This window comes from Saccopteryx bilineata, chromosome 1, assembly GCF_036850765.1.
Source record: "Saccopteryx bilineata isolate mSacBil1 chromosome 1, mSacBil1_pri_phased_curated, whole genome shotgun sequence".
Taxonomy (NCBI): Eukaryota; Metazoa; Chordata; class Mammalia; order Chiroptera; family Emballonuridae; genus Saccopteryx; species Saccopteryx bilineata.
The window spans coordinates 297,669,572-297,928,427 of record NC_089490.1 but is presented as its reverse complement, the minus strand read 5'-3'; the positions used below and the strand labels follow the sequence as shown (position 1 = coordinate 297,928,427).

The 258,856-nt window shown below is 43.9% G+C and overlaps 1 protein-coding gene across 1 annotated transcript; it reads left to right on the top strand.

The window, feature by feature from the left end:
- The first annotated feature begins 16,042 nt into the window (after positions 1–16,042).
- On the top strand, positions 16,043–245,015 carry ADAMTS12 (ADAM metallopeptidase with thrombospondin type 1 motif 12). Its single transcript, XM_066244268.1, has 24 exons — positions 16,043–16,452; positions 24,087–24,448; positions 90,637–90,769; positions 145,483–145,679; positions 146,417–146,500; positions 153,893–154,017; positions 156,928–157,077; positions 163,174–163,317; positions 163,889–164,033; positions 165,503–165,595; positions 166,973–167,118; positions 169,751–169,920; positions 175,699–175,832; positions 181,074–181,194; positions 182,356–182,600; positions 184,542–184,680; positions 193,877–194,003; positions 196,827–197,037; positions 204,110–205,243; positions 215,485–215,637; positions 224,234–224,410; positions 227,537–227,680; positions 231,570–231,729; positions 241,039–245,015. The coding sequence occupies exons 1-24, from the start codon at positions 16,326–16,328 to the stop codon at positions 241,188–241,190; spliced, it is 4,773 nt and encodes a 1,590-aa protein (XP_066100365.1). The 5' UTR covers positions 16,043–16,325; the 3' UTR covers positions 241,191–245,015.
- Positions 245,016–258,856: the final 13,841 nt, after the last annotated feature.

The window sequence follows — 258,856 nt, the reverse complement described above, 5'->3', positions numbered from 1 at the left end:
GACCTCGTGTGTGGTGGGCTGGCCGTTCCGTACGGCGGCCAGGTGCCTGCGAGGTCAGCGACTTGGGGTGGTGATGAGGAAAGGTTTTGTGGTCAGCGACCCTGGCTGGCTACACCTAGAGGACCCTTTCACGGGCTCCGTAAAAGTCACTAGAATAAACGCGCCCAGTTGTCCGAGCTCCATTTCGTTGGGCCTCACTTCCTCTGCCCAGTCTCTCTACATCCCGATGCCCCTCCGCTTCCCGGGAGCCCTGGCGGGGGGACGGGGCTGGTAGCCCGGCCGGCCATGTGCGGCTGCCCTCGGCCCCTTCGCCAGCTTCCTTTCTGCATCTGGTTTGGGGGCCTCCGCGCTCCGAGAAACTCCCCCGGCCTTTCACAGACGTCCCTCTGCGCTTCTCCCCCACCTCGCCCACCTCCCTCTTGCTCTACCCCCCACCCCTCCCCCAATCCCCTAATCCTCTTTCCTGCGCTCGGGCAGGGCCACTTCGTGGTGACCGCGCTCCTAGCGCGAGCGCTCGGCGTCCAAGCGTCCTGGGGCCCAGATGGGCTCTCCCGGTCCTTCCTGTGCCACTCGGACGTCGCCTTGCCGCTCCCCGCTGCGTGCCTGCGACCACTCGGGCACTAGCGTACAGCCCATCCGCCACCCAAGGCCACTCCTGGGACCCGCCCCTGGGACCGCTCCTCCTCTTTCAAATACCGGTGTCGGCTTCCTCTGCAGCTTGTACGGTGTCTGTCCTTTAAGAGACAGAGAAATAGGAGAGATCCGTCTACCTCGCTCTGACTCGCTGGAGGTCCGTCAGTGTCGCCCTCGCTGCCTGGTGCACCCGTCTCTCCGCTGTTGTCCGTTCCTAGTGAGTTGCCCACGGCTTTCTCCGGAGTTAAACTCGTACCCGCAAAGCAGGCCGCGGGCTCCCAAGGAGCATGCGTAAATCCTTGGGCGTGAGAGGGCGCTTTCCGAGGTGCTGAACTCTGCGGCGTCCGCTGCAGGGGAGGAGGGAGAGCCCATCGCCAGCTTCCCTTTCGCCTTCCAATTTGCAGGAGGAAATGGTTGCAACCCTTAATAGCCCATGTTTCTAGAGAAAGTCTGTTTTGATTTGTGATCCCTTTTCCTTTTTTTATTCCCAAACGTGTCTGTTAGAATCCCCCCCACACTCCTACTTTATCTTTGAAATTTGATGATGATTCAAAAATGCACTATCTCCTGCCCATTTTTCCTTTTAAAGCGATGATCATGGCTTCTTTTCATGCTCAGACCCTAAATTAGATGATTAGTCCCTTACTGAATGCACAACCAAACACAGGCTCCACTTTGCTTTTTTTAGTTAGCTGACCACTTGAATGTCTGTGATTGTGAGGCTTTTCAAAGGATCTTCACATAGTAAAGCGCTGGGTTCAAGTGTTGCCCTCTGTTTTGCCCTCTGAGAACTGAAGCTAGGCAGAGCATGGGACTGGTGAGCCAAGTTCACAGCCAATAGATCCCACCTATCTAGCTCTCAGCCCAACGCTCTTCCACAAATGGTTACCCACATGCACCTGCGCTCTCTTTGCCTTGATGCAGTCGGAATAAAGGATTCCGTAGAGCTGTTCTGGACAGCCAGCTCCCTGTTTCTGCCACTATTGTGATAAAAACTATTTACCAGGTGTTTTTCAGGCCAACAGAAGTAAATTCTAAGGAACCATCTATGTTCTTTTGGGCAAAGGGAACTAGTGTAAACCATTGTAATTCTCAAATTGCAGTTTATTTCAATGCCAGCTCAAGCAGTCTAGTGTAAATTATACTTTTTAGGATAGACTTAAAAAATTTAAAATGTTTCCTCACTGTCTGAAACAAAAGTACCTTAAGCATAATTGTCCTCAGTCCTGATGGGCTCATGTCTTTACTGACGGAGGTAAAGAGGTGTGACTTTAAAGCAGAGGACATAGAAAAAAACTTAGTGAAAAGGTAGCACGCTACCCAAAACATGTGAAGGGAAATGGAAGCAATCTTGATTCCAAAGCAAGGGAACACAGTTTCCAAGAGGGAAAATATGCTTTGCTGTAGACTCTGGACTGCTTATATTTCCCACTAGGGGGCGCCAGGAGTTTAGTAAAAACAAAAACAAAACAAAAGCACCTTCTTTGAACGGTTCTAATATGGAAAAGCTCGGCCCTGCCCTCATTATCCCTCCCTTCTGTGGCTGCCCTGTGGACACCTTTTATTTTTGGTTTAATAGCACCCCTTCTTTAAGCTCACGTTTCACTTTATTTTTTTATTACTTAGCTCTCTATTAAATCTGTCTCTCATATTTCAAGGAGCTGTTAAAAAAGCAAGGAAGCCTCGGTCATACACTGAAAGCCCGTTGCCTTGGTTTCCTTGGTTTTTGTATTATATATGGGAGGAATTGTGGTTGTCAAATATTCTGAGGCCAGGTACTGAGCAGGTGACACCAAAGTCAACAGGGAGCTTGCAGCCGCCTCCCAGCCCCAGAGCTTCTGATTCTCAGTGGAATTAAAAAGGGGCCCAAGAATCTACATTTTAAATACATTCTGGGTGATACTAATTTTCCCCAAATTTGGGGATATCTGAACTTTTATTTTTTTTCTAATTCTTCATGTAAAAAAATTTTAAGAGTCAAAGAATTAATGTCCAATGATGGTTTATCATACACTGGGCTTAGAAGCAAAGGAAGAGATGGGAGTCATGCTGAATTTCACAAAAATCACATTTAAGCCTGGCAGGTGACATTTTCTTCATGTTGGACTAGGAGAGCCGTGCGCTCCCGAAGTCTGCCAGGTCCTGAGTACTAGCCAGCACCACTCAGAGTGAGCCTTCAGGAGAGGCTGTGCCCAAGTGTGACTCTCAGAGAGTGTGGCCAGAATGCAGCTAGCACCTGAAACCCTACTCTGTGCAGAGCAAAGTGTGAGGTGTTTGGAGGTATAACAACAACAACAACAACAATACAATATGAGTAATAATAGAAGCAATGATAACCATTCACATTACACATCTATTTAAACACTGCATTATTTTCCCAAGGTTGATGTGACAAATGACCACAAACTGGATGATTCAAAACAACAGAAACTTATTATTTCAACATCCTGGAGGCTAGAAGGCAGAAATCAAGGTGTTGGTAGAGTTGGGTTCTTCTGGAGGCTCTGAGGAAGAAAGCAACCCGTGCCTCCCTCCTAACTTCTGATGGTTTGTAGCTGTGTCACTCCTATCTCTGTGTCTGTCTTCAATGACAGTCTCCTCTCTGTGTGTGTCTGTGTCTCTGTTTTCTCTCCTTATATGGACACCAGTCATCTAATTCAGGTCTGTTCTAATTCAGTATGCTTTCATTCCTAATTAATTGTATCTGAAAGACCTTCTTTCCAAACAAGGTCACATTCACAGATACAATGAACTAGAACTTGAATGTGTTTTTTTTGAGGGGGGTACACAATTCCACCTGCTACAGACAAGAACCATGTGCACTGTGCAAAGAGTTCTACCTGCATTATCTCTCCTAATGCTCACATCCAGTGAGGCTGATGCTATTATTATTCCAAATCTGACTTCTAGCCCTTAATCCTCAGGACTCCAGAAGTTTCTATTGAACTGCTACTAGACAGTTACACCTGGCTGCTGAATTTTCGTCAGACTTCTCAATCTTAGTAAATGGCCTTACTGTTCACTTAGATGTTTCATTTAACCCTGAGAGTAATTCTTGGTTTCTCATGTTCCCTTACACCCAATCTAACCCAGTCTAGTAGGTCCTGTTAACACATTCTCAAGAACAAAAACAAATACCTCCAAACTGAAAAATTCATAAATTCAACTGCTTCTCATTATTTCCTCATATCTCTCTGTATTAGTTATCTCTTGGTGAATAACAATTTGTGTTTATGCTTTATAGTATAAAAAAAAACCCCAAACATTTATTATCGCATAGTTTCTGTGGATCAGGAACCCACAGGCAGTATAGTGTCAATGGCCCACGGTGTCATAGGGGGTTGCAGTCATGCTGTCAGCTGGGGCTGTGGTTTTATATGAATGAAGGCTTTAGCAGCAAGGTGAGGCAGGCACCTTGAAGTTCACTCACATGGTTGTTGGTAGACCTTGATCTCTCACCATGTGGAATTCTCCACAGGTCTAATTCACAATAAAGTAGTTTGTTTCCACCAGGGTGAGTGATGAGAGAGAGAGAGAGACCTCAGCGTGAGAGCTATAGTTTTTTTATAACCTAATATCAGAAGTGCCGCTTCTGTCCTATTCTGTTCTTTAGAGCTGAGTAAGTCTGGTCCACACTCAAAGAGCAAGGAGTTGTTCAATAATTTGTTTACTAGGAGGCAAGAATCATTGGGATCATCTTAAAGGCTCACAGTAGGGTGGCAGATTGTCAGGACATCCAGCAGGAAACAGGACTTGAATGGCTACTCAGCTGAACAGATAGTTCAATAACTACACAGTGATAGGGCAACAAAGATTGAAGTTCGAGCTTAGCACAACGGAGAGGAAAAAGTACATAGTTCAGGCTTTCAAGCAAAACCCCAGTCAGGGCACGTCCCAAGCATAGATTATACACTCTAGTCTCAACAACCAGAAAATACACACTTTCTCAAATATACATAGAACATTCACCAAAATAAGCCATGTGCTGGCTAGCCCAAGTCAAGTTTCAAAAAATTTCAAAGGATTGAAATTATACAGAACATGTATTTTGAGCACAGTGGAATTAAACTAGAAATTAATGCAAGAATGATAACTAGAAGTCCTTGAATATTTCAAAATTAAGAACACATTTTAAACAATCTAGGTTTAAAGAATAACATTTTTAGAATGTTATAAAATAAATTATAAAATTATGTTGGAACTAAATTATAACAAAAATAACATATCAAATTTTGTGGGATGCAACAGAAGCAATGCTTAGCAGAAAATTTATGGCTATAAGTGCATTTCTTCTAAAAGAAGAAGGGTTAAACTTCAATGATCTAAGCTTCTTAGATACTAGAGAAAGACATTAATTTCTAAGAAAGAATTTTGGCCACATTAAACGTAAGAGCAGAAATATGTAGAGGGCCCCTACTATGTCCAGGATTACCCTTCTAGTTGCTAAATCATACAGAGATGAGGGGAGGGGGGTTCAAGAGAGGACCAGAGCAGCCCAAGATGGGCTGACTCAGGGGGCTTGGGGCAGAGCTTAATCAACAGGTATGGAGCTATATAAACATTTTTTTTTAAACTTCTGTTATTCTTGCTCACAGCAGCTGAATATGACTATGGGGACTTCTCAATTTGGCCCCACCTTATATTGTATCACATTGTCACCAGCTGCAGCATCCCTAATGCTGAATGGCATTGCCCACTAGTCATCCCCACATTTTGAGAAGCAACCTCCCTTACCTCTTCTCTGTCCACTGTGTCTTTTTTGCCTCTCCTTTCCCTGTTGCCTGACGGATGAACGACTAATTGTTCTTCAGGCTTCAACCCACACATTATTTCCTCTTTGGAAGATTTTATTATTCCTCATATTTCCTAGAGAGAATGAGCCACTCTTCTTGTGTTCCCATAGGATGCTGTATGAACATTTATTATGGTGCTTATTACTGTCTCAGACAGACAATAATAAACAGCTACCCCTCCTCTAAACCTCTGGAGAACTAGATTCCATGTTTTATCCCTCTTTGTATCCTCAGTTCCTGACACAGTGCCTGGAAAATTATATGCAGCTAGAATTCATGAATGAGTCATAAATTCCATCTTTTTTGCTAACCACTCACACTCATTCAACAATATGAAAGCAATTTCCAGTTGGAATACCTGGCCGTAACCTGCAAACTCTCTTTCAAATGCTTCTCTGGTCCTCTTCCCATGTTCCACACGCTCACAACTCAGCAATTAAATAGGGAACTTGATTCATCAGAAAATATTAAAACAAGTCTGGATCTGGATTACTGTATAACATTCTGAGAGCAAAAAACGTCACGTTTCATTATTTTTCTAAATCGAATTAAATCTGGCTTAAGTCTCCCCTGACTAAGTTGGAGAGAAGTCAAGACCAGTCAACTTTGGAGGCTTCCTACTGTTGATCGGGGCTGTGCCCGAGCAAGGCTCAAGCTGTCTGGAGAGCAGAAGGAGGGCCCTGGTGCTCGGCATGCTGGCACACCGCTGCTGGTGCTGCTTGTCCAGGTCCCAGTGGCCCAACGAATCGGGCAGCTCCACTGCAGCTTTGCTTCCCTTGCTGAGCTCCGCCCTCCAGTCCCCTGTTGAGCGTCTCAGCGTGGTGGTCCTGATGCACAAGACATCCATATAGGCACCCTCGCTCTGGGATGCTGCATGGGGGCAGGCTCTGGACCCCTTCTGGCATCCTCCTTCCTCCTGCTCCTGTTCCTGAGGTTCTCCATCTTCTGGGGTTGAGCACTTCCTTCTTTAATTATTGAAACTCTGTTTCTTTCACTGTTGAGAAAAAACTTCCCCTCATCATCCCATGTTCTCTAAAAGAGTGGTTCTCAAAACGGGGTCCCAGCCAGCAGCAGGAGCCCTCCAGAGCTTGTGAGACCTGCAGACTCTCAGTCCACACCCGATATCTACTGAATCCGAATCTCTCGGGGTGGGGCTCAGAAGTCTAGGGTTTTGCCAGCCTTCCAGGTGATTTTGATGAATTAAAGTTTGAGAATCATTGTTGTAAAACAAAGAAGTAGCTTTCCCCCAATTTCTACTCTGAAACACATAAAAAAAACAAAACAAAATAAAACAAAAAACTGTTAGTAACTCTTTCCCTGAAAGAAAGTTCAAGGCAATGAGAATGTGATAGGGAGAGAGGGCAGCGATGAGGACTGGCTACTTTCCCCTCTGAGATTCTCAATGTCTGTCAGGGAAAAGAAAACAGAACAGAGCAAAACAATTCCGTGGCAGAATAACCTATTGATGCTTTGTTTCTTTAGCTGTCTTAGCAGCTCTTGAGAAGCTTAAAATCATTCCCTGCGGTCTTCCCCACAGGAATTCTGAATGAACAGGCCTGGAGTGAGGTCCAGATGTTATTTTTACAAAATTTTCCAGGTTATTGTTATGTGTGGCCAAAGCTACAAACCATTGCTCTACATCATTCCCTGTTTTGCTTTTGTTTGTTGTTTGGTATGTATGTGTTTTGAGGAGAGCACTGGTCATCTTAACTAAGCTGTTAACTTCTAGATTTGCTTGTGACAATCAGGGACGAAAGGGGAGCATCCGTTCCTATATTCTCCCAGATCCAGATCCAGTTCCCTATTGCTTCAGATCCAGTGAAGGGTTGACATTTCCTGGCTTCTTTCCTGGCTCACTTACTCAGGATCAGAGGGGCCATCGCAGCATTCACACACAGGTCAGACATCGTCACAGTCAGTGAGGGATGCTTTTGAGTATTAGCCCCTAAACTCTCGCCAGCCCCATCTTTGTTGGAGGTGAGTAGGGGATGATTTTGGTCCCCACCCCACCACCTTTTTGCCACATTTCAAAGAAGCATGTCTCATGAAAAAAACCTACCACACACATTTATTTGTAAGCAGAAATAAAAGACTCATACAACTTATTCCATAGGCTTATTGTTTTTGGTTCTCCTAAACCCTTTTGTGAACTTCAATTTCACTTATATTAGGTTTTTTCACAGCTTCCTGATGCCGTGGCTTTTTTTTTAAGTCTCTATCTGCGTGTTCCATTTTGTATAGTTTCTATGACTTCAGGTTCACTAATATTTTCTTCTGCAGTGTCCAATCAGCTATTAATATTATGTAGTGTAGTTTTCATTTCAGACATTGCTTTTTTATTAACAATAGAAGTTTGACTTGGGTCTTCTTTATATCTCTTAACATGCTCATGTTTTCTTCTTCCTTCTTAAACCTACAAAATGTAATTATTATAACTCAAACAATATCCTCATCTACTACTTCTTTCTGACTCTATTCTCTGACTCTCCTCATTTTGAACTGCGTTTTCCTGCTTCTTTGCATGCCTGATCCTTTTTTGCTTTAATTAGATGGCACAGATGGTGACCTTGGCCTCGTTGTGCGCTCAATGTTTTTGTACTCTTTAAATATTCTTGCACTTGGTTTTGGGTCATATTAAGTTACTTGTAAACAGTTTGGTCCTTTTGAAGGCTTGCATTTCAGTTTCATCAGGTAAGGCCAGGACAATCTTTATTCCAGGTCTAACTTTACCCCCCTACTAAGGCAAAAGCCTTCTGATGCCTTGTGCATTACAGGGTTTCTCCCAGATTGACTGGGGGATGAAAGGCCATTCCTGGCCCTCTGTAATCCCTGAAACTGTCCCACCTGAGGTTTCCAGTGTTCTCTCCTCCCCCGACTTCAGAGAGTTTATTCCCATTCAGGGGCTGAGCAGGATTCGGTTAAAGGCTTAAGGGACTCTGCTACAAATTTCTGAAACTCTCTTCCATCTGGGCATGTCTTTTGTCTTTCATAATCTGTCCTGCAAACTCCTAGCTACTTTGCATTACTGTCTCCTCAGATCAAAGACACCATTGAGCTGTTGGGGGTCCCTCTCCCTGCACTGCAACCTGGAAACTCTGGGCAGTTAGTTGAATAACTGTCAGGCTCACATCACTTGTTGACTCTCAAGGATTTGCTGTCCTGTGATGCTTGTTGTCCATTGTCTGGAAATCGCTATTTTATATATTTTACCCATTATCTTTTTAGTTATTTAAGTTGAAAAGGCAACGTGCATTTCTGTTATTCCCTTGAGGTTGACCATGGACATATCTTGGGCTAAATGTTTATATCCTGTTTGTACAGGGTTGGGGAATGTCTCTACAATATCTTCATCCAGCCACATTGCTTCAGTATTCCAGTTAAGAAACATCTGGTGTTTATCACAGATAAAGAAGTTAAAGTCCCTTAGTTGCTGACCCACGATGTGATGAGCTTTTGATGAAACATTGCCCAACTGTCCTCAAGGTTCATATTATTTTTTTTGGAGAGTGTAAATTGAAAGTAACACACACTGCTATTATTGATAGTAAAATATTTTGAAGTAAATTTTACCTATCATATCTTCTCCCCCTCAATAAAACTGCATGTAGACCTGGGATTTGGATCCCCCTCACCCAGTGCTTGCCAGCAGAGTGCCTGCCATTGGTTCTTCTCTCTTGTCTGTATTCCAAGAGTAGAAGATTGGAGCCAGAGAGGGGGTGCTCAGAACACAGCCGTCCTCCTCTGACAGTGGCCAGTGTCCCTCCCTCTGCTGAGATACATACACACAGTGTTTCTGTTGTAACAAGTGTCCCTTAGGTCAGTATTAGTGAACCTCCTCTTGCTCTGCTGACTGGTGATTTAAATAGCTGTGTGTGCTTTAAGCAAATCCAAAAAGGAGTGTACCTTATTCCAGAGCACAAAGAGAGGAAGGAATAGTTGAATACTAAAACAAGACTCTATTTCACAAGGTTAGTCAGAGTTAGGAATAGAAGGATGTCTCCTTAGTCCTCAACGTAGATCATTCCCCAGAACATTCCCATGAAGTCACCCACTCACACCCATTTTCTGATCAGTTATTCATTTACCTTGTTTATCTTTGAGAGAAATGCAGAGTTGAATAAATGAACCGTGTACCTACAGTTTATAATTAAGTGGAAAATCAATCATAACGCATCACAAGATTCATTAACTTCAACTTTGTTGCCCGACATGGAGCTCTGCTGCCGACTCTCTAACTCACCACTTAATGACATTGCTTCTTTCCATGAGTCCTCCCCAGACTTCTCTCTGCCTTGCACACTCTTCCGTGGACTTGGTAAACATATCCTCTGCACTTAATTTTCTCACGCCAGTTTTCACAGACTCCATCGTCTATCTGTACACATATCACCCCTCTCACCTCCAAAAGATAAATCACATCACCTTATCTGACCATGGCCACTGCTTTACTGCAGAAAACAGGGAACGGAGCTGCACAGCCCTGTGCTCTGGGAGGCCTGTTAGGAGACATGGTGAAGATTTAGCAGGACAGCAAAACAGGTAACTAATTGTGGGAGTGGGTGTTATCTACAACCCCCAGAGGGGCTATGAGGCAGCAAAGGAGGCGGTCCTGCAGGCACTATTTGGAAAGTGTGGCTAAGATGTTAGCAAAGGCATCTAACCCTCTGTTGACTGTCCCCTGGGTCTCATGAAAGGATCTCTGAGAGCACAGAGTCTGGCTTTCTGCTCTCGGAAGAATCAAAGTGCCGTCAAAATTCACCTCCTGGTTGTGGAGGTGACCTAACCCATGTCTGGCAGTGTGCGTAAGCTCTGTTGAGACGCTACAAAACTGGAAAGAGAAGTTTTATCTTAATCCAGGATTAACTTCAAAGCCAATTACTATGATTATTTTTTATTATTTTGATGTGTACGTTTTAAAGTTACTTTATCTTGAAGACATACACATACTGTCCATTGAAATGCAATTGTGCCTGACCAGGCGGTGGCACAGTGGATAGAGCTTTGGACTGGGACACAGAGGACCCAGGTTCGAAACCCTAAGGTTGCCGACTTGAACACGGGCTCATCTGGTTTGAGCAAGGCTCACCAGCTTGAGCCCAAGATTACTAGCTTGAGCCCAAGATTATTGGCTTGAGCAAGAGGTCACTCACTGTGCTGTGTAGACCCCTGGTCAAGGCACATATGAGAAAGCAATCAATGAACAACTAAGGTGCTGCAATGAAAAATTGATGCTTCTCATCTCTCTTCCTTCCTGTCTGTCTGTCCTTATCTGTCCCTCTCTCTGAATCTCTCTGGCTCTGTCACACACACACACACACACAAAAAAAGAAATGCAATTGTTGGAGTACATAGGAGCCTTTCTTCATCAGTTGTAAGAAAAGATCTTTACAATGAGTTAGCAGTATGCACACATTTAAGGCTAGATATCCAAGGCTTTCTCTCCATCATTTTTCCAATGGCCAACATATAAGTTTGTGACAAGGTGGACAAAGAGCCCAGTTGTGGTAGATCTATACAGTGGAATACTATACAGGACTAAAAAGGAGCAAAGTATTGACAAATAAAATGCCTATGAATCTCAAATAATGATGCTGAATGAGAGAAGGCAAACAAAAGTGAATGCATACTGTATGACACCATTTATTTATTTTTATTTAGAAAATTAAATTTAACAGGGTGACATTGGTCAACAAGAGTACATAGATTTTGGGCACACATCTCTACATCATTTGGACAGTTGATTATATTGTATACCCATCACCCAAAATGAAATCATCCTCTTTCACCTTATATTTGTACTTTCTTATGCCCTTCCCCCAACCCTCTTCCCTCTCCCTCTCCTTCCATCCTCCTCCCCCGGTAACTACTGCACTTGTATCTATATCCATGAGTGTATAACTCCATTTAAAGAAAATTCTAGAAATGCTAACTAATCTGTGACAGAAAGCAGGACAGTGGCTACCTGTGGTGAGGGATGATTCAAGTAGGGGCAGGAGGAAACTTCTGCTTTGACATGCACACACACGTGCGTGGACAGACACACATACACACACATTCACAGACACACGGCGGTAATGGTTTCACCAGTATATATATGTCAACACATAAAATTGTAACTTTTAACATTTATGGTTTATGTATATCAATTATACCTCAATAGTATATCTCCCTTGCTACCTGGACTAACTTACTTTACTCACTCCAGAGGTTCTTGGGGCACAGCTCTCAATGATACCAGGATGATACCAAAAAGCAGTGATTAATATCAGGGCAGTGTCCTGGTGGGACCAGAGCAGGACCCCTGGCATTCAGCTTGTCTGCTTCTCTCAGGGGAAGAACCCACAACCCAGGCTATTCTCAGGCTCTAGTTAAGAGAATATAAAGAGTGGGGTAGCTAGGGTTTTAGACATTCCTTGACACTTCTGTCCCTTCCTGACACCACCCTACAAGTGAGAATCTCTAACCAGGTCAGAGTTCATAGTCACTGATTGAGCTGCATTTACTAGTGAGAGGAGTTACTGTTTCTTAACCAAGAAAATGCAATCTTTGGTCTCTCTCTCTCTCATTGTTTTCTTCTGCGTAGTTGGGTGCATAAGCCAGGACTCCTTTCCTGACCTTACCTCCAGTTTGAGCTAGTGAATGACTCCTTAGAAAATAACCATCTTGTATCAAACAGGAGCTCACTCTCTCCATCACTCCCTGTCCTCCGTAGCCTGCTTATAGTTCTCCATCATTCTTATCACCCTCTTATGCCGGGGTCCAGCCCCGGGGGGGATCCAGGGGTCCCACAGGAGGAGACGGCGTCGGCGAAAATGGAGTGAGAGCCGAATTCTTTTCTTTCTCTTTATTCTCCGGTTAGCATTTACTGCCAGGCATCTCTCCCAAATGCTAGTATAGCTCCCTTTTTATACACGCACACCGAGTTACAATCACATGGTGTTAATTATTACTTTTGTTTCACTATGTTTTCATGTTTCCGGATAACAGTTAATTTACATCTATGAGTCACAAACCAGGTAGCAAATCATTCAAAATACAAAATAACTTGAATAGTGATAACAACGTCAGTAAAAGCTTTTAGAGTATTAGTTCTAAAAGGCTTGCCTCTAAAGAAATTAACATAACATTAAGAATAGCTTTCACCCAAAGATATGCAGAGTGTACTTGCAAGATAGCCCAGCAGCAACACAAGACATTCCATGGATTTCCCTACATTTTTAAATCTCATGAAAACATCTCATTGAGAAAGCCTAGCAATTGCCTTTAGTCAAGACAATTCTCTTAGTAAAACATTCTTTTCTTGCTGACTACGCTCTCATCCTAGGCCACACAATGGGCCATTCTACTATACCTTACCTAAGATACTATTGTCTAATCAAATATTACTTATTTATTATATTTAAACACTAGTTAAGTTCTGACTCTATTCTTCTCAGAATATACCACTATTTGCAGATCAAATAAGCAGGAAGAAAGGAATGTTTTTCTACTTATCACATGAAAAGGCTAGGGAGAAAAAATGTTAAGTGAAGGCCGAAGGGTGCTCTGTGCACAGCCACTGCCTCCTAAGTCACAATTTATTCTTTTTAACATGATTAAGAAGAAATTCTCCTACAGACTTAACCCTTTACGAGGGATATCATAGCCAGCCTCTTATGTCTATGAGCCCAGTTCAAGGGGCTTGCAGGCTTTTCTGTGGAACTTACACCCTGTCTCATTTCCAAAGAAATCACTACGAATCTACAGGGAAGGCACGGTACTATTATCCCTGTGCCACAAATAATAGCACACACCCAGAAAAGGGGGGATATAAGGCCAGATTAATTCAAAAAGTCAAAGGGGGGGAGTATCATTATGTCTATCCTTTGTGGTGACTTTGTCACCCCACAGCCATTGGTCTTCACTGCAGTGACTTTGTCACCCCGCAGCCATTGGTCTTCTCTGCTGTGACTTTGTCAATCAGCAGTTTTTGGTCTTCTTCTGCTGTGACCTTGTCAGTCAGCAGTTGTGGGTCTTCTTCTGCTGTGACCTTGTCAGCCAGCAGTTGTTGATCGGCTCCCGACACTCTTACACATTATACATTTGCATATTTGTTTCTATTCCTCTGTCTCCCACAACCCAAACTAGAGTATACACAAGCATGAAGAGAGAGATATCTATTTTATTTATTGCTATATTCCTTATGTATGGACAGAGTAGGCAGTCAATACATATTGCTGAGTGGATAAATGATGTATTCTCTTTTGCTAAAGCAGTGACACTCAACGTTTCCCTGATGCATTTCATCTCTAATTTCTTCCTCTCCTTGGAAACAATAGATAAACTCTTCTTAAGTTCACATTTGATTTTAAGGCAGGACGAAATAAAGGGGCTTATGGCCACGTGGTTCAGGACCGGTGTGATAATGGTAACATCCTCAATTGTTGGCCTGGATGCTCAGAGACCACCATACATGAGCACTTCATTGTTTACTAACTTCTCTAATTTCCAGTTCTATAGCATCTCCACCAAACATTCTTTTAAAGAAAAAGAACAGACTGTTACAATTAATAGTTTTGGAAACGATCTCCAATTTAAAGCAAAGTTAGAAGTTGAAAAGAGAACATTTTACTTTCCCAATCATTTTAGAGTAAATTGTCAACTAGTTGCCTGCCTTCCCAAACACTGTAACATGTGTCTCTAACAAACAAGGGCATTCCTCTACATAACCACATCCATCACCTTCAGGAAATTAGCAGGGATACCAGACAACCATGCAATCCTTTCTCCCCTTTCAAATTTCACTAACTGTTCCGACATTGTCCTCTGTAACAAAAGGGTTCGATTCAGAGTGGTTCTGCATTTAGTTGTCATACCTCTCTGGTCTCCTTTAATCCGGAACCATTTCTGTTTTCCTTTGACTTTTATGGCCTTTTGAAAAGGGGGAAGCTGGTAATTTGGTGACTATCCCTCCACTTCAGTTTGTCTGATGTTCTGTCACCATAAGAGCCAGGCTATGTCTTCGGCAGAGATTTCATAGAAGTGATTCTCATGGAAGCCTATCAGCCTGCACACAGTCGACTGTACACATTACAGATTTTCTTGCCTTTTCCAGCACTTCTTTGCCTGGCCCATGATGATGTAACACAAGATATTACATTACATATTGGGGGATAAAGGTTGCAGGTAGAATTAAGGTTACTAATCAGCTCATTTGAAGATAAGGAGATTCTTTTGGATGATCCTGGTGGCCCAGTGTCATCACGTGGGTCCTTATAAGTGGAAAAGAAGGGAAAGGAGACAGTGATGTGACATGAAAGACTCAACTGGCCATTGATGGCTTTGAAAATGGGGGAGATGGCCACGAGCCAAAGAATGTGGGCACCTCTAGAACATGGAAAGGCAAGAAGACGGATTCTCCCCCAGAGCCTCCAGAGAGGCATGCAGCTGTTTTAACATCCCCTGAGTTTGTTTAAGCACAGTGAGACCAATCTCAGACCTCTGACTTCCAGAGCAGTAAGATTAAAAAATTGGGTTGTTTTAAGTTGCCAAGTTTATGGGACTTTGTAATGGAAACTCATACATATTCCTTGATATGTGTGAATTAATAGGAAACTCACACATGCCCCTTGAAGTGCTGGGGTCTGCAGACTCTGCACCCAGGCCTGTGAGCACCACCTTGCACTTGGCTCACCGCTTTGATGTGGCCGCCCTGGCCCTGGGCATGGCTGGATGAGCTGATACCTGGAACTTCTTGATGACCACATATGGTTGGCTGGAAGCCATGTAGAACCAACACGGGGCCAAATTCCTCCTAAATGGGGTAAGGAGGCCTGTGTAAGTCCAGAGGTGCAAAATCTTGGCTGGATTATTCCAGTAAATTTTCAGGAAGCCTGGCAAGCTCCCTGTTAGTGGCATCCTCTCAGTGATGGAAAGCTTACTCCTGGGAATGGACACCCCTGCCTGGGCAGCCTGTTCAGGTGAACTGGAGGAAGAACAGGCACCTTCCTGAACTGACTGACTTCCTCTGCGCTCCTGGTTTCCTTCTGGGTGAGTGGTGACAGCTCGAAAGGGTGAGGTCACAGAGGGAGAAAAACACCAGAGAGACCTTCAGACTCAGGGTGGCTCACACTCATTTAGTCAGATCACCTTTAGTATCGAGGAAGGGACTCGTCCAGGGTCAGACTAGCAGATTAGCTCAGACTGTTTCCTTTTGAGTGATTTGGCAAAGACAAAAGCCATCTATTAATTTTCCCAATGGGAGTGTCAGCCTGCCTTGGAAGAGGATCCCGGAGAAGTCTGACCAGCCCAGGATCTCGGTGGAGTGTGCGATGTTAGGAAAAGTTCAGGAACTGGGCGGAGGACGGCAGGAAAGGGGGCAGCACTGAGCTGGGGCGGTGGGGAACCGTGTTCCTCAGTCCCATCTCCGCGCTCCACATCCTCTGCCTGCATTGTGACCGGGTGAAGGGAGGGCAGGGCCTCCCTCCCGGAGTCCCGCCCAGGGTGGCTTTCTCGGGGCTCCCCTATTTGGCCGGCTCGCCGGGTCTCTGGGCGGGGCCGGGGCAGCGCGGGGGTGGGAGTCCCCGAGGAAGATGCACAGAGCTGGCGGCGGGCCGGCGCGGGAGGGAGAGGCCGGGGATCTGGGGTGGGCTGCGCCCTCCCGCCCCGACCCGTGGCACATCCCGCACAAAACCGACTCTGTCAGCTGAAATCACTCCCCTTTCAGGAGGAGGGAGGGGAAATCAAGGTAACTAGCCCCTTTCTGCTTAAAAAAGCGGACGGAGATCTGGGCAGCGCTGCTGTCCCGCCCACCCCGGACCATGCACCCCGGCGTCTCCCCCCTCGGCTGCAGGCGGAGACTCAGTTTCTTAAGCTGAGAGCTAAAACTTGGTGACTTTTCTTCTCCCCAACAACTGAATCATGCCATGTGCCCAGAGGAGCTGGCTTGCAAACCTCTGGGTGGTGGCTCAGCTCCTGAACTTTGGGGGGCTGTGCTCTGGGAGACACCCGCAGCCCGGCCAGGTGCGCTTCCCGGACCGGAGGCAAGGTGGGTGGCTTTTCTTTATTTCTGTTGAAAACCGTAGAGGCAAAACGTGTGAAAAGTTGGTGACTCCCCTCTCCCTTCCCCCACTCGGCTGAACTCTGCAGAGCCTTTAGGCTGAGCTGCAGGGAGCCCGGAGCCGGGCGCTCAGCCCGCGGGCTTCTCAGGACGCAGGGTGTTAGGTAAGGAGCCCGTAATTCTACCTGAAAGGTGAGCGTGCCGGTCTTTCCCCGATGCCACTGCAGTCGGGACCCCAGAGGTAGCTGGTTACCACCCCCGCCTCCCTTTTTGTGTCCTCTGAAGCCGCACGGTTTCAGCCCCCTAAATTTTCAGATTCAGAACACGGAAAATGATTTTTTTTTTTTTTTTTTTGGAAAAGTTCCAACTGGTTAAGGGCAGACATGGCAGCGTTTCCAGCTGGTTTTAAAGTTCTGGTCAGGGAAGGGGAAATGTGATTCCGCCCCCCTGGTGAGTGAGCTTGGCTGTGTTTTGGTTTCCTGGAAAGATGCAGGGCAGTGTTTTAGAAATAACAGCCCGTTTCGGGCAAATTGACCAGCGGGGGGTGGGGGTGGGGCTTCCTTTTCCCTGCCCTGCCCTCCCGCTCAGGGCCAGTGTGTCGTTTTCTGAGTTCCATGAGGCTCCTGATGCTGTGGAAAGCCCTGGAGCAGGGTGACGGACCATTTATTGCTGTTGTTAATTATTTCTAAGCCTGACTCCCTAGAAGTGTAGTACTGTCGCCCCTGCTATTTATGGACTGGAAGGGTCAGAGACACTTTCCTGTTTGGTGGGGAGTTCGTTGGGTTTCTAGGAGAAAACAACCAGCAGTGCTGGAGAATGTTCCGTGCACCAAGACTGCTGCGGCGCTCTCTGTGTGTGTCAGCCCACTGGCCACCTCCGGGCGCAGGATCCATTGTTACTGTCTCGGTTTTCCAGATGAGGCAGCTGAAGCTTGGCGAGTTTATGGGCTTAGCTTGTGATGGAGCGAGGTTTGAACTCAGGTAGCCTGACTCCCGAGGCTGGCCCCTTACAATCGAGCAACATTGCTCTAATAGGGACACACACACACACACCCACCACTGGGTTAGCATCCACTAAGTCCTATTTCTGCTGACTGTGCTCAAGTCTTGGGAAGCTTCCATTGCTTCCTGACCCCCTCTGATCCCCACGACCACTTGGGTGGCAAGGATCACCAGCCCCCCCTTCTTAGGATTAACACACAGAGATTTCTGCCTACGTTGCAAAGTTCAAAACTGCTGGAGAGCTCATCTGCTGAGACTTCAGGAGCCGTCAGAAGCAAGTCATTTTGCTTTCCTTGGAAGCTGCAGCCCGCAGCACTGGGGTTGAATGTCAGTCAGCCAGCACTCGCTTGTGTAAACGGTCCAGATACAATCTCCTACCCCCAAGTTTAAAATAGCAGCGTTTGTTGTTCTTTGAAAAACAGCCCCTTTGTGAAAAGTCTCTCTTCTGTGGCAGCACAAATAAAGCCTGTGAGCACTTCCCAGGGCATTTAGAGATGGCTTGGTTCAAAGACACACATTCTCCAGGCTTGGTTTTCAGCTCTGCCTGCGCCGCATCTTCTTAGCAAGAGAACTCAGTTTAGTGTGGAGCGGACTGCCCAGGGCCTTGCTTTCTCTCCTCTGGGCAGTGGCAGCTGGTTGTTCCCTTGGTCACCTGTAAGGCTATGCACTGAGAGTGTTTGACATTGAAAAAGGGCTGGAAAGTGCCCCAAGCTTATTAGCGATGAGGAGGTATTTTAAGTTTTAAAAAAGGATTTCAGATTTTAAAAGGCTTTTCACCAAAATATGTGTCCTTAATCCACATTTTATGAGAAGGAGAAATTTCCGAGCACAGCTCCATTTAGGACTAAGTTGAGAGAGCAAACAAGTCAGAGAAGGAAAATTTGAGGCTTCCTGGGAATAAGATGACCTGGGTTTTGCTTCCAAATGACCTGCCTGCTGCTTCACCATTAGCCAATCCCCCTAGATTTCCACTTGAACTCTGACAGCATTTTTGAATTGCACCCAAATTCTGAACATTTAAATTTTTAAAAGAGTGATATCAGAGAGGGAGAGAGAGAAAAAAACATTGATTTGTTGTTCTACTTATTTATGCATTCATTGGTTGATTCTTGTTTGTTCCTGAACCAGGGATTGAACCCACAACCTTGGCACATTGGGACGACGCTCCAACCAACTGAGCTACCTGGCCAGGGCCAAATTCTGAACATTTAAACTTGCATATCCCTTTGGATATCACCTCTCCCATCCTTATACTTACAGATGAGGAATGGGCGGTTTAGGTGGTCAGTCTGTGAGCCAACATGTATTTATTGAGCACCTGCCAATTAATTGCTACTTTACCAGAGGGGTGAAAAGAGTCCCACAGTTAGAAACACAGTCAGAACTTAGGTAACCAGTAAGGTTCCTTCTAGGCCTCAGGGTCGGGCAGAGATAGGATTTTAGACCGAGGAAGGAGTATGGAGATAAATCTAATCCTTTCTAGGACTAAAAGCAGGCAGATTTGACAAACTCTGCTCAGCATACTTTTCCCACTGCTCAGTTGTGCAATGACTCCCACTGGGTTCCCGAGCAAGGATCAGGATGATGGCAAATCTCCATCTCGCACACAGCATGCTGCCTCTCTTCTACAGCCAGTGCTGTCCCTTTAGGCGTGTGATTCCCTGGCTGTTCACAAGTCACCAGTCACTTCTGTGACCTCTTTAGCTCCAGATAGCTCCATGAAATCAACAGGGCAGGCACTTGATCCCATGTTAGGGACGTGTTCTGGGCTGCATGGATTGTGTGAGAATGCCTAGAGTGTTGCTGTGTGTTTTGACACAAATGTGCTAATTATGCATTCATGTTATTTGCAAAAAATAGATTCTGCAAGGAGAAAATGATTTTGGATATTTCCTTAATGCCAGGAGAGACTTCACAGTTTTCATGTTTTATGTGCATTTATAATAATGAGCAATTACTCTCTGCACCATTTCTGGGTTACTTTGGGGTTGGTGAGCAAATCCATCCTCCTGTGCATTACATCTTTGAGGGGAGCAACATGATTCTCCATAACATTTCCACACATGTAGTTTTCTATAATAAGAAATGCAGTAGAAAGGTTACAACAATCTGTGGAAGATAATTAAAAGTGGATTTCCATTACAGGAATCTCATTGCCCTTTTCAGAAGGGCGTCTTAGAAATTCAGCCACTAAGATAGAAACAAATGTGGAGAATGATCATGAATTTAACCTAAAATGTATAAAAACTAATGGGTGAATGTTCTCTCACCTCTCTCCTTTCATTCTAAGCAGAGGGTATAATACCACTCAATGTTTTATATTTTCAAAAGTCCGTGTGCCAATGGGCTTACTCACAGTGTCTCGTGCAGTATTTGTGGTTTCACATTGAATTTTACACAAGGCAAATTAAAGTATTCCAGTCTTATCATTATTCCTGCTAACTCCGATGCAGACTGTGGTGTCATTACAGTGTGTGGTAGCCTCCCCCCACCTTGATGTCTGGGGCTCAGTGATAGACCCTGGAGAAGTCAGGGCTCAGCTCCCAAGGGTGGGTTCTGGGGTCAGGTTGCCCAGCACAAATGCTCACGCCTCTTTATTATATTTTTACAGAGCTGAGGATGGAGGCTAAGACAAGGGACACTGTTAGTAACACGTCCTCCTTACAACAGTGAGCAATAGATAAAACTAAGTTAATGTGGTCCTATCTCCGTGCTTCACCATAGAAGTGGTGAAAATTAGGAGCTGTTATTATTTCCTGACATCTTATTTCTCCATCCCTATCCTATTCCCTCTGAACTCTGCTTTCTGTTGGCCAAGTTATAGCTACCTAATCTTCTAAACTAAACTCCTACCGACAGGAAGTCAAGGTAAGTGGGGACTTCTTCCTTCTCTCTGTTTGGAAGTTACATGTATTTATGGCCACAGAGATCACTGGTAGCCAAGCATTTCTGTCTTTAATACTAATAATAGCTAGTGAGTGCTATTTGTCAAGCTCTGTTCTAAATCTATTATGTATATTTATCTATTGGCTCCTCACACTGCCCTAGGACGAAGATACTGTCGGTATACCTAGGGTGCATGAGGCAGCTGTAGTTGGGCCACTTACATTAACCATACTACATACAGGGCCTCCAATTTCCATCCACACCTGTGGGCTGACGTGGCTTAGCTGCCTCCTTTGCAGTAATGTCAAGAGGCAAAGCCGGTCTTATTTCCCATTACTCTGCCTTATAAAGAGGCAATTGTTACCTCCATTGATTGCTGAGCAAATTGAGGTCTCTTAAAGAAGTCAAGCAGTTCTTTGGTTGTTAGATCATCATCGCCAGGGGCAGTGCTGTTGCCTCTACTCTGTTATATTCTCTGCCAAGTGCAACTGCATATATGTACATGAAGTACCATGGCAAGGACATGATTTTGAAATAGGAAGCACAAGATTTTAATCCAAGTAATGTCACACATTGGCTCTGTGCCCTCTCTTAGACTCAGTTTCTTTGTCAATGAAATGGGGATAATATTCTAAAGCAAGAGTAGTCAACCTTTTTATACCTACTACCCACTTTTATATCTCTGTTAGTAGTAAAATTTTCTAACCGCCCATCGGTTTCACAGTAATGGTGATTTATAAAGTAGGGAAGTAACTTTACTTTATAAAATTTATAAAGCAGAGTTACAGCAAGTTAAAGCATATAATAATAACTACCAAGTACTTTATAGCAGATTTTCGCTAAGTTTGGCAGAATAAATCTTTATAAAACAACTTACTATAGTTAAATCTATCTTTTTATTTATACTTTGGTTGCTCCACTACTGCCCACCATGAAAGCTGGAATGCCCACTAGTGGGCGGTAGGGACCAGGTTGACTACCACTGATCTAGAGCATGTTGTGAGTATTGAATGAGGAGAGACTTAGGGTACCTGGCTCCTAGCTAGTGCTCACTAAATAGCTAGAGTAATTGTTATCTTGATATTATATAGCTGCCTTATGCTGGCTCTTTAAAAAACCTATTAGGTTAAAAGCAACTTAGTCAAAAGCTGTGTATTTGTTTGCTTTTTTTATTCTTTGGGAAATGGGTGCTTTACTCTTTCATTTACACCTTCAAAAATCATGTTTGACTCTTTGAGTTGTATCTTCAGAGACAAGCCTTATAAGGGACCTGAGATCTCTTGAGAGAGGGAGTCAGCATCTGGACATGGGCCACACACAGAGGGGACCATTGCATGATGATGGCTATCCTCAGTTAAATAAGACTTTTCTTGCCTCTAACTTCCCTCCACTGCTCTAACCCTGGGGGATCAGAGACATCGTTACAAGTAGGAGAAGAGGAGGAAAACGCAGGAGAGATACTACTGGAAGCTGACTACACCCGCCTCACCCAGCCTGGCCATGCTTCTCTTGGGTGTGAACTTGGAAGGGCAGTGGAGCTCTGATACTGAAGAGGTCCAGCTCGTCCTTGGGGGCGTGGGTGGCACAGGGGACTGAGTCAATTTGACTTCTAGTTCTTGGCCTATAGCATCATTAATTCGTGCAAAACCCCTTTCTTGTTCTTTTTTTTTTATTTGTGCATTTTTGTCTCCATTCCCCACTTTCATTCTCCTCATAGAAGACCGTGTTAATGGGCTCCATGTGTATTTTTCGTTTGAGTATGTCCTGGCAAACTTTGTAGTATTGTTTCTGTGTACGTGTATTTTCCATTAATGTGAGTGGCTCTGTGTTTCCTTGTCTTGTTTCGTATTTTTCATCGAGCTGTATTTTGAAGTTCTGCCCATGTCACTACATGGTCTGTTGCTCCAGAATGCTGCAGTTGGAAGCAATGGGTCTGGACATTTTATAATTTTATAAAAATTGAGATAATCTTATAGTACCTAGGAGTGAAACTGTGTAGATGAACTTCTCTGGCAGAGAGTATTTGAAGGCAGCTGTCTGGGAAGTAAAGGTTTTTTATCACTGTACCCCACCAAGCCCAGCTCTTTTAGTTAACCGGCTGTAGTTGTGGTCGCTGCTCCATCCGTGCTGTGATAGACGAGATTCTGGCCTCCCCAGAGTATGGGGGTACATAGTGCGATAAACAAAAGGCATTGTAAAATGAGGCTATTCTGGGAGCTACAGAAAGTGAGGGCATGGGGTTCAGAGGTGGCAAAGAGAACTTCAAACTGGGAGAGCAGGAGAAAGGAAAGTTGGGACTTCAAAGCATAAATAGGAATAAACAGTACATTGATAGAGTGCCAATCAGCAGGTGGCGTGAACAAAGTCATACAGCTAGAAAGTGCAAGTAAGCTGGGAGGTGGCAAGTTGAATCCCCCCCCTTTCTCCCTTTATTCTTTCCTTCCTTCTTTTCTTTCTTCCTCCCTCCCTCCTTCCTCCCTCCCTCCCTCCCTCCCTCCCTCCCTTCCTTCCTTCCTTCCTTCCTTCCTTCCTTCCTTCCTTCCTTCCTTCCTTCCTTCCTTCCTTCCTGATTTCTTTTTTTTCTGTGTTTCTGCCTCTAACAAAAGATTAGTTTATCTTACTGTTAATGGTTTGCTTTAACTAGTCTCAAATCCAGAGTGATAGTTACTCCCTAATAGTTAGATTCCTTCTTACTCTCTAATGTCAGAATGAAGGGGTGGCGGAGGGGTTAAATTTGAGGACGTCAGAAGGCACGTGTGCTCTTACATGTGGAAGGAGTGAGTGTTTGTGGTTTGCGTTGTCAAAGTGGCAGTTTTCATATTTTACACTCGTGCCTTGAATCCTCGTAGGTTTACTTACCCTTTTATTTCATATATTTTGTAAAATTAAAGGAGAAAGACACAAGTTCCTTTAGGTGCTCTTTGCTGCATTATGGACTGCTTATGCTGTAATTGGTGTGGGGTTCGTCAGAGTGTGTATGATGGGTTTGTTGTGTTTTTGAAATTTTTTTTTCAGCTTGACTTAACAGGATGCTCCCAAGGTGTTTAAATTCCTTAATAAACAGCGAAGTGCTATGATGAATGAACTCTAGAACTGAAATGTTTCTGTTCGTTATCCTGATCTTGCTTCCTTCCCAATAGTATTCCTCATGAATTAATTTGTGCCTTAATTTGTCTTGGGCAAACTATCTGACATCCAGAGCTATGCCCTAGTGCAGGGGTCGGGAACCTTTTTGGCTGAGAGAGCCATGAACGCCACATATTTTAAAATGTAATTCCATGAGAGCCATACGATGACCTGTGTACGTTCGGCATTATCCAATAAAAATTTGGTGTTGTCCCGGAGGACAGCTGTGATTGGCTCCAGCCACCCACAACCATGAACATGAGCAGTAGGAAATGAATGGATTGTAATACATGAGAATGTTTTATATTTTTAACATTTTTTTTAATTAAAGATTTGTCTGTGAGCCAGATGCAGCCATCAAAGAGCCATATCTGGCTCACGAGCCATACGTTCCTGACCCCTGCTCTAGTGTCTGCTTAAATGGTCAAACGCCACCCAGGAGGGAGCCCCGTGTCAGTTCAGGGAATTTAATGTTAACGTGTTTGTATGGTACAAAGGATCTCGAAACTTCAAGTCAGCAGTGGGGTTTTGCATTCAGCAAGCTCTAATCTAAGTTTGCCTTGCTGTAGCAGAGGTCTCTGTTTGACTCTCGTCTCCTTTCTTTTTCAGACCATTTTGTCAGGGCCCTGCCGGAACATCACGTGGTGGCGCCGGTCCGTGTGGATGCGCGTGGGCGTTTTCTGTCCTATGGCTTGCGCCATTCCTTCCCCGGCAGCAGGAGGAAGAGGGACCTGGATAGCCCAGAGGACCGGGTGTACTACAGAATTTCGCATGAGGAGAAGGACCTGTTTTTTAACTTGACAGTCAATCAGGGATTTCTTTCCAAAAGCTACATTGTGGAGAGGAGGTATGGGAACCTTTCCCACGTTAAGATGGTGGCCTCCTCCGGCCCACCCTGCCACCTCAGGGGCACAGTGCTGCAGCGGGGCACCTCCATTGGGACTGCGGCCCTCAGTTCTTGCCATGGACTGGTGAGTGCTGGGCTCCATCACCTCCCTCCTCCGTCCCCAGACCCCTAACATCTTAACCACTACCAGTGGGTTCATGGATGCATTCAACATGCAAATTGAGCACTCCTGATGTTCATGGTCCTGGCCTCTAAATGCCTTAAGGAGAAAGGGCATACAATTAATGGTCGATCAATCTGCAGGTAGCAGGGGATTCCAGCCTGCAGCTGGGATTAAGACCCACTGCTCTCAATTGCTCCCAGGTTTGGAAATAGAATAATGGTACCGTTTCCATTTCAAATGGCCCCAGTGAGCAGTGAGAAGCACCCTGTGGGCATTTTCAGATTTCAGACTCATGCTAAATGCAGGAGCACAAAGAAGCAAATTTTAACTAATGAAATTATGTGGTAGTAGCCAAAATGATGGAAGATTTCTAGATCCAAATCACTGAATGATTTTTCCAGATGAACCAATTCACTGGGATTATTTTGGAGCTTTTTACACATAATTTGACAATTAATGGATGTTCATAAAAAAAAGGCACCTAAAGCCAAATAAGTTTCTTTTCTTCCTTTGAACATGCAGGCTACCTGGGTTCAAGTCCATTGGCTCATCTGCCATATTTGCCAGTGCTCACCTAGGGTGGTCCACATCAGAAGGGTAATCAATGGTTGGACTTGTGTCTAAATTTTTCTGATCACTTGTCTGAGGTCTGATCTCCAGGAGATACTTATATTGTCTTACACCCAGGGGTGACCGCACACTCAGATTCACAGGACGGCAGGCTTAGGACTGGCTGGCTCTAAGCTTCCCACTCGGAGTGGCATCTGGGAAGGCTTTCTGAGGAAGGACACGCTGTCATATGCAGCGAGACATCTGCTTGTCATTCTTACGGCTCAGAGCTGGCATAGCTTTTGCTTCAGATGTGGTCATCCTCATGGTGGAGGCTGTGTTCTCTTGGAGTTCTCTCTAATTTGAAGTTCATTTAGTCTCTGTTGGAGTAGACTCAGATGATTGCAAACTGAAGACCCAAGAAAAGTCACCTATGACAAACTGTGGGACCACCACCTTCCATTTAATGCCCTCTCACTGGGCTCTGGTCCCCATCCCCTGGAGGCTGCCCACTGTCAGACTGAGTTAGCCCATGTCCCTGGCTTCCCAGCTCTCCCTCTGCTCATCTCAGCTATTTTCACCACCCTTTCCCCTCAACACTTTCATAACTCTGAAGTTATAGGATTTGTTTTTTTGAACAGTTTAGTTGATTTGTTCTCCTCTCAGTTCTTTGATGGAGAAATTGTGTTCTTTAATCAATTAGACTCGGAATTCGTCCTCAGTGGGAGTTGTGACCTGTGAGGATCCCAGTGGGGTGACTTTGAATTTTCTGTTGCCAGGGGCCCTGAGGGATTTGTTCTTGGTTAGTTTGTTGTTAGTATTTCAGTTTAGATTTTTGCACTGAGAGGATAGTCTAAAATGTTATGATACAGGATTAGGGTTCAGACTCATTATATGGGGTACCCCACTTTCACCAAAGGCCTGGTTTAGGTACCCACCACCTAGACTGTATCTCTGAGTCAGTAAACAAATATTTTTAATTCCTGTGCACTCAGGGGCAATCTTTCTCAGCTCAGGCTTTATTAAAAATAAATGTCGTTCTTGGCTCTACCCTAAACCCCAGCCTCAATTCCAGCTCTGGCTGGAATTCAGCCCTGATCCCTAATCTGATAGCTGACATGGCTCCCTCCAGGGACGCACTTTCCTCCCCTTTCTGTCCCTTCGGCCCATTAAGACTTCCTGTCTTGTTTTGAGCTCAACTATGGATTATAATTTTGAAATCAGTTGGACATAGTTTTGTGAGTCCATTTCTGAGTTTTATATTCTGTTTCACCAATAGAACCTTTATTACTATAGCTATATAATTAGTCTTGAAATCAGGTAGACCGGTTCTCCCATTTTATTTTTCTTTTTCAAAAATTGTGTTAGAAATTCTAGTTCCTTTGCCTTTCTGTATCAATTTTAGAATAATCTGACTGTAAAAACCTTACTGGGATTTTGATAGGAATTGCACTAAACCTGTATGTTAATTGCAGGGGTGGGAGATTGACATTTGCTATGTTTGATCTTTCAGTCCATGAACATGGTAAGTCTCTTCCAATTCTGCCCAGAGACAGACCTGTGTGGGTTGACTGCAGGAACTGGAAGCATGTTCCTCCTTCCAGTACCTCCTGATAATGGTACAGCCTCTTGAGTATAAATCCCACTCTGATGGCCTTTCTCACAGGAAATTTCCCAGACAACACTGAGAACCATCAGGTGGGCATTTTCAAATTCAGTTTCCAGATGCATTCTAAATACAGGAGCACAAAGAAGCAAATACTAAGTAACAGAATTATGTGGCAGTAACCATGATGATGGAAGAATTTTAGATCCAAATCATTGAGTGATTTTGCCAAAGAAACAGTCCACTGGGATTATTTTGGAGCTTTTCACACATAATGAGACAATTAATGGATGTTTATTTTAAAAGGCACCAAAAGCCAAATGAGTTTCTTTCTTTTCTGTGGGCATGCAAGCTGGCTGGCTTCAAGTTCATATGCTCATGTGCCTTAATTCGCCAACGCTCACCTAGAATGGTCCTAGTCAAAGGATAATGATTGGACTTGTGTCTGCCTGCCGAACCAAGTCCTGTCTCCAGGAGGAAAAGGGACCTTTTTATGATTCCTTAGCCCAAAGTGGAGCATTCTTTTATAATCTGTCTACCTAGATTGGTGCCTTTTAAAATTCATCTTTCTGGAAGAGGCAACTTTGAGAATTTCATCTGTCTTCGCTGCATGCATTCTTGCAATTTGCACAAATATTTGCTACTAGAGTAGCCACAGAGGCCCCTACCTACAGAATTTGGCCTGGCTTTGTGGCCCCTGGGTGACAGTCGCATGGGAACGTAAAAATCCATTGCTAGATGTTCCCCAAGGCCTGAGGTGTTCAGTTTCAAACAACAGGGTGGAGAGACAGGGTGTTTGTGTGTGTTAATAGAGGATCTTTTTCCATTGAGCTGCCACAAGACATAACCAATTCCCTCTCCTAATCTCTCCTTCTGCTCAAGGTGAGGAATGAATTTGTGTCCATTTCCTGAAACCATTGGGTCTTTGCTTCTGTTCTCTGGTGAACAACTCCTTGAGCTGAGTACAAAGGAGGAGGCCTTATCTGTAAGATAATTACATAAAGGCTCAGATCCCATAAACATGTATAAAGGAGAAACATTTCTTCCATACAAACACCCAAATTTTCAGTGAAACTTTTGTGCTGAAATATATATCCGACAGCCATGTTTGACGGCAACCCCAACTAGTGTCCTTGAATAGCCATCTTTACATGGAACTGAGAAATAAAATGTTTTGTCACCAGAACACATAGAAGGTATGCTCCAAAAAGAACTTGGACCTTCCTTCTCTTCGGATGCAGTACACGAGGAAAGTTTAGAATAGCTTCTCAGCTTTTAACTGGCAAGGTGTCAGTTTGCTCTAGGATATCCTGTCATAATCATTTTAACTTTTCTAGTTGTGTTGGGTTCTAATTTCCCAAAATGCAAGAATTAAGTGTTCTCTGTGTAAATGCTACAAATGACATTAGTGACGTTTAGAAATTTGTACTGTATGAGGGTGCCTCTTTGGAGACGGCTGGGCATTGTACCACATGGCCCCCTGAATTTGCGCCCTGATTAAACGTCCCTACCAGTTCCATTCTGTACAATCAAAGAATGTAATGATTTCTGTCCCCACGTTCCTGAACTCTGGCCACAGCCTGGGGTGGTGGCTGAGGAGTGACACCACTGGCAGAGCCACGTGGGAAATCTTTCTCATCATGGCTTCTAGCCTTGCTCCTCCATCCGGAACTTCGTGGTTTATTGGCAGGAAACACTCATTTGAATTATAGCATGACTGTGGCTCAGGGTTCCTTGTTCCTCGCCCCAGGGAGGGAAATAAATGCTCTCTGCATTTCCTGACTCTGCTCCCAGGCTGAAGAATTCACCCTGACCCCTGACCTTTGGGGATTTCCTTTCTCAGACATGAGACTGGAGCAGGGCCCCTGGCTGGTGGGAGATTCCTCCCCTCACTGTTGATGTACTGCTTTGGGTTACAGGCTCTTAAATATGAGTGGACCCCCCCCTTTTACCTTTCTGCTTACTTTTTGATTCATTGGGCTCATTTTGGGAGTTCCCAGCAGGATCGATTGGAAGTGAGAGAGAAAACTGAACAACCTGTACGTCAAGGAGCAGCACTAGTTTCTTTTTCTGGGTCCTGAAGTAAGGACGTTCCCTGTGGCTCGGTGAGTGCGGGAGAAGCAAGAGCCCTCAGCTGCTGTGGGAGACAAGAGGCCAGTGCTCTCATTATTACTGGGCTAGTCACTTGGCTTATAGGGCCACACCGACCAGAGATGTTACTGCCTTCTCCTGTGTACCTCTTCTGGGAAGACTTGACTTTGAATCGCATTTCTGTTTTCATTATAGACATCACAGATTAGGTGTCCAGAGTTTCCCAGTACCAATGTCTTAATGTTTCTCTTCTTTTCTGATGCAGCATGACTTGTAGATCCAGGGCACGTAAATATTAGTTTTTAGGAAGATCTAGTTCCTGTCAAAAGTGTCTCTGTTCACTGACCGATATTAATAAGAACTTTGAGGAAACAGGAGGCCTGGGTTTTAGGTTTGGTAAGTGGAAAAATGTTTTACTTGGTTGTTGAAGGGGATCGTGCAGTATGGCATGACCGATTTATTTTTGACTGGGATGAGACCCTCTGCCGCCTTGATTCTGTGATGTGAGTGGGTCCTTGCTGCCAGATGTGTGGCCTGTGGACCAGCATTTGGGACATCAGCTGAGAGCTGGCTAGAAATGCAGAATCTCAGATCCTACCCACATCTGCTGAATCACAACCTAAACTTTAACAAGATCCCCAGGTGATTTGCTTGTGCATTAAAATTTGACAAACATTGGCCTGTCAAACCCAGAGACACTAATTCTAAGTATAGCCTTTCATGTATTGCATCCTTTTGGCAAACACCTGGCACCTAATGATTCTTAGAAACAGTGTGTGTGTGTGTGGGGGGAGATGCTGCTGTTCTCATCAATGTCGATGAGTGAAAGGGTGGACAAGGAATCTTAGATAATGGAATTCAGAAAAATATTGAAAAGATCCACAGGGTGTTGGGAGCCAAATAAGGTAGGACGCATGTACCTATTGTCATCCTTTGCTACTCTGCTGTGCTTTGCAGTGATGTTAGAATCCGTGTCTTGTCAGAGACAGATGTCACCATACAGCTTCTAGTTCTCAGATTCTTTCATCCTCATCTTTCTGGAGAGTGTACTCAGCCATGCTGTCTTGTTTCAGCGTCTTCATCTGAGCTGTTGAGAAGAGGCAGGCTTTTTGGGACTCTGGAATGCTGGGACAGGCACTGTGTAGACTTCTGTTGCTACTCCCAAGGGGGATGGAGCCTGTTGATGCTAGGTTTGGGTTAAGAATGAGGAGACCTTGATGTTTATAAACATTTCTTTAAGAGATTGCAAGTCTGGAGTTTTTCAGATGTTAATGAAAGTCTAGGTACAAAAGGAGAATGGCAAAGCATGAAAGAGGCTTCCTCCTTTGCTCTGTCCACACATGGGGGGCCAATATGGCAGTACATTCCATAGACGACAGCGACAGGAGACATGGCCCCTACCCCAGGGCCGGGACCACCTTCCTTCCACCAGGTTCTATATCCCTGACTAGATACATTGGGGATTTAGAGCAGGCGTGCATGTGTTTGTCTCCCACTTCCTCATAAACTGGTTGTTAACCCTGCAGTTGGCCTGTTGGCCTTCTTCATGGATTGTACCTGGTTATTGCTTTTCAAATAGTCAAGCATGGGAAAACCTTCCTCCAAACACCTTAGAAAACCATGACCACCTGAGATTTCCCAGTGGTGTAAGTTATTTGATTTTCTTATTTTCCTCCTTGGGACATTTCAGGCACTCATTTGAAAAGAGTGATGTCTGTACTTGAGCGTTTCCTACAGAACCATGCTTCTCTACCATTCAGTACATGCATTCCCACTGCGTGTTCCTTCATGGTTGGGCCGTGAAATCAGGTGGGAGGACACTTAGCAGTTCTGAGAAACAGATGTATCGGAGTTGGACAGTTTCATGCTGATGGTCCCATTTGATGCCATTGACTTTCCCCTTCGCTAAGCCAGCCACCCGCCACCATGTTTATGGACAGATTTGTCTCTGGAAATGTTTTCCTCACTCAATTTCTGGTTTAACCCTGAGGAGTGAGTCACACCATTTGAAAATGTAGTTTCCACAGTCTCTGGCTGGGTCATCAGTATCAATCACTGTCTTTCTTCCAAGCAGACCTTTTTTCTTCTATTTAAGTTTGAAACCAAGGTTCTCTTTCCGATCCTCCAACATTCTCAGCTTATCTCCAATGACTGATTTTTTCTCCCCGGTTGTGGGTTTTTGGGGCCTTCTTTTTGCTTTCCTTTCTCTTCCTTGCTCTTGCTGTGCTTTAGTGATTTTTCTTTTTACTGTTCCTTATTTTTAAGCACATCTGCAGAAGCAACATATGAGGTTAAGCTATTAGCTAAAATAGGCTTATTTAACATCTATAACTTATAAGTTATTCAATTCATATAGCTTACAGATATTTAATGTATTGTATATTTTACAAGATATACTATTTTATAAATATATATTTAAGGTATATAACACATATCTTATGTTATTTAGCTTATATAATTTATGTATTTATCTCTTTTCCGACCTCTGCATAGCTTGATAGAGAAAGCATATGGGAAATGGGCTGATCATAGCAGCACTTTGGAAAAGTCAACGTTTATTGCAGGTAGTGGAGCAGGCATGTGCATGTGTGTGTGCGTGTGAGTGTTTGTGTGTGTGTGCACAGGTGCGTGTTAGGAGTGGAAGGAGGGAAATAGCTAACATGAGTAAGTCCACAGAAAGGGATTTTTGTCTGAAACTATGATTCACAAGAAATTGATGAAGTCACAGTTATAGTTAAAGATGTATAAACATCCTTGACCACATTGATTTGAAATGCAGTGTAGCAGAGGGCTTGTCCGAGCCTGGAGGGTGGACCGGGCAAACACTGTTTCCCTTCTGAGTGGGAATTCTTTTCTGTCCAAAGGGTTGCAATGGCAGTTCCCTTGGCCAATGACCAGGGAGGGATTTGAGATCTATGGATAAATCCTTCCTCTGGAGAGAATCCCCTCCTTTACTAGTTAGTTTTATTTACATTAAACTGTTTCAATAAAGAAATGCAAATTTGATAAGCAGGCTTTTCTTCTCATTTACTTTCATCTTTAGGACAGTCCACTGTGATTTAAGCTTTTATTTACCCAAGGCATGGGACTTGGTGTTGAGAGACTGCACTTTATGTCCGATGGCTCCAAGCTAGCGGGAGCTCGAAGTAAGACAAGTCCCTTACCACATCGAGGTCCCAGCTTCCTCCTCTGGAAAATGAAGGCTGAGCAATTTCTACCAGCTCATCAAACTCAGAAACTTCAATACTTTGAGTGATTGGCAGTAAGAGGTGTACTATAATGTGGCGATGTGTGCAAACATAAGGTTTTGTTTTTTTTTTAATCCATGCATGGGTAAAGCCTCTCATTAAGAATTGAATCTGGGCCCTGGCTGGTTGGCTCAGCGGTAGAGCGTCGACCTGGCGTGCGGGGGACCCGGGTTCGATTCCCGGCCAGGGCACATAGGAGAAGAGCCCATCTGCTTCTCCACTCCCCCCCTCCTTCCTCTCTGTCTCTCTCTTCCCCTCCCGCAGCCAAGGCTCCATTGGAGCAAAGATGGCCCGGGCGCTGGGGATGGCTCCTTGGCCTCTGCCCCAGGCGCTAGAGTGGCTCTGGTGGCAGCAGAGCGACCCCCTGGAGGGGCAGAGCATCACCCCTGGTGGGCGTGCCGGGTGGATCCCGGTCAGGCGCATGCGGGAGTCTGTCTGACTGTCTCTCCCCGTTTCCAGCTTCAGAAAAATACAAAAAAAAAAAAAAAAAAAGAATTGAATCTGAAAAACTAAAACGTCAAAAAAATGTTAGAGTGAGAAAGAGCGTTCTGGCCCAAGTTGTACAGGGGTAGCTATTCACATTTCTTGCACTGCAGAAATGAGGGATTGCAGAAGGATGATGCTGACACTGGAGTTTTTCCTGTGATAATTTATTCTAGAAATTTCCCAGGGCTGCCTTGATGAGAAGCATATGGTGTTTGGAGCCTAGTGGGCCCTTGAGTTATATAGATTATGGTTATTAATTAGCTCTATAAGTTCAGGCAAATTATCTATGGGATTGTACAAGGTGGCTAATCTAATACTTATTTTATTGGTTGACTGTGAGGATTAAATAAAACATTGAATTTGTAACCCTGTGACTTGAATAGATTGGATGTTCTAGAAACTAGCCATTATTATCACTGTGGCTATTTTTATTATTATTAATGTTGCTGCTACAATTGCAGAATAACTACCTAGAAGGCTCGGTGTCCTGCAGGAAATGTCTTCCAATGTACCATCAATAGTTTTATTTATTCACATTTATCTGCAGTGCCCTAGACCTAGCATATACTTTATTATTTATTCTTTAGTCTTTAAGTTAGAACTTTTCAATTATTTCTTTTTTAATAATTATACTTTTTTTTTTTTTCACTTTAAGCTTAGTGTGTGGTTTTCACTCCTCGGACCCATCTTCTCCTTTATCGCTGATCCAGGATAAGATAAAATAATCTAGAGGACTCTGGGGTTTTTTCCTTTATTTATAATAATATGTTTTCAGCAGGTAGTACATTTACATGCTGTAAAACGTAAGATGCAGAGGGGCTAGTGCACATGCGTATGGGCCCTGGAACAGGAAGGAGCCATGGTGTCCCTGGGAGGAACTGCAAGAAGGTAGTGTGGCTGCAGAGCAGATAGCAAGTTAATTTTTTTCTTCTTTGTAATTAATATTTAGGGGAAAGAGACTTTAAAAATACGTAAACATTGTCTTTCTCAAAGGCTTTCAATTCATTCATTCATTCGTTCATTTATACTAGTCTGAACTGTGTCCATACTAGTCCATCACCATGTATTGTGATGTTCCATTATTTCAGTTTGGCTGGTGGAAGCCCTTTGGTCTGGCTCCAGTGTCTGTTTGGCTGGTCTCCTCATTCTTTGAGTATGCCATTGTTTCCAGGTACAATGAGATGGCTCATCCTGAACTTTCCTAACCTTGGAATCAGGCGTCTCCTTAGGGAACTTCTTTGCTCCTCGCCTGAGGAGTGATACCTGGAGGCAAGGATCTGGGCACCAGATGTGCTCGCTGCTGATGGGTGTGGCTGTGCCAGGCCCTCTCTGTGGAATAGATGTTTGTACATGCATGTATACATGTAAGCCAGGGGTCCCCAAACTACGGCCCGCGGGCCGCATGCGGCCCCCTGAGGCCATTTATCTGGCCCCCGCCGCACTTCTGGAAGGGGCACCTCTTTCATTGGTGGTCAGTGAGAGGAGCATAGTCCCCATTGAAATACTGGTCAGTTTGTTGATTTAAATTTACTTGTTCTTTATTTTAAATATTGTATTTGTTCCTGTTTTGTTTTTTTACTTTAAAATAAGATATGTGCAGTGTGCATAGGGATTTGTTCATAGTTTTTTTTATAGTCTGGCCCTCCAACGGTCTGAGGGACAGTGAACTGGCCCCCTGTGTAAAAAGTTTGGGGACCCCTGATGTAAGCCAATGCGTGCAGTTACATCTGTAGTTATTAGTATGTCTGTCTCTATATAAAATGTTATGAATCTATACCAGTGGATCTCATTCCAGTCCCATACTATGGGACCAACTAGCTTTCTTTCTTTCCAAAATATGTAAAAACATTTTCTCTGGCAGTGACAAAACTGGCCCCCATTGTTCTTAGCTTGCTTACTCATTTGATCAATCCCTGTTTATAGCCAATACTCCCTTGCTGCCATTTCTACGTGTACTTCCTCTCTTGCATAAATGCCTGACTCACTTCAGTTGGGCTTCTGCATGCTGTGCTGCCCCCTTCCCAGCCCCCGTGCCTCAGGTAAGTGCCCTCTCCCCCCTGCGTGGGCTCTGACCCGCCTGCCAGGTCACTGGGCTTTGATTCTCCATCAAGGCTGTTTCCCTGGGGGAGTCTCAAAGCTCAGACTCTGAAACCTAGCACTGGATCACTTCCCCGTCAACAAGGATGCCTTTCTCCCCTCGTTTGGGTTCTGGGTTCCATTGCCCGGCACCCTGCGCCCTCCTCTGCAGACCCACTCTCACTCTGCAGACCTGAGGTCTGCTCTGCTCCAGCTCAGCCTCCCTGCACGCCCGACCTCCCTTCTCACCCCGGCCCCACACAGATGCCCACGTGGCTCTCAAGGGCTTAGAACTGCATTGTTCAGGAAGAGAAGAGGAAAGGGAGGCAGAGTAGGGAGAGGAAAGGGGACCTTGTCTCTAATTTTACCATATTTGTCTGGCTGGTCACCAAATTCCCTTTCAATGCAGATGTCCTGTGAACACACGCTGGGTTGGGGACAGAGTCCCAGCTCTTCCATGGTGTGTCTGGTGTGTCCTCCAGGTCTGGCTCTGCTTGTGGTAGCTGTCCTCGCCTTTGCTTCCTGCCTTTCTGTTCCCACCTCCCTGTCATACCCCAGCTCTTGGCATGATGGCCACTGTCCTGGTGTCCTAGAGTCTTCTGTCCTTCGTGTGCCATCTGCAGGGTCTGTGAGAGGGCTCAGCTGGACAGGCTACCCCAGGGCCTGGCACCGGACCTGTTGCCTCATTCCCTGTGTTTTCTCAGCTGCCCCTGGAGTGTTCTCAATAGTCCTTTATGCAGCACTGTGAATATTAAGTAAACTTTATGCTGTTCCAGTGTGAAAAGGACTGCTTAAAAGTCGCAACGTGGACAACTCCTGTTTTAAATTCCGTCTGCTCTGAAAGGGTTTTACGAGATAGAGACGTACTTCTGTTAACCCTCCCTTAGTGGGTCGGCGCGGCCTCGCCAGTTCATTTACGGCGGGGCCACCCCTAACCGAGATTCTATTTCACCCTCGGTTCCACTGGGATCTTTGAAATACATCTTTAAGGGCCATTTCACGTCTATGTCTAGATCACCAGATATTTTCCTTCTCTTGTGAGTGATTGAGGCACATTTCCAGTTAACTGGTTGGACCTAGGTACCCAGGTGTCCTAACAGAGTATGGTCACAGTCCTGTTCTGGAGACTGAGAACGTATGGCCAGTGGTCTGGGAGGAGTGCCCGAGGCTTCTCAGAGGTGTGGCTAGTTCTGTTCACCTGGGTCCCGGGGTGCAGGGAGCTCACGGAATCAGGAGGGGGATGGTGTGAGGAAGGTGGAGCGTCAGGGTCTGAATGCCACGGTGAGCATGAAGAACAAGAAAGGGGAGGTGGAGGGCAGAGACCGCGGTGAATGACATGACAGGGTGAGTAGGGAGAAACGTAGACAGCTCTATTTGAAGAGAAGAAAAGTACAGGCCAGTGGATGGAGAGAAGCAAAGGTGTTGAGGGAGCTGACTTCTCTTGGGAAGCTGGGGAGGCTTGGGAGCAGCCACGGGAGCCAGAGGTCAGCCACACAGAGGGTATTTGAGGGAACAGAATGCCAAGTCCCTGAGCTCAGTGAGGAGAGGGCTTTGATGAGATTTTTTTTAAAGGTGTGACTTTTATAGACTTTTCTGGGGTGTCTGTGCTTTGGTGCATTTCCTAGAGAAGAGGAAGTAACAAGAAAACAATAGCAGGGCATCGGGCGCGGAGCCCGGGGCATCAGTGTGCACTGGCTGCCTTAAAGCGGAACCAGACATTGTCCTGGTCACCACACACCCAATGCTCCTCTGCAGCTGGGGGCTGGGTCTTCCGCCCTGGGGGCTGCTGCTCCGCTGGCCACCACCGGGTTTGCTCACCCAGGGCCACTGTCTTCGGGATGAGCCCCCAGCAGACCTCGGGTCCCTGGAGGACACCAGTCTACCTGGAGGCTGTCCCCAGACCTGGCCAAGGCCTCCACCACCTCATCTTCACTTTGATCTGGAGGACGATTAACTGCTTGTCCTGGTAGGTGAGGAGCTTCTGGGAAGGGGGGTGTGTACAGCTGGGGACAGACATACTGCTGGTCAGGTGTGCAATCCCGGTGGCCGTTAAGTCTCTAGGCAGGCATGGCGCCCGCAAGGCAGGCAGGCATGATGCCCATGAGGCAGGCAGCTGCTGCTTCTTGTGGTGCTGTACAGCTCTGTGCGTGCTGACGGAGCGCAGCTCGGGCGCCAGGATGCCCAGGAGCAGGCAAAGGGCGTCCAACGAGGACCTGGGTGCACTTAGCCCAGCACATTGCCCAGCTCCAGGACTGGCCCCTCCTCTGGGGAGGATGGAAGTGAAGGTAGGCGAAGATGCAGGGAAGTGTGAGGTCGGGCACAGGACCTGAGGGAGCCCTGCAGTGCCTGTTAGAGCTGTGTGGGTGTCAGGCCCTGGCTGCGGAGTCTGGAGTTCAGGGTGAAGTCCAGTGCTGGTGTGGAGCCAAGAATCTGTGCTGAAGGTGAGCCACAAAGACTGGGGGGACACGACAGGACTGGGCCTGGGGGTAGCTTAGCCTAGCAGGCGTGGAAGGTTCTAGCTTGTTACGTCTCTGCATTAAACTATGGATCTTGGTAGCCGGGGGCCTGAGGCGGATACACTGGCTGGATCAGAAACTGAACAGAGGCTGAGTCTCCATGACGACTGTTCCTGTCCCTGCTGGTCTGCCTTGGGGACTCGGGGTCTCATATGACAGAAGACCTAGGCGGCCGTATAACGACTGTGACGATTTCAACACTGAACTGGCTGTGCCAGGCATGATTACGGGCTCTTTACTCCTTGATTTCATTTAACCTTTGCCACAAATCTATGGGGTGGTGCTATTATGGTCTCACTCTTCTCTTACTTAACGGAGAAGTTAAGTCCACTGCTCAAGTGTCCACATCTGCTGAGTGCTGAGCTGGATTAAATCCAGGCTGCTGGATTTCTTAATCTGAACTCTTAAAATGTTTTAATATCCATGGCCAACTCAAGGGTGGAATGAAGAAACTGAGTCATGGGAGGGGATAGGAAGCCTGCCCAGCTCGCAGCCAGTGAGGGGAGAGACTTCGAACACGTGCAGTGGGAGCCCGATCATTGCTATGCCTCTAGCTCTTACAGAGAGGGAGGTGAAGACATGAAAGGGATGCAATAGGCTGTGCTACTCTGGATTCCTGGACCCAGATCATGCTGCTTTTTAAAACCCTGGAGACAGTACATGTAAGCAGATGGGCACTGACTCCTTCATCGGGGCTTGGCATCCTTCTGCTAATAGAGGGGTCCCCCAAGGCTTTGTTAAGGAACATCAGTGAATGGAGAATTGGGTTTGCTTGGAAAAATTCATCTTTTCATCAAAATGCTTTTAGGAGAATAGCTTTGAATTTTTAATTGCCAGAGCCACTTTCTGTTTGTGGTACCTTCCCCCTGCCCCAACCCCTGCCAAGCTAGTCACTGTATGTCACCCTATCCAAGCACGAAATTTCCTTATTCCCATGTCATGAGATGACTGAGCAAAATACTGTCGTTTGCTTATAGTGAACACAAAATGGTGGGACGGACAGAAACAGGGGAGCAGGGCTGAGTTCCCTTGTTATTGCTGTGTTTCTGTAAAGGACGCGGTACAGCCTTTCTGAATGGGTGAGATGCGTAGAGATGGGGTGGGGAGAGCACGGTATTTGCAGGAGTTTTGAAGCTAGATAGTCAAACCTAGGCGGGAGGAAGCTTGGATTTTCCAAGCACGGATACCCCCTGTTTTGTCTGCTTCCCTTGGCGTGGAGTAAAGACCTTTATTCTTTTGTTCCCTCCCAGGCTAGAGCTGGGGGTGGGTGGGGGGTCAGGGAGGGAGATTGACTTCGGATCCTCTGAAGAAAGAAAAGCACCTTGTGTCAGTGTGACACAATAATGTATAGACCTGGGCAGAGCACATGTGCTGAAATATGACTGCAAACTGCCTAACAATGGCACGCAACAAACTTCTGATCTAAAACTTCTGATCTACAACCCCTCCATATGAAGAAGCTGATAAAGGACACTGAGAATTTGGGATAAATGAACTCTGCTAATAAGTAGCTCACACTTCTTATGCTACCAGGCTCCGTTCCGACCTAGTCCTTACTGGATACCCTACAAGGTGGGTGTGATCACCAACTCCCACTTATAGGCAAGGAAACTGAATCAAGGGTAAGTTCAGTGACTTTCAAAAGGTAACACACCATCGAGAGAGGTTGGGGAAGTCTGCTTCCTCTTCCTGGGGTTTTCACCTCTATTTCGTTTTTAAATCACAAAAGGGTCAAGTTTGGAAAAGACCTGTTTCAGGAGCTTCACTTCCTAGGGAAGGGACCTGCCATGGAGGGAGGTGGGCTGAGTTGAAGCCACAGCTCAGATTGATGTCAGAGGTAAGACGTTCCCAGTCCAGCCATTTTTCAGTCAGAAGAGGAAGTTACTCTAACCAGCCTGTCAGTTCCAGGTGTCGTAGTCAGCAGTCTGGTCTAGGGACCCATTTCTCTTAGGATATGACCTTCCTTGTTTCGAAGCAAGCTCCTTCTTTCTTATTTCCTCCTGTGCACTCTGTCCCTCCATCCTCTTCCCAGTCCTCTCCTCTGCCTTTTTATTCTTTCTCTCTCTGCTCTCCCTGTTTCTACTCACTCCTCCTCCAGTATCTTCATGTCCTGTCTGAGTCTGCATTGAGCCTTCTTTTCCTTTTCTTGCCATCTCTTCTAATGCCATCATTTTCTATTTAAATTTTTTTCTTTTTTATCCTCTGATTGCATTGAGTCTGGCTGATGGGTTCTAAGAAACTATATATATAAGGGACATGATTCTTGTGATTGAGTAGTTTTAGTCCTTTAAATGAAAGATCGCTTCATGTTTTCTAAATTTGCATAGTCTTTGCTCATTGTGGAAGTCTAGACACCCATGTGAGTCTCCTGGGGCGCTGGGGGAATTCCTGTGGAAGCATTTCTGTGGTGGTGCCGTGGAGAGTAATACAAGTGCAATGTCATTTCTGAGGACAGTTCTTACTGTAAAAAAATATGAGGGCTGGTAAGCTGAACCACAAATCCTAATTTGTGGCGACATTTGAGTGTTCTTAGTTAGTTATAGCTTTTATATTGGACTCTCTATTGTATATAACTTTTAAACTTCTTAAAAGTAGATTTTCTGAAAGGCAAGCCTTGCTCACTAGGAAATCTGTTTCCCTGGTAAAAAGTTCCAAGTGAGGTTTCCTGCAGTGATTACTTCTCAGCAGTGTTTCGGTGATGGCGGTGATGGGAGGTGCTCACTGGGTCACGCTGTGACTAAATCCAGACAGTCACTGCCATGGACCTGTCTCCTTGGTTATGCTTTCATCATATCCACACATTCTTTTAAACTTCCTTCTCAAAATTATCATACCCTCCAGGAAGCACCAAGCAGACAAGTGACGGCAGGTGCTGGGAAGGTACTGGGAAGAGCTCTACCTAAGCCCAGGAGTCCCATCCAACTGGAACAAAGGCATTCTCTGCCCTACACGGCCCTACAATAAATAATGCATTCCAAGAATTAATTAATTAATTACTTTAAAAAAATTGATTTTTTTTATTTTTATTTTTTTATATTTTATTTATTAATTTTTAGAGAGAGAGGAGAGAGAGAGAGAGAAGGGGAGGGAGGAGCAGGAAGCATCAACTCCCATATGTGCCTTGACCGGGCAAGCCCAAGGTTTCGAACCGGCAACCTCAGTGTTCCAGGTCGACGCTTTATCCCACTGCGCCACCACAGGTCAGGCTAAAAAAATTGATTTTAACGAGAGAAGAAAGGAGAGAGAAAGAGAGAGAGACAGGAACATCATGCCGTTCCTGTATGTGCCCTGACTGGGGATCGAACCGGCAACTTCTGTGCTTCGGGATGATGCTCCAACTAACTGAGCTATCCTCCCAGGGCACCAAGAATTTCTTGTTGGACCCAAGTGGTTGATTGTCAAAAGGAATGTGTTTATTTGTGTGAGTGTGGTGAGCTGAGCTCTTATGATGACTTTCTTATAATACATATTTGGCTGATTCCAATGGAAGTGTAATCTCCCCTCCCCTGTCCACCACCGCACCTGGGTCCACCCTAGTCCTGTTGTTGCTGTCTCTACAGCATAGGGCCAATCCCCCTCTTCTCCCCACGTCCACTCTCACTCTAGTTCAAGTCCTCCCTCTCTTACCTGGTCTCGTTCCTGTTTCCCTTGCCTCTGTGTGACTCATTATACTCAGGAAGCTAGAGTGACATTTTAAGAACATAGATTGGGTCTTGTCTGGTGCATCTCAGCCCCCCTAGTGGTTACCTGTTGTCTCAGGATAAAACGCAGGCTGCTGCAGAGGCTGACGTGACTTCTTCTGCAGGCTCCGGTCTTTCCGTTCTACCTGCTCGTCCTCAGGTATCAGCCATCTGCCTGCTTTACAAGTATTGGGTGGTTGTGTATTTTTGGCCAGAACCTTTTTTAGCTCATCTGGTTCCTCTGGCCCTCTAGTTCTTTGCCTGCTTACCACACCTCCTGTGGGAGTCAGCCGAGCACCCCAAGCCAGGCCGCCTTCTTCATTAGTCTCCATCCATTTCCCCATTTCTTTCCTCCCCAGGGCGTTCTGTACTCTGTGCTCCTTTGTTGTCTTACACCCTGTCTGCCACCTCCCCGGAATGGACGTTCTCCTGAGAGCAGAGTGTTCCCTGCCTTGTTCCCTCTTGCTCTCTGTTATGTCCTTAATACCTAGTTGGTATTAAATTAAGATTTAGAGAATAAATTTGTTTCTAGTCTCCCAGGTTGTCCAGCTGACTTCCAACTTCTCCTCCCAGAACTTTTCTGCACCACCACTATTTAGGTATTTGAAATTTAAAACAGGATGTTTGCAGATGGCTGGCAGCCACACAGGGAGTGAATCACCCATTGGAGAATGTCAAGGTTGGTTTAGGGAAGGGGCGTTTTCTAGGGGTGGAGGGGCTACTTGGCTGCTTTCAACCCATTCCAAATTGGCACGACCCACTCCTCTAGACTGAGTGAGTCTGCTTGTGGCTGGCGAGCACTCTTCTCCCTCCACCCAGCTGACTGCAGCTGGAGTGAGTCGGTGGCTTCCCAAGTCTGCCCTCACATTCACTCAGCTTTCTCACTTGGGAGAATGCTTTGCCATAGCTTAATGAAGCGAGGACTGGGACTTCAAGAAAACAGGAAACAAAACCAGGAATATGTATCTTTGCACTGAGCTTCTGTAGCACAGATCTCACTTGGGATATGCATGAACTACATAGATCAGCGGTTCTCAACCTGTGGGTCGCGACCCTGGTGGGGGTCGAACGACCAAAACACAGGGGTTGCCTAAAGCCATCAGAAATACGTATTTTATTTAAAAATGTATTGTATAAAAATGTATTGTATAATAGTATTTCCGGAAATATATATTTTATTTAAAAATGTATTGTATAATAGTATTTCCGATGGCTTTAGGCAACCCCTGTGTTTTGTTCATTCGACCCCGCCGGGGTCGCGACCCACAGGTTGAGAAACGCTGACATAGATAGATAGATAGATAGATAGATAGATAGATAGATAGATAAGGTAGATAGATAGATGATAGATAGATAGATAGATAGATAGAGATAGATAGATAGATAATGGATGGCTATTACCCTCTATTTGATTATGTTTTATCCGGCAGGAGAGAAATCTTACATTGCTCTCTATTTTCCAATCCTAAGAATGTTGCACGCACTTAATTTCTCCAAGCCTCAGTTACCTTAAATCTAAAATGGGGAAATAGCACTGATTTTGCAAAGTAAGTGTAAGGGTAGGAGAAATGTTTGACAAGTCCTTACCTGGCACTGTGGTTCTTAGTGATTGGATGAATTTGGGAACAAAGAATATGTGTCGTGGGCCCACCTGGGATCTAGTAGACTTAACTGGTGCTGCCCTGTGGAGCTCATGGTCCTGAGAGCTTGTGAGTGGGGCTCTGGGGAGGCTTGGCTTTGATCCTGGCTCCTCCTCTCGCTAACTGCGCAGGCATGGGCTCTGATCTTGGCTCATTCTCATGCTAACTGCGCAGGCGTGGAAAAGTGACTTCTCTGAGTCTCAGTTTGCTCGTTTGCAAAAAATAGAATAAAATTCGTAGGTCGTCCTGAGAATTAAGGGGGTAGTGTTTGAACAATGTTTAGCACCATTCATGGGTTATAGGAAGTGCTGAAGAGACAGTGACTTATATTTCTGTTCCACTGATATCACTGTGGCAGGTGTTGCCACAGGGTTGGGTAATATTTTCGCTTTTTTCTTGGCCCTTTTCCCTGCAAGTGCCACCTGGGACTTAACTTTTCCCAAGGATAAGTCTTGCATGTCCATAATGCCCCTCAGCCTTTTACTTGTGACCTAATTATGTATTTTTAAGTAGGCATTTGAGGGAAGAATTAGAGCAGCATGTGTGTATGAATATTTGGAATATGGTGCCCTAATCCTGCAAGGAATTAGTGACATCTGTCCTAAATTTTTCTTTGCCCAGGGAATTTGGGTGAACCGTGTGTGTGTGTGTGTGTGTGTGTGTGTGTGTGTGTGTGTGGTGGGGGAGGTTACGAGGAGTTGATCTGACTTTGGTGGATGGGCTTCATTCGCCCTCCTGACTCCTCTAGGGGGTTTTATGGAAAAGGGCGGGGCCCCGGGCCCTTGGAATGCAGGCCAGGAGTTCACAGACAGTCAGGGGTTCCTGAGTGAGGACTAACTTTTTCCTGCCGCAGACCTGGCAATGAGCTCAGTGTAAGTCTGCGGCTTTGCAGGAAAGCTGCTCTGTGCTTCTCAGAAATGCTAAGAACTTGTCTTAAAAATAACCTTTATTGTTTTTTCTAAATATAAAAGTAACAAATATTATTGCAGAATATTTAAAACATTCATAAAAATTACCAAAGAGAAAACTGACATTCTCCCCCTATTCTACCGCTCTTGAGCTTAAGTCCAACGAAGCCAATTTGTGTAGGAATTTATGACCTAACAAGTAAGCACTGCTCTGAGACCTGAGGCGTACTTAGAACTTGGTGGAACAAAGCTCTTTTGAACAGAAATTTTATTTCCTCTCCTTCTCCAGCACCCCTAGCCCACTTTCCATATTCATCGTTATCATCTTATGCTAAATGTCTGTGTACCTTTACAAAAGTATGGGGCAGTGACTCACATCTTACTTTCATTCATGGTGACATCTTTTTTGTAGCTATTGTACTCTAAAAATAAATAAGCATGTCCCTGGGAATCTGTGCTGCTCAGAGGACTAGCTTGACTAAATTATAGAAAAGGCGGGGGAACGAGTTCCCCAAAGGATGGGGAAACAAGCACGTGGCCTCTCTGCCCTTCACGTTTTGACATCAGACCAGTTTTTTAGTCTGGTCTCTACCTCCCCTGGCTGTCTCTGGTGCATGTATGAGAGTCAGAAGGACTGAGCCTTATATTTATATTGATATAAATGGAGGTGAAGTATGGGTTCTATTTAAAGATAGGAAAATCTAGCTCTTGTAAACCATCATTTTAAATAGGCAAACATTATAGCATTGTCTCTGAATCAAAAAGAAAAACACCACCTGCGCTCCAATGCTCAGTGGAAATTTTCGGCCTGAGCACGTGCCGTACCAAATGACAGAAACTGTACCTATTAGGTACATTATTACTGTTTAATGCATGGCACGTTTGCCTGCAGGTCAGTTGAATGGAACTCAATTTATAATTTTATTTTATTTATTTGTTTTTAGAGATGAGAGAGAGAGAGGAGAGAGAGACAGAGAGAGAGAAGGGGGGAGGAGCTGGAAGCATCAACTCCCATATGTGCCTTGACCAGGCAAGCCCAGGGTTTCAAACCGGCGACCTCAGCATTTCCAGGTCAACGCTTTATCCACTGCGCCACCACAGGTTAGGCGAATGGAACTCAATTTAAGCGAAAAAAGGAAATTCCATTCTGTTTGAGAAAATTCCAACTATGTTGATTATTTTTGGTTTTCGTGTTGTAATTTTGAATAGATGTATGGTGTCCCTGCCCACAGGTTTAGCTTTCCTTCACAAAGTGTTCAGTTATTTGTTAGGTCACTCTCTTTGCCAAGCACATAGTCAGGTGGGAACCGCATGTAGTGCTAAGGAGGACACTGCGGCACGGTGGGCCTCTGGCTTGTGCTGAAGTTCACCCGATGAGTGAGGGGCACTGCTTAGAACTGGAGGAGAGGTCCATCCACCGGCCTACCTACCCTCCCACGGAGTCCCGGATTTTGCCTTTAGAAAGCAAATGGCAGATACTCTTCTCCTCTTCTTCCATTCAAGCCTTTCCCGGTAATTTTAGCAACAGGTCACAAATGTCAGTGTTGGTGGTCACCTGCATTGTGAACCTGAAACTCACAGAATGTGCTGCATTCTTCAGAAGGGGAGGAGCTCTCTTGGTACCTGCTCCCCCTCAGGGACCCTGTCTCCGTGTTTTATCATTCTAGGCAGGACCCTCCATGGGTGTCTGGTCATACTTGAGAGCACCTGCCTACTCCTAGCTTCTGTAGTGGCCTTTTTCGTGACTGTCTCTGTCACCTGGAGTCTTCATCTTGGGGAGCTATCCATTTGCCATGACAATATATTTTGTTTCCTGTGATAGTTGTGAAAGTAGTCAGAATGAAGAGAAGTTAATGAAAGTGTCAGCTTAATTGGCACCCATCATTCTATCACTAGTCAAGTAGTACAATGAACATCTATTGTGCAAGCTCTTGGTTTATGAGTGCTGTCTCCTCAAAGAATTGAGGAGTGAGAAGTCAGCTAAGATGAGGACCAACCAGAGATGGAAATGGGGCCCTTCGGTGGGAACCATTGATGTACCTCTTGCTGTTAGTTACTTAATATGCAGTAAGTCCAGCAAAAATACTTTTCTTTAGCTGCTAGGCTGCTGTTTGGGCTAATTAGTGAGGAACATTTAACAAGGAAGTTTGACTTAAGGTCACTGTTTATTTTTGCTGGGCAGATAAATCACCATTATTTAGGAGGCCGTATGACAGATTGGTTATAGTGATGGATTCTGGAGCCGGAGTGCTTGAATCAGGTCCCAGTTCTGTCTCCTTCTCATAGTCTTGATTTTAGACAAGATATTCAGCCTCTATATGCGTCAATATATGTGGATATAATAGTGGCTATTTTATAGGATGCAGATTCAATGAGTTAATGTATATGTGCTTAGAAGAGTGTGGAACATAGTAACTATTATCTATTGTTTTCTCCTATCATGATTGTAACTTTTTCCCCGTTCTGATTCTGGAGTGTCCTATCTGAATTATGTGTGTGTGTGCACAGAAGTGTATTCCCTAAGGCAAGAGTCTATTTATAACATAGCCATAGTGGAAATCATTTTGAAAATGAAATTAAACCAGGAACCAGAGACATCAAGTCAGCGACTGCGCACAGTTCCAGGATGGGTTTCCTTTGCTAAAGCTGATGAAAAGACAGAATTCTTTAACGAGTGGCTTTAATGTTTTTAGAACCCCCCCAACCCCAGACCTTTGTTGTTGTTGTTCTATATCAACCAGCTGCTTTCTTGGTGGGCTGCCCATTTTCTGATTATCTTCTCTTTTGAAATTAAGTATGATCATGTACTTGGGCCGGCCTCATGCAAAGTGTGATGTAGATCAAATCTGCATTCCAGCTGTCTTGGCCCCTTCTTGTCACTCATTCCCTCCTGTCACTTCCTGTCACTTCTGAGGGGCTCAGAGCTGGACCATGGCTCTCAGGAGCCCTGGTGGGGCCATTCAACTGCCCTTCCTCATAGATCCTTCACCTTCATCCCAAAGTGTCCCATTTTCTGTGTCTTCAATCCATCAAAACCTCATTCCATAGATGGCTAGGAATGATTGCCTCATCTTCTCTCTGATTTCGATTTTTATCTAGTGACCTAGGCTCCTTTCTGGTCTGATGTCTTGCCTACCTTCCTTTATATGTCAGGGTTTGGGACACTAATGTTTTACTGAGTCAGAGGTACAGGCTGACCAAGGAGGTTATGGAGGGGTCTCTCTGAATAACACTGAGGAACCTGGAGACGGGCTGCTGCCCCCCCCCCCAGAGGGTCTGGGCTTCCCATCACAGGGTCCAGATGGATTCCTCAATGAAGAGACGCTGAACTCTTTGAGAATGGAGGGAAGGTGGTTGATGTTAAGATGGGACTGGAAACGGCCATTCTTACAGGAGGCTTTGTACTTGGTCACCATAGCTGCTTAGTTCAGTGGAATCTGTTCACAGCTGTATAGAGGAATTGTTTCCAGGGAACGAGTTCAAGGGAACAGAGAGGTCCTGGGAGGAATTAATTATTAAGGCCCATGGGGGTTAGAGAAGGCAGGGGCAGCCCAAAGGCCAGGGGTCAGACCCTCCTTTCATGCGGTTGCTGGGAAATCACTTCTGAACTTCCAGGCTGACTTAGCTGAAGGGAGAAGCTATAGCAGATAGTTGTGCAGTGCTTTGGAAAGGTGGAGAGGGAAGGTCCTGGCCATGTGAGAAGAGAGGAGGAATAGACAACTTTCCATCAAAGAAAAGACAAGGCAGTGAGTTTAAAATATACAATGAATAGTAGTCATATCTGGCCAAGATCTTGTTGCCCAGGCAGATCAGGACTCCCGGTCTCCAAGGTCAAGTCTTGCGCAGCGCCTGAGAGGCTTCCCGTAGCTTATATTCAGGTAGGGCCGGCTTGGAGAGGCGCAGCTCTTGGGTGAGCTGCTTTTAATGCGTTCTTCTCCCATCATTGGAAGGCTCTAGCCTAAGGAACTCTGCCATTTGTTGATCTCATTGGACTTCATAAATTTTGTGATGAAGAGGATTTTTAAGATGGAACAACATGTGCTGAGTGGAACACATTCAGAGCAGCGTGGCAAATGCCAGCTGCTGCTGTCACCAGGGCTCACATGATACATGTCAGCACGACCCTTTCTCTACTTCCACCCCCACCCCCGCCCAAGAGAAAAGGAACTCTGGTTTTCAACAGAAGCTGATAAATGAGAGATTAGTAATTATAACAAACGAGCCAGAGAGGATGTTCAAGACAGTATCTACTGAGACAGACCTTTTTCTGCCTCTTCCCACCAACAGCTTGAGTCACTGCATCATGCCTTCCTCCAGAGGATGGTGGGTCACTTTGAGCTCTCACCCAGCCCACATGCATTTTTCTCATCTTATCTCTACCCAGAGTGGACTTCTAAGCAGATAGTGTTAAGAAAACTGGCTTATAATATAGAGAAAAATAAAACTGGAGCGTTTTATACAAATCTGGATCTTAACTGGATTAAAGACTAAAATGTGAAAGATAAAAATAGGAAGCCAAGAGAAGAAATTCTGGATAACATTTTAGTAACTTAATGGTGGGTAATAGTTCTTAATAAAGATTTCAAGAAAGCACACATTATAAAGCAAAATATTGATGAATATGATTATAAAACATCAAGTATTTCTTTTTTTATTGATTTTAGAGAGAGAGGAGTAATAAGAGAAGAGAGAGAGAGAAAGAGAAACATTGATTTGTTTTCCTACTTATTTATGCATTCATTGGTTGAATCTTTTATGTGCCCTGACCAGGGATTGAACCTGCAACCTTGATGTATTGGGATGATATTCTAACCAACTGAGCTACCTGGCCAGGGCTTAAGTATTTCTGAGTCAACAGAAAAATGTCACATTGGAAGGTAACAGAAGAATCTGGGGTCTAAAAAGTACAAGGACTTTCTAGAAATTAATAAGAAAATATAGGAAACCCAATAGATAATTTGGAAAAGCACATGAACAGGCAGTTCATACATGGAGAAACCCAAATGGTTAATAAATATAGAAAGTGACACTCAAAATCATTGATTCAGAGAAATTAAAAGATCTAGATAACACTTTGTACCGGAGAGACCGACAAAGATGAGAAAATTGATGATGTCCAATCTTGGAGGCAAAAGGAAACAGAATTCTTACAGGATCATGAGTAAACATCTGTGAGGGGCGCTTGTCACAGGGCTAGTTTTGGTACCAAGACATTGAAGTCCAACTTAGAAAAATGTGCACATAAAATGTAGTGAATGCACACTATGAAATATTTTTCAGCAGTTAGAATGAGCTCACTAGTTCTACTCATAGGAAAGGGAAAGATCTTAAGATGAATCTGAATAAAAAAAATCAATAAATTGCATGGTATATATGACACAATGCTATTGATACAAATTAAACTACATGCACAAAAGAAGAACATGGTTTGTTTGTTTTTTCCAGGGAAGTAAACAAATTCAAGGATACATTTTAATGACAAAAAAACAGGTTGCCTCTGAATGAAGGAATAAGAAAGAGGAATGGAGGATAAAAGGAAATTTGCTAAAGTGTTAGTTTTCTGTTGCTAAAACAAATGATCATAAACTTAGCTACCTTGGAACAACACCCATCTATTAGCTCCCAGTTGTGTAGGTGAGAAATCGGGCACAGCATGTCTGGGTACTCTACTGAAGTGCTAGCTCATGGCTGGAATCAGAGTGTTAGATTGGCTGAGTTCTCATCTGGAGGCTGTGGAAAAAAGTCTGTCTCTAAGCTCACTTCCTTGTGGTTGTAGGACTGAGGTCCTTGGTTCCTTGTTGGTTGTAAACCAGGGACACTGGCAGCTCCTGGAAGCTGCCTGCCTTCCTTGCCACAGGACTCTCTCCATCTTCAAGCCAGCAAGGCCACATCAGATCCTCTCATGCTTCCAGTCTCTTCTTCCCCTGTGACAGGCTCTCTGCTTTTAAAGGACATATGTGATTAGATCATGACCACTCTGATAATCTCCATATTTTAAGTTCATTTGATTTTCCACCTTAATGACAACAACAAAATCCCTTCACAGCAGCACCTAGATTAGTGTCCATTGAGTAACTGGGACAAGCTGTGCTTACTGTAGGAGCTGAGGCCGTCTTCAACATCCACCTACCGCACTGACCCAGGGAAATCCTTTCAGAGCCCTTGATCTCCAGGAAAGGGCTTTGCATTTGTTTCTCCATTATTCTGTTCATTTAACCTGCCTTGCCTGTCAAGACATGATCCTTAGCCTAACTCTTGACTTGGTCTGAGAGTAAATATATCATAAAACTCAGCATGAGGACCCTGATTTTGGCATGAATGCAGCGAGCCCTATGCAGGCTTGCTATACAGGAAGCCAGTTTTGGCTTTTCTAGCTGACATCAGTGTTCTAAACACACAAAAACACCATGTTTTCTGTGAGTTACTTGACTTTGTCAGGCTGCCTCATCTGTTCCCAGCCGCCTGCCAAGTATAGCAGGTGCGTTCCCCCAACAAGGGGCGGGCGTTGTTCACCACTGGCTTTGAAGAGTCAGCTCTTTAGTTACATTGTCCAGGTCCTGCTAGCGTGGGGCTGCTTTCCTGGCCTTCTGGGTACCCAGCCTTCCCTGCCTCATCTTCTCCTAGTGCTTCGCTTGGCATCAGAAATGCAGCCTCCTGACTGCACAGAAGAAAGACCCTGCCTGAGAGGGCCAGTTTCCTCTCAAGCTCATGCTCAAGAGATGCACATCTGTGCATCTTTTTTCCTGTAAAGCAATTCCTTTGGAAATGCCTAGAGTAAAAATTATGAGGAAAGGAAAACATTTTATGCAGCCAGAGTGATTTAAGAATCCCTCTTTTTATCTCCATTTATTCTAGAAGGGTCTTCAGGGATATAGTTACCTTATGCTGAGGTGGGGGAAGGGGATTCAAGCAATTTAAAGTCTGGGAAGCTGTGGTTTTGATCTTCCCTGTTGCATAGTGCTTTTTACATCCTCTTATCGAGTTTGACTTTTACCCTGTGAGTTGTCAGAATAGGTACCCTGGTGCTCTGACTTCTTGTTGAGCAGAGAGGAAACTAAGGCTCAGAGACCAAGGTCATAGTGCTAGAAAGTGGCAGGGCCAACACTTGTACTTTGATCTTCAAGGAATTGACTCTAAGGCCAGTGTTCTTTCTGCCATAACACATCATCCCCTAGGGCAATGGCTGTGAGTACCAGGCAGCTGGGAGATCAGCGAGAGTCCAGCAAAGAGGTGTACCGAAAAGCAGAGGGCGTGACCAGACTTAATTGAGTTATGAAACAAGATGGGGATGGTGAGTGTGTGGACATAAAAATGAGAGCCTGGCCAAGAGATAACCAGCTGGTTGTCCCCAGGCGCTGTCGTGAAGTCAAGTAAGGACAGCCCTGGCTCTGTTCTGCATCTGCAGGCTGGAAGTGGAGCAGGAGAAAGGCAGCTCCTTCCGTGCCCAAGCCCCTCACTTTCAGGGCAAAGTTCCTGGCTTGTGCTGCCATGCTCTTTGATTTGCTGGTGCCCACAGGCCTGTAGGGCCTCAACCGTTCCAGGGGGTTCATGTGAGAATCAGGTCTAAATATCAATTATTTCACTTATATTTTTTATATTCTTTTCCTCCAGCTTCTCTTTGAAACAGATTAGATAGAGATGGCTTACAGTAGGACGAAGAGCATAAACAGAAAAGATAAATTGCGTATGTGAAGGCATGGGTTTGTAATGAGCCCCTAATTTTTTTTTTCTAGTGAACTTGCTATGATTGGAACATTTGGATTTGATCATTTTGGGAGCTGAAGAGAAAAATGAAAAAGAGCAGTTATTGCCTGATTAAAACATGCCCAGTATTTGGTTATGGGGACACTGGACTTTTAGCAGGATACAAGCTTAGAGGAATCCATCACACAAATCTTGTTTTGGGGACTTTGAATTCATTATGTTTATTTTTACAGACCTATTTTAAAGATTTTTTTTCTCCAATCATATGAGTGTTCTACTTACCGAATAGCATTCCCTAGAGATTAAAATGCAGAATGATTGGGGGGGGGGTTCAGGGCAGAGAGGTTGGCATTGTGAGAATCACACTTGTGCTTGCACACTTGCCTGTGCTGTGAGCACTCGTTGTCAGCCAACACTTCGTAACAGTGTTTTTCAGTACATTACTGTCTGCCCTGCTTCTAAGCTGATTTTCCTGGTTGCATTTAAATTTCTTGAGGATTAAAATGTCTTTCACCTCTTAGGTACTCCTTCAAAGCTGGGTCCAAAATATTTTAAAAGCTATGAAGTCTTCAGTCATCTCTCAACTGAGTTTGACTATGGAGTCAAATCAATGACCAAACTGGACCTTGACTTCTCATCTAGGATTATACCTGGTGAGAGACTTAGAGCCAAGAAGCTTTGTTTTGAGTCCTGGCCCCAACACATACAAATCATGAATCTTGGGTTCTTATTTGGTAGCATGGGATATGTAATGACTCATTTCTCATATGACCTTCACTGTGATAAATTTTATTGTCAATTCTCAGTTTTAGTCTTAGTTAACCTGTAAGTAACATTTGGCACAAACGACCCCTTTATTCACAGAGATTCCAGGACGCTAAACAGCTTTCCCTATATCAGTTGATGGCTACTTTGTCCTTTTGGTTGCTCAAACCAAAAATGTTGGAGTTGCCCAGGACTCTCTCTTTCTCTCAGTCCCCACATGCAAACCTTTGGGAATCTGTTGGCTCTGCCTTTCAAGAAGACTGCTAAAAGTTGAAACATCCAGACTTCAACTTTACTTTTTCACCAATTTCAAGTGCCAATACCATGGTTCACCCCATGCTAACACCTATAATCTCTTATAAGCACTATTGAAAAAAAAATGTAACTTGCCTCCTTCTTTCTAAAAGAAAGCTATCCTACATGGTAGTCAGAGTGATCCTTTGAAAATATGTCAGCTTATGTCACTTTTTGCTTAAAACCCTGTAATGCTACTTATCCCATTTCAAGTGGAAGCTAAAATCCTCCTACAGTGATCTATAAGACCCCCCCCCAAAAAACAAAAACAAAACACTCCATCTCCACTAGAAGATTTGTATTGGCTTTCTCCTCTAACTGGAACTACCCGCTCCCCTGTCTCCACCTCCGGTGACATGCTCCACTCCAACCTTCATCGAAATGTCACATTCCTGATGGGGCGGAACCTGACCATTATTTTCAAAATTGTACTCCATCTCCCAAATAGTAACTTTTTCTCATTGCACCTATCGCCACTTGAGTTATAACTTTACTTATTTATGACTCTCACTTACTGTGTCTCCTTCCACAAGAATGTAACATCCCTAAGGCCACAAATGACCCCTTTATTCACAGAGATTCCAGGACGCTAAACTCTCCGGAATTACTTCCTGCATCATGGGTCACATCTTTTCGGTTTCATTTCCTGATTCATCCTTGACCTCTTAAAGTCGGTCATTGGAAGGAGCAATGACTAATAATTTCCCAGCATTCATGAGAGACTCGCTTTTCTCAGATTGGAGAAGCATCCCAGGTCTCAACGGGGTAAATAAAGATAAATCTAGGTGCATCGCAACAAAACCGGGACACACCAAAGACAGAGAAATACATTTAAACTAATCAAAGGAACAAAAGGTTTTTTAAAAAATAAATATTAGACTACTATAGAATTACACATTAGCAACAGTAGAGGTCAGAAGATAATAAAGTCTCTTCAGAGCACTGGGGTAGGGGCGGCAAATAACTGTCAACACAAATTCTGTATCGTGCTACTCAAAGTTTGGTCCAAGGTCTAGGACCACCAGAATCACCTGGGAGTGAGGGAGAATCCACCCCAGACCTCTGAATCAGCCAGCAGTTTCACAAGACCCCAGGTAGTTTATAGCTCATTATCATTTGAGAACCACTGAGCTAAACTATCATTCAAAGTGAGACAAGAACAAAAATGTTCTCAAATAAAGAATAAGAGAAACGTACTAAGAAATTATTTCAGTAGAAGGAAATTGGACCGTTAGGAAAGAGGAGGGATGTGAGAAGCAAAGAAATTGACAAATGTGGGCAGTCCTGTAGAATTGAAGATATAACCCTTACCCTCAGGGAGCTTACAGTAATGCTGAGATGGAAACCAGCTGTTGGAGTCAATGGACACAAGTCAGCGTTTAACTGGTGGATCTCTCAGCAGCATTTGATGCGGTGCACGGTGCCCTCCTCTTAAAAGCTTCCCAACACTTTCCCAGGGCTTCCTACCAACCACTCACTTCCTGGACTTGCTCCCTGAGTCTCAGTCCATGTCATCTGTGTCTTTCTGGCTTTACTCTTTCTCAGAGCTTAGTTTCGTATTTTTACTTTCATTTTTTTATGCCGTTCTTTCTATTTGTCTCCCTAGCTACTAACCCATTTGAAGGATCTAGAGCAGGGGTCCCCAAACTTTTTACACAGGGGGCCAGTTCACTGTCCCTCAGACCGTTGGAGGGCCGGACTATAAAAAAAACTATGAACAAATCCCTATGCACACTGCACATATCTTATTTTAAAGTTAAAAAAAAAAACAGGAACAAATACAATATTTAAAATAAAAAACAAGTAAATTTAAATCAAGAAACTGACCAGTATTTCAATGGGAACTATGGACCTGCTTTTGGCTAATGAGATGGTCAATGTGCTCCTCTCACTGACCACCAATGAAAGAGGTGCCCCTTCCGGAAGTGCAGCGGGGGGGGGGGGGGGCGGATAAATGGCTTCAGGGGGCCGCATATGGCCCGCTGGCCATAGTTTGGGGACCCCTGATCTAGAGTCTAGATTCTAGTCTAAACACTATTAGATTTCTTTAAAAATGGTCACAAGGTGGACAGTTTCCCAGGGTTTTTGCCTCAGTAATGGTTTTTGCACCTTGAAACAGCTCACGCACAGCCTGAGATGTGCTCTGGGTGGGATTCCTTGACTTGGATTTCAGTGAACTGTTTTAAAAAATGTAAAAGGTTGTCATGAGGCTGTGGGTGTTTTTCCTTTTCTATGTGAGGGTATTTAAATGTTGTAGCCACTTTCCACTATCACTGGTCAGCATCGTTTCATTCCAGGAACCTGCACTGGGAAGTACTTAGACTGACATCACGAATGGTCCCTCCCCCCTGAGAGGCTGTGCTGCCTTAATTACATCTCTGTGCGTGTGTGCTGAATACGGTCCTGGGTTCTGCAGTGACTTCCACATATCAGGGTTGAGGGGAGAGGGGAATGAGCACTTTTTGAAAGTGCACAGTGCTTCTTTGTTCAAGATCTTCTGCTGTACCTGCTCTTAGTACTCTGTTGTTATTATAATGCATTCAATACAAAACTCCGTTAGATAGATTTGATTTCTGAATTACAAAGGAGAACGCTGTGTTCACAGCAGATCTACAGCTAGTAGATGGAAGAACTAAGATTTATGTGACTTTAGAGTATGATTTTAAACCATATTTTATCATCTTGTTTATTTAAAAATTCTAATTTTAGACATTTGTACTTAATTACCCCCGAGACTGCAGTGGACACTATAAGCATAATTATATTTAATTTATTTTCAAGTGTTACTCGAATTTACATTCTTTACATAATCTTTTTTTCCAAATTAGAAAAGGCTTGATTTTTTTTTATATCATAGACATCATAACTTCTTTTTTCTGTCACACATCAGACATTTATTAGATAAACATTCATTGACATAAAACATTCAAGGCAGACATGGCATTTTCCAACGCAGGAAGCTAGGCAGTGAGCCTCCTAGTCTGACCGTTGGCGTGGGTCTGGCTGAGGAGTAGGCTCACGTGCCCTGTGCAGGCCTCCAGGCTTACTGGTTCTTACACCTTGTTCACGCGAGAACAGAGAATGTTGTCAACTGGCCCTGGTCTTTGTGTACCTTGAGCATCTTTAATTTCTCCAGTGAAATTGCAAGTCTAATATTCTTTATGCTAATTAACAAGACCCTGTTTTCACTGATAATTTCTTTTTATTGAGATACACTATGGTAATGAACATGGTTAAACTATTGATGTTGACCCAAAGAGTAGGATTGGTGGGAGCCCCTTGGGGCGTGTGGCTCTTGTTATTTTAATGCTAGCTGACCCTGCCTGACTTGTGCATCAAGCACATCATTAGGTTGGCCAGTCTTAAAATTTAAGCTTTCACTGACTGGTGCAGACTTAATATCACATGCTGGCTAGATGGGAAAATTTTACAGCAAATAACAGACGTATGACACCTGTTCTTGCGAGTACACTGGCACTCTCTGGGTTTGTGCGGGTGAGGGATCCAAGTGCCTGCAGTGAATGGGAACTTCATCTCTCTTGTGTTGGGTCCTCTTGGCTTCCAGATGTTGCTGCTCTCTTCCGTAGTCCATGTGTTCTTAATATAATTTTTGGGGTACAGTGATCTGCTGCTCCACTCTGTCACTGCTAGGCTGGTAAGTCTCATAGGATTGATGGAGGGAGGTGGTGAGAAGGTCAGATATGTGTCGTTTGAAATTTCCAAGTGGGTCTGATACCACCACACTCTCGCCCCACTGCCTTAGACCAAGTCTTCTTTTCAGCCAACACATTCTTCTTTTCACTTACAAAGTGCATTGCAAACATTTTATCAAAATGGTTTCCTGAATGCTGTCAATTTCCCAGGACCGCTTAGTTTGAGGAGCAAAGTGAAAATTCAGTGACTTAACACAACATCACTTTTCCTTGCTCACCTGTCTGCAGTTCAGCTGTGTGTGAGTTGGGCTGGGCTCCCGTGCAGGGGTGTACACAGGCTGTTCCTTGTGTGAGCCCTCTGAGGCTGAGCCAAGGGCAGCAGCTGGTGGAAAGGGCTCTTCCAGGGCAATGGCAGAGGTGCAGAAGGTGGGTGTCCCCGTACGAGCTCAGTCAATGTGTTGGGTTGCACCGGGTCTGCTAATACCCCTTTCACCAGCAGGAGTCACGTGGACCAGCCCGAAGTCAGCGAGCTGAGATGTGTACTCCTTGCATAGAGGAGGAGGAGGAGGAGAGAGAAGATGTTTGAGTAATTTGATCTATCACAGGCTATGAATGAATGAAAATAATGAATATATTGGAGCAGTTTTTAGTTGCAAAAACATCCAAACACATGATCCCATACGGTTCTCCATTAGCACTGCGAGGTCCCTATAGTATAGGTATCCATTTTTTAATGAGAAAGGAAGGCTTAGAGAGGTGAATAAAGACATTTGATAAAGGGTGGCCAGCCAGTAGGTGACAGCTGGGCTCCTATTTCTTCCCCTACATGGTTCCTTCCATTCCGCACCTGAACTCTCGGGAGCCGTAGAAAACTTTGCAGCCTGGGCTGCCACCGGAGACCAGAAGGTGGCTGTTGGGTATTAGAGTTACTTGTTGGTGGCATCCCCAGGAAGAGTGCCCACACTAGGACGGTCCAGGTCAGGGCATCGTGAACCGGAGTGCACATAGGGTGAACTTGTGTGATCACCTTTGGCGTTTTCCCTGGTGATGGCATTTCTGCTTTAGGTTGTGTATAGCATGTACTTAGTCGTCTATCTCTCTGAATGTAAGCTTTTCACTGACAGCATTTATGTCCTGTCCCCGGGAATGCTTCTGATGCTGTGAGTTGTTTGTCCTCGCCACTCTTCTTTTGGGGGTTGTGGTAGTTTCATCGGTAGGTTTTTAGTTTGGTTATCCTAGTTTGTCTGTCTGTTTTTACGGGGAACCTGGTGAGATTGGAAAGCAATACTACTGACATCTTCGTTTTTCCAGAATCTATATACCTGATAATTTATGGAGCCTTTCCTGGCTCTCTAGAGTGACTGACTACCACCTGCTTTGGACCCTGTTGCCCCCTGGATAGCTTTCTTTCCGAATTCCAGTGACACTTGTTGACTTGGTGATTATTGGTACATCTCCTTCTGAGAGCGAGGCTTGCTTTTGAACTCTCTTTGGCTCTCCAGTACCAGTTCAGTGCTGACATGTAAAGTCTCTCAGTAAACATTTCTTGAATGAAAAAATAGACAAAATTCTGTTCTAAATCGGTTTCATACCTGGAGAACTAACCTTGTTATCCTGCACACACTGCCTAATAATAGCAAATATAGTACCTCTTCCATATAAGACAGGTCATGGGATATTTACTCTGCCAGTCTATTGCTAACATTTATGGCTTGAAAAATGTTCAAGGCATTTACTGGGGGTGGGGGCAGAGTAAGGAATCAGAAATGTAGTGCCTTAAAAAAAGAAGGCTAGATTTTTGTTGTTGGTGTTGTTAGCTACCCCTGGATGTTAACTTTAGAAGCTGCCAGAGGAAGTTGCCTGAAGTCTTAAAACCAAGCAGAGCCCTCAGGGAGGATGTTGGGAAAAGATTCAATGAATAAGGACCTAAGTGGCCATCTGAGTCATGTGTGCATGTTACTGTTAACCATAGCATTGGTGGACAGAGACATCTTTGGTGATGAGCACCATCCCCATGATGACAATGCGGGTGACATCATTCTGTTTGACAAATGCTACTTCCTGTGGTTGGTATCCAATTTTGTACATGACCTAGTTTGGCTTTGCTGGGAGATAGTGGTTTGGGCATGTATCAACCAAGAAGCAAACTTTCCCACTCAGCCTCATTCAGAGAAAGCTCTTTGATTAGTCTGGGAAAGAACCCCTACTGAGAGCTCCACTCCCAGTGACAAATTACCTCAGTGATTTGTCATTGGGATCAGAAAAAATGTCAGTCATGGAGAAGGGAAATACCTCAGCAGTTACCCTTGACCTTTTACCTCACACTGGCATTTTTGGTCACTGTGAGTGTCCCTTCCTCAATGACAGGCATCATGTCTCACTGGTCTTTGTACCTTCAGCACTCTTTCTGGTACATAGAAGGTGCTTAGTAAATGCGTCCAGAGTAAATGTGTTGATTTTAGGCTTTTTTTTTTTTTTTCAGAAAAGAAACCACAGAGAAAAGTAAAGAGATCTTTGTAAGAATAGATGGAGTCTGATTACAAGTTGATTGCATTTTCCAGTATATCACGTCATATCACATTCCATCACATCATGTCACGCCACATCATGGCACATCACATCACACCATGAAGTGACATTCTCTAGCTGTTTATTTAAAGCTGAACTACCTCATTATAATATAAGCATACTGGCTTTCTGAAACAAAAAGCCTTAATTTCAAGCATTTGCCAATTTCTATGGTGTAAATACTCCACCATGGTTGATTTCAAGCTACTCACTCCTATTGGTTTCCTATGGCTGCTGTTTTAAATTTGGTGGATTCAATCAACAAAAATTATTTATTCTTTTTCAGTTCTGGAGGCCAGTAGTTTAAAGTCAGTTTCATTGGGCTGAAATCAAGGTGTCAGCTGGACCCCACTCCTTGCCTTTTCTAGCTTCTAGTGGCTGCTGACACTGCTTGGTTTCTGGCCACATCACTCGCATTTCTGCCTCGGTGCACAGTGCCTTCTGCTCTTCTCTGTCTGTCTAACCTCCTTCTGTACCTCTCATAAGCATGTGTGTGATTGCATTTAGGGCCCACCTGGATAATCTCATCTCAAGATCTTTAACTTAATCATATTTGCAATGTTCTTTTTGTTTTTGTTTTTCTCATATAAGTTAACATTAACAGGCTCCAGGAATTAAGATACAATATCTTTTGGAGGGTCATTATTCAAGCAGCCAGACCTCTTTTTAACAACCAGCTCACAAAACCCCTGAATATTTAGTAAATGGTTCTCACAAGCAAGTACAAGGGGCTATAACCCACCACTGAATAAATTTCTTGCAGGAGAAGATGGAGGATACTCCTTATTTCCTGTTCTCTATGATCCTTAGTTTGGAGCAAGCTGGTATGAGCTGGTGCTTAGAAAATGCTTTTGAATTGACTATCAGTGACCTAAGTGACAACCCAAAAGCTAGTTAATGTGTGACAATTCTGGTTGCTTATTTCTAGGAAAAACCTTCAGATTGTGAGAACTGTGGTAGAAACAAATAGTCAAGGTCTTTGGGACATGGTCAAGTCTCACAGCTTTATGAGAGAATCCTATGGGTCATGGCCAAATTATGCACAATATCGTGTTCTTTGGAAAACCCACAAGTCTGCAATGAATCATTTTCTGAATGTTCCCTCATGTCAAGTTTTCCAGTTCTGGGTTTGTATTTCTTTTTTCTTTTTTTTTTTTCTTATGTGCTTTGTCTCCTCTGCCTCCCTGGTCTGAGTTCTTTGAGCAGGGCCCGCGTGTCATGCTTCCTCACTACCGCTGACGTCCTTCCCTCACTCGGGCCTGCGATGCCAGTCCAATGCCTTGAACTCAGTCATGCCTCCAGACTTGTTTTGTGATGTAGTGACTGACTGAGCCACACACCAAGTTGAAGTGCATGTGCCGAAGGAGCGAAAACTGGAGCAGGCCTTTAGTCTTCTCACGTTATCAAAACCTGCGTCACATTGCTGTCTCTGTTTGGTCTCAGTCCTGAGTGGCTCCGCTTGTGCTGCCTGGTCCCTACAGGAACGCGGTCCTGTCACCAGGAGTATATTTCAAGGACATTCATTCCTCCAGCCCCAGACTGTACTCTGGCCTCTGTTCTCCATGGCTCCTTCATTTGATGACCTTATCCTGGCTCTAGTTTTACCTGGATTGAGTGGAGATGGTGCATGTAGAATGTAAAGGGGCTCGCTCTGAGGTGTCCTCCAGCTCTTTTGGTTGGATCCAGGGCAGCTGACTCAGGCACAGCCCCTTTATTGGCCTCCACAATCTAACTTTCAGATGTTTGCTCAACCATTTGACCAGCAAAAGCACAAAGGCAGGAAACTGGATTTGATTCATGCGCGCACACGCGCATGTGTGTGTATATAGGTATATATATGTGTAACCTGAATGCACACACATAAAAGCATACACACATACATGCACCACATATCCAAATCTAATCAAGCATCTAGCTCAATGTACAGATTTACAGGAGAACAGGGTTCAAGGACATAGACAAATCCAGAATGTGGGACATTCCACAGGAGAGTTGACCTGGCTTCTGTAGCCAGCCGAGGGCAGGGGAAAGGCAGGTGGGCCTGCTCTAGAATAAAACAAATGTAAGAGACAAAACAGCCCCCTGCCCAGTGTGGCCCTTATCTGGGCCTTATATCAGCAGACAAACTGTGGAAGAGACGCCCCTCACCCCCAGGAAGGTGTAGTTCGATTGATTGTAACAGTCAGAAATTATTTCTTAATTTTGTTGGGTGTGATAAAGGCATTGTGGTTTTGTTAGAAAATGTCTGTAATTTAAAGAGATTTGAGTGTTGAGGTAAAATGACATGTTGTCTGGGATTTGCCTGAAGATACTTCAGCACCCCCCATAGGCCCGTTGTGAGGAGAAGGCGGCAGACCCGAGTGCCCGGGTAGGGGAAGGGCACCACTCAGCAGGCCTTGCTCTGGCAGCCAGCTTGAGAGGACTCGTCACTTCTGCTTTCCCCTGAGCTGGTCAATTTGTCAGGAACACCAAGTAATTTCAAAATAAAGGAAAGCAAACCATATCTCCAAAATGCTGGTGGCAGGATGTCAGGAGCCTGGTCTCCGTGTCACTATGGAAACGTGCTGTGGCTAAGTATTCAGCAGTCGTCTTCAGGCCTGCTGGGAGGGAGGGCTCAGCCACCAACAGGTTCCCTCTCATGGACCAGGCTGTTAGTGTCTGCTCTTCTCCCCGAAGGACCAGAGAGGCATGCTGCAGACAGCTCCCTCAGCTGGCAGGATGAAGGAGAGATGGGGAGAGCTGCTTATCAGAGGGCGGGCCTGGATCCCGGAGGCTGTCGCGTTCCTCACCTCTCCTCGGGCATGGCCCTCTCTGGCTGGGGGACAGACGCTTGGGCAGCGCATGCTCGCATTTGGCTGACCCACATGTCTGCGTCCACATTTCACGACGCCCATGGTGGGGCAGCAGCTGGTTCTCTGGGGATCCGAGGCCCTGGGCTGGAGCCACAGCAGCTGTCAGCTGAGCTCTCACTGAGCAGGTGTGGCCTTTCTGTCCTGCAGGGAACCCCTACAACCTATGAAACCTCCCCTGTTCCTACTGCTCCTGGACATTACTCCCTGGGCAGGACACACCGAGCTTGTGTGTTTGTGATTCTGTGCCCTGAATCACACTTGCAGTGAGTTGGGACCGCAGTTTCTGGGCCCTTGGGGGGTGAGGAACCTCGTGCTGCGTGCTGTGGGGCCATCAGGGCACAAGAGAGTGGGTGACACTGCCCTGCCTGGCTAACAGAGGTCCTGGGAGAACAGGGTATGTGTGGACATGTGTCCGAAACTGTGAAGTGTTCTACAGATGTCAGGCAGGGTTTTCACGTAATAGGTTTGCTTGTGGAGACAGTCACTTCCTCTCCTTTAATAGTCCTCTTTACCTAAGGCTGTGCTCTGAGGCCCCTCCCACATCCGAAGGCATTCATAGTAGCTGCCCGGTGCCCCCACAGGGGTATTGTCCTCACCATGCTCCTTTCCTCTTGCACCAGCGCCCCGGAGTCCCTGGGAGGGAACTCCCATGGAACTATCAAGAAGAAAAAGACAGGATTTGCATTTTCTGTGTATTCTACTGGGTATATTTTTGTAGTCCTTCTCCCATCTCCCTCCCCTTTTCCTTCCTTCTCAGCACATTTTCATACCATTCCAGTGAGTTGTAATCAAATTTAATTAAGTTTATCACCTTGGACATGGTACGTATTTTTTTGATAGGCAGAGAGAGAGAGAGAGAGAGAGAGAGAGAGAGATCCAGACTTCTCTAAAGGTGCTTTGTTTCAATCAAAGGAGGCACATTATTCCAAGGCCTGTTAAGTGGCAGGACCCACTGCTGGCTGTCTGGACAGAGCCACATGGGCAGGTGTCTGTGTTCCGGAGCAGACCGCAGTGTGTCCGGAGCATGTTCCACCACCATTAGCTGGTGACGAAGGTGGGGACTGGGTGCCATCTGCTCTGGAATGGACATCGTGATGAGACCATCTTGACTGAAGGTGCGTAAGAATCCTCTGTATCCTCCTAGGGAGTGAGGCTCAGAGCTCCCTGTTTGTCTTCAGTTGTCTGGCACAGGGACGCTTCTTCACATCTGGAGAGGCTCAGTGACTGTTTCATTCATGTGGAAAAGTGAGTAGAAAACAGCTCTGTTTATTATCCTACCTCCCTGTGCCTCTGGAAAATGGTGAACACATATCACTCCCTTTTCTGTATGCGGGACTCTCCGGTAACCCCACGCAGTGACGTGTTAGTGATTCCTAGAAGCAGTCATGTCTGTGTCTGTGGGTCCCCCAGGGACTGTGGCATGGGGAGGGGCGGACATGGGTAGCTGGTGTGGAAAGCAGGAAAGAGGCCTTCCTAAGGGTGGACCACAGTGAGAGGGCAACCTGTCAACTTGATGCCATTCAGTTCCTGTAGCACTTGTGTATGGTTCCAATTACTAATGTCACCACCAAACCACCCTTATGTAAGTGGTAACTGAAGTACCAGTAATTGCTTTCTTCTCACAAGAAACATGTTCTCATGAGTAACCAGTCTTCATGGAGTGGTAAAGATTTTGACCACAAAGTCTGAACAATAGTGGGAATTTCAGACAAATTTAGGAACCATGCTGTTCTTTGGAGGATAGTCCCTTTAATTTTATTGACATCCTCATGTACTTACCCTAAAAAACTGTCCTTTTTCTAAATTCAGTAGGAACCCTTAGCTTTTATCTCTAGTAACGTGATTGTTGGGTACACCTGACAATCAGTAAAATAAAGCAATAGAAAGTGACTGCAAATGCTATTTTTAAATTTTTCCCATGTTCCTCCAAGAAAGAGAAAGTTTCACTGACTAAGGAATGGTAGAATCCTTCAAAAGAAAAGACATTACATTTTCAAAGGAAAAGTAGGGCCTTACAATCACCAAACTGGAAAGACCTAATGCACTTTCTTTTATTTTTATTTTTTTTATTTTTATTTTTTTCGTTTTCTGAAGCTGGAAACGGGGATAGACAGTCAGACAGAGTCCCGCATGCACCCGACCGGGATCCACCCGGCATGCCCACCAGGGGCGATGCTCTGCCCACCAGGGGGCGATGCTCTGCCCCTCCGGGGCGTCGCTCTGTGGCAACCAGAGCCACTCTAGCACCTGGGGCAGAGGCCAAGGAGCCATCCCCAGTGCCCGGGCCATCTTTGCTCCAATGGAGCCTTGGCTGTGGGAGGGGAAGAGAGAGACAGAGAGGAAGAAGGGGGGGGGGTGGAGAAGCAAATGGGCGCTTCTCCTATGTGCCCTGGCTGGGAATTGAACCCGGGTCCCCCGCACGCCAAGCCGATGCTCTACCACTGAGCCAACTGGCCAGGGCCATGCACTTTCAACCATAGAGAACCACATTATTTCATGGCTAATGTGGGGTTAGTATGATTAGGTCATAATCATAACAAAATGGTTGGCCCTTTTGGTACTGAACACAGAGAAATCCCTTTCAATAGACCAGAGTCTCTACCAAAGGTGGCAGAATTGGAAGTTTGTTGGTTTCATTCGTTAGGATCAGATAAGTATTTTCTGTCCTTGTTGCCTGGCATTGAAGGTGGACTGGGTAGATATGATTAAGATTAGAAAATCAGAAAAGAGGGTCAAATATATATCCCACATAGGAAGGATATAAAACTGAGACTTATGGACATAGATAAAAGTGAAATGGTTACCTGGGAGAGTGGTGGTCGGAGGGGGTAAGGAGGGATGGAAAATAATTTGACTTTGGGTAAAGGGCACATAATACAATCAACAGTTCAAATGCTATAGAAATGGTCACCTGAAACCTATTGATCAATGTCACCCATTAAATTCAATTTCAAAATTAAAAAAAAAAAGAAAACAAAAACTGGGCTTCTATAGTAATATTTTTCCCCATAATTCTGAAGGTTCTTAACAGTGTAGACATTGGCAGTATTTCTTAAACTTCTCTGATCACAAGAATCAACAGTTTTGCTTATTCAAAACAGACTCTTGTGACCCTATTGGATTAAGAGGTGATTCACAGGGCCATATGTTTGTGGGGTAATGCATCTCAGAATCATCTTAGGGAATATTTGAAAACTATGTATAGCCTCCCCATAATAGATGATGATATTCTCTGATATCTGATAATATGCTATAGAGAAAAACAAATATATGTGTTTTTTTAAAAACACTTCTTCGCTGATTCTAATACACTTGCATGCTTACTCCTGTCTTCCTCCCTGTCCCTACCCATTGTCATTAGAGAACTGCCAATCCAGAAGAAAAATATTTTTTTATGAAAATGTTTTTCAATAGCTTTATTGGGGTATCATTTACATACCATAAAATTTATCTCTGTAAGTGTACTGTTGAGATTTTTAGTAATTTCATATCATTGTGGAATCATCACCACAATACATTTTATAATATTTCTATCACCTAAAAATTTCACTCATGACTATTTGCAGTCAATTATATATAGTATATATATGTATATAACATATATATTTATATATGTAACATATATATTTATATGTAGCCCTCCAGCCCCCTGGTAACTATCAGTGTTGCGTTGAAAAACTGCTCAAGACACAAACTGCTGTCAAGAAGAAGCGAGAGAGGCAGTCAAGAGAGACTAACCTCCCGAATCTCTTTCTCCAGAGCTTTTATTGATCAGAGCAGAAACTTTTTTTTACAAGAACAAAGATAACAGGATTACAGGGTAGGGAGGTCAGGTAGTAAGGGGAAAGAATGACTAATGTACTTCTTATTGATATGGAAAAGGGGCTAGTTTCATCAGTACATTCTTTTCCTTTTGCTAATTAACAAACACAAAGGGAGGGGCAACCTAGAAATCTCTAGGATAATTTCCTAAAGCCCGTTCCCATGCATTCCTTTGTGCAAACACGAAGGTCACTCACTGACACAGTTTCTTGGTGTTTGCATCCAAGAAACCTGCTTCCCTGTGTCTGCAGCAGGAAAGGGTATTCACAGCACAACCATTCACGCTCAGGGCTTTTTAACTAAAGTTCCCCAATCCAAGTCATAGAGGGTTCAAGATTAGATGGGTGGTTCCCTACGTTTCCCTCCTGTCTTGTTTTTGAAGGAAAGAGACGTAGAAGTGAGTTGTAGGGGGAGGAAAGTTGTAAGAATTCATTTCTGGTGTCAGACTCCACTGAGGAGACAGATGATGATGCAGGAAATTATTACTGAAAGAAAACATAAACAAATTACAAGAACAGAGATGCCCCCAAAACGTAAATTAATGCCATGAAACCAGGTAGAAGGGTTAAGCCACTGGAAACTCTCTTGTAAAGTCTGTAAGATATTGGTTTGAGTTTCTTTCTGAATACCAAGGAGCTGTTGACGAAGTTCTGCCTCAAGGTGAGTAACTTGAGCACTTAAATTAGTAGAAAATACTTCAAGTAGATTTTGCTTAATGTATTCCCAGGGATGACGAGACTCATTATATGGTAACACAGTGACACAGGTGTGGGTATGCTCCCAGTCACACCTAAGAATCTGTCGAGTGGCAAGAGCTTGTTGTTGGTCCCCGAGCCATTCCACCTCTGCCTCAGGGGCTTGCAGTCTGGATAAAATTCCCTTATCAATTTGTGTCTGTTCTACAAGACACTGTGTGATATTGGGCATTACATGTTCTACAGTGGCAGCTGTATGGATACTCTGAGTAAGAGATACGGAAGCAACTGTGGCAGTAGCTAAAATAACAGTAGCAGAGACAAGAAAAGCAATAAGAGTAAATGGGAAATGCTTAGAACATCTCCAGTGGATAAGTGCAGACTCTAAAACCTGTAAAGTTGAAAGTTCAGCCCAAGGCTGGGTTAAATTGACAGGTAGCCACACCTGGGATAAGCGACACAAAGGAATGATGGAGGTGATATTAAGCCTTGTAACATTTTCATGAGTGAGACAAGACGTATACCAACAACACGGAATAGTCATGTTATATAGTTGGTTGGTGAGAATGATGTTAGGGGCTTCTGGGGTAATAATAACACATAAGAGTGTGAAGTGCACAACATAACACTATCAGGAAGATTCCTAACTAAAGAAAGGGCAAAATTTTTACTATAAGTTCCAAATGAAAGAATACAATTATAGAAAGGTAATTCTAGTCTCCAGAACTGCATATGGAAAGGGCTAAAGTGTTGGATGTCTGAGAGTTGTAAGACAGGTCCAGACAACCCATGTTCACTCCAGCTGATAGTACAGTGTGTCCGTAAAGTCATGGTGCACTTTTGACTGGTCACAGGAAAGCAACAAGACAATAGAAATGTGAAATCTGCACCAAATTAAAGGAAAACCCTCCCAGTTTCTGTAGGATGATGTGGCAGCATGTGCACATGCACAAATGATGATATAACACTGTGTATACAGTGGAGCAGCCCACGGCCATGCCAGTCAAGATGTGGACAGTACAGAGGAAAGTTCAGTGTGTTCTGTGGCTCGCTAAATTTGAATCCATGACCAAAGTGCAATGTGAATATTGGCACGTTTATAACAAAGCACCACCACATAGAAATAACATTACTTGGTGGGATAAGCAGTTGAAGGAAACCGGCAGTTTGGTGGAGAAACCCTGTTCTGGTAGGCCATCAGTCAGTGACGAGTGTGTAGAGGCTATACGGGATAGCTACCTAAGGAGCCCTAAAAAATCTGTGTGTGAGCCCACGTCGAACTGCACTGAATAGGTATGAAACTGGGAGAGTTTTCCTTTTATTTGGTGCAGATTTCACATTTCTATTGTCTTTTGTTGCTTTCCTGTGACTGGTCAAAAGTGCACCATGACTTTATGGACACACTATACTATTAGAAGGACTGTTAAAAGAAAGTTTATGCCCATTAGTGGTCAGATGACCATAGGGTCCCTGGCCCCACAGTGTACCATTCTTGAAAAGAGGTACTTTTATTGATACATGACAAGGATTCCACTGAACAGGACAAAACTGATGGTTATAATCCATTCCCAGACCACAGGGTGGGATGTTAGGTGGTATGGTCACATTGACTGCTCCAAAGGCTGTCGTATTGACAGTTACAACAGATATAAATGTGAAATTAGTTGGTTGATTATCTGTTTTGGGTTGATGAAAAAGAAATTCTTGAGGAATGCTATGTACACAACCCTCTATAGCTGGTTGGGTAGCAAAGCATATAGGGGGATTGCTAGAGGGGAGGTGTAAATACACATTAATTGTGAGCCATTCTCTCTGCTCTTCTAAAGGGCTGGCAGGAGGTAACCATACACCTCCAGTCCAGGCAGTGTCATTGGAGGACAAGGGGGGTCAGCATCCTACCATGTAAGTGAGCGATTATATAAAGGAGGATTATATAAGTGTGCCCAATATACATTGGACATAGCTGGAGTAAACAAAAGAAATAAGGTTAAATATACAAGAGCTCTGCTAAATACCTGTTGACTATTTTGAGCTACAAGAGAGAGATATGCCAGGAATCTATTCTCTGGGGTGGGAGCAGCCCTAACATTATTCATCAGTGTTACTGCCTGCTGATCTAGGCTCTTCAGTTGTCCCCAGGTGATTCCTGGGGCTTGTGAGGTACGTCTCGTTGGTCCTCATTGGATTCAGCATCAGGTGTTGTATTTTCGGGACCAATTTTTGGCGGTTCATGTTGCTTTCCTGTGACCGGTCAAAAGTGCACCATGACTTTATGGACACACTGTACTATTAGAAAGACTGTTCATGTTGCTTTCCTGTGACTCTTCAGAGGGGAATCCACTCCATTCTTGTAAGTAAGGAAACACAAACTGACCCTCGACCTCATGTTAAAACAGGATAGAATCCTTCCCATGGAGATCCTGGTTCCCAACTGTGAACATACACCTGCTGGTCCTGGGAGAAAAGTTTGGGTGTTTTGGAATAATGATATTAAATAGCAGGAAGATTGTCTTCATCAAGATTCAAAAAATTTAGAGTGTATAAGGCCATAGCTAATCAATCCCTCAGGAACTCTAACTGAACACGAGGACTCCCCCTTTTTTGTTTTTCAAGATAGGTTTTTAAGATGTGGTGAACACGTTCAATACAGGCCAGTCATGTGGATTATAATGGATACCTGTAACATGTTTTAATATTCCAGTTCTGTAAAGCTATTTGGAATGCCTTAGAAGTAGAGCAAAAGCCGTTGTCTGAACTACTTAAGGGCAGCCAAGAATGGAGATAGAATCTAAGAGGTGAGAGATAGCATGCATGATGTGCTGCTTCCCCGATAGCAGGAGTAGTGTGGATCATGCCTGAATGGGTATCTATAGTAACATGTAAACACTTAAAACAACTGAGGGTAGGTTCATGAGTGATACCAGTTTGTCATATGCTATTAGGAGTAAGACCTCTGGGATCGCGCCATGTCCTAAAGACTTTCTTGAATAAAGTTGACAAGAAACAAGTTTAAAATCTAAAATTCCATTCTATTTAAGTTTAAATAAGTGTTCCTTACATATTTCTATTTTAAAGCAACAATGCCCAGAGTATTTAAATACAGGAATGAAACTATTTTATTTAGTTCAATATTAGAGCCAGCATTTTCAATTTTGCATGCAAGAACTTAATTTAGGCCTTGAAAGAGCCACATCTTGGCTCTCCTAAGTTGATATTGTTTCATAGATTTATAAGCAAAGGTCCACCAATTAGCCAGAATTCACCCTAGGGGGCCTATCCTTAAGAATGGACAGGGTGTTACCCATTTTGTTACCATATCAGACAAAAACTGAAATAGGAACCAGAATCAGACAAACCAGAGAGAAACCTCTGAAGTGTTATGTGATATTGCAACCCGGGATTTCAGCATGCAACCAGACAAGAAAGGCATTTGCCTTATCTCAGTCAGGGTGTTTTCTGACAGGGACACTGGAGAGTGGAACTAGCAGAACCTTCCTGGGTAAATACACACCCAGAGACTGCTTGGGAAGTACTGTAGTCAGATTCTCCAGGGTCCCCTTGTCTGGGAATCATTTCAAGGCAAAGAATAGGGAAGAAACAAAATGAGGGTTGTTGCTAAAACATTAAGGAAAATCAGAAAAATTCAGGATCCAGTCATAGATATTTTTCTCCAAGCCTGTATGGCTAAGAAAGAACATTGACTAAAATACTGATGGTCTGCATCTGCCTGTGTTTGATTTGTAGCAAATTGTTCGACCCCCCTGGAGCATATCATTAATAACAGGTACCTGATTTTCAAAACTCTGAAGTCCTTGTCTTATAGCTAGGTCATAATATTCATTTGCCAGACAGTATATTCAGCTGGGGAAACTAAAGTTTTTACTAGAACCTTCTAAACCAGGGGTCCCCAAACTACGGCCATGAGCCACATGCGGCACCCTGAGGCCATTTATCCGGCCCCCACTGCACTTCCAGAAGGGGCACCTCTTTCATTGGTGGTCAGTGAGAGGAGCACATTGACCATCTCATTAGCCAAAAGCAGGCCCATAGTTCCCATTGAAATACTGGTCAGTTTGTTGATTTAAATTTACTTGTTCTTTATTTTAAATATTGTATTTGTTCCCGTTTTATTATTTTACTTTAAAATAAGATATGTGCAGTGTGCATAGGGATTTGTTCATAGTTTTTTTTATAGTCCGGCCCTCCAACGGTCTGAGGGACAGTGAACTGGCCCTCTGTGTAAAAAGTTCTGGGACCCTTGTTCTAAACATTAGGAGTCATATTATATCTATTTCCTAGGGCCTTGACCATGCCTACTGTAAATGGGCTTTGAGCTCCATTCTCTCAAATACTCTTTCAATTTCTTAAATAGAGAATAAGGTAAATTCTGATGAACTCGCTGTCCCTGTTGTAGGATAACAGGGAAAGCTTTAATAGCATCTGGGTTTCCTAACATTAATCCTTCTTGGAAACAGTTTTTCATTAAGGAAGGAATATGACTCTTCCTAGGTCCAGGGGGGCGGGGGTAAGAGGTAGAGGAGGATGAGGGGAGCCAAGGGAGGAGGAAAAGGTATTTAGTCCTCCCTATCCACTTCCTCAAATTTCATTGTTGCTGTAACTGGCTGTTCAGGTTGACTATGCTGAGATTCCTCCTTTACTTTCTGTTCAGGAGGATGCAAAGAATATAAAGCAGTCCAGACAAAACCCCATGTCATGAGAGAGGAACAGAAACCTTTAACCCCTGTCCAAACTGCTTTTTCAAAACTTTTCCTACCTGCTCCCATATTCCTAAATCTAAGGTTCCTTCTTCGGAGAACCATGGGCAGTGCTCTCCTACAGCAATTAAGAGTTGCTGTAATGCTTTAGGCTCTACAGTACATTGAGCAGTGTGTCGCAGTTGTTGTAAATTCCTAACATAAATGCACTGCTGCTTGGTGAGCTCCTGAGCCATGCTGAAAATCCCTCTTTGATCTACGTGTGTCAGTCCCTTCTTCAAGGTGAGTGGAGACTATTTTTTACCAGAAATTCCCTGTGGAACGCAGCCATTAAACTTCACTTCACGTGCGAATTCCACTCGATCATGTCGGGGGGTCACCACTTGTAGTCCTCCGGCCCCCTGGGAACTACCAGTTTTGCACAGAAAAACTGCTCAATACACAAATGGCTGTCAAGAAGAAGCGGGAGAGGCAGTCAAGAGAGACTAACCTGAATCTCCTTCTCCCAGAGCTTTTATTGATCAGAGCAGAAACTTTTTTTACAAGAACGAAGATGACAAGATTACAGGGGAGGGAGAGTAGGTAATATGGGGAAAGAATGACTAATGGTCTTCTTGTTGATATGGAAAAGGGGCTAGTTTTGGTCAGTACATTCTTTTCCTTTTGCTAATTAACAACACAAAGGGAGGGGCCACCTAGAAATCTCTAGGATAATTTCCTAAAGCCTGTTCCCATGCATTCCTTTGTACAAACACGAAGGTCACTCACTGACACAGTTTCTTGGTGTTTGCATCCAAGAAACCTGCTTCCCTGTGTCTGCAGCAGGGAAGGGCATTCACATCCCCATTCATGCTCAGGGCTTTTAACTAAAGTTCCTCAATCCAAGTCATAGAGGGTTCAAGATCAGATGAGTGATTCCCTACATCTCTCTATATATAAATAACACACACATATATATAGTTACATTTAAACCTAAGTATTTCATTTTGTGTGTCCTAATGCAAATGATATTTCAAATTCCACTTGTTTGCTGGTATAGAAGGAAGCAATTGACTTTTGTGTATTAACCTCTATCTTATAACCTGGCTATAATTAGTTCCAGGAGAGTTTCTATTGATTCTTGTGTATTTTCTACATATACACTCATGCCATCTGCAAACAAAGACAATTGATTCTTCCTTCTTAATCGTGTACCTTCTATGACCTCTTTTTTGTTTTTTTTTGGTTTTATTTTTCCATTAGCTAGCACTTCAAATAGCATGTTGAAAAGTAGTGGTGAGAGAAAATCCACTTGCCTTGTACTTGAGCTTAGTGGGAAAGCTTCAGTTTCTCATTAAACATGACACTAGCTGTAGGTTTTTTTGTGGATAGTCTGTATCAACTGTTTGTTGAAATGTGGAAGTGTAGATTTTTTTGTTGTCTATTTTGTTTTTTTAATCCTGTATGGTGTTTTCTGAGCTTTTTGGATCTGCAGTTTGGTGTCTCACATTAATTTGAGGAAATTCTTAGTCATTATTGTTTCAAATATTTCTTCTGTCTCTTTTTGCCTTTTTTTTTTAATGGTATTTCCATTATGAGTATGTTACAGCTTTTGTAATTGTCCCCAAATTTTTTGGATATTCTGTTCTTTTTTTAAAGTTTTTGTTCTCTTTGATTTTTAGTTTTAGAGGTTTCTGTTGCTATATCTTCAAACTCAGACATTTTTTTCTCAACAATATCCAATCTACTACCCAGCTCATCAAAGGCATTCTTCACTTCTGCTCATGTTTTTGATCTCTGGCATTCATTTTTGGTTCTTTCTCAGGATTACCCTCTCTCTGCTTACATTCGTTGCCCCTCTGTTCTTGCATGCTGTCTACAGTATCTATCAGAGCTCTTAGCATATTAAATGTAATTTTAAATCCTTGGTCTAATAATTCCAATATTCCTGCCATATCTGGTTCTGATACTTGCTTTTTAAATATGTTATTTGCATTTTGGTATGCCTTATAATTTTTTTTAAAGAAAAATTGTGTATGTTTAAGATGTACAACATGATGCTTTATATAAAGAGTGAAATGATTACTATAGTCAAGCTAATTAACATATCCATGTCTTCACATAGTTAGTATTTTGAGGGTAATATTTTCTTGAAAGGTGGATATTGTATAGCAGGTAAAGGGAACTGCAGTAACCAGGCCTTTAGTAATATGGTGGTGAGGTGTGGGAGAAAGGGCAGTAGATGTTCAATAATCCATTGATTAGTTAGGTCTTAGTATATTGTAGTGGGTTGTGCTTCTGGACTATTTCCTTCACAAGTGTTTCTGTTTTTATTCTTCCCTTTGGGTGGCACAGGATGGCTAGAGTGGGCTGGACTCGGGTATTTCCTTTCTCCCATGTGCAAGGCTAGAGCTGTTGAGAATTGGGCGTTTTCCTTCCCCAGCTCAGTTAGGCTCTGATAATATGCCAGCAGTTTAGGCTCCGATTAACTAGTTCCCCTGAAGGCAGTCATTGCTAAGAAAAAAGTACTCTGCATGTTTTAAAATGATTCTTTTGCTCTCCCTCTGAGGGAAGCATGGGATCTTTCTCATATATTTACTGTGGGAGCCTGGTTGAGCTCCTGGAGGTAAATTTCACAATATTGCAGGGACCCCTTTTAGTTGGGTCCTCCCAGAGTTACTGCTCAGAGTTGTGCACCCTGAATCTCCAGCAGCTCGTCACTCGCAGTTCCAGTTTTCCAGCCTCGCTCTGCCCGGCACGGACATTTCTGCTCCTGAGTCTCTGCTCTGGTTCAGCCACTACCCCTGGATTCCCACCTGTCTCCCTTGTCTTAGGGTCAGCGCTCTGCTCTGTGTCCTCCTCTCTCTCGTGGATCCTAGAAGAGGTGTTGATTTTTCAGTCTGTTCAGATTTTTCTAAGTTCCTTATGATGCCCCTTTTATACCTAGTTTGGCTGGATGGATATTTCTTTTTTAGTTAAAAGTTTTAATACTAAAAACTAATCACTGTAAGAGATTTAGAATATACATATACGAAAGTAAGAAGGAGGAATGATCGTATCAGGACAGGACCATTACTGTCCTGGTGAATGCTGTCCGCTTGGTCACTGAGGTTATGATTTCATTTTTCTCTTGTGGTCAGGTCTCTGTCCATCACCATTTGTCCCTCTTGTCCCCTCTTCCACTTCCCTCATCCCGTCTCCTTCTCCTCCAACCTACTGATCCCCACACTGTTGCTGTGTCCATGAGTTTTTTTCTTTAGTTTTTTCCTTTTTTGCTCAATCCCTACATGCTCCCCCTTACCCAGTCCCTGCACCCCCAGCAGCTGTTAGCCAGCTCTCTAACCATGAGTCTGACTCTGGTTTGCTTGTTTGTTCATTTAGAAAGACAAAAGGACCATATGATTTCACTCATTCTGGGATCTAATGAACTAGACATTCTTGTATTGCTACAAAACCCCAGTTAAAGGGCTGGACAGATAATTGATGAAAGCTGGGTTGACTTGGAGTTTCCTGGGAGAAGCTGAATCCCAGGCAGCTGGAGACTCCCCCTCACCCCAAACAGTGCACAAGTTACAAACTCACAGTGAGAACGGATCCAGCAATGTCACCACGTTTTCCCAGTGGGCTCCAGGAAGGTCGACACTTGATATGAATGGGGCCTCTTGCTCCCCACAGATCTCAGATTTTCCTATATTCATTTCGTAGTTGGAAGCAACCAGGAGCCAGCACTTAAGGCTATTTCCTCCTTCATGCCCTTGAGGTCAAACAGACTGTTTTGGGAAGACCTCCTTGGAAACTTTGGAATGAAGACATGCTTAAAACCCAAGAGCTCATGTTTTCCTTAGATGAGAGTTTGTCAGATGGACCGTCACAATATAAAAAAAAGTGACCACCCACCTTCCCAGGTGTGAGTTGTTTTGAAAGAAAACTATTAGTAAAGCATAGCTGTGATTTGCAGCAAAATAAATGCTGAAAGTGATAGAGGGATATACTTCTGTATGATTTGCAGATTCATGTAGTTTTATTTGCGTTTCACTGAACCCAAGGGAAGGAGGCAGGGCAGGTATCGCTCAGCTGAGTCTCCCGATTCCCTTTCACCCCCTGCCTTCCACCTGAGTCCCAGATCATTTCTAGGGTGACATCTGTGTATCTTACTGCTGCTTCTCATTTTTCTTCCCAGTAAAAAGAGGATTGTGTTTCAGCCTTAACAGCCTTTGTGCTGAACTGGCAAAAACTCTGGAGGCTGAGATGAACTCACATCACTGTAACTGATTGAAGGCGAATACCTTCAATTTTTTTTTTTTTAATAAATTTTTATTAATGGTAATGGGATGACATTAATAAATCAGGGTACATATATTCAAAGAAAACATGTCTAGGTTATTTTGTCATCATTATTTTGCAAACCCCTCGCCCAAAGTCAGATTGTCCTCCGTCACCCTCTATCTAGTTCTCTGTGCCCCTCCCCCTCCCCCTAACTCTCTCCCTCCCTCCCTCCCATGTCCTCCCTCCCCCCCCCACCCTTGGTAACCACCACACTCTTGTCCATGTCTCTTAGTCTCATTTTTATGTTCCACCAATGTATGGAATCATGTAGTTCTTGTTTTTTTCTGATTTACTTATTTCACTCCTTATAATGTTATCAAGATCCCACCATTTTGCTGTAAATGATCTGATGTCATCATTTCTTATGGCTGAGTAGTATTCCATAGTGTATATGTGCCACATCTTCTTTATCCAGTCTTCTATTGAAGGGCTTTTTGGTTGTTTCCATGTCTTGGCCACTGTGAACAGTGCTGCAATGAACATGGGGCTACATGTGTCTTCACGTATCAATGTTTCTGAGGTTTTGGGGTATATACCCAGTAGAGGGATTGCTGGGTCATAAGGTAGTTCTATTTGCAGTTTTTTGAGGAACCACCATACTTTCCTCCATAATGGTTGTACTACTTTACATTCCCACCAACAGTGAATGAGGGTTCCTTTTTCTCCACAGCCTCTCCAACATTTGCTATTACCCGTCTTGTTGATAATAGCTAATCTAACAGGAGTGAGGTGGTATCTCATTGTAGTTTTGATTTGCATTTCTCTAATAACTAATGAAGCTGAGCATCTTTTCATATATCTGTTGGCCATTTGTATCTCTTCCTGGGAGAAGTGTCTGTTCATGTCCTCTTCCCATTTTTTTATTGGATTGTTTGTTTGTTTGTTGTTGAGTTTTATGAGTTCTTTGTAAATTTTGGATATTAGGCCCTTATCTGAGCTGTCGTTTGAAAATATCAGTTCCCATATAGTTGGCTGTCTGTTTATTTTGATATCAGTTTCTCTTGCTGAGCAAAAACTTTTAATTCTGATGTAGTCCCATTCATTTATCTTTGCCTTCACTTCTCTTGACATTGGAGTCAAGTTCATAAAATGTTCTTTAAAACCCAGGTCCATGATTTTAGTACCTATGTCTTCTTCTATGTACTTTATTGTTTCAGGTCTTATATTTAGGTCTTTGATCCATTTTGAATTAATTTTAGTACACGGGGACAGGCTGTAGTCGAGTTTCATTCTTTTGAATGTGGCTTTCCAGTTTTCCCAACACCATTTGTTGAAGAGGCTTTCTTTTCTCCATTGTGTGTTGTTGGCCCCTTTATCAAAGATTATTTGACCATATATATGTGGTTTTATTTCTGGGCTTTCTATTCTGTTCCATTGGTCTGAGTGTCTATTTTTCTGCCAATACCATGCTGTTTTGATTATCGTGGCCCTATAATATAGTTTAAAGTCAGGTATTGTAATGCCCCCAGCTTCATTCTTTTTCCTTAGGATTGTTTTGGCTATTCGGGGTTTTTTATAGTTCCATATAAATCTGATGATTTTTTGTTCCATTTCTTTAAAAAATCTCATAGGGATTTTGATGGGAATTGCATTAAATTTGTATATTGCTTTGGGTAATATGGCCATTTTGATTATATTTATTCTTCCTATCCAAGAACAAGGAATATTTTTCCATCTCATTGTATCTTTTTCGATTTCCCTTAACAATGCTTTGTAATTTTCATTATATAGGTCCTTTACGTTCTTTGTTATGTTTATTCCTAGGTATTTTATTTTTTTTGTTGCAATCGTGAAGGGGATTATTTTTTTGAGTTCGTTTTCTAATATTTCATTGTTGGCATATAGAAAGGCTATGGACTTTTGGAATACCTTCAATTTTAAGTTCTTTTCAAATGTTTGAGTCTGTCACTAAAATTTCCAGAGAGCAAAACTACCCCTGTTCATCAATTCCAGGGCCAGAGTTTAGCTTTTATCTAAGTGTAGGCAGTCTTTTTTTATTTAGAGCTGGCACCCCGGTTCTAGCTGGCACCTCGGTTCTAGCTGCCACCGTGGTTCTAGCTGCCACCGCGGTTCTAACTGCCACCCTGGTTCTAACTGCCACCCCGGTTCTAGCTGCCACCACAGTTCTAGCTGCCACCCCGGTTCTAGCTGCCACCCGATTCTAGCTGCCACCGTGGTTCTAGCTGCCACCCTGGTTCTAGCTGCCACCCCGGTTCTAGCTGCCACCGCGGTTCTAGCTGCCACCCGGTTCTAGTTGGCACTGTCTCTAGAACTGAGGTATATAACCATTGTATTAGTTTTCTATTCTTGCTTTCACGAATTGCCACAGCTGTGTTTACAACACAGATGTGTTATCTGATGATTCTGAAGGTTAGTGGTGTGAAATGGGTCTCAGCGAGCCAAAAGCATGGGCCGGCAGTGCAGCATTTCCTCTGGGAACTTGAGGATAAACCATTTCCTCACTTTTTCCAGCTACAAGAGGTCACTCTTGTGGCTTATGGCCCCATTTCTCTGTCTTCAAAGCCAGCAGTACCGGGCCCGTTCTTTTCTACGCTGCTGTCTCTCCAGTTCTCTCTGCTTCTCTCTTCCACTTATTTTTTTAAATATTTATTTAGAAAATTAAATTCAGTGAGGTGACATTGACCAATAAGAGCACATAGGTTCAAGGTAAATATCTCTATAGCATTTGAACTGTTGATTATGTGTGTGCCCATCATCCAAAGTCAAACCATTTTCCATCACCATATACTTGTCCCTCTTTACTTTCCTCTCCATTCGCCCTACTCCTGGTAACCACTTCGCTTTTATCGATGCCTATAAGTCTCATTTTTATATCTCACCTATGTGTGAAATCATATGGTTCTTAGCTTTTTCTGAATTACTTGTTTCACTTAGAGTAATGTTCTCAAGGTCCATCGTAGAATAGTTCCTTGGATAATCCAGGCAAATCTCCCATCCTGGGGTCAGATGATCAATAGCCCTAATTTCATCTGCAGTCTTAATTCGCCTTTGCCATGTAACCTAACATAGTTTCTGGGCATCTTTGGTGGGGTTGGAAAGAGCTATTATTTTGCCTACTGCATGTATATTATATTGTTTTTAGTTATTTCCTTTAAACAATGTGCATTTTATTATATAACAATTTAGGTAGTTTATCATGCCACTGAATATTCCTAAACATGGTAATACGTAAGGTCCTCTTCCCATACAAAATATGTGAACCCAACGAATTATAATTAAAACCCCAATTATGCTATAAAATAAAAGGCACAGACATCAAAAACCTTTTAAATTATTTGGAATAATAATAGTAAACCGTAAGCCCTATAAAATGAGCATGAATGTATTCTGTCCAATAATTACATATTGTATTTTCATGTACCTAAAATTATAAAGCAGGTAAAGTAAAATTCTACTGTATCATTTAAATATAATTAAAAGCTAATATCTTGGCAAGTCAAACATACATAAAACAGTTAATAACAGTTTTTTATGGTTTTTGAAATAGTGATTTTGACCACCCAAAAGCCTCTAAAAGCTTGTGGTGTATTATTTCCTGTGGTTAGCAGTTGTATTCAAATTATTTTTCTAGCATTAGAGATCTGCTTTCCAAAAATTATCTTTCTCTTTCCTTTTTTGCTGTGAGATAAACAAGAGAATAACTGAGAACAGGAAGCGAAGGTGGAAGGGAGGGCCTGGAGCAACATTAGTAAACAGTACAAGCCAATTCAATGTGGAGACCACCTGAATGTCCCGTTAAACGCAGTGCGGGTGGCATGGTGGGGTGGGTGCCCCGCCTCTCAAGAGGACAGCTTTAAATAATTTTTCTCACAGCTTTAAAACATTTTTTCACAAAAGGTGACTGATCTAACCCAGTTGATTTATCTAATGATCACGAACTTATCTCACTCAATGTTATTACCTTTCACTGTGTTTATTTCATGTAATTTCCAACCTCCTGCTGGAATTTCAACACAGATTTGAAAGAAGGACATCACTTGCTTTCCATTTCTGACCCTTTTTTCTTGCTGCACTTCCATTCTCTCCAGTCTTCCCTGTTTCAGTTTTTCTGTTGTTCTCTTTCCCTTTCTTTTCTGATGTTTGTCCTTTTTCTCTCTGTCTTCCTCCCCTCCAGGTTCTCCACCCCTCCTCTCCCTTCCCTGCTCTCGGCGCTCACCTGCGTACCACTGATTAGTAATGTATTGTACAGACTGAATGATGACTGGATATCAGGGCAGAATAAAATTTAAAAGCTCTCAGTGAAAATCATGCTTCCTAATAAATATCCCCAAATCATCACACTCTGCTTGTGTATGTCACTCAGTGTCCCTTAAATCCTTTTCCTAGCTAAAACATGTGTTATCGCTCAAACCATTGAGTTTACAGCAAGAAGTGTAGTAAAACCTTTTATATTATATATTCTGTCTGGTTTTAAAAGTATCAGCCACTAATATAGAGATTTGAAAATTTCAGAAAAGCTCAAAGAGGAAAATAAAAGTCATGTGTAATCTGATCACATGAAGAAAAGCACTAGCAAATGTTTTGAAGATCATTTTACTTTTGTTATAAAAGAAATATACTGTATATCCAATGTGGCAAATTCAGAGTTTTCAGCTATCAAAGAGAAACAAACCATTATCTAACTATTTGGAAATGCCTGTCATTAACATTAAAAAATATATATTTCTTTCCTGTATTTTCTCTGTATTTCTGCATAATTGGAATCATTCTGAACATACAGTTTTATATTCCTTCATTTAATCTCATATAATGAATATTTTTTGAAGTTATTAAGAACACCTAATGTTTTTATTTAATATCTTATTATGTTAAATGTTACACAGTTTATTTCCAGCCTTCTGTTGTTGGTCATTTAGGTTGCTTCCTGTTAGTCATTATTTTAAATAAATAGTGATGGATATCTTTGTACACACAATCATGTTTTTCTTATTTTGGACTCATCTTTGGGAAATAATTTTATATGTGATGTTTTGGGGTTAAAAGTGTGATATCTATAGCTTTTGATGCATATTGTCCCAGAAGGCAGAAGAAGTCCTCCCTTGCCCTTGAACTATGTGAATGTTTCTGACTAAGAGGTTACGATGTGGCCATACTGACAGAGTAATTGCCCAAGTTTACTGGGAAAATTTTTTCCTTTCCTTTCCCAGATTTTGATTGAGATTCACCTTCCATCAATTTTAATATTAATGAAAAAGTTGAGTTATTTATCATTTTTAAAAGTATACTCTTTTTCTTACAGTTTCAACTTTACAGAAAAGTTACAAGGATGGTCCATCTCGTTCTTGTACACGTGGTTCCCAGTTTTCTTTATTGTTAACATCTAATGCTATTATGGTATATTTGTCACAACTAAGGAACCAACGTTGGTACGTTGCTATTAACTAAACTACACACTTTATTTAGGGTTTGCTGGTTTTTCCCTAATGTCAGTCTTCTGTTCCAAGATCCCATCCTGGAAATTGCATTACTTTTAGTCATCATGTCTCTTTAACCTCCTCTGGGAGGTGACAGTTTCCCAGGCTTAACTTGTGTTTGATGATCTTAACACTTTGAGGAGTACTCTTTAGGTATTTTTGTCAAATGTCCTCAAATTTGGGGTTTGCCCAATGTTTTTTCATGGTTAGACTGGAATGAGGTGTTTTGGGGAAGAACACAACAGCAGCGAAGTGCCCTTCTCATGATGTTATCCCGAGGGCACATGCTAACAAGATGACTTACCCTTAATCAACTGCTGAGGTGGCCAGCGTCTCTGATGTCTCTCCATTGTAAAGCCACTGTTTTTCTTCTCTTTCACTCCATTCTACTGAACCAAGGCACTAAACAAAAGGCAGGGCTAGGGGGGTGGGAGCTAAGTTCTCCCTCTTGGAGGGCAGAAGATTTATACAAATTATCTGTAATTCTTCTTTACAGAACAACTTTGGATTTTAATTTCATAAAATAAGCATGCCACATAGAGATAACCATGGGTACATAATTTTTAAGAATAATTGTTTTGTTTATAAGAGAAATATATATATGTATATATTTATGTTTATATGTATATATACACAAATAAATTAGATATATTAAATATATATCAAATGGGAAAAATTTTTGGATTACAGAAAAAGTAAAAAAGAGAAAATAACCTTTATTTAGTGTTTTTACTGTGTAAGAAATTCTTGACTATACTTTTGTACTTTGCTGAACAACTGCTATTCATTAAGAACTTGGGGAGTCATGCAGGGTCAGAGAGGTTGGCATTTGCTTCAGGCCACCTCATATCTAAGAACATTGCCCTGTCACAGTCAAGGTCACTGAGAAGGTCACAAAATGGTGGGTCAACTTCAGCTGTCATTCAGCTGCTTCAGAAAGTTCTGTGGTGTTCACCACACACTTTGCAGAATAGAGTGAATAGTTGTACTCTTGAAATTTTGACAAGAATGCTTTGTTGTATAATTATTAGTAAGGATTTTAAATATTTTGTGCCATTTATCATTTCTCTATTATGAATTATTTGGGGCATAAACAGTTTGAAATGGTGAATTAAAAGAAAAGTAGACTTATTTTTCTGAGCTTAAAAAGAACGAATTTAGTGTTATAATCTCTTCGATGTGGGTGTGAAGGTTTAACTTGTTGTCTATTTAAATTTGTTGAAAATGTGTCTAATGACTATTTTTATGTTCCTGAAACATCAAAGATGAGAAATGGAACAATTGTATTCCTTTCCTCCCTAATGATAACAGAGAATAAGAGAGGAGCCATCTTAGGGTATGAGATTTGGACAGAATTCTCCAAGATGGGAAATAGCACAAGTCATAACCAATGTTTCATGACCAAGCAAGCCACACCTGAGTGTGCACACTGGTGGGATATAGACCAGAAGAAGTTGATATGACCCGGGAACCCCAGAGTGGTTTGGGACTCAGAGATGCTAGTTATGATGGAGTATAGGAGAATGAGGTACGGAGCCAAAAGCAGGATGGCGGTCTGCTTCCACTACCTCAGGGGGAACTACTAACACTGGGCGTCGTTTTATAAGACTGGAGTTTTCTTCTCAGAAGGAATTAAATGGCCCAAGAAAAGAGTCCTTTACATTTTGGCATTTAGGCAGTCCTCCAGCCACAGAGATGAGGTACCTCCCAGGCCCCCTTCAGAATATTCTAAAGTCCTATATGCATACACAGAATGCCTCACCAGCTTTTCAGAACCCCCTCAAGGATGTCAAGACATTTTAGGAAAACCCTCAGAATGAAAGAGGTAGAGTAGAACAAGGTAAACAGACAGGAAACAATAACTTTGGGGACATCAGATAATAAAGCAGGAAAGAATGTAACAAACAAACAAGCGAACTTCAAACTCTTTAATTAGTGTCCTTAGAAGTTTTCTAGAATGGATTGTCTCCATCAAATGAGAAGAGCATACTGTGGAAAAGAACAATTTGAAACCAAGAAAGAACTGTCTGGAAGAAGAAATAATGAAATTTAAAAAGAAATCAATAGAAATGTTGGAAGATAAAGCCAAGAGAATCCCTTAAAAAATTGATAAAGCAGACTCATAGAAACAAAGAACAAACTGATGGTCACCCAAAGGGGAGGGAGGGAGTGATGGGTAAATGAGGTGAGGAGAATATGGTCTGTAATAGTTTGAATTTTTTGCACGTTGACAGATGGTTACTAGGCTTAGCGCGATGTTTAGAGTGTAAGAAACATAAATGTTGAATTACTGTTGTATACCTTGAACTAATATTACTTGTATGCCAACTATATTATATTTTAAAAGTAGATAAAGAAGACCAAGAGTAGGAAAATATGACAGAAAAAGCAGGGAAACCAGAGGAACAATCTAGGAAGTCTATTATCCAAGAGTGTCTCTTAACTGGAGGGCTGAAAAGCATAGTATCCAGGGTGAGACAGTCCACTTAGGGTCCAGCACAGTGGGTGTAGGAAGACTCACTCAAAAGCACCTAATTGTGAAGTTTCCAAATAGCATGGGAGAAAGAAGATCCTGAACCTTTTGGGAAGAGAGAGAGGCCATCCAAAAAGGACTGAGATACAGAAAAACTATCAGACTTCTGCACTTTGAAAATGGATGCTGGAATGAACCATATTGATGTGAGAGCCAGAATTCAATGGTCCTAATCTCAAGGGACCATCAAGGGAGGTCCCTGGGTGATAGCCAGAGCAGGCCCGCTTAAAGCAAGGAGATGGAGAGCTCCGGGGGATGTCTCCACGGAAAAAAGGGAGCTCAATTAGAATAGTCCCTGATATGTTGGGGATTTAAAAAGAGTAGATTGTAATAACAAGGAAAACAATGCAATAAGAGAAGAAAGATACCTAGAAATTCCAAAAAAACCCAAAAAACTGCAAGAATGGAAATACTAGTAACCTAACTGGTGTAGAGATCAACCTATTAGAGTAGATTTGAGTTGTGTTAGCACATACTGGCTGAATCCCTAGCTTCCCTCGTTGTAATAATGTAACTGCATTCGTCTATATTGGTTTGGACAAAGTAAGGATACTAGAAGCCTGGCAGAGGGATTGGATGAGGAGGCCAAGTTCTCAGGTGTTGTAGCAGGCACAGTACTTCAGATAATGCCTGAACCTGATGTAAGAAAATAGCAGCATCTTATTTTAGAAATACGGAGATAACTTCCAGAAGAATATGAAAAGAAAAGTCAAGAGTCATTATCTCTGGGAGTTGGGGAGGGTAGAGCAAAAGATTATTGTTTTTCATAACAGGCTTTTAAAAATATTCCACTTTTTAAAGCATATGCTTGAAATATATCTGAAGTTATTTAAAAATAATTTATTGTATACTGACCAAATGCATTTTATTAAACTTCATTAGATTCTGGATTACAAAAAAAGGAAGCAAACAATGAGTCACTTTTAAAGACATTTTGGGGACAGTATGCGAAATTTGAACATGAAACGAAAATTGGAATATGTTGTGGAATTATTAATTATTGCTCATTTTCTAAGGTGAGTTGATGGTTCCTCACCTCTTTTTTCTCCCTATGCCATGTTTGAGGGAGGACTCTAGTCACACTAAAGTATTAGAGAGCACTGTATATTTTATTGCAGATTTCAAAGATAAAAGAGTTTACAGTGCATATTTCCCATCATGCTCCATGCTAAAACCCCCATTTTCTGTATGCAAATCTTCCACTATGGCTGCCAGCCGGCGTTCCTTCCTCTCTGGGTCTTTCACTTTCTGGCCTCCGCCTCCAGGTGCTGCTTTGGCTGCACCTGGATTATTTCCAGGACTTGCAATTTCTCCTGTCTTTCTTATAAACACAGTTATTTAGGGCTTTTTCAGCTACTGTTTCTCTCCCCCAGCACTTCAATGTCACCTTCAAGAATGTGAAAGTCTGTTCTCCAGAGTGGGAAGATTTTGTTTGCCCTCAACTGAAAAATACTACAGTGACCCACACATGTTCTCCTGACAGGGTAGCTGGAGTTACAAATAATATATGTTTGTTCCATTTTATCTGTGCCATTAGTGCGGCAGAGGAAGTGGAGACAGTGAATGTCCACGTTCACATCTTGAATGTCTCACCCTAGACCTTGTCTCCATTTTTTCACTTCTCTCCTATGGCACTTTGTGAAGGTAACATGCTAACAAACTCCTCAACGTTCACCTCTTCCCTTCACTAAGCCACCAGGGAAGATGGTCCCTTTTGACCCTAAGTCATTGTTAAACATCAGAATGTTTTGGAGCCATAATTACTTTGGTGGCCATAACAAACAGCTTGACTGGTGGCTGTGCTCTTCCCTCCAGGGGTGGGAACAGTCTCCCAGCAGGGATTGTTGCCCTTCATGGTGCAAGAAGCAGGGTGAGAAAGACTTTGTATCCTTGCAGTAGAGGACGGTCCCAGGTCAGAGAAAGATTGCCTGATGGGCAGCGTGAAACAATAGTGCTTTGTTGTGGTTCAATCCACCATCTTGGTTTTCTGCTCCTTACGGGAGCAGGTGCTTTTACTTCTGTGAAACTGGTTCTCTCTTCTTCTCCCTTAAAACATATTTCCTGGACTTGGAATATGCTAGCAATTTTCCCCCTTTCTTTCAGTTGGACTCCTCATTTTTCTGGTGATGGCAAGCCTAGATTGTTGCTTAGAGAGACCAAAAAACAGAAAACAAAACAAAACAAAAAAACCCCAAAACATAAAGATGCCCACCCACTTTGCAGAGAGCAGTGTACCTTAATGGGTTCATCAATTTGAATGCTAATGTCACCCAGAGTGACCCTCACAGACACAACCGGAAATAATTAATCTGGCACCCAGTCAAATTGACACAGAAAATTAATGGTCCATCTCATTAGGCATCTGGGTGGGGTGGGGGGCTGATTCTTAGACTTTCATAATGGCTAACAGCTAACACTTATTAGGCACTCACAATGTGCTTACACACATGTAGACACTTTATATGAACTTATTTAATATACCTGACAACTCTTAGTAAGTTAGTTAACAAGTTACTATCACTCTCACTATTTATACTTTCCAGATAGGGAGACTGAGGCCAGAGGAGTTACCTCCAGCTCGGAGATAAACCACGTGGCTGGCCTAGGGCGTGTTTGCCTTTGGTCAGCCCTTTACATTGTGTTCACTGTGTGTGACACTATGATAAACGCATCCATGTGCATATATTGAGCTCCTAGCACATGGCAAGCCTCCTGCTAGGCGTTTTATATACAGTGTCTCTGATAGTTATAACCCTGCACACGAAGGTAGATTTTGTCTCATTTTATAGGTAAGAGAACCGGGCTCAATGTATTAACTAATTTGGCCACGATCATACACCTCATGGTATTTCTATTAAACCTTGTCATAACATTTCGAACCTTGTCATAACGTTTTGGTCTATAATTTTTTAAAATCCGTTTTATCCATTTTTCAGTAGACTCTGGACCGCCAGCCAGCAGGCAGGGCTGTGGTCTTCGTGCACTGGGGTTGTGGCAGGGTCCCTTGAAGAACAGCCTAGAGTGATGGGGAAGTGCAGGCTGGTACTCCAGTGCTCCTGGGGACAAGTCCCTCTGGAAGGGGGACCTGGCTTCCAGTTCTTCCAATTCTATATGATCATAACCCCGGCCCCAGGGCTCTGCTGGGATCTCCTTCCTCTTTGGTCTCAGGCCAATGGCAGCCCCTTACACAGCCCTGATCCTGCCAAATTTGCTCCCAATGACTCATTTTAATTTTTACAAATGTTATATCTTTTATACTTAGTTTCCTCTTTTAATTCTCTCAAGTCTGAATGCAGTACATAGATGGTTCCAAGCTAGCTCCTGACCAATGGATCATAGAAAACAAACTGTTGTAGTGAAACGTCACATTTTGGAAGTCTGTGTTTCTTTTAAGTGCCTCCCTTGATTACAGAACTCACCATGGTATGATGAGCAGGCTTATGGGTCTCTCTCCTTCACTGGTCAGCCAGTCTCCAGAAACACACAGTTCAGTATGGCAGCCGTTAACTTCCTGTGACTATTTAAATTTAAGATAATACTTAAAGTTAGATGAGATTAAAATGTCAGTTCCTCTCTTGCATTAGGCACATCTCAAGTGTTCAATAGTTACATGTGGCTAGTGGCCGCCGAATTGGCCAGTGCAGATATAGAACATCTCCATCACCATAGGAAGGTCTACTGGACAGCACTGTGGTGGGAAGTAGGGGCCAGGTCTTCTGCAGGTGACTGCATGAACATGGGAGCTGCCAGGTGGGTGCAGCAGAGAATGTCTTTCTGGCTTGGGCTTTATATCCTCAAACCATATGAGTTACTAGGGCTTCCAAGACTAATAAGCAACATCTCATGAATCAGTGGCATTGCCTTCACCATCGCAGCAGAGGCAGGGGTGTTCCTAGGGGAATCTTCTCAGTGGTTTTGCTTCTCTGTTTTCCGAGGCTTTTCTTATCCCTTGACTTCTAATTTAGGGTCCTGACTGCATACTAGATGAGAAAAAGTTATTCTACCTCTTGCAAACCAGCAAAAAGAAAGTGAGTGATTCTGGGAGGCTGTTATGGCATTAGGACTGTGCCACGTGTTTTGCAGACTACAGAAGTGCAATCTTTTGTCTTTACTCTAAAAGCTTCTGCTTTCACTGGGCTCTGTTTCCCCTGAAATACAGCACTGGAATCTGTAGCACCTAGGGAGGGACCTTCCCTCACCTCCTGCGAGGTGCTGTGTGAGGTGGTCTGGTACATGAGGTTTGCGTTCCGGGCCCAGTGCCCCCAGAGGCCAAGGCCGGTCTCTTGGGCCATGTGAACAGTAAGTCCTTTTCAACACAAACACGCTAAGGCTCTGCTGTCTTCTTTCTACTGTTTTATGGATATCAGTCTTATCTTCCCGACTGGGCCATAAACCTCGAGGGCAGGTGTCACCACCCCTCTTAGAGCTGTTACCTGATTGATGCAGATTGATATGTGATAAGGGTGATTGGGGGAGAGTGCGATTTTGTCCTCTTTCCTGTGTATATAATGAGTAACAGGTGGTATCTTTTCCAATGATCCATGTACTACAATTGAGTATCTTGGATACCTCTTTATCCCAAACCATTTTTTCCTGTTCTTGGTTTCTGAATAAATTGATAAGGTTGTCTTTTATCACCATGGGAAGAAACAAATTGATCTGGTAACTTCTGAAGTTTTCAATAGAAAGGAAGTTTTCAAATGGGTTGGTTGATGAGTTTTGGTGGCATTATTCCACAACTCAGGGTGGGTGCTAGTCATAGTTTATCCTGTATAAAAGTCACCCCATTGAATTATGCAACAGAGTTCTGAGTGTTGGAACTACTTTGGTATTTCCTTCCTATGTCTTTTATAGAATCATTGGTTTTTACTTTTCTGTGTGCTGGGCTATATCCGTGGTCCTCCTGAAGACGTGCTAGCATAAGTTGGATGTCTCTCCAAGGTTTCTAGGCTCTGTGATTCTAGAATACTCTATTCACAAAATCCTTGTAAGATGCTTCCCATTTCCCACTAGACCCCAAATTATTGTACTAACTGAAGTGTAATATCAACTATATCATGATGACTAAAACTTTAATGGGAATTGAGGAGAAGGAGGTATTTTCAGTCAAAACTAGGATAGATAAATTGGTTCTAAAGAGTCTGTGCCCACCATTCATTGGCAGAAAGCAGCAGAGTGTCAGTGCCAAGTGACTCACCAAGGTAGCCCAGCCCTGTCTCCGCCCCACCAGCTGGGCTTGCCTGAGGAGTAGGAAGCAATATGAGGAGTCCAATTTAATGGGCCTTGAGAAATCCATCTGCCTTAAAATCTTTACAATTGGCCAGTCCCTGGCACTTGAGATACACATTGTTTTCCTTTTGTGTCAAGTAATGCTTCCTGTAAAAGAATTAAGAGTAGGCTTAAAACTAATTTATTAGTATTAGAAACCAGAAGAACGGCTCCTGTTGGGGGATGTTATTGACTGGGAGGGGGAACAGGGAGTGTCTGGGCAGTTGGGAATGTTCTGTTTCTCTATTTAGGTGTTCCCTCTGTGGAAGATTTATGGGACTTCACAGTTCTGGTTTGCACATCTTTCTGTATGTTTATAATGCTTCAGAATAAAGTTTATTTAAAGTAGCTCTTCCAAGATAGCCTTGAGAAACATTCACAGATATTTATAACTTTGTTGAAACAATGAGGTGAGTTTATTTCCAAAAGAGAGTTAGCAGTGTGGAGGAGAAAGAGTACATGACAGAGAAGAGAAGAGTCAGTTTCTCTTCTTTGAGCTTCTGTCTGAGGTTCATTCCATCTTGGGTTTTGTTAGGAACAGAGTACAAGTCCCCAGTGAAGTGGGTCTTGTCTTTATTTTCCTTCAAGTTCATTTCCATTCTCCTTCAAAGGTGTGGCAAAGGTGAGCAGACTAAAGAAGATTGGAACAAAGAGTGTCTTCTTTGGCTCAAACCCAGAGCTGGTGATTGGAGGTGACTTTCGTAGGCAATTAGTCTCAGGGAAGGCTTGGAGCCAGTCCTTCCTTTGCAAAGTGAACCGGACATGCTTCCTTCCCACATGACCTGGCTCTGGTGAAGTGAGAGAGACCAACAAACCATGGCCACCTGCGTACCAGGTGTTCAAAGTTCTGTGTTTATGTTGGGGGAGAGAGGAGGTGCAGAGCTCAGCTGGGAAATCTTCCCACCTCACTCTGCCCAGACCAGTGGAGGTCTCTTCATTCCCTCTCCTGCCCGGCCCCTTCTCTGTGATGCTCACCTGTGGTCCTGGGGCCAGCAGCCTTACTCGCATGTGAGCCGGTGCCCTGCTTCCCCTCCAGCTGGTGCGCCACCCCGCTTTGCTAGCTCTCCATTGAGCTTGGGAGAAATATTTAGGCTGATTAGATGATTTCTGGGTGCACGCTGCCAAGGCCGGCCTCGTGGAGGAATGCAGATGGAAGGCTTTAGGAAAGTGCTTGTTTGGCTCTCAGGCATTCTCATTCATGTTGCCCATAAAACAGTTATTATAGTCTCAACTAGAGTCCCATCTGTTTCTTCTGTACCACCTGGGTCTAAAATTTGAGGCTGAAGAAATGACAATAAATCCTTCTTGTTGGTGATTTTTGTCTTCACGAACATTGATATTGGGTTGATAACCTTGTCACAAAGGACCCCAAACCAGCCATCCTCAAGGAGTTATTGACTTCTACTTTCCTTTTATGGGACAGATGAGCTTCATCCGCAACAGGCACGCTCTCTCCAGGTGTCCTTGGTCTTTGTCTCGGAGTGGAAGTCAAACCAGGTCTCAGCACTCCACGAGTCTGTTTCCAGCTATTTTCTTGCAATTGGGACCTTGTCAGTTCTTCCTGTCCCAGAGGGTTGTCTTTGGATAATCATACTGAGAAAAAACTGTCTCCCAAGAAATGTCAGCAAATTTGAAGTCAGATATAACCACTGTCAGAGCTAGTAGTTAAACATGACCGCCCTGCATTTGGAAAGCAGTTGACACAAGCCCTAATTCACTTGATTCTCCTAAGAGCCCTGTGAGGTAGCAGGCATTATCCCCATTTTATAGGCTGGGCCACCAATTCAACGTCACATAGCTATTGTTATGACTCCCAGTAAAGTGTTCTTTTTTTTCTATTCTCCTTGTTAGAAAGCTGAACTTTGTCCAAGATCATAGAGTTAATCAGTGGAGAAGCTGGGATTTGAACCAATTTTAATTTCAGAGTCCGAGTTTCTGATCACCTCCAGCAGGTTGTTTAGGGTAAGACCTGTTAGTCATTAAAACAGAGTTCAGATCCTGAGAGTTAAGTCCATCTATGGAAGCCATTATTAGCAAAGGCGTTTTCTAAGCATCTCAAATGGGCACTATGAAATTTTCCTAAAGAGAAGAAAGTTGTAGGCTATGTCACCTCTAGACCTGACCTCCAGAAAGCGTTGCTCACTGGCCAGCACTCTAGCACATCACGGATTCCCATATCTGTGAAATAAGACACCTGGAAACCCTGCCTCAGATCGGGGACTCAGTGTTACAGTTCTTTGTTTTCTTGAAAGCAGAATGGCATTAAACTCTTCAAGTTAAGCTGCTGCATGAATAGGTAACTGGGCTACCCACATACAGGTAAATAAATCTTCCACAAGCTGTCAGTGGAATATGGAGCATAGTACCAGCTCCATGATACAGCAGCCAGGAAGCACTGACTCTTAATTTAAAATTTATAGATACCCAGCCTCAGGTTTTAGAAGGGGAATCCATGCACCTACAAAATTGTATGCTACATTTTAGATAGATGTGTATATGTGTGCTTCTTACATTAGAATCTCAGGGGGATCCATGACCCCTAAACATTTAATAACCATTATAGCTATGAAGACCTTTCATTAAATGACATCTGTGAGATCAAATGCCAGCTATGAAAACATTGACCTCATGAGTTTTAGGGACACCCATAACCTATATATTATAATTGTCACTTTACTAATTTTCTTTGCAGAGATAAAGAATTGATTCAAACAAACCTTTCTGTTGCCTATATTTGCAGACTGGGTTTTTCCACCTACCACATGGAGACTTTTTTATTGAGCCTGTCAAAGAGCATCCCCTGGCTGAAGGGGAGTACCACCCACACATCATCTACCGGAGGCAGAGGAAGGAGCCAACCTGCGGATTAAAGGGTATTGTGACTTAAACCTCCTCACTGGGTTGAGGAGTTTGTTTTGTTCTATTATTGTTTTCCAACATGACCTGTTCTTTATTTAAATGTTATCTCCTCCCCATTATGCTGCCAAAAAGTATGCACCCTTGTATTCATCATTTCAGTTCTCTGTAAGTCTCTGTGTTCTTAATGGGAAAGTATAAAGGCAGTTATTACTTCCTTGCCACAGTAGTTGATGGTATTCATATGAGATTCATAGTGGTGAATTTGTTTAAAATAAAAAAGCTCTTCCAAACTCCTTAGAAGAAGACAGTTTAAAGAAAAATGATTTTCAGTATCAGCAATGTTATGATACATTAGTGTAGAATACGGTCAGATAGCTTGTCATATCTGCATATGGAGCACAGATTTAAGTGTTTGATGATACTGATGATGTGTGAAGAGAAACAAAAATATCAATACATGATCAAATGACGAATTTAGCTAAGCTTCTTTTGGTTGTGTGTTGTTTCTCCTTCACTGAGGTAGGTACCCTGCCTTAAGCCCCTGGAATGATCTGAACTGATCCTTTCTGCCTTGTACTGATCAGTTTCAGGTAGTTTTCAGAGATAAACTGACCTAATTATTTTCTTGCAATGTCTACATTCTCTTTAATGTGGGGTAGATAATGGTTTATACATAGAGGGCCACTGGAAATTAGGGCGTTTTCTTAAATACTGTACAGTTCATCCTTAGAAGATTAAAATAATAAGCTAGAAGAACAGTTAATAAAAAAATATTGTTTATATGTATTAAGGATTTAGAAACCATGGCCTTCAAAATGAAAATAGGTAGGTGATGAAGGAATTAGGGAAGATGGATTCTGATAAGGGTTTGCGGGGACTCAGAACTTGAGATTTGTAAGTGGGGAAATGAAAGGAAATTGAAAGAACGGGGACAAATAATTTCTCTACAGACTTCACCCAGACCCTCTGATCAATGGTACGTTTCCTGGAAGTTTCTTCTAAAATCTTAGCAGAGTATATAAGCAGCAAAGAACTTTTGCATCTGTAATGTTTTCTCTACACAAAAATGGACAGCTGCTTAAATTTCTGTATGATGCTGCAACTTTTTCCTAAATTAGATACCTTCCTGTCTCAATCTCCTTGTAATAAGTACCAAAAGAAGGGAAGAGACATATGTCTGACTAATTTGATTGATAAAGATACCAATCAAGGTAACTTAAGTCTTAATGTGAATTTTTAGGACTCTGTCACCGATCCAACCACCTGAATAATTATTACCAAATTTCTATTTCACATTGGGTGACAAATAACTCTTTGTGTGTGCGATGCAATGTGTTTTAGATCACTGTGTCATCAGTTTGGCAGAGAGAGTCTCTAGGGCAGTGTGTGAACTTGGCCGGATAATTGCTCCATAGGCATAGTTGCTCTGTGACGTCAGTTGTGCTGTTCTTCGTCCACCCACCTTGGACACCCTCTCTCCCTCATACCTTCCCTGATGAAGGAGAGTTGATTAATAATGCATGGAGAACAGCATGCATTTCATCACAAAGATAGAAGGTATGAAAAGGAAAAGAGCGGGGTTTACAAGTGTCATGCTCCCATTAGGTCACACGCTGTGCCACACTTCTAATACTTGTCATACTATTTTTCATTATTGTCCGTCTAGACCAACCTGAAGACTTACTGCTGCCACTTCTATGAAACCTTCTCTGATTGGTCCCACCTTGGAACAGTCTTTGCATTAGGAATTTCTCCACATACATCTTCTAAAAGACACTCTCTTATACTTGCAATTGTGGCTCAGAGAAGGGAGTGAATTTTTCCGAAGCTTCAATGTAGCTGGTGTTCAGGATCTAGCCAAACTCAGAAGTTAAGGTTCTATTATACTTTGGGCTTTCTTTTAACTCTTCCTTGAACATAAATCTTGTTTTATCAACTACCTTGAAATCCCGGTTAGGATAAAAATTCCATCCTCAAATAGGATGTAACATAGTGTTAGGTGCAAAGTTCAATAAATCGTTGAAATGAAACTAAGACTGATTCATAGCCATGTAGATGAAACAAGACAATATCAGCCTGTGGGATGTAAACATTGATAGGAGAAAAGAAATGTGTGTTTCCTAAATGCTGAGGAAGCCTCAATTCTGTTCTTAAGGCCTTTTAACTGATTATCAGTTGTTTGTGACCATTTCCCTTCCTAAAATGATAAGCATGAATCAATGCTTAAATGGCAGCAAGAGATTCAAGAAAAATCTAATGGTTTATGAATATTCTTAAGGCATATATGACATTTGGAATTTTTAAAACTTGGTAAATGAAAATGAACTTGATCGGGCTGAACCAGGTAATTTGAAACATTCTTATACCACGTTGCCCTGCAGAGATAATGGCATAACTGACAGTAGCAAGTCCTTTATCAACGTTAAGTCACACTTCATACTTAGGTCAGTTGGTATTGCAAGATTACATTACTGTGATTATGTCAAGAAAGATCACCTTCTATAAAGGAGTCTGTCTTTCAAAGCAGGAATACCATTGGTGTTGGAAAAAGATGTATTTTAGAAGTATTCTAATTCTTCAGGAGAGAAAATATATCAAGTACTTTCTCCTAAAATATGTCCCTTTAGTTATCTTTATTTCCTACATAGAAGGGTGCCCAGGAGTTCCACAGTGAGTCCTTTATTAATATAGTCTCGTGTAATTAAGTTCTCTTTTCCTCCAGGGCTTTATTGTGATACAATTTTGTTATTGATTTGATCCGTTTGAACTAAAATTTCTCAACCTGTGTGCTAGTTCTTGTTGCTTTTCTGAGCCTCATGTTTGCCAACTCTTGCCAAAGGTCTTGTTTTTCCCAACTTTCTGGACTCCCTGTTAAATGATGAGAAATACAATCTGCCCAAATTAAATACAGAGCAAATTTCAAAACTTCATTTAATTGACAGCAATAGCTCCCATTTCTTCCGTTTCCTGGCAAGAATGTATCACACTGGGGCTTGAGTGGCTTTTAGATGGAAGTGTCTCAGGGAACTTTGGTTTTGGGAAGCTGGGAAAGGGGAGTTAACAGTAGTCAAGTAGGTCAGGTGACAAGCAGCAGTGTTCGCTATGGCAGAAAGAGGTCCAGGCAGGTGAGGTCAGAGGCTGGAAACACAGGGTCAGGCTCCTGACATGCATTTCTGTGTCCAAAGTGTATTCATTCATTCAACAGATATTCTCTGGGTATTTTCTCTGTGCCTGGTACTCTCCTAGGTCCTGTGGGTACAATTATGAATAGGATATAATTCTTGATCTAAAGAGCTGAAAGTCTGCATACAGGACATATGAGTAGGAATCCAGTCCTGACTTTATAATATATGGTAAGACTTTGAAGAGAAGCGGAATCTTAGTGCATATATTAGATTCTTCCCCCTTTTGTTACACTGCATTATATTTGTGCCAGGGCGTGCAGCTATAATTTGTTCATTTTCTTCGCTGGAATACTCTATTAGGGTGATGCTTTCACTTTATCCAGTTCTCTATGGATGGATCTGAATTGCTTGCAGTTTGGGGCTGTTATACACTCATTATGTTGCCATGACCATTCTTGTACATGTGTGTTAAGAGGACAGGTTCATCGGGTTTTCAAGGGTGTAGACATAGTAGTGGAGTGTGCATCAATGACTTCACCAGACAATGCAAAGCTGCGGTTTGATGTTCCAAAGCAGTGAGTGGGTTTCCACGGTTGCATCTCCTGCTTAATACTTGGTAGTCTCACTTTAAATTTTGCCAGACTGTAAGATATGAAGTGGATTTCTCTGCACCTAATGTTGAACTACTTGTATCCTGCTATGAAGCTGGGCCCTAGATCTATGACTTGTGGCTGTAGATTCTCCATGAATAGTTTTCTCCCCAGTACCCAGAGCCAAAGCCCAGAGGGCAAAGTTTCAGTGTGCGAACTTGTTTCTATGTTTTCTTGTTCACTTTTTCACTCAGTACCTAATCTGACTTTTCACCTACATGAGTTCTCAACTTGCCTCCTTTCCCCAGAGCCAAAGTGGGGAGCAGTAGGCACCCCAGACCAGCAGCTGGCATCAGGCAGCAATCAGTATTCTGCCAGAGAAGCAGAACCAGGAAGGAATTTATACTAAGAGATTTATTGAAAGAAATTGGTTGACATGATCATGGGGACGGGCGAGGCAAATCCCAAAACCATGGGCAGCCCTTCAGGAAGGGAGGCTGCAGCTCTTAGATGTGGGCAAACGTCACTGTCCCCAGGGGGAATTTCTTCTGGGAAGCCTCCACTCTGCGCTGAAAGGTCTCTCAGCTGATGGAATGGAGCCTATCTGATGATCTTTATTTTATGTCGATAGATTATGGACATTAATTCCACCTACAGACTATCTTTATAGAAACACCCAGATTAGTGTTTGATTAGTAACTGGAGACTACAGCCAAGCCAAGTTGCTGCATAAGAAAGATCATCACCACACTGCATCTTTTGCTCTTCTTTCTGAATTCTGAATTTATTTTTCATTTTTCCTATTTTTGGCCTCTCTACAGTCCCCACCCTGGTTTTATGCTTTAAGCATTGTTAGGGGCTTTATACTGGGACAGTTTTTCAAAATATCTAGTCTACCATATTGCAAAAAATTGAAGTCTTGAGTGGGTTTCATATGTAAGTCATTTGAAAAATTTTGAGTTGTCTTTTAAATGGCATGCACAGACATAATTAAATATTAACAAATGCTGAATATTATAATAATATTATAATAGCTCATTAGAATTAGCATATCAGATCACTAATATGATATAGTGTGGGGGGATCTGTAATTTTGTTCTGTGATTTCATGGAAATCCTGTTAGGTGACAATTCGAAATGACGGTGATACCCCATATTAAGTCTAAAATGCACTGTTAGCACTCCTTGGTTAACAGAGAACTTCTTGCACAACCTGCCTGAGACTTTTGAATTTCTTGATTATGCCTAAGGAAGTGGATGGATGGTGGATGGATGGTTGGGTTGATGGATGGATGGATGGATGGACAGACAGATGGATGGATGGATGGATAATACTATAGATGGATAAGAAAAAGCAAGTGACATTCATTCACTCAGCAAGCGCTCAGCTGTGCCAGGCGCCGTGCTAGGAAGTGGGGATGCGATGTTGGGCACAGTATCAACTCCAGACAGGAGTGTCGCCATGGAGGCCTGAGGCAGCCATCAGGGAGGAAGGAGGCGCTCTGCTCTCCAGGGCAGGTAGAGAAGAGCACACGCCCGGGAAGGTGAGCACAGTCAGAGAGGAGCAGGGCAGCCAGCTGCGGCCACACTGCACGCCGAGTGCCGGGGCCCAGCCTAGATGCACACGTGGTCCTCAGCTTCCCAGGGGGGTGGGAAGACAGATTCTCCAGCCTGTCCACCAGGCCAGCTGCTGCCATCGTTTTAGTCACGTTTCCAGTGCTGCCTCCAGTGAGGTCCCCTCCTTGAGTGGACTGCCCTCCGAGGACCAACGTGTCCCCTTTCCCAAGCTCACTGCATTTTGATGTGGCCCTGGTTACTTCTACCTTTTCTCCTACCGCTTTCCCCCCATCTTTTCCTGCCTCCCAGGTGTCCCTGGATGTGACGCCCCTCAGCGTCTTTGTGCTCCCTGTTCCCTCTGCCTGTTCCCTCTTCCATCTGGTGGCCTCCTCCAGATGTCTTTCTGGCTCATCCCTCACGCCATTCAGGGCTCTGCCCAGTGTCACCCAGTCAGAGAAGCCTTCCTTGATCATTAGCTGAGATAGCTTTCCCTCTGTCACTCTGTAAACCATTTATCTTGCCCCCCCCCCACAGCACTTGTCTTCATATGATGTGGTTTTATCTATTTATTTGTTTATTGGTTTATTATCTACTGTGCTCCAACTAGACTGTAAGCCACGGGTCCCCAAACTTTTTACACAGGGGGCCAGTTCACTGTCCTTCAGACCATTGGAGGGCTGGACTATAAAAAAAAAACTATGAACAAATCCCTATGCACACTGCACATATCTTATTTTAAAGTAAAAAAACAAAACGGGAACAAATATAACATTTAAAATAAAGAACAAGTAAATTTAAATCAACAAACTGACCAGTATTTCAATGGGAACTATGCTCCTCTCACTGACCACCAATGAAAGATGTGCCCCTTCCGGAAGTGCGGTGGGGGCCAGATAAATGGCTTCAGGGGGCCTCATGTGGCCTGCAGGCCGTAGTTTGGGGACCCCTACTGTAAGCTTCACGAAGGCAAACACCGCCCTGCTTTTGTTCTCTGCAGTGTCTCCACCGCCTAGGGCAGAGCCGGCTGTGAGCACCTGGTAAATGTCAAGTGAGTGAGTGGGTGAATAAATGAATGGGTCACAGCTTCACTAGTGATTATCCTGTTGAACTTGTATTCTGTTTCCAGCAGGGAACTCATCTCTGTATGCTGTGTATCAAGCCCAGCGTCTGATGCATATTCGTTGTTTCGTAAATGTTTGTCTGTTGAACGAGTGCAGCTGTGTATTTGCAGCAGGGTCCCGCAGGTGTGAGTGGATGCCCAGCATACCTGGGTGAGGGGCTGAGCATTCCAAGAGTCCTCTGAGTCACCGAGGCAAGGCCTCAGTTCCTCTGGCCACCCTCGATGTTGTTAACTCCATATTTGTCCACAGCTTGACTAATGCCCATGTTTGGGAAGACAAACATTCTCACCCCCACACTGTCCCATTTCTGTGCAACAGCTGGAAGTCTCATAAATACCATAAGATTGTTTCTTTATGGGGAAGGAAGTTTACTTGTTATTTTGAAATCAAACATTAGAGAAAATTATTCATGCACTTTATGCTCCAAATCCTGATTTCCAAAGGCAGAGAGGCAGATCCTCCGGGGACTTTATAGGCCAAGAAGCCACGGGTTAGAATGGTTCCGAATTTTGTTTGCGTTCATTTGTGAGTCATTGATTGGCCTCCTTTCCTTCAGGAAATGTTAATTTGGTGCTTTCTGTGGGCCAGGCACTCAGGGATGTGGCTCTGAGCATGCCAGGTTGGATCCTGCCATCATGGCCATATAGTCCAGTGGGAAGAGGACTTAAGCATTATTCTAAAAGCACACATGGGTGCTGTGACGAATGCTGTAGGAGTGTGTAGCAGAGGAACTTGATGTGATCAGGAAGGTAAGAGAGGCCTCCTGGGATAAGCCATGACTGGGGGTGGAGTGTTAGGGAGCCATTTTTCCTGAGGTTCCTTCTCCAGAGGACCTAGCATTCAGGGAACAGCATCTGTTATGAAATGAGTTCTGTTGCCCCCAAATTCGTATGTTGAAGTCCTAACCCTCAGTACCTCAGAATGTGACTGTTCTTGTACATAGGATCTTTAAAGGGGTACTTAAATTAATATCAGGTCATCTGGGTGGGCCCTAATCCAATCTGACTGTGTCTTTAAAAGAAGAGGAGATTTGGACCCGGACATGCACAGAGGGAAGACCGTGTAAAGACACAGGGAGAAGATGGTCATCTACAGGCCAAGGGGGGGGGGGGGGAGTTGGACCTACAAACTTCTTATATCGACTTCCAGCCTCCAGAGTTGTGAGGAAATACGTTTCTGCTGTTTGGCCCCCCAGACGGTGGGCCTTTGTGATGGCGGCCGAGCAGGGTCCTGCTGCACCCATGCGTCAGCCTGCCTGCGCAGTGCTCTCCAGGTGTGGCTGCGAGTGGTGACTTGTGCTGTGTGAACCACAGATTGTACACAGCAAGGTTTAGTCAGATGTGTGACCGAGGGCAGTGGCTCGGGTCATACCGGGGAGTTGCATGCAGGGAGTTTTGTGTTGTGCAGTGGCCGCCTTGAAATTCTTAATGATTCTATCTTTCAATCTGTGCTTTGTAAGAGAAGGCTGGCGGGGTACAGGATATGGGCCAGGGACTGGAGCCTCAGCTCTTACATGTTCTTGCCTCTTGTCACCTTTCTGCCTTCCTAGAGGGGGTTCTTGGCCACTTTCCCCCTGGCTCCTCAGTGCCCTGGTCCCATCTGTCCTCCTGCTTTCCACCAAGATCTTTTCTGGGGCAGTGACAAACTCACACTGGGGGAGAGGCCTGTGTTCTGTGGCTGCCCTCCTCCCTGGCAGGTGCACGCATGGAAACATTCCGGAATGGGTTCATGTCCCACAGTGTCTTGGGTGGGGCATGGCGCTGGTTCTCCCCACCCCCAGCTAACAGCTGGCAGGCCACCAGGAGGAAGAGGCTCATCCACCTCCCCTCCAGGTACTGCACGTATCCTGGGGTAGTGTTTACAGTCCCTGGAGTCCACGTCTGCCCTGGGCTGGGAGGGGTCCTGGGAGGAAAACTTGACTTCCTTGCCCTGGCCGCGGGCCCTGTATTTTTATTTTGCACTGCATACTGTAAATCCTGCCGCTGGCTATGGGTTTAGAGTTGCTTTGCTTGCAAAAAATTAAAATGAATGCTTATTAATGATATGTTTGAGATTGCTTTGTAATTAACCATAGATGGAAAGCAATGGTTATTAATCATTATTGAATATTTTTAATTTTGCCCTTATTATAAGCAGATAAGTTTTACACTTTTCTTTTTTCAGAGTTTAGAAAGAAATGGACTAGAAATCGGGAGAACCATGTCCTAGGCCACGTGTCATTCTCTGCCTTGGACAAGTTACATATGGACCCCGGTCCGTTTCCTCATCAGTAAGATGAAGGGGTTAGAAGATCTTTACTGATTTTTTTAAGCTTTTATATGAGTCTGGCTCTGTTTTTATTCCACAGGATCTGGAAATAGAGTGATGTTAACACTCTTCATAGACACCAGTGCAGCCTAAAACCTGGCAAATGGGTTGCACATACTGGTGCCGCGCTCACACATAGAAGGCAGAGGTCTGACCCAGGCATGGCTCCCAGGTGCTTCCTCCTTGCAGGCCTCCAGCCTCCTTCATACCCTCGCCCCATCCCCTGCTGCCACCCCTAAAACTAAGGAAAACTACACAGGCCACTGACACAGAGGGCCAGTTGGGGCTGCCATTTTGGGGGCCCCTTAAGTATAGGCAAAAGACCTCCAGGTCCTGAGTCAGTGGGTCTGTCTGGTCTGTTGTCGTAAGTCGGAGCACTGAAGGAAAGAGGTGGCAGTCCAAAAACTGATCCCTAATCTCTGGGAGGGGGAGAGGTGAGAGTACGTGTGGTAGCAAGGATAGAGGGCCTGCTTGTCCCGGCACGGCGTGCGTTTTCTCTCTCTACACACACACACATACACACACGCATGCACGCACACACACCCACAATTCTCTAGAAATGTGGTGCTTAGTTAAAAAGAGTCCACATATATTTGAGTGATGTTGAATACAATGGGGCTATTCTAAGTTCAAGGGTACCTCATGTGTGTGTTGATTGTGTATATATGTGTAAATATATATGTAGAGTGTGTGTTTATGTGGTGTGTGTTTGTGTGTCTCTGCGTGTATTTATATGTAGAATGGGTGTGTTTATGGGGCGCGCGTGTGTATCTTTAAACACACGCATTACGCACTGCTGGCTCCAGGAGACAAGGACAGCTTGCTCAGCTGCAATGACTCAGGATTTAATGGAAGTTCTTGCCATTCTCATTGAACATCTCGCATTGAAAGCCCCATGGATCTGTCAGTTGACAGAGCAGTTCTTTGTTTAGTTTAACTGGGGAGGGAGAGCCCAGGCCCTCAGAGGAGAGGCTTTCCTTTGCTGAGAAGTTGTGCTGATACAGTGCCGGGGTCAGCCCTGCTGCAGCCACCAAAACCCCCTGCCCTTCCGAGGGAGCCACGGCCGAATTTACATGGAAGGTGCCAAGCGCCTGCTGTCTATGAGCACTCGCCAGCCCCGTCTCACAGAAAGCGCTGAGTTGGGAGTGCGCCTTCCCACGCTCTGCTGGGACACCAGCCCTTTGCCCCTTAGCGCTTCTCCTGGTGGGACCAGCAGGAGCGAGAGGTTCTGAGGACCATCTCTGTCCTTCATAGGCCACCCCAGCACTGTGGTGTGAAAATTGATGACAGTGATGTTCCCATGTGCTTCTGTGGATGTGCTGAAAGCCAGGCACATCTGGTGTGCAGGTGCAGTGGCACAACACCTGTGACTGGGCCTTTCCTCCTCAAGGCCAGGGCGGCGGACCTCACCCGAGAGGAGAGATGGGCCTGGGTGGACCTCACCCGAGAGGAGAGATGGGCCCGGGTGGACCTTACCCGAGAGGAGAGATGGGCCAGGGTGGACCTCACCCGAGAGGAGAGATGGGCCAGGGCAGCGGACCTCACCCGAGAGGAGAGATGGGCCAGGGCAGCGGACCTCACCCGAGAGGAGAGATGGGCCAGGGCGGACCTCACCCGAGAGGAGAGATGGGCCAGGGCGGAGGACCTCACCCGAGAGGAGAGGTGGGCCAGGGCGGAGGACCTCACCCGAGAGGAGAGATGGGCCAGGGCGGACCTCACCCGAGAGGAGAGATGGGCCAGGGCGGAGGACCTCACCCGAGAGGAGAGGTGGGCCAGGGCGGAGGACCTCACCCGAGAGGAGAGATGGGCCAGGGCGGACCTCACCCGAGAGGAGAGATGGGCCAGGGCGGAGGACCTCACCCGAGAGGAGAGATGGGCCAGGGCGGACCTCACCCGAGAGGATAGATGGGCCAGGGCGGCGGACCTCACCCGAGAGGAGAGATGGGCCAGGGCGGACCTCACCCGAGAGGAGAGATGGGCCAGGGCGGCGGACCTCACCCGAGAGGAGAGATGAGAGCCACGGCTTTCCCCTCATCTTGTGCGCTCTGTGGGGCTTCAGATCTCTGCTCTCAGTTCTCCCGGGACTATGCAGGAGATGTGTCAGGTTCAGAGCATCAAAGGAACTTTGAATTCGCACACCATCTGTGTCTGGAGAGCAGTCCCAGTGGGGAGCAGACTGGAAGCGTTGGGGAGAAGGCTCACTGGTTGGAGATGTTCCAACATTAGACTTGATAACAAAAGATCAAAGCATAGCCCCTGGGGATGGCAGTGGTATCCTGCTTGTGATTCTGGCTCAGAGAGTGACAAGAACAGGGGCTGGCGAGAGATCATGGCCTTGCAAGGGGAGAGGCCATTATCAAAACCCCGTGGGGCTCCGTCTCACACACCTTCCCCTGCACCCCTCCTGGGGTGGATAACCCGGGATCCAGTGCCAAGGGTCTTTTAGGATTTCATTGTGTGTTGGTCACGTCTGTGTCCACAGTAGCCAGGGTAAAGGTGAAACCTCAACAGTGGAACCGGGCAGGTGTGAATTCTGACTAAATGGCTGACTTTGAGCAATTGACTCTTTTCCTCCTCCTGTCCTTCCTGTTTCTGGTTTCTTGTTCTCAAACCGTGGATAAGGAACGTTTCCTACCAGGGTGGGGCAGGGAGGGGTCAGTGGGAGCTCATAGCTCCTGAGCTGCAAGTCCAAATGCACAGAATGCTGAAACCCAGAAGTATTTTGGTATTTAGCAAACTCACGTGGTGACATTATGGGACCTGAATTGATGTGAGGCTGTTTATGATTTTTATTCATCCTAGTTAGTGAGTCTACTTGTACATTTTGTTGTGCAAAATATCCACATATTTGATTTCTGGGTACTGCACTAGACCCTGCTTGGGATGTTCAATAATATAGAGTCAGTGATCCAAATTACTTTCACAAAAATTGTGACAAAGTACACATAACAGAAAAGTTAGCATCTTAACCATTTTTTGTATACAGATCAGCAGCATCTTACACTTTCACGTTGTAGAACTCCTCATGTTGCAAGACTGAAACTCTTAACTCAATAAACAATTCCCTATTCATTTTCTCCCAGCCAACCACCATTCTATTGTTCAGGTTATTTTTGTAAATGCAGAAATTTGGAATTCTAACACATTTGGCCCCCAGCACTTTGCATAAGGGATGGTGGACCTTAATGAGGGAAGAGGAATGATCACCACTTGACAGAGTCGCCACCCTGTGACGATCCTGAAGGGCCCAGGCCCCCCAATCTTATAGGGATCTTCCCAGTATCAGTGCCCATCTGTAAAGATCGCCACACACTGGACCTAACATTAAAGAGGGAGAGGGTACTACAATGCAGTGCTTAATATGCCCTTCTTCTTTTCCATCATTTCCTTAACCTTCTTTCTTCCAGGAAGTAGCGGGGCACACACTGGCAGTCAGCTGTGACTTGAGGTTTTTAATGTCAATCCATGGCGCATGACGTAGGATGCCTTCATGCTGAGAAGGCATTCGAACCTTCATGCCCACTGAGCTTGCAGGGCAGATGCTGACAGCCCTTTCTGACCTTGCTGGAGACCTTGAAGGATGGATCTGTCCATTTTGCAGAACTCCCCAGGCTTGTCACAAAAAGCAGCACTGCTCACCATATTCTGGTCGTCCTGTGGATCGCAGCCTGGGGGCTGGCTCTGAGCCGTGCTCTCTGTCACTGGAGCGAGGCAGGAACTCTTCACACATCTCCGGTAGTGTGGCAGTGGGCGGCCAGCTCAGCTTATCAGTGGAAAACGGGGAGTGGTCGAGCATCATTATGTTGCAATGTCTTCTCCACACCAGTCATTCTGAGAACATCCTTGGGAGAATGAGAATAGAGTGGCTGTTCTGTGTGGCAGACTTGTGCTTTCTTTCCCTGTTTGGAATCACTTGGGACAAAAGTGAAAGCCTAAGAAATGGAAAGCCCATGAACAGAAAAATTCGGAACATGGAGCCCTCTGACAGATAACCCTTGACAAATACAGAATAACCTTTAGTACCAGGTCTTCCATTTTTGGTTTATCTAAAATATGCAATGAATTACATGCTTTCAAAGCAGATGACATTAACTTGGATGTCTTCCTTATCATCATTCCTGTTTTTCAAAAGCTATAAGAATCATCTATTTCTAGAGAAAACACTAAATAGATAACTTTTTTTTTCCTGTATTTTTCTGAAGCTGGAAACGGGGAGAGACAGTCAGACAGACTCCCACATGCGCCCGACCGGGATCCACCTGGCACGCCCACCAGGGGCGATGCTCTGCCCACCAGGGGGTGATGCTCTGCCCTCCGGGGCGTCGCTCTGCCGTGACCAGAGCCACTCTAGCACCTGGGGCAGAGGCCAAGGAGCCATCCCCAGCACCCGGGCCATCTTTGCTCCAATGGAGCCTTGGCTGCGGGAGGGGAAGAGAGAGACAGAGAGGAAGGAGTGGGGGGTGGAGAAGCAAATGGGCGCTTCTCCTATGTGCCCTGGCCGGGAATCGAACCCGGGTCCCCCGCACGCCAGGCCGACGCTCTATCGCTGAGCCAACCGGCCAGGGCCAATAGATAACTTTTTTTAATTAAATTTATTGGGCTGACATTATTTAATAAAATCATAGAGGTTTCAGGTGTACCATTCCACAATACTTTTTTTTTTTTTTTTTTTTTTTTTACAGAGGCAGAGATAGACAGGGACAGACAGACAGGAACAGAGAGAGATGAGAAGCATCAATCATCAGTTTCTCGTTGCGCGTTGCGACTTCTTAGTTGTTCATTGATTGCTTTCTCACATGTGCCTTGACCGCGGGCCTTCAGCAGACCGAGTAACCCCCTGCTGGAGCCAGCGACCTTGGGTCTAAGCTGGTGAGCTCTTTGCTCAGCCCGCGCTCAAGCTGGCGACCTCGGGGTCTCGAACCTGGGTCCTTTTGCATCCCAGTCCGACACTCTATCCACTGCGCCACCACCTGGTCAGGCCACAATACTTTTAATACATAGATAACTTTTAATGTTATCTGGCCCTGGAAAAATCAAACAAATGATTCGTTTCCAGACGTCAACATGGAACATTCCCAGTTTATCGTGACCTGGTTTCTTTTGAGCTGCAAAGGTTTGGGGTCAGCTGCTCCCACTCTGGCCTGGGCTGGACACGGTCTGACCTCTAAGCAGCTTGAAGCTAAAGTGCTTTTTTCTTTCTTGGACATTAGACAGCAGGTACCTTAGGAGGAACAAGAAAATAGGTGTGGAGTGAGGGGCTCAGAGGGCCCAAGACTAGAATTATTCTAGAATCTAGACTGCAGGTCACGCTCAGCCTACCTACCATCTGTTTGGTATGGCCTGAGAGCAAAGCAGGGGTTCTACTTTTTTAAATGGGTACCTTTAAAATGGTTATATGAATTCCCTATTGAATATTCTTGATTTTACCTCTTGATCCACAAAGCTGAAAACATTTGCTCTCTGGCCCTTTCTGGAAAGAATTTGCTGACTCCTCCTCCCCACCCCATCTAGGCCATTAGTTCTCAAAATGGGATTCCCTGGCCAACAGCATCAGCATCCCCTGGGAATCTGTTAGAAATTCAGCCTCTCAGGCCTCGCCCCAGACAGACTGAACCAAAAATTCAGAGGTGGGGTGCAGTGTCTGTGCTTGCTTTCACTGGCCTGCTGGCTAGCTCTAATGCCAGCTAACGATTTGAGAACCCCAGGGCTGGACTGTTAGTGCAGTCACTCACTGGTCCATTCATTCATCCCTTAAACAAAGAGGACCTGGTACAAATTCCTTAACCTCTCTGGGCCTGGGCTTTTCTTCAGGGAGGGCTGTTGTGAGGATTAAAAAAAGCTAAAACATGTCAAACATATTAAAGTAAATGCTCAATGCATGTTGTTATGATTTCAAATATATAGTGGTTATTAAAAACATTTTATTAGGTCTCAAGTTAGTTCAAAATCAAGAGAACCTACCAGAGGCCTGAGGTTTGGCAAGAATTGTCAAGGTACCCTGCAGCAAGGTATGCAGCCCTGGTGGAAATCAGACATGCTGGTCTAGAAATGGGGTGCAAGGCACAGGCCCCGTCAGGGTCGCCTGGGCCCTCTCCCAGCCTCTGGGGCATTTCTCCAGCCCCCACCAGTGCCCCAACTGCCCTCTCTTCCAAGGGAGTGCCCTCAGCCTGCTTCCTGTATTTCTGGCAGCAGCGCCCCTCCTTCCTCGTCGGGACCCCTGGGAGTTTCCATCCTTGGGGGCAGCATCCTGCTTCCTCCCCCCACTGAGGTAAGCACACATACTTTCTTTGTGAATCACTATCGGAAATTGGGCTCAGAAAATCACTCTCAAGATGGGGTTGTAGGGATGAAAAAGACTAGACATGCTTTAGCATAGTAAATCGAATGGGTGATGCATGGTAGCTGCTGTTGTGTTAACTTTTAAAATTCGTGATTGTTATTCAAAACTACATGGTGACCAAGTGTCAAGCTGGCTAAAGTCCAGAGAAGCTGAAGTTCCTGGCAGATGTTGCCGCCTGTTCAGGGGCCTCTGTCTTCTACTGTAACTTCCGAGGGTGGGCTTTGCAGGGTTGGATCTTCCCCTCTGACAGGGAAGCACTATGAGCAATTCAAGCAGAGTCCCTGGGGTCCCTCTTTGTCCAAGGGGACAGCTTTCACCCAGAGTCCCAGAAGTGATAGTGATGGCTACTTCACTTGAGAGGCAGGGGACTGTTGCTCTCCAATTGCTAGCAGCAGGAGAAGCAGGAACACAACTCTTGATTATAGAGTGGAGATGAGACAGGGGGAAGCGGGGACCTTTGCATGTCCTCTGATGGATTGACCAGGGGCCGCTATGTCCCTCCCTGACTGCTCAGCCATCTTCTAGCAGCATCTTGATGCTAAGAGCTCAGTGTGAGTATATGAGTATGAGTATGTGTATGTGTATGTGTATGTGTATGAGTATGAGTATGTGTATGTGTATGTGTATGTGTATGAGTATGTGTATGTGTATGTGTATGAGTATGAGTATGTGTATGTGTATGAGTATGAGTATGTGTATGTGTATGAGTATGTGTATGTGTATGTGTATGTGTATGAGTATGTGTATGTGTATGAGTATGAGTATGTGTATGTGTATGTGTATGAGTATGTGTATGTGTATGTGTATGTGTATGAGTATGAGTATGTGTATGTGTATGAGTATGTGTATGTGTATGAGTATGTGTATGAGTATGTGTATGAGTATGTGTATGTGTATGAGTATGTGTATGTGTATGAGTATGAGTATGTGTATGAGTATGAGTATGTGTATGTGTATGAGTATGTGTATGTGTATGAGTATGTGTATGTGTATGAGTATGAGTATGTGTATGTGTATGAGTATGTGTATGTGTATGAGTATGTGTATGAGTATGTGTATGTGTATGTGTATGAGTATGTGTATGAGTATGTGTATGTGTATGAGTATGTGTATGTGTATGAGTATGTGTATGTGTATGAGTATGAGTATGTGTATGTGTATGAGTATGTGTATGTGTATGTGTATGTGTATGTGTATGTGTATGAGTATGTGTATGAGTATGTGTATGAGTATGTGTATGTGTATGAGTATGTGTATGAGTATGTGTATGTGTATGAGTATGTGTATGTGTATGAGTATGTGTATGTGTATGAGTATGTGTATGAGTATGAGTATGTGTATGAGTATGAGTATGTGTATGTGTATGTGTATGAGTATGTGTATGTGTATGAGTATGTGTATGTGTATGAGTATGAGTATGTGTATGTGTATGAGTATGTGTATGTGTATGTGTATGAGTATGTGTATGTGTATGAGTATGTGTATGTGTATGAGTATGTGTATGTGTATGAGTATGTGTATGAGTATGAGTATGTGTATGTGTATGTGTATGTGTATGAGTATGTGTATGTGTATGAGTATGAGTATGTGTATGTGTATGAGTATGTGTATGTGTATGTGTATGAGTATGTGTATGTGTATGAGTATGTGTATGTGTATGAGTATGAGTATGTGTATGTGTATGTGTATGTGTATGTGTATGAGTATGTGTATGAGTATGTGTATGTGTATGAGTATGAGTATGAGTATGTGTATGTGTATGTGTATGAGTATATGTATGTGTATGAGTATGTGTATGTGTATGAGTATGAGTATGTGTATGTGTATGAGTATGTGTATGTGTATGTGTATGTGTATGTGTATGAGTATGTGTATGAGTATGAGTATGTGTATGTGTATGTGTATGAGTATATGTATGTGTATGAGTATGTGTATGTGTATGAGTATGAGTATGTGTATGTGTATGAGTATGTGTATGTGTATGTGTATGAGTATGTGTATGTGTATGAGTATGTGTATGTGTATGTGTATGTGTATGAGTATGAGTATGTGTATGTGTATGTGTATGAGTATATGTATGTGTATGTGTATGTGTATTTGTATGTGTATGTGTATGTGTATTGATGGTGGTGGGGGAGTTCAGGCTTTGATATGGCCCATGGGTCCGAGTGTGAACCTTGGCACTGAGTATCTTACTGAAGACAAGCTTCTGAAGTGCTCTGAGCCTCATTGTTTTCATCTGTCAAGTGCATGGTCCTTGCTTGGCTAAGTTTCCATATGACTCATAGAGGAGGAAGGGCTTCATGTTGCTGCGCTCTCCTGTGGGGCCGGTGGGTAGGAGCTGTCTTGCTGACGAGTCTCCTTAGCTACCCGTAAAATGATGGTTCATGAAATGGCACTGATGATGGTTCTCAGGAAACTCCAGTTCACACGGATTCTTTTGATCAAGCAAAAAGCCAGCTGGACATGCACAAGCATGGCTGTGTTGGCATTCATTTGGAATGTAAGGACCTGGGGCTCAGCCACTTTCTCTGGCTAAAACCAGTTCATCCAAAGCTGATTGCTTACCAGTTAGTTCCCTGTGCACTGTCTAGTAATCAGCGTTTAAATACTGCCTATGTGCCAGATGCAGTCCTAATCATTTAGACTACCTTGACTTGGCTACACAACTATCTTATAAGTAGGCACTATTATTACCCCCATTTCACAGACAAGAAAACTGAGGCTTAGACAGGTTGACTTGCCCAAGCTCACATGGTTAAAAGTGACAAAGGTCTGTGTGACTTGTGCTCCGAAACTCTTTTCTACCATTGCTTTGCCTGAAAAAACTTTACGTAACAGTTTTAATCAAATTGAATTTAAATGTTCAATTAAAGGAATAAATAGATTATTTTTACTGGGAAAATATAGAAAAATAATGAAGAAAAGAAAAATTACTCATAGTCAACATTACCAGAAATAACCAGTATTTGTAGATATTTTATTTATTTTCTGTAATATGACATCTATGACAATATGATTTAAATTAGTATTGGATAAAAATATAATACACTATTATATATGATGAAGCACACAATTGGGATGTGCAAAATTTTTCTACACAACTTATGCTGTAACCTTTTTCCAAGTTATTAAAAACTGTTTCAAAACAATTTTAAGGATTGCTTAAAACTTCTCTGTTAGAACAAATTTCCCCAGTTTAAACATTTAGATTTTTTTTTCTAAAATTTTGCTATATTAGAATTCAGTATGATTATTAGTTTTGTGCTGCAAATTTTGCCCACATTTTACAATATTACCTTAGATTAGATTTATATGAATGAATTACTGGAAATATTTCCAAGTATTCCCAAAAAGGCAAGTTACAGTTCAAAAGCAACGTATAATAGTATCCACTTATATTCTAACTATCATCGAGTAATGTATATTTTTAAATCTCTAATTTTAAGTGCAAGATATCTTTTCTCATGGAATTATTCCTTGAATATGAATGGGCACATTTGTAAGTTAAGATTTTGAGTCATTTAAAATTCTCCCTTAAGAACCACCTATAGTCTTTTGTCTTTTTTCATCATCATTAACATTTTTCTTCATAATTCATGAGCACTTTTATATATAATACCTCTGTCATATTTGTGAATGTTTCTTCCATGCTTTTTAAATTTTTACTATTTCTTGATACCCAGATATCTTAGATTTTAGTTTAGAAACTTTCCTTTGCAATATCTTTCTTTCCCTGTATACTTACAAAGTTCTTTCCCATTCTATAATAGTATCAGATAAGTGTTCACCTATATTTTTTCTGGTACTGTCTGCATGGTTTACAGTTGAGTTTTGAATGAGAAGAGATGTGGTCAGTAGATGGCACATGCACTACTGCTTCTAGTTCCTGGTGTCTGGGCAGACATCACTAATCGATCACACCACCCTGTCCGGCTCAGTCTGGATGCAGCCCTAGAACAGTGGTCGGCAAACTCATTAGTCAACAGAGCCAAATACCAACAGTACAACGATTGAAATTTCTTTTGAGAGCCAAATTTTTTAAACTTAAACTTTATGGGTAGGTACATTGTTATTAACTTAATTAGGGTACTCCTAAGCTGGCCTTTGCTAAAAATGTCCTCAATCTGATTGAGGTACGTTCGCTGAGGTTGACCCCTTCCAACGCTCCCATCCACACTCGTCTTGTATACTTGTTTCGTCTATCTCCTTTTATTCATCCTCTCTGTATGTCCAAACCATCTCAACATGCCTCTCTCTGTCCTCGACACTACATCTTCCTTCACTCTACAACGCTCCCTAAAATTAACTTAATAAACTTTACTTAAAGTTTGAAGTCTTAGTTAAACTATAGGTACATTGAATAAAACTTGCTATCATACTTACTATTGATAAAATTAAATTGTAAGGTATCCATAAAATTAAATCATGACAATGACTAACAAACACTAATGTGAACAATGGCCTTTCATCTCCTTGGAAAGTTTGGGTAAGTCAGGTTTGTATGTTGTTTTTAACTTTAGGCATGATTCCAGGTTCTCATCAATAAGACGACTTCTCAGTTTACTCTTGATAAGGTTCATGCTTGAAAATGATTGTTTGCATGAATATGTAGACCCAAATAAGGAAAGAACAGCAAACACTAGTTTTTTTTAGCTGATTATATGAGTCAGGAATACTATTCCAGGTGTTAAAAATCAATATATCTTCCTTCTCCAGGTCTTTCAAAGCAGACCACTTGTGCTGTGAACTAAGTTCACATTTGTTTTTCTCCAATATTTCTATATCAGCACAAAGAAGTTCAAATTTCCAGCTCCACAATTCTTTGTTTTTTAAATCCAGCAATTGCATTTCGAAGTTGCCAATGTCAATATCAAAGGGAGAAAAATTTAATTCTGTTACAGTAGCATTAAGAGGGTTTTTTTTTTTATAAAGGCTAATGGTTCACTTTGCTGTTTCTGAATTCCTGAAACCTGTTGAGAAAAGCTTCCCTCATATTTAAAAGTGTTGTTTGTTTGTTTTTTTTTGTTGTTTTTTTTTGTATTTTTCCAAAGCTAGAAACTGGGAGGCAGTCAGACTCCTGCATGTGCCCGACTGGGATCCACCCAGCATGCCCACCAGGGGGCAATACTCTGCCCATCTGGGACATCGCTCTGTTGCAACCAGAGCCATTTAGCACCTGAGGCAGAGGCCACGGAGCCATCCTCAGCGCCCGGGCCAACTTTGCTCCAATGGAGCCTTGGCTGCGGGAGGGGAAGAGAGAGACAGAGAGGAAGGAGAGGGGGAGGGGTGGAAAAGCAGATGGGTGCTTCTCCTGTGTGCCCTGGCCAGGAATTGAACCCGAGACTCCTGCACACCAGGCCGATGCTCTACCACTGAGCCAACCGGCCAGGGCCTAAAAGTGTTGTTTTGAAATAGCAAATGTCAATATCAGAATTATTTTCTAGGTGATATTTCAACAGGCTTGGAAAGTGAATCAAAGTTTCTCTTTCAAAATCTTGAGCAAAAAGAGATAATTTGTTTAAGAATGAAGTAACTTCTTCTAACATTGAAAAAATTGTGTTTCCTTTCCCCTCTGGTTTATGATTAAGCTGATTTAGATGAGACGTAACTCTACCATGAAATAAAATTTTTGGACCCACTGATCGTTCGTTAGTTCTGGATAGTGAACACCTTTTTCAAGGAGAAATGCTTTAATTTCTGTTAATAAGGAAGTGAAACGTTTCAAAATGTTTCCTCTTGATAACCAACATACCTTGTTATGCAGCAGAAGATATGCATACTCACTCTCCATTTCAACTAAAAATTCTTTAAATTGGCGAAGATTAAGAGTTTTAGCTATAGTGGAGTTGATAATCTTAATCACCAATTCCATAACTTTGCAAATTTCTTCTGGAAATGTCTGCACACAAAGCACTTCTTGATGAATGATGCAATGGTAAGTATCTCGTGATTAATTTTTTCTTTCAAAATAGCAACAAACCCGTTTCTTACGCCAGTCATACTTTTCGCCCTGTCTGTTGAAATTGAGACAATTTTATTGAGTGGAATATGATGTTTTTCAATGCACTGAATTACAGCATTTGCTATATCCTCTCCACATGTTTGACCTTTGAGTGGCAATAATCCTAAAAGTTCTTCTTTAGGACCTGTAGATGAAATAAATCATACAAAAAGTGAAACTTGCGCTGTATCATTTATGTCACAAGACTCGCCACCTGCTATTGATAAAGCTGAAACCAATTTAAGATCTTCGACTTGCTGGTTGGTTATATTTGAAGACATTTTGACTGTTCTATCTTTCACTGTTTTAGCAGACAATGTAACTCTTTAATTTTTTTTTAGAATATCTGCTTTGTTCTTAAAATCCCGAAATAGCTCTTCAGATGCATTTATGAAACAACTTTTTATGTATTTGCTGTCTGTATAAGGTTTTTTTTCTTAGCAATCTCTTGACGAACCACACAACTTGCGATATTAACATTGTTGGAAGATTGCATCCCATAATTAAATACAGAATTTGATTTTTTTTGACTCTTCTGAAGTTCCTCAACTGCTTTCTTCCTTGCATCACCAACAGGATATTTAGTACTAAATGACACATGTTTAATTGTAAAGTAAAGTATCTCTCCAAATTTGATTTCTTATTATGCGTCGATTTTTCCTGACAAATAAGACAGGTCGGAAGGCCATTTGTTTTGAATAAACACAAAAGTCTTGGTCCATTCAACTTTAAATTCACGGTTTTCATTTTCCCTTTTTCTTTGCTTCTTCTTTGTAGCCATGTCACACAGGGCACCTAAAAAAACGTTTCATTTTATAATAGTACAGCCACCAACACAAAATAATTACAATTCTTAAATTGATGACAAAAATACCTGTAGGATTTGCAGCTGGTTGGGAAAATACAGGTAACGTTATGCTTCGAGTGAGTACTTTTGTCACCCGCGCGCAACTTGCAGACATGACTAGCACTAACCACTGCACATGGGACTGCTGACTGCCTGGCTCCCTCAACTCATGCATGAACCCCGTGCGCCTCCACTGCCCTGCGTATCCGCGGCCTGCCTGCGCCACGTCTCCGGTCGTCAGATGGACCAACACCCGCACGTGGTATTTTGTGGAAGAGCCACACTCAAGGGGCCAAAGAGCTGCATGTGGTTTGCGAGCCACAGTTTGCCGACCACAGGCATAAACAGTGTATAATCCTATTTTATAGGGAAGGATTCAGAGTTTCTAACCCTGGGGTGGTGGTGGAGGACATTGTTAAGAGTATCAGGGTAGAAGGAAGGAGGCTTCTATTCTATGACTTTTGCTTGGTATTCCAGAGTTGAACTTTTGCTTATGAACACACTCTTGATTATTATGTATTTAGAAAATTTGGGTATTTAGTAAGTATTATTTTTTAAAATTGTCTTTCTTTTTCTATTCATACTATAATAAAAATATTTTTCAAGGTGGTATAAACATTTCTTTTTAAAATTTTGTTTCTATATTTTTGAATTTATTGGGATGACATTGGTTAACAAAATTATACACGTTTCAGGTATACAATTCTGTAATACATCATCTGTGTGTACACCACCCAAGTCAAGTCTCCTTCCATCACCATGTGTCCCCCTTTAACTTCTTCTGTCTCCCTCACCTCTCTCTCCTTCTGGTAATCACCACACTGTTGTGTGTGTCTGTGAGTTGTCTGTTTTGTTTTTGTTTTATTTGCTTAATTCCTTTACCTTTCACCCAACCCTCCTCCCCTCTGACAGCTGTCAGTCTGTTCTCTGTGTCTGTGAGTCTATTTCTATTTTGTTCTTTCATTTTCTTCATTAGGTTCCATATATAAGTGAACTCATATAGTACTTGTCTTTCTCTGACTTATTTCACTTAGCACAATGCTCTCCAGGTCCATCCATGCAGTCACAAAAGATATGATTTCTTTCTTTTTTTATAGCCAAATTAAGTATATTTGAAAAGCTACATACACTGTCTAATTCATATCACACACACACACATTTATTTTCAACCCTCTTGCTCTATGGCTTGATATGGATCTGAGCACTGCCAGGGTCTCTTCCTCTCCTTTGGAGGGAAACTGGGAGATTCTGCCACTGCTCACAAGCGGGCTCTGCCCGTCCTGGCTGCCTGAATCCCAGATGTTCATTCACGTGGTGCCGCTGATTCTTCAGATACTTCAGAGCACCATCCCCCTGGCTCTTGTGTCCACCTGTGCACTTGGTGGGCCAAAAGGTATTTTTCTGATTGTGTAAGTTATGTCTGCACAATATAACATTTGGAAACTCCACGCAAGTATAAGTAATATAATAACCATTATACTCTTATTGCAGTGAGCTAATATGAATATTTCTTATTTTGGGAACATCAGTTTTCCTATGCAAACACATATGTGTGTGTATAATCACATTTACATATATGTGTATATGTCGATGTATATACTCACACGCATATTTGTAATGAGATACTTTATAATTGAGATTATCATAATGGAGTCGTTCCATGACTTATTCAGGCATACCTGATGTTCCTGGTTAGCCAGTTGATTGATTCTAGAAATCATTTCTTTCTCTCTCTGTTCTAATAGGACTTCCCTCTCCAGGGTAGGTGGCCTTTCCCAACCTGAGAGGACAAGAGGTTTTTTGGAACAGCCTGTGTTGGGGCATAAAGAGCAAATGGCCTGGGCAGGAAGGCCCCAGGGATGGACCGATTGATGATAGCTCCAAATGCGCTCCAAATGCCCGTTAGCAGAAGGTGTGCTGAGGGCTTGGGAGGGCCGATGGACAGAAGGCTGTGAGTGTAAAGTCTTATGGAGGGAAAGGGGCAGAATTGTCCCCTTCAGTCTGTGGCTGCCTCTCACAAAGGGGTCTCCCTCCCGCCCAGGGCCTGAGGTGTGAGCATCTCACCCCCAGCAGACAGCGCCTGCAGCAAGCTGGCTCCCTCCCAGGCCCTCCTCCAGGGTGCTTTTCATCCTCAGCGCAGGCCTCTGCTCCTCCCCACCCTCTCTCCTTCTTTAGCCTGTGGATTTTCAGCTGCAGTGTATTATTTCAGTAAACATGCCCAGTGGAACCGCTTCCTCCAGCCTCAGGGAGCCCAGCAGCACACAAAGAGACAGGGGCCTCCTTCTCGGGGAGGACGAGGGTTTCAGGGCTGCCTGGGGCAGGCAGGATGTCCAGGACTCATTTCATGGCCACCTGAGCATTTCACGGACACACTAGGATCTTGAGCGGATCTTTGTTAAACCTACTGGTCCTTTTCTTTAGAAAATATGAGGCATTGAGGGCTTGGTGCTTTTGCCCAGTCAGCAGATGTGTCCCCAGCGCCTGCACGCCGGATGCTGAGGTGGCGTGTGAGCACGAGGGATGGCGCGCCCTCATAGGAACGGTGATACGGAAACAGATCAATATTAAAAATAGAAAGCAACGCAAGCCAGTAAATATCAGAAATGGAATTAGCATCACGAAGCAACAGAGGACAGAGGGAGGGATAGGACGGTCTGCAGGACTCACAGAGAATGGAAGGAGCGAGAACCACACACACACAGCCCAGGCAGAAGTGTGACACAAGAACAGATGGGCCAAGGGGTCAAGCACAGAGTCCAAGGGGAGCCTGCTGCGGAGGAGTTAAAAGGCAGCTTGGTGTGGCCAGGGAGACATTAAGGAGAATCAGCTTGAAGAGAACCAGGAGCCCTCTAGAAATCACCCTGAGCTAGCACTCAGGTATCTATAATGCACGAAGGCCTTGGAAAGTCTCAAAAATGGAAGTGCCCAAGAATTGGATACATCAGGACCATCTACAGTGCTACTGTTTGATTGGCTGTGGGTTTGCTCTCCTCAAAGAACGGTGCTGACAGTCCGAAAATGGCTCTTAACCTTCCTCCTCCGGAGTGGCAGCAGCAAGGCTGTGGAAGGCCTCCAAGGAGAAAGAAAGAGGCACAAGTCTGACCAGACAGTGGCGCAGTGGATAGAGTGTCAGACTGGGATGCAGAGGACCCAGGTTCGAGACCCCGAGGTCGCCAGCTTGAGCACGGGCTCATCGGGTTTGAGCAAAAGCTCACCAGCTTGGACCTAAGGTCTATGGCTTGAGCAAGGGGTTACTCAGTCTGCTGAGGGCCTACGATCAAGGCACATATGAAAAAGTAATCAATGAACAACTAAAGTGTCACAACGAAAAACTAATGATTGATGCTTCTCATATCTCTCCGTTGCTGTCTGTCTGCTTATCTATCCCTCTCTCTGACTCTCTCTCTGTCCCTGTAAAAAAAAGAAAAAGAAAAAGAAAAAGAAAGAGGCACAAGCCTGACTGGCCTGCTCTTGGCCAGACCTCCAGGCTGGACCCGACCCTGACGCTCACCCTCACCCTGACCCTGACCCAGACCCAGACTTCCAGGACCAGGGCAGCCCTGATTCATGGCGCCCGCTACCCCTGTCTTGCCTCCCTGCTTGGAGGCCCTGTTTCCCCAGAAGATGAGGTGCAGGCACCCCTGTAGGGAGATGTGAGGAGAGAGGGGTTTTGGGGGGAGCTCAGTGGAGTATGGGGAGCTGACTTGACTGGACCAGGGAGCTGCCGCAGAGCCAGAGGAGACGGACGGCACCTGGTGAAGGCTCATGTCAAGGACGTGCTGGTCTGACGGGGAGCTTTCTGGGCCGGCCTTCCACAGGAGCGTTCATGAGGCTTCAGAGCATAGAGACACTTGATAAAGTGCCGAGCACCCGAACAGACATGAAGGATGACCTGCAGTTAGGTACCTCAGACAAAGTCATGGTTTCCGGTGGTGAACTGACCAGAGACGAGCTCATCCACTGAGTTTCTTTAGAAACTGCAGTCCTCTACCTGGGCCTTCTGATAAGCCTCCAGTGTGAGAGAAATCAATGTACTCCCCACATATGAGGGTGTTCAAGATCACCCCCTGGACACCTCCCATCAGACCAGATTGCTGCCTTAAGCCTCTTGCTTGTAGAACTTTTCTGGTGACTACTCCACACCGAGGCTGTTTGGTGGCCATTGAGTAGGCTGTGTAGTGAACCTAGAACAGGACACAGAAGACCTGGGTTCTCGGCCAGGCCCTGGCACCAGTGAGCTGTGTGGTCTGGGACAAGTGACTCGGCCTCTCTGGGCCTTTGTTTTGTTTCCTTGCTGTAAAATAGAATAATTAAGAGTGTGTTTTCTAGGATAGTAGTGGTTCTTGAACTTGAACGTGCATTAGAATCCCCTGGCGGGCCTGTTCAAACAGACCACTGGGCATCCCCTGTTGAGTTTCTGATTCACTGGGTTTTGAGTGGAGCCCAGAAAGTTCATTGCTGATGGGTTCCCAGGAAAGGCTGATGCTGCTCCTCCGGAGTCTGCATTGAGAAGGGACAAGGTGTCTTCAGGCTGAGGTAAGGCTGTGATTGCAGACTTCACAGAGTCAGGGCTTCCTCACTGACTGTCCAGCAAGGTCATTCGTGGTTGCAATTCCTGTTTCCTTCGGGCTCTTCAGGGAGCCCAACTCCTGGTTCTGTTTTTTGGCTGACCTAATGTCCTTTTAGATGCTGCATCTCAGCCCCCTGCCACCCTTCTCTGACTTGGCAAGCTTATGCTCACAGGGCTTTGTGGATTCAGACAGCTCTGAGCCCTGGGAGGGCAAAGAGTCTGCAGCTGCAAGGAAGGTTCTGGGGAATGCAAATTCTCACTCTTCAGGGCTGGATGCCAAGATAAGGCAGGGAAGGAAGAGCTGGCTCTTATGCCCAACACCTTCCCCGAATGTCTGGTCTTACCTGATCAGATAAAGAGAAGCTGTTTCGGAAGCCAGGCTGCCACACTCAAAGCAGAACATTTAAGGTGGTGATTTTAGAGCTCACCCAGCATGGTGGTGGTTAGCAACCAGTGCCTCTGCAGAGGTGGTCCGACTGTCCACTGCTCAGAGCCTCCCGGAAACACCTGCTGAGCGAGGAAAAGTAGGTTGGTCAGAGGTACTGCAGGGGCGTGAGCTCGGCAGTATCGCTCAGTGGGGGCGACAAGGCAGGGCCTTTCCATGGCTGTTGGGCCTGGAGGGGGTGATGCCAAGGCAGGTCTTGGAACAGAGGAAATGGCTGGGATTGGGAAGAGCTCATGACATCATGCTTTGGACTGGTGGGCTCAGCAAGGCGAGCGCCTTGAAGTGGATCACAATAAGCAAGCTGTTAGTCTTATAGCTGAGCTGTTTACCAGAGTCGTAACCGCACCCACCAGGGAAAGGAATGTCTGCAACACGAGGTTTGTGTATCCGTGCGTGGTCTCAGAATCGTTTAAGATAGGGACGGAAAAGAGAGTCTGTTTCCAGAATTGTTTAGCATAACGAAGTAGAGGGGATTCTGTTGGCTTCAGTTCTCAAGGGCCGAGGGGAGCGCGGCGCTACGTAAGGCCCTGCCCTTTCCCTGCCTCTCAGTGAGAGCATCTCCACAGTTTTCAGCGTGGGGTCTACATCAGAGCCAATGAAAGAAAGACCTTTATGTTTTGAACAGGGTTCAACATCCAGAACTATATCAAAGAATTTTTTTAGAACAGAAAGTATGGGAGTCCAGAGGGGTGGTATGAGATGCCCACGGTCACGCTGTTGGGTCACAGAATTGAAGAGGAGCAGGGTCTGGTGCGTGGCTCGCTCCAGCTCTGGCTGTGCTGGGCCCCCGCGGTGGTTGGGAGGATGATCCTGGGCCCCCACCACCAGTCCCCACCCAAATCTCCGTCCGCTCACCGAGGGATGGTGTTTTCCCCTCAGTCACGCCTGAGGTGTCAGGCAGCTCTCCCTGTCTCCCGCCTTCACCACCTGGAGCATTTTGTCTCTGGAGTGCCATGGAAGAAGAGAGGGAAGGGGGCGGCCAGAGCAACTGGAAACACATGTCTCGTCCATGGTCCATGCACAGGCCGCTGGCCCCAACCTGAGTGCCAGGGGGGCTAGAAGCTCAGGGAGCCTGGAAAACACTCAGTGAGCCCTGACAACCTCTGCCTTGCCCAGGGTTTGGGGTGCGCACACGCTCCACCTTTGCTGTTTTCATCTCCCCTGTTTCTAAAGGAGAATATTCAACAGCAGGAAGGATAAATGATTTCGCCAAAGCCACACAGGTTGCAATTCATGTGGCCAGCGCTTGAACCCAGATCTGATTTAGGATGAGTGCTCTTCCCTCTCCTACCCTGTTGGGGAAAGACGGGGTGTGGAGGGTGAGGAGGTCAAAGGCAGATTGCTGGGAGGTAGGAGGGATCTATGCACCTTGGAGGCAGAGAGGCAGAGACTGGTGGACAAGGAGAAGTAGACCTGCAGGAGGTTGAAAGACTGATTTTAGTGACTACAATAGAATTAAAAGCACAGATTATATGTTAGCTAGAAAGAGATGGGATTACTTCCCTTCCTCTTACACAACAGGAGGATTAAGAGAGTCCTTTCTAGAATGTAAGGATTAATGGAGTTCACTTTCTAAATCCTGGATCCCACACCTGAGATGATGATGACAGTGACAGTACAGAGACAGGGGAGGCATCTGCCCAAGCCAGGGGGTGGGAAATGAGCAAGGTATCGAAGTGACCCATGTATACACGATAGGCAAGGCTGAGCTCTTAGAGCCAGCCATCTGTCCTGACTCAACCATCTGTCCTGACTCAACCATCTGTCCTGACTCAGCCATCTGTCCTGGCTCAGCCGTCTGTCCTGGCTTGGGTCTGTGATTCCGAGCTGCCTCTCTCATCTTTGTCCCTGCTCGTCACCATCCTTGATATGCTGTCCTTCCCCTGTTGCTGTGTGCTGGGCACTTCCGTTTGCTCTGAACCCTGCCCTGCCTCACCGCAGGGCCAGTTTGCTGTTCTAGTTTAGTCAGACTTTGGTGGTCACTGCCTGGACTGTTGTGACTTAGTGACCCCCTAGTTACCTGCTTTCAGAAACACCCCTGATGAATTTTCCTCTGCCCCGTTGGCTTGTTGATGTCACTGTTGTCCCCTCTATACTCTTTCCATCCTTCCAGCTGACAGTCCTCAGCTAAAATGCACTTAAGGGAATCATGCTCATGTTGACAGTAAGCTAGGAAGGTCCAGCCTCATTTGGAGAGGCAGTGAGGCACCTCCTTAACTCCATGACTAATCAGCTCTGAGACTACACAGATCACTCAATCTCTCGGCCTCCTCATACTTTCTCATCTGTGAAATGGGTATAATAGCCGTTTCTACCTCACAGGGTAGAAACTGAGCTCCTAAAACAGTAGTAAGAATTTATAAAACTGCTTACCATCATCATGATTGTTGTTTAACACACAAGTAGCACAATACAGGGTCCATTGTGATAATGGTTTTATTGTTATTTGCTCATTATAAAGATCTTGATCATTGTTTTGCTTTATTCTACTAGCAGATCATTACTGGTGGGCCATACTGGATATTTTAGTTATAATATCATTTCATTATATTCAAATGGAAAAATATATCTCACGAGTGTGACAGATGTGGTTGCTTTGTAAGTTGAAGAGCAGTTTTGTACACTTGCCATGGGAAATACAGAAGCCAAAGACATGCTTTATCTCAGGTTATAAGAGAAGGATTTATTAAAGCCAAGATGAGGAGGGGAAATCTTGTCACATTGCCATCAGAATGAACAGTCTTCACACACTGACCCTGCTGCTTCTCTATGTAAAGAAATCTCAGCCTTGGGTCACTAGGGGCGGAGACTGCACGCAGCCTTTGGGATCAGCCCTTTGGGGGCTCACAGGACCACTGGAGGAAGGGCAGGGTGACTCAGTAAGATGGCAGGCTTCAGTCTCAGCAAAGGCTCCGCTTGAAAACAAACAGAGGAAGAGGAAAGTGGGGAAGGGGGAGGCCATGGAGCAGACCAGGGAGTGGAGAGAAATCCAAACTCAGGTTGCAGAGCTAAAATATTTATATTTGCTCGGGCGTCGACAAGGATGGCTGGGTTGAGTGTTCCCTCTGCCACCTCAACTCTGTCTTCTGTCCTGGCTCCTTCTCTGTCACTATCAGGCTTGCAGCCTTTAAAATACCAACACTTAGCATACTGCAGGTGTAAATCTAGATTTAGGGAGAAGGGGGCCTCTCACATTGGGAGATTGTGGAGTGCTTTGCTCCAGCCTTCCGGGAACAGTAGAGAGGGGGAGAGACCACCAGCCCTCTCCTGGGTCATCCTGCATCCTGAACTGAACACCCTATTCCAGTTGACTGACTGGATAGGGAATTTCACTTTTTCATCCATCCAACTTTAAAGAGTCATTGAGTATAAGTACACAGTTGATCATTCTCACAAACTGAACACATCCATGTAACTAACACCTAGATCAAGAAACAAGACCCACCTCCCAGGGGCTCTTCTGTGCTTCTATCCTCTACACTAAATTTTAAATGAATAGATTACTTTTGCTTTTTTGATACTTCATATAAATCAAATAATTCAATACACATGCTTTTGTACCTGTATGTTTTCCCCTTGGCATTACGTTGAAAAAATTCATCTATAATGTTGCCTGTAGTTGAAGGTCATTTTTTTTGCTGTAGAGGATTCCATCACGTGAATACTATTGATGTGCATTTGGTAGTCTCCATTTGGCCTATATGACCAGTGTTGCTGTGAACATTCTCATATATGTCTTTTAGTGAACACAAGTGTACATTTTAGGGGAATATATGTACATGTGCATGTGTGTGTTTGATACACGCGTGTGCGCGCGCGCACACACACACACACACACACACACACTTCCCCCACACCTAGAAGTGGAATTGCTGGGTCATACAGTATGCATGTGTTCTGCTTTAGTTGAAACTTGACAGTTTTCCAAAGTGATTGTATCAATTCAGTGTATGGGGGCTTGATTTGCTGTCCATTCAACTTTTGTCTCCTTAGATTCTAGGGCCAGGAGGGCAGACAACACGTGCAATAAGCCCATAGAACTGCGAACATACTTCAAATAGCAACCCAGCATTCTTTTCTTTCTTTTTAAAAAAAAAATATCTTTTTTTCTTTTCTGCCATTCTGTCCACCCACCTCCCCCCACTGGGGCACCACTGACTCATCTCCAGAGCCAAGAATTCTTTCCAAGTAGAGCTAAAATTGTTGTTGCTCACCTCAGCTGCTCTCCATCTGACTGATGAGATTTGTCTTTGAGCCATCAAGTCTCTAGTGATATAAACATGAACCACATTCTTGGTTCTGATTTTCCTTTGACCTCTGACGATCCTGTTGAGTGTTTGCTGTTGATGGTTGCCATCAAACAACTGAGTCTCCATGACCTATTTATGACTAGAAGGGTGGGAAGATTTGGAATGGCTATTCCTAAATCTGGAAATATACTTACTGGAGTTGAAAAGGAAGCTACTTTTTGGAATTGGCAATCAGTTTTTTGGGAGGGTCAGTAGATATTAAGATCCTATTTAGGAAACTTATGTTGATGCCAGAAATGGCTTTCATTCTCACCAAAGAATTCATCTTTATCCCATTGTCCAACTCACAGTTTTAGAAGTCTGGATGGCTTCCACTGTGGAGGTTTGTTTGGATGTTTTTACAAGCAGTGTATATTCTTGGGGAATGTGTGGTAAACATTTGTAATAAAGATTTTGGTCTTGCCGTTCTGAGTACAGATGGATAACATCACCATACAAATCAACCAATAAGTAACATTTAAATATGTAAATTAGATATTAGCTCAGAATGAATGCTTTGACTCCTTCCTTTCTCCCCCACTCTTTAAGTATGTCTCATTGGCTTCCACCTTCTAATAATTGTTTAACATTTTTTCCCTTTTTATTGTGTCTTGAGCAAAAGACTTATAAAAGAAAAAAAAACAAAAGAGCATCCATCTACCATGGTACGTTCTCCACTTTTGAGAAAACTTGTTGCCCTGGTTGGACAGCTCAGTTGATGAAGTGTTGGCCCAGGCTGTGTTCCTTTGTTCATATAAAAATATTTTTAGTGCATAAAAGATAGCAAAATTCTAATAAAATTATGGTGCACGTGCGCCAGGTTTTACCGCAGCTGAGAGGGAACCAGCGGGATGACAAGGCAGATCCCCAGGAGGGCAGGAGACACTAGCGGGTCTCCAGCCAGCAAAGGAAAAACAACAGAGGACAACGCTGCAATAAAGAAGGAACTGCAATCAGATTGCTAAGTTCCACACGACTGACTAATTTCCTACGTGACAATAAAAGCAGAACCGTTGGCGTTATCTTGTCTGCTGGACAAAAAGCATTTGTGGTTTACAAATTTTCTACAAATGAACATCTGTCCTTTTATGTCTGTAAAATGCCTGGTCCCTTATCAGTGGTAAAAGTAAGTCAAACAGTTTCACATCTGCAGTCTGGAGAGTCCAGTGAACCTTGGGTGGGCTTGTTAGACAACTCCCAGCATGATAACAGATTACCCAGTTATCTTTTTGCTTTTCTTCTGAGCTTTGGATAGTTTTTCTTAAGAGTTCTTTGTATGGTCATAAACAGTCTCTGAAGATTATATTTGATCACAAAAACAGGGCTGGTCCCCTTACGTTGTGTGTTCTCTGCCTGCATCATTTGCAGAACAGCAACACATACCATGCACCACATTCTGGGCAGCCTGGAAATCTACACCCAGGAGAGGCTGAATGACTGCAGAAGCTGAACACTGAGCTCTGGGCTGCAGAGTTTGTGAAGAATCTAGGATTCCATCTCAAAGACCTTTGCTATTCTAAAGATTACTTCCCAGAATGTTTGGTTTAATCACTCTCATATGCTTATTTATTCCAAAACAAGAGAAACAAAATGAAGAAATTCATCTCCATCCAGGTTCACACTCAGTGCCTGAAACTGCATGTAGCTCCTCCTCTCCTCCAGGACCCCCAGATTGCTAACATTTTGAGACTACCAGGAAGGGAATCTCCTTCTGGCTGTAGGCGTGGAACCTGCGAGTCCCGAATAGATACATACCCATTTCCTAGGCTGGTTTCGTAGACATTTGGTCCACATATGCTGGTCAGCCTTTGTCGCTGACTAGTGGGCCTGTCATGCTTTATAAAATGAGATGTAACTCATGTAACTCAGGTATGACACTCCTGAAATGGCCTATGTTTCGTAGTCAGTTTCTTTAATTACATCTCTGAAAAAAAAAGGACAGATTATTTAGTAAATCTATTCAGATAACTCTCTGCCATGCAGAATAAAGAATCTGAGCAGAAATTTTGAAATTCTGAGTAATGAGAACCAGCTGCCACTTGATTGAGTGGGTCATTTCAGTCTGCAATAGCATGGTTTACCAAACTGAGGGTTAGAAATACATTAACAAGAAAGAAAAAGGGATTTTTTTGATGCTTTTCCAAAAAACAGTATTTTAGAAAACATTACCAGCAATATATTTAAAAATAATAATAAACACAATGGATTGCTTTCCACAACTTGTTCTTGCCCTGTTAAATCTTGCGGTGGCTGTCCGCTCTATGACATGTTCTGCTCCTGGACTAAACGGAGCCGGCTCAGTCCCCTGGTCCAGTCTGACCGTTGCCTGAGTACTGTCAGTGTGGGTGGGAAGGTCAGCCATCCAGTCTTGCTGTAGAAATAATTCAGAAGACCTGGTGTAGTTGCTTCCTCTGAAACGGTCCCTCACAGAGCCCCAGTTTCTGGCTGCAGTTTCTAGCAAAGCCGATGGGCAAGCATGAGAAGAAATCAGTAGCCACCGGTGGATTACAGCCAGCAGGGGCCTGGACCGGTACTGAAACAATGGGAGAAAGTAAACCTCTCCTGCTACATGATAATAATACAAAAACATTTTATCATTGTTGTTTATCCTCAAGGGAGGAGTAAATGATAGACCACAAAGGCATCAAAATGTCCAGGGCCTTCCCATGCACCCAGTAAAGTGCATAATCCCTGAAACATAGTTACACTAGTAACGGTAACAACTAACATACTAGCAAATACTCTTAACTAATAACTGTCACTAATATCATAATTATACTAATAGCATACTAATAGCATTTATACTAATATGCTAATGAAGGACAACTATTTCTATTCCACAACACTTCTGACACCAAATGTGTGGCTTTTTTTTTTCTCTATACCAACCAATCTTCCAACTCTAGACACCAACTGAGTGTTCTTTAATTTAATTCTATTCTGACATTAACAACCCAGAGTTAATATCAGACTCCATAGGTTTAAGGAATCAGTCCCATAAGACTATCCCCCACTTCAGATGCCAGTCACCAATAATGGGTCCTCAGGATGTGCACACTTCTGATTTGCCTACAATGGGGAGGGTTTCTACATTTCTCAATCCCACAGGTTCAATAACTTGCCAGAACAGCTCACAAAACTCAGGTAGACATATACTTATACTAATAAGTGTATTATAAAGGGTGTGGTCAGGGGTACAGGTAAATAGGTTCATGAGCATGTACACGGGGTGAGATCTGGAAGGGTCCAGAGTACAGGAGCTGCTATCCCCATAAAAGTGGGGTGAGCCACCCTGGGGTGTGCATATGTTCACCAGTCTAGAATATCTCTGAAACCTGTAGTTTAATGGTTCTAATGGAAGCTTCATCATATAGGCATGGTCAATTATTAGCTCAATCTTCCGCCCCTCTTCCCTCTCAGGAAGATGGCGGGTGGGGATGAAAATCCCAAGTTTCAAATCATGGCTTGGTATTTTTGGTGAGTAGTCCTCATTTGAAAGCTATCCAGGGAGCCCACCAAAAGTCTCCTGATTGGGAAAAAAAGGGGGGCTGTTCTTATGACCCAGGAAATTCCAAGGGATTTAAGTGCTGTGTGCAAGATACTATAACCCTCACTCAGAAAATTACAAGAGTTTTAGGAGCACTGTGTCAGAAGCCAGAGGCAGAGATCAAACATATAGTCTGATTATGTCACAGCTAATAACACTAGAAACGCCATGCTTGTGCAAAAGAATGCTAGCTTCTGCCTGACCAGGTGGTGGCGCAGTGGATAGAGCGTCAGACTGGGATGCGGAAGGACCCAGGTTCGAGACCCCGAGGTCGCCAGCTTGAGCGCGGGCTCATCTGGCTTGAGCAAAGAGCTCACCAGCTTAGACTCAAGGTCGCTGGCTCCAGCAGGGGGTTACTCGGTCTGCTGAAGGCCCGCGGTCAAGGCACATGTGAGAAAGCAATCAATGAACAACTAAGAAGTCACAATGCGCAACAAGAAACTGATGATTGATGCTTCTCATCTCTCTCCGTTCCTGTCTGTCTGTCCCTGTCTATCTCTGCCTCTGTAAAAAAAAAAAAAAAAAAAAAAAAAAGAATGCTAGCTTCTTTTCATGACTTGGCCACCCTTCCAGTGTTCAGGGCAGCCCTTGCCGTATTGTTGACCAGTTAGGAACCACGGAGCATGCCTCGTCCCTGTCAGCATCCCTTCTGCACGAGGGGCCAAGGCATGGGTGTCAGGACAAAGAAGTCAGTTGGTGGCATTGTCGCCACATAGTACGTTTTGTAATGTGGTGATGTGATGCTTAAAGTTATTTGGACAATAATTTTTTTTTTCTAAATTTAGGGTCTTAAAAAGGTAACATCAAAAAGAGCTACCAAAAAGAGAGCAGATGAAGCTTTTTTTCCAAGCAGAAGCCTAACTGCCCACCAACAATGAACCGCTTTGCTTTCCTAGCTGTTTACCAGAACAGTCATCCAGTCTCTAAAAATAAATATGTCAAAATAACATGATTGTAAGGAACCTTAGCTCTTTCAGCACTTTGTTCTTTGTTTTCTAAAAATCAAGGACATACCAAGTCAGCACAAAGCACAAAATTATTCTGGTGAGAAGCCAAATCTCTGTTACTGGACAAATTACACAGAAGATAGAGGATAGTGTTTACTCTCTCTTGTTAAGAGCGGACTGAACACTCCAAGACTAATTTGTCATTTTAATGGAAAGAAAGCAACATTCTAATTTTGCATTAATACAATATTTGGCAGTATAAAATTCACGAGTGCTCTTTCTTAAATGAAAATTGAACCAAATTTGTTAAAATTTTAAGCAAATTTCTTTTTTCAGACTCTTACGTTTGCAGGCTTAGTAAACTAAGGCAAATAAAATTTTCCTTTAAATTTTGGCTTTTGCCATCTTTTTTTACATTCCAGCACTACCAGATCAGCCAGATATTTTATTGTAAGATGTAATTATTTCTCTTTATCTTTAATAAACAAAACCATATTCATTATCATATATATATGCACACATATATATATTGCTTTCAGTGTCATCTCAACCACTCACAACTTTTAACTAAATTTTATTTTATTATTTTAACTTTTAATCAACTTTTATTTCATATTGAAAACAGAGAAGTACAGTAATATTTTGATTTTCGTTGACTTCAGTTATCTTCGGTTTCAGTTTTCGTCGATTTCCCCCCGAAAAATTTGTCTTGGATTTCGTTGGCATGCCCACGTGACCTCACTGCTAATTTTGCAAAAACAAAGGGCTACCCACGCGTTCTCCTGCTCAGTGTGGCGTCGTTTTCTGTTGTGTGAACATCACCCCACGTGTCTAGCCAAACAATCCCATAGCTTTCTAGTATTTTTGTGCTTTTTTTGTTGATTGCGAGTGCTAATACTACAATTACATGTAAGTGATTACTGTGTACAGTAATTGGATTTACACTGATTCATATAGAAATAATTGCCTCATTTTTGTTGGTTTTGGATTTCGCCGATCGTTTTCAGACGGATATGGACAAAAACCGAGGTATCACTGTAATCTTTAAGAGCCTTCTGTTATACTGAAGAACCATAACAGCTAAACAGTAAAGTCCATGAACACAGATAATATGACCTACTACAGATGTGCACATCTCATTTACACACTCGTGCTAGAGCTTGCAGCTTCAGGTTAAACTGAGTCAAGTACATGTACGTGTGTCTGTAAAACAACCAACCAACCAACCCACCCCTGACTGGAGTAAAAAAGGAAAAAGGACCCTTGCAAGTTAATAGGCTCTAATAGTGAATAATTACATTTTTTAAAGAGGCCTTTCCTATCCTTCAGACATAATGCACAAACACCCATGGGCCATTACTTTATCCGACATTCAGATTCACACAAGTGGTATCAAAGCTTATGCCCATACTCCTGGTCTCTACCTGGAGGACAGGTATTCAACCAAGTGGGCCATGCTCTCACCGTGGGAAGGAATTCCTTCTCAGACTAGATCTTTGAGACTCTTATTTTAAAAGGTAATAACCAGAATAATATATTATCTGGACCCTAATATTTATTTTTACGTCTCAGAAATAGCTTTGCTTCCATTGACCCAAGTGGGTTTTTGTCTTGTGAACAGTCTGACTTGAATAGCCAATCACATTTCCCCTCAGTAAGGGCTAGAACTAGACCAAATAAATCAAGTAAAGGTAGAAATAGTTACAAGATTTTAAATTGCTCTCATTATTTTTCATTCATCTTAGCTTCTTCCCTTTTTCTTTCTCTCTCTCTCTCTCTCTCTCTCTCTCTCTCTTTGCTATCTTCTAATTTATCTGGCCATAGTGTCTATATTTGGGAGCCACATTAACCCCTTTGTGAAATAAAGCAGACTAGACTATAAACCAAACTCTCATATTGGGTCCTTTTCCAAATTCCTGTTTGTGAGGCCTCTTATCGTTTTGAGGATAAATGTACTTTAGAGTAAACCAGAAAAAGTTGAAACTTGAAGTCTACATTTTCAAAAAGGTCTTGTGTGAACTAATAAGGATGTTGTTTTGTGGCCTGTGGTTTCTGTTTACTTGGTTCTGTTTTTGCTTCCCTTGAACTTGATTTCCTCAGCAACAAGCTGACAGTACGCTGCCTCTGCTGACTGGACACATTCACACACAGCAGCTCTGGATAAAGCAGTATGCACCCAGGGTGCAAGTACAGCTCCCTGGTTGGCCCTTTTGATAAAACTGATTGTTCCCTTTGTTGTGTTTCACACTGTGAATCAAACTCTAAGAACCAAGCGGGCAGCATCTTCTGAGTATGAGAGACATCAATTCAGAGTCATAAGGCCCCAAATTATAGGCCTTCAACAATTACAAAACCAGTGTGGAATTTGGGCTATTTGACTTAGTATTTGCTTAAAATCAAGATGTAGAGTCCTACCAAGACCCTTTTTTGTTTTTTAAATGAGGCCAAGCTCCCTGGAGTCTAGCCAGATTCTCCTGACCTGAATTGCTGTTGCCCAGCCCAAGATCCACAGGGAATTTGGCAACCACGAGACCAGATGTTGGGTTGGGTGAGCCACAGTCCCAGTGGCTGTCACTGGGAGGACACTGTATTAGCCTTCTCCTCTGGCTCCATCTCTTTGGATAGGAGGGATTCAATAAGCTCAAGGGGGGTCAGGTTGGAATTGAGACGCCAAACTGGTTCATCTTAGACAGTTTATGACATGAATAATCACAGTTTCTCACCTACTTCAGTCATCTTAGACTTGTCCTTGTTTTTATTCTTTACATTGTCAACCCTCATTGACTCTTTTCCTCACCTCCAGCTCCACCCAAAGCTGCGGTAACCTTTCCACACACACTCACACTCCACTGAGTCCAGGGGGCTGGACACTGCAGACTCATCTTACCCCTGGAACAGGCACATCTGCAAAGACGAGGATTTTGTAACTTTCTTTTCATAACCTGCTTTCCCTCCTTTATGCCATTTCTGTTCACCATCAAGTTTTTATCTTCACTCCTTTAAAGCTTGCCTTTGAAAAGCACCTGAAAACATTGTATCTCTCTGGAGTAGTCTGTGCATTTGGGGGTTATGTTGAAACCTGCTATTATTACCCAAAGCCGGAGGCTATCTTTGCTAGTAATTTACAGTGAGCATTTTAGGTTTTTCAGATACTTTTTATTTATTGGATCAATTATTAATAGTAATAGATAACACTCATTAGTTTTTACAGTGTGCCAACTACTGTTATAACTGTTTCACAGATCAACTTATTTAATGCTTATAATAATTCCACAAGATAAATTCTGATATGTTCCCAATTTACAGATGAGAAACAGGTAGAAGGAAGTCAAGTAAATTACCCTGATTCACTCAGGAGTTCCTAAGAAGTAGTGTTAATTTAACTTTAAAATTCTGCATGTAGATGTCATTCTGGGCTCAAAACAGATTAAGATACTGACCTCTGCACTGCACTATAGTCAGGGTCACCCCGTCTGTCCAGGGTCCATCATGTTCTCTGTATTTGTGTAATAATTATGATGCAATAAGCCAGTCAGAGAAAGACAAGTACCATATGATTTTACTTATATGTGGAATCTAATGAACAAAATAAAGTAACGAACAAAATAGGAAGAGACTCACAGATACAGAGAACAGATTGAGTGCTGTCAGAGGGGATGGGGTGGGAGGTCAGTGAAAAAGTGAAGGGATTAAGCAGAGAAAAAACCTTATAGACACAGACGAGAGTGTGGGGATTGCAGGAGGGTAGGGGGGGATGGATGGTGATGGAGGGAGACTTGACTTGGGGGGTGAGCACTCGATGTGGTGTACAGACGATGTGTTGTAGAACTGTGCACCTGATACCTGTGTGATTGTATTAACCAGTGTCACCCCAATAAAATCAATAAAGTTTTATTTTAAAGTAGTAATTATTCCTTTACATTTGGAAAGATTCTGCAATTCTAACTCTGTAGACGTCTTCAGAGAGGAGACAAGAAGATCTCTGAGGGAGGCAATGATGATAGTCACTTAACGGCGCTGATTTTACACTTTGCCTCTGTGGGAGCACATTGCTTGTGTAACTGCTGATGTAGTTCTGTTCTTTTAGAGAGTGTGATGGTCGGGGGTGGGCTGGGAGCGTGCAGTGTGTTTGGACGGGCACCAGCGTTTGTTTGTGCAGCCTGGACCCCTCCTGGAGCCTGGCTGGGCCAGCTGCAGCTCAGCAAGGGCTTGAATTTACAATTTCCTGAGCCTCTTCTGGATCCAAAGGATTTCATATGTGTTTCAAAATAATAATTGAAAAGGAAGCAGCAACAGTAAGTCAGCTATAAAAAATTGCATGTTATCTAGCAACGGGGCCAGGTTACCAACGGTTGTTATCCCGAGAGGAATCAGTAACAAAATGCCTTGGAAAGTTTGCTGTTAATTTGGGCGGGGCGGTTGCAAAGGGTGGAAGTGGGAGAAGGTTCAAGGTTCTGGGAATGAATTGTGTAGGGCCAGCGAGTTACTCATCGGGCTGTGATTCGGGTGTGAGGACATTGTCTGGGTCTTGAGCTGGGGACAAAGCTGGCTTATGGGAAGCACACGGTATTGGAAATGGTGGGGGTGACAGTTTTTATTGGAACCTTCAGTGTAAGAAAGAAGAGGCAGAGACGATCACGTCATTTCTAGCGTGCTTCCTTGGTGGGCATCTCTCAAGGTCACAGGCCTCCTGGCCCTGCCTGTCTGTTCAAGGTCGTCTCCTCTGCCACTTGCCTCCTGTCTACCATGTCCCATCTGGTCTCTCTGATGGTTCCCGTTACAGGAATTTCACACGTGCTCTTTTACCTGTCTGGAACCTTCTCCCTCGTGTCTGCATATGTGCTTCTCACTATCTAAGTGTACAAGCTGCCGCCTCGAACTGTGTGTTCCAACCGCCCTATCTAATGAGCATTCTCTCCCCACACTTCGCTTTGTCTCAGCTGCTTCTTTATGTCTTCCATAGTGCATATTACAACCTCTAATTTTTTTTTATTGGTTTGACTGCTTCACTTGTTTGTGGTAAGTCTTTACAAGCAGATGTGAGCTCCGCGAGCCCAGAGACCGTGTCGGTATTGCTCACTGCCATTTCCTCCTCTCCTATGACAGTGACTAGCTCATAGTGGACGCTTAATAATGTTTGCTTTAATGAGAGGGGTTGGGAGGAAGACTTGGTGATCTGGGGTTTGGAAAGGGAGGTATGAGGAGCCTCTGGAATGGTTTGTGATGGAGTTCATCCTACAGCCTCATCTCCTTGATGCCACGCTTCAGTGGCAGAAACTGGTATCATTTTTGTGTGAGATACTCCAGCTCTCTTTATGATGATGGTTGGAGTGTGGATCTAAGTGAAGAAGCAGAAAGTTGATTGGCCAGTAATCTGATAGCTTTATTGAGCCTTTAGGAGGTTTTGTTTTGTTTTATAAATTCAGATGTTTAAGAAGATTCTTGAAGTATATCAGTTACTAGTTCTTAACCTGAACAGAGAACTTTTTGTAGTTATTCTAGCCATGGGTCACCATACAGTCCTGGCAAATGACAAGGATGCACAATTTTTTGTTTGTTTGTTTGTTTTTGTATTTTTCTGAAGACCGGGTTCCACCCGGCACGCCCACCAGGGGGCGATGCTCTGCCCATCCGGCGCGTCACTCTGTTGCGACCAGAGCCACTCTAGCGCCTGAGGCAGAGGCCATGGAGCCATCCTCAGTGCCTGGGGCCATCTTTGCTCCAATGGAGCCTTGGCTGCGGGAGGGGAAGAGAGAGACAGAGAGGAAGGAGAGGGGGAGGGGTGGAGAAGCAGATGGGTGCTTCTCCTGTGTGCCCTGGCCAGGAATCGAACCCGGGACTTCCGCACACCAGGCTGATGCTCTACCACTGAGCCAACCTGCCAGGGCCAAGGATGCACAATTTTAATGCCATTTTAGAGATGAGGAATTAGTTTTAGAGTTTAAGAGTCTTTACAGTGTCAAGTGGTTGGGATTAGAGTTGAGGACGCCTGGCTTATTATGTGCATTGCTCTTTCTATTACATTTTTTTCAGACAGTATTTGTTTTGTTTATTTTAAATTTTAATCTCTTTTTGTATCCCCACCTTTGGCTATATGACCCTGAAGTCCCTTTTTGTAAATAGTTTCAACTTTTAGAACCATAGTTATTTTTTAAAAAATAAAGAATTAAAATCAGCCAGAATCTGGGGAAGTCAAACTTGAATACAAACAGCAGCAAATGAACCTGACTGTATTGTAAATGAATAACACAAACACAGCAAAGAGGGTGGGCAAGAAAGGAAACGACCAGACTAAACACAAGAACACAGTGTTTTGATTGTGTTGTGAGGATCAAGACCAACAACAAAAATACCCAAATACTGTACGCTAATTATGTAGTCAGTAAATTTGTTTTACACAGGGCTATAGGTTAGTGATTCTGAAATCCCTTTACATATAGTAGAGGACCAAACAAATAAGTAAATATACAGTGGGTAATAAGAATCAGGTTTCTCAAAGTTAGAGAAAGAAATTATGAATGAAGAGGAAGGCTGATATAAACCCTGTGATGTCTACTCAGAGGTATCAATATGAAGTCATGGTTTTTAAGAAATGGATGGATGGATGATGACTAGGTAGACAAATAGATATAGATGTGTGTATACATATATATATATATATGTATATATATAGGGGTAGGCAAAAGTAAGTTTACAGTTTATAATAAAAAATACAATAATTCATAAATAATAGAAAAATGTTGGTCCGAAGGTGGTGGGTTATTGTTAAGCTAATAATAGAAAAGTAAACTCTGTTTCATGTGCTCACCACTGTAAACCTATTTTTTCCCACCCCTGTGTGTGTTCATACATTTATTTCCTAGCTTTGTCTGCTGAGAGAGCTAGAAGCAGTGACACTCCAGGAGCAACAAGCACATCTAGCACCCCGATCTTGGTTTCTAACACCTTTCTCCAATAAAAGAAACCTGGGTGTGTTGGTGAAGTAATTGATTTCATGCTTAGGGCAGGCAAAATAGAAGATGAACCTGGAACATCTTATGATGCCAGAAAATAAGGAAGTGTTTGAAATTGCTGAACGTGTCGAAAGTGCACAGAACCAACTTGGTGGAGCTCACAGGCCAAAGCTGGGGCAATGTAAGCAGCAAATACTATCATTCAATGATAGTATTGGATTATAAACCATAGAATAAAATACTCATAAAGCCAAACTGTTATAAAGAAGTAATTAAAAAAAAAAGGTGTGAATGGACAAGCTCTTTCTTGGAATAAATTTCCAATTCATAAATGCAGATGGAATGATGGAAATAGAAAATTGAATGTGTACTTTTGTACTGTTTTCCAGTGGCTATATCATTGTATACTCCCACCTGCAGTGTATGAGTGATCCAGTTGCTCCACATCCAATATTACAAAAGTGATATTGTCACCATCTTTAATTTTAGCCTTTCTGATAGGTGTGTAGTGACCTCTCAGTGTATGGGGTTTTTTTGTTTGTTTGTTTGTATTTTTCTGTAGTGAGAAGCAGAGAGTCAGTCAGACTCCCACATGCACCCCACTGGGATCCACTAGGTATGCCCACTAGGGGGTGATGCTCTGCTCAATCTGGGGCATTGCTCCATTGCAACCGAAGCCATTCTAGTGCCTGAGGGACCTCAGCACCCGGGCCAACTTTGCTCCAGTGGAGCCTTGGCTGTGGGAGGGGAAGAGAGAGAGAGAGAGAGAGAGAGAGAGAGAGAGAGAGAAAGGAGAGGGGGAAGGGTGAGAAGCAGATGGGCACTTCTTCTGTGTTCCCTGACTGGGAATTGAACCTGAGATTTCCACATGCTGGGCTGACGCTCTGCCACTGAGCCAACCGACCAGGGCTCAGTATGGTTTTAATTTGCATCTCCCTATAGGTAGTGGTGTTGAACATCTTTTTGAGTGCTTTTTAGACATCTGTATTTCTTCCTCAATGAGATGTTTATTCTTATGTTTTACTCATTTTTAACTTGATTTTTCGGTTGCTGTTGAGTTTTGAGAATTTTATATTTATGTATACTGCTCACAAAAATTAGGGAATATTTATCGCTTCATATTCATTTTGAAATATCCCTTAATTTTTATGAGCAGTATATTTTTGATGCTAGTCTTTTGTTAGATACGTGGTTTGCAAATACCTTCTTCTAGTCTAGCTTCTTTTCATCCTCTTCACATAGTCATTTAAAAAAATAACAGCTTCGTTGAGGCATAATTCACTGAAATAGAATTTAGCAATCTCAACTGTGTAACCACACAGGGGCCCAGCTATTGCCACAGTCAACTTAGAATGTGTTCACATCCCCAGAATGGAGCTTTTTCCATCATACTGGCTTTTGTGAAGCAAAAATTTTAAATTTTGATGAGCTCTAACTTATCATTTTTGTTTCCTTTTATGGATGGTCTAAGTCTTAGAATTCTTTCTTATTCCTAGATCCTAAAGATTCTCTCCCATTTTTCCTAATAATTTTATAGTTTTACATTTCATGAGTAAAGTCTGCATATTCATCTACTTTGATGTAATTTTTATATAAGAGGTAAGGTTGAGGCCGTTTTCTGTTTGTTTTGCCTGTGGACACCCAATTGCTCCAGGATCTTCACTGAATTCATTCTTGACCTTTATCGAAAATCAGTTAGGCATCTAAACAGTATGCTGTGTACCTGAAACTAATGCAGTTTTGAATGTCAACAGCAGTTCGAAAGAGAAAATAAAAAAGCAACAAAACTTCTTTTAAATAGAGATTATCCAGAAAAAAAACAAGAACTACATGATTCCATACATTGGTGGAACATAAAAATGAGACTAAGAGACATGGACAAGAGTGTGGTGGTTACCAAGGGTGGGGGGGGAGGGAGGACATGGGAGGGAGGGAGTGAGAGAGTTAGGGGGAGGGGGAGGGGCACAGAGAACTAGATAGAGGGTGACGGAGGACAATCTGACTTTGGGCGAGGGGTTTGCAACATAATTTGATGACAAAATAACCTAGACATGTTTTCTTTGAATATATGTACCCTGATTTATTAATGTCATCCCATTACCATTAATAAAAATTTATTAAAAAAAAAATAAATAAATAGAGATTATCCATACACTGGCATCTCCAGTTATATTGAGCTCCTTTTTATTGCATTTGGCAGATACTGTGATTTTTTTGTTTACTAACTGAAGGCAGGGTCCCTCACTGGCAAAAGATTACAGCTCATTTAATTGTGATCCTGGCTTTGCTGATGTAGCCTGAAACTGAACCCATCATATCTGAGAGGTATGCCCACGTATATAGGACTTTTGGATACCATAGGGAGGAATAAAGTTTAAATAATTTATCAAGTCCTACACTTAAGATTACTATTTTAACTATTTAATGTATATTGATATGAAATCATACAGTAGAGATGAAGGAGAATGATCATTCAGTAGTCATGGAGATGAGGACATTTTACTTACAGATTTCCTTCCTCCCCAATGATGTCACTTGCCGGCCAGGTTCTGGGTACAATGTTGGCATGTCATCAGGTCTGTTGTGGCCTGAGGCTCCATAGTGACCATCAGTCCTGCAACGATGGTCCTCTGTGGAGCTGGGCTTTGGGCCCACCCTGGGAAGCTGGACAAGGTGGCAGTGGAGCTGCTAGTTGATAGTCTGCGTCCAGGCCACACTGTCCATGTCCTCTGGAGGGAGACGTTGGCCTGTCCACCTGCCATCAGCTTCCTGGTGGGTCTCCTATGTATGGTCAAGCTTGTGTGGTTTGTTTGGAGTCAACTCCGTGTGAGACATGAAGCGCAGCTGGCAGAGAGCTCTGGCCACACAGTGAGGAGAAGTGCCACCTCACTGACAAGCTTCAGCACGGCCAGAGAGGACTGTGCGGGCACTGAGTCATCCTCAGATGATGCCAGGCCTGCGAGAGTCGTTCCATGTACCCGGCTCACTGACGCCTGCAGAGTGGTGGCCTTGACCTCCTGGATGCTGAGGCGGGAAATGACGCGACTGGTTTAGGAACTGAAGGAAGAGAGAGCCAGACACTCCAGGCAAGAGGCGGAGATGGTCAAGATGCTCAAGTCCCTGGGAGAGGTTGTGGAAATGACCACATCACAAGCTGCTTTTCCAGACCTGCCAGGAGGCCAGCAGCCAAGCCCTGATGGTCCCGGGTCTTAAGCCACCTGCCAGCTATGCCCGCTTCTACCTCCACCTGCCAATCCCTGAGGCCAGTAGATGCAGGAAAGCCCTCTCTCTGGGCTGGACCCCTCCTGTGCCCCACGCTGCACACAGAGCTCAGTCCCTGCAGAGATGATCCCTCCAAATGTAAGGACCATAGCACTTGCAGCCACACACCAAGAAATGGGGGGCTTCTCTGTAGTTACAGAATGTGGATTCTCTCAGCAGCAATGGGAGAAATGCTGTACTTAAGAGAAAAATCTTTTTTTAATTTATTTATTTAGAAAATTAGGTGACATTGATCAATAAATAGACATAGATTTCAGACAAACATCACTTCATCATTTGATTAGTCAATTATGTTGTATATCCATCATCTAATGTCAAATTATTTTCCATCACCTTATATTTGTCCGACTTTACACCCTTCCCCTACCTCTCCCTCCCCCTAGTAGCCACTGCACTCTTATCTATGTCCATGAGTAAGAGAGGCATTACTGGCTCAAAATGAATCTTTATCAAAGTTCATTTCTCTGGCTTTTGCGACCATTATATATCTAGTAATCTTTTCAGTATCTCACATGAAGTTGACTCCAAACAAACCACACAAGCTTGACCATACATACGAGACCCACCAGGAAGCTGATGACAGGTGGACAGGCCAACGGCTCCCACCAGAGGACATGGACAGTGTGGCCTGGATGCAGACTATCAACTAGCAGCTCCACCATCACCTCGTCCAGCTTCCCAGGGTGGGCCCAAAGCCCAGCTCCACAGAGGACCATCTTTGCAGGACTGATGGTCACTATGAAGCCTCAGGCCACAACAGACCTGATGACATGCCAACATTGCACCCAGAAATATATTTTATTCTCTCCTTAAATATCCTATATTAATTAAAAATATATGCAGCTTTGCAATAAAGACTTATAATTTGCAAAGAAATAATATATATCTAGATGTAGATATGTATCAGTTAAGCATCTTCATGTGGATTTATTTCTGAGTTCTCTATTCTGTTCTATTGACCTGTGTGGCTATGCCTTTTAATTTAAGCTTTTTAAAATGCAATTGACCTTTTTGGAAAGTGCATTGGTAATACTGCTCTCCTACCCCCAGGTTGTGAAGAGAAGCCACTATGATTGTGTAAAGATGCATACTTTTAGTGGGAAGAATGGGTTTCACTCATTCCCCTTAAATTCTTTCAGCTTATCTGGTTGGCACTGATCAACTTTTATGTTTCTTTGCTGGGAACCCGGACAAGTGACCACTCAGTTATGGGCATAGGAAACGTCCACATTAGGGAGTCTTTGCAGCAAGATGAGGATCCCTGCGCAGCCTCCAGCTGCTGCCCTCTGCAGGTCTCTGGATCCCTCCCACCATCCCAGCTTGTTTCAGAAACACAAGCTCGTTTTAATAAGCAAAGTGTAACATAATTATAAAAGAGAGTTGGTGTCCCCTATTGACTTGGGAAGTGGAAATAGTTTAGGATTCAGCCATTTGAAATTCTACAGGCCATTCTGAATTCTCAAAAGGCTACATGATTAACCCTTGGCTCATGCTTGATCTTCCCCCAGAGCCCGGCAGGTTTTGAATACATGCATGCTACCTTATGCCTAATTAAATATCACAGTTGTAGTATATTGAATTACTACCCCATTTTTGAGAAGAGAAAATTCTAGAGCCCCTATCTCTAAACACAAGAAACCCACAGTTACAGCTCAAAGAGGAGTTAAGTATAATAAATGTATGATGAGCAAGCTGCCTTTTGGAGCAGACAAACGAGGAGTCAGGTGCAGAATTAGAACAAATTCTAGGCTCTCTAAATGTGTAGTTCAAGAAAGCAAGCAGACCTATAGAGGATAGTATCTCAGGTTGACAACACTCAGCCACAAAGAGCTGCCTAGGAAACCGATAGCCTCAAGAGCACAGAGGGAGCAGAGGCATAAAGGTTAAGCCAGGACGCTTGTCAGCACTGATGGATGACTGTAGTCCACGCCCCCCCCCCGACGGGGGAGAAACTCCCGTGGGGGGGGGGCAGGGGCAGGCTGCCTGCAGTCAAGGGTCCCTCCAGGAATGGTACAGGGGAAGACTTAATTAATGTTATTGTCAAACCTCATTTCACTGGAATGTTTTGGAAAATGGAATTCCTGGCTAACTAAAATGTTAATTAAAGCTTATTTAGAAGTCTTACTTTGATAACTCCACTTGTTGAAATGTTAATGCCTTCATAAGCATACTTTAGTGATCACGAATGTGATTGCTGATTGAGTCTCTTTAAAGACCTAAAGGTCACTCACTGTGGGACTTACTGAGGCAGGAGGCTGGTGGGTTTGTATTCATTTCAACATCCACCACCTACTATGGAGGCTCCTTCTTTTAAAATTTATTTTTTTCATTGTGGTAAAAGCTACATAACATAAAATGTATCATTTTAACTATTATAAGTTAAAACTTTTACATTGTTGTGCAACCATCACCACTATCTCTCAGACTAGAAAACTTGATTTATCTTCCCAAACTGAAACTGTACCAATTAAACAATAGCTCCTCATAATTTCCCGGTCAGCCAGCCCTTGCCAATCACCATTCTGTCTAGAAATCTGACTGCTCTAGTACCTCATGGAAGTGGAACCTTACGCCCCCAAGTTTCGTCCTGTTCTAGCCTGTGTCAGAATGCTCTTCCTTCTCAGTGCTGAATCATATTCCATTGTATGCATATGCTGCATTTTGTTTGTATATTCATCTGTCAGTGGACAGAAAGTTACAAAGTCACTTTTTAAAATAAATCTCCTAGAATTGACTGATCTCTTTCTCTCCTAAAAAAAAAAAAAGGAGTCTGGAAAGACAGTAGAGAAAAATTTCTTGCTTTGAAGAGCTGCTTTCCGGTTGCTTTGCGCTAGTGGGTGAGTAACTAAGGTATTTTACAAGCAGGGGCAGGGAAGAGGCAGCCAGATTGGTTCAAGTCACGGCTCTCCCCAGTCCGTGGAAATAAATAAGCTTTAACTGAAAATAAGAGGAAATAGGGTTTTGACTTATTATGAATTTTTTTTTTAGTCATGAAAATGAACAAGGAAGACAAAGTAACACTTTTTGTGCCTCTGGTATGTGGCGGGTATCTTGCTGGACGCACATCCTTACACCTTTCCCACAGCAATTCTGAGTCAGACTTTAGACAAAACAGCAAATACGTATGAGACGTGGATTGGCATCCGGGTGCCTTGAGCTCTAACTACGTTCTATGCAATCAAAATATGATGTGCACCACAAGTGCAAGTCACATATATAATTCTCAATTTCCTAAGCAGCCAAGAGAAACCTAAAAAGAAACAGATGGAATTAATTTTAATAATTCACTCAGCTCAAGTTATCCAGAATATAATTATTTCACTATGTGTGTAAAACATTAATGTAATAGTTTACACTCCCCCTCCCCCACCGGCTCTTGAAGTCATGTATGTATTCTATCTACATTTACAGCGCATTTCAATTGTGAGTTGGCACATTTCAGGTGATAGATCACCACAGGTGGTGGCGGCTGTGCATTGTGCTGTGCTTCTGAGGGCCACAGTGGTCTTTCCATTGCCCCAGGAAGTGTGCTGTGCTGGCTGAGTTCAGGGTCTCCCTTGACCCTTCATGCATCTCTGGTTCCTTAATGGAAATGCTGGCTCATATATATATATTTTTTAATAATTTTATTTTTTTAATGGGGTGACATCAATAAATCAGGATACATATATTCAAAGATAACAAGTCCAGGTTATCTTGTCGTTCAATTATGTTGCATACCCACCACCCAAAGTCAGATTGTCCTCTGTCACCTTCTATCTTGTTTTCTTTGTGCCCCTCCCCACCCCCTATCCCTCTCCCATTCCCCCCTCCCCCCCGTAACCACCACACTCTTATCAATGTCTCTTAGTTTCACTATTATGTCCCACCTACGTATGGAATAATACAGTTCCTGTTTTTTTCTGATTTACTTATTTCGCTTCGTATCATGTTATCAAGATCCCACCATTTTGCTGTAAATGTTCCGATGTCATCATTTCTTATGGCTGAGTAGTATTCCATAGTGTATATGTGCCACATCTTCTTTATCCAGTCATCTATTGATGGGCTTTTTGGTTGTTTCCATGTCCTGGCCACTGTGAACAATGCTGCAATAAACATGGGGCTGCATGTGTCTTTACGTATCAATGTTTCTGAGTTTTGGGGATATATACCCAGTAGAGGGATTGCTGGGTCATAAGGTAGTTCTATTTGCAGTTTTTTGAGGAACCACCATACTTTCTTCCATAATGGTTGTACTACTTTACATTCCCACCAACAGTGTATGAGGGTTCCTTTTTCTCCACAGCCTCTCCAACATTTGCTATTACCTGACTTGCTAATAACAGCTAATCGAACAGGTGTGAGGTGGTATCTCATTGCCGTTTTGATTTGCATTTCTCTAATAGCTAAAGAAGCTGAGCATCTTTTCATATATCTGTTGGCCATTTGTATTTCTTCCTGGGAGAAGTGTCTATTCATATCCTCTTCCCATTTTTTTATTGGATTGTTTGTTTGTTTGTTGTTGAGTTTTATGAGTTCTTTGTATATTTTGGATATTAGGCCCTTATCTGAGCTGTTGTTTGAAAATATCATTTCCCATTTAGTTGGCTTTCTGTTTATTTTGTTATCAGTTTCTCTTGCTGAGCAAAAACTTCTTAGTCTGATGTAGTCCCATTCATTATTTTTTGCCTTCACTTCTCTTGCCATTGGAGTCAAATTCATAAAATGCTCTTTAAAACCCAGGTCCATGAGTTGAGTACCTATGTCTTCTTCTATGTACTTAATTGTTTCAGGTCTTATGTTTAGATCTTTGATCCATTTTGAGTTAATTTTTGTACAGGGGGAGAGACTGTAGTCCAGTTTCATTCTTTTGCATATGGCTTTCCAGTTTTCCCAGCACCATTTATTGAAGAGGCTTTCTTTTCTCCATTGTGTGTTGTTGGCTCCTTTATCAAAAATTATTTGACTATATATATGTGGTTTTATTTCTGGACTTTCTATTCTGTTCCATTGGTCTGAGTGTCTATTTTTCTGCCAATACCATGCTGTTTTGATTGTCGTGGCCCTATAATAGAGTTTGAAGTCAGGTATTGTAATGCCCCCAGCTTCATTCTTTTTCTTTAGGATTGCTTTGGCTATTCGGGGTTTTTTATAGTTCCATATAAATCTGATGATTTTTTGCTCTATTTCTTTAAAAAACGTCATTGGAAGTTTGATGGGAATTGCATTAAATTTGTATATTGCTTTGGGTAATATAGCTGGCTCATATTTTCAAAGGTCTTTACCAGCCACGTGCCTTCATAGAAGAGTGGCTAGCTTATTACTTGGAATAATTCCTTTTTTGCTCTTTGATTTTGCATTCCCTGCCCCCAAGTTTAGTTCTCTACCTTTGGAGAACTGGGTAATGAATGACTAGACAAATTGGGCAGATTTAGATTTCTCAATAATTATATGGGCATAATTATGTTATTATGCTGTTGGTAGAGGAGCATTTAACCTGGTTGGGGAAAAGAACCTTGGGGCTTTGGTTAAAAGGACAGGCATGAACAAGAGAATTAGAGAGGAAATGCAGGAAAATGCTGCTATTAAGTGATAAAATATCAAAGTTAATTTTTCTAACTAAATGTGATATAAAAATATAATAAAGTAAGTAGATTTTAAAAACATTCACAATTTCACTTTCTCTAATGAACTTCTAAGAACTTTCGGGGCTGAGATGGGAATGCTTGTAATTTTGTTGGCTCCTTTGTTCACCTTACTCCAGAATACTGTTTCCTTCAGGAAACAAAACATGCCTGACTTTGACATGTGGTCATGTTTGTTGCTAGCATCCTGCTTTGGGGTTTGGGAGTTGGAAGTACCGAGAAAGAGATTGGGAAAGAAAATTGCATGGCTGTTAACGGGATGGCTCATTGAGCCTGCTGTTGGAGGGCATGTCCCTGGAATGAATGAAGAGGACCTTCAAAGGAAGTTGGGAAAGGATGAGTTCAGTATTTGTGAGATTCAGATCTCCCATCAGAACCAGACCCTGGCCATCAGTTTGTGGCTTTGAGTGCCTTGGATTGTGGTCCGGGCCCTCAGAGTTGGGCTCTAGTTCTCTCTGTGAATGATTTTCTTTTGCGCCAAGATGACTCCTGCTAGAACTTTCCAGATAATTGCTACTCTTCTGGTCACTGACACTGTCAGCATTTGAAATTGTCACTCTCCCTGCTGTAAGTAACTCCTCCACAGAGTGAGAGGGAGACAAGTAAATTACCAGTCAAGGGCCACCTGACACTCACATGGTCCATCCCCAGGGCCTGCCCCTCAGCCTGGCACATCCTGTGTGAGGGAGGCCCACAGTGCCTTTGGAACCTGTCACCAAGCCTATGAAGGGCCCAGTGTCTTGTCACCCTTAATGTCACCTTTGTCTTCAGACATCTATTTAAGAGCTGCTTAGCATTAATAAATTTCTGAGTCCAGTATAGCCTGAAAAAGTCCTTTGGGTGGTTTATCTACTTCCAGACTCTCTAGAATATTCATCTCTGTGACTGTCCCCAAGTCAGGCCCAAAGATGCTCATGTTTAATGCTTGAATGATAACATTCAGGTTAGACTCACTGGTAGAATATGAACATGATTTTCCTTCTGTTTTGTTTATTGCTCCATACATTCCCCCCCACACACACACAAATAAATATAAACTGAATGAATTCATAAACTCATTCAGCACATTTTTATTGCATATTAAAACCACCAGGGTCTATGCTGCATCTTTGGTTACAGATGACTGAAATACTGGACCTGTTCAGCCTTGTAAAGTGAGGCTTCCCTCGGGGAAATGCTGTCCAAAGAGCAAGCTGACTCAAGCAAAAGGAAATTAAATAGAACACAGAGCTCTGAGCTAAGAGAATCAAGAAATCCATTTTATGTGCTACATTTGGTAATGGATGAAATCCTGCCTTTGATTCATAACAAGACTAACCACATCTGACCTTTACGGGGGAGAGGGGAGTGAGCAGCAGAATCTCTCTTCTTTGCTACTTGTCACAGAGCAAAGTGATTCCCGATGGCAGCTGATACAGTGCCCCCTAGGATCACGCATGTCTCCTGAGCCCCTCTGCCCTGAATTACTTCGTCAGGCCTATGATGTCTCTAAGGAAAAAAAAAAGATATGCACTGTGTCTTTAGACTATTTTAGAAAACAGTCTTCTAACACATTGGGAAACTATATACTCTATATCATTTCCTACTTTTCAAACCATTTTTGTAAAGTAATTGTATTAATTTGTAAGTATAGTGAGGCTGAATTTTACCCTGAAAAGTGACACAAAAATATTATAAATTGGAGACCTTGAAGAAACCCATACCCCTACCCCCAGTAGGTAAAACTTTAAAATTCTGGATAAAGAGCTTTTATGAATTTTTTTTTAAGTGCAGATAGTGCAGTAGGTAAGAACATGAGCAAAGTGCTCAGAGGCAAAAGAGGAAAAAGAAGAACTAAAGGGAGGAAAGGAATGGGGAGGGTAAGAGAGAGAATGCAGACACTAGCTGTTGACCAAACACAGGAGGCCATGCTCTCTGGAGCTCTGACTCTGGGTTTGGTGGGGTGCCGAGGACAAGTTTCTGAGCATAGAGAGTGGGGAGCTAGAAGCAGCCACCTGCAGAAAGCTGAAACTGGAGAAGTGTCGTCCTTAGTGAAGAGGTATATTAGAAACAATAAAACCAACCAACACACCAAAAAACCTCCACAGAGGAAACCTGTAAGGAAATAGACCTAGTTTAGCCTAGGTTCTGGGTGGAGGAGGGCCATGTATGCTTGGGGAGAAACAGAACATTTGAAACCAGTATGAATTTAAATACTATATTTATAATAAACTGGCATGCAAGAAGTTATATTTGTATGAAAGTAAGCAGTAGATAAGGGGAAAGAACTACACAATATGACCGTGTGTGTATGTGTGTGTGTGTGTGTGTGTGTGTGTAATAATATATCCATTGGTATGTAAATATGACCACATGTGGTCCTGGTTGGTTGGCCATGTGGATGTCCCAGGTTTAATTCCTGGTCAGGGCACACAGGAGAAGTGACCATCTGCCTTTCTCCTCCTCCCCTTCTCACGTCTTTCTCTCTCTCTCTCTCTCTCTCTCTCTCTCTCTCTCTCTCTCCCCCCCCCCCTCCTGCACCCATGGCTTGGTTGGAGCAAGTTGTCCCTACTTCAATGGTCCATTTGGCTGAATTTCTCCCCTTCAAACAAATGCTTCACAGTCTTTGTGTGGGGAATTCTCTAATTGAAAGAAGTCATCTCATGGGAAAAATTGGATAGCTCTTGACTGTGATTCATAAATAGGTTTCAGTTCTTGTTTTTCCTTCACCTGTGCATCAAACATTTATTGGGTGCCCTTGTTGGCCAAACATGGTATTGGACACTGGGTACAAAGCTAAAAAGAGATGCCCATCTGGCCCTTTAGGCCCTTACAGCCTAACTGAACAGCCTTCAAGTAGCAGGAAATGACTGCAGTGTGGAAGAGCTCGGACTGAGGCCAGTCTAGAACTTACCCCAGCCCAGAAGAGGGAGCTCCAAACAGTGTGTGTGTGTGTGTGTGTGTGTGTGTGTGTGTGTGTGTGGTATGGACTGACTGTGTCTTCACAGATTTCCTGTGCTGAAGCTCTGACCTCCAGTGTGACTGTATTTGGACATTGGGCTTTTAAGAGGCATCTAAGGTTAAATGAGGTCATCAGAATGAGGTCCTAATCCAATGAGATTGGTGGCCTTCCAAGTAAAGGACAAAATATCTGGGAGAGATGCAGAATGAACTCATTGCCTCTGTTTAATGTGTAGACGGTCTCGGCACCGCGCGGACGCTGGAGCAGCGGCGGGAGAAGTGGGAGAGGAGCACCTTGCCAGGCAGGAGCCTCTCCCGACGGTCCATCAGCAGGGAGAGGTGGGTGGAGACGCTGGTGGTGGCTGACACGAAGATGGTGGAGTATCACGGGAGCGAGAACGTGGAGTCCTATATCCTCACCATCATGAACATGGTATGTCAGTCTTCGTGGGGAGAGGGGCAGCTGGTGAGTATGTCCTTAGGAATGCTTCATGCTCTAACAATAGCAGAAGGCTTTTTGTTTTGTTTTGAGCATAGACCCATGAATCTATTCCCTGCCTAAGTGATTAAGGATAGAAATTCAGGCCATATTCATTTTCCTCTTAAAAAATGTGGGTCCTAAGAAAATTTGTTATTTATCAGTTACATTTTCTACCAAGTATTTACCAAGTGACTCAGTCCTATCAGTATCACTTTATCACACTGATTTACGTTAGTGCGCAGATGAGTAAACTGAGGCACAAAGAACTAGAACATGATTTCCTCACAGAAGTTAGAGCTAGAACTGGAACTGAGCTAATGACTGAATTTCCGGCTTCCCTTTTGCACTGTTGATGTTCTCTGCCTTCCCAGAGAATGTTAGTCTGGTTGAGACGGGGAAAGATGTTTGCCTGAGTCACTGATAATAACAGAGAGGAAGCCCCTGCCATCAGGGAAAGGGCCAAAGACAAGAAAGGGACCAATCCCTCCAGCACACAGCCAATCGGTCACCTTGGAAAGGTTGTCTTTAACTATCATTACGTGGATTGGGCCAGTACATCACTCTTCTTTGCACTCCAGTAAAATGTCTTGACTACACGGTTACATTTGTTTTAAGTCCGTCACAATGCTGTTTCTCTCCTCTGGTGCTGTCTGTTGTCAGTTCACATGGGTTTCCATTTCTGCCTGTAGGTCACTGGATTGTTCCATAACCCAAGCATCGGCAATGCGATTCACATTGTTGTGGTTCGGCTCATCCTACTTGAAGAAGAAGAGGTGAATGCTTTTCCCTCCACTCTTCTCACCTGTATCTTTGCACTCCCTACTTCCTCTCTTCAGGAAAGCTATTAACGGACAAGAAAGAAGGTATTAGAAAGGTTTTAAAAGCCCCTTGAGAGGAAAATAATATTTCTGTATTATTTTCTTGGGAATTCAGTGGTATCAGATTTCTTACCGTGTCTTGCAAAGACATTCATGGTATTCTTGCTCTTTCCCTTGCTTTACTTCCTACCCTCACACTCCCTGGACTTTGGGTAGGTTCAGGGCTACACAGGCAGTCTTCAGCCTCATGGCCCATGCTCCCGGGGTTCCCAGTGCCTGGACCACCCCTTCCCTAGCTCTGCTCCTGGCTGGCACCTTCTCACCTCTCAGGCTTCTGTTTTGGTGCTGCTGCTTCAATGAGGTCTCAGTGACCAGCCTTGTCAAAGCTGGCCTCACTTACCGCTTTCCACACAGAATGCACGTCACTTCCTTTATTGATACCACTCTTGATTCATCAGTATTGTTCCCTTCCTTCTTGCTTATCTCAGCCATCAGAATGTGGATTCCATGAGGGCAGAGACCTTTTTTATTCCTGGCTCTATCCCCAGCATTTAACAATGTGCCCGGGACATGAATGAATGAATGAATGAATGAATGAAGTAAAATTTAATGAATGAATGAACAGTCAACCTGATGAAATGCCTTTACAATCTACAAAACTTAACTAGCTGCTGAAATATGCAAAGAAGAGCATCATTCAGATCACCATCAGCGAGACCTGAGGTCAAAATGCCCAAGGCAGCGTTTATTGTTTCCTGGGCATGAGAAACCTCCATAAACTGAAGAATTTAAAACAGTAATCTCGAGAACCAGGATCCATTTTTCTTCTTTCCCTTACCACCCCACTTTCCTTAGTCATTCAAGACATAGTCTGAGTATCTCAGAATATGGATCATTGTATTATTTCCCTTCCTGCAAACCTTTTGTTAAGAAAATTTAGTATCTTTCTAAACTTTTTTAGAAACCAGGCAAAACAAAAACTGTGTCTCTTTTCAATGATTTATCTGACTCTCTGATTGTTATTTACTATTGATTAGGGCTTAGACAAGGTCAAGTTAGGTGTTCACATGCAGAAAACTGACAGGGTACAAAGGTTTTGATCCAGTAGAAAAGAAAATGATTTGTGTCCAGCAGAGAAGATCACCAGGAACATTATGGTTTTATTGGTCTATGGAACATTGACTAATTTTTTATTTAATTATCTAATTTAGTAATCTTATTTCAGCATTCTTCCCCCCACCTTTACTGGCTATAATTACACTAGTTTCATGTATCTACCTCAGAACCAGCTTTGCCATCTTGCTAGTCTCTTCATTAATGATTTCAATGCATCTTTAACATGTGCTCACTGTCTATTTGTATGAGAATTATGTTTTTAACTTTTTGAATGTTATACTTTGAAACCTTGGAGGAAAAATTTTTACTGTTGTATAATGGGTGAGCATATATGCATGTTTAGCCACAGAATATGCAGAAAGATTTAGGCTTTTTAGACCAATAATAAAAAGGAAGGTTCTGCTAAATGTGGGAAGGGAAAACCTTTACCCTCTGCAGTCCCGCCAGTAGCACTGGTAGTACCTCCAAGCAAGGTTGCCATGCATGGACCGGGCACCTTCAGACTCCATAGCTCTTGAATCCCAGGAAACTAACTCACCCACCAAAATCTTGCTCCAGTGGAATGCTTGGGAAGAATCGGATCAGCAGTTACCCCCTGACCCCATCACAATGACACTCTTCTACTTCTTTCCAGCCTCATCTTGCAAGTGCAAAGAGACACAAGTGATATGCTACAAAAAGGCCATGGCTTCCTTTCTCTCACTTGTCAGATGTCATCCTCATTTAAACTTTTATGGGATCTCCAAGTGGTAGAAGGTTCATAATTTGACAATAGAATTGCTAGCTCGTTAGAGAGTTGCAATTCACAATTCTCATTTTCCTGTCTTCCAGAGGATTTCTCAAGCTATTCCTCACATCCTTGACTAACGAGAAGCCCCATCAACAACAAACAGCATGCATAAAATGTAGTTCCTGTTTTTCACTTTGTGCCATACAAAAGCCACTATAAATTTTCATCACATTTTAAGAATGAGTTAGGGTAGTCTGATATGATACTCACTTGGCACAACCTGGAGGCATTCACAAAGACTTAGGTGGCCATATTTCAGACCAGCGGAAACTGAAGGACACTACGCCATGAACCGGGGAGGATATGTCAAGCATATTTAGACATCATAGGTCCAGAAATCAGAGTGGCTTCAGATATGAGTCGACTTGCTCTCATTCTTATCCTGCCTCTATCTAACCTTGACTCAAGCTCTCATTTTGGCTTTAGGACTCTAATCCTATCCTTCAGACATTTCGTCCTCTCTCAAGGACTTGGACACAGATGTAGCCTATAGCCCTTTCCACCTGAGCAGTTCATCAGATGACCTCCCTGCTCCCCTTTTGGGCAGGAGTTAGGGACAAGGTTAGACTCTTCCATTCACTTTTCCTTCTTCAACTCTTCTGAGCAGTTGACATCAAGGAAAGTACAAGACTTATAGTTAGTCCCACCGCTTTCTAGCTGTATAACCTTTGGTAGGTTACTTGACTTGTCTGGGCCCCATATCTTCATTTTGTAAAATGGGGATAATAATAACTACCCTATGTAATAGTATAGTGTCTGCCTTATAGAAATCTCTCAATAAATGTTACTTGTTAGTATCACATTTACGCTTCTTGTCATCACCATCGTGCAGGTCACCCAACAACCTTGTAAATGTGTTACTATTATTTCACAGATGAGGAAACCGTGCCAAAGCCCTAAAGGATAACATTAGGGCCATAAGAGGTTGGAGACTTCTTATAAGAATAGGACAGAGACACTACTGGGGTGGAAGTGAGCTGGGATAAAGTCAGGTGGGCCAAGGTCACTGTGCCATCCAGGGGTGGGCCTGGGTGTCCACTTGGCTTGAGGGAGCAGCAGCAGGGCTGACAGGCAGGAGAGAGATACATGTTTTCACAGAGACTTTCCCTCTTGGTCCCGGAGTGATTTAGTGTTGGGTTCACCTTTGTGAGACTCTGGAGTGAGAAAACCTGCTACCTTTGAAAATCTCTCCTGCCCCAGGGGCATTTGTGGGTCTGTAATAACTTAGATAACTTCTGCTCTTTCAGGATGGATGTTAACAATACTAGCAAAGAATTTGTAGACTCTACTTTTTAAAAAATCTTGTATCTTTTCCTCTGATAGCCAGAAGAGTTATATGCCTTAAGCACATGGAAAGTTTTCAGATTGAACTTCTTACTGCTTTTCTCTTCTTTGCCTGTTCTCTTTCCTCCAGGGGCCTAAGCCTGGCTGGGAGCATGGTCTGACTGTGCATTGAATCAAAAGCTGCTCTCAGGACTAATCAAAGAAATTAATACAAGAGTTTGCTTCATTGTAGAGAGAGTTTACAAAGAGCCAGAATAATTTATCAGAATAGCCGTGTACTTGAAGAATCATTTTCTGTCTCCCTGTGGGCCCATTTCTGTGAGCTGTTGTTGATTTTCTTTAGGTCATCTTGCCGCCCTGTAAGGTCACCTACTCCAGTGAATAGGAAAGGGGAAGTAGGAAGTGAATTGGACTGAGAAGAAGATGATGCAAGAACAAAAAGGGAAATCTCTTTTTGTTTACAAAGAGAATGGGAGAATTAGTGTGGAAGGGAGTTTGTTTTGACAAGCTCCAATAATTGTGAGGATCCATTATGGAAACGGTTTAGCATAGGTCTCACCATGTTTATCATGAGCCTCCCAAGCGCTCTCGCATCACGTGCGCGCACAAGGCTGCAGGCAGTGGGGCACGGCTTGTTACTCTTCCCAAGCGCCTGTGACCAAGTGCGTTCAGGGAGCGAAATGAGTAAGTGTTTCTTGGACTTAACGGCTTAGGAGATTTGGAGATTGAGAGGCTGAGGAGACTGAAAAATATTTTGCACAATTAAAACTTGCTAGAGAGGTCATGACATTTAGTAGAAAAGCCGTAAGTTATCCTTAAGACCATGTCATTGAACTTGTGTTAAATGCCCCATATTGTAGAGGAACATTCTACAACGGCAGGGTACCCAGCTGCAAGGGGTCAGCAGCCTGGCTCTTTGTGCAGTTGCTTTGTTTGTAAGAGGAACCAACCAAAACCAATAGGGAGTAATCATGGATGTTGAATAGGTTAAAGAAGGGAAGAGAGGAGAGAAAGACATTCCGGGCGGAGGGAGCCGCTTGAAGAAAGCAGGGTAAAAAACAGCATGGTGTTTGGGAATGTGGGGTGGGCGGCGGTGGTAATATAAGCAGTTTGAACGTGGCTAGGCATAAACTGTGAGGCTGCAAAAGAGGGGAGAGCTTCCTAGAGGCCAGACTTCGAAGGTCTTGAACACTAGGTCATGAAATGGGTGGGCTTTGGTTTTGACTAGGTTGACCAGACAACAGCAAGGAGGGTGGAATTAAAGAGAACAAGGGAGCAAGAGGGAGAACAATGCAGAGGTGCTGCAGGCATAAACCCAAGCAGAAAACGATGAGGGTTTGAGCCAGGGTGGTTGGGGGTAGAGATGGAGAGGAGGTAAAACGAGCAGCCCGTGATGATGGATCAGGACCCAGGATATGAAGGGAGAAGAGGCCAATAGCAGGACGCTGGTGTTTCTATATTAGGCAGGTGGGTTGGTGGCGGTTCCGTACTGAGCCTGGGGAGACAGGAAGAACAGCAGGTTACCATGCCGGGAAAGGATTTCAGGGTTGCGGATGCTGAGATGGCAGTACCTGTGGTACCATCCAGAGGGTGGTGTCCATCAAGAGGTTTGGGTGCATGAATTTGAACTCTAGGAGAGATTTGGAATAAGATATACAGGCTTGAGAGTCAGCAACATAAAAGTGGTTTCCCAAAGTAGAGCTGTTATTGAGAATGAACTAAGCAGTGAGCAAACAGAAGGGCAGATGATCGAGGGCCCTGAGAAGTGATCAGGGAGTAAGAGGAGTTGGGGGTCTCAGAAGTAGAGGGTCTCTGCCTGTGGCTGTCTCCTCACCGCGGGTGGGAAAGGAACTGGAGCAGAACTAAGCGATCATCCTCATCCTCCACTGGCAAACTGTTAAAGCTTTCCAGTTGCTCAAAGCAGAAAAATGTAAAGAAGTCTTCAGTAGCTTGGGAAACCACTAGTCCTGGACTAGCAGCGGCCAACCTGGGGTCTAAGCCCAGCTCTGCCGAAACCTGCTGTGTGACTTGGTTACAGTATGGCCTCTCTGTGGCCTGGAGTCTCTCATCGTTTAAACGAGAGGACTGGAAGCCTAGTTCCTAAGGTCCTTCAGAGAAGCGGGCTCTTCCTAATGCTGGGAAAGCTAGAAGCAAAGTTTATGCTGTGACATCTGGAAATTGACTGTTTTCTCATGAAGATCTCTCCTTGCTGACACCGAATTTGGCTCAGGATCGAGGGCGAGTGGATGCTGCCCACTTAGACCTCCCTTCTGCCTGTTGACCTGACCCTGGAAAAGCACTCATCTCTTTTCTGTCTCTAATTTTGCCATTTCAAGAATGTTATAAAATGGAATTGTACAGTGTATAACCTCTTGAGTATTTTTTTCATTCAGTATAACTCCCTTGAGATTCATCTAAATTATGTATATCAAGAGAATATCAACACTCACTTTGCCTTAAACAGACATGCGTGGTTTGGTACGTAAGGTCTTCTGAAATGGTGCGTCCAGCCCATGTGTAAAAGGACAGTCCAGCGAGGCTGGTCCCTGGGAGCGCTGCTGCTTCGTCTGGGAGCCCCTGTTCTCATTGTCTTTGACTCAGTGCCTGACCTGGGTGGCCCTCTGCTAGTTCTTCACTTCTCTGAGCTTTAAGTTCCTCTTGTTATATAATGAATATGACAGTACTTTCTTGACAAATAATGCTGAGAAGGAGAGGCAATTAAACGAGAGAACAGGAGGGAAAATCTGTGGTACAGAGTAAATGATTAAGAAATGTTTCCTTCCTTCCTCTCCTCTTTCCCCTCCCTGCCTGCCTCCCTCCCTTTTATTTCCCTCGCTTCTCTTCCTTTCCCTTCCTTTCTTTGCCCTTACATTCCTGCTGCATGCCCCCTGGCCAGTGCTTTATGGTGGGTGTGATCATTCATTCCTAGGGTTGCTATTCTAACCACAGCTCAACTACCTGTGCGCAGCTAGTTCCCGGGGCTCCCCCCGCCCCCACCTCACCCTCTATAATACATCATTTTGCTGGGTGATGTCATGATGAGGATTTTAAAATAATAAAGTCTGTTTCTTCTATTTAAACTTGTTATACTGAGCAGTTTAGTATGTGTTTTGAGCCACTTTTCTGTGTTTTCTTGAAAGAAGGGTGGTCTACAGTGGCTAAGTAGCATGGGTGGGGGACACCTGAGAGTATTCCTAACAAGGAATTGAAGTCTCTCAGGGTTCATGTGATTTCAGTACGGGCCTCAGCAACACACAGAATAGTGGAGAAGCAAGTTTGTAGTTTGATGTAGAGAGTGTGTGATGTCCCTGGGCTGAGCCCAGAGTAATAGACGAAGATCAACTTGGCCAAGGGAGGTAGTGATTCTCCAGGTAAAACCTACCCTATTCCAGGGATGGCCTATATAGTACCACCCCCCCCCCCAAAGGGAAAGGAATTTCTCCATTAGAAATTCAAGTGAAACTGGAATCCCTTAGAGCTGATAGCCCATTTTCTTCCTTCACCTGACAAGTGTTCACCCACTTAGTTTGAACAAACTCTCTCCTCCCCTCCCCATGAGCAACTATGGGCCAGACAGATGACTCAGGAGCCCCGAAAGCCACAGCCCGGAGCATCTGCTGCAGCACCCAAATTGCTGTCAGACAACCAGTGCTTCTAGTGACCCTAACCCTCTGCCCTTCACCCATGGATGTCAAACCAAGGTTGGCTTGACAGGGAACCATCCAGTGCAACCCCAGGCTCGTAGGATACCTCCAGAGAGGAAGAAGCTTTTTGTGGCAAATCTGTTCATTTGGCATTAGAAGTAAAAATGCCTCTTTGGAATCTGACTTTGGAAGCAAAGAGCCTCTGGAAATAGAACTTCAAACAACTGCTGGTCTTGGCTAATATCTTTTTAACTTTTCTTCAAGGGTTAGTTGGCCCAGTGGTCATTTTTGTCCTGAAGTTCTCCCCATTGGAGTCTTTCAGTGGAAGTTATGAGAGTCATAGTGTTTACAGCAGGGGGTTAGCCCAGAGGAGTAACTTGGCCTCTGCCAAACTCAGCCAGGTCCCTGAGGCACCCACCCGGAGCTCATCTCAAGGGGCCGCTTCTGGGGGCTCCTGTGCTGGGCCCTGGTCATAGTAGAATCACCCATGCCAATCTCTTCTTCTTTCTCCAGCAAGGATTGAAAATAGTTCACCATGCAGAGAAGACACTGTCCAGCTTCTGTAAGTGGCAGAAGAGCATCAATCCCAAGAGTGACCTCAACCCTGCCCATCACGACGTGGCTGTCCTTCTCACCAGGTACCCCAGAGACTGTGGGGAACCAGGGGCTGCAGGCAGGGAGGGCTGGCGGGTGGAAGGGTTACCAGGCATTCAAAATCATGAAATTCTCCTACTCTGTGCTGTTCTTGGTCATTTTTAATGGTAGCTTCTATGCTAAATGTGACAAAGTCTCTGTGTTAAATAAAGTATGTCTGCTGGCAAAATGCTGGCCTCTTGCCTATCCCAATGATTATTTCTTCTTTAAAACTGGCATCTCTATGTGGCTTTATAAACAATCAGGAAGCTTGTTTGCAGAGCCTCATTAAGACTCCAGTACTTTTAACCATGGGAATTCCAAGCCTTTATTTTTAATTTTAAAAATGTTCCTCCAATTTAGAAACGTTCAACAATTCTACAGAAATCAGTCCTCCTTATAACTTATCTTAGACTGGTGTTGAGGACAGATCATGGGGAGCAGGTCATCCCCCGAATATACAGGTGGTTTGCTTATACGTTTCCACCTTTTACCCTAGTGAAGTTACCATTCTGTTTTGACTACTGGTAGACCCTGTGGTTCTAATTAGAACCATCAAACCCTCTAGGACTCATAGCTGTGAAAAATAGAACTTTCCTGAAACCCAGGCTCTTGGAAGGCTATGTTTGCTTATTGATTCAATATTTATTAAGCACCTACTGTATACCAGGTACTATTTTCATCTAGACAAATGAAGGTCTTACATTAACAGGGGGAAGTAAGTTCTCATGGGGCACTCCTGTGCAGATTCAGAGACTTCCAGAATCCCAGGGATGTTTAATAAATGGAGCCCCTTTGCCTGGCCATTAAGCCACAGAGAACCCTGTGCACTGGCAGGCCCTGTGTTTGTGTGTTGTCCCCACGGAGGACCGGCTGTCCCTGAACATGCTAGCCTGTCATCTCTCCCCTTGGCAGGATGATCCCAGTGTATAGCAGGCCTCCAAGGGATGATAATCAGCCCAACCTTTTTGACCACAAAAGTCATACTTTTAACTATTACCCAGTAAGAATATGAAGGACCTGCTCTCCATTTTTCTTATTATGATAATTTTTTTCTTAGAACAAGGATCTTATTTCAAAGTATGATGTACCTCCCCAAATCCTAGACAGTGGAAAGTATTCCAGTTTCTAAAGCAGGATTTCTCAACATCGGCCCCATTGAGATTTTGGGTTGGATAATTCCTTGTTGTGATGAGATGTCCTGTGCATTGTAGTATATTTAACAGCATCTCTGGCCTCTATCCATGAGATGCCAATAACCTTCCTCCAAGCAGTGACAACCAAAACTGTCTCCAGACATTTCCAAGTGTCCCCTAGGATGGGGTGGGGAGCAAAATCACCCCCTGTTGAGATCCTCTGGTCTGAAGGGATAGGCAGGATATGGAAGGGAGGGACGTATATGACTGAGCTTGCCTCTGGAGGGCTGTTCTGAGGTCCACTTTAACAAGGTGTCTGTAGAGTTGCATTCAGTAGGAGGTGGCTTTGGCTTGAACACACTCCATGGAGCTGATGGCTGCGTGCCAAGGCATGTTTTCTCTTAGGAGACCCCCAGTGCATGCAGGAGGTCAAGATCCTTACCCACAGAGACCATATTCCTACAATTCTTTCTTACCTCCTTTTATCCTCTTCAACACTTATCCTTTGTAAGCACTCAACAAACAATTATTTAATAGCCCTAACTTCTTGCACTAACAGAATGAGAAGGTTGGCCAATGAGCAATGAGCACCATTCATCTTTTCCCAGCGGCTCTGTGCAAAACTAAACTTTTTGAATGAAATAGTAAAAAATACCTACATCTTGTAGTAGGGGTAGGAGAGTGTTTGGTTGTTGTTACTACAGACCCAGCAATTAGTTAGAACGATTGGGCTATATGATCCTATATAGCGCTCCAACATGGAACCGCCCAGCAACTGCCGCTGTTAGTGGGGGTGGGCATTCATGCCTGTCGTGCGTGTTCTGACATGGCAGCTGCTCTCTCCTGTCCCACTGACCAGCCCTTGCCTCCCGGAGAGCTGAGAACCTGCAGTGGTTTTCAAAGGCTGGATCTTTCCCATGGTCCAGCAGACGCACAGAGCTGACCATTTGTTGCCAGAAATGGTGCCCGCACAACACCTATGAACTGAACATCTGGAACTAATCAGAGCTCGGGCTTTGTTGGCATTTGTGCTAGTTCCTCTTGGCAAAGAGCTCTTCTTGAACCAAAGAAAACCAAATGACCAATGCACGACTCTTTCACACTCTTGTAGGTGACTGAAACAGTCCCTACCAGGATGTAGGGGCCCATTTTTATATGTAAAAGCTATAACAAGTATTTTTGAAATCCTGGAGTCTTTCCTTTCTTCTTCCAGGGTAGGGAAATAATGAGGTCCTGAGGAAAACAGGGAAGATCCTCCCCCCACTGGAGAGAAAGTGGACTTGATCTCTGGATGGCTTATGGAGCCAGTTGCCTTTTGCATGAGTGAGAAAAGGTTCTCATGAGTTTTGAGCACAGACTTCAGAAAAACCAAAATACTTATTTCACATTTGAAAAACTTAAATTACTGCTTATTATCCCTTCCCTGTTTAAAAGTTAAAAAAATTAACTTCAGTTTTCAACCAAATCCTTCCCTTTTTAAGCAAATAATATAATTTGGCTTCCTGAGATCAAGGACAAAGGCAACTCAAAGAAAACATCTGCCATGAATTCTCAGATTCCTTAGATGTCAACGAGATTCAATGATCGAGAGGTAAAGTTGGAATAGTAGTAATGAATTCAAAATTGCTCCTGTACTCATATAGAATTTTTAAAAAACTATTTTAATCATGCTTTATAGACCATACTGAATAAGAATTAATACCCAGATTTTTCCAGGAGAGTTTTGTGGGTGTTTCTTTGGCTCCCTGTTTTCTATGTGTCTCCATTCTCTGCTTTCAGAAAAGACATCTGTGCCGGTGTGAACCGCCCCTGTGAGACCCTGGGTCTGTCCCACCTATCGGGCATGTGCCAGCCTCACCGCAGCTGTAACATCAATGAAGACTCGGGCCTCCCTCTGGCTTTTACCATTGCCCATGAGCTCGGACACAGGTAAAAGTCCAAACAAACTGAGGTTTCTTTGCTGTGTTCACATGTCAATAGTAGAAGGAATGGAAAGATCTTTAGATGAGGTATAGGCAGTTGGATTGCATTGTGGTTTTAAACTCACCATCCTAAACCTGTGCTTTCTCATCTGTAATGTAGGAATAATTACAGTTTAAAGATCCCAATGTCTTCTCTGCCCTGACCTCTTGTACCATTTACATCATAGAGTCAAAGAGGCCACTACGGTTCTCTGAGTTAAAAGGAGGTGAGAAAAAACAAGGCGATGAGCTGTAACTCAGGTGATTAATTCAGAAATAGCAACACCTATTTAGTTCTTATAAAATAATAATAATGTTAATATCATTAAAAAAATCATAAACCATAGCATTTTGTGCCCTTTCTTTATGCCTGACACTTTTCATTGTGTCACTGAATCATCTCAATGACCTTATGAAGTAGACACTATTGTTAGTCTCATTTTGCTTCTATGTGTAAGGGAGAACATTGAATAAATGAATTGAAAACTGCTGTAAACTTGGAAAGACTATCAAACAAATATCAGTTAACAAGGAGGTAACTTTGATTAGATGAATTCGTTAAAAACAGATTTCGGAATGTTTGAGTGAAGGAATAAGGAAGATTCTGTATTCTCCAGGTTCCTGAGGTCTCCATGGAGGAAAGCTCTTAGCTTATTTGTAACTTAATTTGTTGGTCTATTTATATAACACAAATAAGAACACATCACACTAATTAGAAACTCAGAGTAGGGAGCCATGTAAATGACCCTGCTCTACTCCCTGCCTCTCTGGTGGCTGCCAGCCTGCATGCCTTCTCTCTAAAGAAGGGAGCTGACCTCTGGAGAAGAGGTGGCGTGGGGAAGAACACTGGAGACTGGGTTTTCAAGGCCTGGCCTCTCTGGCCTGGGCTTTGGAATTATGCAGAATGCTTTTACCTGTAGTACAAAACCAGAGTATTGGTGTGAGAGTTGGGAAAAGTGAGTGCTTATTCTGGCTTTTCCATCAACCAGTATTACGGCCTTAGACAATCCCTTCACATCTCTGCATCTGTTTTCTTTTCCACAAAATGAATAAACTGAACTAGGCAGTTTCTTAGGTACTGTAACTTTTTTGATACTTAACAAAAAGCCCTGGGAGATAAATCTGATAGATTCTACTATCTTTCTTGTTACATGCTATTGAATCAGCTCCAATTCCAGGGAACCCCATGAATGAGTAATGTCCACAGTGTCCTGTCTTCAAGAATGAGTGGTGTCCACAATGTCCTGTCTTCAGGAGCCCTACTCAGCTCCTGTAGACTCATTGCAATGGCTTCATTTATGGAGTCATTCCAGCTCACATCTGGTCTTTCTCTATTCCTGCTGCCTTCTGTTTTTTCCCAGCAGTATTATCTTTTCCAAAGAACCCTGACTTCTCATGATGTGCCCAGAGTTAAGCAGCCTCAATTTTGTCATTCTTGCTTCTGGTGATGATTCAGGCTTAGTTTGTACTAGGACCACTTGTTCATCTTTCTGATGGTCCAGTGTATCCATGCAGCTCTCCTCCAACACTGTATTTCCAATGACTCAATTTTTATCCTATCAGCCTTCCTCATTGTTTTGCTTTCACATGTGTACATAGTAGTTCTCATATGTAATGTAGGAATAATTACACACTTTAAAGATTCCAATGCCTTCTCTGCCCTGACCTCTTGTACCATCTACATCATACCACAAGGGTGTGGATGATCTTAACCTTGGTCACTAATGACAAATCTTTGTTCTTGGTGATCTTTCCTAATTCTTCCATTGCTGCCCTTCCAAGTTTCCTTAGTTGTCAAAAATTCAGAAACAGAGGTTAAGTAACTTTCTTATAATTAGATAATGATTGAGGATAGATGCTAAGTCTTGAAAAGGCCAGGTCATAGTTGTTGGCATGTTGATAATAAAACGTGGCAGAATGAAAGTTCTTCTCATGTGCAAATATATAGGTGTCCTCAGTCCTGATATGTAGAGAGATGTGTTCCTTGCAGCCTCCAATCAAGTCAGCTTGACCTGCTGGCCAAACAATGCCAATATAACTAGTCAAACTGAGAAGTGATTGCTCAGGACCTTTCCAGCAGGTGTGTTCAAGCGAGAGAAAAGTTGAAAAGACTTGGCTTGATAAAAGGCGTTCTCAGATCCTCACTACTGTGTTGAAAGAATGCATCCTTTATATCCTCATATTTAATCTGACCTTGTGAAGGGACTAGAAAGATGCTATGCAGATCCTGCAAAATCATGTTGCCCCGGTTTTTGAGGCAATCATTGGCATGATTATTTCAACATGGATGTATCACTTTTGTGAGAGAGGCAGGCCGCCTAAGGAAATAAAGCCAAGGGCAAGCATGACCCTTTCCTCAGATTTTGGATATTATCTAATAGCGGTGAGAACGTCTTGGCAACATTGCTTGAGCACAGTTTCCTAAATACTTGAAAACAACTAGTTGTAGATGTACACTGGTTGTCAGAAATAAGTGGTGGATATTTAATGGACTGGAGGTGGGCTACTACCTGAACCAATGTGGTTTGTTGACATCTGTCCTCCAAATATTGGGAATCTGTTCTTGGATCAGTGATGAAGCGTCTGATCGCGGGTGCAACAATGAGGTGGGCAGCCATTGTTGGTGCACCTCCCCCGTTTTTGCAAGCCCCTCCCCCTTTGGCTTAAGTGATTTCCAGAGGATTTCAAGAGCTAGTGCCCTTTTACCCTCCCCCCCTTCATTTTTCTCTTTTTTCCCTTTTGGGAACTAGAAAATAAAGACTAAGGCTTCCAAAAACAGCTACTTCTATGGGGAAAATGAGAAAGTAACCACATCTGCCTAGGAAAAAGCTCAGGAAAGACCTGAGAAGACCTTAAGCTTACATCTCAGGCTGATCCTTAGTACAGATAGTCTGAAACAGTTTTTAAAAAAATTCACATCCGGCCTGACTGGTTAGAGTGGATAGAGTGTTGACCTGGGACGCTAAGGTTCCAGGTTTGAAAGCCCAAGGTTGCTGGTTTGATCACAGGCTCACCAGCTTGAACACAGGCTCACCAACTTGAGTGATCATGTTAATGACAGTCACTGGCTTGAAGTCCAAGGTCTGTGTCTTGAGCAAGGCGTCACTGGCTCAGCTCAAGCCTTTTGGTCAAGGCACATATGAGAAGCAATCAATGAACAATGAAAGTGCCGCCACTATGAGTAAAAGTCAAAGCTTTCTCTCTTTTCTCTCTCTCTCTCTCTCTCTCTCTCTCTCTCTCTCTCTCTCAAAAAGAAAAAAAAAGTCAGAATATACAATGCAAAAAAAAAAAAAATCACAAAAAACAGCAAGACCTATGGAAGGGGAGAATCTGATTTCCAGAGTTACCGCATTGTTAGATTGAAATGTTTGACTACAATGAGAGAAAATATTTGGAAACCATATGTAGTGGTTTGAATACTGTTCCCCCGCCCCCAAGTCAAGTCCACCTGGAACCTCAGAATTTTCTTTGGAATAAGTCTTTGCAGATGTAATTAGAATTTCGAGAAGAAATCACCCCACATTCAGGCATTGAATTCAGCAACTAGAGAGGGAGGTGTGAACACAGAGTGACACAGGGACGGAGACCAGGTAAAGATGGAGACAGAGGGTAGAGTCCAAGGCCACAAGTCAAGGAAGCCTGGAGTCACCGGAAGCTGGAGATGGGAGCAGAGACCCTCCCTGGGGGTGTTCAGAGGTGGCACAGTGCTGCTGACACTCCTGTCCATCAGAACTGAGAATCCATTTCTGTTACTTAAAGCCTCTGAGTTAATGGTAGTTTCTGTGGCAGCCCCAGGAAAGCAATACACCAGATAGCCATCAGAACTAATATTAGAATATCTATAATTATCTTAAAATAAAAAGGGTTATTTTTTAAAGGGGGCATTGGGCATGTACAGATGACTTAAATAAAACACTATCTTTTAAAAAAACTTTTTTTATTGATTTTAGAGAGACAGAGAGAGGAAAGGAACAACTAAGTTGCCACAACAAAGAATTGATGCAGAGAGAGGGAGAGAGAAAACAATTCATTAGCTGTTCTACTTAGCTGTGCATTTATTGGTCACTTCCCGTCTATTCCCAGACCAGGGATCAAACCCACAACCTTGGTGTTTCGAGACAGCACTCTAACTGACTGAACTAATTGGCCAGGGCCTAAAACACTATCTTTTAAAACGTGAAGAAAAAAAGTCACTGATAAGAAAGAGAAAGCTGAAAGAAGACACATAAGCTTGAGTTTGAGTGACAAGAAAAATATTTGGTAAAACACAAAACCAGTGGAGTCTCTTGAGAAAATTGCTCACAGAAAAAGAGGCTTTGGAGGTATTTAGTTTTCTTTAGCTCTGTAATTCTAATCAGCTGTGGACCTAACTGAGCAACACTGAGCAGGTCAATGAGATGGCCTGCAGCAGCTCTGAAAAACTTTATCAGCCAGTATCCTAAGAAGATACTCATTATAGTTTAATAACAAAGACAGCCCCATTTCTTGAAAACTTTGTGTCTTCATCGATTGTATATGATGCAAAAAATAGAAAGTGAAGTTAACTGACTTGTACTCTAGCCCAAGTGAATAATTTCATTTTTATTTGGAGAGAAAACTTTTTAAAAATCCATTTGTGAGGCCCTGGACTACATCAGCCATTCATAGCAAAGTCTCACACCTTAAGTTTTCTTTCACTTACCAAGCCCTTATTATACGTCAGGCACCTGGCTAAGTGGTTTTCAATCTTTATTCCATTCAAATCTCATCCGACACTGTGATGACTACTCCGCTTTCTAGGAGAGGAAAATGGGGCTGAGCAAGTCTCAGTAACCTGGGCCACCGAGTGGCAGAGCCAGGACCCCAGTGCATGCCGTCTGTCTCCAGAACACCTGCTCTCAGCCACTGACCTCTGAGGTCCCCCTGATGTCTGTGACACTGGAGGACTCTTGTAGCAATGCGAGAAAGAAGCCCATCCCTTCAAAGCCTGCCACCGTGTGTTTGTGACAGAGACAAAGAGAGACAGAGGGACAGATAGGGACAGACAGGAAGGGAGAGAGATGAGAAGCATCAGTTCTTTGTTGTGGCACCTTATTTGTTTATTGATTGCTTTCTCATATGTGCCTTGACTGGGGGGGCTACAGCAGACCAAGTGACCCCTTGTCAAACCTGCAACCTTGTGCTCAAACTGGCGACCTCGGGGTTTCAAACCTGGGTCCTCCACATCCCAGTTGGATGCCCTACCCACTGCACCACCACCTGGTCAGGCGTGTGGCCTTAACAAGGCCTCCCATAGGCCTCCCCTTCCATGCTCACCCTTAGAGGGTGCCGAAAGGGGAAGGAAGGCTCTGCTCTTTGACCTGTGGTTACTGTGCAGGATAGAGAGGACAGCATGAGGCAGCCCCATCCTCCTGACTCTAGATTCATGGAAAACTCTTTGCTTCTACCAAATGGAAGTTTTTTAATTAGCCGCATGGCTCCCATGGGGGCTTATTTGAGACAAAGCCTTGCCTAAAATGTTCCTTGTGCTGTTTTTTGTTTGTTTGTTTGTTTGTATTTTTCTGAAGTTGAAAATGGGGAGGCAGTCAGACAGACTCCTGCATGTGCCCAACTGGGATCCACCCGGCATGCCCACCAGGGGGTGATGCTTTGCCCATCTGGGGCATCGCTCTGCCACAATCAAAGCCATTCTAGCGCCTGAGATAGAGGCCACAGAGCCATCCTCAGTGCCGGGGCCAACTTTGCTCCAATGGAGCCTTGGCTGCGGGAGGGGAAGAGAGAGACAGAGAGGAAGGAGAGGGGGAGGGGTGGAGAAGCAGATGGGTGCTTCTCCTGTGTGCCCTGGCCGGAAATCGAACCCGGGACTCCTGCACACCAGGCCAGCGCTCTACCACTGAGCCAACCGGCCAGGGCTTCCTTGTGCTGTTTAGTTGAAAATTAGCTATCTCCCTCCAACGCCAGCCTCCCACCTCGTGAGCAGATACCCTGTGTACAATAGTAGCCCTGTGGGTATCTTCACTTGGAGACGTGTGGTGTCTCCCTGTGCCCCGCCCGCCCCTGACCACCGTGCCCCTCCCCCCCGCAGCTTCGGCGTCCAGCACGACGGGAAGGAGAACGACTGCGAGCCGGTGGGCAGGCACCCCTACATCATGTCGCGCCAGCTCCAGTACAACCCCACCCCGCTGACGTGGTCCAAGTGCAGCAAGGAGTATATCACCCGCTTCCTGGAGTAAGTGACAGTGAGACTCAGAATGGCCCCACCAGAAGTCACTTGTTTTATGGGACACCTGGAAAAGTCTCAGTTCCTCTCACAGGTCACAGCGTCGGGGTGGCAATCTGGAGGGGCAGATTTCACTTCTGCTTTCTAACCTTGAGGTCGAGGTGGGCTCTGGTCTCCAGCGACAGCCAGATCCCTTTAGGGAACATCCTGTCCTCTGCTCGCTCCTGTCTCAGGGTGACTCTTTACGGGCTGAGTGCGCCTTAAGTCCTGAGGGATGGGCGGGAACAGCCAGCATATGCCAGGAGTAGTCACCCAAACCCCACTGGGAGAAAGATCAATTCCCAATCTCACCACTGCTTATATGTCCGAGATCACATCTGAGCTAATGGAGTGGGATATGCTTTGGGTTTCCTCTTAGACCACTCCCACCGTGGGCCAGGAAGGCTGTCTGCCTTGTAGAAATAAAGTTGTCTTGAAGGACAAAGAGTCAACTAGAGATATGGACGCTTCTGTTGAATGAAAGACTAAAGATGAAGAAAATCATAAGCATCTGCCCTCATTTCTGCTAACTTCTTTTCAGCCGAGGCTGGGGGTTCTGTCTTGATGACATGCCCCAGAAGAAAGGTTTGAAGTCCAAGGTCATTGCCCCCGGAGTAATCTATGACGTTCACCACCAGTGCCAGCTGCAGTATGGCCCCAATGCTACCTTCTGCCAGGAAGTAGAAGTAAGTGCTGGGTGTCGTGGTGCCTCTGGTGGGTGTGTGCAGGGCTCGAGACCACCAGCGTGCTCAAAGAAGGGCCAGGAAAACGTTTAGCAATCTGAAGATCCAGGCGCAGAAATGGAAACTGCCTACTTATGGCAAGGTGTCCTAAGGCAGAAGGATTGAGGTCGGGGTCATTTGTATTCCTTGACTCTGCCTCCTTGGTACTCTGTGGAGCCAGCCAGCCTTTGCAGCTGGGTGATGGTGAAGAGAATGCTGTGACGATTTTCAAGAAGCACAGTTACTCACACCTATAGTCTCCACAGCAAACAGCTGAATCCCTAACATTGCTCCCCTTCCTGCATTTCATCTGATTAAAGACTGCTACCAAATCCCCAGGTAGGAATAAGATTCATCCCCAGTTTATTCTTTATTTTCAACATCCAAATGATGGCTCCTGAAGAGTTTGTGACTGTGTTCTGTCTTTTTCATCCCCACTGTTACTGCCTGGTTCAATCTCTCCTCTCTCTTTGCTACTATCATTACCTCCTACCTAATCACCCCCCCACACACCCACACACTCACACACACACTTCTCAAGTTATTTCAAAAGCACACATATCTAACCATGGCTCTTCTCTGATCTTAAGGTCCCCACAGACCACAAGATAAAGCCCCAGCTCCTGTGGGAGGCACTTCTTTGCAAGCTGGATCTTGACTCTTCATCATGCCTTTGAGTGTGAAAGTGTTATTGTTAACAGTACAGTCAGATAAAGACAAAAAGAGCCATGGGGAAAGGCTCTGAGGAGGAAGTAATAAGTGCTTAGAGTTAGAGCCAGCAAAACTGAACAAAGAAGATAAAGTTGGTGCAAAAATCCCTCACTTCTAGCTGGTGACCAAGTTATACCAATTTTGCCTCCTGAGTATCTCTCACATCTACCTGTTCCTAGAAGACTCTAGTGGTCCCCTGATTGGTCTCCTTTCTTAGAGGCTGGCAGAGAAACCAGCTGGCTACTTTCAGTGATAAGTAAGTAAGCCGAGGCTCTCTGGATGGAATGGTTTTCTATTTCTGCAGTGAGCAGCCTCAAGTTACAACACCTCCCCTCCCCCAGCTTTTTGTAAACTTCTATTCACAGTTTTTGGAGTGGCCTTTGATGACTAATATCACCAGTTACCTTGCCTAGGGCAATGGTAGTGTGTTACACATCTAGAGATTACATTCTCAACTTTTAGGAAATGTGTGCTTTATCCCCCATTTTCTGATTGCTTAATACGGTCTGCACACCGCCATTTATGAATTACGACCAAGTCCAAAGTCAGTTAGACCAGAGAGTGCTTGAATGATCACTGTCTGTCCCTCTTGTTTATTAAGAGCAGCCACATTTATTGTGGGTATGCATGTGGGTGAGTGTGTATATTTTACAATCACTATAGAAATGCTTTTGTGCAAGTTTTGACAATTTAAAAAGTGCAATGTCACGTTTGTTTTCCAGAATGTTTGCCAGACACTGTGGTGCTTGGTGAAAGGCTTTTGTCGCTCTAAGCTGGACGCAGCTGCAGACGGGACGCGGTGTGGTGAGAAGAAGGTGCCATGTCTTGCTGAGGAAGGAGGTGGGAGGGCAGCAGCAGTGAGTCCCAGGAGGGGCTGGGAGAAGCCCTGGGGAGCAGCTGTCCCTGGGTGAATGGTGATCATAGCGTCAGACCAGCCAGAGGTGCGGGCTTACCGCAGCGGCACCTTCTGAGCCTTCACCGGGAACAGGTGATTAAGGAGAGAGGGCTGAGGCCCAGTTCTACACTTCACTTGCAGAACATCTGCTGAATTTATTCTGACTTCCCCCACCCTCTTCATATTAAAAATTGGAAGGGACAAGCCAGTGTGGCTTCTTTCCAAAGTTGATGATTTGGGCCACTTAGTGTCTTCTCTCTCATCACCTAACCTGACTGCACTTCCTGAAGACCTGTCCTTTCTACTAGTCAGGGACTCCAGACATCCAAGAACTCCGAGATGTCAGATATTCTCTAGACTTCCCGAGAGCCCGGTAACAGGTGCCGCTCCACAAAGCCAGTTGGGTTTGTCACGGGCCTAGAAGCTAGGCATTTAGTGGAAATCATTATGCAGCTTGAGTATGGCCTGACCCATTACTTAGATGTTAGAACTTGGTCAAAATACACAGTGGTCAGAAATAATAAGGACAAGGAGGGCAACAGAGCTAGCATGCCCGAATCCTCCAGGTAAATGTGGCCATTTCTAACAACCAAGTTGTATCTTCTTTCGTTTTCCTCTTTATGTTGATAGTTGTTGTAACATTGCCCTGCAGACAGAGAGACTGGATTATTTTTTCTGAATGACTTGAAAGGCCAGAACGAAAAACACTGGGTAGAGTTACAAAAAGAGAGAAATTTTTCTTGATACTAGAAAGAACTTCAAATTCTTAACACATAGTGTTTTTTGGCAACGATTGGACTGTTTCCAGGAGGATCATGTTATCTGTTGCTGACATTAAACACCCATAGAGGCTATGAAGAAGTGTTATCACAGTCTACAAGATATTTGTTTGTTACTGTCTACAAGATAAGGGGCTTGTACCAGAGCGGAAGCCAATTACATTGCTAGACAACTATGTTATTGAGCATACTAAGCTCACATGCTTTTCATAGCAAGACTTTCTCAGTGAAGGAAGTGCTGTGTTGATCGACACTCTGGCTAGCAATCTGTCAGCCACACTGAGGAACACTACTGCCTTGGGTGCCGCTAGGCACCATAAAACTCCCTCAATTCCTGAAATTCTCTGATTCTAAAACCCAGACTCTTGGAGGAAATTCTTTTCTGAGCTCTTCTTTGTTTCCATGTGATGTCTGACTGTAGGGAACCCACTAGCAGAATGGGGTTAGACTTGTCGGGCTCTTGGCTCAGCCAGCTACGGAAACCTTCCTGACATGCACATCGCCTCTTCTCTCCCCAGTGGTGCATGGCTGGCAAGTGTATCACGGTGGGGAAGAAACCAGAGAGCATCCCCGGAGGCTGGGGCCGCTGGTCCCCCTGGTCCCACTGCTCCAGGACGTGTGGGGCTGGAGCCCAGAGCGCAGAGAGGCTCTGCAACAGCCCTGCGTGAGTGCAGCCAAGTCTGTTCCCTCCTTCTGCGAGCCTGGGGACACCAGTCCGGGCTAGGGTGACATCAGGGGCCCCAAACCTCCTGAAGGAAATGAAGTGGGCTCCCACAGACAGAAGGGAATCTGAAGACTCATGGAGGGTTCTGTTGTGTTTTCCTTTAGCTTATCCCTGGTTCTTGCCAGAACTTGGTAAATAAGCTGATTATATCACTTGGAAAAATAAATTTTTATTAAAAGTGCCATCTATGTGAAAGCCCTAGGAGATTATAGACTTAAACCGTCCCGGATAAACCGCACTATCAGAGAGAGATCAGTCAGGCCCAATTTTGCTGAGAAGAGTGTAGCTTTCTTTTAATCATAAGGAATGTACAATTTTACAAAAATGTTCTTCTTTCCTTAGACGACAAAGAAAATAACTAGGCACATTTCTGAGGATTATTATTTTTAATGTTTTAGATAAGAATGTTGTAAACCTTAAGAGATCCCTATTAGCCTGTTAAGGATTCCATTGAAATTATTTCACAAATAGCTTTCAATTTTTTTAATCAAATCACTAAATTTTTTCATATTTTAAATTTGTATACTGATTTTATATATAAATTAAATTTACATTTCCCTGCTTTCCAAACATAATTACATTCTTAATTCCATTATTTCCTGGTGTGCCAGTTCTCTAGTATAATTTTTGAAAAGTATACATGTGATGCCTCTTATAAGTGGAAAATGTATTAAACTTTCTTTACCTATTTTTACATTAGTCCACATTGAAGAGTAAGAATCACATTTTTACAAAGCAAATGTTATTTCAGTCCCCTCGGTATTTCAGTTCCAAATTTTACATCACCTTTTTATTAATATATTATTATATATACATGTATATGTGTGTATATATATATATTTATACACATATACACATATATAATAAATTTCTAAAGCTTAATAAGTTACTCTGTATAAAAAGTTTAATATAATACCTGCTACAAAAATTATCAGTAAATGATAGTTATTACAGTTTATTATGATATGTTATCATTTACCACACATAGAAGTTGTACATTTAAGGAGTTTGAACAAAATTGTTTTAAAATCTTACCCTTTGATAAAAGTTGCTTTTGTTTAAATATAGGTCTCTGTGAATTCAAAAATGTAAAACCAGGAATTTCTTATACTTCATTTTTACAGAAAATGTTTATTTTATAAGTTATTTCAATGTGATCAGAAAAGTGATGTCCATTTTAGAGATCAGGAAATAGAAATAGAGGCAGTTTGCTCCAGAACCTGTTGTCAATGCTATGTATCGGCTCCCATTAATCTGTAGCCTGTTTGAGATAATGCTCAGTGACATACCTGTGGTTATCACAAAAGGGACATCCTTATTGAGGAACTGAATTTTTGAAGGCTGAATTTTTAATGGAGATTCAAAGAGAAATGGTCCTAACTCTTATCTTAGAGGCCACAGTTTGTGAGTCTCCCCAAGTGAGTGACCATGTATGGCCTCAGTAGCTGGTTTGCTTAAGGTCACTGAGAACAGGCACAGTGGATAGTCACAGATTCAGTTCTGTGATTCAGGTCACAGATTTGTGTCAGTGAATGACCAAGTGAGCTTGAGACTAGGTCCCTGATGTCGGTCAGCTGTCTTGTGAGAACTCAGCAGGGCTTGACTCATAAATGCCCCTCCCCCCAGTGATTTTTGTTGGATGGAGATGAATTGGAGAGATTCTAAATCATAGAGTGTCACTGCATCATATGACAGGTAGAAAACCAGCCTGACCTCAGATATCAAGGACAATCCTTTGTACTGCCTACAAGGAGTCAGTGAGTATGAACTCCCTTAGTTAGAGAATTATCTTTGGGAGTGCAGAGTGGAAGCACACGTAGGATAATGAAGTGTCATTGAAGAGGAGAAAGAGATTAATTCTGGCAGGATTCCAGGAAAAATTCATGATAGAGATGGCATTTGGTTGGTCTTTAAAGTGTGGGCAGAATGTAGATGTTTAGGGACCCAAGAGAGGGGAAACCCATCCAGAGACACAAAAAAGAGATACTGAATGTATCAGCCTGTATTACTGGGGCAATGTGCAAATGAAGGGGAGTGTGGAAGGCAAGTTGTTAATGTGAATTAAGTCAGGATCGAGATGGCCTTAGAGGCCAAACTAAACAGGCTGGACTGGATTCTGTGGCCACCGGGTGCCATGAAAGGTTTAAAGAACTAAAATAATACAAGTAATTGGAAAAATTAACCAGATAACAGTGTGTATAATAGGTTGAACGAGGAGAAAAAGATGGACAGAGGGAGACATGAATGGAAGTGAGTGTTGGACAAGTTTGGTGATCATGGAAACGAGGAGGAGAAAATACAAATAAAGAGACAGCTGATGGCCGGGCAACTGACCGACTGGGAGAAGGGGGCACTATTCAGAATAGGCAACTATTCACTTGGGATGGAGCGTTCATGGGCAACAACACACAAAGATGTATGAACTTGGAAGAATTGATTTAAAAAGAGAGTTGTGAGGGAAGGGAGGGACATGGTTTGGGAAGGAGTGAACATGGCCACATGCCAAGGGAGTTTTAAAGGAAGGTCATGGCCTTTAAGGAAGCTCACCGGACAGCTTGTGCTTCATCTGCAGACCAAAGTTTGGAGGAAAGTACTGTACCGGGGAGAGAAAGCGCTACCGCCTGTGCAACGTCCACCCCTGTGGCCCGGATGCGCCCACTTTTCGGCAGATGCAGTGCAGTGAGTTTGACACAGTTCCCTACAAGAATGAATTCTACAACTGGTTCCCGGTGTTTAATCCAGGTAGGGAGCTGTAACAGTATATTCCAGATCGCTTCTCCATTCCTATTGTCTTGATCTGTTGTCCACAGCCATTACCAGAAAGCATCTGTCAGGGGTCTGTGCTGCCCTGTAAAGTTCAACAAGAAGAGAAATGTACCATTAGGTGTTTCATATTCCAGAAAGTAAAATCATTGGTGTGGTTAGGTTGATCAGTAAATGTTGAAGGCTGCATATGTCCAAGTTCTGTGCTGAGCTCTGTGGGAGATAAAAGAGTTTATCAAACATGGGGGCTAACTTCCGAGCAGATGAGGTGTAACTGAGTGGTGAGTGGATCATGTGGGGATCAGTAACTGATCACTGAGGAAAGTGCTGGCTGATGAGCATGTGACACACTGTAATTTGGGGCAGAATTTCAGCAAAGAAAGTCATTGTAGGTTTGGAGTCATTTCAAAGAAGGCTTTCAAGAAAGTAGTTAATGATCTGTAAGTCTGAGTTGTCTTTCTACTGGAGAAAGGAAAGAAAAGGCATCAAAATAGTCAGTCATTCCACGTGGTGAAGAACAGGACAGGAAAAAGTGGCAGGAGTGACTTCATCAGAAATGAATGAGAACCAGCTCTGGTCCTGAAATGAACATTTTGTGTGTACATGACAGTCTGAGAAGGGTAAAAAGTATAAACAGGCATCTAAAGAATGCTCACTGAGGTGGGGACATAACTGAGTTGGAGAGTGGAACAGCAGCCTCAGCGATGCTGACTGGGAGTCAGAACCCATCAGTTACACATTTCTCTTCAGAAAAACGAAGGCTATCATTAACCGTTAGCTATAGAACATCAGAAAATATCTGTGCTATTTGTTGTTGTTCCGGTGAGGAATGAAATGTAAAAAAGATTTTCCTGAGCTAAGGAGATTTGAGACAGGTGGTAAAATATAATGAGCCAAGTTTTTTCATGATTTTAAGTTTCTGAAATTCCAGTGTAGCAGCACACAAGAGGACTCATAGATGTCAGCCAATGAAAATGACATATTTGAACTGTTATAAAAATGCTATGGTCAATTTCTTTTGAAGGAAAGACCCTGTAGTGCTTTGTCCACCTTGGGTCTCCACACTACCCTGGGAGCTATTGGTTGTCATGGGCTACGCCTGCTCCTTGCCCCCCATAGTGTAGAATCACTCATGCTCTAGAGGAGGAAGCCATTTGGTTATTGGGGCACTTTACATCCTGAGCCAAGCATTTGAATATAGGAAAACTCATGTATATACTCATTTGGACTGGAAAAATAAAAATTAAAAATACAACTAATGATTAAAAGTACCACCTTTCCTATATTCTGGACATTCTTTATTTTGTTGAAATTATTTGCATCCATGATCCTATGGCCCTAAATGACCAGCAGCAGAGCTGCCCAGCAGAATGACAGGGGCTTTGCTTGGGGATCCCCCACCCTGGGATTGGGCTTGTGCGTTCTGGACTCTGATGGCTTGGATTGTTGGACTTACAATAAAAGATTTAGTTCTGCTTGGCTTTTCACTTTTTTACAAACATTTTGGCACATGCACACTTTTTGTCTAGCATAGAATAAGTTCTAAAGAAATGAGAGCTACAAAAGTAGACAGAAATTTCACTCACTTTGCAGTATTCGGTTTGCATCTGAAACTAGTATGAGGCTGAATAAACCATACAATGGAATAAGCTAAGCCCGCTGCCTGCCTGGGCTCTACGCCTCCACCACCCATCCCTCTGATTTTCTCACAGGCCCCTGTGCTATTATTTGAGCATAGTGGTTTATGTTAATCTGAGTAACTAATACCACCTTGACCAACACACTGATTTCTTTCCCCGATCAAACTCTATCTTACAGAGTTGTTGCTTGCTTAGTAGATAGACATCCCTGGCAGTGACGAGTAGATCGTTAACGTCAGCAGCTATGTGTGGAGCACTTGTTCTGTGCCAGGCGCCGGGTACTCTGTACCCCCCCCCCCCCCCAGCCTTCCCTTAGAAGTCACCAGAGAATGAAATAAGTGTACAGCAGAGTGCTCTGCTCACGCAGTGGACAGTGTTGTGTCTTGGTATATGAACTTTGGTAGTTTTGCTTAGTAGCCAATGACTGAAAAAGAATCATGGATTTTACGTTTGGAATAAGCATAGAAACTCCATAAAGCCTTGGAGTTTTCAAACTCTGTTTCATGAAATTCCAGGGCTTCAAAATTACTTGATGCTAATTTCACATTTTTTTAAAAAATTAACTATTTTAAAAAGTGCAATAAAGAACAATGCTTACATCCAAAAATATTATGTCAGAATTTAAAATATCAGAAACCACCAATACATTATCTTATGCAGTCAAATAAATGTGGTTTTCTGTAGAACTTAGATCTAAGTCTCCCATCAACACAGTTTAACTGAGAAATCTGAAATTGCAAATTGAGTTGTTCAGAGCTATTATCATTAATAACTGTTAATCTATAAGTCAAGGTTTTTTTTAATCGGGTGGAACCAAACACCCACAAAAAAATTAGATGCTGCTACTCATATAAGTCTCTAACACCATCTAGAAGCTTAATGTCAAATTTTTCTGTTCATCTAAATAGTTTCTATAAATCTCACTGATTTATTTTTAACCATCATATACTTGAACTTACAAAATCTATGCTTAATAAAATCCTGGTATTTATTGGCTTTATTGGCAAGGTCTTGTTGGAAAAAAAGAAGTCAATGGCTCCAGAGGCCGGTGATTCTCACCATATGTAAGCCCCATGAAAGTATTAAAATGGAGTCCAGTTGGTGTTCTACTAAGTTTGCTCCTCAGATGTGATCCATAAATGTATGCATCGCCCAATAACGTGAAGAATGGTCACTTTAAATATCCTCATCAAAGATGTTAGTTTTTTGTTAAAGAAAATTCTGTGCCTGTAGGTTAGGGGTTAGTAGTGAGGGCTCTATGCTAAACCTCCAAGTTTAGCTCTGCTGCTTATACTGTGAGATCTTGGGAATTTAATCTCTCTTTGCCTAAATTTTCTCATCTGTGAAATGGGAATAATAAAAGAACGAATCATGGGTGGTTGTGATTGTTAAAATATGAGGCAACCACTACAGAGCACAACGGGATCTGGAAATACTGTTCAAATAATATATTGGCTGCTATTTCAACAAGCAAAATTCCCTTTAACTATGTAAATAAAACTAGCAAAAATCTCTGGACAGTTGTATTATTTAGAAAGTGAGTCAGACATCACAAGCCCAGAAGAAGTGAAACTGAGGCAAACATTGGAACTCCGCCATTCCGGAATTCAGTGCAATGCTGGCCTTTAGATGGGGCTTACCTGCTCTGGCGACCATTTATACAACGCTGAGAATTAAAGCCTTCTTAAAATGTGCACTCTGGGCACCCCTAGTCTCAAGGCCATCCCAGCAGCCTGGAACAGATCATTCATTCAGAAAAGCCCCAGTATTATTCAGGGCTGCTTTCTCTTTTTGGCTATGCGTCCAAGTATAAAAAGCCCAAATCCAAATTCTAAAGCTTAAATCAAGGTCTTAAAGTATTTCCCCTGCCTCTACCCTTCCTGATAGCCCATTGTTTCTTTTTATTTATTTATTTATTTATTTATTTATTTTTCTGAAGTTGGAAATGGGGAGGCAGTCAGACAGACTCCCGCATGCGCCCGACCGGGATCCACCCGGCATGCCCACGAGGGGGCGATGCTCTGCCCATCTGGAGCGTCATTCTGTTATAACCAGAGCCATTCTAGCACCTGAGGGAGAGGCCATAGAGCCATCCTTAGCGCCTGGGCCAACTCTGCTCCAATAGAGCCTTGGCTGCGGGAGGGGAAGAGAGAGACAGAGAGGAAGGAGAGGGGGAAGGGTGGAGAAGCAGATGGGCACTTCTCCTGTGTGCTCTGGCTGGGAATCGAACCCAAGACTCCTGCACACTAGGCTGACGCTCTACCACTGAGCCAACCGGCCAGGGCCCCCATTGTTTCTTAAATGATTCCCTGGACTCCACACGTGGGGATGGTGTTCTCTACTAGCAGTAGAATTGCTCTAAGTACTTTCTGCTCCAGCTCAGGCAGTGACAAAGCTAATTATGCTTCCAGGAATGAAGATTCACAGCAATTCGAGTCATGCCTTGTCCCTGGGTCACCTGGCCCTTTTCCATTGGCTCTTTGTCCAGTGATCCCTCCAGCTCATTTTGACTGTTCATTTTCCCAGACAACTCATCCACAGCACCTCATGTAAATCAGCCAGCATTCTTTCTTTGCTTTTACCTTACTTCTTTAAGCTCTGGACACATGCTCTTGACCTCGGCTCAGGTTTGTCCAGTGTTTCAGTGTTTGGAGCTTTTGCTCTCAGTTATTTTTCTGTGTTTTGAACTTTCATTACTTTACCCATGGATCATTGCATCCACGAGAAGCCATGCCTAGAGTTGTGCATTCTGCCTTTGCATCTGTTGTCCATCTACACGGAGGTGGGTCAATAGCAAATGGCCCTATAGCTGGGGTCTCTGAGCTCTCAGCTGGTCACACCATCAAGAAACTAAGAGTCCTTCACCTAATAAACAGATCCATCAGAGATCCCAAAAGGACCTGTCTCAAGAAGACATTCATAAGTTCTTCACATAAAGAAAACAAGACATACCTGACCAGGGAGTAGTGCAGTGGATAGAGCATCAGACTGGGATGCAGAGGACCCAGGTTCAAAACCACAAGGTCTCCAGCTTGAGCGTGGGCTCATCTGGTTTGAGCAAGGCTCACCGGCTTGAGCCCCAGGTTGCTGGCTTGAGCAAGGGGTCACTCAGTCTGCTGTAGCTCCTCGGTCAAGGCACATATGAGAAAGCAATCAATGAACAACTAAGGTACTGCAATGAAGAATTGATGCTTCTCATCTCTCTCCCTTCGAGTCTGTTTGTCCTTTTCTGTCCCTCTCTCTGTCTCTGTCACAAAAAAAGAGAAAGAAAACAAGACATAGCATTCCAAAGAAAATTACTCTTTGCAATTCTTCTTAGAATATACATGTATTACTTATTAAAATTTCAACCTATTCATTTATATATTTTTAAAGTTACCTATCTTTCTGGTTACTCCAAATGCCTATGTTTAGATATATATTTTATTAAGTAACCATTTAGAACAGTTCTGCGCTGTAGATCACCCTATCTTCATTCATAAGGAATAGAAAATTGAACCTTGGAATGGATTCAGTGTTGGACCCAGCATGAGGGGATGGACCATTATGATAAGCCTTGTCTTCAGCATCAGCCTAAAAGCAGACCCTTTGAGTGTGTCTCTGAATCTGTGTCCAAAGACTTACTGGGCTTGAGGAGAATAGGGAGAATTTTGTTGGAGGGGGTAGGTTATGATCGTAGTTTTGGTGTTAGTGATGAGTGGGTCCCCTTGGAAGGAACCACTTCTCCCTGGAGTTCTACTTACCTTGTTGCAAACGGTGGGCAAGTGTCATGCTGACCTTAAATCCTGTATCAGTGGTTGACATTACTTCGTTTCTAGGCTAACCCCAGGTGCGCAGGGCCTTATTTTCACAAGCACCGTTCAATGCTGAATTTATTTATAACAAAGGGCATAACATTGTAAAGCAATCTTTCCAATTTAATTTGTTGTAAAAGTCTTTGACCAAAAAACAAACAAACAAACAAAGCCTTACTTTTTAGCATGTCATGGAACGCTAAAAGATGGCGATCTCCAGATTAATGACATTTGGGGTCAGAGCTGTAGGTACAAAAGAATCCTGGGGGAAGAGTGCCGGCCTAAAAGGCCGACTTACAAGGACTTGTCTCTTTCTCACTCAGTCCATCCTTGCGAGCTCTACTGCCGACCCGTGGACGGCCAGTTCTCCGAGAAAATGCTGGATGCTGTCATCGACGGGACCCCTTGCTTTGAAGGCGGCAGCAGCAGAAATGTCTGTATTAATGGCATATGTAAGGTATTGGGTATGTTTCCTTAATCTACCACTTTATAAAATCATGCTTTCATTAATTCAAGAAGTTAGGCTTTTGAACCTTGTGCTTTTGTGGCATATGGATGTGGTCTGGGTTTTATTTTTGGTCTGTGAGGCAAGACTTCTCAGTGCATATTAGGGACAGGGTTTGGACCTGCTGTCTTCATGCCTTGATTTGTCGATGTGCTCTGGGATATTATTTTAGGCATGGAGGAGGGTCACATTGAAGAAGAACCAAATTAACGGAGGGATTGTCAGGAAAAGGCAAACCAGATTATTTCCGTGGCATTGTTCATTGGTTACTTGCCAACAGTCATTAAATTTTAGGGGAAAACCCCCCCAGAAATTAATGCTATTTTATATGGTGCTTTTCACAAAGCACTTTTACACTTAATTCTCCATTGATTAGCGAGAGGATCTTCTTAGGAAGAGAGAGATGGCAGGGAAGGTAGTTCTAAATCAGGTCTTCTGATATCTGTTCAGCTTGTCCTCGCCTCTGCCTTTATACAAATCACTGAGACCCAACTTGTTAATGCTTTCATGTGTACAACCATTGAGAAAGTCCTTCCCCGTGCTCCCAGTTTGTTTGCAAGGAAATAATGAACAGGTGTTGTGATCTCACACCCAGGCATAAAGCTCAGTTTTAATCAGTCAATGATGGATTAAATCATCAATCATTTTTAGTTAATGAAAGAAAAGCTATACTGTAGAAATACCTACTTAACCATTAATAAAATGTATAGCTCTTTAGTGCTCAGGCTCTGCAATGGGAACTCATTGCCGTTACTTATTAGCGGTATAGCCCTGTGCACCTTTCTAAGGCTCTGCTGCCTTTTGTAAAATCAAGATATTAATATACCTTCCCAGTTGGGGTTGTCAAAAAGATTAAGTAAGCCCATAACACCTATGTGAAGCCCATAACAGAGACCTGGCACACAATAAATTCATACTACATTTTATTTATTTTTGCAAATATTTATCATATTTTCTTTCCCACCGGATCAAATTGCCACTGTAAAAAAGCTCCTGCCCATAACTGTTCAGCTCCCTGGGAAGGTGCACTTACCACCTTGAAGTTGGCTCTGACTCGTTTGGGAACTGACCAAAGCACAGGAGGCTGCATGGTGATTCCCAGGAATGAGTGAGCGGACAGCCGACCACAGTCAGACTCTAGATTTGAAAAAGCTCAGACAAAATTCTCTTTCAGACTCATGAATTACCACTGTTTACAGAGAGCCAAAAATAAGTAATAAGCTTTAGGCTAGATGTGCTCCCCAGAGTGGGGAAGGTTGATTTAGTTCATTTGGTCCCAAACAGCCCTCCATTGTCTAAAGCAGCGGTTCTCAGGTTCTCAGGCTTGGCTGCCTATTAGAATCACCTGGAGAGCTTTTAAAACTACTGATGTCTGGCTTGATCTCAAAATTCAGAACCTCTGGAATTTGCGGCCTGACCATTGATATTTGAAGAACTCCCCAGCTGATGGCCATATGTAGCTAGGGCTGAGAACTTACATCACGGAGAATGAATGTAACACCGGAATGGTCTCTTAGACCTAACTACCTTTGCATGCATAGAGGCATGTTTAGCCTGTGATGGGAAACATAAGCATTTTAAACAAAAATATAAGGGGTGCCTCTTTTAAAACCAAGTAAATCACTTTAATAGAGTAAGCCATATTCTCTCAGCTTGCCTTTCTCTTTCTGGAAACCAGTTAAGGCCTTTAGAAGTCATGACTACCCACTTTCTGTCTATACCACACTGAGCTAAGTTTTTACACTGAAAAATTATTTATATCAAATTAACCTTAATTACCTAAATATAATTTCTCTTCCAAAAGTCCAGGTTGTAGAAATTTTCAGCTTTGTTAGTCTTATTCATTTACAACAAAGTTGTTTTTTATTTTGGTGAGGGAATTGAACATGTATTGAAATAAAAAGATACACCATCAGAAAATGTATACAGTTGTTTGTCTAATCCATTCTCTTTGTGGATATGGAAATATGTTGTCTTATATTTATATAAATACTTATTATATTTTTTTTGTTCACACATTCTACTGTCTATTTTGAAATTATATTTGCCAACATTTTTGGCATGTTAGATTTGCAGATTGTTGTCAAGGGAATTATCAAGGCTTGATCAAAACTGAATTTGTTCTAGGAGATCACTATTTGTGCCTTCCCTCATTTTTTTTTTTTAACTTGGACTGAACTCCTAAGCTTGTTTATCAAATACATAAATATAAACTTTGACTTTTCAGGATCTCTCTCATTTTTATATTTATTTATTTATCTATTTAATTATTTAATTATTTTTTTGTATTTTTCCGAAGTTGGAAACGGGGAAGCAGTCAGACAGACTCCTGCATGCGCCCAACTGGGATCCACCGGGCATGCCCACCAGGGGGCGATGCTCTGCCCATCTGGGGCATTGCTCTGCTGCAATCAAAGCCATTCTAGCGCCTGAGGCAGAGGCCACAGAGCCATCCTCAGCGCCCAGGCAAACTTTGCTCCAATGGAGCCTTGGCTGCGGGAGGGGAAGAGAGAGACAGAAGAAGGAGAGGGGGAGGGGTGGAGAAGCAGATGGGCGCTTCTCCTGTGTGCCCTGGCTGAGAATCGAACCCGGGACTCCTGCACACCAGGCCGACGCTCTACCACTGAGCCAACCGGCCAGGGCCTATCTTTCTCATATTTAATCACTACTTTCCCTGCTCTGCAATCTTACGGACTGTCTTAAGACATCCTGCTAAACTTCCTGGCCTGTCACCTCTTCTCTTGGTCACCAGTCCCGAGATTTTCAGTCCCTTTACTCTTCCCTGTTCTCCCAGTCAGCATGGCCTGGGCCTAGGTTCCTTCCCGCAGAGCCCAGACGCCCTGAGCTATCACATCGACGGTCCCCTAGATGGCTCCTCTTTAGAACTTCCATCAGTCTCTCATCCAGGACCCTGGTTCTGGTCAACCCAACCACAACCATTTTTTTATCTTATTGGCAGCCTACTATGTACTTCTTAAAATAATAATAATAATAATAATAATAAAAAGTCACCTTTGTGAATTTGTGTCCTTACAAAGTCAGAGTCTTCAATCCCTGCTGAGTCCTTACCCTTCCCTGGCCACCCTCCCACCTGTCCTCAGTTAGGTCTCTCTCTCACGCCTCTCAGAAACTGTCCTGCACCTTCTTTGTTCTCTCACAAGGCCACTTTGGCCATTTCAATGATATTCTGAACACCTCAAGTTAATTTCTCTGGGCCAGCTCTCTCTCCCGAATTCCAGATCCTATCTCTTAGTCTTCAGAATTATGGTGAGGGAAGTATCATTGCTGCTGTCCCATTTATTAAAAGGCAAAATCATCTACCTGTTCCTTTCTGTTAAGCATGAATCTTTCTTAACTATTGTCACACTTGAAGTTTCATTGGCTGGGAATCAATTTCACTGTAGAACCAGACATTCTTCCAGCCCTTACCTTTGCCAAGGGATTGTGGAAAGAAATGACAACATTACAGGAGGATTTGGTCATGGTGCCAGTTGGTGTTTCAGTTCTCAGTGACTTGAGAATTTACAAATAAAACAACGTTACAAGCTAAACATGAAAATTAGTAAGAATACCTCTTGTTTATTCACTCATGTAGGGCTCCAGGCCTGGTGAAAGACTGGGTCCTGATTGCTTATTATTCCATTGTGATGAGCGTGACTAAGTTTTTAAATCTCTTAGCACTTTTCTTTCCCAACTGGGTCAAGTAGCACAGTCTATGGACCGAAAGGAAATCAGAGATGGTTAATGTGAGGAGTGGGGCTGTCTCTGTCAGTGGGCAGTTGTTCTCTGTTAGCTGGTGTGTGTGGGGGTATATTTAATGACCCAAACTGTTCTTCCTTTCAGTCAATTTGAGGTGGCTTTAAAATAAGGAAGGGAATTACCTTTGAGAGAGAAAATAAACTTACCGTATTTCCCCATGTATAAGATGCACCTTTTTCTGAAATATTTGGAGTCTAAAAACTGGGTACATCTTATACAGTGATTGTAGTTTTTTACTTGCATTTCCCACTTTTTCGCACTTGTGTGAATTTTATGATGAATAAAAATTGAGTTCAATAACTTTATGTAATACTTTTTTTTTCTTCAAATTTCAGGACCCAAAATTAAGGTGCTTCTTATACATTGGAGCATCTTATACATGGGGAAATACAGTGCTGGATACAATTCTTTTCAAACAGAAAAAAAAAATCTAACTCACAGAATCTGGTATAGCTTTCCCTCTTTCTTTTACCCCTGACATGTGGTGAGGAGCAGAGGCCAGGAAAGAAAGCAAGAGCCAGGCAAGTTCAAGGGCAGCTCCCGTGTTTCGTGACTCTCAGTCTGTGTCACGATTCTTCGGTATCTGATGCTACCGAGCACTGATGCTCTGCTTTTCCAGAATGAGAATTTTAGGACGGGAAAGACCTGGCCATACTGATGGACAAGAGAGAGAGAAGGGTTCAGGGGAGAGGGAAAGATGGTGATTCAGGAGGATCAATGGACAGAGAGAAACTGAGAAGGGGTTTGGTCCAGCACACAGGCGAGATTGTTCTTGGCTCAGGGGAGAATCGGCCAGTTCTTCCTGTGCGGCTGGAGAGAAAGAGGTCAGGACGGCGGGGGTGTGGCTGAGTGTGAAGGGCGGCAGCGGCTGGGCTCACAGGACATTCTGAAGGGTCTGCTGATGGGCCTGCAGGTCTGAGCTTTCATCCCTCACGGACTGGAGTTGTCTTGCCTCAGCATTAAGCTGGCCTTCCTCTGATGCCTGCTGGTTTACTTAGTCCTCAGAACAGCCCATTGAGGGATGGAAAGGGAGAGAACAGCCCAGTTACAGGTGGAGTAATTGCATGACCCATGGAAGTCCTGGGGAGAGGAGGGCCCTGAGGTCTCCTTATCCAAAAGAGACCTGCTGCTCCATCCACTTTGATTCTAAGACAGTTTTACAGTTAAACTTTTGGAACTGTGTTTACTCCTGCCTCTGACTCAGGGGAGACCCTCCCGCTATGTACCCGTATCTCCTCTAAGCAAGTGTTTCCTTTACCTCCAGTGGGATCTTTAGTTGTTTCTCTGCTTCACCAGAAAAGGAGGCATTTGTGCTTATCTCTGCCTGCAGCCACTGTCTCATCAAGAGCAAAGGGGGAAAGGACAAGTCCGAGGTCCAAGGCAGGTGGGACATCTCCTGCCGGTGTCATTCATTCTCAGCGTCTCTCCCTGCAGATGGTTGGCTGTGACTTTGAGATTGGTTCCAACGCCACAGAGGACCGCTGCGGGGTGTGCCTCGGTGACGGCTCTGCCTGCCAGACCGTGAGGAAGATGTTTAAACAGAAGGAAGGATCTGGTAACAAACAGACATATTGACGTGGCAGGGGACTAAGAATGGAGGACAAGATTGATTGCTGTGGTTTGTTTGTTTTTAGCAGATTGTGACTTTCAAAGAATTCAAAATGGAGAAAATGGAAGAAAAGTGATTTTGCTGAATAAATATGTCCATTATTCTTAATACTTTGGAGATAGACTTACTAACCCTGAAACCCTTCCCTTGAAATAGAACTAATGTCTCAATAGCTCTTCACTCCTGCAACTTTTTAATATGTATCTCATTTCTGTAAGGAAGGCTTGTGAGGACAAGACACATGAGAGGATTTGATTTTCATCTCTGGTTTACCCACCACATTTTCCCTTTAAAATACTGTGTGATGTGCCATAGGTTTTTTTTTCTCTTGGAAACTCAGTTTCCTCATTTTTTAGGTAAAGAGGTTGGTAACCATTCCCTTCCTCCTAAATATTCATTACAGGGCACCCATAATGAGATTATGTCATTTTTGCAGTTGTTGAATGCTCAAAAAAAAAAAAAAAAAGAAAGACATTAAATTTAAAAGGCGATAGTTAATAGCTCCTATAATATGATCCCACTTGCTTAAAAAATGATGTGTATGTATAAAAAATTTTATGGGAGAACCCAATAAACTGTTAACTGTAGTTATCTTTGATACGAGGACTGGGAACAGACAGAGGGAAACTCACTTCTCGTTTTACGCCTCTCTCGGTTGGGGTCTCTGTCATGTGCAGTCTGTCTCTAACTTGCAGGCAATGAGGATGAGCAAGAGATGTATCCAGTGCAATGTTAGGAAGGTTAATCTGACAACAGCAACAGATGGGGGAGCGGAGATGCTATTAGAAAGCTAGCAAGGGGATTAAAATTCTGAACTAGTAACATAAAATCACAGAAAAATAGGTGCTGAATCAACCACAAAAGCTTCAGAGTGCAGTCTGTACTTATTTCATCTCTCCTTGCAAAACTGTTTACACACTGAGTCACAGAGCTCCTGAGAATTCGGCTTGTGGCCAAGCTCTTTCAAATTCTCTGTGCTTAGTACATCCACCAACCCCAGAAGGAGAGCAAGGGCACCAAATGCTAAGATGGACAGTGGGTCAGAAACAGACTGTTTAGCTAAGCAGGCATGCCTCTTTCATTCACTGTAGTATCTTATCTCCTTAGGTTATGTTGACATCGCACTGATTCCAAAAGGAGCAAGGGACATACGAGTCATGGAGGTGGAGGGAGCTGGAAACTTTCTGGCCATCAGGAGTGAAGACCCTGAAAAGTATTACCTCAACGGAGGATTTATTATCCAGTGGAATGGGAACTACAAGCTGGCAGGGACCGTCTTTCAGTACGACAGGAAAGGAGACCTGGAGAAGCTGATGGCCACGGGTCCCACCAATGAGTCCGTGTGGATCCAGGTAATGCAGATAGGAAACTGCTGACATATACATCAGTAAGGATTTTTTCTAGTTTTCTTTTCCCAAGTATTTGCTAGGAGACATAAATTAAAAAGCTTTAAAACTTCTTTTAGGGGATGGGGAGGGAGGGAGGGAGGAAGGAGAGAAAGGGAGTGGGGGGAGGGGAGGGGCACAAAGAAAACCAGATGGAAGGTGACGGAAGACAATTTGACTTTGGGTGAGGGGTATGCAGCAAAATCAAATGTCAAAATAATCTGGAGATGTTTTCTTGGAACATATGTACCCTGATTTATCAATGTCACTGCATTAAAATTAATAAAAATAAGATTAAAAAACCCCAAATCTTCTTTTAGCAAGGACCAGGGAGGGAAGCAAGATATTAGTTGTGTTGTTAATCCTTTATTGCCTAGAAATTGCTGAACCCCCCTGTAATAAAATTCCAAAGACCCTAAAACCAGTCACTGGGAGGTTTGAGTTCAGCTTTCAGTGTGGTTGACATGGTTGTTTATTTGAGGATGGTCGTTCATTGGGTATAAGAAGGATGCTATTAGTCTGGCATGGGTTTCCACATAACTGTCCAACAGTGTTGATGAACTGACATGGTTCCTTCACATGTGGCTGTCCTCAGGTAGAAGGTTTCACTTTGTGAAACTCTCCAGGAAGAGAGGGGTTAGAACGCAGGATGTGTTCTTCACAGCCATGAGTGATTTGTCTTTGGTATTGGCAAAGAACTCTAGAAAAGGAGTGGAATAATTATACCAGTGGACACAAGGCAGGTTGGGGCTGACAGATGGCCCAAGAGAGAGTCAGCTCTAACCCTATTAGAAGTGAGAGGGAAGTCCTTTCAGAGCCAGAGACAAGAGCCCTCACAGAGGCGGAGGTCAAGGCTAGATAGCTAGGTTTCATAAATTTGGGAAACCTAATGTCTCACCTGTCTACATGGGAAAAGACTTACCTATGGGAACTCCCAACCCATGGTGCAACCAACCCACCACCTTTAAGTTAAGATAAATTCAATTTAAATGTATTGTAGGTAAATTACCTGCAGGAGAAGGACGTGAGGGAGTAGTATGCTGTGGCTAAAACCCATGACCATTTTTCTCCCAGAACTACGTGCTTTAAAAGAATTAAGCAGCCAGAGAACTAGAGGAAAGTGTCATAAGGCAATAAGAACAACAATAAAAGTTCATATTTACTGAGTGCTGACTACATGGCAGGTCCTGGTCCAGTCATATCTAATCACGTTACATTTATTTATTTAATTCCCTCAACAACTTCGTTAGTAGTACCATTATTATCCTCAGTCTGCAAATGGGGAAGCTAAGGCACGAAGAGGTTAAGTAACTTACCCGTAATCACAGAGTTAGCATGTACACGAAGGCACAAAGAGACCTACCAGCCTACTGTTGCAAAGGTCCCTCCTTGCCATTCCCTCAGAGCAACTCCCTCTGAATGACCTTCCTGTGTCCATGAACTGAAATTCCCATTGGAATTTAGCCAAGCAATAGCAGAATGGGGAAATACGGATATTGGTGGATGTAGAAGTACAGGTGGAGGTAGAGGTATAGTCATTTAATGGCATATGTTCTAGAGCATGCTTCCATATCTACTATGAGATGATGGAAATTGCACTGCTCACAAAAGTTAGGGGATCAGGGAACGTGCAGATACTCCAGTACGTTCAGCCTTTTGTATAGTGGCTTTTCACCAATGAAATAAAAGTTGGTTTTGCATCTTATTTGCATAATCAATTTTCTTTGACTTGTTAACTTTTCAGATGTTCTTATTTAATAAAAAAATCAAATGCCTCTTTTTTTTATTGCTTCATATTTATTTTGAAATATCCACTAATTTTTATGAGCAGTATATTTTTATCTACCTGGCAGTGGTTTCCAGTGTAAAGTCATGACAGTGTGACATGACCTCTCTCTTGCCTTTTAGCTTCTATTCCAGGTGACTAACCCTGGCATCAAGTATGAGTACACAGTCCGGAAAGGGGGCCTGGACAATGACGTGGAGAAGCTGATGTACTTCTGGCAGTATGGCCGCTGGACAGAGTGCAGCGTTACGTGTGGGACAGGTGAGAAACTGCTGCTGTCACTGAGACTCCACATCTGCTCCAGATGGGCCATGGAGGCAGTCTCAGCCTGTGGCCTGTGCCCGTGGCTCTGCAGGGCTCCACATGGCCCAGGGAACCCTGTGGGGAGTGAATGTGCAGGCCGTGGTCTAAATGGAGAGGCAGTTTTTTTTTCATCAGCTTCGGGGACTGGCCATCATGAAATGTTTTGTTTAAAGAAAAGGCTACATGTCTTTTTTAAAAAGCAAATCAAAAAGACTTAAAACAACCACTGCTCTGGTTGAGGGCCTGAGAACCACTAAAGTCAAGCGACCTACCCCAAAACATACTAGAAATCATGGCCAAATCCAAAAAACACTAATTTCTAGCACAGTGTTCTTTTTCTGTCTCCAAATCTACCAAGCTTTTATATCTACTGGGAGAATGGTTTTCTCGCACAAAATCAAGCATTGGAGAGATTCCTTACTGTCAAGTATTAAGATGGGGTACGTTTTGCTATAGGTACAAAGAAACAAATCTCAGGAATTCAACATAATGAAGGTTTTTAATAATCCATTTTATTATTATTATTATTCAGCGAGAGGAGGGGAGGCAGAGAGGCAAACTCCTGCATGCACCCAACCGGGATCCACCTGGCAAGCACATTAGAGGGTAATGCTCTGCCCATCTAGGGCATTGCTTCATTCCTCAGCAGCGGAGCTCTTCTTAGTGCCTGAGGTGGAAGCCATGGAGCTATCCTCAGCCCCCCGGGCCCAATCACTCCAATCAAACCATGGCTGCAGGAGGAGAGAGAAAGAAAAAAAAGAAGGGAAAGTGGGAGGGGTAGAGAAGCAGATGGGTGCTTCTCCTGTGTGCCCCGACCAGGAATAAAACCTGGTACATCCACAAACCGGGCCAGTGCTCTACCACTGAGCCAACCGTCCAGGGTCAATAATCCATTCTAAGTCTGCCACAGGTGAAGTGGCGCTGCTTCAGCTCAGAGCTAAGACATCCAAAATGTGTGGTTCCCAGCTTCTATGGAGGAAGAGAAATGGAAGAAGCAGACTGCCTCTTATTCATGGCATTGGCCTGGAAGCGACACAGATCGCTTCTCACATTTTGTTGTTGGGACACAGTCCGGATAGTGTGATCTAACTGCACAAGGAGGCTGGGAACCCAGAGGGGTGTGGGGACATCTGTGGAGCACAAACTCTCGTGCTATAGGGCTGCGTGGCTTCCCCTAAGCCCCCGAGGGCAGGGGCAGGCCTTTCTCTCATTGGGAGGGCTTTCCTAGCAGTGCTGTGTGAGATAGCGTCTGGCTTTCCTAGCAGTGCTGTGTGAGACGGCGTCTACCTCTCTTTCTCCTTCTGGATCATGTCTAAGTCTGTTCTGGAACTTCCTGTCTCTAGTCTATAAAACTAAGGCAGCTACAGGGTGGCGTGCCAGAACCTGAGACACAGGAAAGGGAACGACGGGGCCAGGAACACCATCCGCTCCTCCACGGGCTGCCATCACCTACGTGTCTCAGCATCACTTGTTGACTTGCTCCCACCCCCCAGTCCCAGCCCCAGGAGGTAGTCCTGGAAAGAGGATTAGAGAAAGACATTGAGTCATGCACCATCAACCTTGTAAACAATTTTTGTATTACCAACTTTTTCCTTTCCTTCCTTCAATACACTTTCAGAAATCACAGGAATCGTATCATATGTTCATTTCAAAATACGTGATATTCTGAAAATCCTAAAACCCTGGAAATCTGTCTGTGGCAGCAGCCATAGAGGTGTCAGAGTCAGTCTTGCTATTTCCGCCCTGCCTCCGGTATTTCCACCTGTCCTGCCCCCCCACATCTCGTCCCTTGCAGCCCCTGCTGCCCAGGCTGGCTGCCTCAATGATGAAATAGAAGCAATTTAAGCAGAAAATAAGTTGCTGAAAAATGTTTCCCTGAGGAGCAGCTGTGAGGAAAATGCAGTCATCGGGACTATAGTTACAAATACTTGTTCTATTTCTCATCCCCTTTGTTCTGGTCTTTCAGGGAAGTACAGGTTTTAGCTTTGGGCTTAAATCATTTAAGACTACACTTTCAGGGATCATTTCTATAGTTCGTTCGTTAAATCATTGTCCAAGGACACAAAGGAGTGAAACTCATACAGTCCTGACCGGGCAGGGACTTCTCAATAAAACAGGAGAATATCTCCACCCCCACCTCTGCTTCTATTTCAACTTGGAACAAACCCTTTGCATTACAAGTGCACATTTCAGAGTGTGGGAAATACAAGATAAAAGGCCAGTTTGTCTAGTGATCCTGAAGACATATCCCAGTTAGCTAAGCCAGGAGACACCCTTACTAAATGCGCGTCAGGCGCAATGCCTTGATTCAGCCTGTCCTTCAGCATAACCTCTGCCTACTCAGTCAGCTGTCATTCTGGCTCTTAAACCTCAACAGGGACTCTCAGACGATTTCAGTCACACGGCCTCTCTGACTGACAGTGAGCTCTGTGATTTGGCAGAGAAGAAAGACAACATGTCTCCTTCAGTAACCCTCAAACGTAGAGAATGAAATGCTCATGTTCACGTAGGACACACACTGCTAAATATAAAAATGGAAGACCCTTCACTCTGCATCGTGTTTTATTTTTTTAAGAGAAAACTTTCTGTATTATAAAAGTAAGTTAAATATATTACTGAAAAATTAAAAATAAAGGCCCCATCCTCACACACGCACTTTGATACTTTGCTTTATTGCCTTTCAGTATTCTTTTTTCTACTCCTAGATGTATATATATAGTGGTGTGCATATGGATGTACTTACGTTTCCTCGCACACATGTTTTCACTTACCACCATAGTATGGTGCCTTTCCATGTGTTAGCCAGTCTTTCTAGCTCTCGTTTTTATGAACACATTATATTTCACTGACAAGACAAAGTAAGATTCTCTTAACCCGTTCCTTATTGGTTCTCATCTTCTGATGAGCATCTTTGAGCCATTCCTGTAAAGAATGATCTTGTTAGGGTCAATTTGCAGATGGACTTTCTAGTTTCAAAAAGTATGAAAATTATGATAATGTTAAGAAACCTACACCAAACTGATTGCCATAGAGAAAGGGTTACAAACACATAGCAGCAATCATTTTACTTTATTGTATTTTTAGCATTGTATTATTTTAGTTTTTATACTTTTTCACTGGAAGACATTTCAAACGTCCCAGCAGAACAGGGGATGTAATGACAAACTCCTGTATGGCAACTGCTCAGCTTCCTCAGATCTGGCCATATGTTGTGTTTGTTTCAGTTTTCATTTTTAAAGAAAAAAAATGCACAGAAACACTTGAGAGGCACTCCTTAATTTCCCTCCCTTTCCTTTTCCCCAGAATTGACTGCTGGAGGTCAGGAGAAGGGACAGAAGATCTTTGCGGTGGTCTAGGGCAGTCCTAAGACTTGAACAAGAATACAGGTGGCACGGATGGCAGAGTTATACAAATGTGGAGATGTTTAGGAGTAGACCAGACTGGATGGACTTTGTGGTTGACCCAGTGTATCTGTTGGCAGAGAGTGGTTTGAGCATGAGGGAAGGTTGAAGGGCAACACCACTGTTGGCTTGGGAAACTGGCTAAGTGGTGGTGTCATTCGCCGAGGCATGGAGAATGTGACAAGAAACAGGTCTGAAAAAGAGTTTATGATTATATATGTTCAATGAAAGTACCTGTGAGATTTCTAGGTGAAAATGCCCAAGGGCAGTAACATACTATTTTAAGTGTTTGTCAAACTGCCTTAGTCAGGTCAGGGCTGTAACAAAATAGCATAGACCGAATGGCTTAAACAACCAACATTTATTTCTCATTTAGTTCTGGAGTCTGTGAAGTCCAAGGTCAAGGTGCTGCGGATTCAGCTTCTAGTGAGAACCGTTTTCTTAGCTTGTAGATGGTTACCTTCTCTCTGTGTCCTCACATGGCAGAGAAAACAAGGTTTCTTGTGTCCCTTTCTCTTTCCAGAAGGGCATTAATTTTTATCACGAGTGCCCTACCCTCGTGACCTCATCCAGCCCTCATTAGTTCCCAAAGGCCCCACCTCCAAACACTGTCACATTGGGGTCAGGGCTTCAATATTTAAATTTTGAGGGGACACAAAATTCATTGCACTGGCCTATCATATATATTTTATCCAGAATGAATTCCTATTACAATTATTTTTTTGTTTTCTTACCATTAGATTTGTGACATACTTTGGAATTAGAAATTACAGGCTTGATTTGAGTATAATTTTCTTTTAGTTTCTCTTTGTTTTTACTCTTTCCTGCCCCTTTTTACCTTCCTTCCATATACACTCGCTCTTTCTAGTGTTTTTGCAGTATTTTTCCTGACCCCACTGTGGGACCTCATCTCAGGACAGGGCTTGTTAAGGTTGTTTACATTGCTGTCTCTTAGTGACATTGAAGCTATGTTAGAAATGTCAGGGAGTCAGCAGACAACTTGGCTGAGCGCCTGGATGACGCCACCTTCCCACACCTGAAGTTCATCCCCAGTTCAGGCTCTAGGACTTTGTGAGAAGGGCAGTCTCGTTGCCTTCTCGTGTGGGCACTTGGGATTCTCAGTGTTCACTAGGGCCGAGCACGTGGCCACCACTAATTGCTTCTGGCCAGGAACCTGGCAGACCCTTTGCTTATGTCCTGCTCACCCTTCTGTGGGGATATTTACTTACATTTGAGCATTCTTTCTTTGGGGTTTTCTCTTTTTATATCTTTATATTTTATTATTTAATATTTCTTATATGTTTATATTTTACATATCACTGTTGTGCCTTTGAAGCAAAGGGCTCTTTAACCATAAATTCAGTAAGATGCTACTTCCTTAGTTTGACTGTTTTTGAAACGTTTATGATCTTTGTTTTAGATCATAAATTTCATGTTAAAAACTGGCAACTTAACAAGTTTAGCTAAATGTCATAAAGCCAGGTTAGTTTCCAAAACCCACTTTTCAAAAGCCAGGAGGACCCTCAGTGTAGACAAGCAACAGCCTTGTCCCCAGGCTCGTCTCCATGCATCTGTCCTCGCGGCCACATTTGCCTTCCCTCCCACCCTGTCGCTGGGACGTGACTTACTTTGCAGTCACTCCAGAGGGCTAGCTGTCTTTCAGGAAAGTTAGAAGGGGATACAGTCACAAGTGCTACCATCCAAGAGAGGAGCTTGTTGAAAAAATTCTTTTGAGTTGTCCATCAAAATATCAACCATGAAAGTTCAACCAAGGGATTGTTTGTGAAGAAACAGTCACAGAGATGACTGGTCTCAACAGAAAGCTTTAGAACTCTTCATTAAACAAAAAAATACTTTGGCAAAAATTCAAGGTGGCTTTTGTAAAAATGTAAAAGCCACATTTTTAGCCCATTGTCTCTTGTACTGCAGAACTCCATCAGTTGTAACACATTCTATCCAAAAGTTCCTGTTTCCTATAAAACTCATGGTAATGGCAGTATTGTTAGAAAATCCCTTCTGAATGTGACCTTTTCCAATGTTGTGCTCTGTGGCCTCCTCTGTTCTGCATTTTCGAGTCGATAAGAACAACTGTGGCTGCACAACCAGGAGAACACGTCTCCCTGCACTGTACCGAGCTTCAAGTTTCCCGTCCCCTCACTTGGCTGAACTCTATCTGGAGTTTATCTTTGTCCCTTTGCTAAGGGACATCGTGTTTTAGTAGGAAAAGGCAAATTTTAACAATTGCAAAGATCGTGCAAAACTCCTAACTGTTCTAAGCTGCCTAGGAAAGTAGACCATGTTCATTGGGAATAAATCCATGTAGAACAGAGACATAAGTTTACTGAAACTAGCCCTTATAGGGTTTATCTGACATTATTCCTACTAAACCTCAAAGTAACCATGTCATTTGAAATTTGTCCATATACCATCAATAGAACAGGAGAATCATAACTAGGGGCACACATTCCACTTCAACCCTGATGTGTGACCATGTACTGATGTTTAGAAGACAGAATCCACTTCTTTGGAAAGCCAGAGTCAGTTAGGTTTTTTTACTTTCGTAAAGTCCACTCATCTTGGTGCTAATCTGTCTGACTTCGTCCACTATAATTTTTAAGAAGGCTTGATTGATCTCTAAACAATACTTGGAAGATTTCTTTTAAATGTAAGACTTCATGAAGATAATAGGAGGACTTACCAGGATGGGTTTAAGCATAAGCCACGGAATGAGGAGTTTACCATCTGTATAAATATGTAAAATAAACTTCAAGTAATACACAGTGGAGATCTGATAACCTTTCAGTTGTACTTCATGAATGAACCAATGAGACCCCTTAGCTGGAGTGGCTAATTTACTTTTTAATTTTAGTGATTGCCCTAGAGTTGCCAATGTATATTTATAAATCCAAATCCACTTTCAAATAACACTGTGCTACTTTATGGGTAGTATGAGTGCCTTATAATAACAAAATTATCCTAATTCCTACCTCCCATCCCTGTATCATTCCTGTCATTCGTGTGACGTATGTATGAGTGAATAAGCATATATATATATATATATATATATATATATATATGATACACACATAAACATGCATAATCAAACACATTGTTGGCATTATTTTTAACAAACTGTTAGATCAATTTAGAGTAGGAAAAATAAAAGTTTTTATTTAACCTCCATTTATTGCTTCTTTGATGTTTTTCATTTTCAAGTTTCTGACCTATATTATTTTCTTTCTCTTCAAATAACTCTCCTAATATTTTTTGCATGGTAAGTCTACTTGCCCTGAATTCTTTCAATATTTTGTTTGTCTAAGAAAGTATTTATCGTTAACTTTTGAATGATAGGTTTGTAGGATTCAAGATTCTAGGTTGGTGGGTTTTGTGTTTTTTTTTTAATTTTCTTTAACACTTTAAATATTTCAGCCCACACTCCTCTTCTCTGAATGATTTTTGAGAAATCAAAAGCAGTTTTTTTGTTTCTCTGTTAGGAAGATGCTTTTTCCCTCTGGCTTCTTTCAGAATTTTTTTCTGTAGCTTTGATTTTCTGTAATTTGATAATGATGTGCTTAGGTGTAAGGTTTTTTTGTTTTGTTTTATTTTTTTAATTGTTTGTTTTTAGTTTTGGCATTTATCCAGATGGGTGTTTTCTGGGTTTCCTGGATCTGTGGTTTGGTATCTTACATTTATAATTTGGTGCAATTCTGGTCCCTGCTGTGAACCAGCACAGCTAGTAATTCCAGGTCCTGAGTGGGAATGGCGCAGAATTAAGAAAATAGACTAAAAGAGAAATAGGATGAGATCGGGAAGCCTCTGCATTGCTGATAGCAAGAACAGAGCACACTCTCTATCCCAACTCTCCTTTATTTATAGGGCAGAGAGAGTCATTAGCAAATCAATGATATCTCTGATCACATTTCCAAGGCAACCCAAGAATACTACCAAGTGCAGAAAACCCCCACCATACATAACATCTTAACTTCACAAAACAAAGGATAAAAAGAAATTGCCTCAAGTCTTTCAGAGGGAGATGGGGGATAGGACTAGTATAAACATCCAGCACCACAGCTAACATGAAAGTGGGGGGGTGGGGGATAACCTTTAGTAACTTCACAAAACAAGTGAGATGGGGGGTTGGGCAGACTGTCAGCTGACTGCCAGTTCCCCACACCTCTGTCCCCCAAAAACCTAAACTGCAAAGACCCTGTTGGCTTTCGGTCCCCGACACGTTCCTGTGGTGGTTTCCGCTCATGAGTCTCTGCTCCTGGAATTTGCCACTGTCTGTCTCTCCAGTCATGGCAGTTGTCCTTGTGCCCTGTCATCTCTTATATCCAAGAATTATTGATTTTTTCATTCTATTTGGGTTTTTACTTGTTAGGTGAATTGGAAGTTTTTCCAACGTGGCTAATCTAATGGTCTGCCATTCTGTGGCTCTTCTGAGTCCCACCCCTTTTTACTGATGCAGTCAGCAAAGATCATTCCCTCTCCCATGTGCAGACCCTTAGCTTTGTTCTCTAGTAAGTGCACTTGCTTCAGGATTTCTCAGGTCCTTTTTGCAAAGGCTTGTTTTGCTCAGTGTGTCCTGCAAAACGCCAACTGCCTGCTTTTCTTGTTAACCCACGAGTATTGTGAGATCTGAGGCCTCTGATGTTAAGTGTGTGTGTGTATGTGTGTGTGTGTGTGTGTGTGTGTGTGTGTGTGTGTTGTCTGGTCCATACACAGTGGCTGCAGAAGCAAATTGTATGCAGGAAAGAGTATTTTTTAACTGTGGTAAACTTTGAAAATGGATCCTTCATTGACCAGAGCCATGTCCCACCTAATCCCATTAAGCATTCTTCAAGTATTAGCAATGCTCCAATGTGAGCATTTCTTATATAATTTCTTATAAGTTATCCTTGACCATGACAGCCAATGTGTATTATTAGTTCATTGGGATTTAAAAAGAATAAAATACTGTTTTAGCCTAACCAGGCGGTGGCGCAGTGGATAGAGCGTCAGACTGGGACACAGAGGACCCAGGTTCCAAACCCCAAGGTTGCCGGCTTGAGTGAGGGTTCATCTGACTTGAGTGCAGGCTCACCAGCTTGAGCACAGGGTCTCTGGCTTGAGCAAGGGATCATAGACATGGCCCTAAGGTCTTTGGCTTGAGCCCAAGGTGTCTCTGGCTTGAGCAAGGGTTCACTGGCTCTGCTATAGCCCCCTGGGCAAGGTACATATGAGAAAGCAATCAATGAACAACTAAGGTGCCGTAGTGAAGAATTGACGCTTCTCATCTCTCTCCCTTTCTGTCTGTCCCTATCTGTTCCTCTCTCTGACTTTCTCTGTCTCTGTAAAAAAAATAAATAAATAAACACTGTTTTATTTACCAGTGAAATACCGTTGATTCATTTGAAGGATTTGCTTACTGTCTGCGATCCCCTCTGACGTTTTTAAAGGGTGAGGTGCCACCTGAGGCTTCGGAGCGTGCAGGTCAGCCTGGGATCGGTCTGGGCCAAGCCCGCGTGAGGCTTGGTGAGGCGATGGGTGTGAGAGGGTGGCTGCCGCTCAGGTCCTGTCGGCTGTGTGGCAGTGGGGAGCCCCTCCATGTCCTTGCCAGTAAAGTCAGGAGGTGACCGCCTCATTGGTGTGGTCATCCTTTCCAGTTCTGTGGTTCCGTATACCCATGAGCCCTCTCAAGGCTTGACATGACCAGGGACACTGAGCATGTGGGCTCAGGATTTTATATGTGTGAACTTTTCTGCCTGCCCCAGGTATCCGCCGCCAGACTGCCCATTGCATGAAGAAGGGCCATGGGATGGTGAAAGCTACATTCTGTGACCCAGAGACACAGCCCAATGGCAGACAGAAGAAGTGCCATGAAAAGGACTGTCCACCCAGGTAACCTTGCAGCAGCTGGAGCTGTGTGTGTCTGCCTCGTAACCAAAGCTCAGTGACAAAGCAGAATAAACATGGGAAAGCTATTACAGGTCTCTGTGGCCGTGCTCGGAGCTTGTAGCCAGCTGTGAGTGAAGACGTGCTTCTCAGGGAGCAGTGTTTCTTATAGAGCTGCTGTGTTTCATTATTTGGTAAGACTAAGTTTCAAAGCGTGGTGGAAGAGAATGTTATGTAGGTCCCCCAGAAGTCCTTCAGTTGTTGGGCTTGCCTTTTCTCAGAGCATGTTGCCAATATTAGTATCCTCCAGACAACATGCTGACACTTCAGATCCCAGTGCCCATTTGTGCTTAAGGCTGCTTTTCAGCAGGTTCCAGAGTAGGTTTATGAGCTAGGCTTTCTTAATGCAAGCACTATTGACATTTGGGGCCGGATAATTCTTTGTTATGAGGGGGTGGGGCCGTCTTGTGCATTGAAGGATGTTTAACAGTACTCCTGGTCTGTAGTTATTTAGATCTGAGTAGCATCCTGCCTCCTCCTCCACCCCCCCATCTAGGTTGTGACAACCAAAAATGTCTCCAGATGTCTCCTGGGAGACAAAGTCACCCTAGTTGAAACCATTGTATTGTAATAGAGGTATTTGTTTGCTGCTAATCATATTGGTTGAAGACATTGGGATCCTAGAAGGTAGCTTGGATGTTATTATGAGGTTTTATGTTAAAAAGAAAAAGAGAGAAAGAAAAAGGAAGAGGTGAAGGAAGGAAAGAAGAAAGGAAGGGAGGGAGAGAGGGATGGAAGGAGGGAGGGAGGGAGGGAAGGAGGGAGGGAAGGAAGGATGGATTCTGGGGACCGCCCTGCTTCTCCAGTGACCTTAAACAGGGGTTGTATTTAGGTTGTTGATTCCATCGGGCATTCCTTGGATCCTAAGAAGACACATTAGAGGAGTTTAGTTTAGCAGGTGACAAGTTGACACAACAAATCAAATGACAGGCTAACTTTTAAAGAACTAGATGAATATGAGAGATGCCAAAGAACTAGGTTTAAAAGAAGAAGTCTAGACAAGTCAGTGGAAGCAAGCCACGCCAGTCTCTTAAAGGTCCAGACAGGCAGGGCCCAGGGCCAGGTCGTCTCATCTCAGAGTCCGAGGGCTACTCCCTGTCCAACGCTATGGTATCTTGTGGGTGAGAGATGGGCTGAGGCAGAGCTGGACCCGCCTCTGTCGAGGCAGAACAGAGGTGTGCGCCACCCCCCTCGCTGTGGCTCCGTCTCCCGAAAGAACAAGGAGCTCCTGGGGACGCAGGGCAGCACTGGGCTGTGCCTGTCATCGTAGTTTCTGTGGGTCCTTCTCAGGGCAGAGTCAGCCAGGAAAGAGGAACCTTTCTTAGAGCTGATGGAGAGCCTGCTGCTCTGCAGACCGCGTGTGCTTCCCTCAAAGTTAATGACCCTCTGCCGATGAATTCCTTCTGCGCTCATTGGACAGCAGCCACTGCGCACGTGCCTGGGGTTCTGGCCTCGCTCTCAAAGCCTTGCTCTCTGCTGGGTTGGCTACCTTCTTAAAACCACAGCTGTTTGTTCCCTGAGTCTAGTTTTATCCCTGGGATTCAGGTTCTCATTCTTATTGCTTTAAGTGGCTGCCTTGGCCTTCCTGTTATCAGCAAATGCTTGCTAAGTACTCCTTATTTCCCATGAGAGAAACAATGCCAAAAATAACCATATAGTAGTGACCATTTATTACACTGATATCATGATACATAAAAGACATACATTTAGTGTCCACCCCCAGTTCCAGGCAGAGCTCCTAAGAGCTCTTTGGTTTCTCTGAAGTGTAAGTGATAAGTGTCAGTTGTATGCTCGGGAGTTGTATGCACTGGTCACAGCGGGCTCAGGACGGGGGGGTGGGGGTGGGGGTGTTGATTGCCAGAGGAATCGACCATGTGCTCAGAGGGTTGCAACTTTCAGTCCCCACCCTCCAACCTCTGGGGACATCTTGGTTGTTTCCAAGTTTTGACAATTATGAATAAAGTTGCTATAAACATCCATATATAGGTTTTGTGTGGGCGTACATTCTCAACTCCTTTGGGTAAATGCCAAAGAGTAGATTTACCCCAAGGAGTTGAAAATGTATTGAGAATCCACTCTTCTTTAATTCTTTCTATGTTGCTACATCTTTTATTCTTGTTAGCTACTGTTTGGTAGATATTTTTATGAACTTCAAGTTGCAACATCTTTCTCTGTCACTGAACTTTCACAACATCTGAAAAGTGCGTACTTATCATCCTGAGTCATTTCCCCCTCCCCAAATGATTTCATATGCAAGATTTATTATTATTTATTCCTGAGTTATTACCCTCCAGTACTAATTTGTTTCTACATTGAATTTGGACATCCTGTGTTCTTTTCCAAATGAATAGTTAAGAGAGAGATTATTAAGATTCTGATCATTCAAAAATAATGAAACAGTTTGATGATATTAATATAAGAAAGAAGCCTTACACGGCCAGTGGCTTCCAGGATGGGCTAGCCTGTCAACAAAGAAATTCTTTGCAATTAGAGTGTATCTGACTCAAGAAAGAGGTCATTTGCATCTCCTCCTTACTGACTTCTGTCAGAACTTTGGTTTACATCCTGGCTCAGTAATCTCTCCTGTGCTTGATTTCTCTTTCAGTGGTTGAACTGAAAATATAAATATGTGAGTGTGTTTATGTGTATTCATATATATATACACACACATATACATGTGCATATAGGTATGTACATACACACACATATCTATGTATATGTACGTTGGGGGTTTGCTGATCTCCTCTCACTGGCCGTGTCTGTCCACAGGTGGTGGACCGGGGAGTGGGAGGCGTGCTCCGCGACCTGCGGTCCCCATGGAGAGAAGAAGCGTGCGGTGCTGTGCATCCAGACCGTGGGCTCCGACGAGCAGGCCCTGCCGGCCACGGACTGCCAGCATCTGCTGAAGCCCAAGACCCTCGTTTCCTGCAACAGAGACATCTTGTGTCCATCGGACTGGACAGTGGGCAACTGGAGTGAGGTGAGCTCAGGGCTTCAAAGGGGAACTGGCATTATTTATGCTTCATCAGCTCATCCCCTTCCTCATCATTAACCAAGCCAAAGTGACCCTAGAGAAGGCGGCACGTGGCCAGTGTCCATCACCTCTGGCCTGTTTCTGCGTTTTCCACTGCCCAGTGTTCTCCCTTGCTCTTCTACTCTTCCAGGGTCTTCTTCTCGCTTGTCCAGTGCTACCTGCCAGGGATGAGCTGGGTCCTGCTTGCACTGGCTCACAACAGCTAACTGCTAAATCGTCAGGATTTCTGCTGGCCTTTTGTTGAGCCATTGGGAGCCAATCAGGGCTCCCCACCCGTTGCAAGAACCAGTTTGTACAACATTCACCAGTACTTACGTTTCACTGGCACTAGATAGTCAAGTAAAGCCAGGAGTGTTGCTCAAACAGTGGAATGGTGGGCAGGACACTTGACACTTGGAGATGCCTCTCAAACCATCCATCTTTTAAGCACATGTCAAGGCCAGACCTGAGCAAGGTTCAGGATGTCTACTATCATTAGACACATAAATTCAAATAAGTTTTGCATTTTCCCAGAATTAATCTGATCTAATTTTCTGAGTTAAACTAGAAAATAGTGGGTTAGGTCATGAAAATTCCCAGGCTTCAATTTTGGGGGTCACTATGGAGCCTGGTATGATCAAGGCTTGTGCTCCCAGAGTCTGGAGAGAAGGTGGACCCCTTTATCTCCAAAGGTCCCAGAGTCTCCAGGGCTCCACTCCACTTCCGTTTGCACGTTTCAGTCAATGACCTCAGGAATGACTGGAAAACAAGTGCCTTTTTAAAACCAGTGGGGCAAAATTTATAGATGGGTGCTGACTTCCTGTAAGCTTCCTTGGGAAGCCACTTTCTTTCCATAATAATGCTGCTATTGACCAGGATATCTGAGGACGTCTTCTTAGAACTCACCTTCAGAGAAAGGGATCTTTGATCAGGAAGATGCCACAGAAAATCAATTACAAACTAAATCTGATGGATAAGGAAGTAATGTGACCAATTTGGATAAAGCCTTTTTGTTTAAAAAGTGATATCTGATTATAAATAAATGAGATTGCTTTTCATCACTTATAAAGATACTCTGAAAGTATTATCTGAAGAGGGTTTTGAAAATTTGTATAAGCCAAGGTACCATCTCTGAATATAATTGAAAGCAGAAAACACTCATCTGAATATAGCCACTTCAATAAAACCTAGTTCCAAAAATCTGTCTCATTAGTTTATAGCACAGTTTAGGTTTATTTACTTCTAATCCTGTACAGAATGCACTCTTGGGCATCTAGGTGAAATTTTTTTTAAGTGGCATGTATGGTCCCTGTATTGTAAAAACTTCTTATCAAATAGAGAGAGAGGGCCAAAACAAAAGACAAAGGTATACATGCAAAGAAAACGTGCCTATAAACTAATACGGGTGCGCTACTGACAGGTGCGCTGATGCGTGTGCACATATCAGCAGCGGTCCAGAACATGCCCTGCTATTCCCAGAGAAGTAGAGTGACAGCCTCGGGCTGGCCCATCAGCCTACCCCAACCTGCATAGATTGTTGTAAGTTTCAGTGTTGTTGAAATAAGGCCGAATGGGGTATTGTGACCGGTCCATTAAATCTGTTTACCAGAAATGCTTTGGCTGCATCTGAAGCAGTTAATAATTTTGGGCACGTAGAATTTACTAATTGCCAGAGTCTTCATGCTTTTTTAAAGAACTGTAATTATATATTTGGCTGAGGAGTTCTTTTTATTGTGTTCACATTTATGGTGAGCAAAATGATGTGACTGAACTGGAGACAAAGGACTAAAATGTTGGCATGATGTGACAAGTGCCAACTTTTCTCTCTTGTTCCAAATACAGGCCATTGCATAGTGTGCTGATAGCAGTCAGGAAATCTAGTTTCTAGCATCCACTTGACAGAACTGAGCAGACAGGCTGAGCTGCTGCCCTCATTCAGCACAGGTGCCTGTAGATAAAAAGACTCATCCAGTGGGTCTTCCTCTCTTTCTGCTGCTGTCTTGCTAATGTCTGTACACATTAGCCCTCAACTTCTCAAATATTCTATTTGCTGGACAACAGTGAACCGTCTTTGGCATGTTAACTATGCTCAGATACCTTTTTAAGAGAGATGGTATAGCGATATAGCGATTCTTGTTATATATGCATAGTTTTTATAGCCTGGATTTTGTCTTGGGATTGACATGAATTCATGTAGGGTAGTGCTCCAGCAGTACCTGATCATTTGGTCTGCTCTGGGCTGCTCGGGGGTCACCCTGCATGAGTCTGAAGTTAGAACGTAATAAGGCCAAAAGACACAAGAACTCCGAGGCTCCAAGACTCCTAGAGAGTGGTCCTCCCTGGGCTGACCAAGGTGGGAAGGAGGAGGAGAGGCAAGTCCATGAGCTGCTCTTCTCTGTCAAGGCAGATCTGCCAGCCCGAGCAATGAGAGAAGTGGGGCTCGGCTGGGCCAGCAGTCAGAGGGGGCACCAGTGAGAGCTAGAGGTTCCCAGGGAGGGTTCTCTGCCCCCTGTGACCAGCCCCTCCCCCTCTAAACTCAGCCTCCTACCCCCAATCTCAAGTTTCATCAGGAATCTTCTGGTTTTGCTCTGCCTGCTTTCTGGGCTTGAAAGACAAAGAATGGGGGACTCTGTATGTTGTAAACAAAGACATAGTATCAAAGTTTCTGTGGCTCTCATTTTTACTATCACTTCAGGGACAAGCCTTGTGAGAGGCAGTCAGCCTAGTGGTGAAAGGCATGATCTCTGGGACACAAGCTCCTAGGTTCAAATCCCGGCTCTGCCACTTACTAGATGGGTGAATTTAATCTCTTTGTGGTGACTTCTACTTTTCTATGGCTTCTGTTCTCCATCCATAAAATGTGGACAGCAGTAGTACTTAGACTTAAAGAAAGTTACGAGTATTAAATGAATTAATATTTCTAAAGTTCTCACTAGAACAACGCCTGGCACACGGTAAGTTCTATACATATAATTATTTGTTAGCAAAATGAATAGACAAATAACAATAATGTCATCCATCGTTTGTTGAGTGCCCTCTACACTAGATAGTTTGCCTCATTTAACTTGTAAAATAACTCCCTGAGGTGGATATTAGTTCATTAATTCCCCTATTTCTCCTAGCAGTTAGACTAACAGATTGAGTGGGACAGCAATTTTTCTAGATTTTCCAGCCAAGACAAGCCCTAGGTGTATGGCCTTGAACTAGTGTTAGACCTCTCTCAGCCTTTTCTCATCTAGAAAGACAGGGTTATTGTTAGGCTTGAAGATAGTCCATGTAGCCCCTCAGAGAGTGCCAGGCAAATAGTAACTGTTCACTTAATGGCAATTTTATTATCAGGCGAGAAAACAAGGGTCTATTCTCCATGCTACTGTGATTTTGCAAGCCTGGCCAGTCAATAGTACCCAAATATTCTGACAGAATTGACTTGTGGCCCCCTGCCTTGGGGACCATAGATCAATAGCCAAACTTAGGACCATTTTATGCACAGACCACTGTAAGCACAGGGCTTAGGACTTGTAAGTTTTTCTCAAGGCCCCCACCAGTGTTAGGGACCTGAAAAAAGGGTAATGCATTGCACCCATTAAAATAGAAGGATACTGCCAAGTCAGAATTCAATGTCTGATCACATATTAATAGAACATACATATTGGGCATTTAGTCTCTGCAGTAAACACCTTTATAGTTAGTAACACAATATTTCACCATGGCCTTATTAAGCCCCATTTTACAGATGAAGAAACTTGGGCACAGAGATGTTTAGAAACTCTTCCAAAGTCACACAGCCCCAAGCAGAGAGCCAGGATCAGAGTGCAGCCAGCAGAGCTTTTACTCTGAACTTGGCCATACCGCATCTCAAACGCTTGAAAGTATAATAACATGACAGCTCTCAGGGATTCTAAAAAAATATGCTGTGCTTGGAAACAATGTGTAGGTCAGCTTTTTTCACTTTGCCGAAACTCGAGACGATGCAGGATGGTTGCTGAGAAATCAGAACCACCTGTAAATTAAATATCTCCCTCACCAAATATTTCCCAAAGCAAAAGAATGAAAAGCCTTTCAAGTGGTTTTTACAGAAAAAGATTATATTTCACTTGAAACTAGAAATGCTTTTTGATATACTTGAGGGGACGTGAGGCTCAGCTTCCACGAGCTGCTCAGCCCAGGGTCTGTGGAGATCTCGATCTGCCCTTTGTGTGCCTGAGAAAAAGCACCCAAATAAACAGATGGACAAAATGACCCGTTTAGCCATGTCACTGAGACTCCGTTAACCGCAAAGCTGTTCACTTGGGTGTGGAGTGTGCAAGTGACCAGACAGACTCGATACTCATGTCCACAAATGCGATCTCCTGGCTCCCCAGACAGAAGACACGTCTACTGTTAAGTGAGAGGCAAAGGAGAACTCGGCTGAAGTCCCACAGGAGTTCCTGCCCCTGAAGGAAGACAGAGCATAGAAGGCCAGGAGACACTTCTGAGTCACTAACCTTAGTGCTCCCAGGGTCAGTGAAGGTCCAGGGTGCTCCTGTGAGGCTAGACACCCGAGGCTTAGCCTCGACCACCTGCACTTTGGCAGGAGGCATCTGTAAGTGCCAACATCTCAGCTCTTCCCAGACATCAGCAGCCGGGGCTCTGCCAGGCTTCCCAGAGAACACACATGGCCCTCTCTCGTGTGAAACAACTACTCACAGAAAACCAGTTGGGGGCCGTTGGTTCTCTTCATCATGTCTGATTTTTTTTATTAAATGATCAGAGCACTGTATTAGTTTCCTAGGGCTGCCATAGCAAAGTACCACAACCTGGGTGGCTTAAGTAACAGAAGGGCGTTGTCTCACCTCCCTGGAGGGCAGAAGGCCAAGATCAGGGTGCCATCAGAGCAGGTCCCGCTGGGGATGGTGAGGGAGAGCTCATTCCATGCCCTTCTAACTTCTGGTCATTTGCTGGCACTCTTCGGTGTTTCTTGGCTGCTAGATGTGTTGTTTTGATCTATGCCTTCATCCTCAGGTGGCCTTGTCCCTGTCTGTGTCCCTGTATCCAGATGTCCTTTTTTTTATTAAGAACCATAGCCATATTGGATCAGGGCCCACCCTAGTGACTCCATTTTAACTTGACTACCTCTGTAAAGACCCCACCTGCAAATAAGACTACATTCAAAGGTACAAGAGAAGGGGTTGCTTAAGCAGGGGTCAGGACTTCCTCTTATATCTTTTTTGAAGGGGACACAATTCAACCCATAATAGGCACCTAAGTGTTTTAACTCACTTTCAAAGCTGGTTTTAGCACAAGAGCCAATCATTCAGTTATAAATTCCTGAGACTGTGCATTGAATGTTTCATCCCCAAAGCATCAGCTCTATCTCTGCCCAGCCCTTTAGCCCAAACTCTCTATTAAGCCCCTAAAATGTTTTTTAATAAACTATCCTAGCACTACTGTTCTATACCATCTGTGGGCCCCCCTCCCTGACAGTTCACCTCAGGTGGATGGAGTGGACTAATTTAGAAGCAGAACTCATTGTCAGCGGGCTGCCCCATAGGCCATAATCTAGGCAGGCTGGCAAGTGAGGGTGAGGTGACTCCCAGGGAGGGCATTAACAGCTGCTTGTCTGGTCCTGCGTTCAGAATTATAAGGTAAGGGCATACGATCGTCATAGCAGAAACTGGTTTTGAGAATCCTGAAACTGCCCATTGAGATGAGTGCTAAGCATGACATGTCCTGCATTTATCTCATCTGATGGCTTGACAGCTCCTATGGAGATAAACGCGGTTGGAGGATGAACTGAAAGGGTGGGCTGACCATGAGACAACTCTGCTTGTTCTGGTGTGACTATGAGAAAACCAACTTCGTTTTTAGGCCCAGTATACTTGGTAGAGAGTTAACACAGTCCCATGGGGCACAGGATAGCCCAGGACTCAGGAATGGCATCCACTGCTTACTTGAAAGATTCTGCATCTACTGGCTAAAAAAGCAGATGGGGAGGGACGGTGGGTGTGTTGGAGAATGTGTACTCAGGAGTGTCAGGCAGAGTGGTGGCTGGGAAGCCCTTGAACTCTGCCGAGCATTGTATAGTCACCATTCTCAAGAAGTCTGCACTGGGGTCAGAGAGCCAACGGACAAAGACAGATGTGACGCAGCCAGGGAAGACTCGCACACCGTTCGTGTCCACATGCCGAGTATTTGGTGGATAACTTAAAACATCCTTGGAAAGGGAAGCTAAAAATGGATCAGTTTGGTAAAAATATGGCTTTTTCAAAACATCTAGACTATGTCGTTTATGTAGAAACTATGTGTGGTTCGCAGCTGCTCAGGCTGATGGAATAAGTATTCTGCACCACGAATCCTGATCGAGGACGGTCCTGTTAGGATTCCCCCGAAGGTAGTCTAGCTGCCTGGGCTTTAGCATGTCTAGGGAACATGGAGGGAACACTAAAACAGGGTCCCTGCCCTGGTCCCCGCGTATAGATCAGAACTGTGCTACAGGGTTCACCTAACACTCTGCAAAGGGTGTCTCCAAGGTCCTGGATCTACATACATATGTGAGTATGTATTATGACTTTTATTATGACTCTACCTGACACAGGCAAGTGGAAAGGGTGCTTCTGGTGCCTGGGTGAGACTATGTGACTTATAATGGGAACTAAATAGATTTTAGGGGCCGTATACACATTTTACATTAATTTGATAGCATCAAAAACCTAGGAAAGATATTATGATCTTCTTAAAAGATTAGGTGACTTATTTAAATCTTCGTACTCTTCATGAATCTACTATCCAACACTCCTAGCCCTGGGAGACTTCATTTATACTGTCATGGTCTGTGTTTTCCATTTATGGAGGGTAAATGATTGGTCCTGAGCCTCAGCTGGTCTCCAGAAGACATATATTTCCATAGGAAACTAATGGAGTACAGAAACAAAAGATAAAAATGTAAAAATTTTAGCTGCACAAGTCAGTTGCCATTGGGCCCGTCTGATTTGTTGTAAAACTGAACATGAGAACCAGTGCCTCTTTCCCACTTAGACTAACCGCTGTGTCTCTTTCCCAGTGTTCTGTTTCCTGTGGGGGTGGAGTGCGGACTCGAAGTGTCACGTGTGCCAAGAACCATGACGAGCCCTGTGACGTGACAAGGAAACCCAACAGCAGAGCTCTGTGTGGCCTCCAGCAATGCCCGTCAAGCCGGAGAGTCCTCAAACCCAACAAAGGCACACTTTTCAATGGGAAAAAGCTACCGACATCTGAGCATGACCCCTTAAAGCCCATTCCTCCAACGACACCCCATCCCAGAATGCTGACCACACCCACAGTGCCTGTGAGCACTGAGTCTGTGAGCACGAGTTCCCTGGCAAGCAACAGCCCTGGTCCCGCCACAGCCTCCAAAGAAGGGGACCTGGACGGGAAACAGGGGCAGAATAGCTCAACCCAGTCAGAACTGGGTACTCAGGCTGCCATTTCCACTGGAATGACTTCCCAGCCCATTCCCACTGCCTGGTCTCTGAGCATCCAGCCAAATGAAGAGAATGTTTCCAGTTCCATCCCCGGTTTTGCCTCAGGAGGAGAAGTTTTAGCCACAACAGTGAGTGGTTCTGATTTGGCATCTTCCGGCATCCCTGTGACGTGGCAGGTGACTCCCTTTTACAGTACCTTGAGCAAAGAGCCAGAGATGGAGATCCACAGTGGCTCCGGGGAAGACAGTGACCAACCTACAGACAGAAAGGAGAACGACTCTGTGATATGGACCCAGACCAGAGCACCTGGAAACGATGCTTTGGGAGAGAGACGTACAGAAATGCCACCTGGACCTCTGCCAACACCTTATCTTTGGGGAACGTCCTTGTGGCCACCTGTTAGCACAGTGACAGAAGGACTGCTATCCAGCCAAGAGCCTGCTACTCTCAGAAACGGTACGCCCAGAGCTGCGGGGGTGGTCACTGAAGAGCCAGCTCACGATTCACTCCCTCTGGGGGGAGTCCGCCCGCCAGCACCTGCAGAATGGTCGGTAAACCACAACCTCCCGGAACGTCCAAGCAAGGTGAATCTGACACAGAGTTCTGGACCCGTACTGTCAGAGGAAGATGCAACAAGTCTGATGGCTGAGGGGTTTTTGCTAAATGCCTCCAGTTACAAGCAGCTCTCGAGGGACCACAGCCCTGCATACTGGGTCGTTGGGAACTGGAGTGAGGTAAGAGGTCCATCTCTTAGCCCATGCCTGTTTCACTCTGGAAAATAGTTAGGGGAGTTGCATTCTTGTGCAACTTTCAAAGTGGGCTTGTATGAAATATAGTCTAATGTGGAATAAACATAAAGCAGTCAGGTGTATGTCCTCACCTCCTTCCATACCTCCCTAACTCCAAAAATGGAAAGAAAGAAAATAAATCTCAACACAAGAGAACAAACCTAGTGAGTTATACTGAAAATGAAAAGAACCTTGAACCAAGGCAGGAGGTCTGGGTCAGCCAGCTGTGTGGTAGTAGGGAAGCCAGCCCTTCCACTGAGTCTGCTTTTTATCTGCAGAACAATGAGCTACTGTGGGTCATCTCCCGTGCCCCCTCCAGTCATAAACCGGGAGGATCCTATGATGAAGGTCAACTGAAAGGGCTCGTTTCATTCCGAAAGCTAATGTGTGAGACCCTGGTTTAAACCTGTCAAATAATAACAATTAGAATGGAAATCCAACACCACATCCTTTAAAAGAATTCTGTATCTTCATGTATCAATGATTTCTTTTCTTTTGGGTGTGTTTGCTTGTATACAAAAAAAAAGAAAAGAAAAGAAAGAAAACATTTTGACTTATTAAAAGAATTAGAAAATAGAGGGAGAAGAAAATACATGATGAAAAAATGTTAGCCCCTACGTTCAGTCTTCAGGAATTTGGCTAGGCATTTGTTTTTCCATTTCCAGAACTAATTCAGTCCTTTGAAGCGTCAAAGTCATTTCTCACCCATATGAATTTCAAATACACAGTATGTGTACTTGTTAAAAATAATTTGACAACTCAGAAGAGGACTTTGTGGCAAAATAATCACACATTCAAATCATTTAGCATTTTTTATGACACTTCATGGCTCATGTTTGTAGCTGAAGGGAAGTGAAGTAATAGTAGCTAATACAAAAACACCCAGCATTTAATTTATAAGGTGTGTTAATTTCCAAACCACTTTGATATGTAAGCTCTTATTTTCTCCTTTTAACGGCCCTGAGAAGCAGTAGGGTCTGGTTTGCGCCAATTTATAAGTAGAGAAACTAAGATTTTTCAATGATTCAGTAGATTGTCTAAGGACACACTTGTCATTTGGATGCTGAAACTTCTAACCCCACTCTTATCTGCTATCTCTAGTGAATTTTAGCAACAATTGACAATTTAGCTGTTTAAAAATTTCTGTATGAATTAATCATCACCTTTGGTCATAGAACCGACTGTATTGGCAATAAATAGGTACAGTCAAACTTTCAAAACTTTTTGTTTGCATTTGAACTCTGTTCTCACATTTATTCATGTTTGATTTCTGAAGTAAGTTATTATATCATTTGTCAGTGGACCAGCATCTTACTCTCTCCATTTGCAAGTAAAGAATACATGTTCAGGGGGAAAAACGATTTTCATGCTTAGCGTAATCCAATTTCTTGAAAGAATGAGAGGAATAGGTCTTATAATTCTTGACATTTTAGTCACATTTCTTTCCATTAGGAAAGTTCTACTGCGTTCTTAACAGAGAGCGTTTATAAAACGGGTACCATGCTTTAATAGCATGATTGTATGCTAATTAACATGAATTCTCTCATTAAATACTCACCACAGCCCAAGGAGACTGGTGATAATTCCCTGCATTTTTTTTTTTGTATTTTTCTGAAGCTGGAAATGGGCGAGACAGTCAGACAGACTCCCGCATGCGCCCGACCCGGGATCCACCCAGCACGCCCACCAGGGGTGATGCTCTGCCCACCAGGGGGCGATGCTCTGCCCCTCCGGGGCGTCGCTCTGCCTCGACCAGAGCCACTCTAGCGCCTGGGGCAGAGGCCAAGGAGCTATCCCCAGCGCCCGGGCCATCTTTGCTCCAATGGAGCCTTGGCTGCGGGAGGGGAAGAGAGAGACAGAGAGGAAGGAGGGGGAGTGGGGGGTGGAGAAGCAAATGGGCGCTTCTTCTATGTGCCCTGGCCGGGAATCGAACCTGGGTTCCCCGCACGCCAGGCCGACGCTCTACCGCTGAGCCAACCGGCCAGGGCTTCCCCGCATTTTAGAGCTGAGGAAGCTGAAGCTGAACGAGGTTGAGTGTCCATCTGGCCAGGGTCACACACGTGTGTGAGTGGGGGAGAAGGGGCCTGACCCAAGCACACAGACTGCATGGCCTCTGAACCATTGCTCCGCACATCAGAAAACACCACCACTCTCTCTGCCTTTTCTGTTCTGTTTTCTTTGGCTATCTGACATAAAAGCAATGTCAGTTAAGAGGCGACACTGGGTAGACAAATGAGAAAATCACAAAGTTCACAAGAAAGTATTTTTAAATAACTCTTAGGGCTCCATGGTTATTTTGAGCTCACAGGGCCAAATGGTCCCCATACTGTGACCAAGTGCGTTGAACCTAGAAATAAAATTGATCAGAGGGATGTCCTTGAAAGGTAGGACTTGAATATGTATCTTTCCTTCCAAAAACATGGGGCATCACAAAAACACAGATACAGGGGCTTGTTGTCTTTCATCTGTCCAAGTCGTCTGGACAGTATGTGGCCTCTGAAGACTCAAAGGGAACAACACATTATGGAAACTGAAGCTACTAGTTATTTTGCAGTATTGATTAGTTAAAGAGATGTAGTCTGAAAGCACCTGCAATTAAAAACACTGTGGGCCTTGAGAAGAATACATCCTGGTCAAAAAGAATATGATAGAGTAGGTGGTAACAGGCATAGATACAGGGTTGATGTCAGAATGATCCAAGTGTGATATGTACGGTATGTATACATAATTAGAAATTACACACACACACACACACATAAGACTAGGCTGTTGTAACAAACAGAACATACAAGTTATGGTTCATTAAAGCAGAAGTTGATTTCTCCACTCACATAATAATACAAGGTAATTCCATGTCTGCAATGGTGACGATAATGATGCTCTGATTCCGGCAGTCATTTGGGAATCCAGGCTGACAATGACTCTGCCATCCTCCTGTCATCAAATTTGCCTTGGGGTCACCATCCTGGTCTCAGAATAGCAAAAGAGCATAAAGGTTATTATGTATGGGGTTTATGGGCCAGGCCTGAAAGGGACATGAATTAACTGCTACTAGAACCATAGAACTCAGTCACATGACCAAACCAAGTGCAAGGCAGCTGAGAAATGAAATCTAATTGTGCACCCAGGAAGAAGAAACAAAAGTTTATAGTGAGTATCTAGCAAGGTCTGCCACTGAGTGACATGGCCCACTGTGTGTTTTAGGAAGCTCGTTCTGGAATCAGAGAGGATGAGGAATTTGACTTGTTGGGAGGTTACTACAGTGGTTGAGATGAAGCAATGAGAACTATGACAAGAATGCTTAGGATGAGGAGGGGAAGATAAATTCAAAATACCTTCAAAACTTAACATCAGTAGGACTTTGTGAATAATTGATGTGGGGTATGAAAGGAGACGGGGAGAGGAGTCTCATGACTGTTGGAACCTTGGGTGTCTATTGGTGGTGCTCCTATAAATTGAGATATTGCACATTATATACAAGGAGTGAATCTTAATAGAAACGAAGAAAGGAGGAATGATGGTTTTAGTCATAGATGGAGTTAAATTGGTAATACCTCTGGGGTATCCAGATGATTACCAGCAGATGTTTGTGGGTGGGTCTGAGGTTCTTGAGAAAGGTGAAAACTGGAGATAAGGTTTGGTAGCCAAGACCAGCAGGTAGAAGTTAGAACCTTGAGAGTGAAGGAGGTCACTCATTAACCTGCAGAAAAGAGGAGTGGGCCAAGGATGGGCCTCCAGAAAACAGCAGCATTTTAAGGAGAAAAGAGGTCCCCTGTGGAAGACTGGTGAGAAATACTCTTATCTAAGATTCAAGCCAACAGCCTGACCAGTGGTGGCACAGTGAGTAGAGCCTTGACCTGAGATGTGGGGGTCCCAGGTTCAAAACCCCGTGGTTGCTGGCTTGAGCGCAGGCTCACCAGCTTGAGCGCAGGAGTCACTGGCTTGAGTTTGGGATCATCAACACGACCCCATGGTTGCTGGCTTGAATCCCAAGGGCACTCAGTTGAGCAAAAAGGCATTGTCTCAGCTGGAGCTCCCCTCTCCTCTGTCAAAGCATATATGAGAAGCAACCAATGAATAACTAAAGTGCCAAAACTACACGTAATGCTTCTCATTTTTTTCCCTTCTTCTCTCTCTCTCTCTCTAAAAAAAAAGACTTAAACCAAGAGAAATGGTGCCATGGATTGTAAGAACTGACCATAGACCTAGTGGATTTGACAATTAGCAAGTCCCTGGTGACTCTGGGAACAGCATCTGTACTGAGATGGGGGACATGACAAACCAGTCCACAGGGCAGACACTCAGAAAGCTATCACAGTCCTCAGAGAGAATAAAGTCCTTCTCAGTTTGCAAGTTAATACAAACATTTTATTAAAAAGTAGCATTAGAATGGTTCAGAAATTAGTTTCTGTCCTCACCATTTTATCTTTCCATCCAGTCCCCAAAACTCAAAGAAGTTGTGGAATTAGTCAATTTAAATGTGTTGTAATGCTTTTGTCTGGAAGATAGTTAATATGTAATACTTAATTGCTAAATGTTCATTGGTTCTATGAGAAATTACTCTATCCAAATAAACTAAACCAAAATAAAAGTACACATCAAACCTGATGACTATTTAAGTCCAGAGGTTAAGTGATACATGTTGATTCTGGTCTAATCAAAATGCACAGAATTAATTCTATCTCAAATGTCATCATTAGACTTTGACGAAAATAAACTGTCTTATTGAATACATCGTAGGTCACCAAGAATTTGGCAGCCATGATGGAGCCAGCTGACAGCTATTAATTCCAGGGAGTTTGGCTGGAAAAGGGGCATTGGCCCAGACTGCAGAGTTTTCAAAGCCACAAGGATAGAACAGAGTTCCACACTTGGCAGGAGTTTCTTTCATGACTGGGCTTGGTGCCTCGGCCCCTTGTGCAGCTTATAAAACCAAATGTTAGCACAGAATTGTCAGAGAGGATCAGGACTCAGAATGAAGACTCTGGGTTTTAAGTTTCCCATTATCCCCAATTTTTTATTCTGCTTATTTCTGAAGCTTTTGTTTTAGAGTCACCCCTCTTTATAATGTCATCACTCTCCTCTCAATCACAAAGTCTTAGAAACCCAGCCTCACGACTGATATCGATCTGCCCCTGTGCTACTAGAAGAACCCTAACAGTTTTCAAACCAGTCACCTCATCATTCTGTCATCTCCTTTTTATTTCCTGTTTGTTTAGGGCCCAGTGTCTTCCAGCCTAATGGTAGGAGGCATTTGAAAAAGAGAGGGGATGCTTTTGTTGCAATGATGAGAACAAGGGGCTGCTACCGGTATTTCTTGTCTGAGAGCCAAAGATGGCAGGAGTCTTGCAACATTCGGAGAGGTCCCTTATAAGGAAAAGTTGTCAGGACCGAAATGCTGCTCACACCCCAGGAGTCGAGAATGAAGAACCCTGGGTTACTCCTCTCATTTAGCACATCTGCTGGACACCTCCTTGCTGGTCTGTGCCTCTCGCTCTCTCCCTTCTCCAGGGCTTTCCACACATCGTCACAGTGATGCCAGACTGTCAAATCAGTCTTCCTTTTTTTTTTTTTTAATCTTAGTGAGAGAAGGGAAGGCAGAGAGACTCCTGCATGCACCCTGACTGGGATCCACCCTACAAACCCACTAGGGGGCGATGCTCTGCCCATCTGGGGCTGTTGCTCCATTACTCAGCAACCAAGCTCTTCTTAGGACTTGAGGCAGAGGCCATGGAGCCATCCTCAGCACTTGGGGCCAACTTGCACAAACCATTCAAGCCATGGCTGCAGGAAGTGAAGGGGGGGAGGGGGAAAGTTGGAGAAGCAGATGGGTGCTACTATGTGCCTGAACTGAGAATCAAATCTGGGGCATCCACACACTGGGCTGATGCTCTACCGCTGAGCCAACCGGCCAGGGCCCAAATCAGTCTTCCAAATAGAACTTTCTAGTCATTTCAAAACTCCTGCTCACAAATCTTTACTGTCTCTTCATTACATATCCCATCAGATGAAATCCACTCTAACATCTGGATGGACTTCACAGCATAATACAGCTTTTACACCAAATGCCTCCTGCTTTTCTTCATCCACCTTCCGCTTTAAGAAAATCTACACTCAGTTTCTCCAAAAACTTCTGCCCCTCCCAGTGGAAAGTCTTTAATGTATGCCCTTTCCTCTGCCAGGAATGTTCTTTCCTCCCCTTTCTGCCCGTGTAAGTCTGACCTGCTCTTCAGTATCAACCTCCGTAAAAGCTTTGCCTGATCCTGAAGATCAGAAGTAATCTCTAAAGTTCCTTAGAGCACGTTCCTCTAACTCCCTGTGATTTAAAAACTTTAAAAATGGACATGGAAACCAAGTTGGCACTGTAACTAGACTGAGAGCTTGTAACCAGACTCGCTGGGTTTGGATCCTGGCTCACTCACTCACTGTGTGCCCCCACTGCACCCTATTTTCCTCCTCTGTGAAACGAGGATGATGGCACTGCCCGACTCATGCGTCTGGGAAGAGGCAAAGGGAATCACTCTGTGTAAGGTCCTCAGAGGAGTGCCGGGCATGTGGGGAGCACTCAGTGTTTGCTCTGATGTTTAGTAACAAAATAGGAAACAGGTGTTACCCCATATGCAGGGGTGTGGCTCTTATTTTGACAGAAAAACATCTCCCACTGAGTTACCTCTTCATTCATTCAGCTCCCCTGGGCCAGTCAGTTAAATAGAGGCTCTGCAGTCGTGTAGATGGAAGTGAAAGTATAATTTTCCACAGCCATTCACTTTGGCGTTTCACATGATGCAGCCCTCCTTGTCAGTTCTAGTTCTGTACACCCTGCAACCTAATCCTTACCCAATAAATCGGTTCCCATGGGGTCACTAGCTGTTTCCAGGACAGCATGAAATTGTTCCTCAACCTCCTCACAGTCTTCTTTTCTTCTCTGACCCCCACTCCCAATTTGAAACTAATATAAATGACAGTCTATGGAATCCCAGTTACTCTTTCTGCATTCCATGGACTTCCCCCTGTCAGTTTTACCATTGGACTGTTGTTTGCTGCTTAAATAGTAACTGTCTAAAAGGAAGGAAACAAATATCTGCTCAGCACATCTGAATCTAGCAGGACTAGATGCAGATTCCCAGAGACAACATGCATTTATTTGCAACATAATATGGTGCTAAGGACTATAGATACATCACTTGCGATTTAACATAGTCATCTCTAGCCTGGGAATTTGGTCTTCCTGCCTCGTTTCCTGGATTTGGGCAAATGTATGTTTTTCTCCGTGTTGTACTATAACAGCATACTGTCTTTGTGACCTTAAACTTGCCTTCTAAATTCTCTGGGCCCCAGCTATCTGGAAAGTGGGACGTTGCAGGGGTGTTGTGTTTATTAGGTAACATTTGTAGAGCACTGGCCATGTGCATGAATCATCTCTTTCGTCCTCACTACAACCCGGAGAAGCAGGTCCAAGTGTTTTTACCAGTTTTACAGGCTAGGAAATTGGGAAATCACAAGTGATCACACAGTTAGCCAACTACAGAACTTTAATTGTACCGCATGTCTCAGAAGGTTATAGAAAATGTAGGAAAGATACCTGATATATTGTTGTCTCAATTTTCTATTGCCACAATAATGTGAAATAACAACCACTCACCACACCTCAGTAAACATTTATTTTTGTTCCTGAGTCTGTGGGCCAGCTGGGAGGTTCTGCTGATCTGCGCTGAGCTTAGCTGACGTCAGCTTGGCTCGCCATGCAGCTGCTGGAGAGTTGGCCGAAGGTGGGCACTCTGGGATGGCCTTGGCCGGGTCACCCGCTCTGTTTCACATGAGTGCTCATCCTGCAGCCGGCTGGTCTGGGTCCATTCTCATGGCAAAGACGGGGTCCAGAAGAGAGGATTGAAAGAAGCAGAACTTCTTGAGAACTGGCACAACATCATCCACTGCAATTTTATTGGCCAAAGTTGCGAGAACAGTCCTGATTCAAGAGCTAGGGAAATATATTTCACTGTCCAGCCAGAGGAGCTGCAAAGTCCCATTGCAAAGAGCATGGGTGTGAACACTGGGGGCCACCAATGCAGTCAACCTATGACAGTGGTCCGTACAGTTCAACTGTCATGGCCTCTGTTATATACACATAGTATAGCAAGGAGAAAGTTCTGGAGACTTATGAGAGATACAAACCAAATCCTAAAAACCTTTTTTTTTTTTTTTTTGTATTGAGTGAGAGGAGGAGAGGCAGAAAGACTCCCGCATGCGCCCATACAGGGATCCAACCGCAAACCCCCTATGGGGCGATGCTCAGCCCATCTGGGGCATTGCTGTGTTTCTTGGCAACCGAGCTATTTTTAGCACCAGAAATGGAGGCCATGGAGCCATTCTCAGTGCCAGGGGCCAACTCACTGGAACCAATTAGACCATGGCTGCGGAAGGGAAAAGAGTGAGAGAGAGAGAAGAGGAGATGAAGGGGGAGGGGTGGAGTGGAGAAGCAGATGCTCACCTCTCCTGTGTGCCCTGACTAGGAATGGAACCTGGGACATTCACCCACCAGGCTGATGCTCTACCACTGAGCCAGCGGGCCAGGGCCAAATCCTAAACAACTTTAAGGAGGAGGGGAGATTACTCCATGAGCCAATGGGAAAAATATAATGATCTAGGCTGTTTTCTACTCTTTCCTTTCTATTATTCGATAATAAATGTATCTACCTAGGAACTCTGTTATGTTACATATATGTTATAACACAAGAACTTGCACAAAATGAAACACATGCAAATTATATGAAGGGTGAAAATGCAGCAAGAGAAATATAAGGCTGGGTTTTTTTATAAGTCATCAAAAGAAACTCAGAAAGTCATAGATGGAATTTCTACCATTTTTTGTTTTTGTTTTTTTAAGCCTAGAGCTGTGTTCTACAGGTCCAGAAATCACCCCTCCTGCTGAAGATGGGCAAGCGACAGGGATGCGAGTAAAAGCGGCCATATGAAAGAGTCAGGATCACATGGGGAAAGTCTGTGTCCTTTGTGTAGTTTTCAAGGTGACCCCAGGCTAACCTGAGATAGTTAAGATGATAAATAAATTAAAACATCTTGTGAGGAATGGGCTGTACACGTGACAAAAGGTGACTGATTTATTCACCACCGGTGGGTCAAGAGGTGAAAACAGCGTGTTGTAACATCTCTCTAACTCTGGGTGTGGTCTGAGGACCCAGGCCTCAGTTTCACGTGGGAGCTAGCTGGAAATGCGTGCTCTGCGGCCCTGCCCCTGACCTCTGCACACAGAGTCTGCATTTAGCAAAGTGTCCCGGTGGTTTCTGTGGGCACTCATAGTGGAGAGACACACTGCTGTAACAATATTAAACTGCGTTGGGAGGCAGGAAATCCTAGTCTTACTCCTTGGGCAAGCCAGCTCTCCCCACCTTGGCTTCTTTTTTTTTTTTTTACAGAGACAGACAGACAGGAACGGAGAGAGATGAGAAGCATCAATCATTAGCTTTTCGTTGAGCATTGCGACACCTTAGTTGTTCACTGATTGCTTTCTCGTATGTGCCTTAACCACACCGAGTAACCCCTTGCTCGAGCCAGCAACCTTGGGTCCAAGCTGGTGAGCTTTTTTGCTCAAAAACCAGATGAGCCTGCACTCAAGCTGGTGACCTCGGGGTCTCGAACCTGGGCATCCCAGTCCGACACTCTATCCACTGCGCCACCGCCTGGTCAGGCTGGTTTCTTTATAATAATGCCTGTCTACATCACGTGGTGGAGAGGCGGAGATAATGTCATTGTAGGAGTAGAAAGAGGTGAGGTGTGGATACAAGGTCAGCAGCGGGCGCACGGGTCTGATGTCCGTCCGGAACAGCGTTGGTATGAAATGCAGCAGTGTGGCACTCACGCGAGCATAATTTTTAAAGGGAAGCAAATTCCTATTTACATTGAGGTTTCCTTCCATGTATAAATCAGGGGTTCTCAACTGTGGTCGTTTATTAGAATCACCTGGGAAACTATTTAAATTACTGATGCCTGGATCTGACCAGCTGAGGTTCATATTAATCTGCCTGTGGCAGGAGTTCCCGTGCTGGTAGTTTTTAAAAGCTCTGTGGGCAGTTTTCTTGAGCAGGTGCTGTGGCAGACTCCTGACTGCAGGGTGTCGTGCGGTGTGCCTGAGGAAGTGGCACTCAGCCTCTGTCTTCTGTCCCCTGCCACAGTGTTCCACCACATGTGGGCTGGGGGCCTACTGGCGACATGTGGAATGCAGCACCCGGGTGGACTCTGACTGCGCGGCCACACAGAGGCCTGACCCCGCTAAGAGATGCCACCTTCGTCCGTGCGCCAGCTGGAAAGTGGGGAACTGGAGCAAGGTAACGTACAGGCTCAGCAGGGGTGTGTGCGTGCGTGCGTGTGTGTGGGGGGGGGTGGGGGTGGGGAAGAGGGGATGAGGGAAGTGGGGGGATCTTATATAAGCGTTTCCAGAAAAAGTGGATCTCTCTCCTCCCCTCTGCCTCATTTCTCTAATAAAATAGTGGATGAGTAAGCCATAGGCATCACTGTAGGCCACTCTTGTGTACAGTAGCCTTCAGAAAAGTTCAGAGTGTTTATTAACCCACGTGTTTTTATCTGCCTGTTATATTTCTTACCAGATAAACTGTTAAATTTTACGTACTTCATTGCTTGTCAAGCATGCAACACTATTTCTAAATGACTCACATTTAGCATTAAACTTAATAATCGCACATCATCACATGCATCATTAAATCATGGCTCTGCGGCCGCTCACAAAGCATGTATCATGTTGAATCCGCCAGACTCAAAATGGAAAGAAAGCTGAGCCATAAAGAAGAATCTGTCTTTAAAAGTGTACTTCTGGCCCTGGCCGGTTGGCTCAGCGATAGAGCATCGGCCTGGCGTGCAGGGGACCCGGGTTCGATTCCCGGCCGGGGCACATAAGAGAAGCGCCCATTTGCTTCTCCACCCCTCCTTCCTCTCTGTCTCTCTCTTCCCCTCCCGCAGCCGAGGCTCCATTGGAGCAGGGATGGCCCGGGTGCTGGGGATGGCTCCTTGGCCTTTCTTTGCCCCAGGCGCTGGAGTGGCTCTGGTCTCTGCAGAGCATAGCCCCCTGGTGGGCAGAGCCTCACCCCTGGTGGGCGTGCCGGGTGGATCCCGGTGGGGCGCATGCGGGAGTCTGTCTGACTGTCTCTCCCCGTTTCCAGCTTCAGAAAAATACAAAAAAAAAAAAAAAGTGTACTTCCTGCACCAACCTGTTTGGGATTGTATTGTCTTTGCCAGTGGGGCTGTGGTCGCGCCCTTTGTTGTGCTGTCTGTATGGTTCTTGTAAAGGCTGCATCAGGTTTTAGGATCAGCCAGCCGTGGTGCTTGAGGGGCTAACCAGGCCCCACCGGCCTGTCCCCTGGATGGGCTGAGCCAGCCCTGGGCTGCAGACACCTGAGCTGGGAGACGCTGGCCAGCAGTGCGGGGAGAGCCACCTGGCAGGCGGAGGTACAGAGATAGGGGCCATGTGTAAACCTGTTTGCCAAGCACACCCAACCCTGGTATGCCCCATAGGCCCCTGTCTTCTCTCTGGGGAACCTGTTTCTCTTGACAGCCTGAACAGAAGAGAAAAGAAGGAGCGACCAGAAGTTTGGGGAGGCTGGCGTGCTCATCAGCCCTTAGCTCCTTCCGTTAGTGGAAAGCTGGTGTCCCCGACAGGCAGCGCTACAAGGTGTCCATTGGACATGTCCAGTTCCCCTGGCAGACTTACCTGGCCGACAGGAGCATGGAATGTCCTCTGTCTGCTTGAGCTTTTCCCAGAGTGACGCTCTGGTCTTAAAAGGTGACTCGGCTGTTCTTTGCCGCCCGCCAGCCACCCTTGCCCTTGCCCTGTCTGCATCCCTCCCTTCTTTCAGGGATGGATGCTGCTATGGTTTCTCCCTCTGCCGACTCATAACAAACTCGGCATCCAACCAGGTCTTAAACACCTGGCTATAAATTCTCTTCCACATCCAGGAAAATCTCAGGAAACATCTTCTATCTCTGAGCGAGTCCTAAAGGTCCACTTTCCCAGCACTGGGACCAATCCTTCCCGTGGAAGTTGCACGGCTCATAAAAAGGACAGAGGCGTGAAGTAGCTCACACGTTGAAAAGGTCACTCCCGTTAAAATCCTAGGAATTCTAGCTGCTGTAAAACCTTGGATGAGAGATCTGGAGCCTCTTCTCTGGGGCCATTCCCCTAAGGAAAGCCCAGGTTGGCAGACACAGCCCCTCCCTGCCTCTGGGTCCCCTCTCCCCATGGCTGGGAGGGTGGCAGGTCATCCCCAGGAATACTCCTAGTGCTCCTGCAGAAGATGTCTCTGACACAGCCAAGTTCTGTGGTCGCCACCACAGCTAAAATCTAATCCTCAGAGCTACACAGTCCTTTCAGTAAAGAAAATATCTCTCCTGCCAGTTTAATAGATAAGCCTCACGTCAGAGACACTATTTAATGACTAATAGTCAATTGTGCTAACGTTAGTGTTTTTTATGACTATCATTACGGATATTGCGGTCATGGCTTCTGTTTTGACCTGGAGATGTTGGTTTAGGTTTTATCTTAAGTTTCAATGATGAAGAGAGACTCCATTTTGAAGTCATAAGGATGTCTGCCGTCCAGATCACGCACTGGGAAAGATTTGAGGGCCTTCTTAGTTTCACTTGTCCATCAGGACCTTTAAGCTCACTCAGGCAAACCCTCAAAATCTAGAGTAGGAAAGCAGACCCCTGGTTTTGCCTTTAAATATCCAGAGGGTTTAGATTCTGCCAAGTTGATGAGTTTGCCTTATTACAGATCCTTTCTCAGAGGGAAGAAGGCTAATTTCCCCTTGGATCTTCTCCATTATCCCACCGGTCTCCACGCCTGCTCCAGAGACACTTTAATTCTCTAGGACCACAGGGTATACAGCTGCATCACGGAACCCACAGCTGTCACACCCAGGGCTCCGGGTTCCTCACCATGGCTCCCCACAGTGGCTGCTGTCTGAATTGCACTTGCTTTACTGGCTTGTGTCTCTAGCACCACTCGTGACCTTGCTGCAGCCCGATACAACTGCTGTGGGCATTTTCTCGTGTGTGACAGCAGAATGAGACCACATATTCAGATCTCTAGCTTTACAATGTGTAGAAGTAGCTTTTTAGAATGCCTTGTTCCCTCTTGATGCATAATGTCTGGGACCAGCTCAAGGTCGTAGTCCTCAGGCTGGTCCCAGAGCCATACTTGGGAAAAAGTAGTTCTGCAGAATTGAATCACAGAGCAGCTCTGGGTTGGGTATCAGACTCGTCCGGGTTGGTGCTCCTACTCTGTCACTAGCCAGCATGTGACACTAGTCCATTCACCTAACCTCCTGGGAGCTTTAGTTTGCTCACCTCTGCGAAATGAAGTGGCGAATATTGCCTCTACTTACCTCACAGAGCTGCTGTAAGATCAAAAGACAGGATGATTGTGAAACAACTTTGTAAATGGTAAAAGACTGTTCACATGAAACCCTGGGCCAACTCTGAACTCTAGGTAAAGGATAGGACTGCTTCTTATGTATTTGCTGACCTCTGGTGTCCAGGGACAGAGGCCTATGGACAAGTGACAGTGGAGTTAAGACCTATCGACCGAGTGACTGGCTTAAGCAGGTGTCTGCTCCCCAGTCCTAGGCAGACAAGGTGCTCAAAGTGCCCACAAACTTTGGAGAAGTGCCACCATGTGCCTAACATTGCACAGAGCTTTAGATAAACAATTTAATTTCCATCTGATACAGAACCTTCTTTATCATTCCCACTGAGGAGACAAGAGCTTGGAGTGTTTACATCACAAACACTTGATCATGCGGCTGGTACTGAATGCTCTCAGTTCCAAGAAATTATCACCTGGGAACTCATCTTCAATTTCCTTACAGCTTTTCACAAAGAAAGGAAACACTACACGATAAGGATGTACATCAGTTTAATACACGTGGCAATTTCAGAGTGTAAAAATTTGCATGAGAAAAGTGCTTCTTGTGATGGAGGAAGTGCTGTAAGTGACAGGCTGGCTCGAACATCCCTCAACCTGTTTTGACACCAAAGCCATGCGTCACCCACAGCTCCCACACTTCCTGATGGGATGTTTTGCCTGCACCTTCTAAAGTTTTTTAAACTGGCAACTTGATGCCTTTATTATCTTTTTGAGAATGAACACTGCCTTTTTCATAGTTAACTCTTAAAAGATCTTATTTCTGAAATGAATTAAAAATAGCTTTTACATTTTTTTCTTGCAGTGCTCTGTCTTCCCACCTAGGCAATGATGCAGCTTTGTCTTAGTGGTCCTTGACTACCTGTAGCTTTGCTGGAAAATAAGAGAAAGTGGCAGCCTTTCCTATGACCCTGGGTTTTGTATATTAGCCAATATGTTTGCATATATTGCTAATCTTTGTCTGATTCTACTCTCTTTTAATAATTTTTTTTTTTTTTTTTTTTTTACAGAGAGAGAATCAGAGAGAGGGATAGACAGGGACAGACAGACAGGAATGGAGAGAGATGAGAAGCATCAATCATTAGTTTTTTGTTGTGACACCTTAGTTGTTTATTGATTGCTTTCTCATATGTGCCTTGACCGTGGAGCTACAGCAGACCGAGTAACCCCTTGCACAAGCCAGCGACCTTGGGTCTAAGCCGGTGAGCTTTGCTCAAACCAGATGAGCCCGCGCTCAAACTGGCGACCTCGGGGTCTTGAACCTGGGTCTTCCACATCCCAGTTCAACGCTCTATCCACTGCGCCACCGCCTGGTCAGGCTGATTCTACTTCTTGTCTCCATGTTTCTTGGATCTTACAGATTGTTGATGGCAGTACTACATTTTTTTAGATGTGATTTTTTAACACTGAATCAAGTAGGGAAAGAACTGCTGTCTTAATAAATACCGTCCCCAATGTATGTATATATTAAAGTCCAATGTGCAAAAGCCAAAGCATAGAATTATGTGGTCTAGGGGAGCTTCTGTCCTCAAAAAGCAAAAACTGAGCTGTAGGAAGGTGGGTCATCTACTGAAAACCACTGCATTAATTTTACTCTTGATATAATTTGTTGTATAAACTGTTGCCCTCTCTTGACACCCCTGAGAGTTTCAGCATAAGGAATCCCTAAATAGGAATGGCAATTGAGTAGAAGCCTTTGGGACCATCAGAAGCATGAACCCAAGAACTCTCGAGCTGAGGACTGAGGTCCAGACTGGGAGGCCCTCCACAGTGGCTCTGGCCCCTCCCTCATTGTCCACTCCGACTGTCTGCTCTTGTTTTCTGAGCACTCGCTGTTCCTGAGCAAGCCTTGTTTCACAGCACTGTGCCCATGGAGGTGCTATTCTCCCCACCATGAGTGTCCCCGCCCTATTTCACCAGCTCAAGGTCAAGGGAGCCTCTACTCATCTTCTATGAGTCAGCTCAAGCCTCGGCTCCCTCATTCAAGCCTTTCACAACCTCTTCTGTGAACTGGGCCACTTCCTCCTTTGTATCCTCACTGGGTCATGGACAACTTATGACATAAAACCTTTATTCTACTCATTTATGTCACTTTTTCCTGCTGCTGGATTGGGGTTCAGAGTCTGGAATATAACAGGTGCCCAATAACTGGGAGGAAGGGATGTGGGACTGGTATGGGAGGAAAAGAGAGGGAAGGATGAATTTTGTGCTGTTCAACTTAGAATTGTTGGAATGTATTATCTGATCTTAAGGGTCTGAGGAATCTGTTTTGTGTAAGGAGCAGAAAAGAATTCTTTCTGTATCCTGGTTTAGTATTTGGCATGAAAATCAGAGAGCAAGAACATGTTTTGAAATCAAAGCAGAGTACAAATCTAGTCATCCCAAACACTTACACCACTCTAGAATGTTGGAATAGTTTAATCACCTAGTTTGTGCTCCTAATTCCACTGGAGAAATGTGACTGGTCTACAGTGATGTAGTAGCCACTTGGTATTAGGGAGATGCTGCAGGCTCCCGCCCTCCTGGCCCTGTTTTTAGTTTCACTGTATGAGTTTCATAAATCAAAAACAAAACAAGGGAGAAACTGTTGTGATTTCACTTTATCTCTGCCAGGGGCTCCACAGTAAGCTAAGGGTGTTTCATTCTAACTCAATCTGGTTTGCAGATTCTATCAATTAAACTGCTGTGGTAACTGGAAAACGACTAGGCAGGCCTCTGGTCACAACGGGGCAGTAGCCAGTGTTCCTCTTCTGGTTGGTCTGGCTGCTGTCTTCAGTCTGGTCCACAGGTTAGGAGAACATGAATACAAATGACCTTCCTGCAGGGCAATAAGAAAATGAACATAACTGTTGGCCTTCAGCACACAGAGGGAAGGATTAGTGATCACACCCTGCCGCTTCCCTCCTGCCACCTGAATCAGAGGCCACTTTGAAAACGAAGTAGAAAAGGCATAGTTTTAGTGCGTGTCTTAACTTATTATTTAGGTCAGCACATTAATATACTTCATTTTTCATTGAATGGGAATCCCTTCTTTGACAAAAGGGTAATGCTTCTTAGGAAATTCAATTTAGAAATGTCAGATTACAGCAACAAATGGAAAATAAGAAAATAGACCTCGCCCTGGTCAGACAGCTCAGTTGTTTGCAGCACTGTCCCAAAGCACAGAGATTACTGGTTTGATCCCCAGTCAGGGCACATACAGGAAGAGCTTGATGTTCCTGTCTCTCCCTCTCTCTCCTTTCCTCTCTCTTCCTTCCTCTCTCTAAAATCAATAAAATAAACAATAAAAGAAAAAAAGAAACTGCCATTTTATACTTCTGTCTTGTAAAATTCCCTTTTCCTAACAAAGAGACTTCTTGCTTTAACCATGTGCTACTTTCCAGAAGTCTGTTTTGTGAGACAAATGGCTGCTTTGTGTGGAAATTACTAGCATGCTTCCTCATGACTTCTGTGGCTGATTTTAAGTTGGCAGTTACTTTTCTCCCTGTGTACTTGCAGCATGGCAGGAAGATGAAATGTTTCATTTCTTTTGAAGGCTGTTTCTCAAGTGTTGGTTTTTTCTGAGAAGCAAAACACACTTGGTTTATGGAAGTGTTAGAGCACCAATCTGCCCCCTTACACATGGGTCACATCTTTCCAGGTTGTAGCCCAAAGATCAAAGTCAGGTGACGTGGTGCATTCTTGCCAGGTGGCCGAGGAAGGGGCGTGGTATTTGGGGATCTACCTCTATTGAAAGGTTATGAGGAAGTTTTTTTCCCCAACTACAACCCTATAATTATGACTATTCCACCATGGCCAGAAAGAGCAGGATTTTTAACCAAGTAGAGAGGAGGCTGCATGAAAACATACCTTGCAACAATGGACACGCTTTTGGGGGATGGAGGGGGGTGTATTTTCTCAGCCAAGAATGCAATGAAATAATTGATGAGAGGATTAAGAGGGGAAAAAGATGTTCTTTACCCCTGTGGTAACCAGGAGCCTGACCCGGTCACCCTTTCCTCTGAATTCATATATTCACTTGGAAAGTCTGCACAGACCATCTCTGCTGTGCCTGGCACCATACTAAGTGCTCGGGACACAGTGGTGACCAGGGCAGATAGGCTTCCAACTCCATGCGGTGAGAGTAAAACAGAAAGGATGGACAGAATAGATAAAAGTTGTTCTATGTTTCCTGGCCCTGGGTTAGAAACTGGACGGGTCTTAGGTAAAGGAGAGGGAGAGCTTCCTTAGGATATGGTATTCAGGGAAGGCTTCTCTGAGGAGGTGACATTTAAGCTGAGGCCTAAAGAAAGAGCAGTGTCTGGTGGGTAATGAGAAGGGTGGAAGGAGAAACATTGAGGACATAGGACCACAAAGACACACTGTTAACTCAGGGAAAACCAAGGGGAGAAAGGCAGAGAAGCACAGGGTCTGCCTCTATCTCAGCTGCCTGGGTCCCCGTCTGAATGTGGGCAGTGACAAGACAGGCCAGGCTGGGACTGGTCACGAGAACAAGGACACAGAGGCAAGACAAGCTGAAGGAGTCCAGCAGGCAGTAGCGTTCTAAGCAGACTGGAGACCAAGTTTTAGCAGCTCGAGTGATGGTCAAAGAAGATACAACCAAGTCCAAGAGTAAACAGAAGCCCTCCAGAATAAGCCACATGAACTCTGATTGTAGGTGGCTGTGACGTATCCGTGTTTTTTATGATCTTAAGGAGTTAGCAGTCTGCAGGCGAACCCTGCCCTTTCCTGAGACAGAGCAGGAGGGCGGGGCTGCTAGCCAGAGGCAGGCACGTGAGAAAGGGGAGTGAGGAGGCCCTTGTCACAGCTTTCTGTGGGCATGTGCTGAGAAAACTCTGTGATGGAGGAAGGATGTGGCGGGGACAAGGACAGGGTTTGCTCAGTCTGGTTATCCAAACCACTGAGCAATTACTCAATTTCTTTCCCTCACCGAGGAGCACCTCTTGAGCAGGTATAACCTATCTTGTGTTCAGAGTCATGGAGAGACGGGTTTGTGGCGGGGTCTTGAGGGAGAGATGGAGGTGGCTGGGCAGACATCAGAGGGAACGGGTGCCCACTGAGACACACTCTGGGACAGCAGGGACCCCAACCCCAGGGCCTATATATATAACCTTAACATGCCCATGAGTTAACAGTTGTCATCCCACTTGACAGGGAAGACATCTGAGGCTCAGGGTGTTTCTGAGACATGCCTGGAGCTCACGACAATCAAGTGAGGACCTGGGCGGCCTGTCCAGGCCTGTCAGACGTCAAACCCTCACACTTCCAGACCTGCGGTCTTTGATATTGGGAGCCCCGTGTCTGGGGGCTGCTTGAGTGACCCCTCCTCTAGACATGTGCAGGAAGCCACTTCCCTTCAACTAGAACCCTCCCTCCACGTGACTCCCAGCCTGGACTGTCTAGTGCTCTGGGAAACCGCCTGGGCATGGGGAACAGAAGGCCTGCCACCAGGACTCAGCTGTCCCCCATTCTCTCTCCCCACACAGTGCTCCAGGAACTGCAGCGGGGGCTTCCGCGTCCGGGAGACACAGTGCATGGACAGCCAGGAGCACCGGAGCCTGCGGCCCTTCCACTGCCAGTTCCTAGCCGGCGCCCCTCCGCCGCTGAGCATGCGCTGTAATGAGGAGCCCTGTGGGCAGTGGTGGGCGGAGCCCTGGAGCCAGGTATGGTGGGTGGGGCCCTGGGACCAGTACAGCCCCTATCGTGCCATCCATACTGGTCAGGCCGGCGTGAGGTCTGTGCGAGTGTGGTCAGGCAGGACTTGCATCGTGCCAGTGACTGGCCTCCATTCAGTGACCCAGCACTGTGTGTGTGTGTGTGGGGGGGGTACGCTGACCGGGTCAACAACTTGAGGTCCGTGTTTTTATTAGAACTTAGTCTCCCAGCGGATATGCAGGGGTTGGGGTTCCTGCAGGGACAACCTGCACGGACCACTTTGGTGAAGCCATTCGGGTCAGAGCCTACATGCCTTGCCCGGGCTTCTGCCGTCAGCTGGGAAAGTGGTCAGAGCCTTCCCACACACAGCGTACCCCCACACAGTGTATTTTAGAGTTCCACCTCTGAGTTAATGACCAGATCACTGCACGAATAAAAAGGTGCTGCTGGTGTGTGTGTGTGTGTGTTGTCTGTCCATCCATGTGTCCATGTCCTCCGTTTTGTGTCCGCTGGGTCTTTGTCCTACTTCAGCATATGTATGAAAACAGGTTACAGTTCTTTAGTGAAGTATGATGATTATTGGCCAATAGGCAATTACCTCTGTAGATAAAAGTACTGCTGCCAACACATCCAGGCATGGTGGCAAAAAGAGAAAGGAGAACCCAGGGTATTTTGAGAGTGTCCATGAGCTAGGCATTTAACCTGCAATACTTGGTTTAATTCTCCCAACGGCCTGGATATAGGCCTTATTAATTCCATCTTGTTGGTGAAGACATTGAGACTCAAGGTTAAGATGCTTACATGAGGTCACACAACTAGGAAATAAATTGGTGAAGCACTATTTCAAGCCTATGGCAGACTCCAACCCCTGTACTCTTTCTACTGCAGACCTGAGCCCAGTGGGCACTGAGCAAAGAGTGAACTGAGAGAAAAGAGTGAATTAAGAATGATTTGGGGGGGGGGGAGCCTCCATGCGCCAGGGAAGGGGAAGTAGAGTGCCACAGCTGTAGGAGATAAGAGTTCAGGTCAAACTGTGAAAGACTCATCCCCTAGCTGCTTACTGTCTCCTGGGCCAAGCAGCCATGTTGATTTCTAACCCTCTGGGCCAATACCTGGTGTCCTCTGGGGCAGCAGCCACCATTCTCCCCTCTTTCTCCTTCCCCTGCCCAGCTCTGGAGAACATGAAGTGCTGGCTGTTCCCATGCTCTGGGCTCAGGGCTCTTATATATGCTGAGCCTGAAACCTCAGAAGCCTGGAATTTTCAGAGGAGCTTAGATTGTCTGGTCAGAGAAATGGCATTTGCAGGTTATCAAAGATGAGCAATTGTATCTGCTCTCCAGTAATGAGAAAGATGTGTTCATTATGCTTCTGGGGGTCCCAATCCTGAGCCCATTCCTGGAGCATTGTTCCCTGAAGGAATCCTACCAGTCCCCTTTCTCTGTTCTGAGTACACCACAGAATTGTAAGTCTTCCCTCTGAGGCTCCAAGCAGTGGAGATGGAAAATGCAAATATAATTGGGTATACCCTTGAAGGCATTCTGGGCCAGACATGTTTAGCTGCTTTCCCTGAGCTATCATGATGCTGCTCTGTCTACACACACTCTCTAATGCCACATGGGAATGTCCTGGGCCCCTTTAGTGGATGCCAGCCAGCCCAGAATGCTTGCATGAAAGATGCATTTCAGCTGTAGGAATGTCTCTGCTCTCCGATGGGCCTCAAACTTCAGCATGCTTCAGAGGTCTGGACCACCTCTAGAGTCTCCAATTCAGAGGTCTGGGGTGGGGCATGAAATTGTGCATTTCTAACAAGTACCCAGATACTGCTGGTTTGGGGACCACACTTCAAGGACCACTGGTTTATGTATTCTTCCTCTCTGTTTCCTGGAGATTACTTGACCAGGTGGTCTTGAATCTCTGTGCACACGTGTATGTACACAGGCAGTTTCTCGGTGATGATGTATGGGATAGGTTCTGTGCCTTTGTTCTTAAGTTGAATTTGTAAGTTGGAACAAGTACATTTACCTATTAAATTCAACTTAGATGTTTGTCTTAGCATAGTATTTATTTTTACCTTTCTGTGCATATAAATTCTTAAACATTGTCAAACCTACAGAACCTATCTCATTTGTAACCTAGGGACTGCCTGTACACAAGGACCCCAAATGTAGGATTTCCCTCTGTCTCCCTTTATATAGTTAAAGGCAGAGTGAATAAATGGGAAAAAGTCCATGTTGACTCTCAAAGTTGGAATTTTGTGAAAGCAACAGATAAGTTATTTTATTGAGCAAAAAGGGTTGACTGTATATAATCTCTGTTTTTTTTTATGGTGCCACTACACACAGAATGCCTGGCATAATTTTGTTGTTATAATGCCATAATTAAGGTTTTTCAAAGGACTCAAAGTGCTTTTCAAAGATTCTTGGTGATTTAATCTCCTCCTAGAAACGCCAGGAAGATGAGACGATATATCTTATAAAATTATTTTAGCAGAACTAGACACGTTTTAGAACTGTATCCCTTCAGGAGTCCACCTGTCATGCCAGGTGTATTTTGTGAGCATTGCAGCCAGTGCACCAGAGTCTGGGCAAACCTGCCCGTTGCCCTGTTCAGAAGACGGACAAGCTTCATTCTCAGCTTCCCGCAGTAGGAAAGGAAGACGGAATCCCCTTTCCACAGGAGAGGAACACCACTGTATTGCAAATGTGTGTGCTCCCTGTTTAGGCTGTCGGAGCCTGAAAACATCTATATTTTACATTTTGGTTTCTAGACACTGGTGCCAGAGGGTAAAGGCAGAGAACAGTGTCCGTTCCGGAATGACGACTCCTTTAGACTTTTAACCAAAATTCCTTCTGTTTGACATATTAATTTGAACTATTTGGCACCTTCTGTTTTTTCTCCTCCTCTTATTCTCAGAATCCCCTTTATTAATCTTTCCCTTCTCTTTGATTCCCCACTGTTGTCGGAAACGACTGAGTGCTCGTTGTCAGAACCTGTGGTGGACGCTGCGGATTCCGGTATAGATACCGATGTTCTTGCTAACGCTGCGCAACTAAAATGATAGTAAAAAGTCCTTCCCTTATCACTGCCGCTGTCGCCATGTGACTTCTACCTAACCTGTCCCTGTTGTGTATCAGTGTTCCAGGTCCTGTGGAGGCGGGGTGCAGGAGAGAGTGGTGACTTGTCCGAGAGGCCTCTGTGATTGGACTGAAAGGCCCGTGACTACTGCACCCTGCAACGAGCACCCCTGTTGTCACTGGGCCACTGGGACCTGGGACCTGGTAAGAGTCAGTCATGTTCTCTTCAATTGATTTTCTTTTCAAAAGTGCTATACGTTCATTGTAAACATTCAGTGTATCCGTTGATTTATAGTACATTTCTATGTAGTTCTGTTCCGGCGTTCTTCTGCTACCTAATACACTACTAAGTCCGCTCAAGTTGACCCATTGCTGACATGGTGGTCAATGTTTACTGTCTTGAGTTTAGAAGAGAAAAAGATCAAAGACTTTCAAAGATAAAAGGTCAAATACCAAAATTATTCCAAAGCCTGTAGAAAGGCCATGTGGGGCCTAAAGTTCTAGATCCTCTGGCTTTTCTTAGAGCAAGTGGGAATGGCGCATGCCCTGAAGTCGTGAGTCCCAGGCCTCTTGTCGTGCCCCAGGCCTGTTTGCAGGCGGCCAACCAGTTTGATGGAGAGACAAATAAAGTAACTAAACTGTAAATGAGGGAGATTTATTATTATGCAAAGTTTATTGTATAAATTAAAATAATCAGTGATTGAAAATTAACAAAATTCTTCCATAGACAGATTCAGCCATCACTCTGACTTCGTCTTATTCTGGATTCTCTAGAAAGTAAGGTCATGAGGTAAAATTGATCACTTTATCAGGAAATACAGTGCCAGGGAAGCAGATGTGATGATAGATAGATAGATAGATAGATAGATAGATAGATAGATAGATAAGGAGGGAAGGAGGGAGGGAAGGAAGAAAGGAAGGAAGGAAGGAAGGAAGGGAAGGAAGGGAAGGAGGAAAAAGGAAAAAGGAGTGGGGAGGGAAGGAAGGGAGGAAGGAAGGAAGGAAGTCAGTTGGGGAACAGTCTGTGAGGTGGTGCATTCCCAGCCTGAACACACTCGGTGTCAGGAGCTGTGGATGGCTTGTTCCTGAAAGATCTTACAAGAGCTGTGTGAACTACTGCCTATGAGGGCATTTTGTCCAGAAGCAGGAAGAAGGGAGAAGTCTATGGGCTCCCGTCTCCCAGCATAGAGTAAAAAGTGTCCCCTCAGATGGCTAGTACCCTTTATTGTCCTGGGTTAGTCACGCTGGGGCAGCTCGCACCATGTCTTCTGTCTCACTGGCAACAAGAAAGCCCAGACTTGGGAGATGAGAGACACACAAGTTGGGCACGAGGTGCAGGCTGGTGGGCTGCGCTTCTAGGAAGCTGTTACACCATCTCACCTGGGACAGATCAAAGGCCCGGCTAGGAAGTGGGGGCCAAGAGGATCTGACACACTGACCCCTCAACTATAAATATTTTTTAGAGTAATTTGTTCTTATGTGAGTGTATTTTCATGATTATAATTATAACACAGGACAGTGCTGTATTTTGCCAGACATACTGCTCCAGATAGTGTGAGGTTGCTGTATGCTGCTTAGTAATTCTCACTGTTCATAGCTGTGTAGCTGCACCTACACATCCGTGAACGATTGAAACACTGCATGTACTATATTTTCTTTTGGCTTTTACTATATTGTTATTCTTATTGATCATTTTTCTCCATACATGTAGGTTCTTTTATCTGGAACATACACTTTTTCTTTTAAAATTACATTCATGGGAGTAATATTGTTTAATAACTATATGAATTTCAGGTGTGCAACCTTATAATATGACGTCTGTGTACTCTATTGTGTGCTCAGCACCTGAAGTGTAGCCTCCGCCCACCACCTGTGTTTGGCCCCTTCACCCTCGCCCTCTGCCCCCTCCCTCTCCCTCTGGTAACCAGCATTCTGTTGTCTGCATCTGTGAGTTTGTTTTGTGCTTGGTTTGTTTGCTTGTTACTTTTGGTTTTATATCCAGCATCTGAATGAAGTCACACAGTTATTGTCCTTATTTTTTCATCTATCCTGCTATCTGTGACTTTTGATTGGTGAGTTCAGTCCTTTTACATTTAAGAAGATTGATATATGAGGACATACAGCCAGTTTACCTTTTGTTTTCTAGTTGCTCTGTATCTCCATTCTTTATTTTCCCTTGTGGTTTTCTGTTGTTTTAGTGTAGCCACTTTCTATGATTTTTTTTATGTCCTCTTTATGTTTGTACCTCAACTCTGGATTTTAGTTTTGTAGTTACCATTAGGATTTTTTCAAATGTCTTATACAAGCAATAGGACATTTTTTCTTCTTTATTTTGCATTTTTTTAAATAAATTTTATTGTGGTATACTATGAATACAGTCATATTCACCCATTTTAAATATATTTGATGAGTTTCAATAAATTTGTAATACTGTGTAACCAATGCCACAATCAACATTTAGGGCATTTCCATCACCTCAAAAGGTTCTTACCATCCATTATAGTCTGTTTTGGTCCCACCCCCTAAACAGGCCTCATGCAACCCCTGATTGAAATTCTATCACTATAGACCAGAACTATGTGTTTTTCTGAATATAGGTTCCTTTTCTCAGTGTTATGATTTTGAGATGTATCCATGTTGTGGGATGCATCAGTAATTTATTTCTTTTTCTTTCTGAGTAATATTCATAATTTAGTAATCATTCAATGTTGATGGACATTTGGGTTGTTTATAAATCACTGACCTAGACATCTTTTTTTTCTGATTACATCTTATCATTCACCTGTAAACTCTCAGCTCTTTTATTCCTCCTCTTTCATTATATTTTTGTCACAGGTTATCTTTTTATGTTGTGCATTTATTACCAAGTTATAGTAATTATAGTTATTTTTAAATGCCACCCCATTTTTTACTTCTTTAATCATTGTAATTGTTTAATATCCCATTCTGAAGTAGATTTGCAGTTTCCTGCTTCTGTCTCTTAGTCATCTTAATCCAAAGTTTGTACCTTTTGTCTTTTTGTTTCTAGTATAAGATATCCTTTCAACAATTCTTGTAAGGCAGGTCTTGTAGTGATACATTCTCTCAGCTTTTGTTTTCCTGGGAAAGCCTTTATTTCTCCTTCATAGCTTAAGAATATCTTTGCTGGATATATTGTCCTTGGCTGATGGTTCCTCTCTTTCAGTATTTTGACTATTCCCTTCCACTCTCCCCTGGCAGGTAATGGTTCTGCGGAGAAGTCAGGTGATAATCTAATAAGGTTTCCTTCGTAGGTTAGTCTTATTTTCCCTGGCTGTCTTGAGTATTCTTTTCATTAATTTTTGATTCTTTGAATAAAATGTCTTGGAGAACATCTTTTTGCATTGATGTAATCGTGTTCTGTTCCCTTCGTCTTTTCTAAAGTCCAGTTCTTTCCATAGGCATGGGGAGTTTTCTGTTATTTCTTTGAGTAGGCCCTCTGCTCCCTCCTACCTCTTTTCTATATATATAGTCAATTCAGACACATTCTCTTACATCCTCAGGAATCTCCTTGTCAGTCTGCTTTGACAAGCCAGTGACTCTCCTTTCTGCTTGCAGGTGGCACATCATGACCTTACAGTGGAACCTTCTTTGTTAGAATGGCCATGACTGCACACGGTCCAGCTCGGTCCAGTCCACATTCTCTCTGCATCCCCCCATGGTTGACCGCCCCCACTTTTCTTTTCTTCCTCCTCTCACTTTCTTTGTAGCTCTGCTCCCTTTCCTCACATATGATTCCCAACCACAGATCAAAACAAGCTCAGAGAAACTGTATTGCTGAGGCTCCAGGGCCAGATATGAAATTTTTCTTCACTTAACTCATAATTCAACCTCTGTACACATTCTCCAGAGAACCCAATAGTAAATTAAACCAAATTGAGTTCATACAATCTATAATGTCGACGCTTCCTAAATTCACATCTCCAAATGAGTAGTGCCTGTATTCTGTAACTCCAAAAACGTTTCTGACGATTGAGACTTTTCTCACTTGACCACAGTGGATCGGAGGTGTTGTGAAGCTCCCGGTGATTCTGGGGCAGAATTATGACTTCCTCCACACCTCCCTCTCTTTCAGTGCACTGCTTCCTGTGGGGGTGGCTTTCAGAAGAGGACTGTCCATTGTGTTTTCTCAGAGGACAATAAAACTGAAGACCAAGACCAATGCCTGTGTGATCGCGAACGCAGACCTCTCGAGTTCCAAAAATGCAACCAGCAACCCTGCAGGAAGAGTGCTGGTGAGTGAATGGCTTTGCTCACCAAAGGGAGGGGAGCTTTTTACAAATAAATTGTCCTGTGACTCTAGTTCGGGGTACTTTTATCCCCTTGCCTGAGCCAGGAATCTTACTGCTGAAGAGGCCAGCCAGCATCCCTGGGAGGAAGCCCTCTGACTTGGTGAGATTTGACTTATTCCTGGAGGGACTGTCTCATCTGTTTTTCCTAAAGGGCATTCACACTAATGTCATTCCACACAGATGAGAGCCACTTCTCCAGGACTTTTTGGAGATGCTCCTGCCTTTCTCAGGAACCCCGCCAGTGCCTCAGCCTAGCACACTGTCTTAGGTCCCACAGACACAGACTCTGAGATGCAGGGTTGTGTGCAAGGGAAGCATTAAGAAGGTGCTCCCAGGGAAGACCACTCTGGGGGCAGGGAAGCAAGACAGAAAAGGGAGGCAGCACAGCCAGGCTACGTCTCAGGCACAGCCCTCACTTCAGCCTGGTCCCACAGGAAGGCTGCAGGGTGTAAGTTAAGTCTCAGTTGTCTGCTCATGAAGCCAGGGAGCTGCACTGTGAAACTCCCGCACTCTTCTGCCAATGGCCAACGGCTACCTAGGGGGAAGTGAATTTGCAGCCATTTAAGGCTCTCTTTGTGGAGAAATAAAGCAGCTTCAGTAGGCTATGGGAAGAGCTAGAGGCTCTGGGTTTCGGAAAGTAAAGAAGGGACAGTAGGACTTGGAGAGGAGGGTGACACATAAAAATGGACAAAAAATATTCAAGGAGGGAGATCTGAGTGGTGGAACATCACTACTGTCTACTACATTCAACTTTCACTTTAAAAAAGCATCCCTATTTAAGTGATATATGGTCACCTTAGTCAATTTAAGAGTGCTAAACTTGAGCATGGGGACATTACATGCATTTTTGTGATCATATAGCAGGGTGAATCTGAGCCAGAGTACCCAATAGGTCTCCTCTTCACTCTCCATGTGCCATAGTCCCTCAGCGGTGGAGAGAGCCCAGCTTTGGAATCGGACAGTAATGGGCTTACGTCCCATAGCAGCCACTTTCTTTCTATCTGACCTTGGCAAGTGACTTGACTTTCTGAGCCTTGGTTTTCCTTTTGGGATAAACTTAACAAAGAAGGTGAAGGACCCATATACTGAAAACTACAAGGTATTATTGAAAGAGATTGACAAAGACACAAAGGAATGGAAAAATAATCAATGCTCATGGATTGGTAGAATTGATATTGTTAAAAATTCTATAACACTCAGAGCAACGTACAGATTTAATAAAATACCTATCAAAATCCTAGTGGCATTTTTCACTGAAGTAGAACAAAAAAAAATCTTCAAATTGGTATGGAACCACAAAAGACCCTGCATAGCTAAAGCAGTCCTCTGGGGGGGGGGGGAGTTCTCATACTCCTTGACTTCAAATTATACTACAAAACTATAGTAACCAAAACAGTATGGTATTGACAGAAAAACAAACACACAAACTAAGAGACAGACTAGAGATCCCTGAAAATAAATCCTCACATATATGGGCCACTAATTTTTGACACAGGAGCCAAAAGCATATAGTGGAGAAAGAGAACTCTCTCAGTAAATGGTGCTGAGAAAACTATAAAAATTAATTCAAATGTCCTAAAAACTTGAATATAAGACCTGATTCAATAAAATACAAAGAAGAAAAGATAGACACAAAACTATGGATCTTAATCTCGAAAGGGTTTTGTAAACTTGACCTCAAAGGCAAGAGAAGTAAAACCAATAGTAACCATCAACAAAAAAGGGCAACTGGCCCTGGCCGTTTGGCTAGGTGGTAGAGCGTCAGCCTGGCGTGCAGGAGTCCTGGGTTCGATTCCCGGCCAGGGCATACAGGAGAGGTGCCCATCTGCTTCTCCACCCCTCCCCCTCTTCTTCCTCTCTGTCTATCTCTTCCCCTCCCACAGCCAAGGCTCCATTGGAGCAAAGTTGGCCTGGGCGCTGAAGATGGCTCTATGGCCTCTGCCTCAGGCGCTAGAATGGTTCTGGTTGCAACAGAGCAGCGCCCCAGATGGGCAGAGCATCATCCCCAGGTGGGCAGGCCAGGTGGATCCCGGTTGGGCACATGCAGGAGTCTGTCTGACTACCTTCCCATTTCCAACTTCAGAAAAATACAAATTAAAAAAAAAAAGGCAACCATCTGAATGGGAGAAGATATTTGAAGATGATACTTCCAATAAGACATAACTTACACCCTAGGGCTCCCCTGTGGGACCAGGCTGAAGTGGGACCTGGCTGAGATGGCAGCCTGCCTGTGCTTTTTATTCCTCCCTTTTCTGTCTTGCTTCCCCATCCCCTGAATGGTCTTCTCCGGGTGCACCTTCTTAATGAATCTGTTGCACATGAATTTGCACCTCAGAGTTTATTTCTGCAGAACCTAACTCAATGACCAAAACACAAACAATTAAACAATGGGGAGAGGACCTGAACAGATACCTCTCCCATGAAGACATACAGATGGCCAACAGATATATGAAAAGATACTCATCAACATCACTAGCTATAAGGGAAATAAAAATCAAAACCACAGTGGGGTACTACATCACATTTGTTAGAATGGCTATTATCAAAAAGATGAGAAATAAGTGTTGGGAAGGATGTGGAGAAAATAGAACCCTTGTACATGCCCGATGGGAATATAAATTGGTGTAGTGACTATGGAAAACAGTGTGGAGGTTTTTCGAAAAAATTAAGAATAGTGCTGCCATATGACCCAGCAATCTCTCTGCTGGTTATCCACCAGAAAAAATTGAAAACACTTATTTGTAAAGATATAGGTATCCCTATGTTCATTGCAGCATTATTTACAATAGCCAAGACATGTAATAACCTAAGTGTCCTTTGTTAAATGAATGGATTTTTTAAAAAAATGTGATATGCATATACAATGGAATACTACTAGGCCCATAGTCGCCAACTCATTAGTCAACAGAACCAAATATCAACAATACAATGATTGAAATTTCTTTTGGAATGAAACTGGACTACAGTCTTTCCCCCTGTACAAAAATTAACTCAAAATGGATCAAAGATCTAAACATAAGACCTGAAACAATTAAGTACATAGAAGAAGACATAGGTACTCAACTCATGGACCTGGGTTTTAAAGAGCATTTTATGAATTTGACTCCAATGGCACGAGAAGTGAAGGCAAAAATTAATGAATGGGACTACATCAGACTAAGAAGTTTTTGCTCAGCAAGAGAAACTGATAACAAAATAAACAGAAAGCCAACTAAATGGGAAATGATATTTTCAAACAACAGCTCAGATAAGGGCCTAATATTCAAAATATACAAAGAACTCATAAAACTCAACAACAAACAAACAAACAATCCAATAAAAAAATGGGAAGAGGATATGAATAGACACTTCTCCCAGGAAGAAATACAAATGGCCAACAGATATATGAAAAGATGCTCATCTTCTTTAGCTATTAGAGAAATGCAAATCAAAACGGCAATGAGATACCACCTCACACCTGTTCGATTAGCTGTTATTAGCAAGTCAGGTAATAGCAAATGTTGGAGAGGCTGTGGAGAAAAAGGAACCCTCATACACTGTTGGTGGGAATGTAAAGTAGTACAACCGTTATGGAAGAAAGTATGGTGGTTCCTCAAAAAACTGAAAATAGAACTACCTTATGACCCAGCAATCCCTCTACTGGGTATATATCCCCAAAACTCAGAAACATTGATACGTAAAGACACATGCAGCCCCATGTTTATTGCAGCATTGTTCACAGTGGCCAAGACATGGAAACAACCAAAAAGCCCATCAATAGATGACTGGATAAAGAAGATGTGGCACATATACACTATGGAATACTACTCAGCCATAAGAAATGATGACATCGGAACATTTACAGCAAAATGGTGGGATCTTGATAACATGATACGAAGCGAAATAAGTAAATCATAAAAAAACAGGAACTGTATTATTCCATACGTAGGTGGGACATAATAGTGAAACTAAGAGACATTGATAAGAGTGTGGTGGTTATGGGGGGGAGGGGGGAATGGGAGAGGGATAGGGGTTGGGGAGGGGCACAAAGAAAACAAGATAGAAGGTGACAGAGGACAATCTGACTTTGGGTGGTGGGTATGCAACATAATTGAACGACAAGATAACCTGGACTTGTTATCTTTGAATATATGTATCCTGATTTATTGATGTCACCCCATTAAAAAAATAAAATTATAAAAAAAAAAAAAAAGAAATTTCTTTTGAGAGCCAAATTTTTAAAACTTAAACTATGTAGGTAGGTACATTCCTTATCAAGGTAGCACCTGCACGTGGTATTTTATGGAAGAGCCACACTCAAGGGGCCAAAGAGCCACATGTGGCTCACAAGCTGCAGTTTGCCAACCAGGGTACTAGGCCATAAAATGGCGAAATATTGCCATTTGCCACAATATGGTTGGATCTCGAGAGTATTATGCTAAGTGAAATAAGCCAGATGAAAAATGTCTATTTTAAAAAGTGACAGATAAATGAAAAACAAAAGCTTGTAGATACAGACAACAGAATGATAGTTCTCAGAGGGGAGGAGTAGGGGGAAGATATATATGCTGCTCACTAAAATTAGGGGATATTTTATAGCTTCATATTCATTTTGAACTATCTTTTAATTATGCTCACAAAAATTAGGGGATATTTTATCACTTCATATTCATTTAGAAATATCCCCTAATTTTTGTGAGCAGTATATAATGACAAAAGAAGACTAGATTTCGAGTGTTGGGCACACAATAGAATATACAGATATCGTATTGTAAAAATGTACACCTGAAATATATATTATTAAACAATGTCACTCCAAATGTTCAGGCAAAAGAATCCTTCTATGTTGTGTTGATTTTGTTTATATAATTGAAGGAGCAACATAGTCATGGTTGAACATGCCTACTATTATTAGTTATTTTTAAATTATATGTAGATTGTGTCTAACTGCCTTATTGCAGGTTTATACAATCTTCAAATAAAACTGGGTTAAATGGGTCCCTGGTATTTTCTTTTAATTCACACACAGAAAAGATGGTGACTAACAGTTGGCTGGCAGTGGATGTAAATAACAATGAGTTCTACTCACCAACAGTTACCAGGGCATAGAAGTTAATTATTAGCTTCTCTTGAAGGCAGAGCCATGCTTACTCATGGAGGAACAACATGAAAGAGGAGCTGTAAAGAATTTGACTTAAAACCCAACCACTCACCCTGTCTCTGGTGCCCCCTACAATGCTTTGAAAATAAGTCATTCAATGACCAGATTCTTGTCAGCCTTCCAGCCATCACAATAACATACCCCCCATGCCCATCTTATAAGATTGGGCATGATTTCATGTAAGATTGGCTTTCCTCCAGGCCTTTATACTTCTTTTGGGTGCAATCTAAATTGTTAATGACTTTAAAAGTACTGTTTTCATAGTAGGGAGTATGAAAATCCTTTTCATGTACCTGGGCTAAGAAACAAAACATCAAAAAAAATTCATCCAGAAATATTTAATGAGAATCAGCTATAGTCTATGATTACATTTATAATGATTAAAAACCCAAAGCAAAATCCTTATGCATACTATTCCTGGGTTTTCATTTTTGTTTGCTAGAATATAGACCTGGCACATAGGGTCCCAATGTAGGTCACTCCTGACCTGCACTCTTCCTTCCAGTCCCCTTCTCTCAAGCAGAAGGATCCCAGGACTCAGCCTGCTGCCAGGGCTCTTGATGACCATTCAGAATTAGGGCTCATGAGCTCGTGGTTCCCAGGATCAGGCAAGGACACCTAGTTTGGTTGAGTCTCTTTAAGCATGTAGGAATATTCACCTAACCTGACAGGTGAGGGCCCTGTATTGAGCAAATGAATAAGTTCTAGTCAGGGAAGGCCTGTCCATGTGGTCCCCTCCTTCCCTGTCATCAATTCAAGTGATTCATTCTCTTGGTGGCAGAGTTTTGAAGTCACAAGGGCACATTCAGATTCCAGCTCTACCATCGACCTACCAGCTATGTGTGATGTTGGGCTAGTTAACTAAGCTTCTTTAGAACCCTCATTTTTAAAAAAGAATATTTATATCGATAAGTAAATTTCTTTGAGGATCAAATGAGATAGTATATGTCAAGCACACTGCCTAGCTTGTGGTAAGTGCTTAATAAATTGTATCTCTTATTACTGTCATGGGGGAGGGGTGCATTAGTTTTCTAGGGCTACCGTAACAAACTAACATAAGCTAGGTGACTTCAAACAACAAAAATTTACTCTCTCTCAGTTCTTAAAGCTAGAAGTTTAAAAACAATGCCTTGTCATGGCCATGCGCTCTCTCTTAGCTTCTGGTGTTTGCCAGCAGTCCTTAGATTGTGGGTGCATAACTCTAGTATCTGCCATCATCTCCATATGGCCTTATTTCCTCTGTGTGTCTACCCTCACATGGCTTTCTCTTCTGTGTGTGTGTCTGTCTCTTATAAGGACAAATCATGTTAGAGTAAGGGTCTACCCTTCTCCAGTATGACCTTATCTTAATTTACATCATAATACATCTGCAAAGAAGTATTTCCAGACTTCTAGTCCAAGGTGGCAATATAGACCTTGAACTTACCTTCTCCACAAACACATCAAATTTATACCCTGGTTGGAGCAATTCTCCTGAAGAAGAACTGAAGACTGACTGAATAGCTTATGCACAACAAATAACAAAACATATAGAAATGAGTAAGAAAGCCAGACATGGTACCATGGAGACCTCATCCTCAATGCACCAACCTGCAGTAGAGAACCATCACTCCAAAGGACCTGAGCTCAGACTAGCCTGTCAGGGCGTACAGTGAGAAAACAGTGGTTTAAAGGAAACCTGGACCATACGGAAAGGAAATCCACTTAAAAACCCTAGAGCATTGGCCAAATGAGCGGGGAACTGTGAGAACTCTCTCTGGTGTCAGGGGTCCCGGAGAAAACCATTTGTTGCCTTCCCCCTCCATCTTGATCTCATGGGCAGGAGAATGATCCAGGCACTCTAGCCAGCTGACCAAGGCAATTAAAGTATGTACCAGTCTTCAGAACCACTGTGGCTCATCCCAGGACTCCCTGTGGCCCACACCTGCTCCAACTGCAGCTCTGGATCCTGGCATAGCCTTCCCCCAGGACTCCTTGCAGCCTGCCCCAGCTGTTGCTTCCAGCTGGCCTTCCAAGGCAGCCCCAGCATGGCTGGCCTCTGGGGCACTCTACAGCTCACATCTGCTCTGGGTCCAGCTTCCATCCCAGTTCAGCTTCAGCTACAGCCAGCCTGCCAAGGGGCCCTGGCTGGGCTTGCCCCTCAGACACAAACACACCCCAGCTACAGCTCTTGGCCCCAGAATGGCTTGACCCTATGACTCCCTATAGCCTGAGTTTGCTCTAGCTACAGCAGCCAGCCTGCCAAAGTGGTCATGGTGTAGCTTGCCCCTGGTGATCCCCATGGCTTGCACCCTCTCTAACTACAACTGTCACTCTAGTTTGGCTTCTCCTTGGGACTTCCTATAGACCATGCCTGCTTCAGCTACAGTTTCAACCATCTTGCCAAGGTGGTTCCAACACAGCTTGACCCCAGGACTGCCCACAGTCTGAATCCTCCAACTGCAGCCCTGGCCAGCCCACCAAGGAGGCCCTGGTGAGACTCGCCCCAGCACTCCCCACAGCCCAAGCCCACTCTAGCTGCAACCAGCCGGCCCCAGTGCAGCATGCACACACATGTCCTATTGCCCACACACACGTCCTGTTGCCCACACCCACTTCACTTCGAGTTGCCTTCTAAAGACACCAGCACATGCAGTCTACAAAGCTTACAAAGTTCCTATATGAGGCTGCTTCTTCATGACCAGGACAGTGTGCTGTTCTGCCAAATTCATAAAAAACCATCAGACAGCCATAATGAGATACAAAAGTATGTTCCAAATTAAAGAAAAGGACAAAGCCCTAGAAAAAGAACTAAAGACATAACATCTACCAGATTAAGAGTTCAAAACACTGCTGATAGGGATGCCCAATGAACTCGAAAGAATAAATGAGTGCAGTAAGAATATCAACAGATAGGAAATGTAAAAAATCAGAACTGAAGAATAAAGTAACTAAAATGAAAAATACAATAGGAGTCAATAGCAGATTAGTTGAAGCAAAAGAATAAGTCAGTGAGCTGCAAGACAAGGTAGTGAAAAATCAGAAAGAAAAAGAAAAAAAAATCAAAATAATTGATAGTTGAAGAGACCTCTGGGACAATATCAGGTGTACTACAAACATGAACTTATTGTTCTGTGTTTGTGGGACAGCTGAGCTTGTCCGTAGCTCTGGAAGTAGGGATGCAAAATTTTGTGAATGAACCTGTAGTTAATCGAGACAGAATCATTTTTCCCCCACTTCACATCAAACTTGGCTTAATGAGGCAGTTTGTTCAGGCTTTGAATAGAGAAAATGAATGCTTTCAACATATTATTTCTGCTTTTCCTGCCTTGACTTTTGAGAAGATAAAAGCAGGTGTATTCAAATGAACCTCAAAATTGAACCCTCATACGTGACGAAGAATTTGTCAGGAAGATGAATAAGGAGGAGAAAGCAGCATGGTAGTCTTTTGTGGCAGTTACAAAGAACTTCCTTGGCAAAACAAAGCAGAAAACTATGAACTTCTGGTTCAAAGGATGCTGTTGGCTTTCCGTGACATTGGATGTAACATGAGTGTTAAGATTCACTTCCTGAACAGTCATCTTGATAAGTTTCCAGAAAATCTTGGAGCTGTTAATGATGAGCAGACTACTGCTGGAGCATCAAATGAGATTGTCCTCAACAAGTACACAAATATAAGAGCTGCAAACGCAAATGTTTGCCTGAATAGAATTTAAATAAGTTTTGTGCAAATTTTATGATTAAAATAAGTGTTTTAATATGTTCTATTTTGAAATTGTAGACAAATTCTGATGCAATCATATCTTTTAGTGCATTTACTGCATTATATAAATTAGTATATTTTCACAAAGATGATGCCCAAGAAGACATTCTACTTCATTATGTCATTATGTTAAACTAAATGTTGAAAATTTTACAATAAGGTGAAAACATAAAATCTTGAATTGTAAAAAAACTGTAGCTTAGAGAAAAGCTAATGTCAGATTTAAGATCAGCACACTCGAATTAGATAAGAACAAGTGCTTTTGTGGCTGCAACAAAAATTTTGTCCCCCAGTGTTATCAATAGACATTGTACTCATTCACTCACAAAGGATACTGTTCAGTCTTTTCTTCATTTTTCTCTTCCCACAGATGTGCTTTGCACCAAGGACAACTTATCCACCAGTTTCTGCCAGACCCTGAGAACCATGAAGAAGTGTTCTGTGCCTACTGTGCGCGCGCAGTGCTGCCTCTCATGCTTCCAGACACACGGTGTCCACACCCAATGGCCGAGAAAGCCATAGTCGTTCAACAACCCCAAAGCCTTCTGAGCCCAGGAGGAAGCCACCCACCACCATAGACTGTCACAGCCCACTGACTGAGACCTGTTCTAACCCGGGGGCCACTTCATGGAGGTCTCGCTTTGTGCATTTCAGGTCCAACCTTGGGTCTTAACAAAACAAAATCCATTGTCTTCCATTAGTCACAAAATGTCCCTCGCAGGAGGTATGGGACCATAGCACTTGCTGCTCCCTGATGGGCAGGAGAGATACCCAGGAGAATTAGGCAGCTCCTTGGCTCAGCTCCTGGGGAAGGTGCCAAATTAGGCAAGTCTGTTAAATGTCTTTTCTTCACCCGTCAAAGAGGCAAACAAAGACCAGATTTTCCCCAGACTACCTCAAAGTATCAGGAGACAACCACACTTCTCCAGGTACAAAGAATCTTGTTAATTGACCTTATCAGTACCATCCTTCCCTACCCCTCTCTCTGCTGGGGCCCCTGCTGTTTAAAATAGCACAGGAAAGCTTTTAGGAACATTCCCTTTATTCAGGCAGAGGACCCCTTCCTTCACACAGGACTGAACTAGGGAGGAAGAGAGTCCTGACTATGTCCCAGTCTGTCCCTAATCCCCACAGACCCCATGTGTGGGATGTTCAGACTCCCTTGTCCACCTAGAGACACTTGAATAAAAGGAAACAGAAACTGTAGGACTCAGGTAAGCTAAGGGATTTAGGTTATACAGAAGACATTTCTGACATGAGGATAATTTCCACGAAAACTCTTAAAAAGCAAATGAATAGAAATTTTCTCGCTAGTACAGTTGACCCTTGAACAACATGGGTTTAAAAACTCCATGGGTCCACTTATATGTGAATTTTTTTTTTTTAGTTAGTACTGTTTCCCATCTGCAATTGGAAATCTTGGATGTGGATGCATTGATCTGTGTGGTGGTGGTGGTGGTGGTGGGGAATCTGGAAACAATACCCTGCAGATACCAAGGGAAAACTTATGTTTTGGGGGAGTCAAAAGTTATGCACAGATTTTTAGCTGTGGGGAATTTGGCACCCCTAACCCATGCATTGGTAAATGGCCAGCTGTCTAAGAAAGAGAACATGGGTCTTTATTCTCCCCACTTTCCTAGGAAACCTCCGTTCCTTGGCAGCAGAATAGATGAGTTCTCCCGTCTGACTTCGCTGAGTCACCCGCGCAGATTGAATTGCCTTCACTGCTCGGGGCATTATACACAACAGCCACAACAACCACTATAACCTGATCTGTGGCTGCCCCCTACCCCGCCTCCAGGTGGGAAAATGGGACTCCAGATGAAAATATTTCAAGGAACCAGAAAAATTGTATTAAATACAAGCACTTAGTACAGATTTCTATTCTGGATAGAAGATTCTCAAAAGTAAAGTAAAGATAACTTGCCCCCCCCCAGCAGTGCATCCAGTAGTTTTTTGAGGGTCTTTTTCTTTGGGGGAAACAGGCAAGTCAGGGGGAGTCCAAAATACTGAAATAAAAATTAGGAGGCTTATCCTGGATGTTTTTACTACCCAGTAGGAGTCAAAGCAGTCTATGGTCTCAAATTCAAGGTGAATTTCCTGGTCTCTAAGGGGAGGCATTTATGTGAACTCAACCCAGAGGGAGAGGGAGGTTGGGTGGGTGTGGACTTTCAAGGGGAGAAGCCCTTAAAACCAGCTCCTGACAGAAGGAAAAACAGGAGTGTGGCTTTCCTATAATGGGCAGTATATTTTCCAACCCATACAGAGGTAAGGCTAATATTCACCATGGAACACAGTGTCCCATATCTTGAATTACTTATCCGTTCAGCAGAATGGTGCTATTGAAAAATGGTGCTAATATCTAGATGGTGGCAGAACCGATATGAGCAAGTAGATAGATGTAGACATGGGCAAGTTCATTACATCTTCTGTTAAACGTGTAATGGTATTGCTGGCCAATGCCAGTTCTATTGCTTGGATACCAGAAGCTTAAAATGTTTATATTATGTGCTTTTTATAATATTTTTTTCAAGCCATCCATGTATGTGGAACATAAAACACTAAGGTTGGGATGAAACTCAAGATAGACCAGAAATAGGAGGAATATAGTAATGTTTACCTAAAGCCAGAAAATTTATTTCCAGGTAATAATTACTGTCTTGTATTCTCTGTCTTCATAAACATTGCTGGCTGATGATAATCCCTTATGAAATAACAGTTTTACAGAGAAGGTGCTTAAATTGTTAGTGACGTGAGTGGAGGAGAATCTGACTTTTTTTCTAATGAGGCAGTTTGCAAAGACTATCCCTGCAGTGTAGAAGGGAGGAAGGGAGCAATTCAGTAAACCAGATTGATTTAGCCTGGTACTGTGCTCTCATAAAGTCATGCATGTCAAGTCATCAGAGACTTGATATGACCAATCTAACAAAACTCAGGAACAGACTTGGCTTCCTACTGACCTCAACAACCTTAACTAGTCCGGATTTCCCAATACCCAACATGTTGTTTATGAGCCATGTGGTGAAGATGGTAGAAATGTAGGAAGGGCCTGGCCAGGTGCTCCATTTCAGATCTTCCTCCAGTGTCTCAAAGGCAGAACACTGGCCCTAATCATGCATCGTGGACACTGACTCCCATCTTGAGGCTGTGTTGTGAGACAGTTGCGTGACAGCTGTCAAACTAGAACCCAGGTCAAGATAACACTTCCTATTGGAGTCATCTGACAGGGTTGTTGCCTTGACAGTCACTCAGCTTTGGGCCATCCAGGTTTTGACAGGTCCCTGTGCTTGTAATGAGAGAGGCCTCCAATTATCGGGTAGACTCTGAAGGCAAGAACACAGATGGTGTCTGGGATGCTCCCAGGGGCCAACATGAAGCAGTGGTGCTGGTTTATTTTATCCACATCTCCTTCCTCCCCATCTAGAACAAGCAAGTGAGAAATGTAGTAAGAGACACTGGGTAGACATCTCCCACGAACCACAGAGGGCCGCCAGGGGGCCTGGTGCTCAGACACATGAAGGTTCTCAGACCCAGCTTGGTCTACATTGCCTTTCACAGTGGTGGCACTAGCTCTTCTTGGGAAAGTTGTGGATTAATTTAATTTTTTAACACAAAATATAATTTAGTACCATGAGAAAATATTATTTCAAGGAACTGAATAGTGAAACAAATCATTTGTTGATACAAACAATTGCCTCCTTGTAGGAAGGACTTGTTTTATAGTGGGCTGTCTTAAAGAGCAAACTTTGTATCTTTTGACACCCAGTTGGCAGAGTCATTCCAACGTGGTGCTTTCAGACATTTAGTGAATGTTGTTGATAACCTTAATCAAGTTTCTAAACACAAATGTGAGGGATTTATGTTCTTTCAGATCTTATTTCCCAATCAGTTGGCTGAAGTCCTCTAAACTCTTAAAGCTATGCACTGCTAACGCAGAGTTTACAGGTCTCAGCTCTTCTCCCTGCTGACTCTAAGATGAGTTCCTGGGACAGTGTATCTGGTACGCAGTGCACAGTGATTCACTTTCAAGAGAGAGACCATATGATGTGAACTTTCTGGTGCTACAACTTAGCCAACATTTACCATTTGATGGTACTCTTGGTTTTTGCATTGCTAATTCAAATATTATTGATAGTGTTAGTATTATTATTATTTTAAGTTATATCATTTTTTAAAAAAACATGGTTGGGAAGCACAAGTCTATCTATTATTCATTGTCTTCCAAAATGGTTGTATGATGTACATGGCCCAACCCACTGCCTCCCTGATCCACCATGCTGCTTTGCAAGTCCCAGCCTCCAGGGGTACCCTGCTGGGTATCTCTATTTAAAACCAGACTGTAACCATAGCCTGCCATTGTGTGGCCTCAATAAATGGCCAAACTCATTGATGTTTCCATGTGATTCATTTAACCCTGCTACGGAACCCCCCACCCCCACCACTGGTACCCTGGACTTGATTAACCTGGAGGAGGATGCTGTCAATTTCTTCCACACTCTGCAGATTCCCTCCTTTACCCCTAGATCACTATGTTACCAGATGAGTCATATCCCAGGTAAAGTAGAATTTAGGTCTGTTCTCTTAAATGATCATGCAGCAACTAACAACCTACCACATGATAATCTGAGGTGATGCCTGAAAATTCTCTGCAATACCTGATCAAATGTAGTCAGCGTTACCTACCCCTCATCTAAAGTGTAGACATGACACTTAAGAGAAAGTAACCCACGTCTAGAGGAATTTTCTTTGGAAATCCAACCCTTTTTCAAAGATAGCACACAGCACAGTAAGTGCAACCGGCAAAGGTAGAATGAATGGACACGGAGTCTGCTGATACGGAATGATGAGAAGCATTGAGGCAGGAATAGCCGGGCATCTGCAGCCGATCCCTAGAATGTTTCAGGGCACAGATAGTGTAGGAAGCTGTTCTTGGTCCAGAAGACACCACAGAAGGCCATGAACCCCTCCATGTTTGTACCTTCAAAACTCTTCTCCCTCTGACTACGAGGTAACATTTCCTACAAAGCTCAAATCAATGCTGCTTCCCTGAGAAGTCTACACTTTCCCTCCCACAAAGACCGAGACATTTCTCTGCTCCTTCACCTGGTCCATTTTCCTCTAGAGTAGTTCTTAATCAAGGGTGATTTTGACCCCAAGGGACAACTGACAATGTCTGGAGCGTGTTTACTTTTCACAACCAGTGGGGGAGGAGGGAGTGTTTCTGACATCTAGTGGGTAGAGGCCAAGGATCCTGCTTACATCCTACAGGACGTTTCCTCCTCCCAGCAAAGTATCATCTGGCTCAAAATGTCAATAGTTCTGAAGTAGAAACACTGCACTAAAACAATTACCATCTTGGAATGAGGAGCAGGGTTTCTGGGTTGGGTAAAACTGAGCTCTCTCTAAAATTCAGACCTCATAAAAGGACTGAAGAAGAAGAAAAATAATAGATCAGAATTCAAAGCATTCAGCTTAATAAAAGTATCTTACTTAATGTTGAAGGGGAAAGGACTGCTCAAAAAGTCTTGGATCAGCCCTTGGGGGCCCTGGTGTCTCCATCCTAGAGCCGGGGGCCATGAACCAAAAGCAAGCAGAATGAAAAAGTGACCTGTTGGAGGGTTGAGATAAATATTCTCCAGATGAGGTTTCGAAACAAATAATAGACATAGTTAGCCAGATCAAAATAACAGCTTTACTAATGGTGGAGCTGGCTTGGAGAACATATCTTGGATACAAATTGATAAGGAGTTTCCTATCTTCCACCCCTCCAGAGTTCAGGCTCAGGGGGAAGGGGTTGGGGTGGGAGAGAGGGAGTGAGGCAGGGGAAGGGGGGAGGAAGAGGCAGGGAGAAAGGGAGGATGTGAGGCAGGGAGAGAGAACGGGTGAGGGAGATGAAGACAGAGATAGAGACGGAGAAATGGACCAGGCAACCCATTCAGCTCAGCAGAAGTGTTCATGGACATCAAACATTCATCAATAACAGCATTTCCTCTGCTACTGTAATGGTCCCAAAGGGATGTCCCAATACTATCCACCCTGGAAGTGAAGTCCTCTTGTTCCCATGGAAGGGAGCTAAGATTAGCATGAAGAAAAGAGATGGGGGTCAGAGAAAGCATTATCTAAAAACTTTTTTCTTTCCCATAAATTCTAAACAACAATGTGGATTTTTAAAGGTCATAATGAAAAGACTCGGAGGAAGTAGTGTAGGAGGAAGTAGTGTAAAAGGACGATACAGAAGTTACTAAGAGGGTAACTTATCCACCCACTCCCCCACCGAGCCTCGCCCACAGCCTCACTGGGCGGCCCCAGGCACCTTCCTTTAGTGGTAGAGCCAGCTCACCCCATCTCCAACTTGGAGGGATGTTGCGGGCCCTGACATCTGAAAAGAGAACTTCAAAAGCATAATGCGATGAAAAGGAATAAGACATCACAAAGCAGAACAGGTAGTGGACAGGGAATCAGAATAACAAGGCATCAGAGTTTGGAAAGATCACCCACAGGGAGAAAAATCACCTAACAGCCCAATCTCAGCATAGCAGCCGCAGCCAGAGGAAGAGTCCCATGACCGAAAGTAACTGGAAAGAAATTCTAAAGTTTGCTAGCCTCCCCCCAAGAACGAGAAGCATGCAACTCACCCCCCCACACACACACACACAGCTAGATTGCTTTAAATTCTTTCTCCTCCCTTCTAGTTGTCCTACATCTAGAGAGACTAAATTTTCTGAAACCCCAATTCTTCCCACAAGTTGTCAGGAAGCCCCAACCTGTCCCCATTCAGCTCCAGGCCTAAATCCACCCAATTAATCTCAATTGGCAGCATAAACCCGGGAATGACCAGGACCCTCCTTGGGGGGAAGTACAGGAGGGAAGCTGGGCATTGGTTCAGGGAGAAATAGGGAAAGGGGAGCCCAGCAGCACTGATATACTGTTCCCATCATCACTAAGATAGCAGATGCATGATGGGATCTGCTGCCTGCGGAAAGAGCCTTGGGCAGGCTATGTGATATCAGATACAGCTTGTAGACAGGAGACTGGCAGCCATGGTATCTTAACAAGGGGTCGGGAACCTATGGCTCACGAGCCAGATGTGGCTCTTTTGATGGCTGCATCTGGCTCGCAGACAAATCTTTAATAAAAAAAAAATAACGTTAAAAATATAAAACATTCTCATGTAATTACAATCCATTCATTTCCTACTGCTCATGTTCATGGTTGTGGGTAGCTAGAGCCAATCACAGCTATTTTCCAGGACAACACCAAATTTTTATTGGATAATCTGTAATGTACACGGGTCTTTGTGAGGTCAGGAAGTAAACTTCTCTCCTTTTAATCAAGTAGTCAGCTAGCTAATTGCAGAAACCCTTTTGATGAAGAAGATGGCTGAAAGAAAAAAAGATGAGGAGTATCGTACTTTTCAGCAGAAATGGACAGAGGAATTCGCCTTTGTGGAAAGAGCAGGTTCAGCAGTGTGTCCAATATGCAATGATAAAATTGCATCGATGAAATGGTCAAATATAAAGTGGTACTTCAACACATGCCATACTACATTTGCATCGAAATGTCCAGCAGGGGACAGCAGGAAGAAAGCTGCTGTCAGAGTGCAAGCTAGTCAGCAGCAACTCTGTGTTTGGACCCAACAAGGTGACTGGAATTCAGCTAGCTTTGCTGGTCCTATAGCAATTGAGAGAAATGGAAAACCATTCACAGATGGGGAGTATGCCAAAATACTCATGCTTGATGTTGCCAATGAACACTTTGATGACTTTTCAGATAAAGACAAGATAATCAAACAAATAAAAGACATGCCTCTGTTGGCAAGAACTGTTCACGATCGTGCCATCATGATGGCAAATCAAATTGAGGCAACACAAGTGAAGGACATAAATGCAGCACCATTCTTTTCTCTCGCTTTGGATGAGTCAACAGACGTAAGCCATTTATCCCAGTTTACCGTGATTGCAAGGTATGCTGTCAGTGACACACTATGTGAGGAAAGTCTTGATGTTTTGCCTATGAAAGAGATAACAAGAGGGGAGGATTTATTCAAGTCTTTTACTGAGTTTGCTGAAGAAAAAAATCTACCGATGGATAAACTTATTTCCGTGTGTACTGATGCTGCTCCATGCATGGTGGAGAAAAACAGAGGATTCATGGCACTTCTTTGTGAACATGAAGAGACTCATCCTAAGTTTTCACTGCATTCTACTTCAGGAGGCGCTTTGTGCTCAGATGTGTGGCGAGCAGCTTGGTGAGGAGATGTCGCTGGTCATCCGGGTGGTCAACTTTATTGTTGCCTGAGCCTTAAATGATCGCCAGTTTAAAACACTGCTGGATGAAGTTGGGAATAATTATCCTGGTCTGCTTCTGCACAGCAATGTGTGTTGGTTGTCAAGAGGGAAGGTGCTCAGCTGTTTCGCAGCTTGTCTGAGCGAAATCCAGACTTTTCTTAAAATGGAAAATGTTGAGCATCCTGAGTTAGCTAACACTGAGTGGCTCCTGAAGTTCTACTATCTCATGGACATGACTGAACATCTGAACCAGATCAATGTGAAAATGCAAGGCATTGAAAATACAGTCTTTGATAGTTTAAATGGGGAACAATCACAGAATAAAAGAATATCTAAAGAAGCCATTTCGATGTGGTACAGCCCCTCCTATGGGCACAGGGTATATGTCAGAAAGAAAGAGCCTAAAAGTGGGCTTTGAGTGATGTATAGGAGTTCACCAAGTAGGAGAAAAGGGCTCCTTCAAAAGTTGCCAAGCTTTTGTGGTTGTAGTGATTGGAACTTCAGGCCCTAGCGGGTGCTGAGTGCACAGAAAAGCAAGTTGTGATGGTGATAGTGGAATTATTTGGGGGTTGAGATCACCCTTATTCCTCAAAAAGGAAAATAACTTTCTGATATTTTAAATGATGTGATGTGGTTACATTGATTGAGTGAATGAACAAATGTAAGCATATATAGCCCCAGACCTTAGAAATAATCAGAGGCAAAACTTGGATAGTTTGCTGGTTTGTTTCCAGACCAACCATGCATTAGAGTGAGCTGTAATCAAAATTAACTAGTGGAGAGTTTTTGCCTTCAGTTTTAAAAGAAAGAAAAAAATAGGGCAACATCTATGAAGCACAATGAAGCTACACACAATAGAATGAAGTCTGCCTATACAACCTTCTGGTTTTCTGCTTCACAGCTGTCTTCCCTGTATTCCCTTTATTTCTGTGTTTTATTTCCAAAGCTTGGACTCACTGAATCAAGAGTAGATGCTGATAAGCTCTTCTAGACCTGAGTTTTCTTGGACTAGGTCATGTGAACCAGCTTTTATGGAATCATTATATATTAAACACAAAAACAGGAGAAACAGCTGCAATTATCTAGAATGATGTCATCAGAAAATTCAGGAAGATGTTATTTTCATCTCTGTATTTACCTTCTATATTTACCATTGTTGTTTTCATTTTAAATTACAAATGGGTGGTGGCCTTGGCTGGTTGGCTCAGCGGCAGAGCGTCGTCTCAGTGTGTGAAAGTCCTGGGTTCAATTCCCGGCTAGGACAAACAGAAGAGGCAGCCATCTGCTTCTTCAACCTTCCTCCTCTCCTTCTTCTCTATCTATCTTTTCTTATCCTGCAGCCAAAGCTCCATTGGAGCAAAGTTGGCCTCGGGTGCTGAGGAGGGCTTCATGGCTTCCACTTCAGGTGATAGAATGGCTCCTGTTGCAACAGTGCAATGCCCCAGATGGGCAGAGCATTGCCCCCTGGTGGGCATGTTGGGTGGATTCCGGTCGGGTACATGTGTGGAATCGGACTGCCTTCCTGCTTCAAACTTTGGGGTAAAATAATAATAAATAAATTACAAACAGGTGGTATTAACCTTTAAGCATCAAAAAAAAAGAAAAGAAAAGAAAATACAATCTTATCCCTTCAACAAGCAGTATTTGCATTTGAAAAGAAGCTGGGACTCTTCATCGCTGACATTGAAACAGGTCGTTTACTACACTTTGAAAAACTGGTAGAGTTTAAAGATGCATGCACAGCAAGTGACTCTGCTCAACATCTTGATCTCCAGCAGCTAGCAGTCTTCACATCTAATCTCCTGCAGTCATTCAAAGCATGCTTTGGAGAATTTTGTGAGCGCACTCGTCTTTTTAAGTTCATCACCCATCCACATGAGTGTGCAGTGGACAGCACTGACCTGAGTTACATCCCCGGTGTCTCTGTCAGAGATTTTGAGCTACAAGCTGCTGACCTGAAGGCCTCAGACATGTGGGTGAATAAGTTCAAGTCACTGAATGAAGATTTGGAAAGACTTGCACGACAGCAGGAAGAGTTGGCAAGCAAACACAAGTGGGGAGAAATGAAAAAACTTCAACATGCAGACCAGCTGATTGTCAAAACTTGGAACGCGCTTCCGGTCACATACCACACTGTCGGGAGCCGATCTACAGCTGCTGGCTGACAAGGTCACAGCAGGAGAAGACCCACAACTGCTGGCTGACAAGGTCACAGCAGAAGAAGATCAAAAACTGATGATTGACAAAGTCACCGCAGTGAAGACCAATGGCTGCCAATGGCTGCGGGTTGACAAAGTCACCGCAAAGGAAAGGCACAACGATATTTCCCCCTTTGACCTTTTTGAATTAATCTGGCCTTATATCCCCCCTTTTTCTGGGTGTGTGCTATTATTTATGGCACAGGGATAATAGTACCATGCTTTCCCTGTAGATTCATAGTAATTTCTTTGGAAATGAGACAGAGGGTGTGAGTTCCACAGAAAAGCCTGTAAGCCCCTTGAACTGGGCTCATAGACATAAGAGGCTGGCTATGATATCCCTCGTAAAGGGTTAAGTTTGTAGGAGAATTTCTTCTTATTAATCATGTTAGAAAGAATAGATTTCGGCCTAGCGTGCGGAGGACCCGGGTTCGATTCCCGGCCAGGGCACATAGGAGAAGCGCCCATTTGCTTCTCCACCCCTCCGCCGCGCCTTCCTCTCTGTCTCTCTCTTCCCCTCCCGCAGCCAAGGCTCCATTGGAGCAAAGATGGCCCGGGCGCTGGGGATGGCTCTGTGGCCTCTGCCCCAGGCGCTAGAGTGGCTCTGGTCGCAACATGGCGACACCCAGGAGGGTCGCAACATGGCGACGCCCAGGATGGGCAGAGCATCGCCCCCTGGTGGGCAGAGCGTTGCCCCCTGGTGGGCGTGCCGGGTGGATCCCAGTCGGGCGCATGCGGGAGTCTGTCTGACTGTCTCTCCCTGTTTCCAGCTTCAGAAAAATGCAAAAAAAAAAAAAAAAAGAAAGAAAGAATAGATTGTGACTTATGAATAGGTAGGAAACAGTAACTATACACAGAGCACCTTTTAGCCTTCACTTAATTCATCACTTTTCCTCCCTAGCCTTTTCATGTGGTAGAGTAAAGAAACTTTCCATTCTTCTTGCATACCTGACCTGCAGGTGGTGGAACACTCTGAGAAAAGTAAAGTTAGAACTTAATTAGTGTATGAATATAGTAAATAAATAAAATTTGACTAGACAATAGTATCCTAGACAAGGTAGAGTTATTAATCAGTACTGACCTTTTGGAAGTTTGTACCAATATTGTTATTGCTGATTCAAGTTATTGTATAATTGTACTTTGAATGACTTACCACCTGATTTATAGTTTATAGAACTGAATTAACTGTTACCTAGAAAATGTAACCATAGTGAAACAAAAACAATGACTAATCAATGTATTCTGAATACCATGTGATTGTAACTTAGTGTGTGTGCATAAAAGGAAAGCTAGACCAGCATTTGGCAGAGATGCCTGGCAGTAAATGCTAACTAGAGAATAAAGAGAAAGAAAAGAATTCAGCTCTCTCACTCGATTCGTGCCGACACCGTCTCTTCCTGTGGGACCTCTGGATTCCTCCCGGGGCTGGACCCCGGCACCACACACTGCAGAGTGTGAGTATTGCTGTACTGACAATGTTTGGCTCTACGTATGCATGTGAGCAGTCTTTCTCACATCTAAAGAACATTAAGACCAACCTACGATCACATTTAATGGATGGAAGTCTCAATGCCTGCATGAAGCTTAACCTCACCACATATCAACCAGACTACAAAGCCATCAGCAAAACCATTAATGGCAAGAAGTACTTTATTCATCATTGGTTAGCAACAGCATAACAACATATTAAAATGAATTCAGAGACTTATTGTACTTTAAAAGTGTTGGTCTTACATAAAATGCACACATTTACTTGTATTTAGTGTTAAACATATTGTATGGCTCTCATGGAATTACATTTTAAAATATGGGGCATTCATGACTCTCTCAGCCAAAAAGGTTCCTGACCCCTGTCTTAGACGAATATCATGAAATATTCATATTCAGTTTCAACATTTGAACTGCAATTTAGCCAAACCATCCTAAATCAACCTATGTGTATTAAATGGGCTTAGGAATGTCCGTCAATGCAATGCATACTTTATAACACATGCTTCTAAAATCCTGTGCACATGTGTGTAGGGAAGGGGAAGAATCACTTGTTAATGTGTCCGCTCTGCACTCATTTATGCTGGCTTCTGCTAACCTGTCCTTGCAGAGAAGGAAGGGCAGCCACTGCTGTCTCCAGGAAATTTATAAAATTTCCCACTTTAGCTTATTCACACAAGTATCTAACATTCGGAGTGAGTTCATGGAACACTGACAAAATTTGTGGACTTTCCCCCCAGTCAAAGCAGTAAGAGATATATCTGGAAATCTAGCCTAGCCCTGCCAGCCTGTGAAAGCCAGCTGAGGCACAACTGAGGGGGAAACAGGGAAAATGCATTGGCTGCCCAGACGAGGCAGGCAAAGGTAAAAATATACATATGCTTTTCAACCACTTCCCTAAAGAAAACAATAACCATTTACCACCCTATACAATTATCAGCAGCAGCTGATAAAGTACTTCTGGAAATATAATAAATTGACATTCAGATTTATACATCAATTTCCTGTGAGTTCGGTTAGTGTAAGTCAATCTCTCTAAACTGATAAAATTCAGCTTCTAAAGCTGCCAAACTGAGGGTCAGACCCCGGATCACAATTAATCCATTTCCCCAAAAGGTCGCTTTTTGAGGCTCAGTGTAAGAATCCAGTTGATCACTGGCGTCTAAATCTCTGTTCTCCCTGATCTCACTCGGCAAGTGACTTACGGGTCAGAACAGTAAGTTCTGAAAAGTTCAATGTCTAGCATATTGTCTGGCGCATGGTAAGAATTTAATCATTTTGTCAAAATCAAATTTTCGTTTGCTTACTCATTCCTAGGAGAGAAGTGTGGTCCAGAAGTTGGAGCTTGAAGGAGGAGGAGGCAGCAAACATAAGGTTAGAGGAGGGAAGGAGGTGGAGGTGAAAGTGCACAGGTCGTGTTTCAGGACGTGAAAGCAGTGTGGAGAACACGTGTGTGCACACGCATGTGTGCATGTGAGTGTGTGTTGGGGTCAAGGAGTAGAGCTGAGGAGTAAAACACCAGAGGCCAAAATATAAGGACAGCGTCCTGCCCTACCCACCCACCGCGGCAGGAGACCGAGCGCACACTGGGGCCGTCTCAGGGGGGACTGGTGAGCACGTCCTCGGGGCCCTCACACCACCCTGAACCCTCGGCTATGCTCATCCAGCCTGTCGCAGCCCAGCCTGGGCAGTCCAGGGAGGCACATGCCAAGATTTTCTAAGGCTGCTTGAGGTTTATTCTACCGGCCAAGGGGTGGTGTCTTCCCTGCCAATTCTGGGCCTGGAGAGATGGTCGCTTGGGCTTGTCCCTGGCATTTGTGGAACCTGGAGTGAGAGTACACTTGAAGGTCCACATACCAAACGGTTTTATGTTTAAAAGTTATCAATCAATAAAATCTACATCCTGGGCTCAGCCTGCTCTGCAACGACCGCCCTTGTGACCGAGAGGCTGACTGAGCCTCCTGGGAACCTGGGAACCCCAGCACGAGACTCTGGGGTGCTGATTGAACCCAAATTCACGGTGGAGACTGACCTGGCCAAACTGGAGTCTGAACAAGGAGGTGCCCCTCCCCCACCTCTCATTTTCCTGACTCAGACTCTCCAGGCAGGTCTAAATACCTTCCAAATCCATGCCGTAAAGGCAAGAAGGGAGGCAGCAGAGCCTCCCGGGAGACCTGGTCTGCCTGGGCCCCTCAGCACTCAGCGTGGGTGTTTTCAGTGGCCTCCTCTGAGCCAGGATAGCCCCTCTTTCTCTGCTCTGTGGACCCACACTGTGATTTCACCTCCGCAGCCTGTACTTACAGATTCTATGCCACAACCCATTCTGGCCTGGGGTGCACAGTGTGTATTATCAGCAGTGTAACTTTTTTTAAATGAATACATATATTGTCTTTATCCCTGGTTCCTGGCATGGCGCTCCTAAACCCTGATATTTCCTGAGTGACAGAAGTGTCTTCATCACTCATAACAAGCCCCCATTAACTACATTGGGGTTTATACTCAGATGACTCATGCTAAGGCCCCTAGAGTGCGTCAGGCTGGTCACCACAACTATAGGGTTTAAACTTTCAGCCTCATCTCCTGATCTCCAGGGAGAAGACAGGTCTTTGGGTTCACTCACTAGTGGCCAATAGTTTAATGAATCACACCTACACAAAAGGTCTTTGGTAAATAACCTTGGACAGAGAGTCAGAACACTTCTGGGCTGGTGTGCACATGAGTGTGCAGGAGGCAGCGCCTGAGGAGGGCAGGGAAGCTCGTCCCCTGGCCCTGTGCATCTCTGCCAGCTGGCTGTTCCTCAGCTACTTCTAGCAAATGATGTTTGCTCCAATGTGGGAACCCCCGTACTCGTAGTCAGTGGGGCAGAAGTGCAGGTAGCCTGCAGACCCCATGTGTAAATGGCGCCTGAAGTAGAACGGTCTTGTGAAACTGACCCCTTCTCCTGTGGGGTCTGTGCTCACTGGGTAGTGTTGGAATTGAGTTAAATCATAAGACACCTAGTCGGTGTCAGGGAATTGGAGTTGGAACAACATACTTGGTGTCAGAAAAAAAAAAAAGCACAGTGTCCTAATTCAATAATTTTTATTCATTCACTTGGTTACAAAATGTATTTAAAATAAAACACCCCTCTTACTAAACCACAGAGGCAGCAGTGCTTGTGATGCTCTGTCTGTGACATGCGGGCTCCTCTGAGGCAGGACGCCGGTCAGGGACCTCTGTGGCCCAGGACGAAGGGCAGTGCTGCCCAACCTACTGCAGCTCACCCACATTTGGAAATTTAACACTGTGAGCAGAGATCCTTGAGGAAAGGGGATCTTGCCCCTTAAGTAGGACCCAGGATTTTCTCAGACCAAGGGATAGACAAATAAGTGGGAAACAATACCTCAGTGAGCTGGCGACCTGCTGAGTCACTGGAAGCCTGTTTCAGAAGGCCACCCAGGAAGATAGGTGAAGTGGTCGCCGAGACTGGCCCCATGAAGATCAGCAGACCAGAGCAAGGGTGTCTTCAGCTCAAACTGGTGTGTGTCCCAACATTCTCAGGGCCCTCACTTCCTGTCCCTCCTAGTGGCCTTGACGACTGTCAGGAGTATGACTCACAGAGGCCCAGAAACAAAAGAAACAGGCAGAGGGGCTACGTGGGCAAGGCCCATTTCAAATAAGTGGGAAATTATCTTAAATTATCCTTTCTCTGCACTCAAAGATACCAATTTTCATCCTACTTACAGGTCATCCTGAATGATTAATAGTGTCTGGATTTCATAAGTCACCCCCCCGAGTTTCATCCCTGGAAGGCGAACTTCCCAGTAACCCTTTATCAAGTCATCATCAAGCAGCGTGTGCAGATTTGGGAGTTAGAGAGCAGCAGAATCTCACGGACATTTGCTGTCTGCTGTTTCGATCTGGGGCCCACCAGGAATGGGATGCCACGGAGGGGTTTGGGGTGAGGACGGGAGGCAGCACACTGGCCCTCTCTCTCCTCTTTGCTCATGTGGGTTTGATACTATCTGGCCCACCTGAGACCCTCCCGGTGTGGCTGTGGAGCTCAAACAAGACATCTAGGAAAAGGCCATGGACCCGAGATATATCCAGTCACTCAGTCACCTCCAGGAGAGACTGCCGCCTTGAGAGTCATGCTCTCCACTCCTTGGCCACTCCCTCATAGTCATCAAGGCCTTTGACCTCCTTCCTAACCTCAACCCTTCTCCCTTCCCAGGGAAATCCTATGTCTAATGGCCCATCCATCTCCCTGTCTGTAACATATGAGTTTGCATATGTTACACGGGCAAACTTGTTTTAAACGCAAGCTTTTTGGCCCAGGTCTTATTAATTCTGATTCAGTGGGTCAGGGGAAGGCCCAAGAATTTGCAGGTGATGCTGATACAGATGGCCAAGGGTCACAGTGATGGCCTCTGTTTTCTCAGCTCCTTGATGTGGCCAGTGACATTGACCCAGAGCTCACAGAGGTTGTAAGGAGGGTTAGGTCACTTCTATTCTTTAAGGTCCCAGTATATATATAAAGGAATGTCAAAATAAAGTTATCAACATTGTGGTAAATTTTGAATGTTTATAGAAACAGGTTCACACACCCCACGCCATCTCACCCTCACTGTATTTGGGGTAAACAGCAGAAGTCTGAACAGGAGGTCATCTGGGAAGAGGTCAGCCTTGGAACAACATGTGTGTGTTAACATTCCTAGAGGGGGCGCGTGGCCCAAACCTAATGCCGTGGGGAAGCTCGATGTCCAACAGCAGCTCCTCCCACAGCTCCCGAGCACTGTCTTTTTGCCCCAGCCCGACAGGGTCGGGGCCATCACTGGAAACACTGACAAGTGAGACAAAGCAGCCATGTGGCTACAGAGAGGACCACCGGTCCCCACTCATGTTCACCTCTTGTCACCAATAGTGTTGAGAGAATGGCTCTCCCATACGGGGTGGGTACAGGCCTGAACTCCCTTACAGCCCACCACCCAATCAGTGGGTGAGCCTCCAGTGTGAACTTTAAGGAAACCAGTGAGAAAACTCTGCCAACAAGACCGTGGCTGAGGAAAGCTTCCAGAATGCCCTGCCTTCCTCTTTCCCAAAGGTCCTCTCTACTCTCACTTCCCTCACCTGAGTGAGCGCCATGTATGCTTGCTTGTAGAAAAGGCTCCATCACCAGCTCCTGACACATTTGTGAAGATGATAAGTCAACAAGACTCTCAGAGAGGAAAGGGTAGGAGGAGAGAATGAACATGTATGAAATGTGTCCTCTGAGCCATGCGTGGGGTGCTCACCTTTAACCTTATTTTCATTATAGCCTGGGACCCGGCCAGATGGATTAGGCTGAACCATATAAAGCTGACATTTTTATGGGGCAAACATGGTAGCACACTGCCAATTTTACATGGTTCAATCTAATTTTTCAGACATTGGGGAGCAGGTGAATACAAGGTTTTGGAAGCTGAGGAACGGAGACTGACCCAAATCTAAAAGGTTTAACCAGACAGTTGTTGGCCTGGTAGACCATGAGCAGGACAGGGATTAATATTAATGATTCTCTCATTAACTGGTGATAATGGGCTCTGTTCTTGCTGGCCCCCCATGCCTGGGAGGTCCCCAGATATATACAGTATTTCTTCCCTCTCCTCCTCTCATCTTCATTCAGTCTTGCCTCCTCCATGAGGCCTCCCTCCCTGTTGCTTTTTTTTTTTTTTTTTTTTGGTATTTTTCTGAAGTGAGAAGGGGGGAGGCAGAGAAACAGACTCCTGCATGAGCCCAAGTGGGATCCACCTGGCATGCCCACCAGGGAGCGATGCTCTGCCAATCTGGGACTTTGCTCCATTGCAACCAGAGCCATTCTAGCGCCTGAGGCAGAGGCCATGGAGCCATCCTCAGTGCCCGAGCCAACCCTGCTCCAAAGGAGCCTTGGCTGCAGGAGGGGAAGAGAAAGATAGAGAGGAAGGAGAGGGAGAGGGGTGGAGAAGCAGATAGGCGCTTCTCCTGTGTGCCCTGGCCAGGAATTGATCCTGGGAAGTCCACACGTCAAGCCGATGCTCTACCACTGAGCCAACTGGCCAGGGCCTTCCTCCCTCCTCTTATCCCTGGGAAGGCTCTAGCTCTTCCCTGCCTCATTTTTCTCACAGCACTTATTTTATTCATTTTTTTCTTCCCCTCCACCTCAAACCAGAATGTAGGCACTGTGAGTTCAGGGCCAGTACATCACATCACCAGTACA

What these genes read in the sequence shown, in the direction of transcription:
- ADAMTS12 (XM_066244268.1), top strand. Translation starts at nt 16,326, where the DNA reads ATGCCATGTGCCCAGAGGAGCTGGCTTGCAAACCTCTGGGTGGTGGCT. An exon ending in TCCTACTTGAAGAAGAAGAG is followed by an intron (nt 146,501 to 153,892) that starts GTGAATGCTTTT and finishes TTCTTTCTCCAG; the next exon opens with CAAGGATTGAAAATAGTTCA. An exon ending in ATGAGTCCGTGTGGATCCAG is followed by an intron (nt 182,601 to 184,541) that starts GTAATGCAGATA and finishes CTTGCCTTTTAG; the next exon opens with CTTCTATTCCAGGTGACTAA.